The sequence below is a fragment of the Amblyomma maculatum genome, chromosome 1 (genome assembly GCF_055883805.1).
Source record: "Amblyomma maculatum isolate TAMU_Amacu chromosome 1, ASM5588380v1, whole genome shotgun sequence".
Taxonomy (NCBI): Eukaryota; Metazoa; Arthropoda; class Arachnida; order Ixodida; family Ixodidae; genus Amblyomma; species Amblyomma maculatum.
Window position 1 is genome coordinate 154,275,047 of NC_139344.1, and position 223,274 is coordinate 154,498,320.

The 223,274-nt window shown below is 47.9% G+C and overlaps 3 protein-coding genes across 8 annotated transcripts; all 3 read right to left on the reverse strand.

The window, feature by feature from the left end:
* Positions 1-7,538: 7,538 nt before the first annotated feature.
* On the reverse strand, positions 7,539-17,969 carry LOC146204670 (sterile alpha motif domain-containing protein 3-like). Of its 4 annotated transcripts, none has more exons than XR_014704020.1 (9): positions 17,703-17,969; positions 15,862-15,997; positions 15,568-15,774; positions 15,416-15,500; positions 13,146-13,279; positions 11,067-11,282; positions 8,151-8,325; positions 7,980-8,053; positions 7,539-7,901 (listed from the first exon to the last, which is right to left on the reverse strand). XR_014704020.1 is itself a non-coding variant. In XM_084589377.1 (9 exons), the coding sequence occupies exons 1-3, from the start codon at positions 17,841-17,843 to the stop codon at positions 15,746-15,748; spliced, it is 306 nt and encodes a 101-aa protein (XP_084445503.1). In that variant the 5' UTR covers positions 17,844-17,969; the 3' UTR covers positions 7,544-7,901; positions 7,980-8,053; positions 8,151-8,325; positions 11,067-11,282; positions 13,146-13,292; positions 15,416-15,500; positions 15,568-15,745. The 4 variants fall into 4 exon arrangements, 3 of the variants coding, with proteins under 3 accessions (XP_084445503.1, XP_084445502.1, XP_084445501.1); XM_084589377.1 differs by having other exon boundaries at positions 7,544-7,901; positions 13,146-13,292; XM_084589375.1 differs by having other exon boundaries at positions 7,546-7,901; positions 13,146-13,292.
* A 26,159-nt stretch (positions 17,970-44,128) lies between these two features.
* Srx (sulfiredoxin) lies at positions 44,129-50,657 on the reverse strand. Its single transcript, XM_084589378.1, has 2 exons — positions 50,174-50,657; positions 44,129-44,871 (listed from the first exon to the last, which is right to left on the reverse strand). The coding sequence occupies exons 1-2, from the start codon at positions 50,498-50,500 to the stop codon at positions 44,662-44,664; spliced, it is 537 nt and encodes a 178-aa protein (XP_084445504.1). The 5' UTR covers positions 50,501-50,657; the 3' UTR covers positions 44,129-44,661.
* A 12,437-nt stretch (positions 50,658-63,094) lies between these two features.
* On the reverse strand, positions 63,095-183,038 carry LOC146204672 (calpain-9-like). 3 transcript variants are annotated; one of them, XM_084589381.1, is made up of 19 exons: positions 182,736-183,038; positions 113,806-114,025; positions 112,526-112,595; positions 106,093-106,345; positions 105,473-105,647; positions 104,932-105,009; positions 101,796-101,962; positions 98,653-98,825; positions 97,523-97,683; positions 87,318-87,523; positions 81,729-81,795; positions 80,729-80,767; positions 79,988-80,045; positions 79,254-79,336; positions 76,203-76,271; positions 76,044-76,122; positions 75,258-75,371; positions 75,112-75,167; positions 63,095-63,407 (listed from the first exon to the last, which is right to left on the reverse strand). In XM_084589381.1, exons 2-19 carry the CDS (start codon positions 113,980-113,982, stop codon positions 63,381-63,383), a joined length of 2,052 nt encoding a protein of 683 aa, XP_084445507.1. In that variant the 5' UTR covers positions 113,983-114,025; positions 182,736-183,038; the 3' UTR covers positions 63,095-63,380. The 3 variants fall into 3 exon arrangements, with proteins under 3 accessions (XP_084445507.1, XP_084445506.1, XP_084445505.1); XM_084589380.1 differs by lacking the exon at positions 182,736-183,038 and adding an exon at positions 114,888-115,024 and having other exon boundaries at positions 79,254-79,318; XM_084589379.1 differs by lacking the exon at positions 182,736-183,038 and adding an exon at positions 114,888-115,024.
* Between the last annotated feature and the right edge of the window lie 40,236 nt (positions 183,039-223,274).

Genomic DNA, 223,274 nt, shown 5'->3' on the forward strand with positions numbered 1-223,274 from the left:
TGTGTTGGCGCCATGGCCGTAGTACTGGTAGTTGCAAGTCCACCTTGCGGTGTTGCAAATGCGACGATGAGCGCCCATTAAAGTAATGCTTTGAACAAAGCAAGTCTTGCCTTTGCGGTGCTCACTCTGCAAATTCCTCTGATTATCCACCTCGGTCTCATGAAACATATTCTTGAAATAACGGACCGAAAACGCTGATAGCGACATGAAGCAATAACGCAATAAAAAGAGCACGCGGCTATGCAGGCATGTCAGCCCGTTCAGGAGTGTCAGTAGACATCGACGTGTCAGGCTATAGTGGTTGCTGCGGAAGCCTCTGTGGCTAAACTAATTGGCAGGATAGTATCCACCTGTCACCGAGTGCATATCTAACACTGGAAGCACAGGCAGGTCATACAAACTGGAACGACCTCTCCCATGACACCCTTGCTTTCGTTAATGACTTAACATTCCTTATCTGCACTTCCAGACTTCCATTGCCACCGTCCTGGTGTCTAAAAGGACACTAACGACAATTTTTATTTGCAGAACCTGATATCACGATATTTCGTGTCATTGCTGTCACTTGTCCGGCAGCAAAGAATGCATTTATTGATGAGATATTGCGATAAAAGTTGAGTAGCTTCTTTTCCCGTAGGTTGAATTCAAGCAGTTCTGCCTAACTGCGTAGTTGGGTTTTTGCTTACCAAAAGTGGCTTACTTGGCACTCGCATCATAGAAGGAAGCTTCAGCCCAGAAGGCATCTCGTATACACTCAGTCCCAGGTACAAATTACTGCTACTCATGCTGTTTAAATGTCCGATGGATCTCTGATGTCTAACCCGTCTTCTCCAAGTCCTCAGTCGAAATCAATGAAGCAGCAGCTTGGCTCTAAGCCAAAGGAAACTATTTTACTTTGGGGCAAGCATTTGCTGCTGTTCGGATACGAGTGGAACTGTCAGTCACTTTTTTAGCTTCAACAGATTTAATTTACCTTTCTTCCCAACCTTATCCGGGCATAATTATTTTGCAAGGAACTTGGCTTGCAGCTGAAAAAGGTTTCCATTTACAAAATGATCTGTTACTCCATACAAATCGCCAATCAAGAGGAGTAGATTTACTCGTATAGTTTCTTCAAAATTTTATCACAAGGCTAAGATTTCAGTTATCTCCAGACTGTGTTGTTGGCTTTAGACTGAAGTTCCAGGGTGCTGTGCGATTTTATTAGCGAATGTTTATTTCCCTTTCGGTGTGCAGGGTGCTAGATTTATTGATCATCTGCTAGTTAAGTTAATTGCCGGAAGTTAGGTTTCTTGGCTGGCAACTTTAATTTACATCGTGTGTCGTGGGGTTATAGGCAGATCTATGCGGCGAACACATTTGGGATTCGGTTACAGATAACCTTTCGTCTACGAATTCGGGTTCGGCCGCTTTTATCCGCGTACATACTCAATCTGCGTTAACTTTCTATTGTGTTCCTCTACAGAATTGGTCAGCAGTTGATTGTAGCACCTCCAGCCCTTCTGAAAAAATCAAAAGTTCTATGGTGCAATAACCTCACAAAATCTCACCAAATCGCATAGACTCTCATACGGTGGATATCATTATCATAAAATATTTCGCATAATTTATGATAATATACAAGAAACTATGAAATCTTATGCAATTATATGCGACCTGTATGTGATTGCTTATGCGAATAGAGTGAGATCGTGTTAGAAAATGTGAGGTTATTGCCCCAAATAATGTTTTCAGTAGGGAGTGCACATATTACTGTACTTTTTTGATGTTTATTGCCGCTTAGGCCCCGGTGACTTCTCAGTTTAGGCCATCCGTTGATTATGACCAGTTTCAGTTTGCGTTCTACTCTTGCGTCAGCGGTTAACACTGCTCAAAAATCAAAACGCACATGCTTGACTATTGAGAAATGCCGCAAAAAACCTGAATTTTTGGTGCGTACAATAAAACGAATAGATCTCCTACATGGTTGAAGGCAGACTGTTCGCGAGATTACATACGCAGAAAGGTTGCATGGAAGAAGCTCCTGCGCTAGAAGTGCTTGATAAATCGGCATAATTATAAGTTTAATGCAGCTGCTTTTAAACGCACGACCTCACAAGCGAAAGATGATTATGTCTCTGAGCATTTCGATTTCCTTCTAACTTGGGTTACCGACGCGCACATATGGGTTTTTAAGATCGCGGTAAAAGATACCGGCTTCAGAAAATTTACCCACATGTGCTTTGACTCCGCAAGAAGCTATTGATACATCTGTAACAATTGCCAAAATGATTGTAGAAGCGTTTCTTGACTGTACTTCCTTTTCCGCTTGTTTGTTACGACAAAGGATCCAGTTAAGTACGACGCCAGCTTTCTGCGATAGCGATGAGGTTGCAGACGAACAATGATTCCTCAAGCGTTCTCTAAATTGTCTTGGTGTCGTTATGACGATAATTTCACATGGCAGTCACACATTGACCATATTGCAGCGAAAGGCTCATGCCGTGGTCATGTTACGTAGGTTAAGTAATCATCGGCCTGAAATACGGATAGCTGGTTGTGGTTAATTATTTGTTATGTATATCCAACAAATTTCAGAATTCGGATTTGGGTTGTTGTCTCGTTCGCCTGCTAACAAAATTCGCCCGCTCATTCTTTTGTAACGCGAGGCTTCGGTGGTGCCTTACATATATGGTTTCCAAATTTGTAAACAGCAACGTGATTTGCCTTTGTGGGGCCCTGCGCCACACATCTTTAGGGTCCGTGGCGCGCCGCGCATTCAAAGGCCGCGCCACTTCCCAACACTCCCTGCCCGCTGCCCTTTTCCCTCTCCCCGCTCGTTCGGGGATAACTTGTACCGCGCCGGGGGGGGGGGGGGGGGGGGGGGGGGGGGCTATAAAGGAAGGCGCATGCCGTCGCTTCGCCCTCTTCCCTCCCGGACGAACCGTGGATCGCTGCCTGCCCGCCCAGACGACGATCCCGCTGACCTCCCGAACCGCCATGGACGGACCCCTTCAGAGGTGAGAGTAAAGATGTTTCTTACACGGCCCGTTGTGAATTTGTCTTGCGTATCCCTCGGGCAGAGGAATCGCCCACAGCTGGCAACCAACTGGGGCTGAATTAGCACCCATGTGGACGATTTCTCTGCCGACGTGGGAGCGCACGGCAAGGCTCACGACGGGCTGGTTCTTTGTGTGATAGGCGCGACGCCATTTTGAATTTAGGGTTAGCGTGTGTGGTTTGGTTTGTGAGGTTTAACGTCCCAAAGCAACTGAGGCTATGAGAGACGCCATAGTGGAGGACTCCGGAAATTTCGACCACCTGGGGTTCTTTAACGTGCACTGACATCGCACAGCACACGGGCGCCTTGCTTTTCGCCTCCATCGAAAAGCTGCCGCCGAGGCCGGGATTCGATCCCGCGTCCTTGGGAACAGTAGTCGAGCGCCGTAACCACTGCGCCTCCCCGGCGGGGTGTTAGCGTGTGTGTATATGAGGCGGAGTGTAGTATAGTGGTGTTTGTGCAGTGTTTTAATTTTGTTTTGGGTTGTGTGTGAGTTTTTTAGAGTCGGGCTGTTTGTGTTTTAATTTTTTTGCATATGTTGTACGTGAGGTTTGTCACCGCTATTAGTCTTTGCAACCGGCCTGTTGACGCAGAGTAGTGTTTGTGCGTGGGCAGTTGTTTTTTGCGGCTAGCCACAGTTTGAATGAGGCATGCCACCGAAGAAAGACGTGGCAGATAGGACCGCCGCTTCGGATGCCGGTGCGTCCGGGAGTGAAGCAAGGGACGCGGCAGAGCCCGCACAGGTTCCCGACGCAGCCGCTCTTATGCAGCACATGACCGCGATGTTATCTGCATTAGCCGGTCAGCTCGGCTCGGTGGCTAGCGCCAACCAAGCCGCAGCTGTGGCGACGGTCTCGCGTCCGCGGATAAATGTAGAGGTTCCTTCCTTTTCTGGCTACACGGACGTGAAGTCAGTCCACGAGTTCTTGCAAGAACTCGAGGGTTATCAGACGGCACTGGGTTCCCCAGACGACGTGGTGCTAGCGCAGGTAATTCCCGTAGCACTTGTTGAGAGTGCGGCGCGATGGAGATGCAGCCAGCCAGCCTTCCAGTCGATGGCAGACTTCACAGATCGCTTCCGCGCCGAGTTCTTGCCGCCCGATTACGAGCGCCGGATGCTTGAGGAGCTCGCGTTGCGCACACAGCACCCAGAGGAGAACATCCTTGAGTATGTACGCGCAATGCAGGAGCTCTACAAGAGGGCAGATCCCACGGCAACCGATCTTGAACAAGTCGCGCGCGTGGTCAGGAAATGCCATGCGCGCTTCAAGCCGTATTTGCGGGGACGTGGTTTTTGCAAACCTCGAGGCCCTAGCACAGGAAGCGAAGGTAGTGCAGGCGGATTTACTCGCTGAATTGCGCTACAAGCAACCCCCCAGGCCAGCCGAATCGCTAGAGCCGCGATGCGCCTCGGCCGGAGGCCAAGTCTCCGCGCCACGCGCCAGAGGCGCAGACGTAATGACGGTAGGGCAGGAAAGGCCAGCGGAAGACTCCGCTATTCCTCGCGCTCTTGACCCGTACGCGTTCGAGCAGCGGCGTCGAGCTGGGCTCATCAGCGACGTCCGCATAGGCGCTGAGAGAGGGGAAAGACGTCCCCAAACGCTTCATGGAACGCGGCATCCCCCGACCGCGCGGCAGGTGAACGATCGGCTTTGCTGGAATTGCAGCCAGCCGGGCCACGTAGCACGTGAGTGTCAAGCAAGGTGTATGCAGGGAAACAAGTACCGCCGGCGGCGATAATTGGTAACACCAGCCTGTCGCCGTCGGCGGGAGAATTTCGCGATAGCCACGGCGGAAAATGGGAAATGTACTCCCACGCCGCGTCACTGGGCGACCGCACCGGCGGCGCAGAGGCTTTTGTCTCCCTCGCTTGTAGAGCGCAAGGAATGATGTCGCGCTCGAGCCCTTTTATGCTATTGGTTAGCTGGTCAAAGCTACTCTGCACTCATTGACACGGGCCCAACGCTGTCACGGGTCGGTGACGACGTGTTCGAGGCCTGCCGTAGATGTAACATCCGTGTCAGGCCAGCCGAAACCCCTTTGAGCTTAGCAGCAGGGATGGCGAAAGCGGAGGGAGCGGTGCGCCTGGTCGTGCGCTTTGATGACAGAAAGCGGAGGCATCGCTTCGTCTATCTCCCCGGCTTAGCCATACCAGTTATTCTGGGAAGAGATTTTCTTTCGACGAAGGCATTGTGCTCGACATGGGGGAGAACGGCTATCCCTACAGTCCCTTCACCCCCCTCATTCCCTTTGTTAGCGCACCCAAACAGGAATGCGTCGCCCAGCGGGCGAGCGTCCACGCTTGTGTGGCAGACAGCTCCCCTGCGACGCTGAATGGTAGCCCATTAGAAGCAATTATCACGTCCTTCTCAGGAACCGGTAGTCAGCGCCGAAGGCTTGCGGAAACTTTACTCCCGTTTTCGGATTGCTTCACAGAGAAAGCGGACAGAACCGACGTGCTTCAGCACGAGATCGAAACTGGTGATGCGCGCCCTTTCAGGTGTAACCCGCGGCCGTTAAGCGCGCATAAGAGACAGCTTCTCGACAGCGCCCTTGACGAGATGATTGATACTGGCGCGTTGAGACCCTCACAAAGTCCCTGGGCGTCCCCAGTGGTTCTAGCGCCAAAGAAAGATGGTTCGGTCAGGCTGTGGGTTGATTATCGAAAGCTCAACTCACTGACGCCTACGGTCGCGTACCCTTTCCAGTCGATCGAGGCTGTGATGTACGCGTTAGGGAACGCAAGGTTCTTCACAGTCCTGGATGCAAGCAGAGGGTACCTGCAGATTAATATGGCGGAAGGTGACATTCAAAAAACCGCATTCACCTGTCACCGCGGGCTCTTCGAATTTACTCGACTCCCGTTTGGTTTGTCTAATGCACCGAGCACGTTCATGCGATTAATGGACATCGTGCTGGGCGATGCAAAGTTCAACGCGATGGTGTACCTCGACGACGTCGTGATATTCTCACAGTCGTTCGAAGAGCATCTCATTCACCTGAATTCCGTTCTTGAAAGAATGAGACGTGCGGGTATAATGGTCAACCCAAAGAAAGTGCAGTTGGCATCAAAGAGAGTGAACCTCTTGGGATTTGTAGCTGATGATGGCACTTTGAGACCGAACGATAGCAAACTGCAGGCAATTCTGAACTACACTCTTAAAAAAAAGGTAGTTACGGTTACTAACTTTTAGGGTAGTAACTGCTTGTCACATATGTTACTAACTAGTTAGTAACTGCAGGTAGTATCTGCTAGGTAGTAGCATATACTACCTCTAGAAGGTAGTAACCAGAACTACCTCTAGCCAATTTTTACTACTTATAGATATAGTACTAGCAACTACCTTCAGAAACATTTACTACCTATACGAGGTAGTAAGAGTAACTACCTTTACTAATATTTACTACCACTGCAGGTAGTTAGGGGAACTACCTTTACCAAAATTTACTACCTATAGCAGCGAACGCGATGGTTAGATGGCATCCTCGAGGCACTGCAGATGAAGTTATGTGATGTTAGGAAGATAGTGAGAGACCGGAAAGCGTGGCGTGACATGGTCAATAGGGTCACGAAGAGTCGGACACGACTGAACGACTGAACTGAACTACCTATAGAAGGTAGTAAGAGCAACTACCTTTTCCAATACTCACTACCATTGCAGGTAGTTAGAGGAACTACCTTCAGCAAAATTCACTACCTATATGAGGTAGTAAGAACAACTACCTTTACTAATACTTACTACCACTGCAGGTAGTTAGAGTAACTACCTTTAGCAAACTTTACTACCTACAGGAGGTAGTAAGAGCAACTACCTTTACTAATACTCACTACCACTGCAGGTAGTTAGAGGAACTACTTTTAGCAAAATTTACTACCTATAGGAGGTAGTAAGAGCAACTACCTTCACTAAGATTCACTACCACAACAGGTAGTTAGAGGAACTACATTTGACAAAATACACTACCTTAGAAGGTAGTAGCAGCAGCTACCTATATCTAATTATACTACCTCTGGAAGTAGTAACAGCCACTACTTTTATCAACATGGACCACCTCCAGAAGGCAGCTACAGTAACCTGTAGTAAAAAGTAATATCTACATGGTAGTAACAGGAACTACATTTAGGAGCACTAGTAGTGCCCCTATGAAGGAGGAATCACCCTTATCAGCTAGTAGCAAGTGCCATATTTTAACTGACACTAATGTGCGCATGAAAACAGTGACAAGGAAAGCATTAGTATTGCTTGCATAAGAATGAAACCTCCCACAATCAAAAATGTAATGCATGAAACTATGCATAATTCAGGATACCAGCATAATTATACTTGTGCAGCAAGTCCTATTGACTAAGAAGCTCCTGCCGGGCAGAAAAATCAAGCTCCACAACCATAACTACTCAAAATGTTGCTTCCTTGTCAGCAAGCTAACTGCTAAAGCATGAATGCTGAATAACATACCGGTACCATATTGCTGCGCTGTCTCGATTCGAAAAAATATGAATGCAGTTAATTTAAGAATATGAAGTGTGTGACGTTCATATGTCTACCAGAAACTTAAGACAACTGTTACTAAAAAAAAACTTTATTTTCTCAACCAAACTTCACTCACTCTTTAGAGCAGAAAGTGTTCGCATGACAAGTGGGGTCAAGGCTGTTGACCGTAGCCCACAAAAATGTTCCAACAATAGAAACATATTCTTATTTTTTCTGGAGTATTTGATATTTAACACCCAATACATCTCCATTAGCGTGCTAACACCTGCTACAATATCCATAACGTCTATCTTCAGGCCTTCAAATGCCGCACATACTTCAGTGGCCTCGTACGGTGTTTCACTTATGATGAGGGAAGGGTAGGCATCCTGTAATAATAATGATATAAAAAAAGTCAATTCCCTTCAAGCAGTTGAGCCATAGAAAAAATAAAGAGTGCTCCTTACCGGTCCTTTCAGGAAGTATGCTTGCTCTTTTACCAGGTGCGGTAAAAGTTTTAGTACCCCAACAGCAAAACAATCTGCACATAAGGAGAACATAATTCATAGAACAACCGGTCAATTCCAAAAACGCAAAAACAAAAGCAATCTGGTCTAGGAAAAACTCTCCATACATACATGTTTTTGCAGTGCCCTCGGCCTTTTCAATTGACTCCTGCATCTAAGCAATGATCACCTTTGCAGGGCGGTATGCTTTTGCCAGCTGGATGCACTTTTCTCCATATTTATTAATAAATTCCAAAATCAGTGGCTCAAAATCCACACCTGTTATGGCTTTGAACTCCCAACGAAGCTGGAAATTTAATATGAAAAGACAATCATCAATAACATGTAGTGCATTTCAAATTTGACAATTCTAAAAAGAAAAAGCAGGTGCTTATTTAACCTATTTGTTCTAGTACGGACATTTCTTCTGCAAAAAAAAATCTAAAAATGATATGGACATTTACTCCTCTAAGTGACATAGCAGTGTCAGTGATTGTTTAAACTCCGTCATTACAATTGTCCCCAGCTCTTCCCAACAATCCACTTTAAGGATAAAACTTAAAAATACGTCACAAATAGACGGGGCAAGACTCCTTACATGACACTTGTCCTGATAAATAGTTTATCATTTCTTCTGAGAAACACTATGTGTGGAGCCCCTTAATATGGGTGTATTCAGATATGGAGTGCAACTGAAGTACCATGAACATTTTTTTTCTCAACTAAATTTTTAACACAATGAAAAATACCATTGATCTAAAGAATGAACCATCACTTTGCAAAATATAAAGTTTCCTCGAAAAAAAAACCAGGTTATCACAAGGGGTGGAAAACTGTAATTTTACATTTCATAAAGTAGCAAGTTCAAAGCCCTACTGCATGCACATTAAAATTATATTAGGGCAAAAGCCTTAAATGCCTCATCATTGTCGACAGAAGGTTATCAGCAGAGGTGTCACGCTTTCGTGAGAGAGTTAAAAATAACTAATAGACCATGTCTCCCCAAGGAATCATATCTATATCCCTTGGATCCCCAGACCGCCTGGATCCCAGCACTTTACCAACTACGCCACGCTCAAATCGTGAAACGTTCTTCATAATTCCCCTTGTCTACCGTGAGGATGATAGCGGAATTCGGCGAATGACAGATACTGCGCCTTCCCTTTCCTGTAAACGAATTATAGAACGCCGGTGAACTTTGATGCGTTCAATGAAATGCTGGTTGTGTTGACAAGGGGCGCTCGCGCACCCCTTGACGTCACCAAGCGAGTCATGCATATACGAAGCTGACCCCGCCAGGCATCCGATCCAGGCGTCCGTGAGTTGCCTTTCATTTGCCACTTCCTCGAGCGCCGCACCACATAGCAAAAAGAAGCACACTCAGATGTCTAAGTTAAGGCGTTAGTACAGCAGCAGTTATTGGCGTTTGAAATTGATTTAGAGGATAGAAAAGGCGCAGTATCTGTCACAATAATTCGCAGACACATGTAACCGGCTACGATCCACCGCGCTATAATGGGTTTCGCCTCATCGAGTGACCTCTACAATTTCTTCAGCACAAGTATTTAGTCATTATTATACAACTAGAATATTATAGAACCATTATTGCAGTTTTTCGGGGAAACAGTCACGAAGTTCTCTCACAGAACTAAGCACTGCACAAGCTAATATTAAGCAGTTCATTTGCAGATGTAAAAGTCTTATTCCTTGATGTTTTTCTGAGTACCTTACAGGTCCTGTTAGACCAGTGAAGTTTTGTGTACACCCCTTCAAATTATGCCAAATTAAAAAAAAAAATGGGCAACTGACTTGAAAACAAAAAATATTACCTTTGATTTTTAATATCTTGCCCTGAATATTCCTCATTACATCATTACTGTGCAACTCCGAAAAGTGTTGCATTATTTTGTTTAAATTTATAAAAAATAGAAAACTGAGCCTGGGTTTTGCATGGACTTGCATGGACGCCTTAAGGACTGTCTCCTAGAAGAAGAAGCTTTATGTAGTGGCGAAAGTGGGGATACCTTTCACACGGCGTAGTGATCAGGTTCATATTTGGCTTTCTGCAGTAATATGGTATTCAAAGCTCGAACCTTTCAAGTAGAATTCTAACAAAGTCAGCTGCATCAATTTCAGCAACTTTCATCATGTTTTTAGTTGCATCACATATTTCGTGGCAATTCGGACAAGAACATCTCTCTAATGAGCGGCTTCCACCACAAGGAGATGCCAAGCTGGACAGCAGCCACAGGATGCCTGGCACGATGCCAAATGTGTGTGTGTGTTGCTGCCACACAGAGCTTAACTCCCATTGTCATCAGATAGCAAGATATTACTTTCCTTAACCCGTGAAGTTCTGTTTAAAGAATGAGCTATAACCCCATCAGAAAAAAAATCTGATGCAGAAAACAATCTAGTCATGAACTCGCAATTTTGCCTGAAATCGAGGGCATGACCTAGTAAATACAAAAAAAAAAAGACTCAGTGGAACAACCTGAATGCAGCTGCCAGAATATAGGGCTGAAAACGTTTCTTGTAGTGTGTGACTGTTCAGGCTAAGTATGAGATTGTTCTCTTAAAGAATAACGAAGAAAAAGCTTTTATATAATATTTGAGAGCATATGCTATAAAAGTAATCAGTAAATACTGATATGAAGACATTTTAGTGTCTATGATGCGAGACTCCAAACAAAATGACAAATATTCTTTTTCATTTGAGATACATTTGTGTTACAAATACAGTGTATTTAACAAAACTAAAACTACGGTTCATACCTTTGCGTCAGCACTTTTGCTTATTGGATAAAAAATTTCACTGGACACGAAAGATGGTCATGGGTTTTTGATAAGTCTTTACCTGAATGCAGCCATATATTTTCTAGCATGTTTACATATGCCGCGTTTACACATCACTTATACTAGTCCTGCACAACTGTTCCTGTTGAAACTAAATTATAGGTTTTCTCATAATTGTCCCAGCAACAGTCAATAACGAGTTATAACAGGGAAGCAGAAGGTAGTCTGATACCAAGCTGATGTCACACTTACCAGTTCACGAAGACTTAGAGCTGGATATTTCAGCAGAAGTTCTGACGTTGGAGGGCTGCTTTGCCTGATCCATTTCCTTCGAGAAGATAAAGTCTGCTTCATTGAAGCTTCAAGCTTTATGATGTCTGGATTCATTTTTCTCATTTCTTTTTCCATAAAATCAATGTGTGCATCAATAACACCACCATCCTCTTCTACATCCAATGCCGGTTTTTCCTGGTAACAAAATATTGTGCAAATGTAAATACAATGATCACGCTCTCATGAGTAACATTAAGTATAATTTCTGGTAACTAGCTCTCAGTAATGCATATCTACAAACTGAAAAACTAATAGTTGTGTATGAAAGTCTATACTGTCCAGAAATGTCCTGTGGCTTCGGTACTTACCTTTGCGATAACCCTGGTTACAGAATACCTTAGAAGGCCTGTGTACATGTGTTTGCAGTGCTTTCCAACTATCTACACCATAGTACGAAGAAGACAGGCACATAAAAAGCTGTACAGAATTGCAAATGTGCACAATAATATTCCACTAGGTCCAACTGAAATAAAAATTTTATTATCTGCATCCTTTAGCCAGGCAAGAAGTTTCAATTTGACAAGCACAAACTATTAGCATCATCAAGCATTGGCTTCTCATTCGGAGCATTTTCAAAGCTCTGAACACCCCTTTTCCATTTTTTATTTCTTTAACTCATCGATCAATCAATTACAATGATTTCATAATTCGTCACTGCCCACAAATCAATCATCAATCACAAGAAGCACAAATTACAGTGACAATCTTTATGCAGCCCCTGATTATTTCTGACATGTGGTGCTGACCACTATTCTTACTACTATACTTTTCCTGCGAACGAGGTGTATAAAATCCAGGATAGAACGAGAGAAAAAGGTAGCTACATTTTATGAAAGAGCACTGAGCAATGGTTGAGGGGGAGCCTCAGTTCGCAAGCCAATCTTTAGTTAGACACAGATATCACTTTGCCGCCACCGATGGGTAGAGCTAGGCCATGACCTATCCCCGCTATAATGTTATGTCGCTGAAGAAAGCACAGGACTGTTGCTGAAAAAAAAATGGGCAACCAAGTGAAGGAACGGACCTCTGACTCTGGGGTCATGAGATAGGAACATGCAGATGCAGGCTTGTGTTGTCTGGAAGCAAGCGGTGCTTTATATGTATGTCATATGGTCTATCAAGACAAGGTTAGTGAAAACATAAAGTTGCTGCAGTAATTCATTTTGTAGATGCTATGAATGCAAAGTCGTATAAAAGGTGCAATTGACCGATCATTGTATCAGCATGATTGTAAGGGGTCACCTTGGCATACATTGTCGAGATTCTGCTTGATATCCATGCCCGGCAAACAAAGATTTATTTTAGCAAAGAACGAAGAATATAGAATGTCGATGACACATTTAAGAGTTTGAAAGAAGGAAACACACGCTTAGATCTCAATTGCTTTATCAGTCAGAGATGGCTATGCTCAGGGAGGGCTAATGCATTCCTTTCTTGTGTCTGTGTCAAGTGGATTTTGGTTGTCTTTGGACAACATTCATCAGGCAATTGTTATAATCTATATTGTTCTTTTAATAGAAGGCGGTTCAGCGACAACGTCTCGGCTGCTTTTTCTGTGTGTAGCCTTTTTTGCACTGGCGCCAAACTAAGAATGAAATACCAAGTCGTACAAAATTTTTAAAATTTGAAGTTACTATACAACGCAGAATCAGGTGTGCCGGCATTCTTTTCCTACGTTTCATGAAGCGCTCAATTAGCAGTCTGTACCTTTTAGTTTACTTCTGTTTGCAAACATGCCTGCTTGTTATTCCACTGCAATAAGAAAACATGAAGGTTTGTATGCTTTTATGAAAAGAGGGTTCTGTAAGGGCCAATAATACATCGATTGCATGAGGTGGCAGGGTCCGTAAACTTCTCTCCATTTCCTCATGTCCAGCGATAGTCAAACTCAACCTCAAAAACATGCAACTCTCACTTACAATTATTAGGCTCAAAAAGACCAAACTTGTACAAATCCGAATGCTTTTAGCACTGATTTACAGGGAGGGTATTACTCACCACGCGGCACTGCTTCTTTGCTACTGTGCAGTCTTCAGAATACCTTTTTTTTCCGAATTTCTTCCTTGCCTCTTGCACAGGAGGCTCGGAACTCAGAGATTTTCTTATGTTGCCCATCTTATATTTAAATGCAACTTTCCAGGAATCCTGTGAATAAACATAACTCATCATTATGGAATGTAAAACAAAGGACATTTATAAGGTGACGAATGTAAAACAAAGTAAATTTAAATAGCTTTCTTGAACTACTCTAGTGGCCACCAGCAGCAAATACAAATTTTCTCTGCAGAAAAGGCATGCAGAAAGGTGTAGGCATTATTTAGTGGTCGCTCGTGCTTACTTCAGAATACAAGAGCAGTGCTGGTTTTTTCTAGCCAGAGCAGATATGCATTAGCCATGGGCACACCAGCCCTCCTTGTCAGTGGTGCACTAACATTTTTGTTCCCCAAACTCAAGGACGTTTGCAAAGCAAGCAGTACAGTGCTGGATAAGGCTAATGTCCAGAAGAAACAAGCTTTGGACTTAATAATTGCACTGCAGCTTGTACACCCCAATTAAAAACTGTTCTTCATGGAAGACATGCAACAGATTGATGCCCTACAACAATCCTGAAAAGTAAGTTATATACATGGACAGGATGCTAATGGAAGTCTCATTAATATGGGAGTAGGTGCATTAGCGTCAACAGCACTGAAGTTGTATGAAAACAAAAGTAGTTCAGATAATCTATTGCCTGAAAAAAAAAGCGAGCAGACAAAAAAGAAAAAAAGTGACATGCTGATAGCTCGACTATTCATGCTGTACTTAGGTGAAAATAAAGAAATGCAACAGTGTTGTGACCAGGATGTGGCCTCAAATCTGCATGCTACCTGCCGAGTCTTATTAATCACTTTACCACACAAAATCTTTTTCTCTGAAGTTGGAATTTTCGAATCTGCGCAACAGAAAATACCCCGTTCATTCTTTTTTGCTCCATCTCTTTTATACACGTATGGGACGCTTTTTCCAGAATATTGACACTGATAATGCTGAATTTTATTGGCACAAGGGCATCCGGTTACAATATGTGCTACGCATCAATTTCTAAAAGGTTTTAAAGCAGTCTTGGGGATAAAAAAGGCTAAGGTGAAATTTTTAAAAGATGGTAATGCGATGATGTGTATGGATTTATTTCTTGTGTATATTAGGATGTACTAGAATTGTGAAAGAACGAATTTTGCATGCTTCAAAAAATTGGAATCACCTCATCGACTGTGCTTGTCAGGGGAAGAATTGCGAGGCATCTGACAGCTAGAATTAACGTGCAGCCTTCTCCTTGCCAATGAGGAGAGAATAGGGAATCCCATGTAAAGAACCTACTCAGTTAGAAATCTAAAAACCCTGTCCAATGAATACATTCGTTCCACTTAAAATTAATTATAGGTACATTGATATTTTAATGTACAGCTCTAACAAATTTAGCCTTGTTTCTTTCTCGACCATCACAGAAAAAATTAAAGAGCACTGGAGAATCTGCATTGGAGTAATGCGAATGCACGGATGCTGCTGTTGGTTACTTCTAGTTGCTTCTAGTTGTTTAATTCACTTCTTGTTTACCCATTTTAGTCTTTGGCACTTTCAAATTGCGTGTCAATCTCTTCCTATGTCCTTTTTTGGCTCGACTTCAGGTCGCGTGACGTCACATCCTTCACGTCCTTCACGTCACTTAATTGACTGATTTAAGTAACTATTTTCGTATTTGATACATTCAAATGTGGCGCTAAGCCATTCGCTAATGAGATCATTTTCGCCTTTACTGTTCCATTTTTATGCCTCTAATTAAAACCTAATTACCTTATTGCCTAATTATTTTTTCGCACACTTTATGTCACTGTCTATCGATTGACACCACTCATTAACCTCTACAACTTCTCAATTACAACTGCTGCGGACACGATTTAGCGTGTTTTGCCTGTAATTACCTAATTAACTTACTGGCCTAATTATTTTTTCGGCAGCAACATTACTTCAGCCTCTATCGAATGGCACTACTCATATACCTCTACCACGTCTCAATTACTCGCAACTGCTGCGGACACAATTTTGCGGACACGGTCTGCGGGCACGGCCTGCGGAGAAAAATCTATGAACATAGCGAAGTAACGCTTTCGCGTTAATAATTAGTATGTGGACAACCGAGATGTGGGCCCCACATTCCATGAATTATGGTGCTGGTGTATGAATGCTGATAATATTTGCTACTAGCAAGCAAGGCTTTTTCAAGTACTTACATATCCAGTGCCAATCGTGTCTCGGAGGACCGGATACTTCAATACAAGGGCCTTAGCAGCTGTCTCGTAGAGTCGTCCAGGATACCTGTGAACACCATGCAGGTGAAGCAGCTCCTGGATCCAGGCACACAACAAGACCAGACAATACTTACAAATCAGCAGTTAGCAAATGTGTTGTGATCCAGGCGACTATGCGACTTTTCGTGCGGCTTGATATTTCCCCTGCGTTCATTCTTACAATCTCTGCTTTGATGTCTAATGGGATAGCTGGCAGCTCGTACTCTTGACGATTAAGCTGCTGCTGCTGGTTAACCTGGCTGCATCCGGGAGCTAACAGCAATGGTGTTTCACAAGGTGTGCTGAAAACAAACATAGTATTCAAATAGAAGCAATATAAGCCTCCTGACTACAAACATGTGATAGTTTCAGCAAAAGTTTTGACTTACCCAGTTTCGGGCAGCACGCTTTCTCATCCATGCTTGAAGCGCCATTGTTCTTGGCAACAAGATTTATTTTATCCCCGTCGCAAAATGTGTAGTCCTCTGCAACCTCCACATATTCTTCAAAACGGGAGTGGTAGACCTATAATTGTGTGAGGATAAATCGGAAGCCACAAACATAAGAAAAACAATGCAAACATAACTAATTTCTAATTCCATAATAAATCAGTGAAACATTCCTGCTTCCTGTTTCAAATATATCAAGGTAGATAAATAAAAGCCTAATGTTTCTCAGTTCAGTTCAGTCGTTCAGTCGTGTCCGACTCTTCGTGACCCTATGGACCATATCACGCCACGATATGGTTTCTACTTCACATTATATACTGATTTGCAAGTCAAATCAAATCAAATCAAATTTTATTTTCCTTTGCCAGTCAGTAACAGTAACTGCTTCGATTCCACAAATGGTAAAAAACTGCGGCCAGCCTTACTACACAGATACCACAGTTGGGGAAGACTGCTACTGCATTTAATAGAGAATCATTTGAGCTTGATTCAGAACAAGTGTTGCACGCAAAGTGCATTCTTTCACCTGTATTTTCCACCCATTTCAAACTATACCAGTCACAACTACTGCTTTAGTTGTGGGGTGCAGAGTAAGAAAGTTCTTTTCACTTGAATCTAATGCAAAATTGGTGTCGCGAAGAAATGTAATTTACCTATTTTTGCTGTTTTTGTTTCGAGGTTTCAAAATTAATGGACATCAAAAGAGAGCAGCACATAGGAAGCCATATAGCTAAAAAAAAAAAAAACAGGCACAATATTGTGGGTTTATAGAGCTTCGCAAGCATTTCTGCACTAACTCCAAACACTGCAAAATATTGGAACTGAAACCTATTCAAGTATTAGGGTTGAGACGGCCCTTACGCCGTGGGTGACGTGCCGCTGGGGTTCTCAAAAAGATGCAATGTTGAGCACGTGCCCTGAGTGTCCGCCGAGGTGGATCTTCGCCACATTTTACGGACATGTCCAGGAATGCAGCCATCAAGAACAAGACGCCTACAAGAGGTTGGACTGTCGGCTACAAGGAAGCAAGACCTACACCTATGGCTAATGGACAACATTAAGAGTTGGAGTTTTCCCGAGTTTATAGAAGAAAATAATCTACACGACTTACTTAAGTTAAAGACAGCCCCATTCCATTGCCAAATGGCAAGTCTTCGAATTAAAAAAAAAAAAAGCGCATCTTGTCTCCCAGCTACGTAACATTATACAATGACTGAAACCGCGTGGTACCAGTCCTGCGATGGCTATCGTGTGTTATTTGGTTTGGTTTATGGTGTTTAGAGACTCGGGCCGGAGTGGAAGGTTCTAGTAATCTCTACCACCTGGGATTCATTAGCGTGCACTAACATCGCACAGCACACGGGCGCTTTGTTTTTCGCCTCCATCGAAAAGCGCTGCCGCAGCCCGGATTCGATCTAGTATACTTGGACATCGAGCGCCATAACCACTGAGTCATCATGGCAGGGCACTATTCAGTTACATCAGAAACAACTCGAAGCACGTTTGTGCAAAACGAGAGTATGCGTACCACCTCTCTAACTTTCACGTTAAGCCCAAGCAAGCACCGGAATAACAAGCGGCGAAAAAGATGGAGGCGAGTGCCAGCAGTATGGCTCGCACGGGCCTAACCAAAGGCTTAGCTCGCTGGCTACATACATATACGCTTCTTAACCAGTAAACCAACTATGACCGCAAGCATACTTGTTCTATGGCGGGCGCGAAAATTCCCGGGCATTGAAATGCTTATCACCACCAAGACACCAGAAAAAAGAAACACATACCTCAATTCGGTCGTACTGCGCCGAGTCTCGCACATCAGTCTCCATGATGGCCTTGAGCACATCAGATTTCTTGCGCTCGCCACCGACATGTAGCACCTTCTTCCGTCCTCTCCAAGTTATCAAGCACTCTATCTTAGACATTGCGTGGAGGAAACTGCCGCAATTAAACGAAGCAAATGCCACTGATCCCCGGTAGCACACGAGCTAAGCACACAAACGAACAACCTCGTGTTGCTCCCTCCCAACGTGTGAACCACGGCGAGACAATAGGTGTGGAGGAAGAGAAGAACTAGGAGAGAGCGCGCGCAGCCTCCGCAAGCCAACCTCCTCTGACGCCACTCCCTTCTCTCTCTTGCGCGCAATGATTTCTCGCTTATGTTGTTGTGGCGGCCTCATGCTGCTGCATGAGCTCTTAAGGCGGAGTCACACTGCGGAAAGAGTTGGTCAACTCGGTCCGTCAACAGCGTGTTCGTGTTGGCGACTCTGTCACATCGCCCCATTAAATCTGATAAATTTCATGCATGTTCCCCCAAACGCTCGTTGATGCATCGGCCAGTTTGGCCAACATAAAGCTTTCCACACGTTAAGAAAATAGCATAGACCACTCCAACAGAACACTTCGTAAATGGAGAGTCGTGCTTTATCTGGCAACCTCCTTTTCTTGAGTTATAGAAAGAATGTTTAGGTTGTGTCTATTTGTGCCTTTTTTTTTCTTCCCTATAGAAATTTTTGGCTCCGCCGCGTCGCAAGGCGCTGGCGACCCGTTGCAAAGGGTACAGCCACCATCACCGTCACCGTCACGAACTAATCAGAAACATGTCGTCGCCACCCGCCAACAGCGCTTTCGTGCCGTTTTTATGTCATCATTGATCATGTTAATAAGCTTCACGAAGTCCGCTTTCTCCAGCATCGTGGCCACTGAAATTTCTTGTTTCTTCGACAGTTAGGCAACGCCGTGTCACACCGCGGAAACTTGCTGCTCGTTGCGGCGCCGATGTCCGGAGCCGCCCATTTCGCTACAATTTCGCCCAAATTCGTGCGCTATACGCGGGCTTGCGAAATATTTGTGAGGTTTGGAGGAATGGGCAAAGGCTTACGGCAGAGAAGACATTACATGAGATTTATCAACATTTTATTTTTATTTTTAATTATTTGCCCACCTGTCGAGGAGTCGCATGTTCGACCTGATCTCGGAGAGTATGTTGTGGCAATTCTTGCTGTCACGAGCCGCAAATCTCACTTGGCGCCTGCGGGCGCATCGGGATTCACAGTCCCAGGCCTCGACCGTGAGAACGCGAGTCCAGCAGAACACCACCTTGGCTTGCAATACAACACGAGTGGAATTCCTCGACCGGACGTCGAGTCGGCGTTCTCACCGCACAATCATACAGCTCGCCCACGCAAGCTTCGCTGATCCGATCACGGCGTACGTGTTCATCACCAGTCTCCGGCCTTGATCCAAGCCGTGAGAATCAAGGCACCGACCGGCAGTCGCGTAGAAATGGTTGTCTGGCGCACGGCGAACTACCGAAGTGTTGTCTTACACGCGTTTTACCGATGAAGGAGCTAGCCGCGTGCACGGATCCGCCGCCGCTGCCGTCGCGTCGTCGTCCGAGTGGAACATCCGGCCGCTTGGAATGGAGCTGAGCCTTCGATCTTAACAGCACGTAAATGTTTGTGGGCTTTAGTCTGCATCGCACTGAGGCACAGCTTTCGTGCACCTTCTTGAGCGCTGCTTTCTCTTGTACAAATTTGCTTATTGCGGAAAAAAATTGCGAATTTTAACGAATGAAAATGGTCATCGAGTATAGAATTAACTACAGTGAACTGAAATCGACGATTGCTTACATCGCAAGATGCGCGTACAATCATCACGAAGCGCCGGTGCGACCTGGTTCGCCGACCAATTGTGGGCCAGCTCTGCCTCAAACTCTGCTTGGCTGAGTGCTCGAGCTTTATATTTCTCTAATTGCTCTTTGCAGTTCCATATTATGTGCAGGATGTCCGAGACTTATCACCACATTATTATTGTGTAAAGAGGCGAAAAGCCGCGCATTGATGCACTGAATAGTAAGTGTGATCTTCTCGTAGAACGCATTATTCGGTTGTAAGGAGTGTTTGTAAACACTTCCCTTAGTTTAAGCCAGAGACTCCACACCATTTTAACATTGGACCGGGTCTGTGTACGTGCGTGTACCCTGAAAACACCAGCATTAACTCGATACCCATCGGGAACCTGTGCGCCGGAGCTAGACGACTCTCATCGGCGGCCGCGCCACCGCATCGCCTCTTCTTGTGTCTGTGCAGTTCAGTTGGTTCAGTCTCCTTTCCCTGAACCGCTGGCAGTATCTCGCCGGCAGTCTTTTGTCTTGTTTGTTTTTCTCCTGTGCCTTTCTCGCTCCTCTGACCAGTCACACATCCACTTTCAAAACGCCGAAAGGGAAAAAAAATGGCTGTTGCTCAGTGGAATGGGCAATCTGATTACTACGCGCTTAGAAAAAAATAATAATCATGAGGAAGAGAGCACCTTTAGCAAGGCCAGATTCTTTAAAAGGGGAATTGAATGTACCAAAGGGTGCTTATGTGGTTTTTACCCTCTTTCTCTGAAAAAAGGCAAATTCATTTTTAAATTGAGAAAGGCGACTGAAAGCGTTAACAAAAATTAAGAGCCGCCTTCATTTTTGGAACATGCCTGGAACAGCCGTAGCCCTGATTAAATGATTGTTGCAGTGAAACCTGGCAGTAAGGTCTGTGTTTGCAAGAGTAGATCTTACGATCGTTTAGGGGGCCCGAACGACGCCCTTAGCAGGAGCAGGTTGGTTCTTTTTCAAGCTGCGACTGAACGCACACGTGAGGGGGAGGGGGAGGCTTTGTAGAAAATGATAGAGCTAGAGCAATTGCGGACGATGAGTACAGTCGTGAGCAAAAGTGGTATACAACACTCAGCCGGTGGCGGAGCTCGAGAAAACTGCATGCCAACTTCAACTGGCAACAGCTACGTAAAATCGAGACAATAATGGCAGTGCCCCATTTGATTCACACGCCTGTGTCACTGTCGCTGTCCTTACGCTGAAGCTAGATGGCATTTCGATTCAGTTTTCCGGAGCTCTGCCATCTGCCGAGTGTTGTATACCACGTTTGCTCACGACTGTACGCGCTGTCCTAGTGAGTACGTGATATCCAGCCTCGAGGCGTGGGAAAACAACGCCGGATGCCCGCCTTCAGTCCACGGTGCGCCTGGTCTGGCCTTTGGACAGAGCGCCGCATCGTCGGCAGTTAGTCGATACCTCGAGCCGCGCCGCTTTTTTTCCCTCCATGTTCCTTCCCCGTACTCTCCTCCCTCTCATATTCTCTTCACGTGTACTTTTGCCTGAAACGCACACAACACAAAGGGCACACAACACAAAGGGGGGGGGGGGGGGGGGGTTGTTCCTGAGAAAGCTGCATAGCTTTCCATTGTAGCCGTATGGCTGCGCTTGGGTGAATGTCAATTAGAGCAATTGCTCTTTTATGGCAAATCATCAGGTGCGGCGGGCGGCTACTGCAGGCCCCTTACCCAGGGGGACCACTGGGGCCAAAGGTTCGAAAAATTTCTGCAGTAGTAGTGGTGCGTGGTTATTTATTTAAAATATCAGCATAAGGAAGTTTGCCAGCCCCGGTATCTTCTGTCTTGCTAACTAAAGCACTTAAACTGGTACAACGGAATTAAAGTGATAGCTAGGGACAGGGAGGGGAAATCAACGAGGTGAGCCACAGGAAGAAAGGTCAGGATAGGTTAAAATAACAATAAAAAGCTGTCATAATATACAATACAGTCCAGAGTAGGATGTTTGAGGATCGCCTGCGAAGCACTGGGCACGGCGAGCGGGCTTTCACAAGGGCGCTGCGCCGGCGTGTTCCCGCGTCTCCAGTTCAGGGTTAACGTTCAGAGGCGGAGGCAGAAGGAGAGGGGAAAAGCGTGGCGGGAAAATCGCTCCCGCAGCGTGGTAGTTGGCACTCGTCATTTCTTGTGCAGTGTGCCGCTCACGCGCGTCGTCACCTTCGTTTTAATGACAGCGACACTGCGCGCACGTGGTTTGTGTGCTTTTGTGCTTTACTTTCCTTCGCCGCTCTGCAGCTGGCAAGCGTTGATTTCGGAAAGTAGCATAAGATACGTCGAACTGTACCGTACATAGCAAATGACTGACTTCGTGGTGTGACAGTACATGCATTCACCGAGATGCTGCATTCGTGCCCGCGTTGCCCATTTTCTTCCACGAGATTTTGTAAAGTGGTCTGGCACATCAGAGACCACCGCTACGACCACAATTTTTCCGTGATGTGTGGTGTGGAAGGCTGCGCTAAGACGTACCAAGTGTTTGAATCGTATCGGAGACATCTCTACCGAGCTCACAGGAGCTACATGGACCTCGACGAACTTCACAATGCTTCCATCCCGGAACAAAGTTTTCTTAAGGTACCATCGGATGATTTGACGAGTCTTACCATGACAGAAGACGAAGCTTCAAGCCGAACGGAGCTGCTTAATTCTAGCTTTCTCACAGACTGTACAGATGGTGGGGAACAAGGCGCCGGTATTTCGCCTTCAAGCGCCACAGTTGACTTCAAAGATCAAATGAAACATCAGCTGTGTTTACTTTTCTTCAGCATGACAGAAGTGCACAAGTTACCGCACTCGACTGTGGAGAACATCTTTCACCACTTCAAAGTGACCTTTTTCGACCTGTTTCGCCTGTTTGCCACAAAGATTCAGCAAGACATCCAGCCTCTCGAGATAAGAAAGGAATTGCACAGCCTGCTAGCTTGCAACTTCCTAGACGAAATTTTTCAAGATGTGGTGAGCAAGTACAAGAGGGAGCAGTTCGCTAAGGAAAACCTTCCTTACGTAAAGCCTGAAGAGCATGTTTTGGGTGTTAGAGAAACTTTTCAGTGCATTCCAATCACTGGTGTTCTGTACAACTTAATGATTTCTCAAAATTTTCGCAGTCATCTGAATCAAGATTTGACTCCACACTCATCTTTACTGCGCAGCTTTTGTGATGGCCGGCTGTGCAATGAAAAGCTTTCCGCGATTTTGCAAAATGGGTCCCAGTACACACTATTTCTTGTGTTGTATTCAGACGAGGTGGAAATTGTCAACCCATTAGGATCAAAACGCTGCGTTCACAAGCTCCTTGTTGTCTATTTCAGTGTGTTAAACATTCATGCTCGCTACAGGTCGCAGCTCAGTGCTATACATTTGGCAGTCATTGCACGGTACAAACTGGTTATCAAATATGGAATCGATGAAATTCTTAAGCCAATTCTGACTGAACTGTCAACTCTGGGCACAAATGGTTTCACTGTGAAACAATGTGATACTACTATGAAAATCACAGCTTTTCTGGTGGCCTTCTGCGGGGATAATCTTTCAATGAATAGGCTAGGTGGCTTCACCTGCTGCTTCAATAGAGGGCATCCATGCCGTTTTTGCACGGTGGCATACTCAAAGCTCGATACAATCTTTCATGAAAAGGATGTGCGGGTACGCGAAGCCGATTTGCATAAAAACCATGTTGAACTTGCCATGGTAAACAAACCTCTAAGCACAGCGCTTCATGGGGTAAAATGTGGTTCGCCTTTAACTAATGTAAGCTACTTTGATATAACACAACAGCTTCCTCCTGATCTGATGCATGATTTGCTGGAGGGGTCAATGACTCATGTTCTAAGACAAGTGTTGCAAGGCCTCATCAGATCTAATGTACTGTGCTACTCAGACCTCGACAGAGTCGGTGCATTTGAATTTGGGCCACACGACAAGAAAAACAAGCCCGAGGCACTTGAAAAATCCTTTGTGGCTGGTGAAGGCTCATATAAGGGCACTGCATCACAGAAGTGGTGTCTATTTCATTTCTTTTCAGTTATGTTTGGCGACAGTGTTCCGAAGCAGAACGAACACTGGGAAGTGTATCTTCGTCTCAGGAGCATTGTCGACATGACATTTGCTGACGAAATTCCACGTGAATACCTTGCATATCTGCAGGATGAAATTAGGTTTTTCCTAACTGATTTTGTTTCCCTTTACCCCGGCAAGATGACTCCAAAACTTCATTTTCTGGTGCACTACCCACGGCTGATTGAACAGTTGGGTCCACTGAAGCAATTTTGGTGCATGCGCTTTGAGGCAAACCACCAGTACGTGAAAGCGATAGCCTCTAAGAACAAAAATTTCAAGAACATTTTTAAGTCGATTGCAGGACGGCACCAGCTACTGCAGAGCTTCCAGCTGCATGAATTTGAGTTAGACAGTGGCATAAAGACGGCAAAGGCGAAACCTTTGAAATGGGAAGAATTACCTTCCTTCACATATGAAACTTTTTTAGATGATGTTCCTGTGTGGGGAGTTTCTTCGGCCACTGTTATGAACACTACATACAGCGTGCACGATGTGGTAATCTTAGAGAAAAACCACCTGCCTCATTTTGGCCAAATTGTACGGCTCTATTTGTACTGTGGCTCTCTCTTCATGCAAGTGAATGTGCTCAGAACTATAGCATTTGAGCGACACTGCTCGTCATATTTCGTTTGCACGACAGCAGAAGAGAGGCTTGTACAGCCGACAGAGCTACCATCGCCCCAAGTACTTGATTTGTATTTCGGAAATAAATTGATCCTTAAGCCAGAAATAATGGCCATAGGTTAACCTGGCAGTATTCTCTGTTGGATGCGTGCATTTGTTTTGTAAAAAAAAAAAGATTTTGCAGTGTTTGTGACCTCAATAATAAAGACTGATATTTTTTTACGTTTTTTGTCATCACTACGTTGTGGTTCGAAGTGAACCACAGAGGTAGACAGCTATTTATGTTACCGTTGTGGTATGCATTCATTTACTAGAAAACTTTGTATATATAATGCATAATATTTCCCAAAACGCGACGGTCAAATTTCAGGGTTGTCATAATAGGATTCTTGCAGGAGGAGATAATATATTTTATTGCAATGTGTTTTATTTCTGCCTGTACCTGATTTCCAGCTGTAGATAGTAGCCAAGATGCCAATAATGGAGACGCTGGCAGAAAAAGTAAGTTTGTATGCTCAGATCAGACGGCACTTCCAGTGCAGTCTGCATGCTTGCCTAAGTGCATGCGGGGATGCACATTTGCCAGTTGTTGCATGCTGTTAAACAGATTTTTGTTTCAAAAGTCATGAAAAATATTTCAGTGCGATCTGCATATTTATTTTACGGTATCAGGGCTAAAAATAATATTTAATTACGTGATATCAACTAAAAATCCCAATTCCGGTTTGAAGTCACATAAATGAATTGCAAATTAGCAGGCAATTAAAAAAAAGGCATGTCCTGTTCATAATTCGTAATCGACAACGTATAGTTCGAAGTACTGAACGAGAAAAATATGCGTTACTTATAGCATTTAACACACACCCATTTTATGTACGTACGTGAAATTCGTGATGCTGGGTTTAACATCTAAAGTAGGCTAAAAGACCATTTTAGCGTTCTCTGGATTTATTTCGGCCAGCTGGAATTGCACTGCATTTCACGTCCATTATTCGACCGCCGGCGAGGTAGCCTCACACGGCTAGGTATAATCATTTATTTTCCAAATAATTTCGTAAAGTGGCTTAATTATACCATGTGATGTTATGAGACTCATGTAGACAGTGCAGGGAGTAGCTGCAGGTCACTGTCTGGATAAAGCATGCAGCACAGGCAATATTTCGTTACGGCTTGTAACATTTCATGAAACCGGCTTTCCATCGTTAAAGAAAATTTGTTACATCAGGTAGCGATGTTATCAAGATTATTGCAGTTCATAATCATGGAATATTTCGGTCAAATATGTTACCTGAGTAGTATACGGTTGTTACTGCATAAATCATAGTACCGGCCGCATTTACTACTTTTACTTTCATGAGGTAGTATAAAGTTAGTAACGATCGTGGAAAGGTAGTAACCGCTTCTGTTACTACCTATTTACTACCCTTTGCTTCCCGCAGGGTAGTACAAATGTAGTAACTGACAAGAAAAGGTAGTAACAGTGGCAGTTACTAACTTTTTACTACCTTTTTTTTTAAGAGTGCTGCCCGACGGACGTGAAAAGCTTGCAGAGGTTTTTGGGAATGGTTGCTTTCTACAGACAATTCATCCCTAGTTGTTCGGAGCTCGCTAGGCCGTTGAACCAGCTGTTGCGGAAAGGCTTGAAGTGGGTCTGGGGCAAGGAACATAACGATGCTTTTGTTGCCTTGGCTCGCGCGATAAGGAACACCGCTAGTTTGCGCCTTCCCGACCTGAACAAGCAGTTTGTCTTGCAGACAGATGCTAGTGATGCCGGTGTAGGAGCTGTTTTGTTGCAGGAACAGAGGGCAAGCTGCGCCCTGTCGCGTTCGCTAGCCGCACGCTCACATCGGCGGAGCGGTATTACTCCGTGACCGAAAAGCAATGCCTGGCGATAATGTTCGCATTGTCAAAGTTCGACATGTACCTAGACGGAGTGGTTTTCACCGTGCAGACAGATCACCGGGCACTTTCGTGGTTAAAGAGGCTTAAAAACCCCGCAGGCAGACTCGCGAGATGGGCGCTGACGTTGAAACGTTACCCGTATACGCCATTGAGTACCGCCGGGGCAGCATGGATAATGTGGCCGATGGCTTATCGCGCGCACCGTGGAAAGCTGGCGGAAGCGCAGCAGAGGCGCCGTCCAGCATTGCTGAAACCGCTATTGGAAAGGAGGAGAGGGCGGACGCGAGAGTCGCGCTCAGCTATAGTTAAAGAGAGAAAGGAGGCGAACAGATGCTCCGCGCTGTGCTGCGAGAGAGAGAAGGCGCAGCAGCTGGTGGCGGCGACTACTCGCCTGCCAAGAAGCGAGGCAGAGAGAAATCTGTCTTGGGGAGTAGCGGTCAGTAGGGAAGAGCTAATCGAGGCCCAGAAAGCAGACGGTCTATGCCAGCAGGTGCTGACAGAGCTTGCGAGTAGTGCAGCTTGCACCGGAAACGCTGAAGGCATGTACGACGCGTATCTGCTGGGCGATGATGGCTTACTGCTCCGCTACATCCCCCAACTTTACGAGGAAGAGGCGATTGCATCCCCCTTCCGAGTCGTGGTCCCGAGGAAGTTGTGGAAACGATTTCTCCAGTACTTCCATGACTCAGCGCTGGCAGCTCATGGCAGCGGCAGTAAGACTTACGACAAGTTATGCCGTGTCGCGACCTGGCGAGGTATGAGAAAGGATATGCTGGGTTACGCCCGTACATGTCCTGTTTGCCAGGTAGCCAAGCCTTGGGCGGGGAAACCCGCTGGCATGATGAAGCCGGTAGTTAGCAACTATCCGTGGCAAGTGGTCGCGTGCGATATCATGGCACCCCTCCCTCGCTCCGGGCACGGAAACCAATATATCCTGGTAATAACGGACCACTATTCCAAGTGGGTTGAGGTTTTCCCCCCTTAGGAAGCTTGAGTCAGAACGGATTTGGGAGAAACTGTGGGAGACATTCACTCGTTTCGGTTTCCCTTCCGACCTGATTACAGACAATGCTTCGTATTTCACAAGCAAAGTCTTTGTTGACTCCTGTCGGGCGCTTCAAATCCGCCACAGGAAAACGAGTCCCTACTACGCTCAGAGAAACATAACCGAGAGAGTGAATCGGAATGTTAAGAGTATGCTGGTCGCGACGACCGAACAGCACAGAGATTGGGACGCACGGCTGTCCGAACTGGCGTTCGCCACTTGAACAACCGTGAACAGGTCGGTGGGTATGACACCTGCTTACTTCAATTTTGGGAAAGAGATCGCTTTTCCGCTAGAGAACACCCTACTTGATGCGGCGGGGCCCGCGCCCCCTCCGCTTGCGCAGTACGCGGCAAAGCTCCGCGAGCGCCTTAAGGCAGCGCAGCGCGCGGCTCGTGGAAACCTCAATGTCGCGCGCATGGAGTAAGCGGATCAGTACAACAAAGGTCGTCATCACGTCGTTTTCAACACGGGCGACTTGGTACTGAAACGAACGCACCCACTTAGTAACGCAGCGCATGGTTTCGCCGCGTCGCTAGCGCACAAGTGGGTTGGACCGTTCGAAGTTACGGCACGGACTACGCCACTCATCTACCAGCTGCGGTTGTTGACGAGCGGTGAAGCCGCCGGTCCGGTGCACGTCGCAGACTTGAAAGCTTACCACCTTCGCAAGGACGATAACTGCGAAGCAGTGGAAGCTCAAGGCGATGCAGCGATCTCCCCCACAGTAAGGCGTACAGGTAGCAACCCGGTTCGCAACCGACGCTATAACCTAAGACCAAGGTAGTGCACTACTTTGTCTAACGTCTTTGCTTCATTCAGAATGCATTCTGATAAGATTTTGCAGCAGCCAGAGTAACACTGTCGCTGGGGCGGGAAGCCGCACCCAGCGCATGGTTCAAGGAGGGGCCACTTAAACAGGGGGCACCCCCTATAGTTTGTAGTGGTTTGTGGCCCATCATCGTGACCAGCGCGGCCGTGCTGGTCGTATTCAAAGAGGCTGGCTTTAAAGCCCGCTGCCCAGGCCTGGAGTACGGGCCTCAGGAAGCCAGGTGTGCCCGGGGCGGAAACGCCTGCTGCAAAGGGGTCCCGGTGCATCCAGCACGGCGCCACGTGGAAAGGGGTCGACAGCGATTTAGAGTAGCAGCTCAGGGCCGCTGCCAGGCGTACCCGTGGCCGAGCCCAGCTGCGCTGTGACCCCGAGGATGTGGCCGCTACCAGAGAGGGACCAGCCGGAGCAGTCCCGCCATGCCTGCTGCTTCTCCCGCCATACGGACCAGCTGAGATGGCATCCCGCCAGAGCGAGGCGACAAGCCTCCATATTTTACGCCGACCCGGGCTCGGGCATGGACATGGCCCGGCTGCTGGCGGACCCCGGGTCGGACGCTGAGGGGAGGGGAGGAAGATGTGGGGCCATGCGCCACATATCTTTAGGGCCCATGGTACGCCACGCATTCAAAGGCCGCGCCACTTCCCAACACTCCCTGCGCGCTGCCCGTTTCCCTCTCCCTGCTCGTTCAGGGATAACCGGTCCCGCGCGGGGGGCTATAAAGGAAGGCACCCGCCGTCGCCTTGCCTTCTTCACTCCCGGACGACCCGCGGATCGTTGCCTGCCCGCCCAGACGACGACCCCGCTTACCTCCCGCACCGCCATGGACGGAAGATGTTTCTTACACGGCCTGCTGTTAATTTGTCTTGCGTATCCCTCGGGCAGAGGAATCGCCCACATCTTTAAGCCCAAATTCCAATTTCTTATCGAGATTTCGATATCTAACCGTTCAGACGTACGTAAGGATATACAAATATGTACGTTTCCGCCGCTCCTTGTTCGTTTTTTTTCCTCAGCCGACCTCCTGTTTTGGAGTCCACTGGTTTAAGTCTCATGCCCCGTAGATAATACTGTTGCAAAACTTGCTTGCAACTTTACCTCTTTCTGACATCCTTCCGGCACAAAAAGTGGGTCTTCCGTTGAAATTGTCTGTGGTGTCATTTTCGTCAATAATGCTGCATTTGAAATTGATTATTAGATCATTTGCGAAACCTTCCTATTAGCATAACGATAACAACTGATGCCTCTCAATGTAACAAAAAGGAAAGGGTGGGAACGTCAGTTTCTAGATTGCTTTTTTTTTCTGTGCGTCTTTCGGATTTCACCCCAATTTTCAAAGCGGAGTTTCTGGTGGTGGTGCTTGCTCTAAAGAGACTAGACCCATGGCTGTAATTGCAGGCACTTTTTCTTTGTGGTCGCCCTTTGCTTTGGCTATGGATCCTCCATTATTAAACAACTTCTTATCATTGCTCCCTGCACACTTGAATCTTGTACATATATGATATGGGTACCAGGCCAGCAGTGTGACTGTCAATGAAGTTGCTGGTATAGCCTGGCAAAGGCGTCCCTCAATAGCCCCGAGTTAGCTATCCTTCCGTCTACAGCGTACATCACAGCAGCGAGGTCTCGGAGATGTACCTTATTGAGCAAGGGAACTGGATCTCTCTTGATATTGGACGGTTGCCTGCATCTTAGGTATTCGAGACAACTTGGGGTCTCTCTAAGAAGTTATAGTCTGCCGTATTGCACCCCTAAATTTTTATTTTCACAGGTCTGACGGGGCGCTTACTCCCGTCTGCGCATTCTGCAGTGAGCAAGAATTAATAGACAAAATTTTTTTTTTTTGCTGTTTTACCGCCGCTTCACCATGATGAGAAGACGGTTACTGTAGAAGCTATTGTAACAGCTTGGCCTTAGTTTGAGCAGCCAGAGCTTGTTTTTAGGAGCCACTATACCAGGGCAAATCAACAGGTCTGCTTTTACCGCCGTTCAAAATTTCTTAATGGAATCCAGTCGTCTGCCTTGCTGAAGAAGGATAGACAATTGGGCAGGTTGTTATTGGTTCATCCTAGAAAAAATATAGCGCGAAACGACAAAAGACGAAAAGAAGAATATGGACAGACATGCGCTGGCTCGCAACTAAACTTTATTGGAAAGAAACACATCCTTATACAAGTCTTTCAAGTGATAACAAGAAGCCTAGAGCACTTGCGCTAAGCACATTGCAAGGATTCAAAACATATCATAAATCACAATCACTGTATGACACGTTTCTAAAAAATGATTCCCCCCTCCCCTTTGAAAATTAAGGACAAGATTATGAATTATCAAGGAACAACACCTCCTTATCAACTAGTATAAGAGAAAGTTGGCTTATACATATGCGACTGTCTTTTTCGGATCAAGTAAGCCACCATCAGCTCTGTTGTTTAATCCCGGTGTCGAAATAGAATCTTAGTATCTGAAAGCGGCAGTCGTTTTTCTTGTTTTTCTTTTCATCTTTTTCACGGTTGCGACAAGGATCTTTCAAATGAGAGTAGTTAGTATCACAGAGGGATCTCAGATGCTCTCGCACAGGAATATTTATGCATCTTCCGGTTTGTCTGATATGTATTTTGTTGCATGGCAGTGGAATTCAATATACTACGGTGCACGCGCAACCTACAATAATTGACCTGTGCGACACCTGGCATTTAAAGGGTTAAATTTTGTCAACCTCTCATTACAGTCTCTGATCGCACGGCAGAGCCCACTCAACTTTCCGGCATATTTTCCAGTATGTCTGCCTTGTTAATTTTTAAAGAAATTAACTTGGCTACAAATCCCACAGTGTCCATCTCCTGCATGCGTTGATTTCTTCTTTTTTTTTTTTTCGATTATTCATCTTTTTGTTTATTTTCTTTCCCAACAATAATTTTATTTTGGCAGTGTCAATATACGTCTGAAAAAATCCCTGTGCAGTTCACCCCAATTCTTGGTCGAACCTATGTGTGGGTATGTAGCATCTGTTATGAGGTCTACAGCACTATCGCACGCTCGCTGGCTCGCCTCACTCACCTCGGACTGTTGGCCCTACTGCCGTTCGAAGCCTTACATTTGGCACAGGCGCCAGGGGCACACACTGGAACTCCGTAGCCGCGCGTTATCACCTTCCGCGATGCCTGAGGACGCTGCGCGCCAACCACCAAGCCATACAAGTGGACTCCGCCGTCGTTCGCGCCGGTTCTCTCCGCCAGCGAGACCCCGCCATCTTCAGCAGCACCGACGACCACGGTGTTGATTGGGTACATTTGGCTTACGACAAATAGGACGCAGAAATCGAGATGAAAAATATAATTTTCTTTTTTCACCGGTGTCGCAAATCTGCAGTATTGGAACCATAAGACGGACATTATATCGTGGTCCGTGTTCAAAACCAGATTCGTTGAAGTCTTGGCCACCCGGCTGTCAGAAAACTCCATACCGAACAGCTCTTGCGTGCGCGGTCGGCGATAACTTTACAAGTTGCATCGAAAATGTCGCCGACCTGTCCAAGAGAGGGCGCAAAGGCCGAAAAGATTAAACACAGTCTAATGGCCATCGATAACGGTGCATTTCAGATATCGCTAGCACGGGAGGTGCGCATCGTAGCTGAAGTCGTCACTCTAAGTCAGAGTTTCGACAAACTGCTCAAGCACAGGGCTCTGACTCGCTAACGCACCACACACGTCGAGTCGCTTGCTGGCCTGACAGATGCAGGCGACCAGTCTTCGCTCCTACCGCAGATCAAGAGCTTCCTTCGGCAGGAAGTAGCTAGACAGCTCTCATTTTACGCCATCAAGAGCCTTCACCACAACTGACCCCCAATTTGATCCTGAATATTAAAGGACAGGTCGCTGAGGCTCTTCCTCAAGCCCATTAGCCCACACCTCTCGCGGCCTCATTGACATGTGCGGACGTTATTACCAGACCGCTTATCTATGCTCCGCCTCCTCTTCTCATTCGAGTACCCACAGTCTTAAGCGAAAGCCTTTAATGGCTCAGGCTATCGTGGACAAAGTGTGTCCCGCCTTTGCTTCGTTCTGATTGGCCGAGGCGGGATGCGTGCCTGCCATCTGCAATGCCACACTTGAACGCGCGCCAAGGAACGCCACGCGACAGCAGCGATGGTGTACCGTCCAAACTCACACATGCCGGGGAAAGTGTGACAGATACTGCGCCTTTCCTTTCCTGCAAACCAATTATAATTATATGTAGCACTGCAACGAATGCCGACAAGAGGCTAACGATGGGAGGCAAATTATAGGATAGGAAGAGTATGCTTTCAGAGACCCTCTAATTTTAAGGCGAAAACCTTTAATGTGTGGACAAAGCGTTCCTTGGCGCGCGTTCAAGTGTGGGAGTGCATATGGCAGGAATGCTAGACAAGATGAGCTTCTGGAGGAAAGGCGCAGTACCTGTCACACTTTCTCAGACAAGTGTGCGTTTGGATGGTGCGCCATCGCTCCTGTCGCGTGGCGTTCCTTGGCGCGCGTTCAAATGTGGGACAGCCGCAGGGCATGTGGTAACGCCGCTCGGAGTGTGCGCCGCTCGCGTCGAGATTCGCCGCGTAACTTTCTCGTGTTGCTTCGTTGTGCTAGCAGAGTGCTCCAAGGACCTGATTCTCGGCCTTGATTTTCTTAGAGAAAACGGCGCAATCATCGATCTCCGTGACTTCATGGTGACGTTTTCCACTCACCGCGCAATTTCCGACGACTACGCACAGCACAGCGACGACTACACAGGCAGGCCAGTTTTCCAAGTGTACAACAACCATATCAATCTACCTCCACGCACCAGCTTGTTTGTTACAGTGCAGTGCGACAACCCTCCCGCCCTTCAAGGCCTCGTTGAAACGAACGTGAATTTATTGTTGAGCCAGTCTGCGTCGCTCGGGGGGTCTTTGCCTTGAGAAATAAACGAACTGAACTGCTTTTAACGAACTTTAGCGCCGAATACCACCATTTACCGCGAGGTACAGCCATCGCTTATTTTGACGAAGTCAATGCGCCCTCCGCCCACTGCGCCCTTTCGCTGGCCAACGAGAACCCTACCGAAAGCACTGGACATACTGTTCAAACTGACGTGCATCCTGCTTAGTCTCCTACCCAGAAACGCCGCCTTCAAGCAATTCTGGACACTTACCGTGACTGCTTTGCCGTCATTTACAAAGTGAAACAGATGTCAGTAGCCAAACATAGAATTATAGTTGATCACACCGAGCGCTCTATTCGCCAGCACCCCTACCGAGTATCGGCGAAAAAAAAAAGAGGCTATTCGGGCGCAGGTTGATGAAATGTTCCGCGATGATGTGATCCAGCCGACCACAAGCCCATGGGCCTCACCAGTTGTGCTGGTCGCTAAAAAGAGCGGAACACTCAGATTCTGCGTCGACTATAAGAGGCTCAACAAAATTACGAAAAAGGACGTCTACCCATTGCCTCGAATCGATGACTCGTTCGACCGACTCCGCCACGCCCGATAATTTTCATCGCTCGATCTGCGCAGTGGGTACTGGCAGATCGAAGTCGACGAACGTGATCAAGAGAAGACGAATTTAAGGTGCTTCCTTTCGGTTTGTGTTCCGCTCCCGCAACCTTTCAAAGAATGATGGACACTATCCTAGCCGGCCTGAAATGGCAGACGTGCCTCGTCTACCTTGACGGCGTTGTCATTTTTTCTGCGACCTACGAGGAGCACCTCAAAGATTGACGGCCGTGCTAAATGCCATCCGCGTGGCCGGGCTCTCACTGAAGCCAGAAAAATGCCACTTGGCATTCCATCAGGTCAAGTTTCTGGGTCACGTCGTGAGCGCAGAGGGAATTAGCCCTGATCCAGAGAAGACGGCTGCCGTAGCTGCTTTCCCGACCCCCACTGATAAAAGTTCCGTGCGTCAGTTTTTGGGCCTCTGTGCATATTACAGGAGATTTATGCACGACTTCTCCCGAATAGCAGAACCATTGACTCCTCTAACAAAGAACGATCAGCTTTTCATCTGGCCCGACGAGCAGCAAAGGGCCTTCGAGGAGCTTCGCAAGCGCCTTCAAACAACGACCGTACTTGGCCACTTCGATGAGGAGGTCGACACAGAATTGCATGCCGACGCCAGTAACGTTGGCCTCGGTGCAGTTCTCGTTCAGTGGCAAGATGGCATTGAGTGGGGGATTGCTTACGCCAGCCGCACCCTGTCTCGTTCCGAAGCGAATTATTCTACTACTGAAAAGGAGTGCCTTGCAGTTGTGTGGGCGGTAACACAATTTCGGCCGTATTTGTATGGTCGGCCGTTTAGAGTGATCAGCGACCACTACTCACTCTGTTGGTTAGTGAACCTTAAAGATCCCTCAGGCCGGTTAGCCCGCTGGATTCTCCGCTTACAGGAGTTAGACGTCACTATTGTGTACAAGTCCGGCAAGAACCACATTGACGCTGACTGTCTATCCCGAGACCCTATCCCGTTTCTTCAATTGAAACAGGTGACTCCGTTTTTTCGGCGTTCTCACGACGCCAGATCTCGCTCAACAGCAGCTAGACGACACCGAACTGCGGCCCCTCATCGTTCCTCCGTGAGTACCTTTTCACTAAGTCGGTATGGACTTGCTCGGGCCATTTCCTACGTCATCATTGGGCAACCGGTACATTATAGTCGCCACTGATTATCTTACCCGCTATTGTGAGACGAAAGCTCTTCATATTGCGAACTTTTTCATCTTTAATCTAGTACTTCTTCACGGTGCCCCGGTGATCGTTTTAACTGACAGAGGCACGTCATTTACTTCAGCTCTAACCCAGGAAGTGATGCGGCTCAGTGGCACTTGTCATCGCAGAACAACAGCTTACCATCCTTAGACGAATGGCCTTACTGAGCGACTCAATAAGACCATCGCCGATATGCTTTCTAGGTACGTCGACGAAGACCATAAGAACTGGGACAAGATAGTACCGTATGCAACATTTGCGTATAACACCGCAGTCCAGGAAACGACTCGCTTCACACCGTTTCGTTTGGTGTACTATCGCGAAGCTGTCACCATGCTGGACGCAATGCTACTGCCAGATGTTGCCCACCCATCGATTGCTCGTGCTGACCAATTCGTGCAGCATGCCGAGGCCGCTCGCCAGCTGGCTAGACTGAGAGTCCGGACACAGCAAGCTCAATATGTTCAACGCTATAACGCTATAACCTTCGTCACAGGGAGGTGATTTACAACCCTGGCGATCAGGTTAGGGTGTTCGCCAGCGGGGTCGCTCCGAGAAGCTTCTGCGCCGTTACTTCGGCCCGTACGAAGTACTGCGCAAACTCAGCGACGCCACCTACGAGGTGATCCCGCAAGGAACTGTTCGCTCATCCCGACGGCAAGCACAATCAGACGTCGTACATGTCGCCAGGATGAAGCCCTTCTACTCCCGCTAGGTCAAGCTACACGTGTCTTTTTTTTGTTGCGAAAGCAATACTATTTTCACTTTTCAGCCCTTTGCGTAGCGAGGTGGTAGCTACCAGTGACCTTTAGCGTGACCTTTGGCGCGCCGCCAAGTACAGCTGCGCAAAAACAGGGGCCCCAACTCGCGCCGTCAACTCGCCTCGGCCCCAACTCGCGCCGTCAACTCGCGAGGCGGTAGCTACCAAACGCGGCCTAACTCCCGCTCCCTCCGTGAGGGAGCGCTACAGCCGGAGTGACGTCCTCCCATCTGCCGCAAAAACGGGCCCCAACTCGCGCCGTCAAATTGCGAGGCGGTAGCTACCAACCGCGGCTAAAGCCCCTTGATACTTTGAAAGTTACGCCAACGATTGAACTTTGCCGCCGCCGCGCTACCTCCTCGCCTCCTCCTCGCCCCTTGCGCGCCCCTTCGCTGAAGGCCGGCTCTCCGCCCGATTTCCTGAGCGACGATTGGTCTCCCTGCCGTTGCCATTGGAAACCGACGCGCGTCTGGCGTTTTTCTTGTGTTTTGTTTTTCCTTCGCGCCATTTTTCCCCTAGTCTCGGCGAGCGAATATAGCGCGCTGTGCTTTTATTGCAGCGTGCAAGCTCTATGCCGTGCTGTTGCGCGTACAACTGCAGCAAGCGACCTGAAGATGGTTATGCGGTATTCATGATATCTCAAGGCAAGCGTGACGGCTTGCGCACGAGTCAATGGATTCACAAGATTAGTCGAAAGACGTTTATTCCTAGAAACAACAGAGTTGTTTGCGACGTCGAGTGCCTTTCTCACTCCCCGTAATAACGCGTCACCTGACGCTGCGTTTTTTATTCCTGCTTGCTGCTCAATATTTTCGCGGCGCCAGCATGTTCATTGTATAAAAATAAGGTTGTCCTCTGCAGCATGCTGAATATTCTGCGGGGTGCCAAGGCTCCATCATTTAACACGCTTCGACTTCTGTACAGTCAGAAACAGGGCGCTATAATCTGCTTTTTGCTGTCAGAAATAACTGGAAAATTACAGTCTCTCGATTGCATTTGTCGCGATTATGCTAGGATCCCTGGCCTCCTTCACTAAAAATCAAAATTCGGGCTTGTAGAGGAGCTAGCCTTTCCAGCTTTTACTTGTAGTGTGCGTCGGTTACTAGGGAGCAATGAATGCTGGCCCCGAAAAACTCTTTGGCAAGTAAACCCGAATTATTGCGGGTAATCTGCACTAGTTAGGTCGTATGGCATTTTTTTTTTTTTTTCAATTCTTGAATGTGTCTTGCCATGCTTCGACGCACGCGTGGGTTAAAAAATATGCGTTCGTTTTATCAGGGATACGGCCAATGTGCAGGAGGTGTTCATATGATCACACACGCTTCACTTTGACCATGACTACTAGGCGTTGGCAGGTTACCTTCGCTTTGAAAGCTGGAGCTCTAAAAGCGCGATTCCGCGTATTCATTTATTGCGAGAAAAGTAATCCTATCGATGTCGAATCAGCCGGAATCATTGCATCAATTTTATGTATTTACGAAACTTAAACAATCAATGATGATTATAGTTATTATGTAAAAATAGGGGAACATTTTGCGAGCAACAATTCTCAACACTGTAACATATTACTCATTTCAATTGTATGCAAGATTTTTTTTTCACCTAGCCTGGGTAATTATCTCATCGCTCTATGTTCTAGCTACATTTCACTGAAGACCAGCTTGAGCCGCCAATATTACACGAACTCGAAAAAAAAAAAACAGACCAAACGCAGTTCCATCAATTTTCTCTCACCGACCTGTCCTGAAGTAAAGGAAGCCTCCTCGACAGAGACATGAACCTCGCGCTGATAGTAGTCAGTTATTTCTGTGGCTTGCTCTTTTCCCACCTCCATTTACGAGAAAACAAGAAAGTATAAGAATTAAAAGTCAATGTATAGTTGTCTCGTCAGATATTATGAGATAATAGAGATATGACTGACAACGTAAGTCAATGAAAATTGAAGTATATCAATGGGTCATGGGACGGCATCAGATTAAATAGTGATGGTTATGAATAGTGATAGGTAATGATGGTGACTGTTACGGATAATAATAGTAAATTATAGCAATAGGCCCGGATAGTGAGGTGATAGTGTTCGTTGCGGATAGTGACAGTTACGATAGGTCTCTGGCATTAGTAGATATAGTGATAGATAGGATAGCGATAGTTAATGAATTGGCAGTTATATGCTTTCTCATTTCCGCACGTTGAAGACCTATGTGCACCTTGTAATTTTTTTATTTGATTGTTGCGTTCAATGAAATCAAGCTCTTTTACACAGCGCATGAGACCACAGCATGCTTGCCCCAGAACTTTAGTGTATCGGCAATAGGGCCCACCACTTCTCCCAGTGTACCCTGCTGTCTTTTAACCACACGCGAAGTCAGAGAGGGGCCACGTACTCATAAAATTATTTAATTCCTCCATCAGCATCATATCAAGACTGCCGTGGCAAACCTGTTCCTTGCCTCGAAGCAGCAAGGAACAGCTCAAAATTTGATTTTATACAAAATTAACTAATCAACGCAGATTATCGCGGATCGCTAACTAGCACAGTGCCATTACACTTGGCCTAAGCTTTCCAACGGTATACGGTTCGGTGTTGCAGCTAAAATTTAGATTTTAATTGCAATTTACTAAATATCAATTTGGCCCAGTAATTGATTGAAATACATGTACAATTAACCAATAATCCAATCTCATTGTTGATCACGTGACATATACTATGCTTAGAGAGATAGCTTGACAGTAGCGAAATAGACTAAGTCCTGCTTTAACCTTCTCTAATCTTGAAGTTCAAAGCACCAGCCTGGATCGTTTTTTGAAGTTTTACCGCGGTGACAGATTTCACGCTCTAAAAAAAACAAACACAAAGTCAGAGGCAGTACTAGATTAAGTGCACAAAGTAAAACCTTATCATGAGACTTAAAAAGCGTCTGTAGCACAGAACTCGCCTGAAAGCTTTGTTTATCAGTATTCCCCATTCAAACAGTTCTAAGAAGAAACCAATCAATTCATGAACTTTACTATCGGCATTCTCAATGCTTTTCTCGCAATTTTTCAAAAATTTTGTGCACTCCTGGAGCGCAGACCTGGCCCAAAAGCTCGCGCTTCACTCACTGCTGCGGCCGGCCGGCGGGCGTCAGGGGGAAAAAGCGTGTCGTGCGCAGCGCTCGCCGCCGCCGCGCGAGGAGAATCGAGGAGGAAAGCGCGGCGCGGAGGAGAGTGTCGCTACTTTCAAATTATCAAGGGACTTTAACCGCGGCCTAACTCCCGCTCCCTCTGTGAGGAAGCACTACAGCCGGAGTGACGTCATCCCATATCTGCCGCAAAAAACAGGGCCCGCAACTCGCGCCGTCAACTCGCGAGGCGGTAGCTACCAACCGCGGCCTAGCTCCCGCTCCTACCGCAGCTACCGCCGCGGGTGCAACGTTGGATACTATAAGGAGGTGGCCTAGCGGCAGGTGGAACCAACGCAGTCTCCAGGGATGCTTTCATTTCTGCTGGCGTAAAGAATACCGTTGCAGCCGGTGCCGGAGCGGCAGTTGTACATTCTGCCTTAACCCCACCCACAACCAAGTATATCGTTGCAGCTACGGCACTCCTTGCCTCGCTACTAGTTATACATAGAAAAACCAGGTAGCAAGCACCCCGCAATAAACAATAGTTGAACCATATGCCGTGGCCAGAGTGAATCACCACATAACCGTAAGCATAACCACGAGCACCACAACCAGCTACATCACCAGCTGAACCTAGGCATAGCCATAGCTATTGCTTTCGCAACTACCAGGCTTAACCAAGCTAAGCCACTGCCAATTTTTTTTTTTTTTGCTTCCTGTGAACGCGTCATCCTCGCCGACTGCGGTTCTGCTCGACCTCGCCACTCGGCATCGGGACGATGCCTTTTCCACCGGGAGGGACAATGCCGCAATGTTATCTTACTGGCACCGCCATGTGGCGAGCTCGGGAGACTGGCACGCGGTCGTCGTCTTCGTTCTCGGTGCTCGCCCGCCAGTCGGTTCCGTACCTCCTTTTGCCGGTGCTTTTGCTTAGTTGTAAGTAAACCTGCTTAACCAGTTCCACTTGCTTCTGTGACAATACACTCGTCGCGAAACCGTTTCTTGTTCTTTCAACAAGGACAGCAAGGAAGGGGAGGCGCCCGTTGACTTAGTGAACTGCATAGTGAACTGGACGCTTTCTTGAAGCGAGTTAAGGTATCGCAGGAATTTTTGGGCGTCCTCTCGACGGATGAGACAGAAACAATCACCAACGTACCGAACGAACAGTCTTGGTGGAGGGTCGAATGACTTGAGCGTGCGGTTTTCAATCGTTTCTTGGGCCAGGATGGCACAACCAATATAGATGGAAGCGCCCATTGCTGTCCTGAAGACCTGCCTGTAGAATGTCTTATTGAACGTAAAGTATGTGTTGGACAGGCAGAATTTGAGAAGCTGGCATAGATCGTCCGTTTCAATGGTGTACGTTCTAGCAGACAAGTCGTTCATTGCTCTTCTGCAACAGTAGACTGTGGAGTGCACCGGCACACACGTAAACATGGACCTCACGTCGAAAGACACCATGATGGTCGTCGTCAAACGTTAGTCTTTAGTTTTTCCACAAACTGTGCTGAGTCTTTCACGTGTGTGCTGGTTCTTCCGGCCAAAGGAGCAAGTACCCGGTGTAGGTAGCCCGACAACTTGTACAAGGCACCCGTAGCGGTGCCGAAACGTCAATGTGTTTATGATTTGTGTGTTTTTCTTTTTCTCTGTGACTTCGGCGAGTGCTGTTTTCTTCAATAAGCACTTATATTCGTCGGGATCCCCGATATGAGGCCATCGACGTCACTCCCCGCCTTGAAAGCCACCTCACGGCGTTTACACTGTATTCTGATCATTCATTTCGCCCTTTGTCCATTCTCAGTTTTTGTAACCCCACTACAGAGTACACGCTTTTCAAACCGCTCATGCACTTTTCTTCAAGATTGTTTCGAGACTTCGACTTCTTGATGGGTGGGGACTTTAATGCCCTGCACTTTATTTGAGGTTACCCACGCACCTGCCGACCTGGCCGCATACTCAACGACACATTAAGCGGAACTCAAATCACTGTTTATAACACCCCAAATTCCATTACTCGGAAAGGTTACAGGCACCAGCAATCTATCATGCCAGACCTCACAGTGGGCTGGGGAGTGCGAGATGTCACCTGGCAAATTACAGATAAAAAATTACAGCCGATTTGCATAGTTAATTAAATACGAAGTAGGCGCGTAGCACTGCTTATCCCTGCTACATTTTTCACGCATTTTATCCTTTGTTATATGCTTCGTTTTGCATGTGCACGCTAGGCACGTTTTCACATTATTTGTGCGTTTAGGTCCTTGCGCCGTTTAGCTGCAATATCAGAATCAGTAGAGTCGCGTTCCCGCTGTCTTCGCAACCGTTGTACTTCAGCACGTCGAGCACGGTAAACCTGTGCCGCAGTGCCGGAAGGCCCGCCTTCATCCATTGCGACGCGAAGCAAACGCGCGGCGTACCCGCATTCTCAGCTTTCCTTACACCATGTTCGGTGGTTCTTATTACAAATGAGCGAAAATAGACACAATGTAATCCCTCTTTGGAATGCACTACTCTGAGCCTGAAAGGTCTGGGGTGGGATCAAAGGGGAAGAGAAAGAGAGGTTTGAAGATAATGTAGGGAACGGGCAGAACAGATGCTCCAGAGTTTCTGCATCAACACATTCCGAGCATGGAAGAAGGTCTCCAGGACGAAGAAAGGTAATCCATGAGCAGGTAAATGCGCTTGAAGGCGAGCGCCAATTAAGGCGAGAAGGTAAGCACAAGCTGCTTCACGATGCGGCGAGCGGCTCGGAGCCGTGGTCTAGAGAGCACCACACGTGCACATCTGCTGTCTTTGAAAGCGGAGGAGTGACTGATGCGAGGGGAGAGATGCTGAAGTTGAGGACGCGCGAACGACACACGAATGCTCAGTCCGGAGTAACACACGCATGTAGTACATTGCCCGGTGAAGGCCGCAGCGTCCATAACTGTGACACGCCCCACTCTTTCACTGGTTGGATCTGTGCGGCCGCTCCGTCCCCCCACTGTTAAGTCGCTTATTGCGGACTTCACCACCTTCTCTTTCCCTTCAAGTTCACGGCGAGATGGAGAGAGAGAGAGAGCGGATTCGCTCCGCCTCCTCAATGTCGAGCCGCGCTACGCGCACGTCGCCAATTTCTTTTTCTCCGTTTCATGTTCACGAAGAGACAGTGAGCGGCTTCGGACAGACATCGGCGAAATCTGTGATTGCGGCTAGTAGTGCTACGCACTGAAAACTGCTCAGATACAATTACATTATTCAAATCACTGTCCCTAGCTGTGCCTGTCCGCGTAAACGTAAAATTTCCCTCACAAATTGGAATACTCTTCGAACTATTCGCGACACCTTTTATTCTACTGGCAGGATTCAGAGCTGGACAAAAGCACTCAAGCAGCCGCAGAAACAAGTATGCAGGAGAGTTCCACTTTAGCCCCCTCAGATAATCCGGACCCTTCCCTTCTCAGCATTTGGAAGAGGCGTAAACGACTCTTGCGCACCATTCGCATTCAGCCCAACAATTCTCACCTGTCTGAGCGCGTCACCGAATTGACGCGACAGGTTAAATAACATAGCGTTACACCTGACACAAATCAATGGAACAAAATTTGTAACACCATCATCGGCCCGCTAAATCAAAAAAGAACCTAGCACTTACTCAGAGAACTCCTCGGGCCTCAACCGGCTCCTGTTCTCACTCCCGAGAAGCAATATTCGCTATTAGGCGCGGATGCCTTAACAACCCAACTCCGCGATCTCTATAATCATCCTCCCATACATAGTCTTTATCCTCCGTACACTGGTGCTTCCAATACAGAACTCAATGAGCCGTTTACCTTCTTAGATCTTGACTGGGCGTTAGAACAGCTAAAGCGGAAGTCAGCTCCAGGTGAGGACCAGATTACGTACTCACTCATTCGAAACCTCTCCGACAAGGACAAAGAACGTTCTTCCCAATTCGAGTTTATAATGCTCAGAAAATGGGTTGGGTTTGTGAGGTTTAACGTCCCAAAGCGACTCAGGCTATGAGAGACGCCGTTGTGGAGGGCTCCGGAAATTTCGACCACCTGGGGTTTTTTAACGTGCACTGACATCGCACAGCACACGGACGCCTTGCTTTTCGCCTCCATCTTTTCGATGGAGGCGGAGAGGAAGTTCCACCTCCTCTTCTGGTTCTCAGCCAAGTCGACTGTCGCACATGACAGGGAGACGTCGCTGGGACACTTGTAGGGCTGTCACCATGGCAGCAACAAACATTGATAGTAACACCATAATCTTGCTCTAAAGCGGCGAGTCGCCAAAAAGCATGAAGTGCATAGTATACTTTGCTACGTGCAGATTAAATATAGACTACTTAAATTGCCCCATCTATTCCCGTCTTTGGAAGAATGGAATGGGAAATTAAAAGGCGCCGAAAATTAACGAAGGCAATATTTTCGGACGCCTGTTCTGAATTTCATAAATTGAATAACTCTCATTACAAATATATGATCAAAATTTCTTGCTTTCCGTCATATGCGAAATGTCGAGCCCTGTTTAGACCACGGCGTCCGGCAGCAGACCGCCGTACGGCGCCTTTTATTTATTTATTTTTATATTTATTTCAAACACATACTAAGAAACACGGAGGTACTGCTTAAAAATCCAGCTGAGAGACTTGATAAAGAGGTTCGGCTCTTACCACTGCCACAGTCTCGCCGTAGCCTAATAACTTTACACATAAAAAATCAAGTTTGCATGAAACCGCTATTGTACAAAATTTGTGTTACCCTTCACAAACGAATAGCATTTTTGTACATTTCTATTCACAGTGTCATCCGGGAAAAATCGCCTATGATGCCCATCGCGATTGTCCTCCAATGTTAAACGTATGCGCTCGAGCCACTCAGTTTGTGGAAGCACGTCGAAGGAGCGCCGCTGTGGCCACCGAGGTTAAGCAGGCTTCGGGAGATGGCAAATGCTTTCGGAACGCGTCCTCATTTTTATCATCACAGATTCCCTCAATGCTTATATACCGTCGACGATGTCACTCGCAGGGAGCAAAGTCACATAGTCTCCGTGACCAAGTAATAGGCCAATACTCCAACTTAGTTTATCCATCCCACATTACGGTGTTCAAGAAATTTTTCTGATTAATACCACTGAATGGTCAAACATCACCACAAGTGATGGATGTACAGTTGTTCCGCGATTTCCCTTTTCCATGAACGCGGTGTCGTGAGGCATCTCGCTACTCACCAGCGCCAGCAGGTTATTCGAATCAAGCAAGATGTGGCACTAACGTCCTCTGCTTTATTCTGTTTTTGGCTCAGGGTATACTTGCTGTCTGCTTTTAAGTATTTCAGTTATAATCATATGTACACAATCTTGGCCGCTCTTGAGCACGCCCCCCCCCCCCCAAAAAAAAAAAGTGTAAAGTGCACGCGATGCATAAAGCGTATGCAATGCATGATCTTGTCGCAAATACAAATGACGCATAGCTGTACGACAGATAAACGAAAGCAGAAACGTAGTAGCAAGGCGCAAGAGCAGCGTAACAGAGAAAAAGGCGATACATTTTATTAATAAAGTGTCGGTAAAGCACGCTACACGCGCGTTACACTTGGCACGCAAAATAATATGTACATATCATTAACAAGGATAAAACTTTCCGTTGAACAAAATATCAAACAATAATAAGCTTACGTCAAGCACATCACCCAACAACCACTGTATAAAAATCGCGAGAAGAGCTAAATAAGTGTTCGACAAAAATAAGAAATGCCAGTTTCTTTTCTTTCTTCTTTTCATGTATACAAAACGAGAATATGGGTAAAAACACAAATTTCAGCTCTTTCATTTCTACCAAATGATGGACGTTACAGGCGGCCGTTGCAGCGTGCTTCAGAGGTTTCCTTTTTTTCGCCTATGTGAATCTGTCTCATTGAAGGCTACACAAGAAGATAAACGGCGAGCCGCACTGGATGCCGGCACGCGCAGGTGGTCTGGAGAACGTCAGCATAGAGATACGTGACGATCTGTTGTTTTTCAAAGCCCGAAGTTCACTGTACCGCCAACGTGGCGGCGATCACTTGAGGTCGGGCGTGGAGGCGCCCAGGTATGCTTGCAGGTCTCGGACGGTGGAGCGGAACAGCTTGGCCTTGGCCGTGGGCAGGCCGAGGCGCCGGTGCGCTTCGTAGCGGTGGCAGCCGCCAAACGAGTAGTAATAGTTGCCACCCTGGCGGCCAGTTATCCAAAGCACGTCGATCGGTGGCACCATGTCTCTCTGGGCCGGATCCTGCGATCGTGTCAGTAAAAATAAAAAGAGAGAGAGAGATGCTGATTTTTCCGACTTAGGAATTCGTGTGAGAAAAAGATGTGCATGCTATAAAGCAGATGTCATTCCAACGTAAATAATTATGAGGCACTCTACGGTCATCTCGCACCAAACTCTGTGCATACATACGATAAAGCCATAGTATGCTGTGCCCATCCAGCATGGGAGTAACACGAGAGGAAAGGGAAAAATCAACGAATGGGCATCCGTCACCTTCTTTTTGCCAGATACAAACACTAACGCGCAGACACGCAAGGAGCCGTCATTTGTGAGACGCTGAAGACCTTGTCAAAAAGACGCTAAGCAGGGTTGCTATCAAATGCAGAACGCCTCAGTCCATGTTTCTAACCCACAGGGAACCTGTACACCGCGTTGTAAAGAAAGTCGACCACTGGGGCTCAAATGCCGTCGTCGCGAGCTCAGGCAGCATTCGAATCAAGACTGCATTTCCTCGCGCACCTTGCTCATAAAAGAGAGAGAGAGAAAACATAGAAGCCTAAACAGCCAGAGTTTTCTTTACTGCAAGTATCCGGTGATTATTAACAAACGTTCCAAAATGTCGCATTACGCGGCTGGACCTAGCACCTAAGCACGGAGCGAGTTGTCAAAAAAAAAAAAAAAAAAAAAACTAATCAAATAGGCCTCTACACTACGCAGAATCCGTAGCGGCCCAGAAACTTCTCTGCATATGAAGGACACACCATGTATTAGAAAAAAGAATGAAACAACAAAGAAGTTCGGCGCCCAGACGACTGGGTAAAATACGAAACAAAAGGCTGAATTTGCATGTTCTGAGAGCCTGTCATCTCGACGGCCTTGCAGTCTACTTGTAAAAGAGCTCGTCCGCAGGCAACAGCAGTGTCCATATCGCTCGTTTCAAGGAAAACCGCCCCTCCATAATTCGAGGCACGCACGCCTCATTTGATGCCGGACACGAACTGAGAGCAGCGGCCGATCAGCGGGAAGTCTGTTTCTCAGTGCTAACAACCTCTGCGGCTGCAGCGAGACGGTTTTCGCGTTGGCAAGTTCAAGAGTAGGGAGTCGCAAACATAGAAAGTAGCGTACTTCGTCAACAAAACGCGTTTGCACACACGCCATCAGACACGAACGGGTAGTTGCAGATGTCATTAGCCGCCCCCTCCCGCTCCCCCCCCCCCCCCCTCCCTCTTTAACAAATTTCGAAAACACTATTTAGAAACCGTAGAATGAGGTCACTCGTACAGAAATGGTGGCTTGCTGTTTCGTAACTGAAAGCCTCGTTACATGCAGCCGATCATTATGACCAAGAAAACATCGTGACGTCGCCACTCATAGACAGGCATGGTCCCACTGCATACTATGCCACCAAGCTAGGCGCAAGTTGTGGGCTCGCTCGCTCGCACGCACACGCACACACGCGCGCGAACACACACACACACACACACACACACACACACACACACACACACACACACACACACACACACACACACACACACACACACACACACACACACACACACACACACACACACACACACACACACACACACACACACACACACACACACACACACACACACACACACACACACACACAGAGATGGACAGACAGACAGACAGAGTCGCAAATAGCAGCTGATTCAACCTTCACGCTGCTGCTATCTAAGCTCGCCTTTTTTTTTTTTTTTTTCGCGTGCTTGGCGCCCTATGGACCTTAAATCGGCTCGTGAGAGCGGACAACGCCCACCAAAACAGAGTACTCAAGTCGGTGAGCAAACAGCGAGCCTCAACATTCACGCAAGGGGGAAAAGATAACAAGTGAACCTTTATCGTCAGCCAAAAGTTTGGATCATATGTGCACATAGAGGACGTCGACCCTCTGAAAACAACGGCAGAAAACTCCCTCTTGGCTTTTGAAGGTAACAGCTTAATGTCCGACGTAAATATGTAAACGTCAAACAGCACTATTACGATACCGACGCGGCGGACACTATCAGTGCCACCATGAATGAAACAAGTGTTAAATTAACGACAATAAGAACCAATTCAGCTAATGGACAGTTCTTTACCGAGCCCACATGTGCTACATACAATAAATTCACGGGCTGCGGGTTCGCAGTAAAAAAAAAAAAATAATAATAATAAATAAATATGAGAGGACTGCACTTAGTTCTGGTTAAGAGCGGAAATGACGAAAGCCACTTGACACGACCGTTTTCACTTACTGCATCGTCTTTGTCATCCTACTGTCATCTTTACTATCACTACTACATTATCAACTGAATGCACCATCAGTGCTGCCACCATCATTATCATTATCACCAGCTGCAGCGTCATAATCATCGCTACTATCATCATTATCACTAACTGCCTAAGAGACCTTGCTGTTGGGCTAGTTGGTTACAGTGCATTCTTAGATATTTAAAGGCGCAAAAAGCACAGGGCGTCTTCTCCGTCTCCGTTCTGTGTTTTTGCACCGTTAAATATTTAAACTCACTAACTGCACAGTCACTGCCATCACTACTATTATCTTCACGGTAGACAAGATGAATTACGATGTTTCTGACGAGCCTGGCGTGGAGTAGTGGTTTGCACGCTAGGACGGGTATCGGAGGGATTGAGGATCGATTCCCAGTAGAAGCAGTTTTTTTTTTTTTCTGAATTGTTAGTTTGTGCGGACATTTCCTGCGGATGCGCCCTGTCTACACCACCCACGAGCCAAGAAAGGTTTTCGCCTCAAAAAAGAAAGGAAAGATTCTTGTGCACAGCCTCGCGAACCGCCCGCCTGGTGACGCTATCAACTGTTGATACATACACGTTTCACACGCTTCCAGACACTTCTGGCGTTTGAGACACGTGACTGTGCAGAAATAAAATTTTCCCCCACACGCGAATATCTTAAACCTTTGTAGCCGATGGCATATACGATAAACAAGCACATCGCCAACGAGCGTGAAACCCATGGTGTCATTGCTCCGACTGTTTGATCGGCAAACATCCTTCCTTTTGCTGGTCGTGCGGTAGGCCACGTTTATTTCCGATGCAAGCTCTCCACTGAACACACCCGGATGCAGCCGAAGTCGTGAAACGCCAAAGTTCAGCAAAGGCCATGGATATATTTACCAAGCGTCGTAAGGTATTGCACCACTAGCCTGCAATAGCGTGTTACGGCGTTGCGGAGTCCCATCCAAAAAGCCCGCTTAGAATCGCAGCCGACACCGCGGCATACTGCTGGACTGTTCTCAGTTCCTCTGTGATAACTGGTCGCACAACGGTATATGACTTTACCTCTTTCAGAAACCCTCCGTGATACGTTGTTTGTTGAACAACGTGTCGGGGGGAGTGAGATGAGTCTTTTACGCATCTTAGATCCCGAATCTCGCAGCATTTCAAAAACGTAGTTCACAGGCAAATATGGTGCAAATCTGACAACAGATCGCACCCATTCTCGCTTAGGACGGCCTTTTTTTTTTTTTTCTTTCTGTAAATAATTTGCTCAAAATGAAGGAGGTCAATCTTTATCCCAGAACAAACATGGACGCACTAATCACGATCTACGAACGGCTGCCCGCTATCGAGAGTAAATATGACGTTGCAGACCTACAGCTTTCTCACATCACCCCAAACTGCAATCTGGTCATTTACAGCTGCTGCTAACTGCTTCACACCACATTCCGCTTTCTAGTAGAAGGTAGAAGCGATAGGCACGTGATCATGTCATCGCATTGAGGGAAATTATGGGCGCTGCCATGGTTACGCTCACAAGAGGTGCGTGTGTACTCTAGTATTTTCTTTATCTGGCCGACTTATATTACCTAAATTAGAGAAAAATACGGTCCATTCGTAAGAAAGCATCCGTTCCTGGTTTCACTCAGTTCATGTACAGGGTCCGTGATATGTTCCTAGGCTACCGGGGCTGCTTTGGAGCCATGAGCTGAAATGACAGTGCAGTGGCTTTTTACGTATGCTGTAAGTCACCCTGCACTACGGAAAGGCGTGTTTCTTGGACGCGGATTCGACGTGCGCATAGAAACGCTGTGCCACGAATTGGTAGAATGAATCTGCCGCGACGTTAGCGCGAGCAAGGTGATACACGAAATCCGGCGTTTTCATCCGCGCCGATGCCGCTCCCTTCATTTCAACTGGCGAATGCAAGATGTCGGTATGACGTTTCAGTATGAAATGCTTGCAAAGATGCTTTCTCTTTCAGCAGCCGCGTTGGCAGCAAATGCTCCCAGACTAGATTTCTACCAGGCAAACTATATAGGTACTCATGTGTTCATTGAGGATTTCAGTCTGAGATATGAAAAGGAGGTGGACGCGAAGGGGCGGACGCCAAGAAAGATGGCAGGTCACGAAATACTATGAAGAATACAGTAAAATATATATATATATATATATATATATATATATATATATATATATATATATATATATATATGCGCCAGAATACTCGCGACGACGCAGAAAGTCAGTTATACAAAACGAGTTCGCGTGATCCGAAACCAAGCGCCGAAAGCAGTTTCCACTATACTGACCGCCACATCAATGTTTGAAATTAATGCTGATTATCTAATCATGCGTTTAAGGCTTGTGCTGCGGCAGAACTTTTTAAACAAAGGCATTGATATGTGACTCGACTCTTCCTGCACTCTTCGATTCTTCCATCCTCATTTCTTCATCCGAAAAAAAAAAAAAAAAAAAAACGCAGAAGCACAACACTCTGACACCAGTAGATTTTGCGAAACAGTATTTTCGAAGCTTAACAGCCAACTGCCACATCTCCAACTGGGTAATTTCGAAAGAAAAAGTTCTAGAATCAACTGCAGATTCCTGCCGCTGCAATTGCAATTCGTGAATTCTAGTTCGCGCAGTATACTATAACGGTGTATTTCTATAATCGTCACCGGAAACAGTATGCACTAAACGTTATTTCCAACCAAAGGGCAAGTGGCATACAACTACCATCCGCACCCACAAACATCAGTGGATATAACACGCACAGTTTGACAGCTATGCAGGCGAAAACCATGTGCTGAGCGTTCCAAGCTTAAACAGAAGCCAGTATTAGCCATTAACGCGTTCTGTGGCAAGAAAACCGAACATAAGTGCTGAAAGATGGGCTGGAAACATGCGAAATGGTGTCCTGAGTAAACGGGCGTCAGCGTTAGGGCCTCACTGACACCCTTCTGGGTGTTGTAGTTTTTGGGTGTTGCAGCCCCTGTGCGTGGCCATCATTAGAAACGCGTGAAAACCGAGGTTTATAGCAAAAGGGGCGCACCTTGAGCGTCTCCATCAGGCTGGCCACTTTGGCCTCGTCCAGCACGGGGGTGAGTGGCCTGATGAGGACATTCATTGGGATGTCGTGCACCTCGGCGATGTGCGCCGAGTGAACGCTAAAGTCAGATGGTCTTCCAGTCGTCGTTTCCATGCTCGCCGCTTTGCAGTCTGTTGTGTCGTCGTCGGAGCCGCGCGACGTGCAGTACGCCCGATGGTTCTCCCAGCTGTGACTGGCGGCTTGGCCTCCGAGAAGAAGCAATCGAAGCAGGCCGCCACACGTCAGTGCTCGCAGTGCCGGAGTTGCGACAGCGCCGCTAGGGATAAACATACCGGGACAGGTTCTCTCACTTGTTGTCTTTTGCCTTATCGTAATCTGGGCCGCCGTGGCCGCGGTTCCCCGGCACCAAGCGGCCTCGACAGCCTGCCAAACAGGAAAAAAGGCCGCGCCCCTGCGCCGCGGTCCGCCACTACTCGCCTTTGCAGCGTGCACGCGTGCCTTGTTTATGCGCCAGCAGCGCCGCCTGCTAAGCTTTAGGTGCGCTTCAAACGACTGATTCGCAGACGTGGCAGCAGGTGTCGCAGAGGGATGAAATGGAATCGCGCTAAAAAGCGCGGGGCGTACAAAGCAGTTCTGCAGATTGGCTAATTTCTCCTTTAATTATGTGCCAAAAATTCTTCACAGGGATTTTTTTTTTCGTTCCACATATGAATAAGAAAAAAAAATGCATGAATTATTATAGCACATGCAACAACATGAGCGCCACGTTTATTCTCTTGTGTTGAGCTGCTATTCATAAAGATGACCGCCTGTCTCGCCGTCCAGTGTAAATGTCAGCATGAAATGAATGGATGAAGAAGCGTACAGCGCGCTAGTTTAATTCTGCTTCGGCGCATCTCTCCTCTGACGGCGCCTTCGATGTGTCCACCGAGAAATGAGATAGTTTTGCGCCTTCTCTCGATCAGTTTAGCGCACGAAACCAGCACGGAGTGAGGGAACGAATAAAGCCGTCATTTGAACGGAAGAGATGGCTGCCTGCCGCTGTTTGGGGAATTGGGAGGGATGGGCATGTAGTTCCTTCTCGTTTCTTCTTCTTTGAGGTTTCTTCCCATACTACAGACCTACGCATTGTTAGTTGACCTCTCTAGGCTACTCGAAGCAGGCAGGTCGCACTGTCATATGCCGCTATGTTGTGTTGCTGAGCTTGACCGAGTCTGCTCCGCTAGGGTGGACACGCAGTCATGAGAAATATGCAGAATTTCATTTCTTCGCCATGAAAAATATGGGCAGTGTCATATAATGTATGTTATAGGTCTCCAGTACACTGTTCCTGACATTGGGCGCATATATTGTGTTTGAGTGTTTCGTCTCTGTCAAGAAACCACTTGTATATTACATGCACTGTGTAGGCTGCTGTTACTTTGTTTTTGAAAGGCAAGATCTGTTGCGGTCGAATGAGCCCTTTCGCAGTATCAAACACCGGCGTAAGTGTTGCTTGAATGAAATAACCTAAGCCAGCTGTCGTGTTTATCTTCATTTATTAATTTTTATTATGAGCGTATACTGGCACCTGGGAAGACAGTTGGCGCATGCGCTTCTTCAGCGGCTGCACGGCATGTAAGCGCAAGAGAGTGTCCACGAAACTTCGTTTAGCGACTCCGCGTGTTAATTATCCTTCGGTTCGGCTCCGTGTTCTTCCGAGCGGCGCGCAGATAATTGGAGCTAAAAGTATCTCAGACTTAAAACCAACGTAAGATATCTCAAGGAATGTAATCTTCAGCTACTGACGGGGCACGTCACACTCCCATCGCAAAACTTCAAAAGCGCATCATACTGTAATAAGGGTCGTTGTTCATAAAAAGCAGTCATGATATCCGAATTGCAGCTGCATAAGCATTTTTTCTTGTTTCGTAACTGCTTATTTAATTCTTTACGCCTTGTTCCTTTTGATCTGCTCTTTGTAGTTAGAAGGAACAAAGTAGAAAGTTTCTGCCGGCCGCTCCACGCACTGTGTATAGTGTACGATGTTCAAGCTGTGAAATATTTAGCTATTCATCCCTGCGCCTCAATACCTTCGAATATAATTTTCACTTTAAAGAAGCATTGCTGCGTTATAGTTCGCAAAACTGGTTCGCAAAACTGTATTCGCAAAAACTGGTTCACCAGTCAATCGTCTCCGTTTTCTCCAAAGTGCACGAAGGAAGCTGTCGTGTATTTCTTTCTACAAGACTACGGCATGCTAAACAGTCTACTCAAACTGAACTGCTCGCATCGGCGAGGAAATGAAAACCCATACTAATGTCACAGGCGAAGGAAATAGAGAGCCCGAAGAAAGCACGCAAAAAAAAAAAAAAAAAACTATGCTACTTACCTTTATTTACCCAAGGACTAAGGAAAGACTGAGAATGCGTAAATTTTGTTCATCACGGTCGAAACAATCTGTTCAAAGCGAACTTCCTTCTGTAATGAGATACAGTAAAAGTCAAAACAAATATTTGTTCAGGAAAAATAAAGAAAATTTAGATTCAGTCGAAAGGCAAACTTCATTCTACGTGAAATGTGGATTTATTAGATGGTTTGAACGTCTAGCGCTGGCAGTAATTCGGGCACAGAGGGATCGGAATACCAGCCGCAGGGAACAGCTTCAGCGCGAGAGAGATGGGCGCCGGAAACCAGCGATGGTGGTGATGGTGATGCCGCAGGGTTGTTTCTTCTTCGTCTTCTCTACATTTCCCCCGCGTGAAAAAGTCGCCATCCTGGCGACTCACGGGGAAGGGACAACCAGAGGGTTGTAATACGGCTTGAGGCGGCTAACATGGACAACCTCACGGCCGCGGCGGCGGTGGTCGGAAGAAGGGGTGACTGGCTCGATGATGTAATTAACAGGGGATGTGCGTTCCAAGACGCGATAAGGTCCGTGGTACTTCGTTTCTAGTTTGCTGGTGGCAGGAACGCATAGCCAAACGAAGCTGTCGGCCAGGAACGTCGGAGCAGGGGTATCGCTATCATGCTGACCTTTGCGATAGCCTTGAGTGTCGGAGGTAAACGTGCGAGCTAGCTGACGGCAGTCCTCAGCCTTCTGTACAATATCGGACAAAGCACTGTACTCAGAGGCATCTGGATGGTATGGCAAAATTGTGTCCAGAGTACAAGATGGTTCACGGCCGTATAAGAGAAAGAAGGGCGAAAAACCAGTTGTTGCCTGGGTGGCAGTGTTGTACGCGAATGTTACGAATGGCAGTGCCTGGTCCCAGTTGAAGCTCCCAGATTCAGATGTAACATACATTGCGAGCATGTCCCCAAGCGTACGGTTGAAACGCTCCGTGAGGCCGTTGGTTTGCGGGTGGTACGCGGCTGTAGTCCGATGTATCGATTTGCAAGCCGACAGAAGCTCTTGGACTACTTCGGAAAGAAGGGCACGACCTCTATCGCTCAGTAATTCGCGAGGGGCGCCGTGTCGAAGAATGAAGTGGTGCAGGAGAAAATTGGCTACCTCTCGGGCTGTCGCCGCGGGAAGTGCAGCAGTCTCCGCATAACGGGTCAGGTGGTCGACGGCGGAGATGACCCATCGATTACCAGCGGCACTGCATGGTAGCGGACCATAGAGGTCGATTCCCACACGATCAAACGGGCGAACTGGACACGGTAAAGGCTGGAGAGGGCCAGCGGGGTGGCGAGAAATCTTGCGTTGTTGACAGGCGGTACAAGAGCGAATGTAACGACGTACGAAATTGTACATTCCCCGCCAGTAATACTTCTGACGAATTCGATCATAGGTTTTTAGGAGGCCGGCATGAGCGCTTTGCGGGTCAGTGTGATGGTGGGCACAAACCTCGGAGCGGAGGTGGCGCGGAATGACAAGAAGCCATTTTCTGCCATCTGAGTTGTAGTTCTTTCGGTAGAGCAGGCCGTCCCGAATGGTAAAATGGGAGGCCTGTCGGCGGAGTGCCCGAGGATGCATAGCTGCGGAAGGAGTGCCAAGGACATCTAGCAGGTTAGAAACCCAAGGATCTTGTCGTTGCTCGAAAGGCATATCCTCAATGGTGAGTGCTGACATCCAGGAGGGGATGATGAGTTAGGCGAACGCACCGGTGACCGAGAAAGAGCATCGGCGTCAGAGTGCTTGCGGCCAGAGCGGTACACTACACGGATGTCGTATTCCTGAAGCCTGAGAGCCCAGCGCCCGATACGGCCAGACGGATCCTTGAGAGACGCGAGCCAGCAGAGCTCGTGGTGATCTGTAACTACATCGAAAGAGTGGCCATATAAGTAAGGGCGGAACTTCGTTATAGCCCACACGATTGCTAAGCACTCCTTTTCGGTAACGGAGTAGTTGGTCTCGGTTTTGGTAAGAGCACGGCTTGCGTAGGTGACAACGTATTCGGAGAAGCCAGGCTTGCGCTGGGCGAGGACGGCGCCGAGGCCAACACCACTGGCATCGGTGTGAAGTTTTGTACGTGCAGTAGGGTCGTAATGGCGAAGGATTGGCGGTGACGTCAGAACATTGCGCAGCGTCGCGAATGCATCATCGCAGGCTGGCGACCAAGAGGGGAGGTTAGGGGCGCCTTTCAAGAGCTGTGTAAGGGGGGCTATGATGGTCGCGAAATTGCGAACAAAACGACGAAAGTAAGAGCAGAGGCCCACGAAGCTTCGCAGTTGTTTCAAAGTGTTTCAAAAATAACATCATGTAATGCTTTCCTGGGGAATCTGTTCTTTCCTCTCCCCAGGAGAGAGAGGAAATAATAATATGTCTCCCAAGCGAGGTGTCGAAACGAAATGCTTTCGGCTCCGTTTCAGGTTCGGGTTCACCTCTTTCAGGAGTCAGTCTCAGTTCCGGAGCGAAATTCGCTTCCGTTCGAACTGGTCCAACCATGTTCATACATGCTCGTTACAAAAATGTTTGAACATGGATAGGTCATCTAGTCAATCGTGTAGGGGCACGGCCGGTCTCGAGGGAGAGAGCGCTTTTCTTCTCTTACGGCCTCTCCAATGGGGTCTGTTTACACCGCCCGCCACGCCTCGGTGGGGTCGCCACCGCCCCACTGTTGCTAAAGACCCTCAATCACGCGCAAGGGAAACGCGCGCTCGATTTTAGCTTCGCCCGCGTCAGTTGCAACCGGCAGGTTCTGACATTTCGCCCCTTATGGTTTATACAAAGTCCGTAATCAACATCGAACACTTATCGTGTACCAGGAATAAAATACAGTCAACAATCCGCTCACGCGCGCGCGCTCCTTCGTCAGTGCGGCCGTGCACGGTCGAATATGAAGCTTCGGGTACACTTCAACATTTTTTACCCCTAAGTTTTGCACAAAAAATAAATTTACCAGGCTATGCAATGTGCTTTTGAATGTTTTAAGCAGGTGTAGCGCGACCTGACGTGAGTGCATGGTGAACTGTTTGGTGTAGATTCTTTCAACCGCTACCGTTTCCGTTTAGATCAGAAGAGGCACCGCAAAAATTCATGGCGCGTCTCAGATTGAGAGTAAATAACAAAAATCTACTCATATAGTTAAAATTTCACTTGTCTAGTGGAGTGGGCTGTTCTAGCTTCGTTCAAAACATATCAGTCGGTTAAAAGACCGAAGATGTATATGTAGTCTCGCGACTACTTTTAATCAAGGAAATGTGCATAAACAGTTAAGCAGAATTGAAAAGAGCGGCAAACAATAAAAATATTGTCCTTCAAAGTTACACATTGCAGTATATATTCATCAATTCATCAAAATGCGACCTGCGTCTTGAAAATTCAGTCTCAAAATCTTCCTGCACGGCTTGTGCACATAAGGAGTTGGCCTCTCGGTCTTCTCTGTCACTTTCCTGGTATAACTAATTGAGAAGAAGAATTCTGAGAAATTTTTCAAAGATCAAAGAAGCGGACCTAATAACATAGCTTTTGTCAATACCTTTCGGACAACTCAGTGTTGAATTCTGAAATGCTGACTGAATCAGGATCTTAAGTACTTCGAGAACATTTGTGTGTAGTAGGTGCAAGGCAGCTTTTTCGAAAAAAAAAAAAAAGCTTGTCCAATAGGGCAACAAGCACGGGTTTTGGATAATACAGTCCACTAGAATATTGTCCTCGTAGAAGAGCCTACTACATGGGGGGCTTCTTTCGCTAGTTCAAGAAGAATAGCGCAAGCGTCCCACCCGAAGTTGATTAACAAACGATATATCCAGCAACGTAAGGTAAACCGGAATATGTGACAGTGGGAAATGGGATGGTAGAAGATGCCATCACTTCCTTCAGTGCCTTGGTTTTGCTCTCAGATGAAACGTCCGTCTTGACAATGTAGTCATGTGCCGCTAGCTGTTACGGCCCTCGAATCTAGCATATGTCATTCCCTTCCGCACATTAACCTTACTTTCCCGAAGAGAGCCCCAATGGGTCGCTATATAAGGCTTGAAATGGGTCTTCAGTGAGAGTGTCCTTCTTTAAAGCTTTAGAAGTTTCTTGCATACTTTCGATATAGCAGGTGAACTCATTTGTAGGTCACTGCATCGAGTATCACCATCATCATTTATTGGCCTCGTTTTACCACTTCGAGCACAAGTGGTGTCATGAATATCAAACCATTTTTTATTGTTTTCATAATAAGCTTAATATCAAGCAAACATTTCATTAAAACAATGTTTATTTGCAAAATTAAAATAATATTTATAATACCCCACATTGGCTAATATATGAATAGTAATAACTTTTAAAACTCAACCCTACAACGTTTACTTTGACTGTTATACTAATACTGTATATCATGCAAGCATTTTGCAATTTACATTACATTTTTATGTAATTATTTTCATCTTCGGTGCTACATGAATGGTTTCGCATCTAGCGCTGAAAGACGGTTTTTCTGTTGCAGACGAGTTGCTGTCATGTTAGCCTTGAAGAAGCTTCGATGTGATCACTGCTCATTCAGTTTTTTTTTTTTTTTTGTTCCTATTCTTGTACAGGCTTTGGAAAAATTCGGATTAAAATGGACAAACGTAGCTACCATGCCGCAATGTATGCCATGCTTCTCGAACGTTTGCTGAACGACAGTGTTATTTATATCCGTTCACGCGTGTAGAACGTTGACAACATGCCGCTGCAGCCTCTACCTTCTGTGGGGCTGCACTCACCACGAAACTCGCGAGCGACAGCGCGAAACCAGGCAAAAGCCACCCGCCGCCGCTGAAGCAGACGTGGAGCGAACTGTGAGCAGGTCGCGCCCCTTGCGGCGGCGGAGAGTGCAACTCAAGGAAAAACGTTCCCATTGTTCCCGCGGCGATTGAGAAGGCCGTAAGTAGGGTCCCCAGAACCGCAAGAAAGAGCGCGCGCTCTCCTTCGAGACCGGCCGTGATTGGGGCTTTGATTTTGCTTTTCTGTGTGGCGCTTCTACAGAAACTAAAATATGCAAAATCGTATTCGAGATGTGCTGACTTGATCCTCTTAAACTTATTGTCCGCGGCTGAGGTGTCTGTAATTTTAGTGCAAAAGCCTACAATTATAAAATATTATGGCCGCCTTGTTATGGTCAGCGGAAATCTCTGTAGAATTTAATATTTCTGGGCTTGTTTCTCTCCTGTGTTGCACCTTCATGTCAGAAAGAATTTCTGAAAAGCACCGAATATTATAATGCATATATTAGCAGGGAAATCAATATAGTGGTGCTGCAGTGTGGCTCTGCAACGAAACAGCTTAACACGTGTCAGGAGTCTAGTGTTTTTTTTTTTGTTTTTTGGTTTTTTTTAAGCAGGGTCAAGAGGTATTTTTGCTCGCACAAGGACAGGTGTTCTTAATGGGGAAATTCGCAAGTGTGATTTACCTCAATTCTATGTGTCTGCAGATATGCATAAATAACGTTGTCCAGAAAAGTTCGTAAGGGTATTGCAAAATTTTGGGATATACAGGAAATGCTTAGATAATTTAAACACATATTTATCCGAATTCGCGAAACGGTGGAGTAAAGGACGAAAATCGACTATGTGCACTTATGATGTAGTACATTATGAGACGAAACGTAAGACCCATATTACGAGTTTGCCTCATTTTGAGACGGGTGCTTTTCGCCCTCACCTGATCGGCGATAGAGCCGGAAGCGGATGCTATAGTTTGGATGAGACTACAACCGCTGACATCCGTTTCCAACGTTGCCGCCAGTCACCTGAGAGCGAACATGACACTTTCAAAACGGCGCAAACTCGAAATAAGAGCCCTGGTCACTTTTTGCTATGAACGCTTGTTTTGCGTATACGCTTGTCCAGAAATCTTGGACAAGCGTATCTTATGAACGAAAATTTTTCGCACATTACAAGAGTATACCATAGCAATCAATCCGAAGAAGAGGAAGTGCAAGCGTTTTTGAAGAGGGAAAGTGAAGAAAAACAGATATCTCGGCACCCTAATTCTGGGCCGATCCCCCTGTGTGGGTATGGGACATCAATTTAGAGGAGAAGAACAACAGAAGACGCTGGTGCGGGCGGTCCTTTCGGCGTTTCTGGGGCTCCCCGTGGTCGCGCTGGTTCCCGCTGCTGCCCCGCTGACCTGCGGTTACTTTGTTCGTCCTGTCCTTAGGCTGGGACGTGACAATATTCACATACCGTCACTTGGAATGTTTGCACTTTTCTACTATGGAGAGTAAACATCCACGTTATCACAGTGGCGGCCATTTTGTGGTGCATGAAACACGGCGAAAGGATCGAATCGGCTAATCATTATATATTCCGGCTTGCGCCACTACTGAAGTTGTGCTCTGCACTACAAAATGGCGCCCGTGACATCAATTGAATACTTCTTATATCGTAAACAACGCACCCCATTGGATTTCTATGAAAGTCAACTACTCGATGCGGGCGCCAAACAGATTTTAAAAGCAAGATTTTGCCGCTCATTAGAACGTTATACAATTCTCATCAATATACTCATAACATTATCTTACATTATTTCGCAGCTGCCTCGAAATTAAAACAGATGTGCTGGAAATCTCAGCATTTCAGCATTTTCGGAAACTCTGACGCGTAACTGGTAGGGGGTCTTACGGAGCCGCAGCTCCATTAATTAGCTTCACTATTCAACTTTTAGTAACGATACATGACGGTATTAATCCATAAGGTGAAACAGTGCAGAGTAGGACACGGGATTGGGGCATTCCGGAAAAGTGAACATAGCCTCTGTGCGCTCGAAAGTGAGGCAGCCAGTATGCCGGGGACACGCACATTTCTACGGATGTAAGTGGAGAGACGCGACGGAGACATTGTGCTAGAAAAACTTGCCCCCTTGTATACTGGGTGAGTTTTTTACTGTTTGCAGATTTGTATTTTCTGAACTGTGGAAGATATCTTAGCGCGGTGTGGGCAGTTGGGTTATACAGCAAGGCGGGCATCTGTGCACGCTAAGATCGTAATGATTAAACGATTAATTAATCATTTAACTTTTTACTTAGTTTAAGCGGTCGTCAACATCAAAGTGAGTCCACTTTTTAAAATCTTTCAATCGACAGGTCGCTGGCGCTAGTGACGCCACTGCTTCCAACAGATATTTATTTCAGAAAGATGGTTTTTATAGCATTGATATCTTTTTTTTTTATACATCGATAAAGAACTTGTACTACTCCATTCCGCATGACGCTTTAATTGTTATCCTGTGTTGCAGATTGTATTGACCAGGTATGTGCGATTGCCTTTTAAAAATGCTTCTGGTGTTTCAGTGAATAGGTTTTTAGAGCTATTAAGCTTTTATCGCGCTTCCACTTTCATAGTATATATGGAATTAAAAAAAAAAAACTTACCTTCAAAAGCAAGGCATGTGCACTAGTTCGTGCATAGCTCCCGTCCTCTGATTGGACAGGTCTTTTGCTGATACAGTAACTGATACCGTTGTCATCAAGATTTTTAGGTTGGAAGACTATCTTATTGTACTTAATAGAAACGACGATTCATTCACAGATGACACTTCTAAAGCTGTTTCGTGACCATTTCAAACCTCTAAAACCAAAGTTTGAAATACATCAACCAGGTGTTATCATATTGTTACGATACGGCAATCCGATGAAGACAGGAGACAGAACATGACCGATGACGATGGTAGATGACGTTTAATGAATGTTCGCGGTGGGCCTAGCGCGAGCGCTCCTGCCCGCGCCACTGCCCGCTTCTTCTTCCTTGTCGTCCGTAACATGACCCGGGGCCACCGAGCGATCGTCCCGATCGTGGACGAGGAAGTTTAGCGATGTTAATGATTTTATGGCGTGATGATGGGCGTGTCTGGATGCTTGAGAAGAGGAAGAAGGAAGAATAGAACGGCTTGCCGGTACGATGTCTGATGCGTGGGTGATCCGCCTCCCTTGGAGCTGTCAACCGTCCTTCACCAGAGTCCATGGGACCGATGGCTCGAGGTCACGTCGGGCAGCTTGTGGGCGGGGGTTGCGTGTTCGTGTCCATCGGCTCCTTCGGGTCATTCGGGTCTTTCGGGTCCTTCATCTCGGTTCTGATTGGTCTGTTCTTCTTGTCTTCAGGTCCGGGCTGGGGGCTGGGCGGTGGTAGTTATTCAGGTCTGGGCTTGAAGGGCTGGGGCGAAGCTGCTCGGCGATGTCCCTGGGCCCTCGGTGATGGTCCTGGCTTGAAGATGGCCTCGATGCTCCAAGGAGAGGATGAGGATGTCGTACGCCGCACCTCCAACCAAATGTTACGATACGGCAATCCGATGAAGACAGGAGACAGAACATGACCGATGACGATGGTAGATGACGTTTAATGAATGTTCGCGGTGGGCCTAGCGCGAGCGCTCCTGCCCGCGCCACTGCCCGCTTCTTCTTCCTTGTCGTCCGTAACAATATTCTCAGACATTAATATCATACTGCATCATAATCAGACACGCTGTATGTTCAAACCTCACGGCGAAAACCCATTGTTACCTTTTAATTCATCGCACTCTAACTTGTGAAGCGATCCATTTCTCGCCTTTCATTTCTTAAATCCCGCGACAAGTCTTGCCGGACATTTTATGAAAGCTTTTCCGAACTGTGCAAGCGGCTGGAAAGCACTACAGTTACCACCATGACCGGCGTCGAATACATAATTCCTTCTTCTGGTTTCCCAAAGGTTTTTTTGTTGTTGTTGTCGTTTTGGAGCGATTTTTTTTTTTTTTTCAAGAAATTCGCAGAATTGCAAGCACTACCTCTTCATTCACGAGCTGCTGCTGCTAGGGAGGAATAAAGAATTGGAGTTTTCTGCAAAAAAAAAAAAAAAAAAAACTGAAATAAAGAATTTCAAACGCAAAAGTTTATGAAACCTTGAATATAGATTCTACTACCTTTAGAGAGGTTTGAAACTGCATTTGCATGCTCGCGGCGTTCAAATGCTTACGAGCATGCAAATCATCAGTTTGATGTCCTGGAAGTACACAAGGAAACCTATCCCTCTGCATCATGGGGTGAATGCCGACTTCACCAAAGCTACGCGACTTGCCGATCTGGGGCCATATTTCATGAACTTACATTTTTTTCATTTCACTTGGCTGGATGATGGTAGCATCAGACGAAATCCGCTAGCCGCCAGTCACAAAAAATTCTAGAGGGCACTTTGGACCACCAAAGTGCGATGAGGTGAAAGCCATTATAGCGCGGTGGATCGTAGCCCTCCACTACGGCACCTCTATCTCCCTCTCTTCTTTCACTCCCACCTTCATCCCTCCCTTTACGGCGTGGTACATGTGTCCGCGGAGAATTGTGACAGATACTGCGCCTTTTCTATCCTGTAAATAATTTTCAATTTCCATTGATGCCTGCTGTACTACATCTGGGTCTGCTTCTGTTTTCTGTGTGGTGCGGCGTTCGAGGAAGCGGCAAATGAAAGGCGCCGCACGGACGCCTGGATCGGACGCCCGGCGGGGTCAGCTTCGTCTATGCATGAATCGCCATGCGACGTAATGACCAGTCGTGACGGTACCTTACGCGCCCCTTGTCGAACACAACCAGCATTTAATTGAAAGTTCACCGGCGTTCTATAATTCGTTTACAGGAAAGGCGCGGTATCTGTCACTAGCGGAATCCCGCTATCATCCTCACGGTAGGCAAGGGGAATTATGAACAGCGTTTCACGATCAGGGGCGTGGCGCAGTTGGTAAATCGCTTGGCTGGGGATCCAAGGAATGGGGTTCGATTCCCCGGTGGAGACAAGGTTCATTAATTTATTTTGAACTCTCGCTCTCTCGCTCTGCCGACAGCTCCCGCTGACAACGACGAGAGCTTAAAGGCTTTCGCCTTAAAAATCGCAAGACAGAGGGTCCCGCTGTCGACGATGGCCACCGCCACTTGGCGCACGCAGGGGCCAACCGCTGACCTTATCATGGAGCCATTGCTGGGGTGCGGTCGCTAACAGTGAGTGAATGGTCCGTTCGCTTCCCACTGACGCTTAAAGCCGCGCCTTTGTCACCCAACAATAGTGACCAATGGCAGAATTCCAAATGGATCCGAAATAGGAAATGGCAAATGAAACCTTACGGAACACGTCCCTATTTCGGTCCTCTGGCATTGGTTGGGTGGATAAGCCGCGGCTTTCATGTTTCTGTGCTTGGCGACCAGACCATTTGCCCCATTGGCTCAGCAGCTCAGTATTGGGTGCATGACGCAGCCACTGATTAACCGCCACGTGCGGCGATGGCGACCGTTGAAGACGAGATCCGTTATCTTGCGATTTCTCTCCCTGGTACCTCGCTGCTGTTGTTTCATGATGTCTTCATGTCGATATCCGACCGGCTGAAATGGAAAATGAAAGCGCGTAGAACGCGGTGCCTCCCACCCACGACAGTACAGATTTTCAGTGGCCGTCCATCGATGATTGAAGTGGATCCAGTTCAATGATATACAGCATTTTGTTCTTGCAGCACGGTGAACCTCATTTAAAATACGTGGAAACGCGAATGTAGACTGGGAGATTGTATGAAAAGACATCCTTTATTTCCTTCTGGCGCTTTGCGAAAGAAAAAAAGAAAGATGTCGCTCTGAGCAGGCACACAAACACATGCACACACACATGCCCGCGTACACTCGCACACACACTCGAAGTACAATCTCGTCGATAAATGTTTCAATACATTAGCATATATTACACTCTGATAGCCCACTGTGGCGGCCCGTCTAATCGAAGTCTCTGTCCATGGAACCCGGCACCACGACAGGATCGGGATGTCGTCGTAAAAAACATTTGTTTCGTAGTTGAACTGGAGGTCTCAGGAGTACACTGTCATCAGGATCATCTGTGCACAAGGAGAGAAGAGAGAAGTACATTCATAAACTACTGTTAACTTCACTTCTTAGCACACATTCAACTGTTATACACTCATTCCTTACGGCTGACCGTAGTGACGGCAGACGCGAAACACATAGTACACAGCCTAGAGTTTTAAGCTGTAGTTAAGTATCGAATGACACCAAGGCGAACGCTTGCGGGACAATTTCAGAAGTTTGCTAAGGCTTGCGCTCTGTCTTGCGTAGTAGGAAGTGCATGTGTATACCTATATCCTGCCTTGTGAATGAGAGCGCCATTTCCGCGGTCGCAATAGACTGAAAACATGCCAGCCGCTATAAATGTAGGCTATGCGCCCATAGACAAAAACTAATGGCGCTTATTTTGCGGAAAATCGCGTCGTCGGCATCACAAACGAATTTTCGCTTTCTATTCCGCCATGATTAGCATCCCGAACCGCAGAGGAGCTCTACCACTTAGGACTGCACACTGGTTGGTCGGATGACGGGCACAGCTTTACATGTACAGTCATGAGCAAAAGTGGTATACAACACTCAGCCGATGGCGGAGCTCGGGAAAATTGCGCTGCAAGGCCATCAGCAATAGCTATTTGGGATCGAGACAATAGTGGTGGTGCCCCATTTTATCCACATGCACATGTCACAGTCGCTGTCCCTGTCGCTAGATGGCATTTAGATGCAGTTGTCCCGAGCTCCGTCACCGGCTGAGTGTTGTATACCACTTTTGCTCACGATTGTACATGTGCAGGGTATCGCAGCTAAGATGGACAAAATTTTAAAAAACAAAACCAAACCTGAGCTTTCTTTCGAACCGAACTCAAGTGAACGCTGTTAAGATTTATCTAAAACATCCTCTGATATTTCTTTTAGTACCGCCTCCATGAATAATTAGTCGACATCAACTAATCAACCTTTTAATATCACTCTAAACGCTCAGGTGCGAACTGGCTAGTTGTCGAGCGCGACGAAAATGGTACGACCCACATGCTTCCGACGAGATAGGCAGCCCTTTTTATTCGGCAAATGTAACCGCCAACCATGGAATCCCTTGTCGAGGAGCTCCAATTACACGAGCAGCAACAAAACAACGACATCAAAAGCTCAGTGTGATGCATTGAATTTGAAAGAAAGCTGACTTCTAAAAGCGAGCAATACACTGCGGCACGACGCCAGTCTTTGATCTACCCGGTTGACAGCCGAACTGGAACGAGCGAAGCAGCCAGGCACGAAACAGGGTCATTCTGCCGTCAATATTGAAGTTTATGTATGCATATAGTTTTCGTTCTCTACTGTGCGTCGCACATGGGGGCCAACCTCCCGCGGAACTTCAATCGCCGATTTCGTCGCCTGCGAAGGGCAAAGCGAAATAAACATCTGGCCCATATTCAGCTTGCATCACCTTTTTCCATGTTTACAAAGTTTCTCGTATTTGGGGAACCCCTGCATTTTACTTTCACGCTAACCAAATAAATCAGCATAGGCAATTCGATGCCATTTGTGAACGACTCGCACGTTTGTTTATTTTAGGACATAATAATTAGCCACCAAAAATTTAATACCTTACAGTCAGTGGTGTTTTGCCAACACATTTTTTTTCCTTCAGAACCGAGTATTGAAAATTATATCGAGAATATTTTCTTATCTGTTCATTGTCTCCTGCTTTCGAAGAAGTTCCGAGTTAAAGCACTCACACGTCGCCAACCTTTTTTTTTTTTTTTAATGCTGCGCCTGTAATGGTGTTATAATTTCATTTTTAGATCGTATTTTTTTTTTTTGACAAAGTAGCGCGGCCTGGTTCGTCATTTCCATTTATTTCCTCTTTTGCTGAAAGTCCGGTGAAGAGAGCAGGACAAAAAAAAAAAAAAAAAAAAAAAAAAAAAAAAAACAATATATAATAATTTTGCGTGGATGGCTGGCAGTACCGAATTTTTGCCGGAGGCCCTGGTATCTCATACAACGAAGTGTATATGTCCTCAGTCTGCTGCCTGATAACAAACTGTAAGTGGGTAAATAAACGTGATTCTGAGAGAGGCCTGTTAGCTTCTTGTGTAGGTGCGGCCATAATGTTAGCACGCTTCTATGTTTGAAAATTCATCACGCCTTCCGTAGAGAATATATGATGGTTACTTGGGTCCCTACGCTAGAGCACCAGGGGCATATGATCACATATGCATAAGATACTTATATGTTACGCATGATAAGATTTTATCACCAAGGCGTGTTCCGCATTATGGCCGAGACGGTACTTATCCATTGAATATTAGCGTGCTATCTACCCCTTGTTAAAATCGCACGCCAATTCCTAGCACCCAAGTACTGTGTGAAATACCGCCAGCGTTGTCTAGTCACGCGCAGTGAAAGTAGTTTCCAAGATCCTGGACAAATGGACACCTGAAATGTTTTCAGCTGATGTCCTTACTAACGTTCCGAGCATAGTGCCATAATGCAACAGCACGCGTTTTTTGCCCCATGAAAGGACAGTCGTCGAAACTGAAGATGTAGGGGTCGATGCAGCAATTGCCCCTTTTATGCTTTATTTTTCGAATAAACCTCGCAGGTAGTAAAGGAGACAAATAAAAATCAATAAAATGATTCAGTAGGAAAAATATATCCTTATATAACACTGTGCTCTATATCCAAACTATGCGTCCAAGTTGTTGCTTGGAATAACTGTATTTATGTGTTATTAATGTCTTAGCTTTATGATGTCATATCAGTGAGCTACTTTTGCTGTATATTATTGTTTTGTATAAAATGGCTGTGTGTACGGAGCAGCCAAGGGGGTCGCGGCCCCGTCGCGTACGATTACTGCCTTTTGTAGCATCCCCCAAGATTTTCTGTAACGAAATTTCTTGAAAGAATGAAAGAAATAAACAAAGAAGGAAAGAAATACAAAATCGTGCACTTTCTTTTATAATGCTACTGCTACTTCGCTACTGCTACTGCTACTGCTACTTTATAGTGCCAAGAGCTACTTCGCTGTGACGGAAATCTGTAGAATATTTGGTGTTGTTTTTCTTTCCTCTTTTGATGTTATATTTAATGGTTCTTATTGTAGTTGTTGCTAATTGCATCGTGTTTTTTTTTTACAATTGTTCAGAAAATAGCAAGGAGAGATAAGAATGCCTTCCTGAACATACAGTGCCAAGCAGTTGAGGACAGCCGCCAATTGAGGAACACAAGAGCTCTGTATAAGACAATCAAAGATATCAAAGGAAGCTTCTGTGCTAAGCTGGGTGTGATGAAGGACAAACGAGGCAAGGACCTCACTGAAGCCTCAGAGATAAAGAAGAGGTGGCAGGAATACACAGAAGAACTGTACAAGAAGGACCCGGATGTGCAAACCCAACATAGGACGGTTGTGATTACTGATCTCGAGCCGGGCATCCTGAAGAGTGAAGTTGAACGGGCTTTAGCCAGCCTTGCTAAGAACAAAGCTAGCGGAATTGATGGTATCCTCAGGAACCTTTATGAAGGGCAAGAGGCCACAGTCAGAACTGGGCATGGTCTTACTGATTGGTTTCCGATTGAGAAAGGGGTGAGACAAGGCTGCATACTGTCGCCCTGCCTATTTAACCTATATGCAGAGTGCATCATGAGGAAGGCCGGTCTGGACGAGTCTTCAGCTGGAGTGAAGATTGCTGGAAAACGTATCAACAACCTTAGATATGCGGATGATACCACTTTAATGGCAGAAAGTGAAGTGGAACTCAAGAGACTTTTGATGCGCGTACAAGAAGAGAGTGAGAAGTTTGGGCTTAAACTGAACATTAAAAATACAAAGATCATGGCGCCTTGCCCTATCAAGTCCTGGAGCATCAAGGGACAAGAAGTGGAAGCTGTGAGAGATTTTCTTTTCTTGGGCTCCAAGATTACCTCGGAAGGAGACTGCAGCCATGAAATTAGGAGACGCCTGCTTCTGGGAAAGAGAGCAATGGTTAGCCTTGACCGCCTAGTAAAGAGCAGAGACAGTAGTCTGCCAACCAAGATCCGTATAACTCGTGCTATGGTCTTTCCAGTTGTGATGTATGGATGCGAGAGTTGGACTGTGAAAAAGGCTGACCGCCGAAGAATTGACGCGTTTGAATTGTGGTGCTGGCGAAGACTCTTGAGAGTTCCTTGGACTGCCAGAAGATCAAATCAGTCGATATTGTCGACCATAAACCCTGACTGCTCATTGGAGGGTCAAATTCTAAAGTTAAAGCTCAGCTACTTTGGTCATCTGATGAGAAGAGCGGAGTCGCTGGAGAAAGATTTGATGTTGGGAAAGGTTGAGGGTCGCCGGAGAAGGGGTAGGCAGCGAACGCGATGGTTAGATGGCATCCTCGAGGCACTGCAGATGAAGTTATGTGATGTTAAGACGATAGAGACCGGAAAGCGTGGCGTGATATGGTCCATAGGGTCACGAAGAGTCGGACACGACTGAACTGAACTGATCCCCCCCCCCCCCATGTAATCTTTGGAGGGCCTTTAAGGGTAACCTGAATAAATAAATAAATAAATATAGTAATGGGCATTGCCAAACCCCGGCCAAAATTATTCATCAAGGGTACCGAATGGTTGGGAAGGCTTCATTAAAAACTGAAAACTAAGCGATTTGGTGGTTGTTCGTGTTTATGCATGAACTGCCCGACGTGTTTTTTTAATGCGAAAACATTTCTCGACCCATGAGTGGCGCCACTACAGCGCGTTGTCGTGACGCTGGGGCTACGTCGACCCGGCCTTCACTTGGTAGCGTGCAGAGACTCGGGGTTGAAGTAGGATTGAATCTTCGAAGTTGGTGAAATATGTACAAACAGGTTTAATGGCACTTTGAGAAACTTATTTACAAGATTATTTACACGAAAAAGAAGGGTACATCAGCAAAATGGCAAGCGTTAAGAGTTCATAGCGAGAAGCGACTGGATGAGCCGTTTACCCAGGGCTCAGAGCGACATTTCGTGCTCTGCAGCGTCCTTAAAACCCCCTATGTCCAGCCCCTCTCTGAAGATGCTGACCAACCAAATCCAGGGCACGCCCCTCAGGTATCGGCATCCAATCGAACACATCACTGCACTGATGGTCTGAAGCACTGACTGGTCCGGCATTCATTCGTTGGGCGTGATCACTTGTTGGCGGGAAAAGCTTGGGAACGGCGAGGAGAGGAGGTACATTTCTATTCTTCAGCAAAGAAACCACAGGCTGGTTCTGACAAGTGGTTTTACTTCTCAGAAACCCGAGTGCACGTGGCGCCGCATCCGCTCCCAGCATTGTCCGTTTTCGACAATTGCAAATCTTTCCTGCATTCCTGGGAAATCACTTAATGGCTGTATGCGTCATGCTCCTTTCTTGTCCTGCACGTCAGCGGACATGTCACTCTGTCGTCTCCTTTGGAAAGTAGGCATTCCTCACTGGACGATAGGGCTTATCGACTGGAAGGGTGAACAAAAGAAAGAAAGCACTTCCTGCATTTCCCGCAGCGGGACGTTTCTTTGTGTTTTTCCAGACGTTCTCTTGGCAGGGTCAATTTGGCATTTGCAGAGTGTCCACAAAGCAAAACAGGCTTACAAAACAGGATTCCTGGAAACAGGCTCACTTAGAGCCATTGGACCATCACCACATATTCACAGCACTTTTCCATGCCCACAGGCGAACAATAGAGCGCGCAAATGCGGATGCTTGGTCGTAACAGCCTCCTCCCCCGCCAGAAGAGTCTCGGAGGGCAGCAGTCCCAGCTGCTGCATGAAGAGACGACTTAATGGCCTGCACGTGAGCGCTTGAAGCTCGCTGTTGCTTGTCGCGTTGTCTTGATTGTTGTAGGCCAAATTGCTCGAGCTGTCTGAAACTCAACCACATGTCGAAGCAAGCACTCGGCTCCCGTCTGAAGAGACCAGGTTAAAAGAAAACTGCCATTGTTGTTCGAGAAAAGCCCACTCTCAAGACGTTCAGGACCCACGTATTCCTAGAAAACCAAACGTGCTGCTTTACATAGCCACACATATACAAGCGCACGAAAAAAAAAAAACCTGATTATCAATTTGGATACATGGTGAGGAACATCTCGGACCGCTTAGAAAGAGCGGCTAAGCGCGTCCGCATTCCCATTTAACTTCCCCTTTTTGTATCTTATTTCAAAATTGTACTGCTGTAAAATCAAGCTCCACCTCAGAAGGCGACTGTTCTTCGATGTCGCAGTTTGCAGCCAAGCCAGGGGACAATGGTCCGTCTCTACGGTGAATTTGGCCCCTCCAAGATAGCACTGCAATTTTTGAATGGCCCATACAATGCAAGCGCATTCTTTCTCTGACGCGCAATAAGCCCTCTCTCTAGAACTCAGTTTTCTGCTCAAGTAGAGCACGGGGTGCTCATTACCGTCGTCATCTCTCTGGCAGAGAACAGCACCTAACCCTCGATCACTGGCATCACACTGGACCGTGAATTCTCGGCCATAGTCTGGAGCTCGCAATACCGGACGGCTAATCAGCACAGCCTTCAGGTTTACGAAGGAGGCTTCCTTTTGTTCGTCCCAGACTACATTTGTCGGTTCTGTCTTGCGGAGAGCGTCGGTCAGAGGGCTAGCCAAAGCTGAATAGTCAGGGATGTAGTGATTGTAGTACCCAGTCAGACCCAGGAATGCTCGAATTTCCGTCTTCGTGCTCGGCCGCGGGTAGTCTGCTACCGCAGAAATCTTAATCTCGCTGGGTTTCCTGAAACCTTGACCTACATTGTGACCCAAGTAGTCCACGGTCGCCCTTGCCAGGCAACATTTCTCGGCCTTTACGGTTAGTCCAGCTTGACGCAAAAGGCTCAGTACAGCTCTTAGATGTACCATATGGTCCGCCCATGAGTCGGAAAAAACCGCAATGTCATCTAAGTAAGGCACTGCGAATGTTTCACACCCCTTTAAAACCCTATCCATGAGTCGGGAAAAACAAAATGGAGCATTTTTGAGCCCGAAACTCATCATTGTTGGCTGGTAGCTGCCCGTCGGAGTGACGAAAGCCGCGTATCTGCTGGCGCGTTCAGTGAGCGGTACTTGCCAGTATCCTCGAGTAAGGTCCAGCGTAGTCACATATGCCGCTCTACTGACCTGTTCTACTCTCTCCTCAATATTCGGAATAGGATACACTTGATCCCTGGTGAGAGAATTTAGCTTTCGGTAGTCTACCACAGGCCTAGGGTCTTTACCTGGACCTTCTACTAAGATCATAGGCGAAGCATAATCGCTTTCCGAGGGTTTTATTACTCCCAATTCCAGCATGCGAGTTACTTCCCTATCCAGAATTTCTCTTTGCCTTGGAGAGAATCGGTAGCACCTTGATCGCACTGGCACGTCTGAAGTCAGCTCAATATCGTGCTCAGTCAAATCAGTCCTGCCTGGCCTGTCCACGAAGCAGGCCTCAAACTCTGTTATTATTTCGCCCAGATCGGACAGCTGGGATTTCTTTAGTTCTCCTCTCTGCTCCGTCTTTTTGAGAAGCTCCTGAGCGTTGCTTCCTTTTCCGCCGAGGCAAATCAAGTTGTCCCCCATCTCCTCAGGAAGGTTTAACGTTAGATTTACCATGGTTTCCCTCTGCTCATAAGGCTTCATAAGATTGCAATGATAAATGCACCCTGCTTTACGCCTATCGGGGATTTTCACTGCGTAGTTAGTGTCAGAAAGCTCTGCAACGACTTTAGCAGGTCCTTCCCACTGTACTTCGAGCTTATTCTTGGAATCATTGGCTTGCTCCATAGCTAAGTCCTCTCGGGTTCCACTTAGAAGTCTCGTGAGATTACTAGACACCGGCGGCAAGAGGTTACTCTCAAGAACGTCCTCATTCCGCGTCTCATCAAGCTCACTTTCAAGTTGACTTATCTGAGATGCCTCGCTCTCAAAGTTTTCTGACCCGCTATCTTCCGCTTCGACCACTGTTTTAACTGCCGCTTCCTCCGCTGTGGAATTTTCTGGTATGAGCAGTGTAGCTAGTTCTCGCGCCTTTGAACGTGTTAAGGCTTGCACAACTCTGTCTCCGAACAGGATGCCCCTCTTTCGCAGTAGCATGTCCGATTTGTTGGAAAACAAATACGGATAGCTTTCAGGAAGCTTTCCTGAAACGGCAGCCTCGGTTGTTAACTTGCCGAAAGGGCCCTCGATGACCACGTTCGCGATTGGCAAGCACACACTCTGTTCCTCCACTACCTGGCGGATCCACGCACACTGTCCTGTATAGTCGGAAGGCGACACATACGCCGGATGGACAACATCCATCGTTGCGGCCGAATCGCGCAGTACCTTGCAAGGCTTCCCGTTGACTACTAGGTCATGCAGGTAGGGTTCTAAAAGCTGCATATTTTCATCGCAGTCCCTGACATACGAGAAAGCAATCTTTTCTTTCCGGCAGTTGACGGCAATGTGACCTTGCTCATTACACCTAAAGCATGTGAGCGGCTTCCTAGCCTCAAGCTTTTTCTTTGTGTTCTGCGCGTTGGTCACTTCCCCACTTTTCTCACTGCCGTCCTTTCTAGGGCGTTTGCCTGAAGAAGCCTTCCTTTCTTCGTTTGCAAATCTAGCAAAGTGCCTTTTCTGACGGTTATTTACACTGAACGTGGGATTGCGGAGCCTATCTACTGCTGGGTTGCTGAATTGTCGGCGCGAAGCGTACTCCTCAATGAGTTCGGCAGCTTCAGTTGCCGACTTAATTTCGCCTCGGTCCTGTAACCAATTTCTTTCTTTTTCTGGGAGGCAGCTATAAAACTGCTCCAAAAGAATTCGCTCGACTACAGCGTCCCTATCACGGTAGGAATCAGTGCTCTTTAGCCACTCGCCCAAATTGACTCTTAAATTATACAGGAATTCAGGGTAACTCTCGTCCCTGGACTTAGTAGCGTTCCGAAAACGTTGTCTGAACGCCTCGGCGCTAAGCCTATACTTTCTCAGAAGGCAAGCTTTGACCTTCTCGTAGTTGTCCGCGTCCTCCTTGCTTAGCCGCGCGACAACCTCCGCTGCCTCGCAGGGCAGAACCGTCAATAATCTCTGAGACCAAGTGTCTCGCTGGAAGGACAGTTTTTCGCAGGTTCGCTCAAAGTTAGCCAGATACAGACCGATATCCCCTGATATCACATATGGCTGCATGTACTTTGACATCTTGAAATCTGCCTCCTTGTTGAGACGAGGTACCGCTAGCTGGGGACAATCGCCCGACCTCTTGCTCAACTCTAGTTCTAATTTCCGGAGCTCAATGTCTAGCTTCTTTTCCTCTCTTTCACTCTCACGTTCGCGCTCCCTTTCCTCTTTTTCCCTCTCAAGTTCACGCTCACGCCTCTTTTCCTCTTTTTCCCGCTCTTTCTGCTGTCTGAGCTGCTCCTCCTTTTTTTGGACGATGAGGTTCCATGCTTCACTGAGCTCCTCATCATCGGCTCCCAAATCTGTGATTGCCTTTATAATCAAAGGTTTTCGTGCCAAACCTCTTGTATCAATTCCCAATTCCTCACACAATTGCAACAGTTCCGGTTTCTGCAGCTTTTGTAGGTCCATGATCGCTCCGAGTGTCGGCTACTTCCAAAACAACAGTGCAAACTACCAAACCTAAAGGCGTTTCAACACTTTTTACCAGTTCTAAAATCTAACCCTGTTCTAGAACCTGGTCCACATCAGAAGAAAAGCCAAGCACTCACCCACACATGCGATCGATGTTCCGAGCTGCTCTCTTGTTGGCCGATTGTTGCGCCTGCTTGTTGCTTGAGATGCCACCTCCGATCACAAGATGTGGCTTGTAGATTCTGATCCACCTCGAATCACCAGATGTTGTAGCTTGTAGATCCAGATCCCACCTCCAGTCATCAGATGTTGTGGCTTGTAGATTCAGATCCCAACGCTGGTCACCAGTTGTCGTGACGCTGGGGCTACGTCGACCCGGCCTTCACTTGGTAGCGTGCAGAGACTCGGGGTTGAAGTAGGATTGAATCTTCGAAGTTGGTGAAATATGTACAAACAGGTTTAATGGCACTTTGAGAAACTTATTTACAAGATTATTTACACGAAAAAGAAGGGTACATCAGCAAAATGGCAAGCGTTAAGAGTTCATAGCGAGAAGCGACTGGATGAGCCGTTTACCCAGGGCTCAGAGCGACATTTCGTGCTCTGCAGCGTCCTTAAAACCCCCTATGTCCAGCCCCTCTCTGAAGATGCTGACCAACCAAATCCAGGGCACGCCCCTCAGGTATCGGCATCCAATCGAACACATCACTGCACTGATGGTCTGAAGCACTGACTGGTCCGGCATTCATTCGTTGGGCGTGATCACTTGTTGGCGGGAAAAGCTTGGGAACGGCGAGGAGAGGAGGTACATTTCTATTCTTCAGCAAAGAAACCACAGGCTGGTTCTGACAAGTGGTTTTACTTCTCAGAAACCCGAGTGCACGTGGCGCCGCATCCGCTCCCAGCATTGTCCGTTTTCGACAATTGCAAATCTTTCCTGCATTCCTGGGAAATCACTTAATGGCTGTATGCGTCATGCTCCTTTCTTGTCCTGCACGTCAGCGGACATGTCACTCTGTCGTCTCCTTTGGAAAGTAGGCATTCCTCACTGGACGATAGGGCTTATCGACTGGAAGGGTGAACAAAAGAAAGAAAGCACTTCCTGCATTTCCCGCAGCGGGACGTTTCTTTGTGTTTTTCCAGACGTTCTCTTGGCAGGGTCAATTTGGCATTTGCAGAGTGTCCACAAAGCAAAACAGGCTTACAAAACAGGATTCCTGGAAACAGGCTCACTTAGAGCCATTGGACCATCACCACATATTCACAGCACTTTTCCATGCCCACAGGCGAACAATAGAGCGCGCAAATGCGGATGCTTGGTCGTAACAGCGTCGGCGGAGAGAGCGTAGGCAGTGTGTGTCGGCAATATGTGTACTGAGATCACAGCCTGTCCGTACGAACTGTTAATAATCCATTGCCTAGGCGATAAACACAACCATACCTAATAATCTAATTAGAGTAGGACCAATTCGATAGTAACCCCCAAATTTGGTTGGGCCAGCTCCGAAATTTAGCCCCCCGGAGCCCATTAAAATTTCACCTCGTCAGAATTGGACTAAAATTGATGTCTACCTAATCGAATATGACCAGTTCAGTGGTGAGCTGGAAATTGGGATGAGCCACCACCAAAACTTGACCATGTCAGAAATTGAGCGAAATGGATGTCTAATCTAAATCGAGTATGGGCAATTCAGTGGTGACCTTCAAATTCGGATGGACCCTGGACCGCCAAATTTGGACCTGTTGATAATTTCACCAGAATTGGTGTCTAACTTAATTCGATTATGACCAATTTAGTGGTGACCTCCAAAAATAGGTTGGTCGCCCCCGATATTTGGCCTCCCTGGGCCTCCGAAATTCGACTTCGTCCGAATTTCACCAAAATTAGTGTCTAACCAGAAAGTGGTCCGCTCAATGGTGACCTCCAAAGTTGGGTGCACAACCCTCAAAATTTGTTTCTTTGACCCCCAATATTCGATCTCATCCGAATTTCACCAATAGAAATGGTAGCTAAGCAACAGCAGCGAGCAACGAAATGAGTACTCATAACAATAACGGAACAAGGTCTCGCAATGCTTTTGCTTTTCTGCCCGCAAGCAGACTTAAGTGTACCACTTTATTTTATTTTAGTTTTTTGTGGTGCTAAGACATGAGAGGCATTTTTGTTTACTGCCACATTAAGTGGACAGGCTCACCTCTTCCAGGGAGATGGTGTTCTCCTTGAGCTTCTTCTCCACTTGGCTGTACCTGTCTGTGAATATGAAGCGATTTAAGGGTCAGCACACTTCGCTGTCCCGATGCAGTTCGAGCAGAGGGGGAAGCAGCGCACACACTCTCTTACCGTGGGCCAGGTACAGCTTGACTAGAGCTCCGATGAACGCCTCCGCTGTTATGGTGCAGTCTTTGGTGTAGCGGATGACCAGGCATTCCAGAACCTTGTTGCTCACCGTGATCCCTGCGAAAGGAACGCATTCGTATACTGCGCCTGTCGAGAAGGCCGCTGTGCAGACATGGTCTAGGGACAAGACGTTCCACGGGTTCTTGCAATACGCGGCGCGTTATTCTGTACATTCTGCCGCACCTAACAAACTATACCTCCATGAGAGCGCTATAACGTAGGTGCGACATACTTCCCCCAACAAACTGCCTCCATGACAGCGCTGGAAGGTACGTCCTAAAACTAACTGGCCAATAGCACTTCTGTCGCGGATAGATCAAACATTGTGCAATTTAGCGCTGTTTTCTGCTCCTCCCCCCCCCCTCCCAAAAAAAAAAATAATAATAATTGTAATCTAATTTATTTCTACCACTGACTGCCCATTACGCGACGACCTTCTGTGATGGATGGCATTGTGTAGGCTTCCATATACTGGGCAGTCATGGCACGGAGTACTACTTTCATATAAGAGCACCATACATTCTCTGCTATTTAGCGTTCTGTTTAACAATGAGAGCGAATTGTTTTGCCTGAATACCACCAAATGGAACACCAATGTTGTCACTAAAATCAGACAAGCCACTTAGATAGATGATACATTTGTAACCATGGGGGAAGGGGGGGGGGGGGGGGTCTCAAACGTAGCCGCAACTGCAGCGGTATTATCTTACCTACGCGGTATTATCTTACCTGCCTCCCACAAGAGTGGTCGCAAGTTGAAGCTGCTCGTACGCCCTTTGTGCGGTCGGTCAAACTTTACGAAGACACTCTGAATGGAAAGAAATAGCGAAAACGGTAATCAACCACAACACTCAAGATGTAATTCATGAATGGTTGAGTGGTACTTACCCGCCAAAAGTGAAGCATGCCCAAGATCAAGGGGACATCCTTAATGCTGATCTTGCCATTTATGACAGGCTGCGATCTGGCGTTAAGGCGTGGTAACGTGCAGCCAGCGTTGCGCATATCCTCTATTAATATTTTCGGAGGTGGCGCACCCCTAGCGTCATATACATCCTGTGCAGACAGCTTCAGAAATAAAAATCAACCACTTGCTTTCTGTGCAATATTCCGCACACTGCGGTGGTGGTTGTGCATATAACAGATTGAAGTGAGCAAGGGTATACAGACGGAAGTTATTTGCTCATGCATTAATTGCTGGCCTAGTTGGTTCCTAGCTGCTGGCCTAGTTGGCTCGAATACACAACAATTCACAAAAGCACAGACACGCACCAATGGCGAAGGCGACAAAACTGCGTAATCTTATATTTCTCTGCGCGTCCTGAGCTGCGGGACCATGTTCGCTCTAGAACGCCGGTTTGTGTGGCTCTCATTTTACTTAGTCGAGTGCCTCATTCTAAGAGCGCGAGACGCTTTGGTGCATCTAGAGCTCGCCTCCTTATTGCAAACTTACTGCTTGCAAGCGAATGACACTAGCGCACAAGCAGCTTTTTTTCTTTTATTTCTTTCAGTGCGAATAAGATGCATTACACGGTTTCATCAGAGCAACTTCAAGCAACCGCGTGAACGGGTAAAAAAAAAAAAAAAACTATCTAAAATATAGTTTTATTCCTTTGCAAGGTGTTCTGCATAGGCTGCAAAAGTATTAGGCAAATGAACATGATCGTTTCCTCACGTGTTTGGCACAAGGCGCCATTTCAGACAGATGCTGTTACGGACATATTTTTAAGACCTACGCCACTGGATACAGTTAAACGTCAGATCAACAACGCTTGTTGCAGCAATGTTTACCTCAGGTGCAGGGCGTGCGAACGTTGTTATGCAGTAATTCAGTATTACCATGTCCATTTGCGCCATAGAACCAACTTGAAAGATGGCTTGTGGCGTGTTAAGTACGAATCCTCCTAATCAAAAGTTGATAATTGAAGCCTCCACAAGTGATCATACGCAGTGAAGGTGCGGCGGTCATGCCGCTCTGCGAAGCCCAAGTTTGCGAGTTTGAGTACGACCGTAATGACCCTTATCCACAGAGGTCAAATGCAAAATTACCGGCGCACAGAAATTTCTGTGCCTGTTCAAGAGCATCATGGTGACCATAACGGGAGCCCTACAGGATATGGTGCGCCTTGCAGCTCAGACACGTAAACCTCGTTCAGTACTGTATGCAGATGACTGCAGAATCACTGCACCACTGAGAAGTTCTTAAGCAATCTCTCAGATCTCATGAGTTCGCCGCCCTCATAAATGCATGCTGTGGCTGTTTGTGTCCGTCGATGTGAAAGCACACTATAACCGCACTAGAATGTCATTAACTCGACATCGAGTTAATGACATTCTAGTAGAAATCAAGGAAAAGAAATGGGCATGGGCAAGGCATGTAGTGCGTAGAGAGGACAACCGATGGTCGCTAAGGGTAGCAAATTGGATTCCAAGGGAAGGAAAGCCTAGCAGGTGGCGGCAGAAAGTTCAGTGGGCGGATGATGAGATTAAGAAGATAATAGGGGGTGAAGTGAATGCAGCTGGCACAGGACGGGGTTAATTGGAGGAATGTGAGAGAGGCCTTCGCCCTGCAGTGGGTATAGACCGGCTGCTAATGATGATGATGATGATGACGACGATAACTCGTCTTCCACAGCACTGCTGAGCAAGTCATTTATCACAGAGCGCGGTAAGAGCGCTGACTCCAGCGCAACTCATTCGACACGTGCCGCTAACGTCACGCTGATGTTACGCATACAGTGCTTTCTTGTGCTTCCTTCCAACTCACATCTCTTGCAGACGCGCCTTTGTGCGCGCTTCCTCTTTTCATCATCTTTGCAGTCCAGTCACTATTAGTCGCTATTAGGTGGATGCGCCCCTGTTGACAAGTCATGCAAAATGAGACGACGTACGATGCGAGCAAAGGGCGGAGGATGCTTAATTGCGTCACCACTTGATCAGTCGGCCCGGTGGAACGCCCCCGACTATAGCTCGTCGCATCCGCGAGCGTTTCGCTGGGGCAGCTGATTGCGTGGCAATATACCATCTATTCGATCCGCCACGACGTTGCATGTCCCGATGGCTTTCCTGTCTGACTACGACTATCGCCATCGATGACAACCCAGTCAACTCCTACGCGGATCTAAAACGAGGCACCGTACTAATCACATGGGTGAATCGGTTAACTTTTATAAGGAATGCAGTTCGGTATTGTACTCACACCGATTAACGCATTGTACACTTGAAGAGCTCCTGCATCAAATGAGGCTTGAAGCAAGGCCAGGTTACCTCAACGCCATACATTTCTTGCCATTCCAGAATGCATTACAGCAGCTCACGTTTCCCTGTGTGGTCATCAACCTGACACTATACCATTTCTTGGAACATGTAAGCGTAGTGACTAAATTCCACACACCATTTTAAGCGCAGTCACCTTTGATTTGGAGCCTCTGACTGCGTAGCTATAGAAGCGCGGCCGGTAGCAGTAGTTAACCTCCTCGAAATACATCAGCGAAAAGTGATATCGGAGATGGCTCAATGATAATTAAGTGAACTAAACGAGCTCAGTAGATTAGCGTTTGCTTGATCACGACTTTCAGCGGTTTAATGACATGGTAAAAACCGCGCTTCGTTGCTACATCGCACTATCTCGTAAACGCGCATTTTGAGCTAGCTCACGCAAATATAATATATGCACGTAAAAGCATTTGCGTAAAGGAACGCTTCGGCAATTTCACGTCAGTAAGTACTCGCACAAAAAGCCCTTTTACAGTAGCAGACAATGCAAGAATGTTAGACTACAGCTAGTACTCCCCACTCTTAATGTTCGATGTCTCGTCTACATGCGTTCTGAGGATACCCTCGTGATTGCACGCATGCGCACGCCGCCGCGGCCGCCGCACTACTGTGCTGCAAGCAACCTAGCCCTTGCCCATCACATTTTTTTCCATGAAAGGATACATCCTTCAGCATGACAAGGTGTCGGCACAGCTCCAGAGTTGGCTTCTCCAGCAGAAGCTGCGTATCTGAAAGACACAGGTTTTCTGCGCGGAATAAGTCGAGAGACCTCTGTGCAGAAATGCGCAGACACATTCTCAGGCTAACCAAGCTCGGAAGCGATATTACAAAGAGCAATTGAGCATTCAAGTTTAAGAAGATTCAAATCAGGGAAAACACGCATCGTAAATAAACAGATCGATAGGGGCAATTAACCGCAAAAAGGGATGCAGAACAGAACACAGGGCGGCCACTGGCAACTTAATAGTTGCATTGAAACAACCCGGGAACATTTATAGATCAAATGGACTTGTGCATGTGAATATAAGAAAAGAAGAAAAGTGAACGAGACAGACGAGAAAAATATGTACGCAAACCATTAATGATGAACCTGCGCAAGCCAGGTGGAGAACATAATAATGAAACTAATTAAAAGCAGCTTGAATCGTCATATGCACGTAGTGTAAAAACACTAAAAAGCACGAAAATTGAAGAAATGGAGCGTGTTACAGGTACGCCGGAGCAAAGCAATACTATGAAAAGCAGCTCGCAGTGGCAGCGTACTTCAGAAAAGTGCTGTCACTGCTAGTTGCTTTTCATGGAGAAGTCTGGCGCGCGCGTAGGGAGCCGCTTCCGTTCATTTTGAATGCATAGTATTTTGTTACAGCGTGTTAGCATAGGCACATCTTGTCACTTACTTCTGGAGATGGCTCGCAAAATTTTCAGTAGCATGTAGGCGTCAAGCTCGCATGGTAGCTGTAAAAGGAAAATAGAAAACAAGAATGATATCGCGGGCATTATATTGAGCAAACAAGTAAATATCAAATACGCATCTCACAAAAGCGTTCGCGTCTGTTCTATATAATAACCCTTCTCACCATGCATGGACAGGCCGTGAGCTGTAATGACTAACATACGCGAGACGAAAAAAAAACATCTCTGTCGGGACTTCACTTTTAGAGCGAAAGCTACACTGCGCTAGGTTTCAAGCCGTCGGCGTGGCACCGTGCCACGTGACAGTTGCTTAGCAACTATCACGTGGCGAGCAACTGTCTATAGCTGATCCAAGAGTTGGAAGAGGAAAGAAGAAAAAAAAAGAAGAAGAAGACAGATAATTCGGTAGTTGGTAGAGGCGAACGACAGCAGCTAGTTGCTAGGACAGAAGGTTCGTTCGAACGTTGTGACGGCGACACATTAATCCAAGTGTTCGCCGAAAAGTTCGTTTCAACACTTACAGCTTCCGCTCTATCACTAGGTTTAAGCTATGCTTAAACCTCCACATTTTTTTTTATTTCACGCTACGAAGGAACTACCAAGATAAGATAGATAAACTAAAATTTAATATCCAACGAATCAGGTGATCTACCCACCCCACCGACACGCAGACCTCCCAAGACCTCCCAGCCTGCAACAAGATGAGAACACAGCGTTCTGCTCACCTTGTGCGCTAGCTTGGAAAACATGGCAGGTCCTTTTGGCTGCAGGAATGTAAGAGATGTAGGAGGCATCAGTATTCATTTCCTCAGATAACGCACGCACGCAAAAACGCTGGTAAAACACACACACACACACACACACACACACACACACACACACACACACACACACACACACACACACACACACACACACACACACACACACACACACACACACACACACACACACACACACACACACACACACACACACACACACACACACACACACACACACACACACACCAGGTTAAGAGAACGACACACACAAGGAGAGCAGAGTGATAAGTATACAGCTACATTCACACAATAAACCACTGTGCAGCAATGCGGCCATTTCAGTTCTGTAAGGATATGCTCTTACCATACGGGCGTCAAATACGCGTTTTCGCCTATCACCTGTTGTTTCGCTTCTCTTTCACATATCGATAATAAAGCCTAGGGTAACCGAGTGTTTCATGGCAAAACAAGGGGAAACCAGCGCGGGAAAGGAGGTAAGAAGGCAATAATTTTAAATTATTCTTTTGGTTCTCTACATCTTCACAACACGTTTAAAGCAATATCAAATGTATAAACATTTTACGGCCATTTTTCTGTACTCCATGATGAGTTTCGTATTGCACTTGTATCTCTGCAGCGATGCAAAATGAAAAACAAAAAAGCTGTGACAAGCGGGCATAACGGGACACGGTCACGCTAGAGAGCACGGGGCACCTTTTCGGAGAAAAGAAGACGGGACACCACGAACGAGTGTAACAGCCTGTGGAACAGGGCTCGTCTTCTGTTCACGTGACTGATAATCGCGCAACGCTGTTGGCAGAAAGTTGAACACTGAGCTCTCTGATTTAATAACCTGGCTCTACTATGAGCATTTCACACATTACATTCCGGTCATTTTATTTTGACCATTACAGTCTTGCACCAGGCTCTCAGCAAGCATAGTAGCGTGTACAGCACTCACATGACCCGTGGTCCCATTCTTCGTCAAGCTCAAGTTGCGATAGATTAGATTGTCGTCGTTGACTTCCCTGCATAGCAAAAAAAAAAAAAAAAAATAGAGCAGGTCAAGAATACGTCACCAAAGGTAGATGAAAGAAACCGTACAAGTCACAGATTTCTTCTTTCGGCACTGTAATCTCCCGCAAAAAAAAAAATATAATATATATATATATATATATATATATATATATATATATATATATATATATTCCTTCTTTCCTTCATATATATATATATATATATATATACACGCAAACAGAAAAGAGGGAAAACACCGAAAGCTTTAGCCTAGTCCTTATCGCAAGAACAGAGGAAGCAAATATTCCCAGAATTTCCCACGTGATCCTTACGAACCATGAAGATTCGTAACACTACTGAATAATCACAAAAATGCTCGGTTCGTATTTGATTCGGTTTTTGACTACACTATTCGTATTCGATTCGGCAGTAAAGCTAGACTATTGATACTCTATTCGGTTTTGAAAAAGCACTGTTGGCGCACCCCTACTAAAACGATATCTTCGAACGCTGCTCACTTTCAGTCTGTTACGTTGAACAATAACTAAATAGTGTCGCTGCACGCACTTTTTGTCACGGAAAGAATATTAACATTTTCTACGTCATAAAAATACGTGAATTACCTAATTAAAATTGATTTATTAAGCATTCCAGCCACGCAAGGTGATAAATGTGTAATGTGGGAAAGCCAGCCTAAACAGTGTTCAGATGCGTGTTTTTCAATTTCAGAATCTCAAACCCGAATATCGTTGCGACATTTTAGAAACCTTGACAGCTTTCGATGTGCACAGCCTTCAATTTTGCAACATAATCATGCGCCATAATTAAAAAAGTGAAATTTATATTCCTGCGTTAGTTTTGTAAATATTTTAATTGCCATTTAACCCGCAAAAATGTCCGTGTTACTGCACAATCCCCTAAACAGGTCAGCCCGCCGCGTATTTCACGGCCTTTGAAAAAGAAAACCCTGTACGAAATGATTCGTAACGCCCGGTATATGAACTACGCATTTGCAAAAGCGTGCATTAATTGCGAGAACTCTGCACCTGAGCCTTCTATTCGTTCAAAATAATCAAAAGCAATCTATAGCCCTACGCCATTTATTTATTTCTTTATTTATTTATTTCAATATACTGCAGCCCTTATATGGCCCAAGCAGGAGCGGCATACCAGGTGGCAATCACACATACACACACAAAAATACAATACACACCACAATTCGGCGAGAAGAAAGAAATCATAATAGTAATAGTAATTATACAAAATTGAACAGCCTAACAAATAAAAAAATAGACAATTAATACAACACACAGCACAATTCGGCATGAACAAAGGAAACATAATAATAATGATGATGATGATGATGATGATAATAATAATAATAATAATAATAATAATAATAATAATAATAATAATAATAATAATAATAATAATAATAATAATAATAATAATAATAATAATAATAATAATAATAATTCATTTATATTGATTTCGTTTTTTCAGTACATTGACTTGCATGAACTCCGAGCATGATGCCATGAATTCTTGAGCCATATGTAGGCCGGCCGTAAATAAGACATCGCAGCTTGTTTCTCATAACTAAAGAATTTTATTCCTCGCCCCGTCTGGGTGGTGCAGTGGTTACGGCGCTCGGCTACTGTTCCTAAGGGCGTGGGATCAAATCCCGGGCGCGGCCGCTTTTCGATGGAGGCGAGAAGCAAGGCGGCCGTGTACTGTGCGATGTCAGTGCACGTTAAAGAACCCCAGGTGGTCGAAATCTCTGGAGCCCAACACTACGGCGTCCCTCATAGCCTGAGTCGGTTTGGGACGTTAAAGCCCACAAACCAACTTTTTTTTTTTCGCTTCACACTGTATCACTGATACATCGCTTTAAAAAAAAGAAAAAGAAAAGAAGAAAGACTACGGTGCCCAGTTTATCACGCTCTGGGAGTTGTTCGTCGTCATCTATAGGGAGAGACAAACCATGTAACGAGTAGCAAGGCATTTTCGATGTGCGAGCCAGTGAGGAACAGATAACGAAGCCCCAGTAAAATTCGCGCAATCTTGTGTTCTGCGCATGTGCGACAGTATAATAATGCTTTAACCATACTTTAACTTCTGGTTCTCGCCTCCGTGCTCGTCTGCAACAGTGGCTCGAGACGACCACTCAGTGAGGCCTAAACCGGCGCAACCGAAACGGCGGGTTTTAACCTGCTCTTACCAGTTCGCACAGATAGTCACGCATTTTCGCACATGCGCAGAACGAGAGATCACGTGACGGCAGATTTCTAGTATTAACAACTCTTCCACTCAGCCGTCGTCACAGTGGGACGTCACATGCCACGTGATGGCGAATGACAAATAAAACACACACCAGGGTGACAGCATACGGCCGCTTACACGATTGGAACCCATGGCCCCATGGCGAAGCTCGTAGAGCAGCTTCCCTGTCCGCTGAATTAGGTAACTAAGACATCGCAACAGCCTGACATCGCGCATTTTAAACTGCCACTTTCTCACTCTGTGCACCGATGACATCACAAACTTCCATTTGCGCGCAAGTCGGTCGCAGAGCAAGACATCGCAGACATTTGAACGTATACAAGCCACAATTTTAGCGCGGGGCCGCATCCGTGTAGGCAGCCGTGCCGCGCTGCAGGTGCTAACCACCCTTCGGTCTGGAATATGTCGTTGCAAGCATAAAGAGGAAAGCCTGCCGCTTACCCTCCCAGCTTGGGTCCGGAGCGTTCTACTACCCCACACATGTCAGCGGAAATGCAACGCGCGTAACGCTGGTTACTGCACTAAGCTGCTAAGCGTAGCTCAGTTGTTACCATCCAGGTCGCATTTTTTACATCTTGATATCTCACGTCATTGAAAGGCAATCCACTTGCCTAAACTTAAATCATGTTAGGTTTAATGGTTTCTTTAAGTCGGCGACAGGAAGACTTTTATGTGGGTCTGTAGTTTGTGGCCCACAATGCCAGGAACAGAGCACGACTCTGGTCATGCGACTGAGGTCAGCAAGGCTCGCGTGGACACTGTAGTGGGTGCCCCCATCATGTGAAAAGTGTGAGCTGGCGTTTTGATAATTGTGGCACGCTAGGAATTGTAAATTGCGGCCTTTGATGTCGCGAAGCGCACAATGGCTATGAGGGACGCCGCATAGAAGGGCTCTGCATTAACTGATACCGCCTTTTGGTTCTTTACCTGGCTGTAACGTCGAACAGCATGCGAGCGTTTTGGTAATTCGCCTCCATAAAAATGTGCCTGTCCTCCTTTCTTCTTCAGTATTTATGGCTTTAAATACAGCTCTATTGATAGTTTTTGCATTTACTTTATGTTTGGGTCCATTCACTGCTACGAGGCGCTCTTCTCAATAAAAGCAGGGAAGTCAAAACAGTGGGCGACACCGGACAAAAAACAGCAACCTCGCCATTCAAGCTGAGCTTCATGATGCTTGCTTCACAAGCAGGGCAGCATATTTGCTTCACGGCGTTTTGCATATGCATGTCGGGCCATTCCCGCGCCGCACGAGAGAGTATTTTATATGTTTTTTCGCGACAGTGTACGTACTTCGTAGTTTGCATTTTCTACACTCTGCATTTATTCGAGGAATTCTTGAAGCATTGGTTGGTTGGTTTGGTTTGTGGGGTTTAACGTCCCAAAGCGACTCAGGCTATGAGAGACGCCGTAGTGGAGGACTCCGGAAATTTCGGCCACCTGAGTTTCTTAAACGTGCACTGACATCGCACAGCACACGGGCGCCTAGCTCTTCGCCTCCAGCGAAAAGCGGCCGCCGAGGCCGGGATTCGATCCCGCGTCCTTGGGAACAGTAGTCGAGCGCCGTAACCACTGCGCCACCCCGGCGGGGCGAAGCGTTGAAACTGAGAGGTGCAAATCGAAGCCCATTACCCTCACAAGACACAAACCCGACAACTCGCCAACCATCCACACAGCTATAGCTGGAGTGGACGCAAAGTAGTCAGAATGTCTGAGACCGCGAAATGTTTTCGGTGAGGTGCTACGGCGGCAAGCATCTTCAGCGAATATCTCACTGCCGACGCCATATGTCTACGACGTATACTCTTCTGGCCTCTTAAAGGCTCCGCTCTTATTCTTTACCCGTACAGCTCTTGAAACTGTATTTCATCGGTCTCTTCCGCGCTGGTATACAACCAGCTCTACAGATCGATCACCCAGATCGCTCAGCGGAATAGGCTCCTGCTTCCAACTCACAGCGTCGGAATCCAACGACACCTCGAACCGCTTTGAGCATCTCGTTTTTATGCGTTATTTTTTTTCTTTCTACGCTTACCAGCCTATTAACTCGGTGAATAAATAGGTGCAAAATGCTATCTCTATCTCGAAGTCGCTTAATTCAAACTTTTGACTTATTCGCATTCACGTTCTGGGCCCGTTCGCATCAATCGGATTACAAAGATTCCGCTTAATACTAACTCCCATAAATTCGAACAAATTTTCGCTCCCCTTCGAGTTTTAACCATCGAAAGTAGACTATTTATTAAGCAATAACACTTCCTCGGACCTTCTCAGACTTAATCGGCGTCTATATTACAGATATCATTAAGTTTGCAGCACAGAGCTCCGGGAAGTACGCGTAACATACCGATAACTTCCCCCGATAAGTTCGGCGAGAGAGTAACTCTCGGCTTTCAGAGAAAGGATCCCATAAGTGCATTTTGTGCTGCACGTTCAATACAAACATGAACCACTTCGCATTATGAGCTCATTTACAGAAGGTATTGCTGCGAGGACTGAAGACAAAACAATAACACATTAGCGCTTTAACAGTGTTTTTTTTTTTTTTTTCATAAGCATGCATCCTTATTAGAGGCGGCAAATTTTTGAGAATGTGTGGTACAAACTAATCAGTTGGAAAAAAGCTATATTTGCTATTCATGTTTTCAAATGTTTCAATGCGTAACTACAGCCAGGCAAAAGTCACTAGCTATGCAGACTATAAAGAATCTGTGAAGTCGTGCCTTTCTCCGCACGGAATATCTGTCCTAAAAATGAAACGCTGCACAAAATGGCATCGCTTTGACGAACTCCCTTCGAGCCACTTGGGAACCCAATGTAACGTAGCCCGTTTCGGGGAAGGATGTCTTCGCACAAGCTCTCGTATAATAAGCAACCATACCAATAAAGAAGTGCTTCTGCGGGAAGGTTTTGCCAACATTCGCTTAAACTTCCCGATGTCGTCGTATGCTCGCTTTGCTAACGGCGCGGCTTTCCATTTACAGAGAAGCGCGTTGTAGAGCACGCAACCATCGATGCGCCACCCACTATGTACGACAAAGCGGCAAGAAGCGACAGCAGCCAGTTACTGAAACGGCTGAAACGGGAAATGTCTCGTTTTCGTGCTCGCTGTGGCCGAGCCGAGAGCATTACCGAGTGAGCGCCCGCGTCGTAACGACCCTGGCACGCACACTCGGGCGCCCTTGCAGCAGGTCGCGGAAGACATACTGTCCATCCATTCCGACGGCCCAGATATAGCGAGTGTACGCACCAGACGTTGCTGTGCTCGTCGGTGAAGATGCGCAGCAGGAATCGTGTCTCGCAGTTGGGTGCACTGGTGCATGGCAGCACGATGTAGTCGCCTGCGGGCAACGTGAAGAAGGTGACCGTCTCGCGCGTTGTGGTGTGCACCGTCACGTCCAGGGGCCGGTGCGTTGCCACGAATTGCGTTGTCAGCCGCGTCAGGTTCGCCGGGATCTGCGGAAAGAAAGAGAGAGCCATCTGATAACACGAATCAGGTAAAATAGTTCCTATGCAGCCGCATTACAAGTAGACACAGCCGGACATGCCAACGGCGCTCTTGCAGACTTCCGGTAAGCAATATTGGATGGCGAAGTTTAAAAGGCGGAGTGCGTTCATCTAATACGCCCCTTCGCTATGTTCAACGACAGCATTCATACAAGTCAAGGCTACACAGCCAGAAGTAAACGAAACAGTATTCCAGACTCGTATTTTACAATGATTCTTTTCATTTGGTGTGACGTAAACCGTGAAAGAAGCAGGAAACAGCCAGCCACTGACTGGCGTGCATGTCTAGTAGTGATGCCGCAGCTAGCCGCCTTATCCAGTCTGGCAGAGGCACACAGAGCATGTTGTGTCAAACCGACACACCCGACGCCCAGTTCCTCTGCGGACGCTGTAGTCCGTTTCGCAAGCTGTCTACGGCTCTACGAAAGGTCATGGTAACCTGGGCCAACCAAGATGGCGCGTATAACATTATTGTGCCCCTGGCGCTCGTGGGCTGCGCGATTTTAATGCATGTTAAAATCCTCCAGGTGGTGGAAATTTCCGGTGACTTTGGGACGTGAAACTTCTCAAACCAGGCCAAACCATGATTGTGTTCCTACCACTTTCTTACGCAATGGTCGGCAGGCGCGGAGAAACGCAATAAGGTATATTGTACGTCATACCGATCGGTCAAAGTCTGCGCAGGAACACAGTAAGGTAGTGTACGCCAAAGTCGCCCTCATCTCAGTGTCGTAAACAGCTTGTAAAACGGAGTACAAATTAGCGCCCAAAACTTGGTCAGACAAAATGCACCGTCGTTGCTCCGCTATTAGTGGACGTTGACGCCCGTTCGCCAACGCGACCTGGAAATTGTCCTGTCAGTACCAGAGTGACGCATTTTCTCACAACCTATATCGCTGGGAGAAGCGATATGGCAGAGAACCAAATGGATGAAAATGAAATGGATCGTTAGAAAATTCGTCCCCTTTTACCGAAATCCGGACTGGGATGGAAATGAAAAATGGAGAGCCTCCTCAGCTCGAGAAAAGTGTATCGAGGAACGAACTTGCAGAGTTAGCCAGTATGAGAACGCCATACCAAGTGTGTTCGTGAAGCGAAGCCGGCTATTAATTTTTAAAAGGTTTTCGAATATATGAAGGCGCCTTCTGGCCACCCTAATACCAGTGTTGGCGTGCATCAGAAGAAAATGTCAGTAATGTTAACTAGTGAGCTAGTTAATCAACTGAAATGAGTCCACTTTCTAACTATTACAGTTAGGCACCTGATTTCAATCAGAGATCTGTATCCAGCCACTAGTGATAGCCACACAAGCCTTTAGAAAGTTCTACGAAAACGTGACTTCTCCCAGAGCTGCGGCTCAATAACTATGACTACCTCGAACTGAATGACGCGTGAGGGATTACGTTGCATCAGCATCGAACGTAACATTCAGAACCCTTCCAAGTGAACTGACTCGTAGTGGTTTCGCAATGACTAGAATTGAAGGACTGGCATCATTTTGGGGCCGAAAGGGCGCTAATACAGTTAGTGGAAATAAAAACTTATGGTCTCATGATGACTATTACCCGTTCCCGAGGCAAGTGCATGTGCGCCCTCGTTTTTAGACTGTCTTGAGTACGGATGGAAACTGATGACAACGGCGGCATCCAAAACACAACACGACAGACTGGAAGTTTAAAGTGTGGGACGTTAAGCTACGGCAACGGAGCAGTGGTCTAATGCTGCGGCTAAAGGAAACCTAATGGGTTCGCCATGCCACGGATCTGAATCTCGCTCGGGACCTCAGATTATTTGATTTATTCAGTGTTTTTAACTTTATAACGTCACCTGACCGTGGACGTCATCAGTGTCTCGTGCAATCAACGAATTTAATGACATCAAGCGGCCTTGTGACGTCGTCATTATCGACTAGTCAACCAAGTTTATGACTAACCACGCCGGGTCTCGGCCAGTCAGCAGATTTGACGGCAGTGTGCTGGCTACGTTAGTGAAGGTTAAAGAATCCTATAGGTGGACACAACATCGGTCTGACGTTACCGCTACACAGAATTCCTCTGAAATTAGGAACGCTCCTATGTTAAACATTTTCTTGCTACCTAAACAAAAAGCTTGTCGCCAGAGCCACCACTGAAACACCAAGCACCTGATTCCGTTTGCAGTTGTGTTTGGTCCGCGCAGTAACAGAGAACGCCGCAGACTATGGGCCATTGTTTACAACTCTGCTTCCTCCTTTTCAGTTGTATCTTAGTATAGGCGGTCTGAATTAATCCGGAGCTGTACACTGCAAATACTATTTTTATTTTCATCCCTCTCTATCAGGGCACGGTTGAGGTGTCCATTACGAGTGAGTACATTTCCTCGTAAGCAATTCTGTCCGCGGCAAGCAGACTCGGGATAACGGCGCCGCCTGTTTATGCGAGGTGGAGCGGCTCGGGCGAACCGGACACCGAGTGCATTTTGTTCGCAAGACACAGCTCCGTCAGCCATACAACCCGGCTCACGTGTCACTCGGTGCAAGGGATAATGGTGCCGCATGTGCTACAGAAAAGAAGTGTGCACTCCTAAAGCGTTTCGGCAATTAACGGCGAGCCAGTTCGCGTGATCTCATAAGAGGACTTAGCTAGCCGCGCCGCATACCGCGCCAAAGCCTCTCATTCGTGACGTTGGCGCTGCGCATACGAGCAGCGCGGACACGCTGGGCGTTCAGTGGACCCGGCACCGGAACGCGATCTGTGCCGGCACGCATGGCGCGATGGAGCGCGGCGAAAGCCTGCATAGCGTGGCACGCCATCGCCTCTCCATGTCCGGTCTCGGCGTTTGCGTGCGCGACAGGCGTTTACGACGTGACGGCCCGCGGCTCAAGGTTACGTGCACGTGACGCGCTCCGAACGGGATGGGTTTCCCTTTGCGCTGAAGGTTAGGTCACGCTATAGTCACGCGAATCTGCGTCGTTTTCCCCCACCATGAACCTCATTGCGAGGAGAAAAGTAAATGCCTTGTTGTCGACGGATGTGCGTGAGTGTCTTCCGCGGTGAAAGGAGAGGTTCGAAGGGGTGCGGAGTAATTCGCTGTTGCGTGGCTCATAACTGACAAGAATGTTAAACGTTGTTGTTCTTCCTATATATCAGTCTGTTCTTCTCATGTGAAATTCGTTACGAAGTTTCCTTATTTCACGCGAAATGACAGGGCGCCTTGATTTCGGAACTATGTGTTATATCGTGTTTAAATCATTACTGTACCACACTTCTAAAGTTACCGTATTGTGGTGGCACTATTCATTCATTCATTCATTCATTCATTCATTCATTCATTCATTCAATGCAATGCGTATCAATACATTATTGCCGAGTTTGAGAGGATTATGACATTTCGTCATACTGCACGCGTAGAGCAGGAAACCTTAGTCCCCGAAATGGCGATAACTAGAGCCTGAAAGCTGCGTTTGTGCGAGTAGCTCGTTGTGCGGTAGATTTAGTATCGACATGGAAAGATAAATGGCATGCAAAACTAGTATCAGTGAGGTCGCATTGGGAGCGTTGCTAACCTTCGAAGCGGTCATTGAAAATACGCCGAACCGAGTTGTGCGACTAAGGCCTCGTGTTAGCCGCACTTTAAGGGAAATCCCCCACCATTGACTATAGTTCAATTGAAGGAAATAGTTATTTCCCCAGTATTTAGCCGATTCAACAATCATTGCCCATTCGACCTATTTTCATAATACGGCAAGGATTGATAAATCGTTTATGTTATGCAACACAGCGGAGTGTTGTAAATGTTTTTCTTTTATAAACGACGCACCGAGAAGCATGACCAATAATAGCTAATGAGGCATCTTGGGCTAGAAATGCCGTTGTAACCTCGTTGGAGCCGTCGCTATCTGATGGCTGGCCACTTTACGTAGCGCACATTCCTTTCCTCTTGATGTGCCCATTTAAAGTAGGCTAAACTGGGCAAGGCGGGCAGAGAGAGGCGGCTTAGACACATTATCAGTTTGCTTAAGCAACACCTATACGTTTGAAGCAATTGTACGAGACTACATAGATGTGTGAACAGAACGGCAGCCTGTACGAGAAGAATGAGCAACATAAATCGTTTTGAAATCAAAAAAAAAAGAAAGGAGAGAACGTGGCCCGTGTGTCATGCGCAAGCGCAAAGCTCATAGTTATTTCGATATTGGGTATGCGTGTCATACCCTGCGGAGGCCGCCGACTTGGTCTCCCAAGTACACAATTTCGGCTTTTCTCGCGCTTCTTCGTTCGCCACAAACTAGTGGTTCAAGACGCCTCTGCTTCACCTAATTTTAGTTCGATCGCAAGTTTCGAAAGCTGGGATGTTAATTTTTCAAGACAGCATACCATTTCAAAGTTAGTAGGCCTAATCGTTACGTCTGCTTGGATCGCTACGGGAATATCAATACGAACTAGCCAACGACCGAAGTGGTTAGTGAGTGAGTGAGTGAGTGAGTGAGTGAGTGAGTGAGTGAGTGAGTGAGTGAGTGAGTGAGTGAGTGAGTGAGTGAGTGAGTGAGTGAGTGAGTGAGTGAGTGAGAGTGAGTGAGTGAGTGAGTGAGTGAGTGAGTGAGTGAGTGAGTGAGTGAGTGAGTGAGTGAGTGAGTGAGTGAGTGAGTGAGTGAGTGAGTGAGTGAGTGAGTGAGTGAGTGAGGATTCTGCGCCGGTGTGGAATTCTGTATATATGAGACTGCTGCCATTTCCGACAGCCCTTTGTTATGTGATATAGTATTGGTCTGTCCCCGCACCAAGGTATATGTTTGAGTGGATGCTATTAAGAATAAAGAAGTTTGGAAAGGTTGCCTCCAGCGGGCTGTCTGCTCCCTGCGTAGTCTTAGTAGGGAAGGGGGCGCTTTCTGGTGCCCTTGAGGGGCTCTAGTATGTCGCCGTACGCTTGCGATACCTAATCGGTTTTGACTTCGTCGCGTCGGCGATTTCGTTTCCGAAGAATCCGGGGTGCGCTGGAGCCCATTTAATAGGATGTCTGCCGGAGCTGGTGCCTCAATCTTTGCTTCGGCATTTGGATAGCTTTCCTGCTAAAGCCGCCGCTCATGTATTTACTGTGGCGTGCGTGCACAACAAGATTGCCTATTGTGCTTGTCCCTTCTAAAGCGACGACCCGTCGTCGCCACCGGGAAACAGCGCTACAAAGAGCCGGGCCTTAGTTAGACGCCACGCCAATGTGTCCGACTGCCTAGTTTTGAGAATTAAGACGCAGGCGGCAAAGATCGGAAGTTCCTGAGAAACACCTCATTTCCCAGGATCGCCGACGACGTGAAGTTGCCAAAAGGCGTAATCGACGACGGGCCAACAGCGAAGTTAGGAAAGGCGGTTCAACCGACTGCACACAGTTGGGCCAGCGGCCTTGAGGCAGGAACCCTACGTGAATCCCAGGCCTGACTCAATGGTACGGCTGGGCGAGGACGTTTGCGGCGTAACAATTGGCCGCAGTATTGCACAGCATCGAGCGTGAAGGGATGATCCGACTAGCTTCGAAAAGATCAAGTCCCGACTTGGAATTAGCTGCAGTGGCTCTTTAAGACGTTTAGGGCGTTGTTTCGACAACCGACGAGTACCCTGTCTGCTGCGACATAGTAGCCTTGGACTTGCTTCGGGTCCGACGGACAAAACCCGATTCCGCTTATATGCATGATAAAGACGACGTCGCCTCTCCGGCCTACGGCATCTCCGACGCCCAAGACCTGAGCCACCGCCCGCGATCGCGAGGCAGCGCCGACACTGACAAGATGGTGAGCGGTCTGTCTACCCCAATCAGGCAACCATCTTCGTAGAATAAATTCTTTTAATTAAACGGCCGGTTGTGAATAATGATTCGTTCTTTCCTCACCTCAGCACGAACCCCGGTTTGGCAACTTAATCGGTTGCAATTTGTGACCCCAGATTAGGGATGTCACATTACGACATACTGTCTGCGAGGCTGAGATTACTGTCAAGGATCTGAGCCATCCGTTGTCGTCATCGACTGTGATAGCGATGACAACCTCCTCGGCTTTAGTCGCAGTACAGTTGCTGAGGACGGCACTGGAAAGCTCCTGGTAAGTACAGTCGATGACTGCTGTCACCGTCGGAGTATGGTTCGGGTAACTGGCCAAGTACGTCTACGTAGGTGTATTTTGGATTTCTGGCACAAAGTTCAGTGGTGCATTCCCGTGCCTTTCTCGACTTGGTGGAGTTGTGGATACATGTGCCGCGGGATGGGTGAGGCTGTGCATGTCGCATCGCAGGTGATCAGGGACGTCAACGGTCTCCTTTATCTTGCAGATCCCACTCTTATGCCCGAGCCTGGAGGATTAGGCGCCTTCTGCAGACGTCTGCATAAGGCATTCTTTATGGTTCAAATATTGGGCTTCCTTGTGCACAGCGAAGGAAGTGAATACGGCCAGGGGATTCATTTGACCACGGAGGTGCACGCTTTCAATAAAATGATGCTCAATAGGTCGTTTTTTCCCTTCGAGGAGTTCTTGAATGGGAGGAGCTCGTGAAGCTCGTACTAATTCGAGAATGCTTGCTTTTTTAGTTCCCGTCTTCGACTGCCGACGCGGCATATCACGCGCCACTTTGGCTGTTTTGATTGATAGGAGCCTGATGGTGTGCTCTGTTCGACGGTTTGATTTCAGCCGCACTCCCAGAACTCTTAATTTAAGGCGTTCACTTCTGGTATTGTCCTATCCCCCAGGTCAAGGTCCAGGTGTGGTGTGTTGTATCGGAGTTGATGGATGCGTATCACCTCCGACGTTTCTATGGAGCAAAAAAAAAGGTCCGCACAATAGTTCGTACTGGATGGCAAGGTTGGTGCTGCTCGTAGCTGGTCGATCTTCCCTCCTAGTCCAGAGCGGGATATCGTTGGTGTTACGAGCAAGCCTAATGCCATCAATACTGCCGAGCCCCTGTGGTTGGCAGCCATCGGCTATATTGAACACAAGGGGCGATATGACAGTGCCTTTGAAGGTCGCCTATACCCTCTTCGTTCCAGTGTGATTTGTTAGAAAGGCTTTGAAGTAGGCTTGGATGCGTTTGCCACTGCCTAAGTAGCTTAGTCCACTAAGGACGGCGTCATTGCTCACACTAAGAAAAGCTGCCCTAAAGTTTATACCTAAGACAAAAAATTCTAGAGGGCACTTTGGACCACGAAAGTGCGATGAGGCGAAATTCATTATAGCACGCTGGATCAGCCCTCCACTACGGCGCTTCTATCTCCATCTCTTTTTTCACTCCCACCTTACTCCCTTTCTTTACGGCGTTATACATGCTGCGTCCGCGGAGAATTGTGACAGATACTGCGCCTTTTCTATCCTGTGAATCAATTTCAAACACCGCTGATGCCTGCTGTACTAACGCCTCCCAGACATCTGGGTCTGCTTCTGTTTGCTGTGTGTTGCGGCGTTCGAGGAAGCGGCAAATGAAAGGCGGCGCACGGACGCCTGGATCGGACGCCCGGCGGGGTCAGCTTCGTATATGCATGAATCGCCTGGTGACGTCGTGACCTGTCGTGACGGTACATCGCGCGCCCCTTGTCGAACACAACCAGCATTTCATTGAGCGCATTAAAGTTCACCGGCGTTCTATAATTCGTTTACAGGGAAGGAAAGGCGCAGTATCTGCCACTCGCAGGATTCCGCTATCATCCTCAGGTAGACAAGGGGAATTATGAACAGCCTTTCACGATCCGGGGCGTGGCGCAATTGGTAAAGCGCTAGGCTGGAGATCCAGTATTCTCGAATATTTAGGTACTGTGCGCAAGATTTACTCCATCAGTAGTGGAGAGTTCATGCGTGGATGGCCCTGTACGGAATCCGAACATTGTCTGGGGCATCAAATCAGAATCCCGGAGCCAGATTTGGATGATTAATGTTTTTAGTTGGTCGAGACAAAATGTTAAAGAAATGAGCCGTATAGCTGTCTCCCCCAGCTTTGAAACCACCACTTTCTCAGTGTTCTTCCACTCTGTGAAAACTGAGCCGGTTTCTTACGCTCGTTCCTACGCTCGACTTGTTTCGGCCACAGGTTTCGGATGGTCGCGTTTCCCATGCGGTCCTCGCCCTGTGCCGTGTTCTTGGCGGGCGTAGACCTCCTCTTTGATGTGGAGTGGTCTAGCTTGGCATTTTCGGACCCATGTTATTCGGCTTGGCTCACTGTACGGATAAAGGTATCTATGTGGCGTTCTTCAAACCTGGTTAGTACAGTGGCATCACCACATTGGTAGGTCTCGGTGATGCAGTTGATGGTCGTGTTATTTTGCGCCTTGGATTTGGTAGCATCTATCATGTGGCACAGTGAAGCTCATGTTTTCCAAGCGCTAAGAGCACTCTGCGATGAGTTGCAGAGCTGCTTCCAATTCCGTAGGGCCAAAGTTTGCGCGTATACCGTTCTGCTTACATTGTGAGGTGCGCAATATGTATTGTGACTTCCTCTTGTATTTCTGCCTTTTCCACCGTTTGTTCAAACTACACCACTGGGAAGCCCGACGTGGTGAAATGGGGAAGTTACCTTGTTACAAAGACGAACTGGAGCGGCGGCGGTGGCGGCGCGCGCTTCATTCCAGCCGCTAGATATAGCTTTTACTGCCAATGTTTCAAGCATGAAATGCTTTTAGTGCCCGTTGCGGATCGACGCAAGGAGAACACGGCGCCAAACCGAAGGACAATACAAATTTGAAACTAACTGAAGCGGGGTCTCCCCCTGGGGCCTACGTACAGCCCCCGTCAAAAATATACGGCCCAAAGGGTTCGCTTCTCAGCGACCCTATTCTATTAGAAGGAAAAGGACCTCGTGTCTTCAATCCTCCAAACCTTTGAAGTGCCAAATGTTTAGGAAGCTTAAAATAAAACCCTTTGGGCCGTATACTTTTCACGGGGGCTATACTTGCCGCACTGCCGCTGGAGCAGTGCATGCGTCAACACTGAGTGTCTTCTTTCACTCAGCGCTGCTTTCGTGGTGCAGGTAGTGAGAAATGGTTTCGCACTTCTGGGTGAACACCTCAATCGCGGTGTCAAAGAGGACATGTGCCGAAGCAAAAATGAGATACCCTTCAGCACAGCACTCCTTTCCTGCAATTTGTTTCGTGCGTAGTTCTGCTTTCAACGCCGAGGTTGACTGTGACTATTGTTTAAGAATCATGTCCAAATTATTACCAGGCTATCATAAGTCATCATGAACAGCGGGGAGTTCGCCATTTTTCGTACTTAAGACTTAGACACTGGGGGTTAGCGAATAGTTATTTCTTCCGAACAGAATAGAATAAGAATAGTATAGCGGCTTCCCTATACCGAACCGAATATTTTTGCGAATAATCTTACGAAATGGGCAATAGTCTGACACTGAAGCTCCAGCGACGGCTACGTGGTACGGTGCTAACTTGTCTACTTCTAAAAGACGCAGCACTAATACATGAATATCAGGTGCGCTATTCGGAATTTTCAGATATTCGCACAGCTCTATTAGATCCGCTTAACTGGTTTGCAGAAAAAGGCGATGAATTCAGTTCAGGCGCTGTATTATTTCCCGCTCCGCCGCTCTTGTTTAACCTCTGGCATTTTTCTAAGTTTCTCCGTGCCCTAAGTCTTTTATGCGCGACGTCATTTGGAGTCCCAAAGTTCAGGTCCCTTATTCTAAACCCTGTGTTGTGACAAACGCATCACATTACTGCAGCTTTCTCACAGGGCCTTAACCTCCCCTAGCAGATGCATTCTAAGGTCTAATGCAGTGCATGATGTTAAGGACAGCAAATCATCCACGCTTTCTTTCGGCAAGAAATTTCCCTTTGGTAAGAAAGCATGATCGCAACTTCATCGCTTTATACCAAAGTTCTGAAGACCAGAGATTTCACGGCAGCTATCAAGCAAAAAAATCGATTCAGGCGCCACTATTTTCTACTGCACTATATAGCGCTACTCCTCGAAGCGCTCGCGCTGGGTCTCACCTCGTATATGGCGAAACCGACAGGGTGTAGCGTCGGCCTCTTTCCGCCGTCTCGCAGAGCGTCTGTGACGTACTGCTGCGTCACGGAGACCACCATGTGACATTTGCTTGAGCTCGTCTTGGGAATTTGCACATGAAACTGCGGATTGCAGCCCGTCGTTTCTGCAGGGAAGACAAAAACAAAAATAAAAAAAAAAGAGACTCGCAATGTCTACCCTACCGAAAAGCAGGCTAGGAGATTAAGTATACAGCTCAAGAAAGAAGCGGAAAATGACGCTCAGCGGTGGCACTCCAATCAATGTCGTAATGCCGCTGTTAATTAATCCCATTTGTTTTTCATCCCCTTGCACCTCAAAGCCCGCACGGTGTCACACTAGCGAGTGCAAGGGGATTGAGCGTGACGTCGTAACAGTCGGTCGATGCTATTGGCTGGAGGGCCTTCTTTGAGCGTCATTCGCTGCTTCATTCTTCTGTTGTAAAAAGCATAAGTATTACATTTTATGAGCTTGTGCTGCACTGCATGGTATAACAGCTCGTGTTAAAAATTAAAGATTTAAATTTATCGTTAGCATCGTGTTCACGCGGAGGTGTTCCGAAAAAAAAAAGCGATTCGTTACTATCTTTTTGCTATAAAATAATTAGTTTCATAGCAAATATTGCCCATGTTTTCCGAGAGAGAAAGATAATTATGACTTATTCGTCGGGAACTGCACCGGATTGTGCTGTCCTAAATGGATGTTTTAATGCATCAGGAATATCGACACGCATGTGATAGGTGCTCCTGCAATCGGGCTGTTAGGCTTATTTAAAATCAGGACGGACTTACAGACCCCGTGTTGCTGCACGCGGCCGGGCAGGCTAAGCTAGCCCAGCTGACCTCGAATACTTTCGCACTTCTTGCTCGATCGATTATATAGAGCACGCGTGAAGACATTTTCGTTTAGATATCGCATTTTGTGATGCTCGACGCCGGTCATAGCCGTGCACAGCAACAGTAACGATTCATGTAGCATAGAATGCACTTCCATAAAGGCTCTTACAGGCCACCTATCTGCTTATTCCCTTATAACGGCGGGATTTTTCTACCTTTACTAGACAAGCAGTCTGGCGAATCGAGAGGCGGCCACTTACCTGGGTGGTTGGGTCCCCCTCCGGCGTTGTAGCCCGCTCTCCAGCGACGCCTAGCCAGCACGGCACGCCAGGGCTTCTTGCTGTGAAGCGCCGACTCCTGCATCCAGTCATCCGGTCCAATGTGCACCAGGTCCAGGTGCGTAAAGTTCAACGTGAAGTCTTCAAAAGACATCCTATAAAGGAGCAAAGCGATGACTGTGCCATTCTGCCCTTGGTACCATGTGCGCCAGCAGCGCTCAATCTTTTTTTTTTTTTTTTTTTAGATACGGCTTCAAACGCTTAGCTGTGTATTGGATAGTTGTCGAACCCCATGAATCCGACCCAGGCGCTTCCTACGAGGTAGTCTTAGCCGGCAGCAGCCGCTGGCGCTTATCGCGGAACCGGCAGCAACGCGAAGCCCCGTCGCGGATAGTGCCCAGAAGCGCGGATCTGACGGCGCTTCGACAGGCCGTGGATGAGAATGCTGTAATCACGATGTATTCGAGTGCACGGAGCACATCATCACATGGCATTTTTTAAATCATATCGGGCCTTCATTTTTTTCCGTGGGCCAGAATATTTTCGTGGCTCGACAACTTTCCAATTTACACCTGTGCGTTCATTCAGTCGATATTGTCGACCATAAACCCTGACTGCTTATTGGAGGGTCAAATTCTAAAGTTAAAGCTCAGCTACTTCGGTCATCTGATGAGAAGAGAGGAGTCGCTGGAGAAAGATTTGATGTTGTGAAAGGTTGAGGGTCACCGGAGAAGGGGTAGGCAGCGAACGCGGTGGTTAGATGGCATCCTCGGGGCACTGCAGATGAAGTTATGTGATGTTAGGAAGATAGTGAGAGACCGGAAAGCGTGTCGTGATATGGTGCATAGGATCACGAAGAGTCGGACACGACTGAACGACTGAACTGAACTGAACTGTTCAAAAATACACATTCAAAATATTAATACATAACGGCGATTATTTATTAAATTAAGCGCAATGCAAACCTGTGCGTTATGTAAATCCTAAAAACTTTCCCTTGGTTTTAAGTTCGGAATAACGTTTTTTTCTTATCTCGATCTATTTTAACTGGAACATCCTGTATACCATAAACGGGCGCCACGGCTTCAGTATGTTTCCCTCAAATTTGCAATAATCGTTTGCTAACGTTTCAAAACCACCTGTTAGGTCGAGCTTTTAATAACTGCTAGAAACATGTGCGTAGACATCTCTGTCTGCCTGTCTCACTCTCTCTAGCCCTACCCTTAACGACGAAGTTGTTTGGATCACCTGAAAAAGTCCGTATTGACTGTCGCTAGGACATATATAGATGCCACCTCAAGACGCCGTGCTATGGGCCTAACGAAGATCCACTCGGCAGCCGCATCAGTAGCAGCACAGTAGCACCGCCTAATGAGGATGAAAGGGGCCACTAGTAATGCCGTGGAGAGCGGCACTATGAAGTTCAGTAGTGCAGACCGTTGAGCATGCCATCTATGAAAACTAATAGCGAGAAAAACGCGAGAGGAATGAGAAAACTGTGATAGAAATAGCCGGAAGGGGAAAGACGTGGACCAAGTGAGAAACACGTGCACCAGCTCCAAATTTCAAATTTGATGCCTGGCTGCGAAGTTTTGGCGAACGCCAAAAATTTATACATGTCCATATTGACTCTCTGTATGCGCTCTCGGGGTGGCAGGCACAGCCAGAGTTGAGCTTTCCGTGACACGGCTCAGGCCGGGTGTTTCTAGCTTTTCGTTTTTTAGTTTCCCTCCTTGTCTGTCATTTACCTTTATCGCTTTTGTCCCGTTGGTCTGGCTTTTTCGAGCCTTCACGTTTTTATTGCGAAAGCAATACTACTCTAGGTTTCGAGCCTTCAGCATGGCGAGGCCGCACTCACGTGACGCTGTGACGTTACATCCCACGTGACACTAGGGTGAGAGCTGGGCTACCAACTCAAGCGGTCGACGTAGCGCGGCCGCACCCACGTGACGCTGTGACGTCACACCCCACGTGACACTAGGGTGAGATCTGGGCTACCAACTCAAGCGGTCGGCGTAGCGCGGTCGTAGCCACGGCGCAGCGCGTGACGTCACACCCCACGTGACGCAAAAGCGAGAGATGGGCTGGTAGGAGCTCAATCAAATCAGCCTGCTAGGACCCTGGCATTCACGCTACCCCTATAGGCCACTAAGGCACTTTCATGCGGCTTGGTTAAAGCTGGGCTTTATATGTGGGCTGAGGAAGAAGAAAAAGAGAAGAAGAAGGACGCTCGGTCACCCGCAGCTAATGCTTTCGCTCAATATTTGGTCCAGCAACGTTGAACCCTTGTAAATTTTTTTGATTGTCTGATTTTCGGTGGTTTTTAAATTTCATCTCTAGCCATGTAATTGTTGGTGTTTTATACTTCATATTCATTGGTTGTTGGCGTTTTAGATTTCATGTTCATCGGTATTTTAGACTTCACATCCTTAGGTAATTGTTGGTTTTTAGTTGTTGGCGTTTTGGGCGTCATGTTCTTTGTTTGCTTCTCTAATTTTCCAGTGCGGTTCCCATGGCCTTTTTCTGCGAGCTCGCTAATTTCCAAAGGCAAGCTGCTAGTGATTATGAGACATCATCCGTCTGCTCAGTTCTCCTTCCTGAATATGTTGACTCTCATTGATGAGTTTTTCTTTTCGTTTTCAGTTGTTCTTGCACATAGCTGGGGTTTGGTAGTTTTATTGCTCAAGCATGGTGGCATACGTTGCTTATTGTCTTGGCTCCACTTGGTGCTGATTTTGTTACTTGAGCAGGTTCAGGGGCATGTCGCCATGTAAAATTTTTGGCGTTAAGAAGGCAGGCATTAATGCTTAAGTTTGGCACTTGCGTGTGTGTTTTCTCACTTAGCCTACGTCTTTCCCAGTCACGCCATTTCTCCCAAAGCATGCCACACCAGATAGCCCAAACCTTTACGCCACTGAATCAGAAAGTGCACGGACGAAGTATTAACTTGCAAGTGACCTCTATCGAAAAAGTTAAGTACGGTCTCTTCGGTACTTGATCAGAAAGGGCCCAGCGGCTTGAACAAAGCTATTGTTGGGAACGTCGAACTCGTCAGTGAAAGCACACTCGAACTGCGCAATGCGCATGAACTGTTCTTTGGTCGGAGAGGGAGGGAGGAGACCAACCAGAACTCCCCGTCGGATGGTGGCTGTCGTAGACCCAGCAGCTGTCGGTCCCTCTCGGAGAGGCTGTCCCACTCCCAGGATCGGTCGCTCCAAGGCCCATTCCACTCGCCGCGGCCCCAAGGGTTGCGCAGCCGGATGAGCGTCACCTCGCCCTGCTTGACGCGTACCTGCGCGTGCAGCGCCTCGCCACTGACTCATGGCGCATGTCACAACGCTTTGGCCCAAAACTGCCACGAGACACTAGTTATCTCGGCTCAGAGAAACCAATGCAGGCTTCACTGTAGGCTCATTCGACCTAACCCCGCGTTCAATGCAATATGGTCGAAGTGGCCGTTTTAGCCGAGAAAACAGCGTTCAGACGCATCAGCAGAGATAAACTGAAGTTTTGTGGATGAATAGTTAGGTATTCGGTTGGTTGCTCTGCTCGCACCAAGAAAAAAAAAAAAGCGTAAAAAAAATAATAATGGTGGTTGGCTGGTTGGTTTAAGGGTTCATTTTTTCGAAGCCTGTAGCGTAAAAAAGACAGGGACGTGAGAGAGATACAGGACGCAGCGCTAACTTGCAACTGAATTTTGAGGCAAGGTTCAGGAATCGGTGCATGCGTGAAATAATCGAGACATGTTTGATTCGCAAGAATGCCACTGTACGCGTCAAGACTTTTCTGGTAAATTTGTTAGAAAAAGAAATCGCGTTCCTCGATTGTCATGGCATGAACGTGCGATGATTCTCATCTAATTTCTCTTTTTTTGGAGCACTTTCTGCTGTATATATTCTTCCGTGCTCCAAACAAAATTCAGGTGTCCAAACGAAATTAGCGCTTCATCCTGTATCTCTCTTGCGGCCCCGTCTTTTTCGCGCTTCAGGCTTCGACAAAATGCGCAAACTCCAACAACTAGCCCAAGAAACAGCCTCGCTGGTTTATGGGGTTTAACGTCTAAAAGCGATTCTGGTTATGGGAGACGCCGTACCTAGTTGGGGGCGCCCGAAATTTCGACCACCTAGGGTTCTTTAACGTGTACTGGTATCACGCAGAACACGGGCGCATTGCTTTTCGCCTTCATCGAAAATAATAAAGAGAAAGGTCAAGCATGAAAAACGCAATCAAGGCTTCGGCTATATGAAACAGCAGTACGAATCAGGTACAAGGTGCCACGGGAAGTTGAGATGTTTCACAATTTCTCGCGCTACCGCTTCTGATGCACGCGGCTGTTATGTACCATTGACTAGTGCTATCTATGCTCTATATAAGACGCAGCGTAATGGAAGGCCCCGAAAAAGATTTACTGCTTAAGGTACTTAAGCGTGCATCAAAACATCAGTACAGAGGTATTGTTTGCCCTTTGCCTCCTTCCAAATTAATCCACCGTGGACCGGGTCGAATTTGAGACCTTAGGTACAGCAGCCGAACGACATAGCTACTAAGCCTCCGCAGCGAATATTACCGTCCTCACGCCATAACCAGGCGCAGCCAACGCGAAATATGTAAACACAGTAGTACAGGTGAAGGAGGTTTATTGCAAGACGCGGCAGAGAGTCATTTGGAGGTACGAAATTAAAATTGGCGGCGATATTGTGGCCGCAACTGGCGCAGTAAAGGGCGGATTAGAGATCAGTCGGCCTTTGTCGAGTACGTAGTTGGAATAACTGGGCTGCTGTCGCTGCTGGTGATGATGACTTATCATTATGATAACATAAAAATGAAAACCAAGTGCAAAAACGTTCGTTACAGGGAAGCACAGCACTTATAAAGAAAACATAGCAAAAACAAAAAAACGGTAGTAAGCCCGCAGCGACGCCTCGTGCCTTTCTAAAGATCGGCCTGTCTGCTTATTAGGGAGCCGTTGCCACGTAACGGCAACCATTAGGCAAAATTTTCAAACACGAAAGGATTTTTCTGGAACCTTTTCCGCGTTTTAGCGGCGTGCTTAAGCTGCAGATATAAGTAAAATGGTGGGGCAGGAAGCAAGACGTGAGGAGATAAAGGCTCGTTCTGTCTGACTCGGCGTGGCCGTTACAACCACATCTTGAAAAAAGAGATGAAGGATGACAGCGGAGCAACAAAATTCAAAATGATGTAAATGGAGAGACCACGCATGGGTCTGTACACGAGTGATGGTGACTCCAAACCAAACCGTGCTTTGCGCCGTGGCACTCCAGCGCGCCAGCGCCTGGAGAGATCTCGACCCCGTCCCCGGTGGACCCCGATCCCGGTGGGCTCAATATCTTCTCCGTCCCAAAACACACAAGCACAGCTGAATCAGGATGTCAACAACCTGAGGATCAAATGTTTCTTTTTTTTATTTTGCCGTTAATTTTAATTCGTTAGTTAAATTTTGTTCATGGATATATGCGATTAGAATATTAATTCAAAATACTCACAAATATTGGAGAGTTTATCTTAAATATAAAAAAATACACAAGTTAGGCAACTTGGTGCGTCTTTGTATTACCTGTGTGCTGGCTAGCACAACTCCTACGTGTATCCATGGGCGAGACAGAGAAATAGCAAAATGTGCTTTCACACCGTATTGCAAACAAAACGGTCAGAACTGTGCCCATATAGCCCACATACCATATCCAATCACCTATATATGTGTTCATAGTATAAATAAGTCATTTGCATTTATGTTCTTTTCATTAGACAAGCTTTTAAGCATCTTTGACCTTGGCCAATGCCCCGAAGTGAGTACGCATCATTTTTCTATCGATGACAACAACAATAATTTCCCAGCACAGCGCTGCTCGCAATAGAATTCTAGACCAACACTGCGGCCCTCTCTAATATGAGAGACGCCAGGGCGAATGTAAATACAACTAGGGATGAAATTTGCAAGGCTAGTCTTCCCATGCGGGTCAGCATAGGCAAAGCATGACGTTAGAATTTCATCATTTTCCCATCTTGGCTCTTTCAAGTAGAATCGCAGTGATACTGCCACTGTCACCGAACATGGAGTGGAATCTTGGAGTGCATACACTAACATATTAAACAAGTGATTTCGCGTCACTGTCTCTAGCAGCGCTGACAGCACGCAGACGCATTGAACTCTCTCTAAGACAATGTAGCACAAGGTCTTTTAAGAGTGCACTGAATGACGGCTCACCTGGTAACATAAGGTCATGATAGCGTAATACTGACCTTTGCTATTCCCGTCACGCTGTAAGCATGCTGCGTGTATAAGCCATTATTTAGCCTCGCCGGGCCCTTGTGGTGATCCTACAAATGGAGAAAAAAAAAAAGTGAAATAGGCATGCCACATCTCCTGAAGCATTATCACTGATTGCACTTTCCGCTGGAAAGTTGTTACGTCGCTGGATGCTTCTGCCTCGATATTCCCTGAGCTCACCGCCTTTGTCTCCGCAAATGTGACACAGCGGGCGGTGGCCAGGCCGTTTCCGTTTGCTATAACCTATATGCTCGTATCCACAGACACAGTCAAACATCTGAGAGCTTTACTCATTAGGCATCCTCCCTATATACAATCAGCAGCTGAGTAAATAGCTGACAATAGCTTTGCCGTGCGCTTCTGTTACAAACTGCAGCACAAGTGTTAAACGAGCAAAAAGCAAATTATCAGAATAAACGCCATCCATTTCACAAACGTTTGGACAGGTTTTAAAGCAAACCACCGGCTTGCCGTTTGCGTGTGCGGTTGTATAGCGCATTCTCATCCCCTCACCGGTATGATGCAGGCGGCCATGAGCGTGGAACGAGGCACGGCGCTGGAGACCATGGAGAAGGCCATAGGTGGGTCTACATGCGCCATGCGGAAGGTCTGCGCCACGCCACCCGTTAGATCCTGCAGAGCGCGCCCTGTATGGCCCAGCTGGAGCTGGTCGTAGCCGCCATAGAACCTGGAACGCGCGCCCAGTCGTTACCAAAGTGCCAAGCGCAAGGCGTCCCGTCCCACTTTTTCTCGCATCGCCCCATCCCGACGCCCTATCTCAACTTCCGTTGCTGTATCACTTTCCGCCATTTTGTCGTACCGCTGCAGCGCCTTTGTTAGATCTTTGTTAGCGATCCGCGCAGTTTTATTTCAGTCAGTCCTAGCAGAGATTATACCCTTCAAGCCGACGAATCTTACTCATGAAGGGACGGCTGTGCAGCGCTTAAAAGCTGGTTCTTCTGTTCATCCCTACGTTCTACCGCGCTGAACGAAAACAGTGGGAGAGAATGCACAATGTGGACAACCAGTCCCCTTCATACATGAAAGATATCATGATTTAGGGTCCCGGGTCAGGAGAGCGCTTCTTGGTCTGAAATTATTAAAATGAGTCGACGAAAGGGTCGAGCGCGTACTTGGCGTAGGCCTTCTCGAGCAACGCCGCCCAGAACTCGCTGGGGTCGGCCGAGTGCATGTAGAAGAGGCGGCCGCGGTGCGTGGGCAGCCGGTCGTCCACGAGCAGCTCGTGCCACTCGCCGAAGCGCCAGAAGCGGAAGCGAAAAAGGCCGCAGTAGCCCGGCCCGAAGCCCTGGTCGGAGGGCACCACGCGGTCCAGGAACCGCGGCGTACTCGTGAGGCACGAGATGGCCGAAAGCAGCCACCGATCACCTGCGTGTAAGCGCGCATTCGGGCGGTCAGAATGATGGAGAAACATGCGCCCGTGACCGGCGGCCGGCCAACACGGGGACAACCGCGAGAACAGCCTAACAATAGTAGACGTTACCTGTCTGTGCAGGGGATGCACACCTTATAAGCAGCGATGGGAACGCGCTTTTTCTTGCATCTTTCCTTGTACAGGTTTATCACTTTTATATGATCGAACTAATAAGAGCAATATTGAGGAGTAAGTATCACGTCCACAACTTAACCACCATATGTTTCTAGCTCAGGGCGAAATTTGACACCACATACAGCCAGGCCGGAATGAAAGACGAGCAGAGCTTGTGAACAAAAGAAAATATTTTGCCCGTTCACTTGCAGCTGCAGTGCACATGCAGTTAGCCCGATTCATGTTTTGGGGAAAAGAGTCTAACGAAGTACAAGTTTATAAGCCGGCTGTAAAGGAATATCTCGCTGCAAAACAGAAACGTAAGGCGTATACATCATCTTGCTCCATTCCGGCCTGGTTGTGCACCTCAGGGGACACTCATTCGAGAGCGAGAGAGAGAAACGTTTTAATAATAAAAAAAAAAAAAAAAAAACAGAGAACTTAGCCGGCGTTTAGAGAAGGAAATCGGGGAGAGGAAAACGAAATGAGGGAGGTGTAAAAGGAGTAAAAGTAGAGGGAGATAGAATGCGGCTGGTAAATGCGTACTAAGGTGCATCGTCGGGCAATGCCATGAAGTGATGAGATGCATAGTCCGACAAATGGGCTTACAAAGTTCACTGCGTAAAAAATGCGTGAGGGTGACATGCAAGGCGAAATCAGAGCTTATAGAGATGTCCAATGTCTTTTAAATACGCGAATAGAAAGTTCATTGCATGTCTCTATTGCCTAGGACAGGCCAAGAGACCTAAAACACTGGTTGGTTTGGTCTATGGGGTTTAGCGTCCCAAAACGGCTTAGGCTATGAAAGACGCTGTAGTGGAGGGCTCAGGAAATTTCGACCACCTGGGGTTTTTTTTAACGTGCACTGACATTGCACAGTACACAGGCGCTTTACTTTTCACCTCCATCGAAAAGCGGCCGCCGCGGCCGGGATTCGATCCCGCATCTTTGAACACAGCAGTAAAGCACCTGACGTAAAACACTGTCCATTGTTAAAGGCACTGGGGAAAGCTTATCCATGCAATGCTTATAGTAAGCACGCTCGTCAGCATATGCAAGGCCCTCCAGCAGGAATGCCATTCGCCCTCATTTTATGCTATAGCACAACTATATGCGCCCGGAGACAGAGGCCAGCCGCAGGCGTATTCGCTTGAAGGCTAAGCGCATATCAAGGGGGTAGCGAAGGGGGTGTTTTTGTTTTTCTACTTGCTTCATTAAACGATCAGTCTGCTTGTCAGGTGTCGCAAAATTATCATTTCAAAACGCTTAGCTCAGAAGGACGCGCGATGGAGTTAGATATTTCCTCGGTATCTACAACTTGCGAAAACTTAGCTTCGCAACGACCAGCAGTTTTGGGATACACTCGGTGGGCATGTGAATAGGCACACTGACGAACAAGGCCCCCCTTTAAGCCGACCGAGCGATCCGTATATAGAACGTTGTTTTACTGTATTAAATACCATGCTTAAAAGAATAAAAAATGTCTCAGTAGTGTAGGGGCCGTACAGCATGCCAGACTCGCGACCCAAGTTTCAGAGGCTTGATTAATACTTTGCCAACCTGACTTGTTCAATTTCAATAGTCGTGTGGCATGTGACGTCACGATCGACCGTCTCTACCAATGGGGATTTACCGTCACGCCGGACACTAAAGAGTTTTCACCACAATGTGACCTTTAACTTTATCGCGTTAAAATGGAGCACGCGAGCGATGGACAAACAGCTTCTTAGTGCGCTCTAGCAGCGGAAGCACATGCAGACCACGAGGGTCCGGTGGACCATTTTCTGTAGTTCGATGCTCTCCTTATCGCTGGCGCGGTGAGGCCGCCTTCTTCCATCACCGCTCGCCAGGGGCTCTTTAATGCTGTATTGAGGAAATATATCATTCGCACTTAACGTGTCGAAAGAATTGATGTTAAGCGGCCGAAGCTTTCTGCTCCGTCGCCAACGCGACCACTTTCAGAGTGCGTTTTCGTGTGCCTGCCGTAGTTAGCGTTTCACTACACGGTTATCGTCAGCCACTCACTTGATTGCTTTGGAGAATCAAGGCCTATCACCAATACTATATCCGCAATAGATGCTCTTATTTCACGGAGCAATAAAAGTCCATCGGATGTATAGTGGTGGAAGCAGAGCGGCTGCACCTGTACCGACGGCGTGTAGCAAGAAGCCGGTTGTGCCACAGGCGGTGAGTGCAGGGCATTTCTTTTTTCCTGCTTACCACCTGACGAAAGGCAAGGTGAGCATCAAAACTGCAGGTTGGGTAAGCCGGGCCATTGCAGCCTGCAGATTCTTTAGAACACACTGAAAACCATTTTTGCCACCGTTCGCGTGCTCCGTTTTACTTACGATGCGCCTGTATGCACTTACATTTCGCCCATAGTCAAAAAGGGAAGAATTGGCGCAGCGACCGACAAGAGCGCCAACAAGACGTCATTTGTTGCACGGCTCGTCAAGCAGGCGACGTTTACGCAATATCGAGTCGTCAACCATAAGGCGCAGCCGCACACTGCCACCCTCATTTTGTGGTTGAGTAACCTAAGTGGCTGCTGATGGCTTCCTGCTTCAAAAAAAAAAAAAAAAAAAGAAAATGAAACACAATGACATTGCGAATGATTTTCAGCGCCATTCAGGGCTATCAAGAGCCGCAAAGATATCGGAAGTGCATTCTGCGCTTTCGTCTGCGCATGAAGTATTAAGGCTCCATGCTGGATACATTTAGTATTGCCTTCCTTCCTCCTTTTTTTTTTTTTTTTTGGAAAAATCAGCTCTATCGGCCAATCCGGCTTTGCTGAAAAAGATTACTTCTTTCGAATTAATTTGATTTTTTTGCCCTACTATATCTTGCTAGGGTCAGAGGAGCGAGTAAAACCTGCCCCTCCGCCGGTCCTCCTCCTCCGTCTTCCGGAACCCACTCGACCTGGCCTGCCCCGAGTCGGCAGAGGTCCGTGCAATGTTGCGATTCTTGCGCCGGCCAACTCCTTCCGGCGGACGATGTGTAAACACGTCGGGAGACAAGAGGGCAAAATACGCTTCTCGCTGGCCGCCCACTGATTCACCGCTCAGGGGCCACACCTGCTGCGCTGTTGCCTGTGCGTACTCTCGTCGCTTCCGCACACCCCATCTGGGTTACGCACTTGTGAGCGTTCTTGCTTCGGACCTTTCCATTGGAACTCGCTGCGACCTCTCCCCATGCCTCTCCCCAACCGCTTTTCTTTCTTTCCGTGCCGGTGACCTCGACCGTCGCAGCGCAGTGTACACTCGTTGAGCGGAACTGATGAACTCAAGTGCTTTCGCGCGCTTCACGCAGACTTTTAGTTTCTCGTTGTATATTACCCCTTGTCTCGCGTCAGGGTACACGCCGGAGAGAGCTGCGTGCTGGCGTTGCACAAGACCGGCACTGGCTTCGATGACAGGGCCTTTTCGCTCTGGTGCTTAGTTCGTGCAAAAAAAAAAAAAAAAAAAAAAGGAAAGGAAAGGGCGCCGAAAAAAAAAAAGTGAAGGAATAAACAGTGCAGAAGTGGCCGTGCACAGCAGAATGACAATTTTGGATATTGTCCAGCGAGGCTAAGTGCTACAGACCGTGGCTGCGCGGGTGGCCAAAAACGAAGTGGTATTTCGTTAGGGTAAGCCGCTCTACATCTAAGGACTGCGCCGTGCCCAAAAAGGACTTCTTCAATGTTTTGTCCAGCGTATAGCTACTACATCGTGTGCATGTGTGTCGTAACAAGCGAGGCTGTGACAAATGTAACAAGTGCGCGCTCGCGCGCGCGCGCGCGTGTGTGTGTGTGTGTGTGTGTGTGTGTGTGTGTGTGTGTGTGTGTGTGTGTGTGTGTGTGTGTGTGTGTGTGTGTGTGTGTGTGTGTGTGTGTGTGTGTGTGTGTGTGTGTGTGTGTGTGTGTGTGTGTGTGTGTGTGTGTGTGTGTGTGTGTGTGTGTGTGTGTGTGTGTGTGTGTGTGTGTGTGTGCGCGTGCGTGCGTGCGTGCGTGCGTGCGTGTGTGTGTGTGTGTGTGTGTGTGTGTGTGTGTGTGTGTGTGTGTGTGTGTGTGTGTGTGTGTGTGTGTGTGTGTGTGTGTGTGTGTGTGTGTGTGTGTGTGTGTGTGTGTGTGTGTGTGTGTGTGTGTGTGTGTGTGTGTGTGTGTGTGTGTGTGTGTGTGTGTGTGTGTGTGTGTGTGTGTGTGTGTGTGTGTGTGTGTGTGTGTGTGTGTGTGTGTGTGTGTGTGTGTGTGTGTGTGTGTGTGTGTGTGTGTGTGTGTGTGTGTGTGTGTGTGTGTGTGTGTGTGTGTGTGTGTGTGTGTGTGTGTGTGTGTGTGTGTGTGTGTGTGTGTTGCGCGCGCGCGGGCCTTTATAGAGCAAAAAAAACATTCTCGCTTCTATTGTTTGCCGCATTCCGAAAACTTTTGGGGGTACATGTACAGTCGCGGACACAAGTGGTATACAACACGCAGCCGGTGGCAGAGCTCGGGAAAAGTGAATCGAAACGCCATTTAGCGACATCGACCCATGCATGTCGATAAAATGATGCACCGCCACGACTGCCTCGATCCTAGATAGCTGTTGCTAGATAGTTTTAACAAACCACCAAGGCGAAGGGACGAAGGGATGCCGCGATAACGAAGCAAAGGGCATTACGGGGGTAACAATTCAGATACTTGAAGGTATTTGGAAAGGAAAAAATGATACCAGGGCTTACCTTCGGGAACGCCGTCTTTCGCTAGGGCAGGAATCCAGTCGGGGTTAGAAATCAATCAAAGATATGTGCGAAGGCTAGCGCGAGAGGCTCAGAGCAAAATATTGTACGAAGAACACCTCAGGAAAATGGAAGACAATAGTGTGGGCAACTAAAGCATTTAGATACTTATACCGAAAAGGCATTGCCTCAGAGTGGCGGAAAAAGGCCAGAAAAGTACCTAGTAAGTATGTAGGAAGGTAGGACGGAAAAATAAAGAACATCGAACGACCGGTAACGAACATAGAGGCTAAAAACTGGAATAATTCAATGGAAAAGAAGGCGATCCTAGACATATATAGAAAATGGAAAACTCGGATTAAAAAGGGAATCTTCTTTGGCAACTCAAGAGGCAGCGGCCTTCTCTTTGAAGCTAGATCAGGATGCCTTGAACCCGAAGCTACAGAAGGAAATTTAACCAAGAAGATGAAGCTTGTGCTATGTGCGGTAGATGGCCAGAAGCGCAATTGAACATCTTATACTGAGGTGTGGCAGTATCCGTCCAGATGTCGATGCGGACATAGTCGCCCTATAGCTGAGGCCCTGGGGTTTAGAGGTAACAAAGGAAGCGTGAATGAATCGGCGGTAGAGGTTAGCAAGATGGGTTTGGAAGATTGGCGGATAAACAGCAGGGAGTGGACGCATGAAAGCTAAATCGGAATGAAACAAGAGTATTTAAAAATAACCCGTATCTAAAAGTAAAGTAGTTAATGTTAAAGAGTTATGTAATTTAAAAACATAAAAATGAAAGGTTGAGCACGGTGCTGGCTATGAGCACCCCGTTTCAAAGGGGACGCTATTAACATTCATCTATCCATCCATCCCGAGCTCCATAAGCGGCTACGTGTTGTGTACCACTTTGCGCACGACTGTACGTACATAAATGGTTGGTATTGGGCCGCTTGGCAACGAAAGTGCTTGAGAGATGTATATCAATCCACACCGTTCTATAGTATCATCAGTTGTACAAGTATTTCAGTTTATCCATAGTAAGGACCCTCTTTTATTTCGGCATATACCGGAAAATTTCGCCTGCTACAGGCCAATATAAAATGACAGCGAAAGTAAAAACTCTGAAATAAGCAAGATATAGGTCGACACTGTTACTGTGTTAACTGTAAATAAAACAAATTCTACTCATTCCCGTACATACGGGCGCAGAAAGCGTCCTCCGAGGGTCAACCACAGTCGAGCAACCGTGGACGTTCCAAAAGCATGGACGCTGTGACCTGTTTGCAAATAAGATAGCTGCTGCAATGTGGCACTGGGAGCAAGAGGGCTATGTCACCCACCTAGTTCTCCTTGCTCGACATCAAACCGCGACGAGCCTTCGGAGATAAACTTTGGTCTGGCACATATTTCCTGCAAAAAGGAAGAAAAATCTTATGCAGCATATAAAAGAAAACGGCGACATGCATCTCTACGGGTGTCATTATTCCACTCATCGGTTAAAAAACAGAGAGAGAAAAAGAACTGCCCCGTTGTTGTTTTTGCGTTGTCAGAAGACTGGACGACTCACCTTGCTCGGCATTTGTGTTTTAGCATGCATTATGGTTAACAGATCCGCTCGCTGATAAAGTCCATTTTTCTTCCAGATAGCGCCCAGACAAAAGTCACTCCCACCACATGTATTCCCTCCACGGCACTGTTACATCGCGGATGAGACGCATACGTGGCAACGCTTATGCCGCCTCGAGTGCGTACAAAGCGATGTCGCTTGCTCCAAGCGAGCGCGGCGGCTGAGAAAAATGCCTTCCTTGCCGTCTTGTATTTTCTTCCTTTATTTATATCAGGTATGTTAAAAAGCTGCGCCGAATGAGGTCGGCAGGACAAATCGTTGTTTTCCGATGCCAGTGGCCGCCCATAAGTAGACATTCGCGTGCACTGGTTCCTCGTGATCGAATGCGCATTCTATACAACCGAGCCGCAAGGTAACTCAGCACTTAATTTGCATTTTACATCGCACTAATACAATGCTTAAGCTTCCAACGTATGAAATCATAGACAGAAAGAGAACACAAACACGGTGAAAACAAAGGGAGGCCGAAATACACTTATTTTCAGGGCTTAGAGTTTTGCAGCTCACACCTAGCTTCAACAGGAAAAATTAAGAAAGAGCCGGTTTTCGTACCCTTGGTAGAAACCGTTTCACCGCTGCCACGTATCCACATGACGAGCTGTATGCGCGAAGTGGGTTCTCCACATGCATCGCGCTCGCACAACGGATAGGTTGGCTATGTGAAATGGAGGTGCGGAGTCGGTGCTTTTAGCAGTATACTTGGGCTGTACGGTAGACCTGTGGAGTTGGTGTAAGACGTTACTTTCTTACCAGCCGTGCCGGACCTGAGCGCTCGAGGATGGTGTCATGCCGCTTCAGCTAGTTTGTTGCTGGTACACCTTTGGCAACGTTAGGCCACGGAAATATCGTCACGATGCACGAAATCATTTTGGCCGCGGTCCGAGCCACACCTGACACGGCCGTAGCAAACGCCACAAGGAAGACATTTCGCCATGTAGATGGCGCGAAATGTCGCTCGGTTCGACCGAACGGGTCACGAGACGGTATACTCACGTAGGGCCGCATCCAGACGACCTGGGCGCTGGCGTACTTGTTCTTGGACGAGAGGGCGCGATGCGAGGGCGGGAACTCGGGGTCTTCGAAAAGCGTGCCCCGGTCCCGGCATAGGCGCTTGAGGTAGGAGTAACCGGGCCCGTGGCCGTTGGCCAGGCCACCCTCGGACACGCCCATGGCGCTGCTGCTGCTCACGCGGCCCGCCGGCGGCCCGCGCTGGCTGCGCCAAACGTCGCCGTTGGAATCATTTGCACTGTACATAGCGCTACGGCGGAACGATCAGTGAGCACACTGGAGCTAAATTTCCCACACATATTACGCGCGGGTGAGAATTCTGAGCTTAATATTTCCCACTCCTCAGGCAAGGAAGCTTGAACGCTGCAGGTATACATATATTTTTCTGGGACTGAATATGCTGTGAGATGACATGCACTTCGTCGAAAAGTGGCGTTGAGAGATGAAATATACCACCGGCCCGAATCTGACTTCGGTTCTAAACACCAACATGAAGGAATCGACACACATCTCGCTCCACAGTCAAACGTCCAACTCGAACACTTGCATGACGCACTGAAGTATACTGTCAACGTAGACGCACTGCCGGAGCGCATGCGAATGGAGCTTTTTTTTTTTCTTTTTTTTTTAACAATAATTTCGATTCTACACACGGGGCGCACTCCACGGTAAGCCGCCACCAACAGGTAAAATATTCCGCGCGTTCAGCATGTAAAATCAGCGATAATAATCGTAATAACATCGAGAATACTATGAAGAACTGGTTTGGGCCGTTACGACTTAACGCGTTCTTTATGTTCTCATGATCTGATAAACGGCAAAGGAAGTTTCCCCTGGCGTCTGTTCGGCCTACGTGCGGCTTTATTCTTCCCTCCCCAAATTAAGCATCTGCCGATCGCGAATCCTTGCATCACGTCAGAGAGGCAGCCGCACGTGCGCTACAGAGCGATTCTTACGGCATATAAATGCACGCTGGGCTGAAACCGGTCAAAGCATCGAGGAACGGCGTGGCTTAACGGAATATTTGGAGGTAAAAACGCATCAGCAGTGAACGGCGTTGAACGTACGAAGCGCAGGATGAGCTCATTCTCCCTATCCGGCGGGGTGGGCACGCCGCGCTGTCACAGCCTGATACACGTGCCGTGCCCCAAAGTCTGTCGGCGGCGCGGTGGGCGACAGACGCCCAGCTGCTCGCCCGATCGCGCGCGTGGGGCGGCGGAAGGGTCTCTGATGCAGCTCTCAAAGTTTCTGAAGACGAGTAGGCGCGTGGGAGGCGCGACGGCGGAAGCGCACGCGTACACCCTTGCCGCCATCTTTGCCGCAATCGGCTAAGAAGCCGTGACAAAATATGTATTCTGCGTACGTTCGCTTTTATCTGGGAGGGAAGCTGGATTGCGATTTACACTTCGTCGTGGGATGTGCACGCAACGTCTCTTGCATGATGGCGTCACCTACGGAAATCATCGCACTGGGTACTATTTTCTCACCCCGGAAAGAGTGAGTGAGTGAGTGAGTGAGTGAGTGAGTGAGTGAGTGAGTGAGTGAGTGAGTGAGTGAGTGAGTGAGTGAGTGAGTGAGTGAGTGAGTGAGTGAGTGAGTGAGTGAGTGAGTGAGTGAGTGAGTGAGTGAGTGAGTGAGTGAGTGAGTGAGTGAGTGAGTGAGTGAGTGAGTGAGTGAGTGAGTGAGTGAGTGAGTGAGTGAGTGAGTGAGTGAGTGAGTGAGTGAGTGAGTGAGTGAGTGAGTGAGTGAGTGAGTGAGTGAGTGAGTGAGGTCGCATGCACGCACAGCAACACGAAAAAGCTCTGCTCTTCTGGCAGAACATATGCATCGACCATCGAGTGAAGATGGTGACACTAAACGAACACCAGCTCTGCCGGAAGTCACGTTATGGATATATGACAAGTGCACATTGCTAAAAGACGAAGCAAATCTCTGGCAAATGACTTGGTCGTATACTAACTGACTTCTCGAAGGGAGCATTAGCCTGCAGTGCCCACTCAATCTTTCCCATCCATCCGATCCTGTCAACAGCTCGCAAAGATCTCAACAGAGACGTAACACTTGTCGCCTCTCTGAACTCGTGCTCTCGAGCCGGCAATGTTGCGCAGCGCCATGATGACGCTTGACAGCTACTCCGGTCGCCGCCTCGCCCGCATTTCTCGCGAACCAGGCACGCGAGCATAATCCGATACACACGGCCGAAGCCTGCCCGCGAAAGGCACGCTGGCGGCCCTTTCGAAGCTAGAGACCCTCGCGCGGCGGCGATTCCAGAGAGCATTAATAAGATAAACGTGGAGAACGACAATTTATCGACTGCCTTCTCACGCGAGGCGGATTACGCGCTCCTGCCGCCCGGCGGTCACGCCGGCCTCTGATGGCTCCTTTGTGCTCGCGAACTCCAAGGCCAGTGGTGGCTTGATTGACAACAGGGATCGGGCAATCATTTTCTCTTCCGCCCACTTCGAAGCCATCGTTTCTGGGCTGCTGCGGCGATGACACGCGCTGTCGGCCGCGGGTCCCCGCATGCATCTCTCCGCCTGCCCCGTAGGGAACCTTGGCCCCATCGCGTGCGGGGCCCACTAGCCGAGAAGCCCGTTTGTTGGCCAAAAAGCGGGCCTAATTGCCGGCTCGCGATGGACTAGGCCGCGACAGCGACGTGGCGTTTTCTCCGCTAGAGTATAATAACGGTGCTCGCCAAGCTCGGGGCCAGTTGCCTCGCCATCGCGCACATGCCAGCGCTTGTGCGCGAAGCTCTGTTCTGTCTGCCTACGGCGGCCGTTCTGCACCACGCTGCACGCGACTGCAGCCGAAAGGAGTATCGTGTGGCGGGACACATGGAAATGGAAAGAGTGCGTTGTCCATGCTTGCCGATATTCACGACTGGCTGTGAATGTTGCTTGACGTTGATGAGAACCCTTGACGCGGCATAAATATAATCGGCTGTCGAGAGCGTTTCCGCCATATATTTACTTCTTTTCCGCAACCACTTGCTACTGTCGCAGACTATGCGTTTGTCTAGGCGTAACGGTCACCTAAATGGCATTACAAGTATAGCAACGGCGTCCGAAAGCCCAACACTGGCCAAATCAATGCCGTACGCCGCAAAATTATAATTTGACACCGGGAAAAATTCTTGCCACCTTGATCTCATGCAACAACACAAGCACTTAAAGAGCATAAATAAACAAACTCTCTGCAGTGTACGTTATGAAAAATGTGTTGGTTTTGTTTGGTTTGTGGGGTCTAACGTCCCAAAGCAACTCAGGCTTGAGAGACGCCGTAGTGTTGGGCTCCGGAAGTTTCGACCACCTGGGGTTCTTTAACGTGCACTGACATCGCACAGCACACGAGCGCCTTGCTTTTCGCCTTCATCGAAATGCGGCCGTCGAGGCCGGGATTCGATCCCGCACCCTTGGCAACAGTAGTCGAACGCCGTAACCACTGCGCCACCCCGGCGGGGTATGAGAAATGTGTCGCGTCCTTATAATAAGTACACTATCGCCAAAAGCCGCTAGTGAAACGAACTGCCGGCATTTTTCTCTTTTCCTTTTCTTAAACCTCTCCGCTTGCAGTTAAAATGACCTACGTTAATTACCGAACAGAGAATTGATTTATGTGCACGCACACAATTACGATACACAAGGTCTTGTAGGTTAGAGTGCAGCCTTTTCGCTTTGCTCTTGGCTTGGGACACACACACACACACACACACACACACACACACACACACACACACACACACACACACATATATATATATATATATATATATATATATATATATATATATATATATATATATATATATATATATATATATATATATATATATATATATTCAACAGTGCGCCTCCGAACATGCAATCCATGTCACCGGACAAACACAAACCTCCAAGATGCGTACTCATTATTAAGGCGAAAGACTTTAAGCGCTCATATTCGCAGTTACCATCCGTCCGTTACATCCGAAGAAGAACCGCTGGTGATAATATCATCACGGTTGTTGCTACCCTGGTAGAGAAGAACGACAGCAGCAAGTTGCTATAGGCAAACGGCGCCCACAATCCTCGCTTCTCGGCGACAGGTGGCGGCGCCGAAGCGTATGCTCAGCAGTGCATAAGCAACAGTGACGTCACCTGCACCGGAAGGAGGAGCGAGTACGCGCTTCGACGTAACTGCGACGGCGCTCCTTCGCCAGATGTGTCGTTGCAGTCGAGTGAGTGAGTCGGATGGCTCCCAAGCGGCCCATTGATTCCGCACCAAGCGGTTCAGATAAGCGCAGGAAGGCGGATTCCTCCAACACCAAACGGCGAAAGATCAATGGACGAAAGCGTCAGAGGTGGCTCAATTCTTCTCCTGAGGCGGGCGAGAGATTCGGAACGAAAGCGTTTGCAACGGCGCAATGCTTCGCCTGGGACGAAAGCAAGGGAGGCAGAAAGGAAGCGCCAACAGCGACTAATGGGCAGTAATTGGCAGTCGAAGTGGCGCGGCAAAAGCTTTCGCCTAGTGTACTTTAGACTGGCACAGTGCTCCCATAGTTTGTTTGTTTTTTTTACATCATTCTTATGCACATCGCCGGATTTTCTCGTAATGGGGCCAGTAATGTCTTCGAAATAAATATGTCATAGCAGTTATATTGATGTCAACTTTCTTTGGCAGTTCAGGGGAACTTGCCGTCCTAACCTGTGGGGATAGCAAAGAAAACAGTCGTCTTTGCCGTCAAGCTTTACGGCGTCTGGCGACCGTATCCGCATTTCAAAGCTTCGTTTAAGCATTCGGCTGACACAGCACTCCAGCCGATTAATCAGCATCCTCATCGCTGCTTCTAGCTCGTTATGTGTGAAGAAAGCTCAGAAAGTGTTCAGGATATTAACAGCACTCATTTTTGCTATAAATAAATAAAGAAGTAAATCGATCGAGTGATCGTTCGTAGCTTGTTTTTTTTTTTTTTTTTTCATTATGCTGCAAATAACAAACGGCAGTGACCTGGTTATCTACAGAAAACGTCGCTAAAACAGCTAAAATTGTACGCTATACCTCTCTTAGCGTTCCCTCCTTCTTCCCTTTCTCCCCATCTCCCCGTTCGTTTCCTTCGGATCCCCTTGATATCAATAGTCCCTTGAAGCAGGAGCAGCAGCAGCAGAGCAAGTTCCCCCTATTTTGCATGTCAAATAACTCCTAAACCTAGAAACTGACGTGCTTCAGTAAAGGGCGTCGTATATAGGGGATGCAAGCACCAAGAACACGCGAGTTGGAACGGATGAGCACAGCTTTTTTGTCAGAAGGTGAGACGTGACCACACTTGTCGATGTGAAATTCGCACCCACCCTCTCACGGTGCCAGTTAAGTCAGGCGTTCATCGGCACAAATCGCATCTATACAAATACAGATCGCCAATCATGCGTACTGGGGACCTTTGTGCCTGATAAGCGGTGCATAAAGACAATCAGTGGTTACCAACAAAAGTGACCTCTTTCGCATGGGCGGGTCGCGTTTTCACAACTCTCACTCGATCGTGCGCAGTTTCTTTCCGGGGCAGATTTATGAGCAGGGGAGTCGCCACTGACTCCGTTCCCCACTTCAACAAAAAAAAATTTACACAGGATAAGCGCACTAGCCCTTTTAATTTTCTTTTTCGACGTAGAAGGTAAAAGAAGTTATTACATAAGACCGTCCTCTTAATCGCTCCCTTGAAAAGGTGCCCACAAATCCGCCTCTGGCTTCTCTTCACACTTCGGCGGTGTTTGGCCAACTTCTTCCAAGTGCTGTTCTTTTATAAAGAACCGTTGCTAACTCACTCAGCCAGCCATTCTGGAACGTCCGAACTGCTCACGCTGTACACATACGCGGCTGCTATCCTGCATCTTTCTCGCCTCGCCCGCGCATTCCGGGTGACAGTGATGAGATCAAGTAAAACAGCGCTAGGCGAGACGGGACACGTGAAAGACAGATACATGCGCTGGCTGGCAACCATGAGATTGTGTCGCATCTTGCCTAGCGCTGTTTTACTCGATTCTTCAACATGTACCGACCAGCCCGTATTCGCCGTCTGCAGCGATGAGATGTGTCGCGTTGGCCAAGCCGTCCGAACTCCTGGCACAATGACGCGTCCAGTGCTTGAGCTAATCGTAAAAAGTTCCATCCCCAATAATCTCATATCTGGAGTATAATTTGTGTACTGCACAGAGGGCTGAGCGCATGATTGGTTCTGGACCAATGCGAACCGCCGAAGATAAGCGAGACAATCCGCAGCCGCTTGATGCCCCACTTCAAAACAGCTTATCGCTGTCTGGTTGTTATGAAGGTGGTGAGAAGCGTACCTCTTTTACATATTTCAGGCTCACGGTGCAGATAAAACGTAGTATCTGTGATCATACTGCATACTTCTCGTTTCGAGGGCAGGCGCGATTTCAATGACAGTCGTACACAATGACCAGCTGAGCGGTAAGGTGCGTTACAATTTTCGGGCTCCACATCGTAGCGTCAGGAAAAGTAAAAATCGGTCTCCTCGCGTATAGTGCGGATCTCGTCGAGCGGGGACTGTTTTATTCAAAGGCCGACCGCTTTTTCACGTTACTGATAGCGCTCGCTTACACAGCAGTATGTTGGCAGTCTATAATGCGCTACCGTTGGAGTCGGGTGACTCAATTACCGACGTCGTTTGTCAGACTAGGACAAGATTGTCGCACGAGCATCATCGTCCCGCTCAGCATCCGGAACCTCTTCGGCGGCCTTGCATGCTCTCAACGCTCTCTCGCCTCGTCAAGCCGCCGGTGCGTTGAGAGCTTCCTGGACAGTCGCGCCATTCGCGTTCGCAATTGCCAAGTGGGCTCAAGAGTTCCTCCCGCGGTTCCCTCAGGCGTGCCGGCCAGGGTGTGTAATTTCCCCGTTTCTGTTTAACTTGGTAATGGCGGCCACGCCCGGCTGCATCCCGCTTGAGCGCAAACAGCGGACGCTCATCTCCATGTGTCGCAAGAGGAACATTGCATTGTGGAACGTCGTTCTGGACTGCCGACGAGTCAGCATACGTGTGAGCACGACTGTGCCGGGACTGCCGGAAACCATGTAACCTACCTGCATCTCTGTCACAGAGTGTGGTTGCAGGCTTTCGCTCCCGCGTTATTTGTTGTGCACGACAGCAAGGTTGAGCACGTTTTTGCTGCTGGGCTGCATCTGTGCCGGACATTGAAAGGCCACGCAGCCGTTTCAAGCAGATGGCTTCGGCTTCCATAGTCACTGGTTGCAGCGCCAACTCTCGTGGTGTTAAACGAAGCCGCGATACACAATGCCGACAGTAAAATGGTACACCTGGTATGAAGTATAGGGCCGTTTAGTTTTTCAATTTGAAGACTATTTCGCTTCTCAAGGAGCCGCCAAGTGCTCATCGCTTCAAGTGTTTGCGCAAATTGTGCACGTGCAACAGTGTGTGCGCGGCATCCCAGCAAAAGGCCAGGCGTGTCATCTTGACTGTATACCGGCGGAAGACGAAGCGCGTCTCTTCATTAAGTGCAGGCTCGGGTTCGATCCCCATGACGTCTTTTGTGTTGTGGCCCGCCGTCACTTCTATTACCCCAACGCTCTTACAGGAAAACTATAACTTCGTTTTATCTGGTATTTCGACCGGTGCTGCGCTTGGTTTTGGCTTCATAACTCGCCATTTTTCTAGACCTCAGGCGACATTGTTCAAGGTACTTTTTTCCAAAGTTCTCAATCATTTCTCGATTTACAATGCGAGCGGCGCTAAAAATCGAATAACTGAATAACTGATAAGTCTGCAGTTATTTTGAGCATAGTTACACCATTGTTGTTGTAGGCTGTGTTTTTGGGACGAAAAAAAGAAAGAAAAGAATTGTTTCCTCCTGTGTACGGTTTTTCTCAATAACGAGGCAGATTTGCCTTCTTCTTTTCTGGGTAAAGCTAGTAGCGCGGAAGAGGATAGCAAAGTCACGCATCGAGTGCTTGCACTAGACGCAAGCAATAGGTAAGCGGTTCGGCGATGAGTCCCGTGAAGGGCATTTGGAGGCGTCATGAAAGAGTTGCTAGGCGCCTCAATTCTCCGCTTCCATCAGGACCACAGGGCGACGAAGCGACGCTCATAAGCAGCCCATTTCGTGCGAGGAAACTGCATGAGATGGTATTCGATCAGCAACCAGACCAGCGAAGGTATACGGACACGCGCGGCCGCGCTCTCTCGTCGGCAGAAGGATCAGGATAGAGTCGGGCTGCACTCAAGTATTCCAGTTTACTGCGGGCCCGAGCAGCTCACCGGCCGTTTCCTTATTGCGCGAGGCTTTCCGACCGGACTAGTATCACTCTCCTTCCCCCCCTCCTCCATGCATCCTCGAGCGACCAAAAAGCGCCGCACGGCCGGGGGCATCAGCAAAACGCTGACTGAGAGAAAGGCATGTTGTTTCGGCTCGGCGGGTACTCGCATACCACCATTTCAGTTAGCTTTCCTTTCCGCTTTTCTATATTATTTTTTGTGTGTGTGTGTGTGGGTTCGTTTTCTTTTTGGCGCCGTACGTATTCGGGCGTCTTGTAAGGTAAATCGGCCGACCGGCGTTTAATGGCGCCTCCGCTGACGACCCCATGAAGGCGGCTTCTGCAAACGGCCGAGGCGTCGCACAACATCGCAAAATGGCGCGCAAAGCATGTGATATAATGACGCATTCTTTCCAGCCCTGCGCATAGATCTCCGCAGCTTTCACTTTCCTCGACCCGGAGCGCCGGCGCTCAATTTTGTATCACGTGAATGCCTGCGCGCATGTTGTCTGCTTCCCCCTTCGTCATCTAACAATGGATTTCTGCAGGCGTGGCACGGCCGCGCGTGTGTGTTCACGATGCAGAACGTCTTCGGAGCTCTGTTCTTCCTTTCATGCTCGTACGCCTTCTTTCGGGTAAACAGCGCGTTCGTCTACTTTCCGACACGCGGAGGCATTTGTGCCTGGCTCCGCTCGTCATAACTTCCGCTCGCGAAAGAAGCGAAGAACGGGGCGAGAGCCCACCCGGAAGAAATCGCGCGGCCTCTCATTAGTGCTTTCAGCGCCCATGAAGCATGGTGACCGAAGGCCGTCTTTAGCATGACTATGGCCTGTTCAAGGAAGCCTGTTTTCTGTGGCGCACGTATTAGTTCACTGGCAAAAAGAGCCTTAGGACCGGTGTCGGTTCCACGAAGCACTGCTGATAGGAAACGCTTGAAGAAGCATTTCTAACCCTAAACATAGAGCGTTTCTGCATTGTCGCTGCCCCGATCGAGCGTTTTTTGTGCGCGTCTCGGAAACATTCACCGGTGCAAGCTTGATTAATTTCCTGTATTGCTCGTTGCGGTGGAAGGTTTCCTTAGTTACGAGTGTACAACGTGCATACTTAGAAGCGGGGACGGCATTCACGTACGGTACAGATTATTTACGTTGCGCCTGAGCGCACTTACACGGATCAAACGTTGACAAAATCGTTGACAGTGCGCTATGGGCACTGCTACAGCTGTGGGCATTTATCCGACCCGAGGTCGCTGGCCAGCGGCGATCCAGTCATATGGACTCGGCCAGACGGCCTTGTTCAGCGCTGCCTTCCTCGAATGCATTCCTGAAAGGCTGCCTCTCGACGATGAGCGCATTTTGACGGTGAGAACACAGTTCTTTTGGTGAGACATGAGGAGTATACAGTGCGCTCACGATAGAGAACGTTCACGCGCTGTCTTCAAACTTTCACGAAATCGCCCGCTTGCAAGTGCAGTGAGTGTACACAAGAAAGGTGAACGTCTCAGCATAAGAGGCAGATATTGCATTTTGTGGAATACTGGACTGTTTTATTGGACTCTTTAGGAGAGAGGCCCGCTTAGAGCTGCGTAGATTACAACACGAAATAATAAAAAAAAAAATAATAAACGGCGCATTTCCGTAAAATAAAAATGCGCATGGCCTGACGAGCCATGCCAACCTCGTGTTCTGCTGATCGTGCATTTATCTCCTAACATATAGATGAGCCTTTACTGAGGAGCGATGTCAAGGGCCAAAATAAGAGACACCAAGCTGCACAGAATCGTTGTTGCTACTCTGTCCACCCGCCGTGCTGCAGCTATGAACGACCAGCAACTGGCCCTGTTTCCGTGAAAATAGGGAATAAAAAAAAAAAGCGCTAGGACCTCCAAGCGTGTTCCACTGCAGCAGTGCGCTCCGGACGGCCACAGGGGTCGATAGCATCGAAGCCACCGGCACCGCAGCACTCAGCTCACAATGAACGTGGACCCGTGGAGGAACGCTGGAGTCTCCGCTCGAAGAAAAGGCGGTGTCGCCGGTGCGCGTATAGCGTTCTTTTGCTCTTTTTTTTTTCTTTTTCTCGCGTTCCATTGTCTCTCTTCCGATCCACGGTTTTGTCTCCGCTTATCGGTACGCGTGGCGTTAACAGCACTGCGGTCGGCCGAGGCGGCAGTTCTTGTTTTCGCTCTCTTTTTCGAGGCTGCTTCGGCCGGCCGCCTGAGGACCGCTCAAGTTTGCTCCCGCGTGCGTGTCGCGGAAAGCGCTGACAATTTTCGAGGTTTCCGTGGCTCGTAACGGCTCAGCGATCTCGAGGAAGTGCGAGGAGCCCCTCCTCCTTTCTCACTGCCAAACAACGGGCCCTCGAGCGCGCGCAAACTACAAAGACGGCTACGTGTATACGGCTGCTGGAAATCGGGATTGTGTACATTGATGAGGCACACATCACGGCGACGTGGTCGGTTCTCGGACCTGTGGATGTCGACGCGAGAGAACGTGTCAAACCAAACTGTCACGACTAGAAGACAGAAGACTGGAGTTCCTGTTGCGAACTAGTAGTAGTAGTAGTAGTAGTAGTAGTAGTAGTAGTAGTAGTAGTAGTAGTAGTAGTAGTAGTAGTAGCAGCAGCAGCTGCAGCTGCAGCAGTAGTTATGGTAGCAGTAAATGTGGTGGTTTATGTAAAAAACAAACAAGAGCAAAATAGAAGGGTTCTGCCTGCCGTTTCTATTCATATGTTAAGCGCTCGAGATACGGTCGGTGGAATTAATTAAAAGGGACCGGAAAAAGATAGCGAGGTGAAGGACAGGCGGGAGTGCTAGTGAGAAAGGACAGGTGAGAGCTATATACACTTTTTACAAATTGCAAAATACAACGAACACGTAACTGTTTGCGGGTCTATGAGCACGGCGAGCAGAATTAGGCGCGCGTGACTACACTCGTCACGACATGTCTTTCTCCATCGGCTCCCGTACAGTATATTTGTGGAGACGAATATAGGATGCAACTGTATACGACTTCTTACTCAGGGCGTCCCTCCTCGTCCTTGCTGATTGGAAATTAAGAATCATTATTCATACGAACTGGGCTTGCGGTGCCAGCTTTTTCTGTAATACCGGCTGTAAGGTTTTGCGACAACACTGCTCTAAGTACTGTATCCCTCAGTACCATCAATACACCAGATTATATATCTTGTAAGCTGAGCTGAATTTTCTCTCTGGAATTTCTATAGCGGAACGGTGCTGCAGCGCGGAAATCCACAGCCGGCGGCAGGTGTTTCCAAGACACTCGTGCTTGCTTTCTTGCAGGGCGACGTCGGAGTGAGTAGACCAGGAGTCATTCATCCCGTGCAGCCTTTGGAAGGAGATGAAAGCAGATCCGCTGCGAGTCGGTCTTCGCCAATGGTTTCTTGGTTTGACCATTGGCGCGTGACTGGCTGGCCGCATCCGGAGGAGCAGCGGCTTTCGGACGCCGCAGCCTCGAAACAGGGTCGATGTACCTCTTACAGAGAGATCCCTCCTTCCTGCTTTCTTCTTCGGCGGTCCCCTTCAATGTTCGCACCACCAAAAGTGCAGCCACAGAAAGAGAACAAGAGCACTTCCCTTGTTTTCGTTCGTCAGCTTTCCCTCCACTATGTTTCGAGAGGTGCGCGTTTGCAAGTCAAAAGACAGGCCGTCCACTCAAGGGGGCAGTCGCCGAAGCGCCGTTTGTGTTCGAAAATTGTGTAGGGACGTAAAACGCGGAATGGTGTTTAATGATCTGCGAAGGACCGCTTCCAAAACGGAGTGGCTTTAGCTATCCTTCACGTTGTTGAGGGCTGAAGAAAAAATAAATAAATAGACGTCCGAGAAAGCTGCTGTTTGACTTGCTGCTTTCCACCTTAGCGTCTCCACCTTGGCACTGTATGCGGAGCCACCAACGTCATGACACAAAACGCCTCTGCTCCCTGGCGCTAGCGAACCTTGCGTGTAATCTGGTGGGTGATCTCCCCGCGCGTTTATAACCTAACAGAAAAAGACAACAAATATCTGAAGACGGTAGATCGCGAAAATTAGCAATTTTAATGTGGAAACTTTCACAGAATTGTCTATTCTGTACTCACCGCGCGAAAGCTTTATCTCGGTAGCCATCTATGCACGAATCCCTCGCTATAATGACAGCGACGGTAAACGAAGCAGGAAAGTCAGGCTATAACTGTCTCGGATAGCGATAACACTCTTGGCACGAGCTACTACTAGCTCTACCACGCACGTGCTACGTTTCTACAAAGGGCGTTTTGCCAAGGAACACGTTAACAGTCCACCGGTAGTGCTGCCCGGATATATCAGATAACCGGAGCAAAGCTGTGATACAAGGTAGCGCGTAACGCACAGGCGTGTGGAACCTGTCTGCAGCATGGCTCCTGCAGTTACTGGAGGATATGTCTCGCCCCATAATGAAGGGCACACGCGTACAGCGTCTGGTGAAAAGTAGTCGGAGTAGCTTCTACGAGACAAATTTTTTTCGTCTGTTGGCGTTAAAATACATAATTGAACGAGAGTTTTGCCGCAGCTTCCCCAGCCAGATCAGTAAGTCCCCTCTCGCGCCAGAATCTAATGGTTGCAGATATGAGTTCCCAATAAGTTCCCGATCACGACCGGCATCAGTGGATATATCAAAAGATGGTTTCGCAAGGCGCCTAGCCTCCTCGCCCCCATTGCATTACATGAGGTCGTCGCGAGAGATAGCTATTCTCTCCACGCACCAAATCCGCTTACATGTTGGTTGCATGCGATGTCGTCAGTACATTTGAGCGACAGTTGTACTGTTGAGAAGGGATGCCCCATAACGTTTTAGTGTGCTCACGTTTGTGTAACGAGCGCAAGACATTGCTGTAAAGAGACGAAGTGCGCCATTGTGCGATGCTTCTCAAATTGCGTGCCATGAGGGTTCACGGCCTGAGAAGCGAACAATTGCAATGTATGAGAACGTCGTCAGGAAGACGCGGCAAATCTGAGTCCGGACATGAAGCCGAACTTATCTGAAAACTTTCGCTATTGGAAATTATATATACACCTACTCTGAAAACTCAAGGTTTTCTTTCCCGGACTCTAGAACACAAAGGTAAACTACATTTTGATAGCCTCAAAATAAGCATTATTAATGAAATTAAGACAGTCGGCATACATTTTTAAGAAACTCTTACGTCGAACAAACATGCTGAACAACCGTCTGCAACAAACCTAATAAGTTTGGGGGGTATACTAAATAGACAACGCCACTTCCTATCCAACAGCAGTTAAACGCCTAATTTACAACGCAATATTTTTGTCGACACTTTACTAGTGCCATTTAATTTCGTCAGCTGCATCAAAAAACGCCACATTCAGACTTAAAATCTGCCAGAAGCGTGCCTTACGCGCCATTGCTAACGTTTTTTGTGAACATACTTCTGATCACTTCTTCCATTATAATGTTCTTTTTATGGAATCTATTTATCCCCTTCGTCTAACGTGTACGTATCGCTCGTCCGTTTTTAGCGCTCCTCGCAGGTTCTTCAATTTGACAAATCTTCATCCCCGCACCACACATCAAATAACACATGAGTGATGCCTCAATATTGTAGACAGAATACAGTCGACAGTTCGCCTCTTGTCATGCTGCCATTCTTCTAAATGGCCTTGCGCTCATCGATACCTGCCCGGAAAACATGTCAATATGTACAGGGTCGTCCACTTCTAGCTAGAACACGGTCACTGCTTTTAAAGCAACATTGTATCTGACGCAGGCAGATATCGATGCAAAGCGATGCAAGCACACAGAGACACGGATGTGCTGCTTCACATGGCCAGCCACTTTAGATTACTGCGTGGCTGGGTCGGATGCAATGACACCTTGAAAGCAGTGACCGTGTTATAGCTAGAAGTGGACGAGGCTGTACAATACATGCTCATTCTTTGTGGCCAACGTCTAATGATTTCTTGCATACTTGTGTTGGTACTTTGTTGGCGTTCTTGGCGCTTTCATTATAACACGCTCATTTCGACGATCTGGTTTAGTTTGTTCTGAAATGCTTTTCAAATCTAAATGTTGATAAACGCTCAATTTTCCAGACTTTCCCAACTTATGTGTTCTACACTGAATGTGTTTTAAATTTATAGCATTCTACACAATCTGAACCAAGTATGATGTGGCTTCTTTTATTAACGCGATAGCGTATAAGGGCTCCGTGTCGCAGAAAAGCCGTTGTCGGCGTTGGGGTTGTAACGCGAAAATCAGAAGAAAATAAAGAAACAATAAAAGCGTTGCAAGCACCTGAGGAATCGAACACGCTTCCTTCGCATTGCGAGGCGAGCACGCAACCACTCCGCCACAGAACCGCATTGCTTCTCTCCGAATAAAGGTGGACCTAATGTATGCATTGCCTTATGACTGTCCGCTAATGTTTAGGTACGTCATTATAAAGACACTAATTACGGAATTAATAGTTTAGCGAGCACCAAAGGACATATATTTCCACTTTGCTTGCTTACCTACCATGCGGCGCTCACAGGAAAATTCCTTCGATCGTACGGCGCTGCCGCAAAAGGTGGCGGGAGCCGCCGCCGCCCGATTCAGTCTTATACATCCATATATCGTATTCAAACCATTGGGGTTTAAGGACAGCGGAGGAAAAACAGGCTACAGACTTTAAGCTTGAAGAAACAACCAAACGAATATTATCTGATTGGTGGTTAAAATTAAGGCAGGAGTGAAATTTCACCCTGCACTAAATGCTAAGAAAAGTAGTGTGTCTGAGAAGTGTGTCGTTGTGAGGCTGACGAAGCGATGCAAAGGGGTCCGATAACGCTGTTGCGTACATGGAGAGCTTAAGCGTCCTCCAATTGTTTGTATATAGCATCCGGAAAGAACGTAGGGGCTAGGCTTCATCAAGCCTCAGCAATAGGCAGCTTTTACCCGTCACCTCCTTTTATCCTTGAGAGATGAAATGTAGTTCGTTTCGGGTTCGAACCTTTTCATGAGATCGGCAGGCAGCAGAAAAAAGAAATTAAACCTCGAGCGAGGTTCAGCTCACTGCGGGTGCCAACAGGGCAGCTTCGTTTAGGGGTATCCTAGGCCACTCATAGCCAGACTCTGTTGAACAGTGCGTTCCAATATCTCCTCGCGCCATGTGCTGTAAATGTCATCTTCTTCACCTTTTGCACCTTTTTATTGATACTGCCATCGTTAATTTTCAACTCAGTCGGCTGGATCGGTAGATGAGGTGAAGCTGGCCTGTTTCACCAGTAGCATATTTGTGTAGCCCCACACGAAAGTGAGAAGGCGGCCAAATGCGTCGCTAAGGGCACCGAAGAGTGTGCAGCGCGTCGGACAGCGAAAGGAGCGAGGGACGCTGGGCGCGCTGTCCATTACCGGAAGCGAAAACGGTGGCACGTAAAGCACTAAAACCGGCGAAGGAAGTTGAGCTCACTGTGCGGTTAAGTAACTTGGCATATATCAGGAAATGGAAACTTTTCAGTTCCATTAAGTGGCCCATGCAGACGGAGCAGTTGCCGACACATCCACTGCAGGACCAACACCGCCTGCACGTAAACACCCCTCTCCCCCTCCCCTCCAAACTGGAACCGTGCGATTTTCTAAAATGAAGGAAAGTCAAATGTCGCATCTACTCTGCCCAACTCCCAGCAGCTTTATTAGCCAAGCGCTCAGTCGCTGCTGGAGTGCTTCGAATTCGAAGTGATAGAGGCACGCGGTCACAGCGAGAGCCCTGGAGCGAATATGCAAAACGAATTCGGATCTCCTCCCACAATTTTTCAACCATTCTACATCCCGTTCGTCTGCGGACTGCAGCTATAGGCGGCAGTGTTATTGTTTTTTGTGCCACCGCATATAGTGCCTCCACTACGGTATTATTACATTCGCCTTACTCCGATAAATGTGCTATTGCAAACGTTCCGGCCGTAGTTATCTTAATTGAGACTGGTAACCAGTACTACAATCTAGCACTACAACTTATTTGGCGCTATTTATTATTACACATACGTCCTTCCATATGCATGGTCGTACTGCTGTGACGCAACAGAATGCTGGAACATTTTTTTTTTTTTTTTCCTGACTATGTGCAGCGTTGTCGTACAGCGACCATAGGCTACGAGCGAGCTCATTTTCAGCCACGCTGGACTCCGCGCACCTACAACTAAACAGGCGCTTAGAGGATGGTGATCCTCCGAGAGAGCGGTTCTGCGAGCGGGAGAGCTGAGATCTGGGCACATGACATTATGTGCAGCCGTCACTTCCGCAACACAGTGGCTGAAAAAAAAAAAAAAAAAAAAAAAAAAAAAAAAAAAAAAAAAAAACGGCGTAGGCAAAATCAGTGACGATCTAGTGTCGCCACATGACGCACCAGCGGCGTGTATAAATATAGGGTCATTCTTTATCCCTTTCTAGGCAACGCTTCGTGACAGTGATATATTAGGGCGCACACAGTTGCAGTGTTCCCTGAAGTAATAAATACGTCTCTTTTGGGAACATACCGTGAACTGAGTTCGAGTGTCTTTCTGTGGAGTGTTTTTTTTTTTTCTTAGAAGGTCAAAAATGTTTTTAGAGGTTTTATCCCTGGGGCTATATATTGGAGACTACGGCGGATACCAGGTAACAGGCTGTCTCCTTTAATTTTGTCGCTAATTAACTAAATACATTAACTCTTCAAAATTTCATTTTAGGGGCATGTTATGTGAAGAATCAGAGCTCGCCCTCCAAATAGTACAACCGAGAAAAAAAAAATCCTTAAAATATTGCAGCGCGTGTTACAAGACCCACAAATGTCATCCTGATAGAAGGCTCCACTTCGTAACTTGCGTTAGCCCGCCCGTGTGACGTAGATCGCCCCACCAAAAGATTGCTCCCCCTGCTGGTATCACCTGACAGCCAGACGGGCGCATGGCACTTCGTCGTCAGTTCCGCTTCGACCGCGGCCTCGCTTATAGCGCCGCGTCGGTACCCGATGCGCGCAGTCACTTCGCTTTCGATTAAGCCTCAAAGCACTAAGGCGGAGCGACCTATTCCAGACGCTCCTGCTGGCGCTGCGTTAGAAGTAAAGTCGCCCATCAGGTTGACATCTTTAGGCCTTGCAAGGCACGCTACAACGGCACCTCGTCGCCTGGACGGTGTCTTCTGCGCGCACCTGGCTGCCGCGTGGAGAAGGGGCACGCGGTTGACAGTGCCACGCTCCACATTCGTGCATCGTCCGCCTGTGCGCGGGGTAATTAGCACCGATCTGCAGGAGGAGGGGGGCTTATGCTCCCCGACCGCGGAACGAGGAATGCGGCACGCTTTGTTGACCGCGAGGGCGAAGGAATGTTTGCGCTGCGTGGCGGGCTCATTTCGATGCGGCGGCGCGATAAGGGTGTTGATTAAAGACTCAGCCATCCCGGGGTTGCTCCGCGCCGGCTCATGCATTGCGCGAGCAACGGAACGCCCTTCATTAGTTCCTCCCGCTGCCTCGGCAAGGGCGCGTTCCGCGTCGAAAGCCGTGACGACGCGCGCAGTGAGAGAGAGCGGAAGAGCTTCGGCGAGGGCCGCCGTTCGATAAGAAAAGCGAGAGCGTAACGATAGTTTTGAAGAGGGCTTTAAGTAATAGAGAACCTTCTCCGTTTCTCACGGGTCCGCACGAAAGCGCACGGCGTTCTGGGAACCTCTACGCCGTGCTATCGTCGCCTAACGTGGCAACATGGAAGCTGCAGCACACTGCGAAAGACGGGAGAGAAATGGCTCAAGTGACGTAAATCTGTAGCGTATCGCACGAACACTAAATGGAACGTACCAGTTGAATTTGACTATCAAGTACGTGTGCACGAATTTCTATACTTCGCGATGGCCCAAAGATATGGCACCGCTGCACTTAGCAACGACACAGGTGGCAGTAATTGCGTCGTCGCGAGGCATGGACAATGGTGGGGAGCTAGCTGCCCCAGCAACTGACACGCACTCGACAAGCCTGTGGGAATGGGAGACAGTCGCGCGGGACAAGCTGCTATCGCATATGTGTTGTGTGCGTGAAGTTCGGCAATGTTTTAAGGGCAAAGTCGACGATCTGGCTAACGAACCGTCCGCAGAGGCAGTGCAATGGAATAAGAGGCAACTGGACGCTGAGTACTGCGGCCTCAGCGGTGCGTTCGATGTCAACTGATAACACAAAATGTGTCCTTGATGGAGATCAATGTTTGTTTTGTGCAGCTGCTGAGGAGAGCTACATCGAAGGTTGCGCTTGTTACGCCAGCATTAATGGCCAGAAATCCTTCATTTACTTCGTCACTAGACGCACCCATCAGGAGTCTGTTCTTGGACTACTCCTCTTTTCATTATTTGATAACGACATCGCGTGTGTAATAACTCACACCTCATTTCTTCTTTATGCCGATGACAACAAGCCCTCTAAAGTGATTGCTAGTCTTAGTGATTACACTGCCCTTGAGACTGGCACGAGTGCGTGTTAACCTGCCGCGATGGTGCAGCGGCTAGGGCGCTCGACATCTGTGCCAAGCATGCGGGATCGAATGGAGGCGAAAAGCCAGGCGCCCGTGTGCTGTGCGATGTCAGTGCGCGTTAAAGAAACCTAGGTGGTCGAAATTCCCAGAGCCCTCCACTACGGCGTCTCTCATAGCCTGAGTCGCTTTGAGACATTAAACCACACAAATGAAGCCAAACCGAACGACTACGTGTTGTCTGCCGTCTATCAAAGGCCTTCAATCATTATAGTTCTTTCCAGAGGTTATATAAGACCACCTGGCATCCTCTTATGGAATATGCGACAGATTTCCTTTTTTTTTTTTTTTTTGTGAAGGGTAGGGGGGGGGGGGGGGGGGATGGGATGTGCAGATCGAGCACTGAGATTACTAACACTGTGAAGATTCTTTCGCTGATCTATCAGAAAGTCAAGCCAAGACGCATCACGGCCCACCACAAAAACCCCGTTCCTTCCACCTTGGTGGCCATGTTGCGTCATTGTGCTTGGCCCTATTCTGGAGAAGGCCGGAGGAGTCGTGCACTGTGCGCTGTCTGGCCGCTTCCTGGCGCCATTGTGTGAGCGGAAGGAAGGCCGCGTTCGGGAGCGCGCTCAGAGCACGCTAGACGAGGTCGGCTCGGCGCGCGTCAGTGATACGCGCGACAAGGAGCCCCTCCGGGTCACGTGCCGCCCCGTGCCGTGCGCCTACCGCCACGATTCATCTTGCGCAGCTCCCTGGCGACCAGACCGAGCTGTCTACCGCAAGATTCACACACCGACGGGTTCGCACGAGTTGATTCCGCTGCCGTGCACCGACTCAGCGACACTGAATTACTGCCTCATGAGAGCTTTTAACTGCGGGCAGTTGGTGACAAAATGTCTGGACTCCTAAGTGAACACGATGGCGTTTCACAATGCGGCTTTATCTTAGAGTTGATTATTTTAATCTGGTGTTGTAGTGTTACACTATTCCTCGGCGCAATGCAAGCCATATGGTAGCTTATTTGTTTGCTTGCACGGAACTACGCCCACTAGTATAACGGGACAGTTTGTCGGAAGCAGTCTTGAAAGCTGTCAGATACCTCTTCTTCATTTGATATTGCGTAACGTTCTTTAAATATGTGAGAGAAAAAAATTAGTCACTAGCCTTAGCAAGGTCTACTGTATATTTTCTTCGTTTTTGCCACCTTGTAAAACCTTCATCCACCACGGATCGTGCAAGACAATTCTGCTGAGAATGGCGCACGGCAACGTTCAGTACGAAAGCACTGCCTGACTCTTCATCCTACCAGATCGTGACGTCACTGTCCACATGTCCTGGAGCGAGTAATCCAAACAGTGATTTCCCACGCTATCATTGGTTTAACCAGGTCAATAAAGCACGGATAATTTTAGTGCGAAACCTCTATTTCACACGGTCAAACCCATCCAAACATAATTTGGTTAGGATATGATGACCTCGGATAAAAAAAAAAAAAATTAAAATGTGCGTTGGAGCGAATTCGAAGCCAGGAATTATTCGTGCGAAGCGAGCACGGCACAGTGTAGCTATCGCCGCTTTTTTTTTTTTCTTCTTCTCTACTGCCGGTTGTACACCTACACTTGAATCGGTGTAGTGCATCCTTTCACTGTGCATCCTTTCACTTCGTCCTTTCCATCAACTTCTATTTATGCGCTAACATTTTTGCTCGTCCTACTCGGTTTAAGTACGTTAAAACCCTATAGTTTCTTTTCTTTTTTTCATTCTGAACGTTTTGCACATTCTAAATCGTTACCATTTTGCTTTAGATGTGTTTAGCAGCTCTAAAAGCAACGCAGAGGCTGCGCAGTTCATCTGCGACTGTGCGCCCTCCTAAGACTGCCGAAACGCGGGCGAACTGCACAGGGCATGAGCTGTGCTTTTTTCTTGTTTGAAGTTATCACCATTAGGTGGCTTCCATTGCAGGAAGACAGGCCTCTCCGTCTGACCTCCCATTAGTCCTACTTCGCATTAGCAACGTACCACAGCCGATTCCCTTTTCTCGTGCGCATCCGCTTGCCTAGATTACACTCCCCTTCTGTTGGTATCCCGCCCACTACCCTTAGAAGCCACCGGATATCTGTTCTGTTATCGCATGCTTCAACCTAATCATTTTTTCCTTAAGTTCTGTTAACGTATCGTTAACGGTAGTTTATTCTCTTTCAGTTGTATCTGCATGTCATCCATATTATTTCGGCAGCCGCGCGATCACGCGACGAGTCCATCAACTCCTTATTTGGCCGTATAACTATAGCATACCATTAAGCGACCGTGCTGTAACTCTAGGAAACCTGAAAGGCGTGGTGAGAAGAAACTGGATTATGCGTCACATGGTCGAGCGGCGCCGCGCCCACAAGAGAAAGGGCGAGCTGACCGCGGGCGCAGCGAAGACTCGGTAGGAAGAGCGAAAAGAGCACAGCGTCGAGCTGAGGGTATAAATTCAAACCAGAGAAGTCACGAAGAAGTTGCAGTTGGAATTCGAGCGAATTCGCGCTAGAAGCTTCTGCAGGGCGGCCAACGATTAAGACCACGGATCTCCAAGAAGAATGGCCACATACGAGACATATCAGGGGTCTGCCGGTCAACCGGCGACGAGACACCACCAAGAAATGCCAATGAAATGCCAACGAGACGGGCTCTGACGCCCTACGGAAAGGTCATTAGGCAGGCCACTGTCTTGGTCAATGTGACCGCGCTCTTCTTGTAGAGGCTGAAGCCACGATCGAGCGACGCCCTGAAGGGTCTCATCCAAACTTAAGCAAGGGGTAATATATACGCTTACATTTTCCGTTTAAAATCCATTTGTTCCTTTGGCATTAGCTGAGGTACGAAGCGGCGGCTTGCAACTGTCCGCGGAAAGTGACCGGGTGGGGCCACTGACCTAATAGCGACCACACTTCAGCATTGTCTGCATGAAGCATCCAGTGGTTAACGGGCGCCTGCTGCGAGTGGCGTTGGCTGTAGCCGGCGGCGGGATCCGCTATCCTGTGATTTCTTGAACTCGCCGCTCGCTGTTTTGTCTGATGCTGCCGTCATACTGACGTTCGGCCAAATGGAACGGAAAATGAAAACTGATGGAATACGGCTCCAGGCTTCAGTAAACAATTTTTGCACCCTATTTTGTTGGAACAATTCTTTTTTCAAACTTGTAATTCTGCTAAAACAACGAAGTCCAGAGAGATTCTTAACGAACCGAGTGATTATCATGCCCTTATGCTCTTCCTCCAGTCGCAAAAAAAAAAAAAAAAAAAGAACAAAAAAAAAAAAAAAAAAAAAAAAACAGCGTTTGTGACTTTCTGAGCTGTGAGCGCCGTCTCACACAGTGCGCGCAAGAAGAGGCCAAAAGCATGATAGCGGATGTTTCTGGTCGAGCCTTCCCGCCCCATCCTCTGTTTTCCAGAGGCGCAATAGAGGCTCAGCGCTAGTATTGAGATCTGCAAGCGCGCCAATTTTCCTCCAAATAAGCCGCCACTACTACAGCGCTTCCTTACTGCATGTTCTTGGCGCTTATAACAGCAGTCATATAGCGACTAGAAATCATGTGATCAGCGTCTACCAAAAGGAAGATCGGTGGCCCGGCAAGAAGAAAAAAAAATAATATAAGGTGATTTTATAGCAGCAAAGACATTCGCGAAGCCGCTGAGCTGGAGATATCATCGCCGATGGTGGTAGTCTCCACGTTTACTGCTTGTTTTCCCCCACTCCACTTCCGTTACTTGATTTCATTTCTTTGTTTTTTATTCTGCATTGTGTATGAGCACGATGAGACCCCGTTCGCAGCAATGACGTGCCGCTTCTGGGTTCTAAAAAATAGCGCCACGCGCTGTCGAAGCGTAGGCAGACGTAAACCGGAGAAATAGGTCCTTCTGATGCAAGGCACAAAACAACTGAAGGGAAATTATAAGGTTTAAAAAGCAATGTAATGAAAACGCATGCAATAAGCAGCAACAATCTTCAATGCAAGTATAAACAAAACCGTTGCCGCAATCAATTTGACCTGGAAAGGCATATCGAATGTCACTGCCGCACCGCATCCCAAAAGGTGATCCCGCCGATGCCTGCACTTGGACACCTTTTCTTCCGCTCTGAGGAGTCCCGACCCTTTCCATCATTGCAGAGTTCCCTGCCCTGCTTGAAAGTGAGCACTTGAGCAAAGTCGAGGTATAGTTAGCTGACCATGTACTACCTATGAGCTGTGCTCATTTATATTTGAAAAGCCACCCCGAAGGTACGTGCGCACAAAAGTTACGCAGTACTACAACTAAAACTGTTCTTTCGGGATTTCTTTGTTCAATGTGCTGCTAGAACTGGAGTTACGCTCAAGCTATCCCAGTAGTAATAGCACAGGCATCTTCCGCTATTTGAAAAGCTTCCATCGGTTAGATCCTTCCCTTGTCATGATTTTCAGCTTAAATGTAAGGTGCCATCATCCAACCACATTACAAGATCAGCACCCCTAACTTTTAAAATGTTTACTTTTCTTTTCGCTTGTAATACACTTTAAGCATTTTATTCATTTGCACATCGTCATAAAAAAAAAAATGACTGTATTGGGCGTTTTATAATACTGCAATGAAAAAGGAATAATGCAATGAACCAGTTTCGTGTACTTATTTGCAAAATTATGCCGGCGCAACTGTAAGAACGTCCAGACTGTGAAATAGTTCCCAGTTTTCCTAAACAAGACCAGAGTCAGAAACATTAGCTACAGGAGGAGTACGGGCTTACACTATTAAACATCGAAACGCAGCACCATTTCATTCTTTTCGGCGTCGGCGCCTATATCAACGGCGGAAACGTGTTTATACAAGTTATGCTCCGTTCTTTTCAAAACGGCCATGGCTTGATATTTGAGAGCTCGAAGGGCGCACGAAATGTTGAATATTAGGATTATGTGCGGGAGGCCAACAGAGCAATGCGTCACTCAGGGTATCTGCTGTCTTTGTAATATCTCCAGTTATGCACCTTCTAGCGTACCGCCGTCGTTTTATAACAACTGCCTGTGCGCGATGACATGCTGTCCACACTGAGAGACAAGTGTTTATTTGGTCCAATGCTCCGTTCGACTGCGGTGTATTGGAGCAGCTGTATTACATGTCTATTTTTGCCACCTAAGCGAAATCGAGCTTTCTGTCGCTTCTTCTTGTCTGATGCTGCGAATATGGAGAAGTTGAAGGGCGTGGCAGCAAATGTGAAGATTATATGAGACACTCGTTTCGGGAGAAGACTGCAGCTATAGCTTGCCCTGCAGTCACCGACGTCCTGGCCCAGTGAGTTTTTCAACACCGTGCATAAAGACTGGCGAGAAGTGCCGTTAAAAACGGAAACATGGATACGGTCTAACGGAAGCTGTTTTCAACCTTCTTGAAAAGAAGAGAGGGTGAAGGAGAAATAGGGGTGTGTACGCAGAGAACCGCACTCTAGAAGGGAGTGGCGTGCATATCCAACCAGCCAGGGACAACGTGCCTAAATCGCTCCGCAGCATTTCATTGTGTCTGGATAGGACCCGTCCGAAAAGACGCTGCTATCGCATTCAGCCGACCCGCAGGGACCAAGCCAAATGATCAGGCTTATCCACGCAAGCATATACACTGTTGCCTTCGTCCATATTCCATTTCAAGCCCGGTACGCGAAAGCTTTGTCCGCTAAGGGACTGCTCATGCCGCGAGTTTTGGATAAAGAAAAATGGCCCTGTATGCCTCAGGAAGTTGTTTCTGATGAGATTTTGTGAGCAAAAAGGCGGCAAAGAGGAAGGGCGGCGTACAGTGCCGGCGTCCATGCAAGAAAGTTGGGCTGTCATTCGGGCTGGCCCTCTTTTGTTCACTTCACCAGACCGCGCGTCCTGACGTGGAGATTGCGGCGAAAGAAAAACAGAGGAACGCATTGTTCTCGGCTGACGGAGTATATTGTTTTCTTAAGACAGCGCGTGAAAGCGGAAGCAGACAAAGTGGACCAGCGGACGAAGTGTGGAGTGACAGATATAGGCCAGAGGTGTAACTATATCGCACATCCACGGAGAAACAAAGACACGCAGACTGCTACCGGCAGCCGTAACGGCGGGTGAAGCTGTGAAAAATGCGTCAAAGCGACGTGTGATGGGCCTCTACAAGAAGTGCTGACGCGAGATTGGCAGCCTGTCAGTTACGAATGCGTTCGAAGCTGCGTGATCAAGCGGTTGGTTCCCAGTACGATGGAAGGCGCTGTGGCCGTCTGCGAAGTGCCCAGGCGCAGTGTGGCGTTAAGTAACAAAAACAACAAAACACTGCCTCCTCAAACAGTCCGGCAAACGAAGTAATTCGAGCGAAAGCAGGTAAATGCCTTTTTGCAAATATGAGCGAAGCAAATGCAAGACCGCCGGATAGATATTTAACAGTTTTCCTAGTGATTTTGCGGATGTAATTTTTTTCGTTCTCCTCTCCAATCAGAAGTCATCTCCCGAATTCCGTCCTGTGAATAATAGTTGCCGTCCGCCATAGCGTTTTGCCCGCGCATTTGTACTCGCTTTCGCGAGGTATACAGCACATAGAAGCGTGAAGTATGGGTCAATGGTTAACTTGAGGGTTAGGCATTGTTCTCAATAAAGAAACCTCTACGCGAAAAAACCGAAACATGCGAGTAGCCTGCAGGCGCAGGCGAGTAGTTTACGTATGTTGATAGACGTACCATATGGAATCATGGAGTATGGACGGAAAGCCGGACGTCTGCGCTCCGGTCATCTCGTCCTTTGTCCATATAGTGTTTTTTTTTTCTTTTTTCTTTTTCGCCAGAGTCTCCGCAATGTATCTCTCCATAGTTCACTCAGGCATGCGCATGAGGCATCTCGCCCGCGTTCTCCTGATCAGGTGCTTTACGCATGCCCCTGGCATTTTACCGTAACTTGAATAATTATAGCGTTATATGCGTCGAGAAATGTCTGTGTGTCTATAGTCCACTTCCGCAGAATTGTAATAGATATCAAGGCGTCAGATATTGACTACCCTCATATGCGAGACCAACGATGGCACCATATACACTTCTCCGTGTGCTTCCGCGTACGGCAAAGAATTATTCCCTCGTACGCTTGCTGGCACTGAAATCGTATTTATTGCGCATGGACGTTTTATTGCGCTGACATTAAAATCCCCTTGTCATGACATCATCTCCGTCGGCGACGTTGACGTCACGAGTGGAGCAAAAAAAAAAAAAAAGCAACAAAAAAAAAAAAAAAAACTCCACTTGTGGTCAGCGCAACTAATGCGGAGGAGAATGTGTTATCATGAGGGCCGCATCAGTGCTTTGTGTTGACGAACTGAGTTCAGTCGCACCGTTCGGTTTTTATTGTCCTGCCACGGAAGTTCAAATGTTCGCCGTTATTCCGTCTGACTGGCTATATATATATATATATATATATATATATATATATATATATACTATATATATATATATATATATATATATATATATATATATATATATATATATATATATATATAGAATATATATATATATATATATATATATATATATATATATATATATATATATATATATATATATATATATATATATATATATATATATATATATATATATATATATATATATATATATATATAAATGCTCATCAGATGACACTTGCATGCGACATTTTAGGTGGCTTTTTTTTGTTTGTTTGTTTTTTAAAGGTCCAAGTGGGCCGCCTGCTCCTGCGGATGGAAGGCATCGCTGAAAACCGCTCATGCGTTAGAACTAAAGGGCTCACACGTGCAAGTGTCCGCGTGCTCTGGCGTCTGGACTGACTCGAGCACGGATAAAAGTTCATGAACACGATGAGAGAGTGAAAAACACTTCACTGCAGGGCGACTGATTAGGCCCTCAAATGAGTTTAGGCATGGAGCGCCAAAGTGTGCCGGATCGTCCAGTCGATCATGCGCCAAGCAGGTACTCCGGGTAGGAGGAGGGAAGGAGGGGGTTTTGATGGTTACTAGGCACTGAGAGAGGCGGTGGTCCAGATTAGATAAGTATACATATGGTGAGGGCAGTTGCGGCAGGAGGAGTTTGACCGCATGCAGAAGAGGTACAGACGAGCTGGGGTGATAGTGTTGGGGGAATACTTGCGGAAAATATTAGTCTGGGCAAAATTGTCCCTATAGGGTTTGGTTCCGGTAGTGTATCAAAGAGATAACGGCGCTTTGTAAAGTGTGCCTTCCAAAGCGCATAGAGAGAGGCGGGCATATTTTGCACGCCAGGAGGAACGCTGCGCCTGCGTAGTAAACACTTGCTGATGTTGTCTCAGGATCAACGTAGCAAAAAGAAATCTCGACAGCATTGCCTCTATGTACGTCATCAAGATGGAAAAGCCTGCAGGTTGTATACAATTGCTTCCCCACTGCCAACAGTCCGAAAAGAAGGCAGTTTTGGGGTGCCCGAACTGAGGGCTGGCAAACCAACCACAGCGTCGATAGTAGTGTGCATTTTCAGGGTCACAATCACTATCTTCCAAGCAAGAACACTGCGCCGTTATAGCTTCGTTTCCTTTTACGGCTGAATCACATGTACGCGAAAACTCACGCGAACGCGAACGCGACGGCGGCACGCGTCGCGAGAACAGAAATGCATGTGTCGCTTGGCTCGTCGCTCGGACCTGTCGAAATAGAAAATTTCGCTCGTTCGCCCGGAAGTAAGCGTACGTCACTGCCGCTCATTTCGCACGCTTTCTTTATTTTGCTGTGTTGCATTGCGATTGTGCACTACCGCGTAAATTTTTCGCTTTGTACGAACAATGGTGAATAGCCAAGGATTCAAAGACCGTCTAATCGCAACCGAAACAAAAGAAACAAGGGGTCACGTGACTTCTCGTACTGGGCAAGTTAACACACATTCGATACAGTTTGTTGTAAATACATTTTACTTTGCCATGTTGTCGCAAAATAACTTTGATTCTTACAATCGTTATGACTGTCCTTGCATTTGGCAGCAATTCTGCGGTGTGCCAAGCCACTATGCCAGCCACACAACCTATACAAAGCGTCGTCGCCGTTTCGCTCGGTTCGCGCTGTCGCGGGCATGCATCTTCCCCAGTAGGCGACGGAGCGAACCATGATCGCTTTCGCCGCGCCGCCTTGTCGCGTCGCTCACTTTTTCACTTACATGCGACTCCCACTTTAACTGGACCACTATATGGCGACAATCGCGGCTAGCCGTTGTAACTGTGGCTGCAACTTTTAACAGCAACGCTCAAAATTCTACCTCATCGTAACACAAGCTTGAATTAAAGCGCTGGCATATTAATTTTTCTCTCCTTCACTTTATGCTTTCGCACTTTTGTTTGCTTATTCTGAACAGTTGTGATTCATGGTCCGCAAAGTAAAATATCCAAGTGAAGAGACCGGAAATACGAGCGCATTCGATGAAGCAGGGGCAAGAAAAGGAAAACGATGAGGGCAAGTCGAATTACCACGACGGCGGACGGGAAATTTACGTACTAGAACCTATCCGTAAATTTCACTTCAGGCCTAAAATTGTATTTCCGACAAGTGAAAGCAGAAACATATCAGCCCCCGTTTATTACTGGCGCCGTCGCGCCTGTGGTGACGCGCACCGAGTTCACGTCGTCATGAGTATTCTTAAGCAAGCTGGTCACAAAATGCTCCAATTGTCTTCTGTAGAGCGAACAAAGCGAAGTTTCGCAGTAGGTACTGGGTTTCACTGTTTGTGCTCGTCTGAAGCGACGCTGCGTAGAAATAAAAGGAACGAGTAAGGAACGATCAAGCTCAACGGACAGCTGTTGCACACTAACGTTTGTTTCCGCGGCACATCCGCTGCACCACTCTAAAGAAGTACCCTCACGAATGTCATACATGTACGTTGCTTGCTCGGCTGAAATGATGGTCAGAAGTAGATTGTAATGCGGTTCGGCTTCCTCAGTTGAAATCCGAGCAGACTACCGCGAACCACTTCACCTTTCGTCTTCACGCGACGATTTAGCAATGCCTCGCTTACCTGTATGCACGCAATGTGAAACTGTGTTCAAAGTTTCCACAATTTCCCGCCGTGCAGGAACACGCGGCGCTGGCGATCTAGGCATCGTCAAAAACGTCCTGCAGTGGAGGCAGAGGACGATCGTGTGCGGTTTCACTCGCATAGCGGGACCTTGCAGCCGCAGGCCGACGATCTCCAGTTTGTCATTGATTTTTTTTTTCTTTTTTTACATCGACAAATGTTTAGCTGTTGCGCCGCGAGGCTCAGAGAGCGCTCGACAGTTGTGCGCAAGGATGCGGAATCGAATACCGGCCGCGGCGGCCACTTTTCGAAAGAGGCGAAAAGCAAGGTGCCGGTGTGCTGTGCGATGTCAGTGCATTAAAGAACTCCAGATGGTCTAAATTTCCGGAGCCCTCCACTACGACGTCTCTCATAGGCTAAGTCGCTTTGCGACGTTAAACACCCAAAAGTAGACCAAAGCGTTTGGTTAAAACTAAGCGCTCACCTTCAATCGTGCAATCAAAAAAGCTCGTTATTGCAACCAGGCTGAGCACAGACGGAGCCCCTCATACGGTCGCTACTTTGGCTCGACCAAATTACAATATATCACAAATTATGGCCCCTTCAGGTAAATTGCTTGCGTCGCTGTGCCGAAATGCGCTTTCTTTGTTATTTTCCTGTACAGACTTTCCATACGCGATAGCTTACGTCCAGCTGTACCATCAGGCCATCCAGTGACGAGCAATAAACTGGTAAGAACGCAACTCGCCCGATGTACCTATTTTCTATCCGGGCTTATTCTCTGTTTGTGGCGTCTATGGGAGCAGCCCTTTCAAAATTGCAGCCTTTCCTTGTGCATTATTAGCTGCAAGAAGCGAGAGGATGCAGTGATCTGTGACCCGTCGGTCAATTCGCGCACCCCGCTGCTCGAAGCCGCTCCCTCCACATGACCGTACAGCGTCGGCGGTGGCGCGCGCGGGGGCAGAGCGTGAAATGGTGCGGCTCCTCGGTAATGTTGACGGAGCGGCTACTCTTTTAACGCGGTCATCCCTGAAGGAAGGGCCAGGCATTTCCGCCTCTTCTTCTGCACGTATAATGAACGCGGCACCGATGAGAGAGGAAGGAAAAAAAAAACATGAAATGAACGGCGGACCTTCTGGGGCGCCCTCGGTCAGAGTAAACGAGCTATCGTTACGTTGCGGGGGCCTCGTGCACGGCACGTGCTCTGCAGCGGGCATCGGTCAAGCGCGAGCACCTTGGCGTACTCTCACTCGAGGTCAAAATGGCGACGCCGTACAACTCTTGACCAAGCTTGAGGGAGCCGCCGCCTTTTCCCACACTCGGCGAAAAAAGCGTCGCTCAGCGCGCAGCCTACTCCGGGTCGTGCACCCAGCAAGCAACGCACCTCGAGGAATCTATTATCGCGCACCCAGATCCAAAGTGAAGCGGTGTTCGCATTCGTGGGCTGCACTCTACTCGCCCCCTATACCCGCTTCTCCTTCCTCCAATCTCTTTTCTCCGTATGAAAAGCGCATTCAAGACAAATGAGCGGTATATACTTCTGGACTCTTCGGCCGGCGAGCAGCTGCAAGGGTATTTAGGGCGCGTTCGGAGGCCGCGGAAGTAGTGTATTTCTCCGGCTATTTCAGTTATTTAGCCCCGTCTTCGCATGACGACTTCCCGTAATAAGACCACGAGCCGAAATTGCGGAAGGGCGCGTTCCCGGTACGAAATTTGGAAACGCGTGAGAGAGAGAGAGAGAGAGAGAGAGAGAGAGGAGAGAGAGAGAGAGAGAGAGAGAGAGAGAGAGAGAGAGAGAGAGAGAGAGAGAGAGAGAGAGAAGGACGATCATATATATATATATATATATATATATATATATATATATATATATATATATATATATATATATATATATATATATTTTGTTGACATTTACAGGAATTTGTCTTATAGTGATTACTGGAATAAACAGAAAGGAAAGGAAAGGGCGCCGAGAAAAAAAATGTGAAGGAATAAACAGTGCAGAAGTGGCCGTGCACAGCAGAATGACACTTTTGGATATTGTCCAGCGAGGCTAAGTGCTACAGACCGTGGCTGCGCGGGTGGCCAAAAACGATCAGAAGTGGTATTTCGTTAGGGTAAGCCGCTCTACATGTAAGGACTGCGCCGTGTCCAAAAAGGACTTCTTCAATGTTTTGTCCAGCGTATAGCTACTACATCGTGTGCATGTGTGTCGTAACAAGCGAGGCTGTGACAAATGTAACAAGTGCGCGCGTGCGTGCGCGTGTGTGTGTGTGTGTGTGTGTGTGTGTGTGTGTGTGTGTGTGTGTGTGTGTGTGTGTGTGTGTGTGTGTGTGTGTGTGTGTGTGTGTGTGTGTGTGTGTGTGTGTGTGTGTGTGTGTGTGTGTGTGTGTGTGTGTGTGTATGTGTGTGTGTGTGTGTGTGTGTGTGTGTGTGTGTGTGTGTGTGTGTGTGTGTGTGTTCCACCAACTGCGCGTTGTTTTTCCTTCCGCTTTTCATTCATTTAATATTATTTCTTCCTAAAAAATCATCATAAGACTCATTCTTGTCAATATCAGCAGCAAACGTGAAAAAAAAAATTATCCCCAACGTTTGCTTTGGACTCGTAGACTGGTCGCTCCTTGAAATTATATATATATGGAAAGAGAGAGAGAGAGAGGCGATCACGTAGCGGTCACACAGAAACTACAGGAAGCGGTAATTCTGGTGGACCTTGACTGGGGAGTGTATTTGCAGCTAAATTTATTTTTATTGAGCGCGGATTCCTTTTTTTCAATCGAACGTCTCCGCTGAGATGAAGACGACCGGACGTAATACCAAGGGGGAATGGAGAGCCGTACTGTGCGTGGCTCCATAAGTATACAAAAAGGCGCCCCATCAGCCATACGCCGTAGTTTGCCGCTGGCTGAACTGTATTATTTCCTCACTCCCGTGTAACAGTTTCGGCAAAACAATTCAATTGCGGGGTTCGCCAGGCGTCGTGTTTGTTTGCTTGCTCTGAGACTGGGGCCTGAAAAAAGGCAGGGTTGCTTCGGCCCCACCGTATCCGTTCTTCACAGCGCGGGGCGGACCTTTCTCGCCACGACGCATAAGGCTCGACCGTTATGCGCCTTATAGATACAGTCCTTCCAGGCGCAAAACCGGGTATTGAGCTGCGGGGAAGCAAAGGTTTATTCCGCGCGCCCGAGAACAACGGAGCCACATCGGACAATCGGGCGTACTCCCAATACGCACGCCACCCGCCAATTGTCGCCCTTGCGTACTACACGAGGGCGGTCGGGTCTTTGGCGCGCCGTGTGCGTGCACGCTTATTTTCTCCGATCGTGAAAAGCCGGCCAAGCCGCCGGCGCAGCATTCCGACGGGGAAGTTAACCTTGCGATTTTTCCAACCACCTTGACTGAATTGTGTCACAGAAGACGGCTAACACCGTCTGCTTCCTCCTATGCCGTTACAGGGTGCGAAAAAAAAGAAAGGCAGAGCTAAGCCTCCCCGCGCTACCGGGCTCCCGTTGCCTGCCGAGCTCGGTCCGGTGCGGCGCGCGTGTGTGCTGTGCGAGCCTGCGGTAGATCGCACCCGTGAGCGCAGCACGCGAGATGCCGCTACGTGAGAACATATATATACGCACTACTCGGAGAACGACTGTTCGCCTCCGTGCAACGTTGTGTCTTAACACGGCCGTACGTGTGCACCATGGGCGGGCGCAATCGCGCTCCCCCACTTCCCGCGTCCGACGTGGGAAAAGCTCCCAGCGCGTGGCGCGCTTCTCGGTGGGCGGAAAAAGAGGGGTCGGAAACGGAGACTTCCGTAATTAGCGCGGGGTTCCCCGGCCGGCATTCCCAGCAGTGAGAAAAGAGCCAGTGGGTTACGCGGCGGCCGCGGCCCGTTCCCTCGCGCGCCGGACGGCCGCCACCGCTGCCAGCGTGCCTAACGGGCCGCGACCTGGCCTTCCTCCCCCGGCTGCGAAACCGCTGGCGTCACGCGTAGGACAGCGGACGTCTTTTCGATATGGCCGCTCCTGTCCGATTGTCTTGCCGCTTCTACATTGTTCCCTATAAGAAGCTATTGCGCAGTTTCTTCTTTACTTGCCTGCATCGGTCTAAGCGTATTACCGTGGCTCGGCGTTTACAGCATGATATGAGCGGATTTTCCTTCCCACGCTTTCTCAAGTGCAGCTTTTCCATAAGTGCATAGCTTCCATAGGTGATGCTTTTATAAGTGCATGGCCGATATATAAAGTCGCAATCTATATCCTAGAGGATCCGTTCCAAAAAAATAACTTCTCAGTTCTTTGCAGTCGTTGAGACTCCACTTTGGGTGCTGCTTTCCCCAAGCCCTGTACTCCAGAATGCTCGCATTGTGAAGTTCATCCAGTTCAAACAGGGGTAGTTGGCAGATATTTCCACTTATAGAGAAGGTTCCAAGTCGAGCACTTGCATGCTATCATCCCTGGAGCTACTTCTCCGTTTCTCCGATAGGACCATGCTGTCTGATCAAGATGATCCACAACGTGAATTTCTGACGAAGTATTAATGTATCCTATCGGCAAAAAGTAAAGCCGGCGTGTAGCGTGATTCTTGCCAGAATCAAAACCCTTACAGAGCGTGCGTCGGCGCTGCGGAAGTTATCCGGCCTGTTGTAATGGCAAGAAATACTGTTTCACGAGCTGTTTGGAGCCATACGAAAGGTGCACGGGTGGTCTAAGCCAATCACGATGGGACTCGCAGCACGACTGTCCTCCCACCGCATTCTTACAACATGATTTACAGGTGCGTAGGAAAACATTCATGTAGTGTACGTCATCCTGGCTAGCCCAGGGTTCTCTTGACCGTTCGTAGTGCTGCGAGCAGCTTGTGAAACGGGGTGTATAGCATATTGAAGCGCGAAGTGTTCTTTTTTTTTTTATGTTCACTGGGAGTGTAATTTATACTGATCGCCCTTGGCAGCCGCACACCTGCAGCGGAAGATATTGTTCTTGCTTCCTCTCTTTTTATTTTCTCCTGTTCTTCTGTCAGTGCGAGCACTTGGAAACTATGCCGTCTCCCCTTCACTACTATACACATTGTCTTGTCAGAAGATTCTCGGCTCCATGACTATATATCTCACGCTCTTCGTTGTTGGGCAGTTGTTCCTGTCCTCTGTGACTTTCAGACTGCGCCGTGGCCACATATAGAGCGTACGGCTGCGCTTCGTGATTGAGTGAGAAGCTGGGAACGGTCAGGTGATGGATCCCTGACAGCGAAACGTTCTCAAAAGAAATGCGTCTGGCTTCCCTCCGCGAGAACATGGCGCCCCATTGTTCCTGGTCCACGCCACGCGCTCAGCGTGCCAGTAGAGCGCGCTGGCCATCGAGGCGCCCTAGGGGCACCTCGATACTATCGGCGACGTTCATCGACGCATCCTGGACGAAATTATAGCCGATGAGCCGGTACATGATGGTGACTTTGGTTTGTCCAACCTCTCTGCTTATGTACCACTTCCAGACGCATTCAACCAACGAAATATTTTCGACTAGATGCGAGTTAAGTGTGCCGTTCACCGAAAGATGTGCACATTAGCCCGGAACATCAGCGTCATTGGACGTCTGGAAAATTGACAGGATGTTCTGAAAGCTGAGTGTCAATAAATAATATAATAATAAAGAAGTCCTGGGTCAGAAAACTCGCCGTGGGTCGCAGTAATACAATAAATACATAAGACGCGCGCAAGATGAAATGCTTCCATTCGGCAGCCGCGGACAAAGCTTCGTTGGGGCAAAAAAGCTCTCCGTGCGGACGCCACGAGGGACAACTCCAATGAATGCGCGCGTCGCAACTAGGTCGGGAAAGCAAGAGTTCGGAGCTCCGCCGGCCACCTCCGTGCATGCAGGCAGCCAGAAGCAGTCTGTCCCCTGGCGACGCTGCCAGCTCTGCGCATGATCGAAGGATATGTCGCAGAAAAAAGGAGCTTTGAAAAGGGGAACAATTCGGCCGCTTCCGGGCCCCTCCCCTGTCATTATACCCGTTCTGGCGCGCACAATGCTGCTGAGCGCAGCACTGCGTGGAAGGAAGCCGATCTGCATCTGCCCGAGGTCGTAATGGCACTTCGCGCGGGCCACCCGGAGACCGATTAATGCGCGCGCACCCTCTCCGCGCGCCAGAGTGACGGCCATTGCGAGGGTGTCCCGCCTTCTCAACGTGCGCAATTATATATGAGAGTCGGCGCCAATTAGACCCTTCGATCCGCGCAACTCAGTCGGCTTGTTCCGCGTGCCATATACGTGGGAAGACTGCGGACATGCCACCGCGTCGCCTTCTCTCTGTACGCGCGTTTCGGGCTTCGAGCGAGCGTGCCACGCTGTTCCGGGGAAATAGCAATTCGCTTGCGGGACCCGTTGTGAGCAGGCTTTACGCTTTCTGGGCTTCTTCACTGGCCACGGAAGACGCAGGTCTGCTTAGATACGATTGATATCTTATGGTCTCTAATTGGCATTCGTTATCCCGCACAGCTCGAGTGACGAGCTGCAGCTTTGGTCGCCCAACGGAGAGTACTCATACTGATTGCTCCTATGTTCGCGCAATGAACACGCTCCCCTGGGACCCATTTCGCCGCCATTTGTAGCCGCGCACTTCAAGAAGCACAAACGAACTGTGTCCCCAATTAAGGGAACTCATGCCGCGTCTATGAGAATGTGCACCGGAAAATGCTTCATCCGAAAACTTTGGTCACGCGAATATTGCAAGACGAGGGGCGAAATCATCTCAAATAATTAGTGATACAGAAAAGATAGCTACAAAATTATATATATATATATATATATATATATATATATATATATATATATATATATATATATATATATATATATATATATATATATATATATATATATATATATATATATATATATATATATATATATATATATATATACGATAACGCGTATGAGTGACAACTTGTGTTCTACTTTGTAATATACAAGTTCACACTACACATGTAGTATACCGAGCGGTAAACATGCAACCAAACATTTTTGAAATCATGCACCAACTAGCCCCCAAAACACACACACACACACACACACACACACACACACACACACACACACACACACACACACACACACACACACACACACACACACACACACACACACACACACACACACACACACACACACACACACACACGCACACTGATATATATATATATATATATATTTAAAGGAGCGAACAGTCTCGGAGTGCAAGGCAAACATTCTTATTTTTTTTTATTATTATTCATACTGCTGTGATTTACAGGAATGTTGTCTTGTGTTGATTATTGGAATAGAGCATTAAATGCAAAGCGGAAGGAAAAACAACGCGCCGATGGATATATATATATATATATATATATATATATATAATGGCTAGGTGCCATCTCGTGCGTATTATACAGTATCAGATAGTATATGACAGTTCCAGTGCGTAAAATACTTGTCAATGCTTTAGGGTACAGCATACTGCGATACGGCATTACTCTTTACGAACGCTGTGCGGTTCGCTGGAAGGTGGGGATCAAAGCCATTCTGCGATCATCATCAAAAAATGTAGGTTATGATCTAGATCTTGGTTCCAATACCGATGTTTTTAAAGCACTTTCATAGCCAGATTTTGATCAGCTTCATTACGTATTGTTACGTGATGACAAGCAGAGGACAGCACAGCATGGTGGTAGGGTGAAGGATGATTTAATGGTTGGCCTAGCGCGAGGGCTCCTCTCGCGACACTGCCGATCTTCTACTTCGTAACACTTCCCGGGGCCACCGAGCGATCGTCCCGATCGGTTCGTTGAAGCTGATGGTGACGTGACGGTGAGGATGTTCAAGAAAAGACAGGAGTGAATGACTTGCTTGCCACCACGATGTTTGATGCGTGGGTGATCCGCCTCCCCTGGAGCTCTTCAACCATCCGCCACCAAAGCATCCATGGGACCGACGCCTCGAGGTCGCGTCGGGTGGCTTGGGCGGGGGTTGTGCGTTCGTGTCCATCGGTTCCTTCGGGTCATTTGCGTCCTTCGTCTCGGTTCTGGTTGGTCTGTGTGTTCTTGTCTTCAGATCCGGGTTGGGGGTGGGCAGTGGTAGTTGGTGGGGTCTGGGCTGGAAGGGCTGGGGCGAAGATGCTCGGCGATGTTTCTGGGCCCTCGGTCGATGGTCCCGGTTCACAGATGGCGTCGAACTCCAAGGCGAGGATGGGGATGACATACGCCACACCTCCAACCAAAATTTTACGTGGTGACAAGCAAAGAGCACAAGCACAACATGATGATAGGGTGAAGGATGATTTAATGTTTGGCCTAGCGCGAGGGCTCCTCTCGCGACACTGTAGATCTTCTTCTTCGTAGCAATATTTTTGGAATAATATAAATACAAGACCTTGTATGTTCCGACGCGACCCCTTCGAGCTAAACAAAGATACTGCATACCTCGACGGTCTACAAGATATGGGAAAAGAGTTCGAGACTATACGTTCCATTTTTCTTCAACAAGTTAACACCTAGCATTCTTCGGGCTAAAACAGAATACAAATTGAAAGAGATGTTGAAATACGCGATTGAATATGTTAATGGTTTTTGTACAATTTTATAAGCTTTCCATATAACGCCTTGGAGATTTATGTGTGATACAGCGATATGAATGCTAAGAAATGCATTTAGCCCGAGTTGATATGTTACAGAAGTTTCGATATGTTGGAAGATATGTTTCATGCTTCATTTATATGCATGTAATCATGTAATACGATCAGTGATTTTCTTGCGCGAACTAGTAGAAGAAAAGCATTCACTCACGAATGTAGTTTTGCACAATTTGTGTATCTCGTTGTTTTGCGTTTCAAGGATATGATGCATATCTTATCCCTATTTTTTTGTTCTCGTGTAAATGTTTAATTATCCCTCGCTTATATGTGCGTACTTCCTCTGCCTTTCAGGCTCTGCCGTTCAAGCCCTATGAGGCTTTGGCAGGCCAGTTATTTGCACTCACTCGATGCTGATAAAATAAATTATTATTACATCATTATCACTTGCCATTTTCTTTTGTAAGCGGGAGCTGTTTCTCACACATCGAAATAGCACTTACAAAAATAAGCCACGAAGCATTTCAAGAAATCTTTTCATGGCGTTAATTACATCTCTGGAATTATTTTTCTCCGTAAACACCCCTAACAATTAATATAAGGCCGTAACCAGCGGAGCGACGAATCGTAAGGCATCACAGAACTAGCCAACCACTCAAGTAGCACAGAATCGAATGCACCGTGCTATTACGAAGGGACAACCTAAGCCTTTGTTAGAATACGCTGCAGGTCTAACAACACTGCGAGCACTTGAGCGCTGGGCAGGTTAGGGCCACCCCCCGTTATTTAGCGTAGAAGGGCGCGGAAGGGTGAAAAAGATGCCAAGCGTATGGAGCTGGAATGAAAAGACGCGCTGGCTGAAATAACCGGAATGAATAAGGACAAAAGAAAGGAAAACTTCTCAGAAGGACGCAAAGTAGGACCGAAAGTACGAGCGTGTCGAACAGCCTGACGACCGGAGAAACCGGGAGACAAGGTGTGCGGGGGCGCGGCTGGCGCCCGGAGCGCGTGCGCCCGCTGACGCGCACGAGTCGGGTCAGCACGACTGCAACGCGCGGCGTCATCCGAAGAGTGCATCTCGCCGGGCGGGGGAGGAGGAGGCGGCGCGAGCCCAGGTAGCCGGAGGTGACCGCGAAACGACCTGGGCACGACGCGCAGGAGTCGCGGAAGCGCTTCTCCAGATGGAAAGCGTGGCCGATGCGCGACGCGCCGCCACGGCCGTTCCCAGGCGACCGCTCTGGCTGCACGAGAGAAGACCCCACTGTCGTGATCGCCGCTGCTGCGGCCTTTCCCTTGAAGCCAATCCGGAGGCAACGTTGCTGTTTTGCTGCCACGCGATGACGTCGTCGTCGCCTCTGCGCGACGTTCGGGGCAGACATCGGCTGCGTTGCCTCCGGTGGGCGTTCTCGGAGTGCTCCGCGGGCCCCAAAACGTTCGAGACGGCCGCACGTTCTCTCCCTCCGTTTTATTGACCTTATGGCGGTGGTCGCCGATGCGCGAAATGGCCCGCAAATACAGCGTTACGCCCTCAGTGGTCGGAAATCGCTCGCCCTCGCGCCTCAAAACGTGTCCAAGGGCGCAACTTCAGGGGCGTGATGAGAGGTTGCGCTGCGGCCGAAAGGAAATGTAACGATTTATGAAAACCCCACATCGAGGAGGGATCGGGAAACACGTTGTGAACGGTACGGGTGTGGTATAAACGATACAGTTATGTGTATTTTGCAGTCCTCGTGTTCGTACGACTGCCTCCTTCTGAGTGGAGATAAATTCATGCAGCGCATGCTGTAGAGAAACTCGTCTTTGTGTAACTAGCGCTCAGAAAGAAATCGATCCACAAAAGTCGAAGTTAGCGTTATTTAGCCTTGATCTTGGGAATACCGTCGGAGTTTGCTGGCACAAGCCCAAAACACAGGCAACGCCACGATCAGAAAAAACTGTATTACATGGAAGTGCTGAAGACGTGGGGTGGAGGTGGGGGGGGGGGGGGGGGGGATTAACCGGGAGTTTGTAGCGTGCCCCAGAAAGCCAGAGAGCATAAAAAATGGTCGCTCGGAAGGCCCGTCGTCACCGAATGCGTATTCGTGCTCATGCGCCCTTTGGCGATCTGGTGCCTTGCTCTAACAGGGTGCGCGCACCGAAGGCGGGGCTGGCGCATAAAAGCGCGTACGGATATATATGCGCGAGCAGCGACCGCTGGAAGCCGCGTAGGCTGTGTGATGCATGCACCCCCCTCGCTCTTTCTGCTTCGGCAGGCCGCGTCGGTATTGTTCGCTGGGCGCCGACACCGCGTGCTGAGCAGGGCCGAAGGAAATTAGTCTCTGGCTGTTCTCCGATCGACATTTTCCCGTGACGCAACGCGAGAGTGCTTGTGCCAGCCCGCTTCGAGGTCATGGGAAGCAGCCTTGGATGAGGCACAGCTCTCGGCGGCAAAAGGACGCTGCGTTTGAACGCGCTGAGCGCGCGAACAATATACACTCTGCAGCGGCGAATGCGTGCTCCGCGGAGTGGTGCTCCTGTGAAGCCCAACACAGGCGGAAACAAACCTTGGAAAGGGCCGACCATGCCGTAGTACCAGATCCATGACCGCTGATTAAAAGAGCCACCAGCAGCCGCCGCCAGGCGCAGAACAATAGCGGCCTGTACACTATACTTGTACGCGCTCTACCCTCTAAATACGATCAAGCCATGTAGCGGAACAAGCGCCTGGCTGCGATCTTGCGATCGTGGAGCGGAACGTCGTTGCAGTGATTCGCCGGAAGGGTTCCGAACAGGTTGCGTTATTTGGCAGAGGGATGCAACATACCGCGTTTTATATACGGGTGGCACCTTTTGAATAAGGCCGAGCAGCCGCTTGCATGGCGCGACGTTTTTTCACTTATCCTGTTTTCTTTTTCTTTCAGAAACGTTTATATACCTGTCATGCTCTTGCGTTCAACCCAGCTCTTTCACGGTCGGTAGAAAATAAAAAAAAAGAAAAATTGCGAATTGATGAGCTTTTGTTGCATCAGTCGTTCCATTGGTATGCAAAATTTTGTTCTCGCGAGCCATGCATCCAAAGGCCAAAGAACTCTCAAGGCGCCCTGCTTTATCATAAAATATACCGTGATTTGCTTGCAGCGCTGATTGCATCATTTATGGAAGCACAAAACTAAATCGCACGCTGTCGGAGTTCCCGGGTTCGATCGCGACCGCGGCGGCTGCGTTTCGATGGAGGCCAAACGAAGAGGCGTCCGTGTGCAGTGCGATGTCATCATCATCATCATCAGCAGCAGCAGCAGCAGCCTGACTATACCCACTGCAGGGCGAAGGCCTCTCCCATATTTCACCACTTAACCCGGTTCTGTGCTAGCTGCATCCGCTTGACTCCCGCGAACTTCTTAACCTCATCCGCCCACCTAACTTTTTGCCGCCCCCTGCTACGCTTTCCTTCTCTTGGAATCCAGTTTGTCACCCTCAGCGACCATCGGTTATCCTCTCTTCGCACTACATGTCCTGCCCATGCCCATTTCTTCTTCTTAATTTCCACTAGAATGTCGGTAACCTGAGTTATTTCTCTGACCCACTCTGCACGCTTCCTATCTCTTAATGTTACCCCTACCATTTTTCGTTCCATAGCCCTCTGGGTTGTCCTCAACTTAAGTAGAACTCTCTTGGATAGCCTCCACGTTTCCGCCCCATATAGGTGAGTACAGGTAAGATGCAACTGTTATATACTTTCCTCTTTAGCGATACCGGTAAGCTGCTAGTCATAATCTGCGAGTGCTTGCCAAATGCGCTCCATCCCAATCTTATTCTTCTTGTTATTTCCTTTTCATGGTCCGGATTTGCGGTGACTACTTGTCCTAAGTAGACATAATCGCCTACTACTTCCAGTACTTCGCTACCTAATGTAAACTGCTGTTCCTTCCCGTGGCTGTTGAATATTACCTTAGTCTTCTGCATATTGATTTTATAGGTCATCAATCACCATTTTCAGTTCATCCCCCGAGTTGCTTAGCAAGGCAATGTCATCAGCAAATCGCAGATTACTGAGGTATTCTCCATCTACCCTTATCCCTAACTGCTCCCATTCCAAGTCTCTGAATACCTCCTCTAAACAAGCTGTGAATAGTACTGGGGAGATTGTGTCTCCTTGCCTAACACCTTTCTTTATGGGAATTTTGTTACTTTCTTTATGCAGAACTATGGTTGCTGTGCAGCCACTATATATATCTACCAGCACTTTCACGTACGGCTCGTCTACCCCCTGATTTCGCAATGCCTGCATCACCGCCGAGGTTTCAACTGAGTCAAATGCTTTTTCGTAATCAATGAATGCTATGTATAAAGGCTGATTATATTCGGAGCATTTTTCTATCACCTGAATGATGGTATGGATATGATCGATAGTAGGGTACCGTTTCCGAAACCCTGCTTGATCCTTTGCTTGATTGCAGTCTAAGGTTGTCCTGATTCTATTAGCGATTACCTTAGTAAATACCGTATACGTAATAGACAATAAGCTGATTGGTCTGTAATTTTTAAGGTCCTTAGTGTCCCATTTCTTATGAATGAGGATAATGTTTGCATTCTTCCATGGTTCCGGTACCGTCGATGACACCAGGCACTGCGTATTCAGGGTGGCCAGTTTCTCTAGCACGATATCCCCCCCCCCCCCTTCTGTCCTTTAGCAAATCTGTAGTTATCTGATCCTCTCCAACTGATTTCCCCCTTTTCATAGTTTCTAATGCTTTCTTGACCTCGTCCTTCGTCACTGGTGGAACGTCTGACTGTTTTTCCCTGCCGCCAATCTCGTTACGATCCTGACTACTTTTGCTGCTGTAGAGATCTGCATAGAACTCCTCGGCTACTTTGACTATCTTGTCCATATTCGTGATGACGTTGCCCGCCTTGTCCCTTATCGCATACATCTGGTTTTTGCCTATGCTCAATTTCTTCTTTACCGCTTTAAGGAAAATCAGAGCTACCAGCCGAACTCTGACACTAGTAAGGACGGAAATATGGAGGCGGTTGAGGCCTTAGAAGAAAATTCATGGTTCCGCCGACAAGGAGGCAGATATGTGAAGGAATGCGACGCAGCGTCCCAAGCGAAGAAGGAGGCACCCGTGAAGGGGAGCGAAGGGACCGAGGCCGCCAAATCGCGGCAAAAAGCGATAGGAAGGTCACTCGCCGAGAGATCCGTAGGCACGGTCAGATCGAAAATACCGAAGGAGATGTTCCGCGTAGTGCTGCGACCGCACGGCGGCGCCGATCAGCTGACAAGGAAAGCGGGACCGAAGCTGCGCCAGGTCCTGGTTACGGCTGCAGGCCTCAACCTGAACGGGGAAGACAGATTCATCGCCAACCCGAAGAATCAGTCCCTACTAATTATGACCCCGGAGCTCGGCAGGGCGAAGCGGTACGAGCAAATTACGACCATAAAAATCGGGCCAGTTGAGATAGACGCAACTGCTCACGCGGCCATGCCGGAGGGCGGCAAGGGCGTCATATACGACGTTCCGCTGGACGTCACGGAGGAGGAAATTCGGCAGGGACTCAGAGATAACCCTGGCTACATTGGAGCGAGGAGGCTCGGGAAAAAGTCTAAAACCGTGCTCATCATTTTAGAAGACCAAGAAGTCCCGCGAGAGGTGTGGTTCAACGGATTGCTATACCGGTGCAACCTCTACAAAAAGAAATTCGATGTGTGCTACGCATGCGGCAACCTAGGACATCGGTCGCACGTCTGCCCGGACCCCACCAACCCTCGATGCCGAGGGTGCAGAATGCTTAATCCACCGGAGGGGCACGAACAAAATTGCGAGCCGCAATGCCTACTGTGCGGCGGCTGCCACCCCCTGGGGCACAACCGCTGCAGAAGCATGTACCGGACCCCGCACATTCTCAAAGTCCGACAAGCAGAGAAAGAAGCCACCCAGGCTCAAAACAAGCAGCAAGAGCCAACGAAAACCCGGGGCAGATCGAGAGGAAGAGGCGACGCCGCGGGCACAACGGGCTGTGCGAGAGACTCCAGCGCATCCGTCACCAGAGATGAGCCCAGATCCAAGAGCAAGAACAGGGGGCCGCCACAACCACCGCCACCCAAGGACGACAAGAACCACTGGCCGAAGCCCGGGGAGACGCCGGCCGGACAAGCAAAGACGAATGAAGAAGTTAACGCAGGCGGTAAGTCGGTCAGCTTCGCTAGCGGGGTCTCCAAAGAAAAAAACTTGGAACTTTCGGAATTACAACAGACTCAAGCCGAGCATAGCAAAGAAATCAGAATCATTAAAGAAGACATCAAAGAGATTAAAGAAACCCTCAAATCCCTAGTCGAGGTAATTAAAGAGTTAAAAGAGGCAAAAGCTACACCTGCACCGGCACCTCCGATGCTCAGGCCGCCCGTCATACGGGGCCCCGGTGGGGCAAGCGAGAGCAATTGTGGCAGGGACAGTGACGACTCAGATGAAATGAATATCGATCAGGCTAGACCCGCGAAACGTAAATCAGACGACACTAGTGTAATTGGACAAGCCAGAAAGCACGTGGCTTTTAGAAAATTAGTCAAGGATGAAATCATAGACTTCGAATTGAACCTGAATAAGAAACTTGAGGCGAGATTTGGAGTGCTAGAAAAGATGCTTCAAGCCCTTTGCAACGCATCGGGTATACAATATCAAAATCATAATGGATCCCAAAACGTCTAAAATTTGGCAATGGAATTGCCGGTCGTTGTCAATGAAGCGATGGCTCTTGCAACAGTACGTAGCTAGCCAGAACACACAGCCTTTGGCAATGGCTCTGCAGGAAACGCGAGGTGTATGGAAGCTTTCGGGGTACAAAAGCTACGATAGCGGGAAGGGAAGTAAAACACAGGTCGTGACGTACGTCAAAAACAACGTCGCCGTCGTCCAGCACGAAGTAGGTAACAGGGAGACCGAAACGGTCTTTGTGGAAATCCTGACCGGTAAAAAGAACAGAAGCAGCATATTTCTACTCAATGTGTACAGCTCCCCGAAGTGCACGAAGGCGAGGTTTGGCCCGATATTTAAGAGAGCGATTAGCCTGGCAGGTAAGAACCCACTAATAATAACCGGCGATTTTAATGCCAGACATCGAGAATGGGGTTACACGACCAGCAGCCCGAAGGGTCAAACGCTGTTGGAAGATATCACTGAGTCAAACCTCTAATCGCTAACGACATTAGATGCCCGACGAGGGTGGGCAACAGTGTGTCAGCGGACACAAACCCGGACTTGACTCTCTGCCATAGAACTGGCATAGTCAAGTGGACGAACAAGCATCAGGATCTAGGTAGCGACCACTACGTGCTAGAGGTAGAACTAAGTAGGAAAGTGAGCGTTAAGCGCGCTGTGTGTCGGACGGAAACCCAAGTGGATTGGGATAAATTCAGACAGATCAGAGAACGGGAAGAAATTGGAGATATAGAGTGCATTCAAAATTGGGCCGCCCAATTAATTACCCTTGTCAACGAGGCCACCGAAGAAATTAAAGGCGAAGCTCTGCCTGAGGCGATGGATAGCAGGCTATTCGGCATGTTCAAAAAGAAAGAAGAGCTAACGAAGAAGCTCAAAAAGCAAAAGTGGAACCGCAATCTCAGGAGAGAGATAGCCAGACACAACGTCGAAATAGAAAAATACGCCCGGAAACTCGAGTCGCAACGTTGGGATAACAAATGCGACGAGATGGAGGGCACCATGAATGCATGGGGCCAAGACGTGGCAACTGCTCAGGTTCCTGATAGACCCGACTAAGTCCAAAACGGTCGCCAATATAGAACAGGTCAAGGCGAGGTATAACTTTAAGGGTACGGACAAACAGCTCATTGACAAGCTCAAGTCCATGTACGTAGCTCCCCCCGCCACAGCGCATTACAGAGATTACAACGGACCGGCGAACAGCGAGCTTGACGCGTCCATAACAGTGGCAGAAGTCAGAGCGGAGCTGCACGGCCTAAAAAGACGCTCGGCCCCCGGGCCGGACCTCGTTAATAACAAGATGCTCGCAAATCTGGACGACGAATCGATCAATGCCCTAACCAAATATTTAAATCAGGTGTGGGAGAGTGGTCAAGTACCCCAAGAGTGGAAGAGGGCTAAGATCACCCTAATCCACAAGCAGGGAAAACCACCGGGCTTGGAGAATCTCCGCCCAATATCACTAACATCCTGCGTAGGCAAACTACTTGAGAAAGTTATTCAGAGGAGGCTAACCAAATACACCGAAGAGAATGATGCGTGGCCGGCTGAATTGGTCGGATTCAGGCCCGGCCTTTGTACGCAAGATACCATGCTCAGACTACATAACGATGTTGTCAGAGACTTCAGGAAAAAAAATACAAAAGCTATTCTAGGCTTAGACCTTAAGAAAGCTTTTGACAACGTCAGTCACGACGCCATTCTCGACGGGCTCGCTGAGCTTAGACTAGGCGAAAGAACCTACAACTACATTAGATCCTTCTTGCGAGACAGGACGGCGATCATCAGCTTTCAGGGCTTATGTTCGGAGGAGTTCCCGCTGGGTAACAGAGGCACTCCGCAGGGGGCTGTGCTCTCACCTTTCCTTTTTAACATCGTAATGAGGAAGCTCCCCAGTAAGCTTGGCCATCTCGATGACTTAAAACTAAGCATCTACGCGGACGATGTCACCGTCTGGATGTGCGAAGGGAACGACTCGTACATCACATCCAGGCTCCAAGAGGCAGCAAATATAATCAGCTATCACGCAGAGGACGTAGGTCTATGCTGTTCGCCAGAAAAATCGGAGCTCCTGGTAATGACCAGCAGTAGTGGGAAGATAACTCCAGATATCAAAATTAAAGTCAACGGAAACGAAGTCCGGAAAGTAGATGAAATTAGAATATTAGGTATGATTATCAACCGCAGGGGTAGTAACAAAAGCCTGATTAAGAAATTAAAAGATCAGGCGGAGCTCGTAGTCAGAGTATTTAAGAAGACGTCCAACAGAAGGAATGGTCTCACGGAGGCTAGTAGAATCAGACTCGTACAAGCTTTTGTCACGAGCAGAATGTGCTACGCGACTCCATTCCTAAATATCAACAAGACCGAAGAACACAAATTAAACACCATAATTAGGAGATGCACGAAGCGCGCTCTAGGACTCCCCATAACTACTTCTAACGACATTCTAGAGAAAATGGGGTTGCATAATGAGTGGAAAGAGCTGGCTGCGGCGGTCAGGCTGTCCCAGAGAGAGCGACTCACAGGAACGGCGGCGGGTAGGCAAATCCTCGATTGGGTCCGGGGAAGGCGAAAGTGTCAGAGAAAGCATAGATCGAGAAATCAGAAAGCATCTATACGTCTCGCCCATACCGAAGAACATGCACCCCGTACACGACGAGGGGAGGAGGAAAAGCAGAGCTAAGCACCTCGCTAACAAATTGGACAAACTCCCGCCGGGATCGGTCGCCTACACCGATGCAGCGATCGGGAAAGAAGGCGACGTAACCTCGGTCGCCCTATTGGACACTGGGATCGCCATAGGAATAGAAAGAAATCGTGATCTACCGCCGGTAGAGGCGGAGGAGATTGCAATAGCCATTGCCATTGCACGACCAGGCGTGAAACACGTCATCAGCGATAGCAAAGCGGCGGTTAGAAATTTTAGCAAGGGTAGAGTCAGCAATCGTGCTGCAAAACTTCTGAACGAGTCGTCTCTCGCCGAAAGCGTGACCATAATCTGGACCCCAGCACACGCCGGTCTCGCCGGCAACGAGGCTGCCCACATGCTCGCCCGCTCCTCGCTACCTCGGGGTGCTGCGGACGCCTCCACAACATCTAAAACCAAAGAATGTATAGGTACCTTTAGGGATGTAACCGACAACTTGAAGAAAGACCGGAGGATATATCCGCCACCGGTTAGATCCCTGAGTAAAAAGGAATCGTACGACTGGAGAAGACTCCAAGCTCGAAATTTCTTTTCGCCCCTGTGGAGGAGTTGGACGGGTGCCAGAGGGCGGAAGAGGGACGGTGCAGAAACCGAAATTTGTAAATTTTGCGGCCACGTGGCAACATTAGATCATATAATATGGAGATGCGTTCGTGCCCCAGGGCGCAACGCGATTAAAACTAGCGATGAATGGGAGACCACGCTAAGAAGCTCCGACGAAAAAACACAGCGATTCGCCGTCCGCCTGGCGGCCGAGGCTGAAGACCTCTTCTCCTAGACGAGGCCGGGTGTCCTCTGGCCGCGGTGTGACAGACTGCCTCCCCGGACGCCTGCGTGCGGACACGTAGGTGGCTGCTGCACCATATTCGGCGGAAATAAATGTTCTTCCTCCTCCTCCTCCTCTCCATGTTATACTTCCTTACATCAGCCACCTTGCGCTTATTGATTAGCTTTGATATCTCGGCCAATTTGATCTGGTCTGTTCGATTGGAAGCTTTCATACTCTGGCGTTTCTTAATCAAATATTTCGTCTCCTTGGACAGCTTACCGGTATCCTCTGTAACTGTCCTACCGCCTACTTCTATTGCGCACTGATGATATCTCTGAAATTATTGTTCCTTTCTTCTAAGGTAATGTCGCCATCCTCGGTTAGAGCTGAATACCTATTCTGTAGCGAGATCCTGAACTCTTCTGCCCTCCCCCTCACCGCTAATTCGTTGATGGGTTTCTTTCTTACTAATCTGTTGCGTTCCTTCTTCAGATTTAGGCTAATTCGGGACCTCACCATCCTGTGGTCACTGCATCGCACTTTCCCGATTACCTCTACATCTTGCATAATGGCGGGGGTTGAACACATTATGAAGTCGATTTCATTTTTAGTCTCCCCGTTAGGACTTTTCCATGTCCATTTCCGGTTCTTCCGTTTGCTGAAGAAGGTATTCATGATTCTTAAGTGCGAGGTCAGTGCGCGTTAAAGATCGCCAGGTGGTCGAAATTACTCCGTAGCGCCCCACTACGGCTCCCCTTTCTGTGTCTCCACTTTTACTCCTACCTTCCTCCCTTCCCTTACGGCGTGGTTCAAGTGTCCACAGAGCTAGTGTGACAAATACTGCGCCTTTCCTTTCCCGTGAACCAATTATTATTATTATTCACGTTGTTGCGTAAACAGCAATGGTGCAAGCTCGACTTTTTTAATGGCGGAAACTACTGCGGAACATGGTTTTGGTACCTGAAAGCGAACGTCCGGGAACAGAAACGCAAACGTCCGCTTGGAATTATCATCGGCAGGACTCCCATTTCTCTGCGCGTACAGTGCCGCCTGTGTCCTTGAGCTACAGCAGCGTCCTTGGGTATCCTTTCGCACCGTCCGCTTTGCGGGCGCTCACCGCCTATGCCTGAGAACAAAGCTTAGAAATATTTATTTCAACGCTATGTGCAATCTACTACATATGAAAAGCAAAATACCGTTGCGTAGAAAGGAATTTTGCCTATACCCGTTGTGCACGAAGCCTAAATTTGCTGTGCGGCCGCTTCGCTACGGAGGATGTTTTTGCGTGCAGCGGCCTAACGATGAAACGCATGAGCTGTGCGCGCCGACAGACAAGGCCTGAATGAACTGCTTCGCTGAATTCCAAGGCACGCTGTTATCACAAACAACGCGAGCACAGCGTAGCTATGACGTCGGGATTTCGTCTGAGCAACCGCAAGCACGTCCTTGCTTCTTAATTAGTAGAGCGCCAACCAGAACGCAGTAATGTATACAGCAGCAGTAACCCTTAGTTAACAGTCGAACCGCTAATCTTCTTGTTACTGTATATTTCGCTGCCTCTGTCCTTGGAATGATGGTGGCAAATCCAATGTCTATTAATTGACGCGACTATTCAACGTGCTAGATAACTTGTTGGCCGAGAAATTCAAATCAGTGCCAGAAGTCGTCCAAGTATCAAACTGCGTGTGACTGCTCAAACTCGCACCGTGCAGGGCGCAAGGTCAGGTACGTGGATATGTTCGGCATGCGCGGCAGCACGCGCTCTGAAGTCGTCGCATATGGGTTGCAGGCCTCCTGGTCGGCACTCTGTTTCTGTCGCACAGTCTGCATCCGCTCGTTTAGGTACAGGCGATAGTTTAGCTGGCCATTTCGACTCAAGGCTCCCAGGTGACTCGATGCATGAAAACCTTTTCCACACCTGGCTGCCTCCGGCGACGCAGTGAAGCGGGTGGCGGCAGAGCCCATTTGGGCGAGCACGCGCGCATCACGCCGGACCCCTCCGAGCGCGGCCTGCGTGGTGCAGGCGCGACCTTCCGCCGCGATCCTCTTCTTTGCAGCAGCGCCCATTTGGGCTGCCCGATGCGGAACACTTATCCCTTTGTGCGCTGTTCCGTTATAGCGAGAGGCGCGCGCGGGCGGCTCGAAATACAGCGGCTGCCGACGCGGCGAGCGTGAGTTACCTTCGCCGCTACATGCGAGCCGCTCACTTCCGAAGACGGAAGCACGTGAGCGAGGTGTTTGTGGGATCGCGGAAAAGACGCTCCTCTGTGAGCCTGTTTCGCCATTATCTGGCGCTAAGGAGCGTAAAACAAGGGAATGGAGGCTGCAAAAGTGAAACACGTGCCTCAGGGAGCGGGAGAACGCGGCGCCATGCGGCACTCCGCTCAGCGTGTCCGCCAAATAATCCACGCCACGGGAAGGGCACCGTTCAGCACGGGAAATAGCATCAAGGGGGGCCGGGGACGCGGGCGGAATATTGTGTATATCGTACGCACCTCCCGCGCACCTTCTTTTATAACCGTTCATTCCCTTTTATATACATTTTTTTTTTTTTTTGGGTGCCGTGCGAGTCCTTCGTTCGCGCTCGTTTAGCCTTCTCTGATTTGCATGAATCCACGTTAAACGCTGCGGGAGCCTTTCTTTTTGGCAACTGCCGCTCGCGTCCTGGCACGCAGGGGTGGATTCGCACGGGAGCTGCGTGTTCTGAGACTGAGCAAGGCGCGATGCATTTCCTTCCTTTTCTTTATTTGAGTAGGGCGAGCAGCGGCAGGTACGAGTCCACGAATTGCACCTTCGTGGCTGCACCCTTCTTGAGCTAAAAGAGTCAGGAACAGGACGCCGGAACAATGAAGTTTGTGCGGAAATTACCCCAAAAATGACTCTGCCAGTGCCTTGTGTGCTTTTCTACAAAACAGACAAGCAAAGTTTCTAGAAAACATTTTTTGCTAGGTTTCTGAAATTGCAACGATGATGCTGAATCTGGAAATTGTGAAAGGCGACAAGCAACTTATAAAAATTCTCTGTTCCCCGCATTCCCGTCTTATAATCCTCAAGTCCACTTATTCGGGTTATGCGGAATAAGCGTTGTGCATGCACTGGCTTCTCGATGTCTTCCCAATTCTTCCTTATATGATGTATCACGCTCGGTTTCTGCAGACATACACGCACGCACGCACGCACGCACGCACGCACGCACGCAGCACGCACACACACACACACACACACACACACACACACACACACACACACACACACACACACACACACACACACACACACACACACACACACACACACACACACACACACACACACACACACACACACACACACGCACGCACGCACGCACGCACACACACACACACGCACGCACACAAGCGCGTAGCGGGAAACGTAGACCTATGCATATGCCAGACGTTTCAGTAACTCGTGCTAGCGGACATCAGAAAATAAGTGAATCACCTTGAGTACTAAGATCAGTAACTATAAATTCGAACATATAGTTAAGTTTGCACATTGATATCTAATTGCAGTAGGAGATTTGTAGCTTACACCGCAAGTAATAGCCATGCACTTTTCATAGATTTTCGAAATTGATTACCCATGACGGTGTGGCTCTGCAATTTTCGGCCATTTCTCGCGCAGTTTGAAAGCCGCGCACCCGAGTTGCGACACCCATCAGTCGGCGCGCGCGTCCATCTCGTCCCCGCCTCGATAGAATCAGTGAGAAGAGGCTAGCAGTAAAAGCCGGTGGAAGTGACTATATCGAACAGGTTATTGCAGAAGAGACCAACAATGGGTGGGACAGGAAAGGTCGCTTCGTTCGCCACAGAGTGACGCGATTAATCGTCAGTATTTACTTTGCCACAACGCCAAGGATCATCGTATTTTCGTAAATCTACGAAAAGATGCGGTTATTACTATAAGTCAGCTACAGATATCTAGCTGTAAACAATTAAGTGCTTATCTGTAATAGTCAAAAAGTTAAATATCAGAATTTACTTAACCAGCTCATTATACGTGATTACACTCTTTTATGACGTCCGCCAATACTGTATCACTTTGGAGACCATAACACCTTTCTACATCTATTACTGGCGGGCTCACCCCGCCGGGGTGGCGCAGTGGTTACGGCGCTCGACTACTGTTCCCAAGGACGCGGGATCGAATCCCGGCCTCGGCGGCAGCTTTTCGATGGAGGCGAAAAGCAAGGCGCCCGTGTGCTGTGCGATGTCAGTGCACGTTAAAGAACCCCAGGTGGTCGAAATTTCCGGAGTCCTCCACTACGGCGTCTCTCATAGCCTGAGTCGCTTTGGGACGTTAAACCCCACAAACCAACCAACCAATTACTGGCGGGCTTCACTGCAACACTAGAGTTACTCTCATCTCATGCGTTTTTCTCTCCGTCTGCTCCGAAATCCGTCGAACTGCGTGGCCAAGCAGCGATTCCAAACCAAGAGAGAGAGAAGCAACTTTTATTGATTCCAAACCAAACGTCTGAGAGGTATACCTTTCGGATTTGAATGAGTTTATCGGTCAAAAGTTGATACGCGCCACGCTCATTTTTGGCCGACATGACAGCAACAGCCCGACGAACGACTGCAGCTCGTGGCTCACCACCGGCTTCTCGTCACGGTCCGACTGAACGTCGACGGGAAACCGGCAGGCGTCGCGTGCTCGGCGAACGAATGTCGCACGCCCACCGCGACTTTTTAACCCAATGCGAGAGGCACGGGGGCAGAGTGTGGAACAAAGGGGGTGCCCACGCTCGACCAAGATTGCGTGCACAGGGGTGAAGAGCGGCCACACGGAGACGCCGAGGAACCGTTGGAGGATGCCGCCACCACCGCCTAGTGTTCATTGCGGCAAGGTGAGGAGCGACGCCCTCGACGGATGCACGTGACGATGCACCGTGGGCCGCGCGGGGCGTAGCGTGGGCAACCCCGCCACCGCGGCTGCGGTTAGCAGATGAGCATGGGCGATGATCGCGCCTTCTCACTGCTATTGAGACGACCGTGGCCGCCCCGCGAAAATTGATGGGGAAAAAAGTGCATTTCCGTTACTTCGGAATAAGCGGACCAATGTGAAAGCAAAAGCGATACACCTAGAAGCTGATGCACTATGGTGACATAAACCTGCACGTGGAATGTGACCATGAGGCTTATCATCCATCCGAACATCCAGGGAAGAGGGTAGGAGTATCTATTCCACAAACTGATGGGCTCTTCTTGTGCGCGGAGCTGTGGAATCAGAAGCCTAACTCGTCAACCACCACATGTAGCTGATATCAACCTTATCAGCGAGCGTCTCGAATCATCATCCCAGTTGGTTGTTAGCACTGCCACAACTGCCGCCATGCTTTTCCAATAACATCATTCGCACCAGCACGCTGGGGCGCCGTGAAATAACAGCCAGTGAGTCACACTCCGAAGCCACCCATTCGCACGCAATGCGGGTCCGTTACCTGCACCACGCAAAGCAGCCCCGCCGCGGTGGTTCAGTGGTTACTGCGCCCTACTGCATAACCCAAAGGACGCGGGATCAAATCCCCGCCGCTGCGGCCGCATTTCGATGAAGGAGAAAATCTAGGCGCTTCTGTACTACCCGATATCAGTGCACGTTAAAGAACCCCAGTTGGTTGAAACGTCCGGAGGCCTCCACTACAGCGTCCCTTATAGTCCTCCGAACTGCTGGCGCTGCATAATTGGTCACATGCACAACAGAGAACACAGAAAAAAGGACGTCCACACCGTTGAAGTACATTTTTTTTTTTTCGTGTTCTGTATTGTGCATGTGATTAACTATGCAGCACCAGCAGTTCAGAGAAGCGTGTCACCAACTCCGCTAGATTTACTGAATATCGTCCCTCATCGCCTGAGTCGCTTTGGAACATTAAGCCCCGTAAAACCATTCGTGGAAATGAAAAAAAAAAAAAAAAAAGAAAAAAAAAAAAAAAAAAAAAACAAGGATTGAAAATAGAGCTTCCCTGCCCATGCTCAAAGAACGAACGTGTTCTGTGCATCTGTTGTCGAGCAAAGAGCTGCTCACGCAGACCGCACCGGGGAAGACCGCGCCGTCCTTGGCCGCGTTTGTCAAGATGGCGCAGCGCCACGCGCGTAACGAGTATGCCCACCTTTCCTGCCAAAGTAGTGGGCGCCCCAACGCGTCCCCTTCCGTTGCGTGAACGCGCGTAACCTGGCAGCAGAGGAGAGAGGGGGTGCGGGGGGCGTGCCGACGATGCCACGAGAGCCCGCGCACAGCCGCAAACGACGACCGAGATGGCAGTGGACCTCGCCGCCCCTTGACGACTTGATCCAAAATTAACACCCGACCCATGACGGCCTGTCTCGGCGTGCGCGATTTGGTGGACATGCGTGCGGACCCAGGCTGACGTGAGAGACGAGCGGAAACGGAGCGTGGCGACCAGTGTATTATATGCCTGGATCTCGTCGGGTCCGGTTATGTGGGCCGTCAACGTTAGTGCGAACGCCGCGAGTTGAGTGGCTTCTGTGTAACGGCCGCGCCACGCGTTCGACGAAGCTCGCAAGCGGCTGAAGAGCGACGGGAGCTGGAGGAGGCTGTTGCGGCGAAGACCTGACACGTACTAATCAACGTGTCATATACGGGACCATGCGTCTTGAGTCTGATTTTGTAACTCGAATGCTCGTCACGAGAAGTGTGTTAGACGGGCATCGCTGTGCTTATAAGCTCGACAAATGAATTGACGACCGAAGGCAAAAATCCAGATCGTCAAAGCAAATATCGCACTATAGAAGTGCCGAACGATATATATATATATATATATATATATATATATATATATATATATATATATATATATATATATATATATATATATATATATATATATATATCAGACATGGCAGTAATTGAATTACAGTAATGAAATTACTGTAATTTAATTACTTTGTTCGGTAATTTGTAATGTAATGAATTATTTTTTCAGTTTGGTAATTTAGTAATGTAGTGAATTACTTTTTGGTAGTAGTTTCGCAGCAAAGTAATGAATTCCTCTCGAAATTACTTTTACTAAAGTGCGCCATCACTCTTTCAATAGACAGCAAAGTAGAGTGCGCGAAAGCAGGAACGACGTGCTGTAATCCGAAGCCAGCGTAACGGATTGACAAAAGGAGACAGAATTGAGCAGAACTATAGTCAACTAGAATACTCTGGAGAACAAGTTGTTGTTTACTTTAATAGCTTTACTTAGTTCTTGCATTTATGGAAACTAGAAAGTAATTTCAAAGTAATTGAGTTACTCAGTAGAAGTAAAATTTGTAATGTAATTTCATTACTTTTGGGGAGCAGTAATGAGTAATGTAATTTAATTACTTTTCTGCGATTTTCAGCAAAGTAATTAGTAATGTAATTTAATTCCTTTTCAAAAGTAATTTTGCCATCTATGATATATATACAAAGCCTCGGCATTCTTCGCTGCTGTAGAGTCGACAAGATTTTGTGTATACTTTGTCTACTTGGATGATGGTGATGATAGTAATAATTATTACAAATTTATTACAAACAGAAAACACAATGGCAAACTAATGCGGGTGCCCGACTTCTCTTGCATTAATGGGGCCATAAAAAAATATTTACTAAAACTAGAAAATGCGCACGAGCAATCGATATTCCGTCAGTCATCTTCTTAGCGCACGAATATTTGAGCTAGTTTCACTAACACCGAAGATATCGAAAATCAAAAATAATGCTCCTCCTCGCCCTAAATTCAGCGTACGCCGGCGCACAAGAAAAAGTATAGAAGACAGGTCGCGCCGGCGCCCCACCGCAAGTCCGTCCCGCCCGCTTCATTTAAGGGAGGTTCAGACCACGATGGTTCAGACGAAAGGACCGGAGCGCGGACTGTCCGCGCGCGTCAGCACGGATCTGGTGCCACGTGACTACGCGTCCGCGTGTCCATCCGGCCGTCGAGCATTCATACGAAGCCAGCGGACCATCCGCGTGTACCCTCCTCCCCAGCGCTGTTCGCGCGCTGCCGAAAACCTTTCTACCGAGAGAAAACATTTCCAGCGACGCCGAGCGAAACCATCGTCTCGCTGCTCTGGCTGTTCTACGTGAAGTTGGCGAGGACGACGAGGAAGCGAAAAAGCGTTCATTTATTGCAAGCGTTCTTTATTGCAAGTGTCTTCAATATTGCATATCGGTGGACAGCTCTCTACGAGCGCTAAAAACGAAACTGTCACTTCATCACTGGGCACTTTTTTCGCTACTTCACTCATAATAAGCACTAGAAACCGAGTAAAGCTACAACTCTGGCACACCCACCCACACACACACACACACACACACACACACACACACACACACACACACACACACACACACACACACACACACACACACACACACACACACACACAAAAAAAAAAAAAAAAAAACGATGCACTGCAGCGTACACAGAGCGATCGCCGCAGCGCATGCACAACAAACAATACCCCACTCGAACTGATACGAGACGAAAAGCACAGGCGTAGAAAAAAAAAAAACGCGGAGGTAGCAACGATAAAGCAAAAAGAACAAAACAATCTCGGTCCGCGCGGACTGAAAAATGAGCTTGGCATATTCAGTCCGCTCCGCGATCCGGGACCCCAGACCATAGAGTTAATACACAAAGGCTCTAGAGGGAAAGCTGGACAGGGAAACGCACTTCCCGCTGGTTCGCCGCCATCCTTAAATTTATCACTGTGGCCAGCACAGTTTCTGCTCACTGCGTCAAAAATGAACAAAGGTTTGAACAAAAGTTTTAAAAGCCGCTGTGTCAGTGCGATATCAGTGCGCGTTAAAGAACCCCAGCTGGCGTTCTCCGGAACTCTCCACTACGGAACTAATCCGGAACTCTCCACTACGGAACTACTCCGGAACTCTCCACTACGACCTGCCCCGTAGCCCGTGTCGCTTTCTTCGCCGGGGTGGCGCAGTGGTTACGGCGCTCGGCTACTGTGTCCAAGGATGCGGGATCGAATTCCGGCCTCGGCGGCCGCTATGATAGAGGCAAACAGCAAGGCGCCCCTGTGCTATGCGATGCCAGTGCACGCTAAAGAACCCAGGTGGTCGAAATTTTCGGAGCCCTCCACTACGGCGTCTCATAGCCTGAGTCGCTTAGGGACGTTAAACCCCATAAACCAAACCAAACCAAACCAAACCACATCACTTTGGGACATTACAAACACAACAAGGCTTTGTAGGTGTCATGTACAGAAGCACATAATTTAGCTTTTTCATTACTAATTAAATCCTGTAGCATACAACAACGAAATGTTTTCCGTAACGTTCGATTAACAGTATATTTCATTAAAAAACCTGAATCCCAAAAAACGCATACTACTCTGTCATGTGCTTTATCATGCTTTTTTTTTTTTTTTTTTTTAAGATATTAGCAATACGACTATGCAGTAATCACTATTTTGATTTTCACCAGCAGTCAACACGAGAACGTATAATAACAACAATACTATGGTGATGATGAGCTTACATTACGAACAATAAATGACCGACCTATGTACCTCTCATGGGGGCGCCAAGTCGGCCCCATACCTCTGCCGGACCTGTGTTGTCAGTTGTACACGTGTAAGTCTATGGTCATGCACTTTTTTCTTTCTTTTTTTTTCTTTTTTTACAATACTGGCGGCTGAAAACCCGTGATGTTGCTACGTATGATGAGACACACCTCCAAGCTTCCATCCCCTTTTCCACTGTGCCGAGTATTCAAGCAGGTAGTCGTTGCCTTTCCACTTCCTCTCGCCCTCTGGGAGAAGCCGATGGTACTTCGCAAATTGTACGAGGGCGAAGGACATTGTTTTAACATCGGCAACGCAGAGAACTTCACCCCCCTCCCTAATTTTTTTTTAATTCACACCTAGATGTTCGACCAGACTTCACTAAGAGAAGAGCGGCTGACCCCTAATTTTACCTTTTTTTTTTTTTCTTTTTGCGTGGGCCACTCGATTTCAGAAACTTTATACAGTCGGATACAACTCGAGGAAAAAGTGGCACCCTAGGTTGTTCTTCTCGTAGCACTTTTTATTGAAAATGGACCGCAAAAAATAAGAAAAAGGGGCGGGGGAGAAGGAAAGCCAGAAAGAAAGAAATACAGAATTTCGAGCTACATAACCTTCTGTGCCGGCGACGATCATCCCGCTGGGGCCAGATTTCTTGCCCGTAGGCTACGCAAAACACCCACACGTGTCTTGCCAACAACAAAAGACACCCGTCGACAGCGAAGTATGGCTCCCGCACCTATCTGCTCTCTCTGGACAAAGCTTTTCAGAGGCGTACGCAGGCGGACTGACATGGCGCCTTGACGTGCGCTCCTCTGAAAGTTTCAGGCGTCGTCGTCAGCAGGCGGCCAGGCCCACAGCGCGGCCCGAGTCCGCGAGCGGCGTCCACCTTCTGGCAGGATGGGAAGGGGTTGCATGCGGAAGTGGGCCATTAGCGACTTCGCCCCCGCGCGCGTCGTCGGCGACGCCACCGTTGAGGGGCGTCCACGACGAAGGGTGAAATCCGGTCGATCTTCCCTGCGCAGGCCTCCGATGCAGTTCGCAGCAGGCCGGTCAATGACAGTGCGTTCGGGCCGGCCCGAGACATTCGACGGCGGCTCTAAGAACAATGGGTCGTTCATTAGAACGCCCCCGAGAAGGGGAGAGGGGTGCGCGAGAAAGTGTTGTGGCGTAACTCCGTTGGACAGCACTGGACGTCCATTATCTCTTCGCGGGGTCTTCCAGGGGAAAGGAGACGGAGGCGATAGAGAGCGACGAGCTGAAATGACGGACGCCCTAGCCGCGGCGCCTCTCTCACGTGCGCCGGCACCGCGTTCAGCGCCGGCTTGTCTGCAGTGGATGATGCGCGACGAGACGCTAACGTCGGCTTGGATGCGTTTGTCTTAACACTTGACCGTTATCTCGCGCAATGCGCGAAATGGACATTTCACGGTTCCTTGAGCATTTTGAAAGGGTAAAGGTTCGTTCTGAATCTCCAGAGAGCTGTCCAGGCGAATGGCCAAATGTGAAGCTCTCTACTCTCGTCTCGGAGTGCTCGATCGGCTCTAGTTCTCGCTGTCAACCTGCCGTACCTTTCGTAACAGCAGTTAAGTCCCTAACGCGTAGACAAACTGCGCAAGTAAGAAGCGCAACTGCGAACTGTCGGCCGCATTCACTGCTGTCCAGGTCGCAGGTCTGCGTCAGGAAGCTTATGCTGCATAAAAGAGAAGCAGGCAGATGTTTGCCATTTACTCACTTCCGTAGCCGCATCTTGGCTTTGGTTCGGCTAGACAGCTTTATGGCGACGCCCACAAACCATTCTGTACCTGTCATGTCTTCTTGAATACGCATTCAGAAAGGAATTGCACCTGGTAGGTTGCAGCTGGCCCTCCTTCGCTTTTCGTATACCGGGTGTCAGCTAACGTGAGCCAAAAATAAAATATTGGAAGCGAGGGAAGGCACTTGAATACAGCTGGCAGCCGTCTTGTGCAACGCATGTGATTTTTGTTTTGTAATTAATTAGCAATTGGGGCGATTTTCCGAAATTACTAAATATTGACTTAGGCAATGAATGGGATTTGCCGAGTTGGAGAGCACCATCATAAATCCCCATTACAATGTTTGCCTTAAGGAAAACCTCACGTGTATGATCCCCGAGATCCAAAGACCGCGAAGTATAAAAAAAAAAAAAAAAAAAAAAAAATCCCATGACCCGCATTCGCACGCCAAGAATGGTTAAGAGAACATTCAGAGAACGAAATAATCTGCGGCTGTGCCTCGACTGCCCCATTGCAGCGCTAGGCCGAATTGTTGGTGATGCTTGCAGCGAGATCGCCGCGCTGCTGCGCTCGCTGCAACTTGCGCCGTCGCGTACCCCAACTTGCTAACGCAAGCCGAGAAGACATCGCAGCCATATCGGCCTACCGCTGCAACCGTGCCGTAGAGCCACGGCTGCTGCTGATTTCATTCTCTGGAACTACGATTGAGAGCAGCCCAACCGTGGCGCGCGAATACGCTAGTCACGCGAGCTTTTTTTTTTTTTTTTTCGTGTTTTCGTGTCTTCTTTCGAGCTCCAAAAATATACGAAGGTGAGGTTCTCTTTGCCGCGAATGATGGAATACGGGCTTTTGAAGGTGCCCTTCATCTTTGCAAATCCAATTTATTGTGTAAGTTTGGCCAATATTCAGTAATTTAGAAAATATAATTTTATCAACTAATTAAATAATTGCAGAACAAAAATAGCCAGTGGTGTGCAAGACGGCTGGCAGCTGTGTGCTATTCACTTCCTTTGCTTGCTCCATGTATTTAATTTTTAACCCTCGGTTGAAGTTAGCTGGGGCACACGGCATGCTACGTTGTCAGCTACAGCGAAGTATATAACGAACCTTTGCCCGTTTTTTGCCACTTGAGTAGCAAACCAAGACGTGAGCTTAGCGCTTAGATACTAAAATATTTAACGGGAATGCAGAACAATTTTGTTTCATAACCAACACGCTAAAGCATAATCCGGTGGCTCATTGTTTATAGGTCGTTATAGCGGTACGATTTGTCTGGCACAAATACATGTGTGCGCTGAAGGGTGCATTCAACGGAGGTTACTGAGAACTGAGTTGCTTAGCATGGGCTTGAAAAATTCAAAGTCCCGGTGGCGTATACTACAGCTGTCGTACTCGCGAAAGCCAGCGCATGTAGCTTAGCCGTTCGGATCGGTCATCTCTGCAGCGGTCACCGTGATGATGCGATTCCATCCGAGAAGCTGTCGGACAAGGGCCGCGCGGGGGTGAGAGCGGCTGGGACAGCCGTAACAACCGGAGCACGAACTTGTCCGCGCGAATGTAACGTCCGCGAAAAAAAGGAAAAAAAAAAAAAAAGTGAGCGGTTCATAACGGGAAGTTGCGGCGCGGTACAGTTTCCGCGTTTCTTTAAAGCGACTCGGGGATGATGTCGGGGAGGCGGTTCCCGCGGTGGCGCGCGCGCGTCGAAGGCGTTTCCAAGGTCAGCCGCTAATGGCAACGGCCTTCCTCGTGAACGCATTCACGGTTGGAGACTCACTGGAGACTTAGCGTGCCCAAGGCACCACCGCGGAAGAGGTCAGGCTTCCGAAAGTGCTCCGCCGCTGCCACGCATGCTTTCACTGAAGGAGATGAGCTCTTCGCCGAGGGCAGACAGCCGAAGTGGCGTAACGATGCAGCAGCAGAAACCGGCGGCGGGAGGACGAGTGTAAGGGTGAGGGCGGTCACCTCTCGCGCCAAACCCGCGGCGCAAATACAAGAATCAAAGCGCGCGCGCTCACGCAAAAGGGGCAGCCGCGGTACGGAAGCACGATGAAGTGCGCCCGATCCTTTTTATCTGCGCGGAAAGGGCTTTAATTGCCCCAGAAGGAGCGCGGGTCGGACCGATTGCGCCTGCTTCCTGCTCGTCAACATTTCTGCTTTCTTCTCTTTTTTTTCTTTTTTTCGACCGCTAACGGGGCCCCTCAGAGGACACGCGCCGCGCGCTTCCCCTTCTCGATGTATTTCTTTATTTCTCCTCCCCCTCCCATAACTCCGTCATCCTACCTGGTTGCCGGCCTGACTTTTTCTCGCTGAGAGCGGGCCCCTCTTCGCCCCTCTGTACGAGCTGCTAGCAGTTAGAGCGATCTGCCCTTGTCACGCCACTGTGCTCACTACGCGAGATGTGTTGCAAGCGCCGCCGGCGCCGCGCGCGTTGCGCTCTTAATAGGCGGCGTCTTCGAAGGCGCGCATCTCTGGTCTTGAAAACGAACCGCCGGAAAAGCGATGCTGCACGTTCCTCCGATTCGCGCCGGTGCTGCGGACATCAGTTGAGACGAAAAATGTTTGCTTTCGCGCGTTCACGCGTCTTTTCTTGCTCATTATACCGCACGAGCACCATATCCATGTCGTTATATTTAAACATCCGGGCTACTACGCTTAACACTGAAGTTATTTCGTGCTTCATTCGCAAAGCAGTCATCACGTTGGTCGCGCGTTTTTGTACTTTTCCAGAAACTTCTAACACTCCGTATATTAATGCATTCTAGATTATGGAAATGTTCACATTCCGGTAAAGGAGACCAAGGGGATTGGTTTCTCTTCAGAGCGGCGTTCGAATAGCTTTGAAGCACAAATATTTTTTGTGCGTCAAATCGAGGGATAAGCTTCTCTCGTAAGTGACTCCACAGATACCTCTGCGTCCTACGCGCCGAGTGCCGTGCGCGCCTGCGCAGTGAGCACCGCGCTCCGGCGCGCAGGAAAAGCGGTACACAACTCAAAGCGCATGGCGCGGTACGCGCCTGGTCGCGCGCTGCATAATCGGCGGAACCTTTCGCCGCGGAGGCTCTTCCACCGCTTTTGGAGCATTTTAACAGCCTGTGTGATGAAAATACAAGAACATACACATGAAATGTTTGATATACACGACGCAGAGCGCCCGCTGATTGGTCGATGCTTACACGCCAGAGTTCGGAGGCGCGCGCGCCGAATATCTGGCACTGTCGGATCCGAGCGTCGTGAACGCGCTCGGCTGTGGGCGGCGAGTCACGCATGCGCAGACTTCTTCTGGGAGGCGCGAGCGCACCCAAGCGAGCAGGACGCGCGCTTCGAGGGCTCATGGAGTTGAGCAAGACATGCAGTGTCTGCAATCCTGCAAGGCGAAGGAAACTCCTGCAAACGCACCCAGTTAATACCGCTTGATCACTCCTTTCTTTCCTCTCGAAAACATAAAAGGTGCTGCGGGACAAAGAAGATCCTTAATTCTTTGTCACCTATTGCAGCGCTGCCGAAGTTCTTGAAAAGAAGTATCAAACCGCACGAATTTCCGTTCCGCTTCTTCCTTCACGACCGCTAAAGTTGCAGCCAATGCAGGACCGCCGGAGAGTCTTTTCTATCCCCCGTTTAGGATTTTGTTTCCCCACGTCTTTCCCTTCAGGTGTATTCCTAGCCAAGATTGCTAGAAACGAATGCGCGGCGCGTAGAACAAATGTGTCAGGGGGAGGGGAGATGCTTCCACTGGTGTTCACGTATGTTGTGTATGACCTATTAGTGGGCCAAGAATAGAGCAGCAAGCGGTCGAATGTGAAACACATTACACGCCTACTACATGCCGGTGTCCACAGTTTGGAAACCCTTGGCGACCGAAGGTAAACAGGCGAGCAAAATGGCTGAGCCGTGACGGGGTACCGTTGCGCCGGTGCGTGAAGCGCACACGTTTTCGCATCTCTGCTGTGGATGTTTGCATTCGCATAACGATGGGAGAGGAGCCTGGGCGGTGGGGGGTCCGAGCCAACGAGGGCGGCTCTCGAGCGAGCAGCAGCTTTACTACTGTGGCTGCGCGTGAGTCTCTTGCGAGCATGCCTGCCGGGGCCGTGCAAGCGCCGCTGCTTGGTCGCCTTTGTGGACGAAGAGGGTAGTGGGGGACGAAAGCTTCATCTTCGTTGTTCTGGCGAATCGCGGGGCATCCATCCAACAATGGGGCGTCTTACGAAAGCCCAGAGACAACAAGCCCGTTCCGGGACATACACACACATGGCCGCCGGTCTGTTTATTTCTGCGAAACAGCCCTCGCGGCCGACGATTGCGAAAAGACGGCGACGCGCGAAGCTCCGCATGCTAGCGACGTGGCAGTGTCAACATCGCGCAAAAAGTGTGCCGCGCGGGTGGCCCCGACGACGCAACCTAAACATCGCTCCCTGCCCTCTTTCCCCGCGCATTCCTTCTCCTCGACCTCTCCGGATGAGACACACTCGCAGCTTTTGTGTAACCACCGCTACCATTGCTTTCGCTGCGTGGACTGTTTGTCGTACGCGTTGCAAGAGTGACGTGAAACAGAGCCTGCACACCTTGGTATTGCGCGCGCAAAGATGCAATGACTCAAGAACAAGAAAAAAAAAAAATGTTACACGGGTATCCCGCGCCTCCACGATGTCTCAGATTTCCTTGTCTTTGTCATCGCCCTCCCTCTCATTTAAAGACGCACCTCCCCCCCCCCCCCCCCTCCTCCCTTCTTTTGTCGCGCGCTGGTGCAGGCAGGCCGCGGCCTGTGATGCGCAGACGAAAGGCGGTGAACTCATAACGGCAAAAAGACCTGTCGTGACTGTCACGGTTTCACAAATACATGTGTTCGTGAATGACACAGTTTTGCAAGTCAAACCAAGAACGCGTACACGCGGTACACACGCGGCAGATTACGGCTATTACCTGCTGTGTCCACTTTCACTGCTGCCATCTTGCCGCCCCTGCCAGTTGTCACGACTCTCACGCTCTCTCAACAGCGAAAGTGAGACACGAAGAAGCTTAGTGCAAACAGGGCGGCTGATCCTGCTTTGGCGTGCCGATCAGGAATTTGGGAAGTTCGTGGCACACTTAGGCACTTTTGATTGCGACAAGGGTAGGCCTCTGTAGGCTATTCTAATGTAAGACGAATTATCCGCAGAAGTTAACGGTTTTATTCGGCGAACTCTCCCATGGTGTTCTTACCCCGCTCGCTTGCTTTTATGTACGCTCCCTGGTTGGCTGTCGTTTCAGCGCGGTCGGGAATGCATTGACTAAAAAAAAAAAAATGCAACCAACTTTTTTATCCGTTCCAAACGTGAACTGGCCCGGCAAAAGATAATTACGCGCCTGTGAAGCCAAATTCATCTGCATACTGAGAGTGTGATTACTGTTGATATTTCTGACTCAGGGCTGTCGCGGCCTGCTGCAGTTCGCTTTGCGAGTTATCGGCCGACGTTAGATGTTAAGAAGAGAGGGAGTACAGTGCAGGGGAAGCAAAGTTAAATGTTGCCGAAGTGAAATAAACTCCTACGCACTCCGGAGCGTCGGCCAAACCACAATTCTCCAGCAGCAAAATATATTAACAAATAAACAATATGGATGCAACCGCTTTCAAAATGAAGCAGACAGCAAGTACAAGGCACGTGTAAATACTACGACCCTCCACGTGGGCTTCGCACCATAGTGACGCAAATGCGTCAACACTACACGCAACACTACTCCACAAGCATACTTCTCTTGCCCAGAGATAAAGTCAGGTCGGTCCGCGCTACATTCCTAGTGGCAATTCTTCGGCTGAGCTCGTAGGGTCTCCAATTCCAGATGCACTAAGGGCTTTAGTGGCAGCGGAAAAAGACATGGGCCTCAATAATGTATAGTCAAGAGACACGGCCTCGTTGATCTGGACTCAATTCGGCCACGAGAGTTTTCCATAAAAATGTTGGGATGCAGTCCTTTCGTTTTTTGCACCTACCGATTTTACAGGGGGCGTGGCTGGCTTTGATTACTCAGCGGCTTGAAGATCGCTGACGGTAAAAGGCTTGCCACACGCTGATGAATGGGCAGCTCTGCTGGAAATCCGCCCCATGTACATCAGAGATGAAAATTAAAGCGGGTGCACACAAAAACTGCTGGAGTGCGAAGAGGACGAAGTGGCTTGGCAGTAATTATGGCGCACCCTGCAGCCATTACCGCGCCGTCTGTTCGCTAACCAGCCCCTTTTGTCAGTCATGCCCATAACCGGTATTTCCCGCCTTGTCATTCTGGCTCGATCACGGGGTTAACTGATTGATTTAAAACTAGTGTTTCGCTTTGAGTCCATCTTCCTCGATTGCATGGGTAAATGATTGATTTAAGCGCTGCCACTGGCCGTCATTCATCTCCCGGTTGTCGAGCTACATTTTGCGCATCTATTGGTGCAAGATCAGCTCGGGCCCCCTAATTTTCCTCAAGCAGAAATACCAGCAACGCACCGCGATCCCTCACAAAGTCGTCCGCCAACAGCACGCCTCGTCCTTCCTCGTCTTGAGCACCAGGAATCTGCTGCAAGAAACGTAAGTCGACCCAGCAGCGTGCCTTCGGTCTAAAAGGGGGAGGCTGAACTTCCTCCATCACCATTTCGCGGGGCTCGTATCTGTTCCCGCGTCCGCCATTTGCATACATACGCAGCACCGTTTCCCTTCCACAGCCACGCTGAGCGCATCACATCCTCTGGCGCTTCTCTGAAATGGCACGGAGAGCGGACTCGTGTTTTTGTTTCCCCCTTTGCGACCGTTTGCAGCACCAACTGCGGTGGGAGGTCGCGAACAGCTGAGCGGAGGGCCTTTGCTGCTGCCGCTGAGCGCCCCCGGGGGCGAGCTCGAGATAGCAAGGTGACGACCGCTTCTGCCGCGCGATCCTCTCTCCCCGGTCTCAGCGGCCGGAGAGGGGGCAGCAGCGCTACGCCGAGGTCAAGCCGAGCATGCGGAGTCCTCGAGCCTGCGACGGACGCTCCTCCGTGGTCACCCGTTAACACAGTTTTCTTACGCGGCGGGGGCCCGGTTCTGCCGGAAAGGTCCCGGCGCGCGTAGTGACCCGCGATGCGGGCGGGTCAACGACGGCTGACCTTGCGGCGGCCCACGATGGGCGCGCGTTTTGACGCTGGCCGGACAAGGGGAGCGCCGTGTTCGGCGTCTTTCGCGGACGTGACCGCGAAAACGGGGCCACATCCCAAGATGCGCGCGCCGTGGGCTCCCTCCCACGTTCTCTCCCCCGCTCCTTGTCACGCGCCGGCCGTTCAATACCGCTGCCGCTGGGCTCATTTGCGTGTCGCCATTGTGGCCGTTGTGTACCAACACACGCGTGCCCGTTTCCGGACCTCGTCTTCTCCTCCTCAACGCTGTGCCTCGGGCGACGCTGCAACAAAGCGAACCCGGAGGCGGCTCTTAATTCTTTCCCCTTCCTCTTCCGGAGTCCTTACGCGCGGTAATTGTGTGCGGTAAGCGGCTGCGTAACGCTGCGTCTTCAGCTCTGCGTCGTCCAGCTGCTCCCGTGCCCTCCGTTTTTGTCCTTTGCTTTTAATGATGAAATATCGTACTGTTCATTTTGGTTGGTGTAACCTGTCTGGAGCCTTTAACGGACACTGAGGCGCTTCACCAAGCGAGGTTATTACATTCTCCTTAAGACAACGCGGTGGCCGTTTAAGGCTCACATTCAGCGTGACGCGGCATTCGGTACCCACACAGTGAAAATACGCCTTAAAAGAGAAGTGGGGCTGGGGGGTTGGGAGACGTGTTCAAGCTCGGTGTGCAAGGGGCTGCTCTGCTTTCTTCACTGCGCCTCCTGGTGTCTTGTAAGCGTAAACGCCCTTCGATGCGGTGGTTTCAGGGAAACGCGAGACGTTCCCATATGATAATGAACTCTGTTCTGTCACGCGCCAACCAAACTATCAAATGTCGACGAATGATTTCGTTGTCTGTTTCTGCCATCAGGTGACAAAATTTGTAGCTCCCTTGTAGGCATTGTAGTCGCTTACATCATCGAGTTGAGCTTACAGCGCTGAATACCAGAACGCCAACCTCCTCCGCTCCCGGCACTACCACCTAGCGAAAGCGCGAAAAACGACGCTCACGCGCCGTCTTTTTTACCGATTTATTCCTTCCGGTTGTCTCTCTCTTTTAACGCTATACGCCTCTTTATGCAGGAAATATCAGGAGTAGAGACGAATGTTTCTGACCTCCCTCTGAGTAGGTATCTGGCCAAGCCCATTTCGTCCCGACGGGGAACCTGCATGCACCGCGCAGCATAAGCCGCAGCATGCAGTTCGATCGCCCCGCATAAATATCTGCCCCTTTTTTTTTTTTCCTGGCAACACGCACGGTGTAAAGTCGGCACTAACAAAATGCTAGGGGGCAGCTTCTGTTCCCTCCTCGGCGACAGACACCAAGTGGTTGTAGAACGTGCGTTCCGATCATTAGAAGAGCTAACCATTACGCTTGTGGCCGCTTCCAAGGGGCAGAGCTTAGCGGCAGAAGCAACGCGAAATGACTGCGCAGCTGTTTGAAATACGCTAATCCAACAGTATTATCGTACTCTTGACAGCCTTTGTCATCGCCACCATGTGCGCTGTTGCTGAAGACTGCGGTTCGACACCATTTATTAATTTATGATAGCTCATTCCGTTTCTGAATGCATTTTGCAGTATGTACCCACCTCTCTGTGGGCGCCTGTCATATCTACTTTGTGTTGTGACTTTTTGCACGCAGTCTGTGATACAGAGAACGCTTATCAACTTGCCTATAGATCACCGCGCTATGTGGCTACTGTACTACGCTGGATTTATACCTGCGGGATTTGGTCAGTTGTTTTCGGTTACTTGCTTAATTGCTCGAGTGCCAGGAAGCGCTGAAGAAATATTCTCTCGCCACTTCACCGCGCGAGCACAAAACGCAAGCGGGTAAAAGGAAAGTAAAAGCTCATGAGCTTTGAAGCTGAGAAGGGGGGGGGGGGGGGGGGGACGTTAAAGCTGGCGCATGGAGCTGCCAGACAAAGCAAATAAAGCGAAAAACGCCGGTGAAGATAGTTCGTTTATGTGGCTACATTATATCTCGAATCGAAGCAAGGACTTTCAGTTCCGAGGTGTAGGACAGTATAAGGTTATTACCATCGCCGCTGAGTGTAGAATACTAACGAAGTTCCTATTTCAGTGCTTTCCTCTCCAACCTCCGGTTTTTCTTTTTTGTTGTTGTTGTTGTTGTCGTATTCGCGATTCCGTTAGCGCCCTGTAAGAACACTACATGTCGGGCGAAGATGCAATCGTACACCCCCAGAAGCCTTCAAACACTATTTCGATCCGATCTAGAAATTATGCAGTCGTATTGTGTACAGTATCAGGGCGCACCTACTCCAGTAATGCACCGTCCCTTGAGAACTCTGATACGTTGAAGGACGATACTCTGAATTTCAAGCACGTAATTTGCTGATTTCCGAGGTGAGGCTAAGGAAGGGCACAGACGTATTCGTGGCAAAGGCCTCACTTCCAAGCGAAGTCATTCCAAGATGCTTCTCAAATTTCAAATGGGACTGTTGACTGATATTTGGATGGCTGCGCTTGGGTGGATCTCAATGAGTAATTACTCCATTATTATCAAATGGGCCTTTTTTTTTTTTTTACATGCGTGCCCCGTGACATCATGCCGCAAGTGTGTGCTTGTAAAGCCGTTCGTATACACCTTGCGAGGACCGCGATGAGCTGCACAACAACTAATACGTCGCCGACCCACGCATGTCACTTTAAAAACGAGATATACGCTATTATCCCGCAGCAGCTGCAACAACATTATTCCCGCAAGTGCTTTTTATACATGGCTTCACGGTAAAAGGCACCTGCCATCGGCCACCGCGACATGCTGATGATAAAGACTTTGTCGGGTGAGCATCGTCCAAGTCATACGTTAGGGCATGCGAATAGCACATCCTAAACCTCCGAGGCCTTGTCACTAAAAAGAGGCCGCTATAGCAACCCAGCTCTCAACACCCTGACAGCAACAATCCCTGACAGAGGCGTTGTCAGGAGTAGTTGTGTCATCGCAGTGTCGGAGGCCAACGTCAAGGATCATTGTACCAGGGATGGTGTTGGCACTCACCGGTGCGCATGTCCTCGGCGCTGGTCGGTCGCAGCAGCAGCGTCGGTGGCAGATGCCCGGCGCTCGCTGGACGCACTTTTCTCCACTGGCGGCGTCGCGGCGCTTGATGCTTTCACCACGAGCGGACTGCGCGCGCACTGGCTGTCCCAGCGGGCGGCAGCAGCTTCCTGGTCTCGGAGGAGCGACAGCCCGCAGGTCACGCGGGCGGCCGCCGCGTTCGGCAGCCGTCGTCGGTGCGCGGAAGCTGTCACAAGGCAGAGCAGCGTAAGCGCCAGTCGGGATGGCGCGAGCACGCGGCACTCACTGGCAGCTCTCGGCGGACGCAAATCATCGGAGCAGGTGCGCGAGAAGGGGTCTCGACGCGGGAGGGAAGAACCGAAACTAGCCGGGCAACCTTCTCGCCATTCTCCTTCCGCGCCGAGCGCCTCCTTGCGCTCTGTTCTTCGAGAGGCCGCGCGCGCGCAATGCAACAAACACGCAATGCTTCGCGCGAGCGGGCAGCTGCGGCAACAGGCAGCAAGCAGTAGTGTGGCAGCGGCGGCGGCATCTTCACAGCAGTCAGCAGCAACGACAACACCGACGGTTGGGAGATGCTGCATGTAAATGTGCTACAGGGGCGCTCGAAAATTCGCGAAACCACCTGACCGCGACGGCCGCCGCCGGCACCTCGCATCTTTTTCCGAAGAAGCGAGTTCCGCGCTGGCGCGACCATGTTTTTTTTTTTTTTTTTTTTTTTTTTTTTTTTTTACTTTCGAAGGTCACGGAGTATATAGTCGTAGGACCCATCACATAACCCATGCACGTCGCGCGGACTGCAACCGCGTTACTCAAGGTGCTCAGCAAAACCTCATTTTGACAGGACTGTAAACAAATTACGTTTTTTTTTTCTATTTCTATTATATTCTATTCCTTTTTCTGTTTGCGATTTCAATGAGCGGCGAGATGCTTTTAAAAGCGGCCTTTAGCGTGAATGCCGGCTGCGCCTGCGCTGTGGCCCTGTCAGGTCCCGCCCCTGCCTCTGCTCGTACGCGGCAGGCGTCCGGTAAACAAGTATGCATCTACGCTAAACGCTTCCGCCGTGCTAGAGATATCTAATGTAAGGGTGGAACCTCCACTTTTTACAGATGGCATTACGTGCAAGAGAGAGAGAGAAAAAAAAAAACAACGGTCATAATAATTGACTCTTGCGCGCATAAGGCACAGCTACAGCGGAAGAAGAGGACTAGTATACTATAAAGAATCGGCCTGGTATGCGGAAAGTTCTAGGTTCAGATCCTTTGAGAACGCACCGGTTTATCTACTGGTGCACAACCGTCTCCCGGTCACGCGGCTAGCTCTTTCCCGGCTGAAGCGCGTGGGAAAAGTGCCACTCAGTCGTCGACCAATACGTTGGCAGGCTCCGGAATGTCGGTTTTAGTTTCAGTTCCGCTTTCAACCCATTCAATCTCCCGTGAAGGGCTAAAGCAGCTGGTAACGAGTCGTTGGTCACAAGAACTGCGTACTCTTCTGCGTTTATTCTGTGAGCCTCGCCTCGTTTCCGGGGGAAAATTCCATGCAGAAATCTTGCTAGCTTCGCCAACAGCAAAGCGGCATTAGCCGCCTGTCGACTAGAACTGTTACGAATATTATGAATTTAAGATAGGACCAAGAAAAGGGCCGATGGCCGCACGGGTTTCACGGGCGTTCTGCTGGCCCTCTACGAACGGCGCATCGGTGTCTTGAACTCCAGACACGAGTCACTATTATAAAGCCGCAAGATGTGATATCTATAGGAAGACCGACATGCTTTTACGGCAGTTGAAGGCGTGCATAACTATACGTTCAATTTCGGTCAGTAGTCAACTGCTTCCAGCGAATGGTATGTACAGTGATGAGAAAACGTGGTATACAACACGTAGCCGCTGTCGGAGCTCGGAAAAACTAAGGTTCCTCTATAATGTTTTAAAAGTAGCGACAAGTAGCGACAACAAGGGGTCTAGGGGGCAGCGGTAGCACACGACGCGCCGCTCTCTTTCGTGCATACCACGTACTCACGAAGCGCTCGGTGCGCACATAAAGCGGTTAATTCAACATATTTGTATACTGTGATGCTCAGGAAACTTCAAAAGACAGGGACAGCAACTTAGACATGCCTGCACCACATAAACGTCGAAATAAAACGCGTGCGCTAAACGAGCCAGCTCATTCTTCTGAACCATTCGCCTCAGTGCAGCGGCTAGGGAATTGTTTGTTAATTGTACTTTAAAATAATAGCAAACAAATAGAAACTATATTTGAGTAAACTTATTGGGCTGGTTTCCTAAATAAAGATTAAGTAGATTCAGAGTGTTGTTGAAATTTTGGCAACGTCGTTGCGCACAGAGCTCTAATGCAATGGGCGTCATTGCGTTTGTAACCGTTCGGCAGAACTCCGTTGTACACACTTTTCAGGCTCGAGTTTATTTCGTTCACACGGCATTCCTGTGGCTTTATTTTGGAGAAAAATTCGATTTCCCTGCAACTGTGAATTATACGAACCCACGCATGCCTTCCAAGAACTAAATAATAATAATAATAATAATAATAATAATAATAATAATAATAATAATAATAATAATAATAATAATAATAATAATAATAATAATAATAATAATAATAATAATAATAATAATAATAATAATAAATTTCGGTATGACGCGATAACAAAGCCTATGAATTATGTTTCCTCACTTTCCTATTCTTTACTTGCTTTATATTTTTGTTTTCGTATAGCCTACCGGGTGATGTCACCAATAAGAACGGATGGCGCTTCTTGAAACTTGATACGTCGCGCGTTCAGCGGAACGCGTTGTTTGCATTCGAATGATGCAATAGCGTTTCACATAGGGACGTTTTGTTTTTCATTTATTTATGATTTTATTTATTTTTTATTTTGTAGGCAGTGATACTTAGCATAAGCAAACATTTGCTTTCCATTCTGAGCACTTTGACACATTTGTACTCTTTATCCAATGTTTCCTTTTTCAGTTTTATCAATTAACTGATGAATCGCAAACAATTATTTCTCATAATAAGCATAATCAAGCATTGACTTTTTATTTTGAGAATACTGACGCTTTTTATTGCACCTTTTTAATTTTATTATTATTATTATTTTTTTTTAATTGATCAGATCACTAAAAAGTTTATTGATTACCATCAACCAGTATTGGACTTTCATTCTGAGCATATTGGCACCTTTGAAGCTCACTTTTTCATATTTTTTCAATTATTTCAATCAATTTATCAAATGGACTCTAGACATTTTATTCAACATCATCAAGCATTGGTATTTCGTTCCGACACCTTTGAAGCCCCCTTTTTCTCCATTTTTTATTTATTTTTTTTATTTCATCAATAATTTATTTCTTTAACTTGACATTACGTACCACGCACCAATAAGCACTACTAGACCCATGAATTGTCATAAGAGTTTTCTAGCGCAGTCCTCAGTTATTTCCGAGACGCGGTGCCGACAGTTACAACTACGACGCTGACCGCTTTTCGGCTGAACGAGCTGTATAAGGTATCGCTTAATAAAGGGTGCCTACAAAGGGTGCCTACATAAGGTATCGCTTAATAAAGGGTGCCTATGAGGTGCCAATAATACAAAATTTATTGCTGCCATCGTCGCGGCGAGGAATGGAAAAGAACCTTTTCCCATCTTCCGCACGGTTCCTGCAGTCGAATGCACAGCAGCCCGGCATAGTCGCGAACACGGTGTTAGAAGTACTACTTCTACTTCTAACACCGTGGTCGCGAATGTCACGCGTACGCTGCAAAATTCGAGGTCGCACACGTACTTTTTGATTCCGCTTAAGCATCGAGTACTGCATATACATTCCTAAAAGAGCAGTTGAGGCATGTGAAGTACTTTTTGTTTGCCTAATAGATCAATATGACGCTCGCAAGCGCAGACCGCCGTGCACTTCAGCGGCGCAGCAAGCACTGCTGGACCCTTTGGGCGGAGTTTGGTGGCGAAGAGGTCACGTGCTGCATGCTAACCGGCCTATCGCAGGGAGGCGCGGCTAAATCAAGATCTTTCGCTACCTTTAAAAAAATAGAGGAGTTTTAGGGAAAACTGGGGATGATATATGATATATCGGTCGTGCCCTTTGCAACGGTTGGAAAACTGCATCTAAGCGCCATCTATCAACAGGGACAGTGACACATGCACATCGATAAAATGGAGCCCCGCCATGGTTGTCTTGATGATCCCATATAGTAGTTGCTAGATGGTGTCGAAATGGAGTTTTTCCAAGACCCGCCACCAGCTGCTCGATGTAAACACTACTGCTCATGACTGTACTACATCGCTTAATATATGTCATATAAGACCCCGCTACAGATTATAGGCTCGTGACGAAAGGGTGTCCATACACTACCGGAATTTTTGTGACCAGGAAAAAATATAAAACAAAGCACAGCATTTCGAGACAAAGGACGGAACTGGTCGCTCATCTTCCTAGGGAGCTGTCGCACTCAAAAATGTATGATTTTGCGGGGACATCAAAACTGTACTTCACGGACGCCTGTTTCAAAGTAAAACTGCTCAAAATTCAGGGAACTATTCCTGAAAGCTTTCAGCCTTAAGAAGTGTACCCTTCTGGCTCTGGCTATATAGCGTAAGCCTCCAATCTTCCCTTAATTCAACAATCTAATCAGCTTTAAAAGAGCAGCAATGGTAAAATTGGCAACCATGAACAGTACCTGCTGAAAACCCACTCCAGTGAGACACTTTTGCTCCCACAAATTGGTCAGAAGTTAGTTTTTTTCTTTTGTGAATGGAATGAAAACAGTAAATCTCAGGATGCCAATAGCCTACAGGTCAGTTCAGTTCAGGCGTTCAGTCGTGTCCGACTCTTCGTGACCCTATGGACCATGTCACGCCACGCTTTCCGGTCTCTCACTATCTTCTTAACATCACATAGCTTCATCTGCAATGCCTCGAGAATGCCATCTAACCATCGCGTTCGCTGCCTACCCCTTCTCCGGCGACCCTCAACCTTTCCCAACATCAAATCTTTCTCCAGCGACTCCTCTCTTCTCATCAGATGACCGAAGTAGCTGAGCTTTAACTTTAGAATTTCACCCTCCAATGAGCAGTCAGGGTTTATGGTCGACAATATCGACTGATTTGATCTTCCGGCAGTCCAAGGAACTCTTAAGAGTCTTCGCCAGCACCACAATTCAAACGCGTCAATTCTTCGGCGGTCAGCCTTTTTCACAGTCCAACTCTCGCATCCATACATCACAACTGGAAAGACCATAGCACGGGTTATACGGATCTTGGTTGGCAGACTAATGTATCTGCTCTTTACTAGGCGGTCAAGGCTAACCATTGCTCTCTTTCCCAGAAGCAGGCGTCTCCTAATTTCATGGCTGCAGTCTCCTTCCGAGGTAATCTTGGCGCCCAAGAAGAGAAAATCTGTCACAGCTTCCACTTCTTGTCCATTGATGCTCCAGGACTTGATAGGGCAAGACGCCATGATCGTCGTCTTTTTAATGTTCAGTTTAAGCCCAAACTTCTCACTCTCTTCTTGTACGCGCATCAGAAGTCTCTTGAGTTCCACTTCACTTTCTGCCAATAAAGTGGTATCATCCGCATATCTAAGGTTGTTGATACGTTTTCCAGCAATCTTCACTCCAGCTGAAGACTCGTCCAGACCGGCCTTCCTCATGATGCACTCTGCATATAGGTTAAATAGGCAGGGCGACAGTATGCAGCCTTGTCTCACCCCTTTCTCAATCGGAAACCAATCAGTAAGACCATGCCCAGTTCTGACTGTGGCCTCTTGCCCTTCATAAAGGTTCCTGAGGAGACAGATGAGGTGAATTGGAACTCCCATCTCTTGGAGAGCTTGCCACAATCTGCTGTGATCTACGCAGTCAAACGCTTTCGCATAATCAATAAAGCAGAAGTAAATGGGTTTCTGGAACTCTCTTGCTTTTTCCATGATCCAGCGAAGGTTGGCTATTTGGTCTCGAGTTCCTCTGCCCTTGCGAAACCCAGCTTGCACGTCCGGAAGCTCCCGATCCACATACTGCTGCAGCCTACCTTGCAGGATTTTTAACATCACCTTGCTAGCATGCGAAATAAGCGCGATCGTGCGGTAGTTGGAACAATCTTTGGCACTGCCTTTCTTTGGAATGGGGATGTAAACTGACCTCCTCCAATCCTGTGGCCACTGCAGGGTTGTCCAAATCTTTTGACATAATGTATGCAGTGTGTTAACAGCGTCGTGGTTGAGGTTTTGAACCAACTCAGCTGGAATACCATCAATTCCGCTAGCTTTGTTCTTAGCAAGGCTGGCTAAAGCCCGTTCAACTTCACTCTTCAGGATGCCCGGCTCGAGATCAGTAATCACAACCGTCCTATGTTGGGTTTGCACATCCGGGTCCTTCTTGTACAGTTCTTCTGTGTATTCCTGCCACCTCTTCTTTATCTCTGAGGCTTCAGTGAGGTCCTTGCCTCGTTTGTCCTTTATCACGCCCAGCTTAGCACAGAAGCTTCCTTTGATATCTTTGATTGTCTTATACAGAGCTCTTGTGTTCCTTAATTGGCTGTTGTCCTCAACTGCTTGACACTGTATGTTCAGGAAGGCATTCTTATCTCTCCTTGCTATTTTCTGAAAATCCGCATTGAGAACCTTGTATCTTTCTCTTTCCCCCATACCTTTTGCCATCCTCCTTTCCTCAGCTATTTTCAAAGCCTCTTCAGATAACCAGTTTGCTTTTTTGCATTTCTTTTGCTTTGGAACTACCTTAGTAGCAACTTCTTGTATTATATCACAAACATCAGTTCACATCTCTTCGGGCTCTTTGTCTTCTAGATCTAATTCTTGAAATCTATTCCTCACTTCCACAGCATATTCTAATGGAATCTGATCCAGATCATACCTGAAAGGCCTTCTAGTTTTCTGCGTTTTCCTCAATCGAAGCTTAATTTTGGCAACAAGAAGCAGATGATCGGTGCCACAATCGGCCCCAGGCCTTGTTTTTACTGCTTGTATAGCGCTTCTCCATCTCTGCCGGCAAATAATATAATCGATCTGATTCCTGTACAGACCGTCCGGTGAAATCCATGTGTACAGGCGCCTCTTGTGCTGTTGAAAATGAGTATTCGCTATGGTCAGATTGTTTTCTTGACAAAACTCTACTAGCCTCTGCCCAGCTTCATTTGGCTCGCCAAGACCGAACTTGCCTATAATTCCGGATATTTCTTCACTCCCGACCTTAGCATTCCAGTCTCCTATGAGCAAAACGACGTCTGATGATGGGGTGCGGTCTAAAAGGCATTGTAGGTCCGCATAAAATCTCTCAACATCAGCTTCTTCAGCAGCAGTGGTCGGTGCATAGACTTGGATAACTGTTATGTTGAAAGGGTGACCTTGGATCCGAAGTGAAATCGTTCGGTCGTTTTTGGGGTTGTACCCTAGCACTGCTTTGCCCATTCTTCTGTTTACTATGAGAGCGACCCCATTCCTTCTCTTGGATTCGTGCCCACAATAAAAGACATAATGGTCGCCGGAGTTAAATTCTCCCATTCCGGTCCACTTGAGCTCGCTGATACCCAAGATATCAATGTTCAATCTGTCCATTTCTCGCTTGACGATATCCAGTTTACCTTGCGTCATAGATCTTACATTCCATGTTGCTATGTGATATATCTCCTTGCAACATCGGACTTTCCGGTCGCTTTTCGACACATCCATAACTGAGCGTCCTTTTGGCTTTAGCCCAGCCGCTTCATTCGTCCTGGAGCTACTAGGAATCGCCCTTTGGTATCCCGCTGCAAAATACGTCCTTGATTTAATCTGTCTAGTACTCACTCACATTTATGAAAAATTCTATCCACAGTCACATTCCCTACAGAAAGGCAAGTTGTTCGTGTAATACACTTAAACACGGATATATCAGCGTACTGAGCGTCTTATTTCCATATTATCAGCTCTTTTTAAGGAACAGAAAAAAAATATTACACATAGGACGGTTTCCGAGGGAGATCGCACTTGTTACGTAAAAGGAAATCATATTAAAAGCTCTAGTTCAGCAATAAAAAAAGTATAAGTCGGATCTACATCTATATGACAAACGCTTTTACCTAGTAAATCATTCCATTCTTTTTTTTTCTTTTTGTATTGCGAAGTTATCAAACTTGTGAATCCAGCAGCTGTCTGGCTACTGCACAATTAAACTTAAAAAAAAAAAAAAAAAAACATTGAACGAAGTTTAGTCATGTTTCCTCAGTCAAATACAGCTGAGGGTTCTTGTGTAAATATTGTATATTTTGAGTGCGATAAAAAAAAGCCGAAGAGGCTCAGCAGTTGTTGAGACTCTCGGCTACTGAACCCAAGTACCCAAGTTTAAATCCAACTGGTTCAAATCCACTCCTCTCCGATGGGCCTTTGTGTGCGTGTGTGTGTGTGTGTGTCTGTGTGTGTGTGTGTGTGTGTGTGTGTGTGTGTGTGTGTGTGTGTGTGTGTGTGTGTGTGTGTGTGTGTGTGTGTGTGTGTGTGTGTGTGTGTGTGTGTGTGTGTGTGTGTGTGTGTGTGTGTGTGTGTGTGTGTGTGTGTGTGTGTGTGTGTGTGTGTGTGTGTGTGTGTGTGTGTGTGTGTGTGTGTGTGTGTGTGTGTGTGTGTGTGTGTGTGTGTGTGTGTGTGTGTGTGTGTGTGTGTGTGTGTGTGTGTGTGTGTGTGTGTGTGTGTGTGTGTGTGTGTGTGTGTGTGTGTGTGTGTGTGTGTGTGTGTGTGTGTGTGTGTGTGTGTGTGTGTGTGTGTGTGTGTGTGTGTGTGTGTGTGTGTGTGTGTGTGTGTGTGTGTGTGTGTGTGTGTGTGTGTGTGTGTGTGTGTGTGTGTGTGTGTGTGTGTGTGTGTGTGTGTGTGTGTGTGTGTGTGTGTGTGTGTGTGTGTGTGTGTGTGTGTGTGTGTGTGTGTGTGTGTGTGTGTGTGTGTGTGTGTGTGTGTGTGTGTGTGTGTGTGTGTGTGTGTGTGTGTGTGTGTGTGTGTGTGTGTGTGTGTGTGTGTGTGTGTGTGTGTGTGTGTGTGTGTGTGTGTGTGTGTGTGTGTGTGTGTGTGTGTGTGTGTGTGTGTGTGTGTGTGTGTGTGTGTGTGTGTGTGTGTGTGTGTGTGTGTGTGAACTCGATGTGCTAACTCGCTAACTTGAGAGTTCCGCTATAAAATATCCTTATCCCTATTCAGGTGCTTAAGGAGAAGATGACTAGGTGAGACCTCGTGAAGAAAATATCCTTGCCCTTACTCCGAGGCTTAAGAAGAGGAAGAAAAAGAGGAGTTGGGGCCTTTTGTGGAGCTTAAGGTCATTCGTTGACACCCGGCGTACTCAAAAGTTGCATCCCAGTGATTAGAGATTCTGCTCCAAAAATTAAGCGCTAGTTTTGCTCGGGTAGGCACCGATATGCATGCGGAACTAGTATATGGTACTCGTTTAACTAAGTTTTGCTTCGTTTAGCTTTGCTTTTCACGGTAAATTTAAGGGCACCGAAAACTACACACTCACATACACACAAGCGAAGAAAACGGGACAGAGCGCCCGCTTGTGTGTATGCGGTTTTCGGTGCCTTTAAATTTAAGATCAGCGACCAACCAGCCCAATAAGGAGTTGTCTTTAGCTTTGCTTTGTCACGTCTTGCCATATTTAGCTAAACGTTGAATGTGTGCTTAGGGCTTTTATTAGGATGAAGGGGGCCTAATTAAGCTATTTAGTGCAACATTGTCAAAGCGATGAAGATAATGAATAATGACGACATCCGAGGCGCAGTGTGAGACTTCCAGCTTAGCACTTAAAAAAAAAAAAAAAAACCGGCTGCTGAGACTGTTAATCTGTTGTTCCCGAAAAAAAAAAAAAAGAAAGATAGGCAGCTTCAGTGGAATGATCGGCCTTAGGAGAAGTGCATGTCCAGACCGAGTTCGGAATTGCATTACGTTTAGCGACGTGCTCTGTATTGCCTATTTTCCAGCGTTTTGCTTTGTTGCCTAAGTGTGCCGTATTGCGCATTGTGTTCATTTGACACTGCTTGCATAGTAACCTGTGCATACTGATTTTACACAACATTGTTTCACTGTGATAAACACCACGTAGAAAAAAAAAATATCAAAATGGGGCTGTGGTCTATCGCAGTTTTCTAATGCAGTGGACAACGAAACTGATCCCTTTGCATTGACCAGGGTTTGGACCCCACTGCACCCGAGTTCTCTTTTCCGAGTGGTTGCTCGAAGGGGGTTCTAGAGCTACCGCGGTCGAATCCAAGACTGCGGGTAGTAATGCTTCTGCGTTAAATGTGAACGGGCATATCGCGCGAGCACACTCGATCATGTACTCAAAAGCACATTATGGAGTTGGCGGCAGGCCTATACATGGCTTCAAGACCCGGAGACTTGTCACTTTTCTTTTCTCATGGGTCTACACCGTTCAGGACGAATGGGAGCAGTGGTTGAAGAGTTTTTCATCTGTTTGTGCTGCGCAGTTCTAGATGCTGCCGATAACTTCTTGCTGAACGCCGAAGATGGCGGTGCTTAAAAACTTAAAAGTCTTCCCATAAAAAGGCTCCTCTGTCGTCATGCGACCTGAATTCGTCGGCACGCTTCGTGAGACCGGTGAAAACAGAGGGAGTGCAAGATCGAAGAAGGTTAACTACTCTTTCGATTAATCTTGGGGCCCATGCTAAGCCCTTATTTCGACCTAAGTATTTCCAGTATCATTCTCCGTGTTTGATAACGGAAGCCAAGAAGTGAAGACAGAATACAGAAGACAGACTACAGTGGTGGTATGCGTTTCGATGTGCTTTACTGGTGCCTGTTATGAATCTATCCCAAGGGATAATTTGACCTATTGAAAAAAAAAATAATAATAATAATAAGTTATCTTTCAGGCCGATGTTAGGCATAAAATTTCTTGGTCTGTCTACATTGACTGAGTTGTCTCATCCACGTAGTCACATAGAGGAAGGAAGGAGGGGGATGGAGGTTCTTCCCCTCAACGGAGAGTCTTGTTCATGCTTATGCTCACCACGCATGAGCTACCGGAAATGGAAAGCTTAAAACAACTCTGTTTGCAATCCTGCGCAATCGCATAGCGCTTCTCTTTCCATCAAAAATTGAGGAGCGAGGGCTCCTCAATTTTAGATGTAGGTAGGAGTCACGACTTTACGCAATATGTTTTATAACCAGAGGTTTATTCACGCACAAAAATTTATAGCTAATTCAGTTAATATTTAATTTCATGTGAACGTTTTTCTTGGCGAATGCAGTGCTCTCAGCTTCGTATGTATGTTGGCGAAGCCGCACGCAATATGGAGTGGCCTCCCGTGCAAAATATCTGCCACCTCTCCTTACTAGTATCTACAATTCCGCACTGCTGCGCAATCAAAACCACAAAAAGAATGTAAGCCTCGCTTAAGAGACACCGAGTAGGCATCACATATAATCCGTCGTAACCTAACGAGAAGGCAGGAGGTATCCCTTATGAAAATTAGGGCTGGGGAGGCCTTTTCCCCGTCGGTGACGTGCCGATGGGGCTCTCAAGAAGACGCAGGGCCGAGCACGTGCCCTAAGCATTTCGTACCAGCCGCTGAGGTAGAAATTCGCCATCTAGACAAATACAATGGGTTAGACTTGTGCTACAAGGGAGGAAGACCTGAACTTGTGGCTAATGGACAAAGTTAAGAGCCAGAGCTTGTAACGGTTTCTTAAAGACAATAGACAGTTTTAGTTTCACGTACGTGAACGTAAGAAGTATACGTAGCCGACACGCATGTCGTTTGAAACCCTTATAGTTACACGTTCACGATGCACGCCGCACGTCGTTCCTAGCGCCATCAATTAACAAATACAGACACTGTTGCAGCCACTCTAATACAAAACGAGTGAAATGCAAGCCATTGGTCCAGCCTCAGTATAGCTATTCTAATACACTATGAGTCCAAGTCCAGCCAGTCTCGCGAGACCATTGGTATGGCAACGGCAAACGCTACTTCGTCAGGCTGAACAGCTGCAAAATCTCCCTTCTATCTGGAAAACAAAAGCGTATTATGCGAGGGTGAGAGTGGGAAGATTGGAGGCGAATACAACAGTTTAGAACCCGATATTGCGTCGAGGGATTAGCGAAGAAGCTGTTATCGTTGTGAAGCGGGCGCTCTGGGCGGCGCCATGTTGTCAACGCTGTGAGTACGCCAGCAATGCGAGGACCTCAACGTGAAAATCCGAATCTCACGTACGTTCGTGAAACTGAAGCGCACCCTTCACGTTCTGCGCATGCGCACTGGTCACACGTAGGCACTTCACGTACGTGAAGCTTCCACGTACGTGAAACTAAAACTGTCTAACAGCGTTTACGGCTTACGTTAACTTGGTAACTCCATTTTATGTGACATGGAAATTCTTCAAGCAAAAAAATCCCAATGCGAGTCCCTCGGAGAAAGGCCTTGCTCACTGCCATCCGAATTTTTTAACTTGCGACGGGCCTCCCCTCTTTGTCTGACACCCGCCGGCGATGCTTCCTTACAAACACTGAATTTATCTTGTGTCCGTATCACTAGGGTTGAACGAGCGCACAAGCTAGAAGACGAGTGCCTTGGGCTTATGTAGCTGCCACCGATTGCTGCATGACACTTGAATGTTTGTTGCACGACAATGATTTTCCAAGACGGTCAAAACTCTTCAAAAGGGAAGCATTTTATAAAACAGATCCTGCAACGCCTATGAAGAGTTAGCCACCGATATCAAACATTTTGGCTCACTATTTGGAAAATACTTAAATTTTCTTTCAATTACAAAAAACAGAGAAATTTAGAACCACCTGCGTGTATGAAGGCAGAAGCTGGCTCGCAGCGACGCCGGAATCCCACACTTCCTCTTGTGATGCGCGCCACCACGCAAGCGATAGCTTGATGCCATATGTACTCTTCCTGCTTCTCTAACAGTACCCACTCCACTCCTCCTTCCCTGAAAACGCCCACTGCGCTAGGCTCTCTGCTCCGTGACTTCTATAACCATGCTCCCTACAGCCCACGTTGTCATCCGCACTGACGCACTTCAAGCAGTACGTCTGCTCCGACATGTCAGCCGCTCCCCTAAAATTTGCCAGGACATCCACCAGCTTGCAGCGCGCATCCCACAATCAATACGCATTGAGTGGGTCCCACGGGATCTGCTGCCTTCCCAAAGTCAAGCTGATTTTTCAACCCGCCTCGTGAACCAAGACGCATCAATCCCACGGCTTCTCGTAGTCGACGACGCTACCCTCCTTTTGTTAAGAAAGGAGCACCTCCGGCGCCGCATACGTGCACTTATCCCTCCGTGTGCGATATCCCTTCCTCGCGGTCTCACCCGTGCAGAGGAGGTTGCGCTTAGGAGGATCCGGGTCGGTGTTGCTCTTACACCAGCTGTAACTAGGACGTGGTCATACTTCCGACACTTATATCCTCGCCCAGGATGCCCGATCTGTAACAACGAAGATGTCGAGGCCGACATCCACCATTTGCTGTGGGACTGCCCAGCACTCAAGCCAACACGAATCCGGCACTTGAGCATAGCTGGCTTTTCAGCAACCAATCCTGCCTCATACGTCACTTGGACGCAGGGACCTCATCATCGCTCACTTCTGGACTTCATAAAATCAGCCAACCTTTTTCCATTCGTTTAATCATTTATTCATCCTTCATCTCATAACCTACTGATGCCCTGAGGCAATAAATATGGACTAATAAAAAAAAAGTGAAGGCACATAAGTCGGTTCGAATTCCTGTTCATAACTAGACTAGTTGTATGACATTTAGGCAGCGAAATTGTGTGGTACCAACCGGAGAGCTGCATGAAAATCGGTTGGTTGCTTCAGAATTTTGATCCGAAGGAGGACAAATCTAGCGCCCCATTAAATCCGTTAGTTACGCCTTAGGAGGAGATGGCGCGCTAGAGGGGAAAAGGGAGGGTGGAAGGGCCCCACCACAGGAATATGTGTTTATGGTCGTAGGCCATTTTGTGATAGCATGTTGATCTGTGCCACACTTTGTGTTGGTCTCTGTGATGGTGACTGCAGTTTTCATATAAGGTTTGATGTTTAACGTCCCAAAGCGACTAAGGTTATGAGAGACGCCGTAGTGGAGGGCTCCAGAATTTTCGACCAACTGGGGTTCTTTTAACGTGCACTAACATCGTACAGCACACGGGCGCCTAGCTTTTCACCTCCATCGAAAAGCGGCCGCCGAGGCCGGGATTCTATCCCGCATCCTTGGGAACAATAGTCGAGCGCCCTACTACAGCACCACCCCGGCGCGGTGGTTTCCATATAAGGTCATCATCATCATCATCATCAGCCTGACTATACCCACTGCAGGGCGAAGGCCTCTCCCATATTTCTCCACTTAAGCCGGTTCTGTGCTAGCTGCATCCACTTCACCCCTGCGAACTTCTTAATCTCATCCGCCCACCCAACTTTCTGCCGCCCCCTGCTACGCTTTCCTTCCCTTGGAATCCAGTTTGTTACCCTAAGCGACCATCGGTTATCCTCTCTTCGCACTACATGTCCTGCCCATGTCCATTTATTTTTCTTAATTTCCACTAGAATGTCGGTAACTTGAGTTATTTCTCTGACCCACTCTGCACGCTTCCTATCTCTTAATGTTATCCGTACCATTTTTCGTTCCATAGCCCTCTGGGTTGTCCTCAACTTAAGTAGAACTCTTGATTAGCCTCCACGTTTCAGCGCCATAGGTGAGTACAGGTAAGATGCAACTGTTATATACTTTCCTCTTTAGCGATACCGGTAAGCTGCTAGACATAATCTGCGAGTGCTTGCCAAATGCGCTCCATCCCAATCTTAATCTTCTTCTTATTTCCTTTTCATGGTCCGGATCTGCGGTTACTACCTGTCCTAAGTAGACATATTCGCCTACTACTTCCAGTACTTCGCTACCTAATGTAAACTGCTGTTCCTTCCCGAGGCTGTTGAACATTACCTTAGTTTTCTGCATATTGATTTTCAAGCCTATCTTTCTATTTTTCCTGTCTAGGTCATCAATCATTATTTGTAGTTCATCTCCCGAGTTGCTTAGCAAGGTAATGTCATCAGCAAATCGCAGATTACTGAGGTATTCTCCATCTACACTTATAAGGTGCGAACGCTTTAAATATAGAAAGAAAGGGGACCCCCGAAAGTTACTTTTGTATATTTTCTATGCAAGTGTGAAACCATGAAATAATATGTTGTTTATTCTTCTGTTACAAAAATAACACGAGTCTCACAATTCTCTCTAAACATTTTATTCTGATTTTGGCGTCTCTCAATGAACTTCATTGAAATCTGTTGTGCATCCGTTGTCCCACTCGTCGCCTCGGTGCTGCGACAAAGGCTGGCGTCACAGTTGCTATTGACGCGAGCGAGACACGACGGATGTAGAGCGAGATGGAAGCATGATAGGATACTCAGTTTTTATTAGCTCTTGTTACGAATAGCACACCCTCTGCTACTTTAAGCATAAATACCCCCAAATGGTTTTTACTCCTGACGTCCCGTCCCATTACGTGACTTGGTACCACCCCTTTCAGTGATATTTTCTGCGCTGCATATGAGACAAATAAGGCTTTCGCCTTAATATAGAAAATGGCTGCGGATTAGCTCGACTAAGCCTGCTTATGCAAGAGAAAGCTTTGTTACGCTTGGCTATGCTGTCTTGCTAAGTCAGGTTATAGACTCATAGAGATAATCTAATTTACAGAAAGGAAGCTCGATTAAGCATGGCCAGCCATGGATATTTGTGGTTTAATTCCTGTATGGCTGTCTGTGAACGCCAAGGACACCACAGCCGGATCTAGACGACAAAGAGGTGTCGAGGACATTTTGAAGTGGTAGGTTCCGGGAGATGGGCCAGATGGGCGGCGGTGATTGTGGAGGAAAAGGGTAGGCAGGGGACTGGAAAGCTGTGTGGCATTGTGTCAGACAATGTTGATTATTTGTGGAGACATGCACCGGTACGAATAATGTTCACCACGTGTACGAAGAAGTGGCAGCAGGTGTGTGAAGTAGCAGCGAAGTAGCAGCGAAGCAGCAGCAGGAGCACAAGTAGAAGCCGGCTCCTCGCGCCGTACCTGAGGTTAAATTCCCGGCTCCAGTTACCTTAGGCCTGTAAAAATTTTCGCTTTAAAACATTCCCATTCAGTTGCGCACCGTTCGCTATTAACGGCCGACAGATGGCTTCGGTTGGTCGTGCCCAATTTGTGCCCACGTAGTCAATCCAGCTACTTTCTGTCCATTTGCTCACTCGAGAAAACAGCGCATAATACGCGCGGTCCTCGTTCGTAGGCGAGGTTAGAGTTACTATATATAGGATTTGCCAGAGTTGCGCGATGGTGCCGCAGAAGCAACCATGTTGTCGTATTTTCTGGAGTCGAGCAGCGAAACTGTAAATTAGTAGAGAACTTATTGCTTTGGCTGTCCTAATAGAAACAAGTCATCGTCGCTATAAGTCGCACAAAGCGGGACAAGTCGTCCCCACGACTTATGATGCAATGAAGTCAGAGCACCCGTAGGGTTGGCTTCACGGTTCTACACAATTGCTTGGCGGTGAAACAAAAGGAACGCGCAACTCCAGTTTCGGTTTCGTCCATGGGCAGGCCCAAAACTCTTTGCGCTGCAGTGACGACTAGAATTGCATTTTCGAAAATTTAAAAACCTTTTGGATATTACTTGCTGGGAACTACAGACCTCTCAGTAAATGAGGAAAGTAGGTGATGTGCACAAATAGCCAAGTGCGCTATCCCACATAACAATGTTGCCCCAAGGTAAGCTGGCGGAGTTCTCTACAAAAAAACTTAGCGGGCTACAGGACAGGTAATAATGGTGCGGGGGAACGTATAAAACGTAGAAAAAGTTTCTTTTTTTCGGTTCAACTGTAAACACATCGTCGGCGATCTGGCGATAGACTGCTATGTGGAAAAGCGTACTTGCGGAATTTTGCACATCCCCTATAGGTTATACGTTAACCATTAATAAGACAGCCTACTAGTTAAGTTAATCCATCTGAGCTATATTCTGATGCCCACCACCGCTGAAAATACTGCGCCACAGAAAACCTTCTTTTATCTCTCCCCCATTCTCCCCACCCCAATTTTTAACATTTACTTACAGGTTTAGATGAATGCACCGTGTGCTGCACACATCGTTGTCTCGGCCTCTAAGAAAACAATAGGGTCTGCCTCTTGGGCTCTGACCTTCTTATTAAGAGATGGAATTGAGGACTGTTGTAGCGAAATGAAAGTTTAGAACGTCTTGTCAGAATCGAAAAAATTTACTACAACACAGACCCCACCCGTAGCGGGGCACCACTAGTCACGAGACCCCGTCAAAGAAAAACGAGGCCGGTCGTTTTGCCTCACTTGCACCGTCGGACCTCTGACTCTTTCTTACGGGCACATCCGAAAGGCGCACGTTGCGCGTCCGACGATGAGGTCACCAGTGCCGCCGGTGTCATCATCAGGCGCCCTCATTTTTCCACTACTGCACGCAGAGGAGGCTGTGGTGCACCGGCGGATGTCCACTACTTTGCCGCTGGGGCGGGCTGCCGAAAAGGAGTATGCCCTTGGGAAAGACGAGATCTCATCTTCATATGTGCGCAATGGGCTTTCAATTCCGTTTCAGAATAAAGAGTGGTGAATGCCAGGAGCTTATCGCACGGCCCTCATGAAGGCTTAGCAAAGCACTTGGTGGTGAACGCGGTTCATTAGACCTTAGAAAGCTAATGGATTAGTAGATGACGCGGCAACAGGTTGTACTGCGCCCCCCCCCCCCCCCCCCACAACACACACACACTGATCATGCAAATTCCCCAAGCCTTGCAACTCCTTCTGGAACCCGCTCGAACACTCTGGACTGCGATTTTCTGCCTTTAATGTTTACTCTGTCATCGGGAAATACTGCACCGTGTCAGTCTAACGCAGTATGCGCCTTGTACAGACCCATTTCCTTTTCTTAATGCCGCTTAGGCGTTCGTCAGTTGGCATTTGGTCTCTAATCCACGCCGCAGATATACTACTTCATAGAAGGTGACGTGGATATAGTAGTCTTATGCAGTAGCAACGGTGAATTTATGTGTCATGGCTCGTGAGTTCCTACCGAATACCTTCTTTGTCTTCCCAGTTTTAATTCATCTTTTGCACACTCGCACCGTCAGCTACAATTTATGAAGAGTATGCAAAGAACAAACAATATAAAATTGCCGTGAACAATCATGGTTCCGCTCTTGTTTTCGAGTCGGCATCAACTAGTCCTGCTATACAGTCTGTTGTCATGCAGTAGACACTGCTTTTCTAACCGATAGTTGTGCACTGCATATATGACGCTAAACTTAACCGATCGATAGTATTCGGAATCGGTGACAACACTGTTGGTTGAGAAGACAGGTCGAATAGGACGAATGAAGGAGTAGGCTGCAAGTGAGCCTCAATAACGACTAAGTTCCGGGATTCCTTGCGAAACTTCGTCACCAAGAGGTATCCTTGCAGCTCATTATGCCCTCGAAGCAACCGAAGACGAAAGCTGGTCAAATACAAAGCGGCAAGATTTTCAGAGAAGCTCAATGGATGTGTGACTGCTGAGCCCAACGCCATAGTAACGAATCGCGGTCAAACCGCATGAATTTTGGTGGAGACAAAAAGCAGTAGCGCTCGTTCGCTGAGTGGCGTCAGTGATCGTAAAAAAACTTCAGGTGGTCGAATTTAATCTGGAACCCTCTCACTTCTTTCACTCCCTCCTTAAAGTGCCCCTCCCCCTCCTCCCCCAGTTTTTTCAAACTTACAATAACAGCTGAGAGTTCACGTTAGCAGCTGCAATAATAAACCTGTCCTAGCGCTGTCGCTCTGATACAGCATCTGAGTTCGGCCGATAAACGCACGTTCACGCCTCAGCCGCCCGCGCGCCGCATATCGGCCCATCATTGACGGCGCGGTCGAAGGTGCGCACGTGCTTCGTCCTTCTTGCAGTTCCACCTCGCGTTCGCAGTTCAAATCACGTGTCCCCATCTTAGTTTCACATCTCGGGGCCGCAGCCTTCTCTTATTCTATCCAAGGCGGCCGCGATCGCTCTTGGCGTGACCGAGACGTCACGATGGGCGACGAACGAACCAGCAGTGCGCATGGCGTGCCATCGTCATTCACGATGGTGGTTGCGCTCTCACTTCTCATCGCCTGTTACTGCCAGGGATACTGAATTGCTGATGCTTTTACTCAGACCTTATTTCTTCTCAAAGGAACGCCCATGAACATAAAGAACGAAGCGTCAGCTGAACCAACTCTTTCGAGATTCCGTCTGCAAGGAATCCTGTGAAGCAAGCCACCGTTGACGCGGAGACAACTTAGTCTGCGCAGAAAAGGCAGCATTGCCAGTTAGTGCTTTCGATGCATGAATGCCGGTTCGAAGCAGTTACTCTTGGCAAGCAAACAGCGAAGTTTCACCTGCATGCGCAACTATATTAAGTAGTGTGTTCCATCTGCGCACTTCCTGTATTTTTAGTGTGCTGTCAAGATAATCATCGCTCGCTGTGGACAAACCGAGGATCTAGGAAGGCAGCGAAAACACTTTTGTGTCCACATGGCGCCCAGATGATGTTTCCTCCCGAAATGCCATAAACAAACATCCACACTCGGTATTACCAAGCAGAATGAGCACGAAAGCAAACTGCCAAATATTACATGAGAAAAGCTGTTGTCTATAAGTTCGTCAGCTGCCAGAACCACTGCACATTACTGCACTTTGCCAGAGAAAAAGGAAATGAATGCTATGCACGCATATCGCTATCACAACCAAATGTCTAAAAATAGGCATTTCTGGGCCTGCCACTAATATCGATGGGTTCAGTTCGTGTGTCGTTTCGTGGTGCATTTTAACTGGCGATTCATGATATTCACCAACTATTCAACCCACTAGAAAGGTGCAGTCAGTCACATTCAAAACGCTTGGTGCTCACTTGCGTGCGTTAGTGAGCCTAAGAACCTGGCGCTTACGTCGGAATAACCACTCGCGTTTCCGTCCAGCCATTAGTGTGCATTGTTAAAGGTCTCTCCTAACCTTTATCCGTTTAATTAACATTTGTCTTCATTGTGAAAGCAGATTGAGGGGAGCCTCTTTGTTACACGCGGGTGCTCCTACACAATGGACGGGGCAGAGATTGAGATTCCTCGTAAACTGCCGGCTATGCAGCCGTCGACTGTTGAGAACTGGTGCAACGGCGCGCCACAGTTTTAACAGATAATCGCTTTCGTGGTTTTCCTCCCGCGGTACCTTAGTTGAGTGTTTTCCCCGAGCACATAGATGCCTCGGCAGCCGCCTCGGACTGGCTCTTCTGATATTGCCAAAGGTCCACTGATCGCCGTTCCTTTAAAGTACTTTCTTCAGTCATTCACGTCCTTATCACTAGCTTGCATCTCCTCGGGCCGAGCTGATATTCGCGACCAACTTCCAAGCCCCCCCCCCCCCCCTTCCTCCTCTCTCCCTGTCATTTTTACGTGAATTTTCGGAATTTAGCGCAGTCAAAGCAGTGCTCTATAGACGGTTATTCAGCTGGGCTATGTGTGTCTTTTCAGGCGCAATAAGAAGTATGACTTCATTGCTTCTAGAGGTTGATTGTCCCTCTTTTAATGCGCAGTTAGCTCGGTCTAGAAAAAGACTTCATTCCCGTTATAATGCCTATATACTCGAGCCTACTCCCCACCGACACTTTCATTCCTTAGAGGAACTCGCCATAGAGTGAGTTATCCGTAATAAGAAGCTATTGTTGTCTAGGCGTGCTTCTGTGCATATATTGCTTTGCAGGATACTGGAAGTTAAACTGAATCTTTGTAACTCTATGTGCCTAATCCTGATGGTCATTAATAGTCCGAGTCGATTTGGGACGTTGAGCCTTACAAAGTAACAAATATAATAAAAAATACCAATGCGGTGTTTGAAGTGTCCGAATGTCAATGATAATGCGTGATGTATTCCCTCCCACTATGTATTCCTCCCGTGAACCAACCGTTAGTATAAATAAATTTATACCCCCCCCCCCCCCTTCCTCAATGGGTGACAGCTGCTGAACGCGACTCTTAAGGTAGGAGGAGCTGGAGAGACCTTCCTCAGCATCCAATATTCATGCAGTGTGAAAAATGAAATGCGCGACACGAACCTGATTGCCTTTGATGTTTCCAGTGCGACATCATTGGAGGCTTTGATGCTTTGAGTCTTGTGTCACTCTAAATTTTATGGCTGCGTTTGCGGACCCTTATACGTGTGCATTCACACACCCAGACATCTCTCCGGGTTATCTAGATAATGCTTAGATGTTTCCCCAAAGATGTCTAAATGTGCTTAGGAGATACGCCGAAACGTATTGAAATACTAAGAAACTTTAGTTCCCAGAAAAAAAAAAAAAAAAAAATCTCGACAATTTGCGTCGTCCGGGGCCTTAGTGTCTATCGAGTTTCAGGTTTCCTTTTTCATATTTGTAGGTTTCAGAATGTTCGTTTGTTCCATGCATTCCGCGGCTGTGGCATGCGGTAACCCTGGAGCTGACGGATCAGACGTGAAAAAAGTCATAAATAAACATGACGGGGATGACCAATTGGCATTTACGACCACATATGAGTTCCCGGCCTCAATGCACTTTTTTTTCGTGTCTCTACGTAAACCGATCGATGAGGAGAGACCCGCTGAGTGAAGGTGGCCATCCGGCGCCACAAATCCAAGCTGACGACGCGAGACATATAAAAGCGTGTTTGCCGCACGGCACTTTGAATGCAGTTAACTTCCGAACTAGTTTGCCCTGCTTTTTGCTTCCCTGCCTACCTTGTGCATGCGAGTGCACTCCGCAGGGAAAAAGAGTATAGCCATCGTGCGTGCGTGCGTATCATCGAAAACTTCCTTAAAGGGCTTCCTTACATGACCGCCCTCGTTCAGTGTTTGCTTTAATGCAGCTCACGGTATAAGTTTTCCTTATTTGCAAAGACGTCCGACACCGATTGTTATCGTCTCTGGATTGTTTCAGTTTTCTTCTTAGGCTTCTTTTACTGGCTTCGGCAAGGATATCATTTTTGAGTTGGTTTAATTTTGGCGCTCAATTTCAGCCGTAAATTTGCAGCTGAACGTACGCACTGGAAATCGCACTACTCGCCATTACGCGGCCATTATGAACTTGTAATATGTACGACACGGCAGCGAAAATTCTGGCTAGCAGCCCTTTTAGCTAGCACACGGACAAGGTGGAATTTACAAACGCCGTGAAAGCGATGCTATCGAATGCATTCTACGTGCGCTTATTGTATCCCCGAACGCGTTCCTTTATCCGTGCATCCTGTGAAATCAATGTCGCACGATTATTTACGACCAGTGCAGGATAAGTTTAATAGGTTGTTTAATTGACTGGTGGACATGATGATCGGTCGGTCGGCTGGATGAGTGGCAGTCAGCTGGTTAGTTAGTCGTTCAGTTAGTCGTGTAAGAGGGTCGTCACACATATCCAACGGTCCCCATTTAGTCACGTTCTGCGTGATACTCGCGGTAATGCAGGACATACTACTACTACTACTACTACTACTACTACTACTACTACTACTACTACTACTACTACTACTACTACACTACTATTAAATACTTCAACTAATTACTACTACTACTACTAGTAATATCAGTAGTTAGTAGAAGTATTTAGCAGTAGTAGTAGTTATAGCTGTTGCTGCTACTGCTACTACTACTACCACTCCTGCGGCTACTATTACTACTACTACTACTACTACTACTACTAGTAGTAGTAATTAGTTGACATATTTAATAGTAGTAGTAGTGGTCATTAGTAGTAGTAGTAGCAAGAAACTTTATTTAGGGCAGAAATTACGTCCGCCGCAAGGGATGAGGGTGGCATTGGTGAACATTCTCAAAGATCCGTTAAACGCAACGTAAATACCTACACGAAAGTGGAAGATTTAACAGCCGTCGCCGTATAGCTCAATCGATAGAGCACCGGACTCGAAATTCGGAGGTCGTGGGTTCGTATTCCACCGGCGGCATGTGGTTGTCTTTTCCTCTGCTCTCTAATCAAATATCTCCACGATTACATTATGCTTCCACAGTGATAAAAAGGCACTCCTCTATGCTTTCTTGATACCAGTGGCTGTTGGCTCCATTCGAGAGTGTGATAACGAGCCCAACATTTTCCCTACATTTCTTTGCTCACTATGCCTTGTCGTTGTGTGGTGTTATACTGCGCTATTGTCACTCCTGTAACGTTCTTCGCGCAGAGTTGATTGAAGCTCAACTATAATATAACGTATATGTGTAATGCTGCTGAAACGTTAGAAAAAATGCTATTGAGAACACTGCACTAACGCTCGACTCAAATAAAAAAAAAAAAATAACGTCATTGTATAACGTACCGGTGCTACTCAGGAAAAAGCTTTAAAGAATATCGGGAACCAGATGAGACGGGTCCCAGAAACATAGACTCTTCGTACAAACTGCGCCGCACAACTTACATGTATTTAGCAAAACACGTGCTCAGGCAGGCGACGACGACAGCAGAGGATGAGGTAAATCGGTGTGTAGGCGAAGGGGTCGCTGCTACAGCGGACATTATTGCCCGGTGAACCGCATCGGGCATCCGATCGTAAGGAAGCGCGCAGTCGATCCCCAAAAGCCGTTACGTAACTGGTTCTCGTCGGGCCAGGGCGCACGCGCTTTTCGCCTCTGCTGTCATTGTTGTCCTGAGCTGCGGCGCATCCTTCGAGATAGGCGTTGCTGTATACACAGGAACAGATTTCCGCATCCATCGGTGGAACCGCGCTGGACTCCGTTCGGGTGAAACCGGACTTCCCCACAACAGCGGGGAGAACAACAGCAGAGCGTGCACTGCGAGCGAGAGAAGTGATGGATGAAGGAGTTGGAGGAAGAAGGGGGGGGTTCGGCGATTCAGCAACTTTTCGGCGGCGGTCGAAACCGACAACGGCCGTGCCAGTGCGATGCACGAGGTCGAAAGCGCATTCGGCAGCGTCTTGTCGGTTGCCGCAGGAATCAGGAAAACCTCCGAGGCGTTCAAGGGCAACCCCAGAGATTGGCCACTTTCATCGTCTTGCCTCGTCAGTCCCGTACAAAGTCCCTTCTTCGGAATGCGGGTCTTCGGGCGCATCCGCACCGGCCTTTCAGGCGCACGCGGGTGGGCTAGTTCTTTCACCCTGAAGCGGCAACTTTTTGGAGATAAAAAAAAAAAAAGAATAAATATAATTTTAAAGGTTGCACGCGATTTTTTTTTTTACATTACTTTTCCTTGCTTTCTATCTATCTTTCTCCGTCTTTCTTTTTTTCTCTTTCAGCTGTATAGGCGTTCACTTGCTTTGTGCGCGCAGGGCGCACGAAATATCAGAAATGTTTCTTTGGCGTCATTATTGCATCTTCCCAGCGCGAACGTCACAGGTGAGTGGGCATCACACGACTGCCCGTTTCCTCTTCCGTCTTCTTTCTGCACGCGAAATCCTCCTCCACCCGTTTCTAAAATTCTTTTTATTGTAGCACATGCACAGATTAGTACTGGCAAGCTACAGCCGTAGCACCAAATCGCGGTACTTTAAAAAGAAAACCTCGTTTCGCTCATTATTTCATAAATTAAGCCTGACAAACCCACCATTACGTTGCAGCTATCGCAACAGTAATGGATATCTGTTTGACGAATGTTTTCAAAAGATTTGCAGGCATATTCGCAAACGCTGTACAAGTCTACCAGAGTAACGCGTGTGCTTTTCATCTCCAGCGTGTAAAGCATCAGTGGGGTTCGCAGTTTCAATTACATCTCCTCGTAGTCCACGTGCTAAATGAGTGGACGGATGAGAACAAACTGCATTAAGTAGGAAGGAGGACCCACAGGTCCAGTATAAGCAGCGTGTCGACTCCACCTGTGTGAAGTCAACATTTTGCAGAGATATCCGGATAAAAGTGTTAACTTGTAACGGCATTTTACTACGAAGTAAACCGTCTGATGACCAGTAGATAAAAAACAAAACTCCGGAGAAAAGTTGTGAGCTTCATGGTAGTGGGTAGCAAAACACATTTTGCACATTTTGGACGCCAATCTATTCGAATAGGAAGATGCTTTTTTGGTCTGATGATCTTGTGAGCTGGTGATCTCCAAGGTTCCGCCGGCGCCTCTGTGCGCGAAAGACGGAGCAGTTCTGAAGCTTTTCGAGGGCAGACGTCTTTCGTACGGCACGACAGTGAGCTTTGCTGGTGAGCTGGCCAGTGTTGTGAATACTGGCGCACTATTACCGGCAGCAAACTGGTTAACACCGACTATTCCCGGTAAGAAAGAGCACGGATCGGTCAGGATCAGCGGTGACTGCTAGTTATTAATGGTCAGCGCAGCAAAAAACATTATCCGCTGCCTGTGATGGACGACCTGTTTGCTGCACTACACTTGACCTTCACTATCCATCCTTACTCGCTCTTTCCTCCCAGGAACATAAAAAAAAAAAAAAAGTTGGAAGATTTATTTTTACGAAACGATTATGGAGCTGCTCGATTATAATTACAAAGCTGCCATAACTTCTAAAACTCTGAGATTGGCAATGGGAATTTGAATTTTTTCATTGTTTTATTCTACTGCCTTCAGCGTACACAGAGGCATACGATAAGTCAATGGAAAAATGCGAAATAATTCAGCTCCGGTCGATACAATATTATGACAATTTAAGTTTAAGCCAATTTTGCCGGTATAATCATAAAGTGTACGCAACTTTATCGTTTTCGGAGTCAGCAATTTATCGCCAGGCTTTATGCACCTCTAGCAGCGCATACAGTGACTTGACTTTGGTGCGTGACATATATAGCGTTGCAGAGATAAGCGTATGTCGTTACATGACCGGTCGTCTGGGGGCGTTGAAATTGCTGCCCTATCACGTGGTCGCTTTTCTATTTCGCCGGAATTTTTCGAAAGCCAAAAAATAAAGCTAGGTAAATTGCAGCATGTAGCTAGTCATCTTGCGAGGCGATCTACAACTATTATATATATATATATATATATATATATATATATATATATATATATATATATATATATATATATATATATATATATATATATATATATATATATATATATATATATATAAAGTCAAGTTTATTTCACCTGTTGTCATACAAAAACCGTGGGTGACGAAAAAAAAGCGGTTCGTAATGACCGCTTGACACGTTTCGTCACCCGTAGAAGTCGGCAGTGTTAAGGAGAGAGGGGAAAAAAGAGAAATGACAGGTGAAAACATTTCAAAACAGTAGCAAATAAAACCTAGTCGATGAACAGTTCCCGAAGAGCAGAAGAGGATATTTTTGTTAGATTGCTATAGAGAGGGGTGTTCAAACATTTCGGAAGAATATATTTTCACATCGCAAAACCGTAGTTTGTTCTGCATCTGGGTATTGCAAACATTCCATGCTCTCTAGTTTCATAGGGTGTGGCATGTGGTATAGGGTGAACAATGTGGCTCAAAAAAGGGTCGTTTCGTGCCGTGACTTTTTTTATAAAAGCAGGCAAACCTGTACTCAAATGGCCTCTACCGGAACAATTTTATACTTTTGTCTTATGGGGCGAGTCGGGGCGTCATAGGAAGCATTTGTAATGACCCGTATCACTTTTTTTTTCTGCAGAATAAAAGGTATTTGTATATTTGACACCGTAGTTTTCCCCATACCAAGTAAGAATAACCTATATATGAGGAAAAAAAAAACGTATAAAGGTCGAGCTTCGTTTTCACGGACAAACTATGTTTATTACGAGGGATGATGCCTATGAATTTAGAGAGAGTGATGAATATCTTGCTAATGTGAGTGTTCTATGACATTGTAGGAGTAAAATCTGTGCCAAGGGAAGTGAATGCCTCGACATATTGTAGTTCCGTGCCGCTTAAAAGGATTGGTGGTGCATTCGTGACTACCTTGTCCTTGGAATGAAATATTATTGACTTTGTTTTCTCTCGGTTTACTGATAATGAATTCAATGAAGGCCATTCCCTCAAGTTATCCAGTGCTGTGTTCGCGGTGTCTGTCAGTTGTTTAATATCTGAGGAGGAGCAGAATAAACTGGTGTCGTTAGCATAAATAATATATTTTCTCTCTCTGTTCATATATATATATATATATATATATATATATATATATATATCATCATCATCAGCCTGACTATACCCACTGCAGGGCGAAGGACTCTCCCATATTTCTCCACTTAACCCGATTCTGTGCTAGCTGCATATCCACTTGACCCCTGCGAACCTCTCATCCGCCCACCTAACTTTCTGCCGCCCCCTGCTACGTTTTCCTTCCCTTGGAATCCAGTTTGTTACCCTAAGCGACCATCGGTTATCCTCTCTTCGCACTACATGTCCTGCCCATGTCCATTTCTTCTTTTTAATTTCCACTAGAATGTCGGTAACTTGAGTTATTTCTCTGACCCACTCTGCACGCTTCCTATCTCTTAATGTTACCCCTACCATTTTTCGTTTTATAGCCCTCTGGGTTGTCCTCAAGTTAAGCAGAACTCTCTTGGTTAGCCTCCGCCTTTCAGCGCCATAGGCGAGTACAGGTAAGATGCAACTGTTATATACTTTCCTCTTTAGCGATACCGGCAAGCTGCTAGACATAATCTGCGAGTGCTTGCCAAATGCGCTCCATCCCAATCTTATTCTTCTTGTTATTTCCTTTTCATGGTCTGGATCTGCGGATACCACCTGTCCTAAGTAGACATATTTGCCTACTACTTCCAGTACTTCGCTACCTAATGTAAACTGCTGTTCCTTCCCGAGGCTGTTGAACATTACCTTAGTCTTCTGCATATTGATTTTCACGTCTACCTTTCTACTTTTCCTGTCTAGGTCATCAATCATGATTTGTAATTCATCTCCCGAGTTGCTTAGCCAGGCAATGTCATCAGCAAATCGCAGATTACTGAGGTATTCTCCATTTACCCTTATCCCTAACTGCTCCCATTCCATGTCTCTGAATACTTCCTCTAAGCAAGCTGTGAATAGTACTAGGGAGATTGTGTCTCCTTGCCTAACACCTTTCTTAATGGGAATTTTGTTACTTTCTTTATGCAGAACTATGGTTGCTGTGCAGCCACTGCATATAAATTTCAGCACTTTCACGTACGGCTCGTCTACCCCCTGATTTCGCAATGCCTGCATCACCGCCGAGGTTTCAACTGAGTCAAATGCTTTTTCGTAATCAATGAATGCTATGTATAAGGGTTGGTTATATTCCGAGCATTTTTCTATCACCTGATTGATGGTATGGATATGATCGATAGTAGAGTACCGTTTCCGAAACCCTGCTTGATCCTTTGCTTGATTGAAGTCTAAGGTTGTCCTGACTACCTTCAATGCCAAGGTAGGGAAAAAGCAGGCAGGAGACAAGGCAGTAGGTGACTATGGCATTGGTTCTAGGAATAGCAGGGGGGAGTTTCTAGTTGAGTTTGCAGAGCGCAATAACTTACGAATCATGAATACCTTCTTCAGCAAACGGAAGAACCGGAAATGGATATGGAAAAGTCCGAACGGAGAGACTAAAAATGAAATCGACTTCATAATGTGTTCAACCCCCGCCATTATGCAAGATGTAGAGGTAATCGGGAAAGTGCGATGCAGTGACCACAGGATGGTGAGGTCCCGAATTAGCCTAAATCTGAAGAAGGAACGCAACAGATTAGTAAGAAAGAAACCCATCAACGAATTAGCGGTGAGGGGGAGGGCAGAAGAGTTCAGGATCTCGCTACAGAATAGGTATTCAACTCTAACCGAGGATGGCGACATTACCCTAGAAGCAAGGAACAATAATTTCAGAGATATCATTACTGAGTGCGTGGTAGAAGTAGGCGGTAGGATAACTCGAGAGGATACCGGTAAGCTGTCTAAAGAGACGAAAGATTTTATTAAGAAACGCCAGAGAATGAAAGCTTCCAATCCAACAAACCGGATCGAATTGGCCGAGATATCAAAGCTAATCAATAAGCGTAAGGTGGCCGATATAAGGAAGTATAACATGGAGAAAATTGAGCATGCTGTAAAGAACGGGAGAAGCCTTAAAGCGGTAAAGAAGAAATTGGGCATAGGCAAGAACCAGATGTATGCGATAAGGGATAAGGCGGGCAACGTCATCACGAATATGGATGAGATAGTCAAAATAGCCGAGGAGTTCTATACAGATCTCTACAGTAGCCAAAGTAGTCAGGACCGTAACGAGATTGGCGGTAGGAAAAAACAGTCAGACGTTCCACCAGTGATGAAGGACGAGGTCAAGAAAGCATTAGAAACTATGAAAAGGGGGAAATCAGCTGGAGAGGATCAGATAACTACGGATTTGCTGAAGGACGGGGGGGGGGGGGGATATCGTGTTAGAAAAACTGGCCACCTTGTATACGCAGTGCCTGGTGTCATCGACGGTACCGGAACCATGGAAGAATGCAAACATTATCCTCATTCATAAGAAAGGGGACTCTAAGGACCTTAAAAATTACAGACCAATCAGCTTACTGTCCGTTACGTATAAGGTATTTACTAAGGTAATCGGATAACTATACCATCATTCTATTTATTGAATTTTTGTTTCTACATTACTGACATTATGTTACTTTTCTGCTTTTAAGCCACCAATCTTCCAATCGTTTTTTGCTAGCTTCCACCGCAGATTCATTCACCCGGCCACTAGTATCTCTAAACCCCAGGGCCTCAGGAAGAGTGACTGCGCCTGCATCGACTTCCGGGTGGATACCATCACATTCGAGTATAAGATGGTTAATTGTTGCTGCGGATTTACCACATACTGCACATGTGTCATTTCCATGGTTAATTTTTTTTTTTTTTTTGTAGCTGCGTGTTCTAAAGCACCTTGATCTAGCTTCAAAAAGTAGGACGCTGCCTCTTGAATCATCAAAGAAAGCTTCCTTCCTGATCTGCCTTTTCCACTTTCAGTGCAGATCAACACTCTATTTCTTTTCCATAGAATTTATCCAATCTTTACCTTCTGTGTTTTTCACCTGTTGCTTAACGCTCTTTATTTCTTCGTCCTTGTGACCTGCATACTTACTGGTTAGTTTTCTAGTTCTTTTCCTCCATTGGGAGCAAACTCAAAACACACACACACACCTAACAGCAACTTTCAGCGAGCTTATATATCCCTCACATTAGGCGCTTATTTTAAAGCCATTGACCCTCGCAAGTCGAGAAAAGTTATTTCAACCATTTTTAAGCCTCCGACGACAGATAGAAAATAAAAGATTATAAGCTCATGTTGCTGATAATTTTTATTTAGACTTCTCTTTGGCGCTTTTGTGCTAACATTATTTAAATGCATTCACTAAAAAAACATACATGCTACTTGGCCAACCACGGCCCTACTTTTAGCCCTGTTTGGCTGCCGACCATTTGGTGCCGACTAATTCTTCACCATATTTGCCGGTAGTTGGTTGAAAGACTTTGGCCAACTAATAACAAACGTAACTGGCAGCCAAACAGGCCCGCCTTTGGGCCTCATTGGCTGGCCGAGAATACCGGCTACCGAGCTGTGCCCAGCCGCTTACCAACGGTCGGCCGTCGGCCGATTTCAGTTGGGAAAACTTCCACACGATTGATTTAAACGGATATCTCTCCTAACTAGTCCCCATTCAGAGCGGGGACAAAGCCTTATCCTCGCTCTTGTTTGCTCTATACTTACAGCCACTTTGTATGAGTGTTATGAACAATAGAGCCGTGGATAGTTTTCTGAAGGTATTATAGCTTATGCAGATGACCTCACATTTTTTTGCGCTGACAAGCCAATTAACTCAGATGGTCATGCAGGTACAACGGACTTCCGACCGACGTCCTTTTTCGGAGGTTCGAATGTCCGAGGGAAATCCGTTTGAGCACGAGATACGGGCCACGGACATCTGCGGACTGTCGTTTGTGACTTCAGATCATGTCTCACGGACTATATCCGAAGAACATTTAGACGGGAACTTCTGGGCATTTCTCAAAACTATTCCACTCTACCCTGATGATGATGATGATGATGATTTATTGACTCTACCCTTCGTATCAGGCGGGTGCCGTGTTGGCGCCGCAGTTGCAGAGAAAAAAATAGTAAACAATACAAAGTACTGTAAAAACAACACCACACTAAACCCACAAAATAAAAAAAAATGAGAAAATTATTCTACGGCTTGCGCATCGCCGTCCACCATTTCGAGAGCCTCCCTTTCGACGGGGAGAATGTTTTTGCAGGTCCTCAATGCGCAGTCACGTGACACATGAGTGACGTAGCCTACACGTCACCACCATAACGTCACGTACGCGTACCTCGCGGAGTCTTTTTTTTTCCTTTGTAAGAGGAAGCGCTCGCAGCAGTTCATTTTGTCCACGCCGTGGCTCCTCCTCCAACACAGTCTTCTCCCCTCCCCCATGGCTCTAAGCAGTGCTGAGATGACTATGGCAGCAGAAAAACAGAATTTTCCTCCCCCGGGGGAATGGGTGAGCACAGATTTTGTGCTTTCGCAATCTTTTGCTGTCGTTCTTTTTCTTCCGGTGGTCTGGCGGGGCTCGAAGCGACTCGGAGACTTGGAGTGGCGAGTCTGCTTCAATTCGCAGCGCGCTGCAGGGATTGTTAGTTTGCTTCCTCACTGCAATGAAAACGTGCAAGAGTACTGACCTTACGCGGGTCTGCAAATATATTGAGTATCTGCGCATGAGTTATTTGCACACACGCGCGCCCACAAACATGCAGTTTTGTAGTGGCGAAATGCAAATAACTTTAACTGCATGAGAGCATGCATCTTGCGCGTAAACGTTGATATTTGAAATTAAGCTGTGAAATTATACAAGATGTTACTTAGCTTATGGACAAAAAATTTTACGTAACTATATATATATATATATATATATATATATATATATATATATATATATATATATATATATATATATATATATATATATATATATATATATATATATTTGTTTTACATAAGAGGCATACTTTTTAAGGTACAAAAGCGGCTGATTGAGCTAAGTACACATGCGCAGCAAATCTTCAGCACAGCCTCCGCTGCCGCTCAGGCACCATTCGAAGGTGCAGTGGGAGGCCACTCTGCAATGCTCTGATCTAGAGACCCAGCGTAGGCTGGTAACTCAGGCAAGAGCAGCAGCCCAGGCCACTGGGGTCTTGAAATGAAAACTCCACTCACTGCCCCCCCCCCTTTTTTTTTCTTTTTCTTTTTGAAATAAAGTTTTCTCCCTCTCTCTCTCTCTCTCTCTCAGGCCAAACCAGCCCATACCTCACAGCTAAGGAAAAAAAGAAGGCGAAAGGAAGCAAGCGTGCATACTGCTTTGCCGAGGGCAGCTCCAAGCCGTTGCTCGTTTGAAACAACGCTGGCTAGCCTGCCTGCCCCTCCTTTCAACCTTTCCGCACTAATAGGAAAAAAAAATACAGAAGAAAGCGTGCGTGCTGTTGAGTGCGGACGGCTAGATGCTCTCCCTCCTCCAGCTCGAAGCCGCGCTCCGGCGGCCAAGCGCTTTTCTCACCACCCCAGTAGAATAAAAAAAACGACAAAATAAACGTCGACAGGACTGCAACAGGACACGCAGAAGTGATATACAGAGGGTTTACATGAGACCGACAAAGTCGGGTCGGGGAGGCCTATCTGGCTGAAAACCGGCAATCGGGCTCATGTACACGCTATGGGATCGAGCTAAAGGGCCGTCGGGTCGGGTCCCGCCAGCCCGACTGCAGGGGGTGGGTTGGCTCGACCCTACCCGATGGGCGAGAGGCATGTATACGCTGACGCGTCGGGCAGACGCCTCCTCTCTTGCCTCCTTTCTGGTCGGGGACGGGACCGTGAGCTGTTCGTCTGAGCATTCCTCCTCTGCCTCCTCTTCCGCCTGCACCTGGTTCACTTGCTCGACGCACGATGTAGCAGCGATATTTGCCCGACAGAAACGAGCTCATGTAAATCCGGACGGGTCGGCCTGGCTCAGCTCGGTAACCGGTCCTCCCTGCCCGACCCGCTTGCATCGGGCTCACATACAGGGGGTTTACATGAGATCGATAAAGTCGGGTCGGGGAGGCCTGTCGGGCTAAAAACCGGCTATCGGGCTCATGTATACGCTAGGGGGTCGAGCTAAAGGACCGTCGCGTCGGGTCCCGCCAGCCCGACTGCAGGGGGTGGGTTGGCTCGACCCTACCCGATGGGCGAGGGGCATGTATACTCTGACGCGTCGGGCAGGCACCTCCTCTCTTGCCTCCTTGCTGATCGGGGACGGGACCGTGAGCTGTTCGTCTGAGCATTCCTCCTTTTCCTCCTCTCCTGCCTGCGCCTGGTTCTCTTGCTCGACGCACGGTGTAGCAGCGATCTTTGCCCGATAGAAACGAGCTCATGTAAACCCGGACGGGTCGGGCTGGCTCAGCTCGACAACCGGCTCCCCCCTACCCGACCCGCTTGCGTCGGGCTCATGTATACAAGGCTATATACAAGGCTATACAGGGGGTTTACATGAGACCGACAAAGTCGGGTCGGGGAGGCCTGTCCGGCTGAAAACCGGCTATCGGGCTCATGTATACGCTAGGGGGTCGAGCTAAACGACCGTCGGGTCGGGTCCCGCCAGCCCGACTGCAGGGGGTGGGTTGGCTCGACCGTATACCCGATGGGCGAGGGGCATGTATATTCTGACGCGTCGGGGAGGCGCCTCCTCTCTTGCCTCCTTGCTGGTGGGGGACGGGACTGTGAGCTGTTCATCTGAGCATTCCTCCTCCTTTCCCGTCTGCACCTCGTTCACTTGCTCGATGCATGGTGTAGCAGTGATCTTTGCCCGACAGAAACGAGCTCATGCAAACCCTGACGGGTCGGGCTGACTCCGCTCGACAACCGGCTCCCCCCTACCCGACCCGCTTGTGTCGGGCTCTAGGTCACTTTTGTGTCACGTGATTGCGCGTTCAGGATCTGCAAAAATATACTCCTCTTTGGACGGGGGATGATGTTTTTGCAGATCCTGAGTGCGCAATCACGTGACACAAAAGTTACGCAGGGTCTACGTCACTTCTTGGCGCCCTGTGTTCATTTTTTTGTTTTACTAGAGGAAGTGAGAGGGTGGCTGCTGGGTCCAATGCGCGGGAAGGATGAAAGGAGGCGCTTGGCCGTCGGAGCGGGGCTTCGGGCTGGAGGAGGGGGAGCGCCTGGCCGTCCTGCGAGCAAAGCACACAGCAGCACGCACGCACGCTTTCTGAAAGGATGAAAGGAGAAGCGGGCAGGCTATTTCAAACCAGTGAGAGCAGTGAGCGCCGGTTCTGTGCATTCGCAATCTTTTGCTTTCGTTCTTTTTCTTTCGGTCGGTGGTTTGGTGGGGTGGCTGTATAATAATAATAATAATAATAATAATAATAATAATAATAATAATAATAATAATAATAATAATAATTGGTTTACAGGAAGGAAAAGGCGCAGTATCTGTCACACTTGCTTCTGTGGACACCTGAACCGCGCCGTAAGGGAAGGGAGCAAGGTGGGAGTGAAAGTGGATAGAGAGAAAGAGGAGCCGTAGTGGAGGGCTACGGAGTAATTTCGACCACCTGGGGATCTTTAACGTGCGCTGACATCGCCTCGAATACCAGCCTCTTCGTTTCGATGGAGGCGAAACGAAGAGGCTGGTATTCGAGGCGACGCAGGGACTCGGAGTCGTGAGTCCGCGTCTTCGCAGCGCGCTGCACAAATCGTGTGTTTGCTTTCCTCATTGTAATGAAAATTTGAAGAGCACTGACCGTATGCAGGGCCGCACATATATTAATTGAGTACCTGAGAATAGATTATCTGCACACACGCGCGTCCACACACGTGCAGTTTTGCAATGGCAGAAAAGAAATAACTGTCAAGATTGGGAACATTTTCCAAGGGAGCGTAAATATTGACGTTGTTACGTTTCGCCACCGACAAGTGTGACAGCTGACGCGGCCACCGCGTAGCAACAGGCAAAGCAGCGAGCATTTCGGCCATTTCGGCGCCTTCCGGTCGGCCGCCCAACCACGGCCGCTCAATGGAGGCGCACTTGGGTGCGGCCCGTCGCGTCGCCCAGAAGAGCCGTATTGCGCCTAGTTCTCATCGCCACCGCTGCGGCGCCACCGCTCCGGGACGAGTCCGGGCGGAGAGCTGCGCGCAGCGGCCGTGGCTGTGCTTTCGTTTCGGCGTCCGCGTGGTCGGCGCTTGCTCAATTTAGGATTATGAGCGGCGTTTCACACAGTATGTGATGCTATGTGCATGTTTGCTATTGATAAGCTGATAGCGGCAAGTCATCATCACTAGGCTTTTCCAAGTCATTCGTGGTCTTCCGTTTACAACGAGAACGAGGCAGTCGTGTGCTTCGCTGAGTGCGCACCCATTGGGAGGCCCTGCTGCGCTCTACGGACCCGGCTGATCAGGAAACTGTCACAAGCCGGGCTACCAGCGTAATGGACCTTCGGGGCATGAACGCTCGAGTACAGTGGGGCCGTGCGGGGTCCCAGGGATCTGCGAGTCCCAAACTCCTTTGCTCAAATAAAGTTTTATCCATCCATCCATCCATCCATTAGTTGCGTTTCAACCACTGTAATAACCTATTAGATATTGCAATCTTGAAATCGAGACATGGTTTGGGGTCATTTATTCAGAGTGCACTTTTCTGGAAACTTACAATTCAGGACGTAGCGTTCAACATTATTGTTCAGCCTGTTCCCCCGTTTTCACTGGAAATAATATTCAAGTGGGTACCACCACCAAAACATACAAGCTAACACAAACTGTTGCAAAAGAAACAACACAAGACAGTCAGTTCAACGATACGCCCGCAGGCTCAGGCAATTTTTTTCTCGTTTGATTATGAAGCCGCGTGATGCACAGAAGACACGCAAGCTTGTTTTACAAGCGAAGAACTTTTCTCGAAAAAGGTTTATGTGCAAGCGTGATTTTTTCCACTGTCTGATTGATGTTGCCTGTCCAGTTGGTCAGCAGTGGTCGCATTAGTCTGGTTAGGTCCTTAGTGTGACGGCGGTCTTCTCTCTCGCAAATCAACTCCGGAAATTGCACAAAATAGGGAAGAAGGGATGAAATTAACATGTTGCATAGCTTGCTACTTCTTATGACCTGCGGGCACTTCATCACCTTGCTAACAAAGGTGCATGGGGATTTTCAGATACCTTAGGCGTCCATCATCAAGAATTTTGATAAGTCCAGGGTTTTGCAGGAATCACAAGGCACAAAGTTAATAAATAGATGGGGACTAATAAAATAAAATTATTGACACTCTAAAGTAAGCATTAGAAGTTATTTAAACTTTGGTAATATATAAATAATGAAAACAAGGGCAGGCACTGAAAACAGAATAAATAAAAATGTTTCATGAGATTCTGTAAAACTATTCATACTTTCTCTTCAAATGGACGTGCAAGGTAACCAGCCAAGAATGCAATCGGTGCTAACTCTATCTCAGCTGTTGGTTCACACCACACATGAATGAATCCAAGCTGACTCGAAAACTCTGTCGCAGCAGACGTGATATGGCAGTTGGCAAGGTGCGACTTTTATAATCACGAATGCCAAGTTTTACAGCTGCCTATTGTTGATAGGTGCATTCGCAGACCGATGCTTGCAAGATGCCAACCTGCACAAAGCATGGCAAAATGTGTATAACATCAGTCGATATATTTTTTTTCGCTAGTGGTACCTTCAGTATTTTCTCCGAAGTGAAAACTGCAGCCCTTGCGTCAACTTTGTCGTTCCCGCCTTTGAATTGCCTTAGGCTGCTAAAAAGCGATACTATAGACCCGCTTTCAGAGCCTGCTTTAGGGCGTATCGGAAGCTTAAAATAAGATTCGGTTAAATGCAATGCACTAGTAAGGCACACAGAAGACATTGTTGTAAGATACTTGATGTGATCAAGAAGGTACTTAATTTGCGCCACTGTGGATCTGGTTGTCATGATTGTTGCTTCGTACGTTTGTTTGGTTAGCCTTTGCTTCGACGTGCCTCCTCGGACCTGAATGTCTTCGATATGGCAAAGTCCAACTCTAACCAAGAGAGTCGCTCGTCATCTGACAAATAGAGCGGCTCCTCTTGGTGTCTCCATGGCTTCACTTATGCGATGTTGGGCAAGGCATACCATTTTGATATCATCGTCATAAAAGTGATCGTGGCGCAGCTATCTTGAAACACACATGCTTCAGGATGACACGTGGGGTTGTCCAGGAGGAAATGAAGTGTAGCTATAACAAGTGGGGAAAATAAAGCTATTGACCTGCGCACATTAATTTTTTCAAGGTTGTTTGGCTCAACATGAGCCCGTGTGAGTAACAACTTGTAATGTGGGCAGTTCGGGAACACGGAGGGGACAGCTTAAGGAAGCAGGATCTTCAGTTTTATGTTCTTCCTGTAATCGTCATCTGTGAAGTGTAGTGAGTATACCAGTGACTTGTCACTCGGCTCCCACCGGCTTCCTTCTCCATCCTAGCCCTCCCGAGATATGTTTTCCAGCCATGCTGCTCGACGTTATGAATCGCACGGGAACTCATGGTAACCGATCGTTTCTTGCTTTCGTGATGCACAGCGGCACACAGCAGTTGCCTGGCATGGTGCTGCATACGCTTAGGACGCTGTTATGCTGAGTAGTCAAAACGATAACACCCGCCAACCCAGCCAGCGCGCTCCTTCCGCGTCGTCTGCTCGTCCGTGCCGGCGGCGCCTTGTCCCGGAGTGGTGGCGCCCCCGCGGAGAATGACGGCGGAAACTGTAACTTCTCCCAATACGCGCTTCCCCAGCCATTGAGGCGCGACGCGACGGGCCGCACCAAGTGCGCCTCCATTGAGCGGCCGTGGCCCAACGCTTGCGCCCGCGGGCGTGTCTCGGCGTGTCTGTGCCACGCGCCAAATGTGAGTGCATGCGTGTGTGTGCAAACGCTGCCCAAGCCCGGCGCTCGAGAGCGAGAGCATCGCCCTCACCCGTCTGCAGGAGGTGGAGGAGATCTCTGTCGCACCACCGACGATTGAGTCATCTCGTCTTGTCTGGACTTGCGGGCTCTTCATTTCCCTCTGAACTGACAAGCCTATAAAAAGCAGCGGCAGACTCCGCTGCGAGAGAGACTACTTGGGAGGCGTCGCAGAGTTGACGCTAGACACCAGCTGTGTGAGTGTGTCTTTATTCTCTCCGGGCCAGCTTCTCTGCCCGTTCCTTCATGATGTTGTAGTAAAGGTTGTTTCGTTAGAAGACGCCTCGTCTTTGCTGGCACCGTTGATGCCGTCTGCCGAGTCACGGAGCCGCCAGGCCAACGCTACCGAGGGTCCGCGAGCCGCATATGTAACAACTGGCGTCAGCGGTGGGTGAGCCACGCGAGCCCCAAATCCAACAACGTTTGGAATTAAACTGAAATTATACAATATGTTGCTTAGCTTATGGACAGACAATTTTTCGTCTCTATAGTTGTTTCCCACAAGAGGCGCAATCCAAGATGCAAAAACACGCGCGTACAAAAGCAGTCAAATATCTTTAGCGCTACCTAAGCTGCCGCTCAGGACAAATCAGCCCATACCTAAACAAGGGAATTGTGCTAAAAAAGACACGGACGAGAAGAGGACATGGACGGGCGCAAGTTGGCTTCTTTGTGCCCCCGGATTGTCTCCGGCGAGGAATGCGTGCAAGACTGCACGAAGCGTCACGCCACCCAGTTTGTCAGGTGTTCTGTTGGGGCTGTGTATGAAATTCCCCTGACATGTGGAAAAGTTTACATCGGCCAGACGGGCCGTTGTATAAATGAACGACTAAGGGAGCATCAGTTTTCTATGAATAACGGAAAAGGGTCAAATTTGTCGTTACATTGCGGCGCATGCTTTGGCTACGCCTGATAAAGCATGCCAGCCTTTGCTGGCTGGCACCAAAATCTTAAGGCGCAATCGTAGCCAGATAGCACGTGAACTCGCAGAAGCTTTCTTCATTGATAAGTCAGGTGATGAATGTGTTAGCGATTCTACTATCAAATTGTGTGAGAAAGAGAAAACATTCCTGGCATGTGCACTTAGGCAATGATTGGATAAGCATCAAGGTATATATATTTGTGTTCTTTCTGAATAAAATCAGTTGCGAGAAAAAAAAAACAGAAAAGAAAAAAAAATTGCGCCCGTCCATGTCCTCTTCTCGTCCGTGTCTTTTTTAGCGCAGTTCCCTTGTTTAAGTATGTACGACCGACTCGATCAACAACGTGCTCTCTTAAAGCCCATACCTAACTTCTAGCAAAAAATAAACGATAGGACTGCTCTGCGTTTTGCCGAGGGCAGCTCCAGTTCCGTCACTGGTTTGAAACCGCTCTGTCTACGTTGGCTAGCCTGGCCGCTTCTCCTTTCATCCTTTCAGAAAGCGTGCGTGCATGCTGCTGTGTGCTTTGCTCGCAGGACGGCTAGGCGCTCCCCAACCTCCAGCTCGAAACCCCGCTCCGACGACCAAGCGCCTCCTTGCATCCTTCCCACGCATTGCAGCCGCCATCTCATTCCCACCAGTAAAACGAAAATAATTAATAATAATGAACACCATAGGGCGCGCAGAAGTGACGTAGACCCTACGTCACTTTTTTGTCACGTGATTGCGCACTCGGGATCTGCAAAAACATCCTCCCTTAGGACGGGAGAGGTGCGTGCCACATGGGTCTGCTCTGCGCATGCCTGGTCGTTGCCTAGCAACGGAGACGCGCACTGTTCTTGCTTTCTCTCGTTCTCATCTTTCCTCCTGGCTATCCCTGCACAACGCGAAGTGCAGTAGAGCATTGCCGGCATGATTGCTGGACTCGACGGTGGCAGCGATGCGCGCGGGGCGGCGCCGCTTGAGTGCTTGAGTCCGGCTGTGAAAATGTGGTGTTCTAGAATGAAGGGAGACAAGAGCGGCTGCGTCTCCTCAATGTAGCGCCCGCAGGCGCATATGTATAGCGCCGGTACGACTCTTGGGTGAACAACTCGAACAAAAGGAAAAAAATTAAGACAGCACCAGCAGCCGGGCTGATCACTTTATCAACACTGACAGGTCTAAGGCAAACTGGCCTGTTTCCTTACCAAATCTACTGGCACTTCGGCTGTTTTGCGCTTTATTTCTTTATAGTGGTATAACGGGTGTGCAATAGAATGAGGGCAGGCTGCTGACCATTGAGTGTAAGGATTCAGAGTATATATCTAGTTTTATTTCTTGCTAACACATCACTGTGCACAGAAGGTGTCATATTCGAGGACATGGTGAATTCTGCTTGGCAGCGACGAGATCGTACTCCTTTTATCTTCGCAGTTCTACGTTTACTGTTGTGTGGTTGATTATACTGGGTGCGCGACATTAAATTGTATTTAAATAATTAAGCACGATTGATTGATTGATTAAGTAGTCCTTAATTAGTAAGTATTAGCTAACTATTAATTATTAATGACTTAATTATTCATGAATTATAATTGATCATTGAATGGCATATGGCCATATAAGGCAAGTATTGCGGC

Bases quoted from the DNA above. Each gene is read 5' to 3' on its own strand.
- LOC146204670 (XM_084589375.1), bottom strand. From the start codon at position 15,647: ATGAACGCAGGGGAAATATCAAGCCGCACGAAAAGTCGCATAGTCGCC. The intron at 15,501-15,567 runs GTAAGTATTGTC...TGGTGTTCACAG, and splicing joins CATTTGCTAACTGCTGATTT to GTATCCTGGACGACTCTACG. The intron at 13,293-15,415 runs GTAAGTACTTGA...GTTTATTCACAG, and splicing joins ACACGATTGGCACTGGATAT to GATTCCTGGAAAGTTGCATT.
- Srx (XM_084589378.1), bottom strand. From the start codon at position 50,500: ATGTTTATCCCTAGCGGCGCTGTCGCAACTCCGGCACTGCGAGCACTG. The intron at 44,872-50,173 runs GTGCGCCCCTTT...ACACGATCGCAG, and splicing joins GCCTGATGGAGACGCTCAAG to GATCCGGCCCAGAGAGACAT.
- LOC146204672 (XM_084589379.1), bottom strand. From the start codon at position 114,907: ATGAGCTCATCCTGCGCTTC. The intron at 106,346-112,525 runs GTGGGTGACATA...GCTTACACGCAG, and splicing joins TGTCGAGCAAGGAGAACTAG to GTGATCGGTGGCTGCTTTCG. The intron at 105,648-106,092 runs GTACGCGCTCGA...CGCGCGTTCCAG, and splicing joins CTCGAGAAGGCCTACGCCAA to GTTCTATGGCGGCTACGACC.